Source organism: Diplotaxodon limnothrissa, linkage group LG16 (genome assembly GCF_057381915.1).
Source record: "Diplotaxodon limnothrissa isolate DT_005_m linkage group LG16, D_limnothrissa_male_GT1.1, whole genome shotgun sequence".
In the NCBI taxonomy this organism is placed as follows: domain Eukaryota; kingdom Metazoa; phylum Chordata; class Actinopteri; order Cichliformes; family Cichlidae; genus Diplotaxodon; species Diplotaxodon limnothrissa.
Genome location: NC_140611.1, coordinates 14,402,812 through 14,640,301, shown reverse-complemented (window position 1 = coordinate 14,640,301; position 237,490 = coordinate 14,402,812). Strand labels below are relative to the sequence as shown.

General features: G+C 41.8%; 1 protein-coding gene and 1 pseudogene across 1 annotated transcript; both read right to left on the bottom strand.

The window, feature by feature from the left end:
- Nucleotides 1–76,929: 76,929 nt before the first annotated feature.
- On the bottom strand, nucleotides 76,930–210,492 carry plcl1 (phospholipase C like 1). Its single transcript, XM_085374456.1, has 12 exons — nucleotides 209,623–210,492; nucleotides 127,551–127,625; nucleotides 125,487–125,774; nucleotides 125,082–125,357; nucleotides 123,561–123,952; nucleotides 119,653–120,778; nucleotides 118,463–118,639; nucleotides 98,394–98,756; nucleotides 92,481–92,684; nucleotides 85,348–85,423; nucleotides 84,674–84,783; nucleotides 76,930–77,825 (listed from the first exon to the last, which is right to left on the bottom strand). The coding sequence occupies exons 1-12, from the start codon at nucleotides 209,812–209,814 to the stop codon at nucleotides 77,619–77,621; spliced, it is 3,486 nt and encodes a 1,161-aa protein (XP_085230582.1). The 5' UTR covers nucleotides 209,815–210,492; the 3' UTR covers nucleotides 76,930–77,618.
- On the bottom strand, nucleotides 178,846–179,806 carry LOC146615882 (uncharacterized; annotated as a pseudogene).
- Nucleotides 210,493–237,490: the final 26,998 nt, after the last annotated feature.

Genomic DNA, 237,490 nt, shown 5'->3' with positions numbered 1-237,490 from the left:
GATACACATACAATAGTAATGCTAATCTACTCATCCACATCACATCTTATGTCATCTAGGGTAATACACCTAGGAAAGAATCTTCTGGCATGCCAGAATTGAAGGAGTTGAAAAATTGAAGGAGTAACACCTGTGTAGATGTTCATCTACAATGGGAATAAGCTGTGGCTGGTTAAACTGCATTGTTAGATTTAAAATATGTTTCAATAAAATATTGCTGTTGAATTTTGCCGTCTTTTCAAGTTTTGCATTGTGTTATTGTTTTGACCATGAGTTTAACAGTTTTGAAAACAGTATGTAAGCACATGCAAAATGTCCTGTACGTACAAAGGTTTTTGGCAGTTGTTGTGTCTGAGTGAGAAGATGATTCATGAAATTTGAGAGATGTAGTCATTGAATGCATTTTGTGCCAAAACAATGATAACTGGTCCTCAGTTTAGCCCACATAGACTTCTGTTGTGCTCACTGTGTGAGGAGTTTTGCAAAAGTGACCTAAGTATTGGGAAATGTGTCCTAGCGTCTGTAAAAAACTGTAAGATACTTCAGGCGACTTCAGACTGGCAGCATTACAAACACGACAGGCTTTCACACAGCAGTTGATTAATCAGGAACCGTGTGGCATCCTGAATACTGACTTGAAGAAATGAGTAAAATAAAATAGCTCATTTGTCAGGCAACCTAAGGACAATCAGCTATAGCAGCAGAAAACACACACACACCCATACATGCACATTTTCTTTAAATTGCCTCACTAACGAGTTTTAAGTCTGATGAGGTGTGACAGGGCATAACAATCTTAGTGTTTAACCTGCAAGCAGGGGTTGGGTCAAATCTGTGTGTGTGTGTGTGTGTGTGTGTGTGTGTGTGTGTGTGTGTGTGTGTGTGTGTGTGTGTGTGTGTGTGTGTGTGTGTGTGTGTGAGTCGGTCTGTTGGATCCTTCAGTAAACAATGGAGCCTAAGTGTTGATGATGAGCTGGAGGGCCGAGGTCTCCTTGCAGAAGCGTTTCCACTCAGCTTGTCTTCTCAGAGTGAGGACAATCAGCTCACGCTGTGACTCTGCCTCTGTAGGATAATTATACCTGCTGAGGTACACCGATGTCTCTGCGCTCTCCCCTTAAAATAGCCCGTCTGTCCTTTTTTCCTGGTCTATGCTGCAGGAGGCTGACAGTTCTGACAGATCTGAAGAAGTTGCCTCATAAATGTGAGAATTCACTGATACTTTGTTCAAGTTTGCCTTTGACTGTTGAAGCTGGTATGACCATTAGCCATCAGATAGAAACCTGTCATCTATTTCTTTATTTCAGCATGACTCACTCGTTTATGTTTAGCTGCTCAAGTTAACTTTGCAACGACTCGTTTGATGATGTTCAAAGGCTTCAAAGACCATTTTGCAGCGCTTTGTCTTTTGAACAATGTTGTGCATTGTATATAAACTTGAAGAGGGCTTGGCTTGAGGGAGGATGGTGGGGGAGCAGGCTGGGCCGAGTCAACTGTGTGGCCACAGGAACCAAATATTGCTTCATTTGTTCATGTTCACAATCAAAGAAAACCAAGACTGGGGAAAAAAATACAACCCAAGAGGCTGTTTTGGGTGGAATTTACTGGAAATTGTGGATGACAATGCAGCTTCCTGTATTTATATAGTGAAACAATACACTTTTAAAAGCACCATTACTAAAGGCTGTATGGATGTTTAAGGAAATTTAAGCAAATATGCTCTGACAAGGCATTCCCTTCTAGTCAAAGTTCTGAGATTTCATTTAAACTAATCAGACTCAAACTAAATAAAACAGGACATTATGCGAGATAAAGCTAATAAGTGGCCAACGGTGCGATCTGAAAGGTAATGTTATTCAAACCTGTCAATTCTTCTTCGAGCAAACCTGGACTCAGAATTGTATTAGTAAGGAGGTCTCTGCGGATATTTTAGGGAATAAAAAAAATAAACTTTATCAAACTGTCGCCTGGCATAAACACGGAGACACACGGTTTCCGTTTAATGCTCCAAAATCCATCAGCCCAAAATGCACCAGCAAATATTATGCAAAATACGGCTTTTAAAGGGACAGCAACTTAATCTGAATGGAAATGCTGTATTCCGCCACGTTATTTCATCTCAGTGATGACATTTATTCCAGTAATAGTATTTGTGGCCTGCGTCTCCTCTTTCTTCTCGTGGTAAGTGCTAAAATGGAGATTACATCTCAAAATGTGTTTGTCAGGGCGTTTGGGGAAGCAGGCGCGTCTCACCGCTGCTGTACCCATCCGTTCTAATCCAACACACGGTCTGACTGCTTCCTCTGCTTTGCGGTAAGCACCTCTGGTTTTCATTCAGCACCACCCGTTCCCTTCTCCTTCCACCTCGTCCTTAAATCTCCTAATTCAACTCATTATTCGCTCAATTGGTGGGCTTTAACCCCCCTGCCTCAGGTCCTAAAGAGCTGGTAGTCATTAGGAGCCAGGATTTGTGATGGAGCGGAGCAGGCGGCAGTAGGCCCAAATCCTCTCTTGCACATATGTAGTATCATAAAGCTCCTCGAGAGCCTGTGGGGTGTCGCTGCAGTTTTATCAGCCTCCTGTGTTAAAGAGCGGGGCTGTCAGAAGTTGGAAGAGAGTCAGCTCTGCTCGGCTGGAACAGAGTCGCAGACAGACAGCAACGTACGCGGCGAGACCACCCACATGTCTGTGGTTCTCTGAGATGCTAGCTGCAGTCTGTGTGCTTATGGCTAATAGGAGCTATGCATCTGCACGGTGATGACTCCTGGGAAGCCTCTGGGGAAACGGGGGATGATCATTTGACCTCCCATTTTAAAAACATTTGACACTTCCAGGCCTAATGTGTTAGTAGTTTCTACTTACTTTTCTCTACAAGATAACATTATCAAAATGATCAAATTTTAATGATTTCATTTATATAGCATCAAGATTCTTTTCCCTCATAAACATGAAGCAATGCTTCAAATAATTAATCATTGTCTTGGTGCAAATTGAACGTATTTCATTCGACCAGATTTCATTAAATGTCACATTTTACTTTGTACACGTGTAACAAAATTTACATGAAATTTAAATGACATAAATTCAGCTGTGCCCCACCCATGCTCACCTCCTGTCCAAACCTTCTGTTTCTGAGGGACAGTCAAAAGAAAGCTGCCTTAAAAGGAGAGAGACAAGCTAGCTTCAGAGGATAAACTGGGCTGCACCGAGGCCCAGTGTAAGATAAGTAAGTATTATTAGGACTCGAGCAATGCCTAACTCAAACCCCTGGTGCTTGCTTTTCACAAGTGTGCAATCCAGTGGTCGCTGAATTTTTCTTAGATGAGATATTTTTGTTTGCGGCGTCTGACTGTTTGTGTGTTTTTGCATATTAGGGGGAGAGAGAGATTGACAGGTGTCTCGATACCCAGAGTCCCTCAGACAGCTGTGAGGGCACCACTGTGGGATATTAGGCCTGATAGAGGGATGATTAGAGAGCATTAGAGGTGAAGGCGGGAGACAGGGCACAGCTGTTGCTGCTAACTATTATTACCCACATTGCAGCATCTGAGAGGAGTTTCTCTGCCGAATAGGCTCCCACACCTGTGGCCTCCCGCTGCGCTCAGCAGAAGTGCATGGATACACTCAGAGAGCACGTGTGGGTCATACCTGGCAGTCCCTTCAGCTGTTACACACCACAGAATCTCAGGAAAAGAGCTTTTCTTGTGACACGCTGCTATTAAATATTTTGTCAGCGTGTTTTTTGATCCATGACAGCAAACTGCACACAACTGAATAAGACAGGGGGGTAATGTGATTTTACATGGAACAATCTCCTCTGGGAGCTTTGAAGTAGCGCTGCAGAGAGGGTTGGGGCAGCTGCTGGGTTTGTGGCGTGGCAACACTGTAGATCAGTACTAATGCACTGAAGAAACAGAAGGCAGCGGTGGTAGTCACTTGAGGGGCAACATGGAAACAAACAATAAACAACAGCAGACATTCAATTAGCCAAATGTTACGGTGAGATTAACAACTGCTTGTCAGGGCTGAGCCTTTCATCGTATTCTTGCTGAATATATGGCTTGTGACATTTCGAGCTGATCAGAATACTTTCAGATGTTGCTTTGGGACAGAGCGAGGACGACTGGAAACCGCAGTTGTGTTTGTTTGATTGGATGTGTGTTTGAGAGAGGGGATTTATTTGGCATGAGGCGCAGACAAAAACTCAAACATGGCTATTTTGTCAGTAAGATGCTGAATGCTGTTTGAATTAAAAATGAAGCGGGTCGCGTAGGGTCACATTTGTCTCTTACAATCTGGGTCTTTGTCAGGCAACATCTTCAATACGAGAAGGCTAACAGCTGCTGTGATTAAAAATAAATTGCACTCAGCACTTCTTGAAACCCTGGAATAACTAATCTGGACTGGGGCATAAAATATAGATGAGGGCAAATGTAATAATTTCATTCATCAAAGGATTTACTTAAACACTTTAAACCAAAGTACTGGATACACATAGAGCGAGGATTGTTCCACCACAGCAGCAGCAGCTATGCCATAATGAAGACAATATTAGTTTGAAGCATCAGCTGGGAAAATAACATGTTTAAAGCATTAATTTATAAAACTGCTGTGTTTGTGATTACAATTCAAGGGAAACTTGAAAACTCACTTTCCTCTGAGTACATGGAGGCAGTACGTCCTTTTTTTAAGGTAGTACACGCTTGTGAAGGATGCGGTTTAACTGTACTGTAAGGAATCCCATCTTAAACTGGAAACTTTTAATTTTTTAATCTATCATTAAACCTCCCAAAGTCAGCAATGATATGGAGTTTGGGATTGTTTGGAATGATTCTATGGTTGTGTTTGAAACGGATCACCAGTCAATTCAGTTTTTTATATAGTGCCACTTCACAACAACAATCAACTCAAGAATCTCCATATTGTAAAGTAAAGACCCCACAATATTTGAAAGAAATCCCACCAATCACACAACCCCAAGCATTTGGCGACAGTGGGAAGGAAAAACTCGCCTTTAAAAAGAAGAAGCCTTTGGCAGAACCAGGATACAGACATCCAAACACTCTCAGCCAATGTGGAATCACCAGTTAACTGAACACGCATGTCTTTGGATTCTCACTGATCAGCTTTGCCTAAAATAATAGATATCAACATGCATATTTGTGAGAACCACATGTTTCACCCAGCAAGGATTCTCAAATATAAAATAAAAAGGACTTATTTGGCTGTTTTCAGGTTGTTTTACAAAATAAAATTAGTGGTTTAAAAGTAGTGTTTGCAGAGATTATTCAGCTTTTTAAAAACATGTAAACAAGTATCAAAAACGTTTATTATCAAAATTAAGAATCTAAATTTTGTATGTTGTCTGTGAAACAATCTAACTTTTTGTTAGAGGACTAAGGTCCGGCTAACTTCAGAGCTGCCTTACAACAACAGCATCAACCACAGCTACAGAAAGTCGCCCCTGCAGCACTCTGCTTTTGTCACTGGCCTAAAGATCCCTGAGCAAACTCTTCTATGCAAAAGTAGGTGAGGTAGTGGAGTTATAACCTACTGTAGTTTGATCCACAAGTCTGCAGGATGAGTTTTCCACTTAGTTTCGTATGAGTAAAACTACTCAGGTACGCTTAGAAAAAGATCAAGGTTGTGTTCAAAATATACTCTTTTGCACCAATAACCACAATAAAGGGTTCTTCTAAAAAAGCAGGCTACCTGGCAAGAAGCAAAACTAGGAAAGCATGAAATGTCAAAACTTAGGTTAGTCACCCATGTATGTATCACAAATCTGGGAGAAAATCTATTTCTCTTGAAATATAAATGCAAAAAATTTTTTTAGAGGATGGGGCAAGAGTGTGCCCGCCATTCATAGGATATAAGATATGAGTTTGTTAAAGAGGAGCTGCTGCAAGTGTTTCCCACAGCAGTAGACTCGCTTGTTCTCTTCAGGTAGAAGATCAGGCATAGAAGTTCAGATCAGCTCTCTCATCCCCGATACCCTCCACCTCTCCCCCAGGCACGACTCAGGCTCTGAGGCTGGGTGGGTCAGAGGTCTGGCATGCTGGGTAAGGGGAAGCAGGTGTGTGCAGGGCAGTGCAGCCTCAGGCCGTCCCCAGGTATCAGCCTTCATCTCAGCTGCCACTCATGCTTCCTGACAGAGAATATGAAACAACTACTAAAATGAGGCAGTGATGGGAACAGTAAAGTGGACATAGTGAGCTGTTGAGTTACTTGTTGAATTTAATTCAAAAAGGTAAATTTTGTGTATTCTGTATTCATGTGAAATGAAAAAACTCAAGCCAAAGTCCTCTTTTCAAAGAAAGAAAATGTTGCATTTCATTTAGAAATCAGCATCCAAGAAGCAAAAAGGACAGAGGAAGTTTCCACAGTCTGATTTAGGATGCCATGTCATCAGCTGCTTCTGCTGCTTTTGGTCCAAAGTCACCAGGATCTGACGACAAGCTTCATGTCCATTTCTTGGTCCAGCAGGATTTAGCACCTGCCCACAGCGCCTGAACTACTACTAAATGGTTTGCTAACCATGGTATTACTGTGCTTGATTGGCCAGCAAATTCACCTGGCCTGAACTCCACAAAGGTTCTGTGGGGTAATGTCATGAGGAAGATGAGAAACACCAGACCCAAAAACACAGATGAGCTGCAGGTCGCTATCAACACAACCTAAGCCTGAGTAACGCCTCAGCAGTGACACAAGCTCATCACCTTCATGGAGCCAATGCAGTAATTCTGAGTGCATAAAAGAATATACTTTTCATAAGCTGGGTATATCTAAATCCTTTTTTTAATCACTCTTTAGAAATATTCTAATAATATGAGATACTGGATTTATGACTTTTATGAGCCATGGTTATCAAAAATTAGTTTAAAAGGGAGCTTTAAATATTTGCCTTTATGTGTAATCACCTTAGTCTTTTGACTATATTAAATTTTTTAAAGATACTCCAGCACATAAAATATATATGTCAGTGATTACATGTATAGATGAATGTATTTATTTATATTTCCAGGCCTGGCAGATATATTATATCTTCACACTGTCATCTGTAGCTTCTCACCTATCAAACCCAATTCAGTCAGCACTGATCACTAATCGCAGTCACATGCTCGTTTTTATTGCAGTCTGGTTATTGCACAAAGATGCACTGTTGCAGGCAGATGATTCATCACCAGTGTTTTTATGGGAGTTTTTAGCTGAAGGAAAGCTGATTCTGGACAAGTTCAACACTTTTAGAACCTTCATCAGCTTTTGGCTCTCGGAGCTCTTTCCTTTTCCCCAGTTGTGGCCAAAGCAGCTGAAGGCCAACATTTTCCTGGGGTTTCCATGATCTTCTGTCTTCCCATTAAAGTTGAAATTTCTTCTGGTAAAGGCTGCTCCAGTTACTATTATTTCATTCCTTCATTAGCGTAAACTTCTCTTGGGAAGCAAACTTTATGCATTTAACTAAAGAGCTTTGACATGTTCATGCAGGCATCCCCAGCAGTTTCAGGTGGTTTCTCATTTGCAGATCTCTTGCCTCAGAAGCTGTTCAATCTCAAACAAAGTGTAACCTCAGCCTCCAGGACTGAAAATTAGGGAAGCTTTGATTTGCCCCCCAGAAAAACTTGCAGTAGCACAAACAGCTACTTGAGGCTGGCTCAAAAAGGGATTATTCCCACAGAGTCCAAACCTAAAATGGCCGAATACAAATAAAAGGAAGTAGTTACTTTTTTTACACAGGCTCACATGGGTTTGGTTTTTTCTCTTAATAAATGAAATCCTAAATTTAAAACTGTTTTACCTACTCAAGTTATATTAAAAACATGTAACACATATGAAGAAAGGGGGTGAATACTATACTAATATATAGATACAGTGGCTTGTCTATGGAATATAATGGTGAGTGCCACTGTAGTTACCTGTCAGTGCATATCTCCTTTACTCATGTCAACAACAAAGCTAATGGGTTACAGAAACAATGAATACATTCAAACTAAATTTTCCCGTGATCATTTTGAGCACAGATAGCAGCACTGGAAGCTCGAGTTCCCTTCAGTAGCTGGTGTGGTCATTTCATTTAACTGAAGTTAACAATTAACTCAGAGTTAGCTAACTTCACATGCAGCTGTTTTACTGGGCTGAAATGACACAGCATGAATGGATGTGACATGAATAAAGTGAGTCTGAGTCACACTATGCAAAATATGGGTGAAGACAACAACTCCCCAAATTTCACACTATTTTACAGGCCTCAACAACTACACACACATCAGGTAACACTCATACAACTTAATGCTATAATTATATTTAGAGGTTCTTTGATTGTATTAGTTTGGATAATAGCCGGTCTACTAACACAGAGGGAAGGAGGTGATGACCTGTGCTGCGTTCAGCCTCCAGGGGGTGATTAATATATTTAGGATATATCGTGTCATCCAACAGCACTCAAAGCTCTTTATACAACATGCCTCATTCATTCATACAAACACTATTTCTATGCAGAAGTGCTTCCTATGCTGCTCTACCTTCTCACCTGCGGCCACCCAATGTCTCCTAAAACACTGTGAGTTGCATCATGCTGTCAGTTAGTAACTATTCTTTTTATCATTTGCAAATGTTAGTGGTGAATTCTCATTAGGCATTAACTGTATCAGTCGTCTATTGAGTAGTATGTCCTGCTTGAATGGACACTGTCACTTATTCTCTCTGTTTGTTTTATCTTAATACACCCAAACGAACATTCTGTAGATTGGAGGAACATTCGCTCCCTCCATGTTTGCTTTCCATCTATTCAATCAGAACAAAAATAGGATGATTTAAATATTTACTGTTGTTAACATAAATAATAAGTCTGGGTCTATAAATTAAAATCAGGATCAGCATGTGACTTGCACAAATTTTCCATCCTGAATTATCACATATTTTAGAAACGCAGACACTAACATGGGAACACAGTGTATTCAATATTCATCACCACAAGCTGGGCTCCAGCTGAAATAGTTACACAGCTGACAGAGCAGTGCTGTAGTTAATGCACACACAGAAACAAACAACACATGGATGCACTGGATTTCTCTGCAATGTGCTATAATAAAATGAGAGGACAGAAGTGAAGAGAAGTGCATATAGCAATAAAGCATTACATGGATCCACTGCCATACTGGCAGCTGGTAGCACGCTAATCTTCACTGATTAACAGAAATGGCAAAGCACAGCTGGGGTTGATGGATTTGCAGATATTATTTTTGTGGGATGTTAATTTGTGGAAAATTTTCACACTTTGACTGTGAAGATGCTGGGTTAAAAAGTCAGTGGATCAACGAATTATAGAACGAAATGTGTCTATCCCTCCATCTTGGTCGAGGAGCAGCAATCGAAGCACACATGCCCACATCTCCCACTTCCCGCCACCACCTCATGTTCTTCATGAAGGTAGATGTGTGAAATGTAAGTGCTGCTGAAAGAATTCAACCAACAACTGCTGATACGTCGTACTCAGAATCTCAAGGCTTGACCTTGAATACCAAACAAAAATCAATTAGACTGTACACCATACAGTATTAGTTTCAGTGACTAAGAGCAAATCTAGCACTCCTTCAGTATACTCCAAACCAGAGAAAAGTATACAACTAAGTAAATTAAATACATAATATATAAATAGCGTGGATAATGAACCAAACTTATTGAATTTTGGTTCAGACAGAACCAAACAACTGCAGGAAACAACTTGAGGAAAACAAACAAACAATACTTGATGAGAGATATTGACTGTCCAAACTCGGATGGATAAAAACATGGTATACCTCATAGAGACTCTCCCCCGTCTATTTGCTCTTTCATTGACCCACTTGCTATAAAAATAAGGAAAAGCAATAAAATCAAAGGAATTTGTGTCACAGACATTGAACATAAAGTCAGTTTGTATGCAGATGATATTTTGTCATCCTTAAAAGATCCACATAATTCCCTTCAGGAAACTGTCAATATCAATAACAACTTTTCCAAAATCTCAGACTACACCATGAACTGGAAAAATGGACTATCCCTGCACTCTCTGACAGGGATTCGGATTCTGCATCTCAAAATACTCCACAGTCTCTTACAACTGGAAATATAATATATTTAGGAATAAATATTTCACCCAAGCTGTCAGAATGATTTATTCTTAACTACACCCCACTACTTTAAAAGGTTAAAGATGACCTTAAGCCCTGTACAAACCTTCCACTTTCCTTATCAGCCGTATATCCACAGTTAAAATGAAGATACTTCCATAACGTAATTACCTGTTTTCAGTGTTTCCAATTGCCCGCACAGACAACTGGTTTAAATCTATTGACACATGCATTTCCCACTTCTGTTGGAAAAATAAAAAACCTAAAATATCCCCATCAACCCTGCAAGAGAAAAAATCTTTTGCCTGCCTGGGCGAAAGTGATCAGAATCATCAAAACATCACTAGAACCTTGTTAACAAACTCTAATCTGGCACAAAACTGATTTTAAGGCACTTAATAACAAGGTCCACTATTCATCCTGGGAATCAAAGGGAATCACTCATCTCCAACACCTATTTCAAATTTATATATATTTATATACATATTCAATTTATATCATTCTGTGCACTGACCCAGAGGTATAGAGTTGGGAGAGATGAGTTCCTCTGCTACTAACAACTGAAATCCATCATTGAATCTAAAACTAACTCAGCTAATAACTCATGGGAACAACTTAAATTAAAAACTCCTTGGAAATGACAACAGCAACTTCACAGTGGGAAAAAGATCTGGCCTTCTCTCCCAGCTCTTACTTCTGGGTTAAAACCTGCAATATGTATTTTCCCCTACAAGTAACACAAACCTACAATTTATACAGTAAAGTCATTCACAGATTACACATTACTCAAAGTAAAAAATGTAATCAGTACCTGATTTTCATATTTATTTATCTTCTATTGGTCTTTTAATTTTATTCATTATTAATTAAATAATCATATTTAATGAATTTAATTATTTTATATGTCCTTCTAAATCAGTGTCTGGATACTAACTACAAATAATAGACAACTGCCTAACTAAGCATACAAACAAGAAGGTACACACACACACACACACACACACACACACACACACACACACACACACACACACACACACACACACACACACACAGACAAACTTCTAGCAGTTGCACTTACATGGTATTTATCATTGTTGTTGTTGTTATTATTGAGGATAATAACAACATTGTCTTTTAATGCACACATTAGGAAACAAAGAATAAAACAAAGGATTAAAGAAGAAAAAATAATAATATAAAAAACTGTAATACACATAAAAGGATAGTATGAGCATGATTTATGAAGTCCTTTTAATGCATCACTAAGGTTAGGGCCACCAGAAGTATAACAAGCTTTTAATATAACAACAAGGCAGACATGTCAGTGTTGGCTGGTATGGGTTGAATAGGTGCCTCTGGACTGGGGGGTGAATGGGGCGTGCCCTGGGGTATCCTCACCCTCCGCACCTGTGGTGGCTTGCTCTAAGGGCGACACTTACAAGTGGTTAAAAGAGAAATTATAATTTTAAAAAATCGCCCATCCCCTTTCCTAACCATTTACTTATTTGTTTACTTAATCGATTGATTTATTCTTTCATCTATTTTTGCTACTTATACATTGTAATGACACTACTATAACTGTTATTTTATATCATCATTATTATTGCTATTATTAATATTATAGGGCATTATTGCATTTCAGAGCATTTTATTTTGTATTATTTTCTTACATAGTTTATTCATGACTATCAAATTATTTTATTTGCCATTTCAATCAACACACATACTGCACTGTGCATAGCTGATGGACTACACTGGACTAATATTTTTGAACAACCAAACTCAGAATGTTGGGTATGAGAATGCTGAGATTCAAGATTTTAAAAAGCGAAGAACCATAAATACATTGAAGAAGAGATTTTACAGGCTACAGAGTTTTCCTGCCTCTTCAGACGGGGAAATGCTCAATTATAAGGTCTGAACTGCAAAGGCTCAGTCACCTTTAGTGTCATGATGCATGCTTTGGAAATCCCCAAAAGTTTATTCTGTTCATCTGGATGTAGCGTTTTCAGTTGGAGAAGCATTTCATCACTCGTTTAAAGTGACTCTTTCAGTCTTAGCTACAAGTTTCCCCAACCTTATAAACAGTACCTTTGCACAATGACTAAAGCACCACTGAATGAACAATTGGCTGTGAGGTCAGTTTCTTGATCATTAGTATCCAAATTCTCATGACCATTGATCAAAGCCCACCGATCAATGGTTCCATTCACAGAGAGTTGGGGAATGGCTGCAATCACAGCATTGTAAGATGCATTGGCTCCGCTTTGAGAGTCACCACCAGCTCTAAGCAGCATATTAAAAACATTACATTCATGCAAATGAATTACATGCACATTGGTTTTTCCCCTGTTTGTTGTGGTCACTGTTGGGGTCATTACTCAAAAAAATAATTATTGCTCCTATTACACAGAACACCTTTCTTACTGCCTAACGGAAGAACGTATAATGTAAACAGAATTTGTCCTGTGGAACTTCAAAACATTTGAGGAACACAAAAAGCAAAAATATTCATTGAGACTAACAAGTTGACGTTTCAGTCAGTAATGAGCGAAAAGTTAAAGGCAATCGAAATCCTGATTAAAAAAAGCCACTGAACTTTTTAAATGGAAAGCGTTACACTTAACTATACGTAATAACTATGTTTGCACCCTAAAACGGTAACTGCTACATCTGTTGACACGATGCTCTATCCAAATCCAGAACCAGTCAGTCGGTACTAAAAATACAACCTGAGACTTTCTGACCTGCAACTTATGTCTAGTCCAGTTTGTATCCTGCCAGCTCTTTCCATTTTCTCTACCATAAGAAATTTGGCTTTGTGTACGTGTTGCATCTCAGGTCTCAAATCTGCGTAACAGAGGTGTATTAGCTCACCTGCTCGGGAACAATACCAGCCATCTCTGCTGACACGCTAAATTAGGCTTCACTGGACACGTGTACACATAAACGTGCATCCACACACTGGCGATATCAGTGATTGGGTGATGGCAGTGGCGATATGACTGCACCCCTGTCTGCTAGGTAACGATGCCTGTCTGTTGATGCCAGCATAGATAACATTCACAGCTCTGCTCAGAAGTCTTTCATCCACTCCCATCTGGAGCAGGACACATACAAACACACACATGCAATCCACAGATTTCCTCTCACGTTGTTTATGTGTTTGACACTGTTAACATGTAGCTCATTTTACTGGAATGGCTGTCCCAGAAATAAAACCAGAAGAAACATACCAGTGCAGTTTCACAGAGAGGATCGAGAATCTTCCAAAGGCCACATGCGTTTACCAAAGTGTGAATGAGAATGAGCCATTATGTCACACATCAGACTTGCTCTAGAGTGCAGCTCTACTTGTCTGGATCTGGAAAAGACTGCAGACTGGAAGGCCAGATGATATCATGGGCTGGAGTGATGTGTTATGACTGCTGGAACTTGGCCATATGTGACATTTAGTATAAGCTAAAAGGTGAGGATGGAAGGCAAAGAAAGGGAAAACATTTTATTATTTTCATGGTTCATTGTATGGTGATGATGCAGTTTTACTGTACAAATACACAGTTTATTATCCTGCTGATAATTTATTTATTAATCTGTCCAATTTCCTGAACAGTGCGCAGTCTTGGATGTATTAGGAGAATTGCATATCACCACATCTCATTATTGTTTCCTTGCTGGTCCCACCTGCAGGTTCCAGCATGGCCCTTAGATTTCACATTGTGCTGCTATCATAATAATTTGAATTCAGGGTACGTTTTACAAATATTAAACCTCTGTTTAAACCTCAACACTTTTATAGATGCCTCTGTTTCCATGAGGAAAATCTGTTTTGGCTAGGAAAAGGTTTGCATTGTGCCACATCAATGGTCTTAATACTCCTTGAATGCTGCTGAGTAAACCAACCAAGCATGTCCCAGCTACACATCCACTCTTATTTCTGTTTTCCTTTTTTTTTTTCTCTCGGGGTACACCCACTATGTTTTATCTTATCTTCCTCCTCACCCGTTCGCTCTTTTACTCTCCTCCCTTAGTCTTCCTGCATTTCTCCTTCTCTTACTCCTCCCTCCCACTCTTTCCTTTAACTGGGCTGTGCCAGTCAGTGGGATCAGGCCCGGGCCTCCTAGCCTTGCCTCCCAGACAACTGCAAACAATTAGGGAAATTAGTGGCTCCAGCATCACCATCAGGAGGCCTGCTTGTTTATAATTTAATCGGGGCGCATGTCAAAACAGTCAGGGTTTGAGAGAAACAAGATGCGTCGGCAAGATGAAATTCAAACTGCCAGCTAGCTCAAAATATTAGGACTGTTTGTTTAATAGCGTGCGACCAACTGGGTAAGAGCAAAAAGTAGAGGGAACCCAGGGGAGGAAGGAGAGAGGGAGAGGCAGAGCACTAATGAAGAAATGTGGAAAGAAAACAGCATGGGAAAAAATTTAAAATTGTTTTAATTCCACTGAACATTTTCAGTTAATGCACACAATGTTTTTGGCCTCCCTCGTTCGCTCTCTGCCCCCACTGCAGCCACCCTCCGTATTTCACTTAGCAGTGCTCTGGGAATTTCAAATGCTTGGATCTGTGCCGCCTTTCAAATTCATTATAAAAGCTTTTTGCTAACTAAATAGAGAGCAAGGGGGAGAGCAAAAAAAAAAACCTGCCACATTCATCTCTCAGCCCCCATGCTCCCTCCCCCCTGCCCCTTGACAATATATAAATAAACTAGAGTGACCTGATTGAGATGTAAAAGGCAGGGAGTTAGCACTGGGACCCATATATTACTTCCCAACATTAACAGTAGTCTACTCAGCTGACACATGGTGGTGGGACTGCAGCCCCTGGGCAAATGCTGAGGTTAGAACTGATGCCCCCCTCTTTTAACCACTCTTCTGTTCACACACCCTTGGAAAGCGTGGTTGGCAGCATGATGATACCACTACAGGGCTCACATTTTTCATATCCATGCTCCCGGATTGTGGTATCCGTTAATGTAAAGAGTTATCATACTCAGACCGCTTGCCCATTTTTCCTGCTGCCTTTACCCCCAAAAAGCACTCAAGTAGCAGTTTGGCACATGAGGGAAATCCAAAAATTAGAAATTTAAAGACCTCTAGAATCAGAAACCATCCCCTGTGCTCTGTGCTGTATTGTGTAGTGAAGTAAACATACACCAAAGGGAAACCGGAGCCTTCATATTTTAATGGCAATGGAAAACTAAAAAGCTCCACCACCCAAACAATAAAGAGTGTTTAAAATTGCCAGGCCACATTTATGATAAGCAAAAGAAGAGCAGTAAGAACTATATATGCTATTAGGCCCTTCTCTGCTATAATTTAAATTTATAGCTTTGGCCATTGCATCTTTTTATATGCAGATGACACTCAGCTTTTTAAGACTTCTTTAGTTTTTTTTTAATCTGTTTTAATTTTTTAAAATTTATTTTAGATGAAGACATAACATTTTACTCAATTACTGTCACGGAGTGTGATGAGGAGAGGACCCAAACACATGATCCTAAAAAAGAATGAGCAAAGACAAGATCACCAGCACAGGGAACACAAAGGGCATTAACACAGAAACAGGATGGACAGAGGCAAACAGACGACTCACTCCAGGTGGGTGCAGCCGAGTGCATGGCTGCCAGAGCTGATCGCACACAGTCAGAACACTGAAAGAACTAACTCTTTTACTTCATATCACTTGAAACAGTGTTGGGTTCACTTTTGATGGGAGCTTCACCAAGCTGCACAAAGCAGATGAGGATAGCAAGAAGACACAAACCAGAAACACGAATGGTCAATTTCCAGTCTGTGTTGACTAATTGCTCTGCATCTGAAGTCATCCCAAGAACATAACAAGACTACATTAAAGAATAATTTAAAAAAAAGATCACAAAATCTCAAATTCATCACTAGAATAATAAAGACAAGACAGAACTAAAAATTCGAAATGACAACAAAAGCAGAAATCAAAACAAGAACATCAAAAACCAGAACCATGATAACGGCTTTACTGAAACACTTTAATTTTTTATTAAATTTTAATTTATTGCTTATTTTCACTTACTTATTATTAACTTATGAATCATCTATTACATTGTGGATTGTGTTAGAAACAGCTCCCCAGTGGCATATAGGAAATTCAAACCATCTTTAGCTTCAACATTAAACTCCACTATATAAGATTCTCAGAAATATGAATTTCAAAGCATCTAAATATTTGTTTTGCGACTTTGTAAAGCAGCTATTTGACACAAAACCATTACCAAAAATATTTTCAGGCTCATGTACAGTGTAACCGCTGTAAACTGTAAAAGCACTTTTACATTTTTACATTGTATTTATTTCTGTTTGAATATTACAGTTTCCTGTAAGGGCCCTGATTTGCTTTAAACACCCCCACCACCCCACCCCCCCTTAAAAATCCCGGAAAAGCCCTTTCTTTAAGAGAATCCTGAGCTGACAGTCGAATATAGCTGTAGAGCGAGGGGTGAGGCTGATAGAGCCCCGCTGATGATGGTCTCTGTGGAGCATCATTAAGCTGATGAGAATCACAACAAGACAGTAATTGGTGATAAGCTGATGCATGGTGAAAGTGATCCAGAGCCAGAGATGGTGATAGCAGAAATACAGACCAACACACACACACAGAGCACACCTCAGTGACAGACAGCGCAGCGAGCAGACTGCAAGGCTGGCAGACATGCAGGGTCCTGGTCAAAGAGCATTATTTAGAGTACATGACTGCATACAGCACGGCACCAAACAGCTTTCATTACGCTAGTCAGCTAGCTCGCTAATGCACGCTCCCCCAGCTACCTTGGTCGGCCAGTCAGACAGGCACACAGGCCCTGACCATCAGCCGCCAGTCCGCGCAATCAGCCGCCTACTATCAGCTCTCTAATTGGATCAGTGGCACGAATGTGATTACAGCAGGCGTATTTATTTACATAATAATTATTACTGCCCTCCCCAGAGGAGCCAGGGGAGAACGCCAGGGTCTGGGGAGAGATGAAGGTTGGGATAGAAGGGGGGAGGAAGTGAGGGAGGAGGTGGACAGTGAAAACAGCAGGAAGGGTGAAGAGTTTTCCTGTTGAGGGAGAGAGAGAGAAAGACAGATGGGCCAAAAGACAAACATTTAAAGAATGAAAGCGATTCAGAAGAGATACAAAACCATGAAAGGTAAGACAGTGCGCTTTTTTGGTAAGACCATGTTCAAAAGATAATGTACGTCATAATGGTGCAGCGTTTAAGGAACTGACGCAAGGAGATAAAATGACTGTCATTTCCTTATGACATGAACGGGCATTATGATGCAAGGTTTTTGTACTTTTACTTCAAAGTAAAACTGTTAGAAATAAAGACCTCACAATAATTACTTACCACCATGTAGTCATACAAAATCACCTGTAAATTTGCCTCTGGAAGGCACTACATCAGGGTGCAAGGTCACATTAGCAGCTCAGTTTTTTTTAATTGGATTTTGAGACTCCCACAACCTGAGCCAAGCCTGCCTCATCATCATATCTGTTTATCAGTAAAAGTCAAGTGTTATGGTTAAATAGTCATGTCACTCTTGATAGTTAGCTTTACAGCATCATATCATAGATTTTGATGTGTTTTATCGTTGTTCCCTTTGACTCTGATGAAAGTACAGTAGTGTGAAAACTGTAGTTTATCTGCACAGTTAAAAGTTGTTATTTTATCAGCCATCCATCGTTTTAATTGTTTGAAACCTCGAAACCTAATTACTGAAACCTGGCTCATATTCAGCCACCCAGGGTCGTGGAAGTCCAGAAACGAGAAACTTGTTTTGTTTTTTTCTGTCTAAAAACATAAAGAACAAATTATTTCCAACATTACTCGGGATTTGGGAAGCTAATCTCTCCCTGTTACTGTTTTGCAGTTCAGTTAGTATTAATACAGTATTACTAGTATGTTATTGTTATTATTCTTGTTGGTGTTACTATCATAATGATTTTTTGTTATTATTATTTTTGGCACTTTCAATAAAATTTCAACACTTTCTGTAGGCAGCTGATTCACTGTCAACATCAACATCCTAGTCTAAATAAATATATTCAATTCCTCAACCTTGATGTGTTTTTGCACATTTTTAATCTTTTTAAGGTTGTTTTCTAAGTTAGTCATTTCCAAAAAATAAATTCTAGTATATTTTTCAGTTAACTTAAATATATTTTTGGTAGTTTTTAGTTTAATTTAGCTCATTTTTACATATTACCTATACATATTAGAATAACTCTCAGGGCGCTTTATATTACCAAGTAACAAAGTAATAATACTCTATGAGCAAGCACTTGGTGACAGCGGGGAGAAAGAACTTCCTTTTAAAAGGAGCCATAATTGGTCAAGAAAGCTGATTCTGATTATGAAATGGTAGCATATGAGGATGGAAAAGTGGGGAGAGAAGAGAAGAAGTGTTAAGTACACCATTAAAATTCCACCAGGAGCCTAGTGTAATCTTAAAAGAAGAGAAGGTGTTGATCTTGTCAACTGAGAGGAAAGTATTTTATTGCATGAATTTGGTGTGCCAGGGTGGGGTTGGTGGCGTTCTAGTAGATGAGTGGAGCAGTGGGTTCAGGGCGTGGTGGTAGGGAAGGCAAAGCTTCGCAGCTGGTGAGCATCTTCTAATCATGCCTTCATTATTTCAGAAGCGGCTGGGCCGAAGAGGAGGAGAGCTGCTGGAGCAGAGGGGCTGCCTGAGCAGTGAGCACGGTAAAATGGAAGATGGACCCTTTGCGTACACCAGCAGGTTGCACATCGCCACGGACAGGTGGCTACAGCCTGCACCTATGCCACGGGAGACGCAACTGTTCAACACAGTGGTGCTGGAGCAATTCGTGGAGGGGCTCCCGGTCGGGATGGTGGAGTAGGTCCACTGCCTCGAGGCTGCGGTGACGGTGGCTGACGATTACCTGGCGATGCGAATGGAACGCCTGTGGGAACACCTGAGGCCAGAAATGATGGGCTGACTGGTCCCGGTCCTGTGAAAGAGCCCTGGGGCCACCTCCAACTGCCTGCCCCATATGCCGTGGAGCAGAGGCCATTTCCACCAACTAACCCCTTCTCATCTGTGTTTTCTCCGCAGGTCCTGGAAGTTACGGACGCCACGTCCAGCTCGCTTCGGGGCAGGAGTGCTGGAGGTGTGGGCAACCGGGATATCTCCACCGGGACTGGCTATTAATAATAATAATAATAATAATGGATTGGATTTATATAGCGCTTTTCTAGGCACCCAAAGCGCTTTACAATGCCACTATTCATTCACTCTCACATTCATACACTGGTGGAGGCAAGCTACAGTTGTAGCCACAGCTGCCCTGGGGCAGACTGACAGAAGCAAGGCTGCCATATCGCGCCATCGGCCCCTCTGGCCAACACCAGTAGGCAAGTAGGGTAAAGTGTCTTGCCCAAGGACACAATGACCAGGACAGAGAGCCCAGGGATTGAACCGGCGACCTTCCGGTTACAGATACGCTTCCCAACCCCCTGAGCCACGGTCGCCTGGAGCTGTGGCTCCAGTTTAAGAGAGACATACTGGTGAGGTGCCAAGGGGGTACACACCAGGCTCTGGTGGATTTGGGATGTTCGCAGACCCTGGTCCACTAAACCCTGGTTGGACCTGGGGCATTGCTGGAGGCAGAGTGGGTGGAGGTGAAGTGTGTGCATGGGGACATTCATAAATATCTCTTTGTGCCGGTGGAAATCAGATATCGGCAAAAACCGCATAGACTGCGGCTGCGGTTAGTTCGTACCAGGGAACAAATTGGCCCTGATTCAGTAGATTAATGGGGCAATGTGTCGTGGCCTGTAGGGACAAGCGGGGCCAGTTCTGCGCACAGCGGGGATGCAGGGTCATCTGATACCGGCTCTGGGGAGGAGGAGGAGCTGGCGGAGCCTTCCCAGGCGGTCCACCGCTCCAGTAATTCACTCTATGGAAGATTTTTCACTGGAGCAGTTTCGTGATGACACCCTATGCTCAGCCTTTGACCAGGTGATAAGAATTGATGGTCAGACAGTGCGCCCTGAAGCAGCACTGTTATTTCTGCATTTTGTATTGATAAGGGACAGATTGTATCGAGTGAGTCATGACATTCACACACTGGAGGAGCACACCCAGTAGTTGGTGCCAAGAAGCCACCGGGAAATGATTTTCCAGGCGGCTCATTACAACCCAATGGCCAATCACATGGTGTATGACAAAACTCTGGATTGAATAATGGCTCAATTTTATTGGCCAGGCATCCAGGCAGGTGTGTGCCAGTGGTGCATGTACTGCCCAGAGTGTCAGCTGGTTAACCAGCCGGCCATCCCAAAAGCACCTTTGCGCCCTTTACCATTAATGGAGGTCCTGTTTGAGCGCATTGGCATGGACCTCATCAGGGGTGTTGTACGTGATTAAAGAAAACTGGGAGAAAGGTCCGAGCCCGGCGAAAAATTAGATTCAATAAGTCCTGGACCTGAGAGCAAAGCTGCACATGCTGGGGAGGATAGAATTTGCTCCAGGCCCAGGAACGTCAGCAGCACGTGTGCAACAGAGGGAGTAGACTCAGGCACGAGGAGATAAAGTACTTTAAAGCACTTCTTCTAGCTCAAAGTTACTCACCAAGTGGCAAGGACCCACACGGTGAGTGGGGGACGTAGACTGTAAGGTGGTACGGTCAGACAGGAGCCACACAGATATATCACCTTAACCTCCTAAAAGCATGGATAAACCACTTCTCTGGTGAGGATGCTTAAGGAGAGAGATGAGTTGGGGCCGGAGGTGCCAAATTCCACCATTCCCACCTCCTTCCTTTGTAATGACCATCTCACACAGGCCCAGAGAGCGGATGTTGCTGCATTGCAACGGCATTTTGCTGATGTGTTGTCCCCCCTGCTCGGCCGTATGAATCGCATGGAGCATGACAGTGGTACCACTTGGGAGGCTGGCAGCTGCGTCCACAGATAGATAAAACAGCAGCTATTGCATCCTGCCCACATGCCAAGATGAAAATAGAGGTGAGGCGGTTCTTGGGTTGGCCGGTTACTACCATTGGTTCCTGCCCGGCTTCACAGATCTGACCCGCCCCTGGACCGACCTCACCCGAAAGTGTGTCCCAGCATCTGGTCCAGTGGACGGTGGTATCTGGCTTTACAGCCTTTTAAGTTTATAGTGGTCCATAGCCGGGGGCGCAGATGGTTGTGGCCGATTTCCTCTTCCCACGAGCAGGAGAGGAAAATGTAGCAAACGGGCCAGAGAGGAGAGCTGCTGGAGCAGTGAGCATGGCAAAGTGAGTACGGCAAAGTGCTGAAGTGACATTGTGAATAAAATAAAATGCCAAACACTAGTTGCTGAGTTGTGTTGGGTCCTTTGGGGTTACCATTGTTACTATAAGATCTTTAAAAAACGATGAGTCTGATATTCATGACTTTAGAAGCCAGAATTTTAAATTCAGTTCAAAATTTGACAGGTTGTCAATGAAGATAGTTAATATGGGAGGAATATGGCCTGTCTTGGGCCAACTAATAATATCAGTTAATAATTATAATATAATAACATAATATAATTCCAGTAATAATGGATTGTAGTAGTCCAACCTTGAAGTAACAAATGCATAAGGTAGTTTTTCAGCATCTGAGTTACTGGTTGTTAGGATGTTACTGGTTTTGACTGACCAAATGAAAGGTGACAGACTTAAATATTTATTGACAGAACTGAATATCCTGGTCAAAAATAGCTCTATAGTAGTGTTGAAAGCCAAGACAACGTCTCCCAGGTAAAGCATCTATGTTTTTCAGACCAAATACAAGTCGACTATAATAACTCTGGTGTTGTGCAATAACAGAAGGCTAACTAACTTAACAAACATTAAACTGAACTTTTATTAAGAAAGAGGCTTTCTGTTGGAGTTTACTGTATTCGTGGCTGACTGTGTGGTCTTTGGCTAAACAGCTCAGCATGTAGATTCAGACAACACAGCAGCAGGTAAGGATTTAGTGTGCTGATTGCACGGACTTTAGTTATTGCAGTCTCTGTCTGGGGATACTGTTTTGCCCAGCAGCAAATTATTAACTCATTCTAAACCTTCATGCTAACATATAGCATACATAATAGCATACAGTAAACGTCACAAACTCACAAATGCATGAACAGATTTATTCAGCCTCAATAAATTTACAGAGTGGGAACCGAGTTCCTCTACAACATGGGCTTCTCATTTTACCAGTGGCCAGCGACATAATATGTCTTTACTGTTTGGACAAATTTTAGATAAATTTTGGCCCCTTGAGGATCCTTCTCTAAACTAAATATAAATGCAGCTCTCTATTTCAATAACAGACGGAGAAAGACAGACAGACAGACGGGGTGAGACAGGCAGAGAGGGTTGGAGGGGCTCTGGGGACACAGTTGCGTTTACGTTTGCTGCCATTGAAGTTGTCCAAAGCCAGGCTTTGCTTACCGCTTAATGGTGCTTAATCACGGAGCTCCTAAAATAGGCCATTATATCAGCACTGAGTTCTAGAATTACACAGAGCCCTCAGGGCCTGAACAACAGAGCTTTTGTTAATAAGCTGCCATTAATCAGATCCATTACGGAAGCCATTGGTCCAACGGGCGGCACCGCGGTTGATAAATACCTCAAGAATAAAAAACAATTTACTCACCTAGTCTAAACCGCACTTGATATATGTAAACGTGTGTGCGGTGCTGTCTGTGTGTGTTAACATAGAGGCTGGGTGGGACAGGAAGCACGCAGACTGACTAAAGACACCCAGAGGACTGGTAGCAGAGCTGTTCATTGGCGAGCTGAAGATAGAGATTAATACTGTTCTCATTATTACAGAGTTGGAGCAGCAAATATCTGCTAACCTCTTGAAGCAACTGTGCAGGGCTGAAGCCTGTACTATGTAAGTGATGGACACCCATCAGGCGATCACTGTCATCACAAGAGCTCCTCTGGGGGCAAACACAAGTTCACGCTAATGGGGGTTAATCAAATATCTGGCAACCCTGCACATACTAACAGCCAAAATCGCTTTTGCACTGTAAGTCGTTCATCTGTTCTTTTCAATAATTAACTCACTGCTCAGAAAAACCACACAAAACCATAAAGCAGTATTTTGTGTTTTAACATTGATGGACACGCAAACTTTCCTCCAACCCTTCTCTCCATGCTTCAGTTGTCACATTGCGCACTCTTTTAGCTCACAGCTCTCTCTACTCATTACTGCCACTCCTGTTAATCACTTGTGTCTTTCTCATCAATCTCTCCCTCCTTGCCCTCCGCTTTGTGCCCTCCTCCCTAGACATCTCCCTACCCTATCTGTCTCCCTCCAGTTATCCAGAGACAGACGTGGGGCTCTTCATAGTAGTTAAAGCCACTAATTTCATTAATTATGAACCGATGTGTGTGTGTGTGTGTGTGTGTGTGTGTGTGTGTGTGTGTGTGTGTGTGTGTGTGTGTGTGTGTGTGTGGAGCTATGGTGGGGGGATATGCGGGTCCCTTGAATTGGCATCTGGTCCATTCTGGCATCCTGGGAACAAGAAAATAGAAAAGAAATAGGGAGAAAAGAGAGCAGAAGGGTGGTGAGGAAGACAAGTGAGTATAAACTCACATCCAAGTGGATGATTTCTCTCACCATTAGAAAACACACTGGTGCTTATAGGCCTGTCTTGGAAGAAAACCTTTGAGATCTTTATTTAGGTTAGAGGTTAGATAAAAGGCAAATAAATTTAGCTAAGAAAAGCAGGAAAGTAAGAAGCATATATCGAACAGCAAATAATCTGTTAAACTTACGTAGACTATGAAAATTTCCTCTACATACTCATGTTATTTTACGTAGTTCTATCTAATGTTTAATCTCTTTAATTCAATTGACTAAAATGTATTTTCTCAAAGATCTTAATACTATTATATATAGATTATGAATATACTCCAACGATCATATAATCCCCTGTGAGCAGTAGCCTGAAGAGTGATGTCCAGAACAAAGCTCAGGAATAGACGCCTTCTAGGTTAATGTTGAAGGACACCAGATCCTTAGTCATACCTCAGTGGGATAACCCTTTTCCACATACAGATATGTGAAAAGAAAGATTTCACAAATGCATCTGATTAACAGATCATCAGCAAGTGTGAGCACTCCTGAAACAAGTTTTGTCACTTTGTTAACATGGAATATTTAGCTGTGACAAATTCATCTCAGACTCTGTCCGGTCTTTAAGTCTGATGCCATTAGCTGTGCCTGGGCCCAAACACTGCAGGTCCCTAAGTCACCCGATCAGTGCGGCATCACTGAGAGTTAAAAAATGTCTAAATTCTTTCATCTTTAATAAAATGATCAGCGTTGCTGCTCTACCAGGTGTAACCATTAAGTTTAACATCCAGACATCCATGTCTGTGAAGGTTCTCAGTCATCCAGGTCATCGTAGTCAAAGGAGCTTGCAAAGAAAAGCGTCTGGACTTCTTTAAGTTGCTTGAAGACGTTTCACCTCTCATCCGAGAAGCTTCTTCGAAGCTGAAGAAGCTTCTCGGATGAGAGGTGAAACGTCTTCAAGCAACTTAAAGAAGTCCAGACGCTTTTCTTTGCAAGCTCCTTTGATCCAGACATCCATGAAAACAGAATTTATTAAGTTAGCAGGAAGTCTAAACATGATATACCATGCTCTGAGTGAGAGATTTCAGAAACCAATTAAGACGTACAGCTCTGCTATCACTTCCAACATAAATGAAGACAGGAAACTAAACAGCAGTGACGTTTGCAGGGTTACTGAAGTTGGGCTAGCTGGTATATAATGATGTGCTACGTGATCGCTAGCTACACAGCTATGTTAGCATAACATAAAAGCAGTGAAGTTGGAGGATGAACGCTAACTTTTTTCCACTTGATAACAGTTAACGCGAGGGTTCCCGATGATTAGGGACAAATGCAATTGCATGGCAGGATGCTGTAAATGGACCAAATTTCAGTCAGGAGAACAACTGAGATAATCCATCCAAAATACGAGGTTAGTCATTAATATACTGCTGCATGGACTGGGCTGTAGTTACATCTAAGGTTTTGAAAACTGAGCTTTAAAAATGATTAGTGGTAATAAAAACCAAGAGCGGCCGACAGTGATCACTGACTGTTTTTAAGGGCTTGTTGAGATTAAATAGAACAAGATATAAAACATTAAAACATGTTAAAAACACAACAGCCTTATTAAACGCAGAGTAGTTTGGGCCCGGAAGCAGGATTCAGACTGGTCAACTCTCAGTTACTATATTAAGTGTTAAAGTTCAATTACAATTAGAAAATAACTGAACAAATATGGCTTATTTAGAAGAAATATGTATCCATTTTCATCCGTGTTCTTTAACTTGATGATAGTGCATCCCACTAAACTGCACCTTTTACATATTTTTCCGTTTTCAGCTAAGAGACAGCGTTAACAAGAGGCACCTTCACGCAGTTGAAAACAACCAGAGAGCTGTGAATTGTTTTCCCCTCCAGTGTGAGCAGGACTTAATATTGCTATGCCTCTATAGAACATTGACATTTATTTATTTTGTTTCCACACAGAGACTAAACCAAAGCAAGACCGAACCTTTACTTCTCCCTGTCATTACCTCACGCTCATCTTGGAGGGTCACTAAATGCTTGCTAGTGAGACTGTTGGTGCTAGCGCTTGTTCATGTCTATGCTTACTCCTGTGTGTCCCTAACAGGTGTGCCCCTCACGCTACACTGCCTCCTGCCTCTTAGCGCCGTCTTTCGCTCTCCAATGTACTTGCACACATACTCACACACACACAAACACTCATGCATACACAGAGCGGCCTAATCAGTCACGCTTCAGATCCAAAAGATGGCACAATGCAAGCAGAGGCGCATGTGTCTTTGGTATTAATAGTAATTGTGTGTGTAAACTGTTTCACATCAACCCGCTCTATTACAACAGCTGCCCCGCAAATCAGCACAGGCTGTGGCAGCTGATCACTTTGTGTGTGTGTGTGTGTGTGTGTGTGTGTGTGTGTGTGTGTGTGTGTGTGTGTGTGTGTGTGTGTGTGTGTGTGTGTGTGTGTGTCAGGGAAAAGAAGCCTCCATATGCATGTTCCTGATTTTACTAAGGTTCAAGGATTCATGTGAGACATGAGTTTTATTTGACAAGGGTGACCAAGTACACTTATATCTGAGGATTATTACCATTTCATTGGTTGATAAATAGTGGTTTAACAGTCCGGATATTGGAGGGAAGCAACGGTAGTGGATGGGTGTGTTGTGTGACTTACACCCAAGAGGACAGCCCAGGTCGTTAAATTGTACTCATAAGCCAGCAGTTAAATGTTGGTTAATGATGCTCCCAGAAACCGGGAGAGACAGACAGCAAAGCAACCTTTGGACTCAACCTAGTGTCCTCAGGATAATGCCTGGTCATAAATATCACCCTATTCATTCTGCACGTACACACATTCATGCTCTAGCACACTATAAAGTAACTGAACACACTCACACACCCACAAAGCCTTTGGGTTTTTTTGCCCTATCGTGAAAGGTCCTTTGGTCCATAAGGGTCAGTAGTGGTTGTTACAGTTGTTGCAGCACACAAACACACACGCACACCATCTCCGCTGCCATGGCCGCAGACGCCTAGCCATGCCTCATGATTAACATTGCCTTCTCCATGCTTTTGTTTTTCCCTTTGTTTGTTTGCCACTGTGCAGAAATATTTCAGTGGAATCTAGCGTGATTGCACCATAGGTTAGCGACACCCATCTATTACAGCAAATAAGAGCCTTGTATTTAGACTGCCTCAGCGGCAACTATATTTATCAGCGCATGCATAGTCGGGGCCAGACGCAGGCCTGGTGGACTGGTTTTACTGCTGAGCTTTCCCCGCACATTCCAACGGCCATCACGATACACATCTAAAACTGGCTCGAAGATGAACACTGAATCAACAAATCAGTGTGAGTCATAGTTTTATTCTAATAATTTTATCTTGAAACAAACTAGTAAAGCATTTACATTTTGTGCAAATCCTTTCTACTACCTTCCAACAGCAGCATTTACTGGTAGCTTTGCAGATTTTATGAGTTTATAGGTTACTTTTGTGTGGATTTAAATTTGTATTGATATTGACGCTGTACTTTCGCAATGCTTGACCCCAATACAATACATCTATATACATCAAAAATTGAACTAGGGTTGCCACGGTATCCCATTTTCACCTCACAATTATCTTGGCATCTTGTATAATATTGCCCATATCGCTTTATCAAGAGTATTTTTAATGCTATTAGTAAAAGTTTTTATTTCCACGTTTGGTAAATCAAGATTTCTTTCATATAAGGGGAATTTTTACCAGTTGGATGCAGGGTAGTGGTTTAAAGCACAATAATACTTTCAATAGGTTTCAACAAGCATTCAACAAACAATATAAACAACCTTTATTTTAGGTGGAGTATTGAAATCCATCAAAATCCAGAATAAAAGAGGAAATTCAAAAGTCTGCATGAAAGAACCCAGGTGGATGACAACAAAAAGAATTACACTAACCAAACGCAGGGAGCAGGAGAGTCCAGAGAAAATTTTGCAGAAGTTCTGCAGATTTTAGGCAGAGGAGTAGTTATGAAGATCAGCCCATTTGCAGGGCAGGGCAGAGTACAGAGGAGAAGCTAGTCTGAGAGACCCTTCACAGGCTGTCTTGGAGGCTTAGCAGACCTCGCCAGAGGTAATGCAGACAGTGAAAATCCTCCAAAAAGCAGCCAGGAGACCAGCAGAAAGTAAGGAGCCTCTCTGGAGGCCAGCGAGCATGGAGGTGGCTCTGGATCCACAGGCTCAGGCTCAGGCAGCACAGGGCACACGGCTTCTGGATCTGGCAGGATCAGCTTAAGATGCACAGGATATGCAGGATGCACAATGTTAGCAGGTCACCCAACACAGTATTTGGGTTCACCTGATTAGGTTGCTCAGGCCTGGGGTACAATCCCTAAGACAGCTTCCACTAGCTCAAACTGCACTGCCGAAGTCTCTGGGGAGGCTCCAGGCTGACCAGTCTTTGGCTGAGGCCCAGCATTGACAGGCATGGCTGAGATACAGGAGGGAACCTGCCAATCTTCATCCTTGGCACAGGAACTGGCCTGGACCTAACCAACCTCATCCTGGGACCAGATGGGAGCTGAGGGAGAACCATGCATCTTCCTGTACGAAGGTGGCTGCAGCATTGGCAAGATTGCTGCCAAATGCATTGAGAATGTGGACAAAACAAAGTCTCCTAGAAAATCAGGCAAGTAGTCAACAAAACATGGATTGGAGCAAATTACCCACTTAATCTGACAGACTCTGAAAGAAATCTTAAACTTCATACTGTGTGAGGAATACAGGAACTACACAGGAACAAGCAGGACACAAACGAAGACACTACACAGAACAACACAACAAACTGAGGATTTAAATACACAAGAGGGAAGAGGACAGAAGAGGGAAACTGAACACAGTTGAAGATGACAAGAAAAGGGAAGTAAAACCAGGAACAAGACACAGAAGACAACAGCATTCAAAATAAAACAGGAACTAATTCAATTCAATTTTATTTATGCAGTACTAAATCACAACAACAGTCACCTCAAGGCTGTTTATATTGTAAGGTAGACCCTACAATAATACATATAGAGAAAAACCCAACAATTATACGACCCTCTGAGCAAGAACTTTGGCGACAGTGGGAAGGAAAAACTGTCATGGTCCTGCGACCATGACTCAGTGACTTTGTGTTTATGTTCTTTATTGTTATTACTTTCATTATTATTCGTGGCTGTTTTGGGATGGTTTGTGTCTGGGATTTTAGACACTGGGTTCTGGGTTTGTGCTCCCTCTATTGGTCCCTGTGTTAGTGTTCCCCTGTCTCGTCAGGTTAATCAGGTCCAGCTGTTTCCCCCACCTGTGTGTGATTTCCCAGTGTCTCTTTGTGTACTTATAGTGTGTGTTTTCCTCTGCTCCTCGTCGCGTCGTCTGTGTTCTCACCTTGTGAAATCCCCTGCGTGCTCTCCCTGCTGTTCTCTCTTCATGTTCAGGTTTGCCACTCCTTTGTGTAGTTTCTTCCAGTTTAGTTCGTCCTTAGTTCAGTTTTGCCATCTCCACTTTATGTTGGTATTATCAATAAATCACCCTCACATCTGAATAAGTGCTGCATTTTGAGTCCTCCTTCCACTCTTCACACGGCCGCTGCCCCGAACCGTGACAGTACGACGCGACCACAACATGGACCCAGCAGCACTTAATCCGTCCAGGGAGCTACGAGAGACTCTCATCGATGCCACACAGGAGCTCATCGACCTGTGGCTGGAAAACCCGGGTGGCACGTCTCAGCGCGCTATAGAGAGGCGGCTACAGTGTCTGGTGACCGGTCTCCCATGGCTTCTGGGCTCGCTTTGTTCATGGGAGCGGGAGTTTCTTCTTTTGGACCTCGGGCTTCACCCCCCGTCTGCTTTTACTTTCGAGCAGCCCGAGGCGGTGAGCGAGCGAGATGCTCCGGCTTCCCCAGTTTCCGGGACTCTGTTTTCTGGGGCTATTCAGAGCGGGATGGGAGACTGTACGGGTCGCTTACCCACCTTCGTGGTAACAGATCCTTCGCAAGTGGGCGTGTACAAACCCTCTGTAAAACCGAGAGACTGTTTCTCTGCCGCCCCTTCTGAGCCAGGACTTTATCGCCATTCTCCGGCTCAGTTCTGTGTCCAGCCACAAGCCTCCCAGTCTGTAGCTCAACCGTTAGCCTCCCTACGGACACAATTACCTGTTCCGCCGCCGCTCCAGTTAGCCACTCAGTCACCACCACCGCTAGCATCGCCGCAACCCATAGTTCAGTTAATGGCTGAGTCACAATTTTCACACTGCTTTTCTACCGCTGTTTCTGAGCAGGGAGACAAACTGTTTCACTACGGACCTGTTCCTCAAAAGCTGGCAACATTAGAGACTATTGCTCACTCCGGGGCTTCCCCAGAGGCTGGGTTACTGCCCTCAGCTTACTCTGGACCCCTGGAGGCCAAGATGCCAGCTGTGAACTGCACCGGGCTGTCACTGCCTGAGCAGGGTCAGTGCTCTGCGCAGCTGCAGCCCTCCTTATGTGTGCCAGAGGCCCATGTGCCTACTGGTTTTGTTTCATGTGTGCCAGAGGCCCACGTGCCTACTGGTTTTGTTTCATGTGTGCCATAGGCCCACGTGCCTACTGGTTTTGTTTCATGTGTGCCGGGGGCCCCAGTGCCCACTGGTTCTGCGGCTGTTTTCGCTGGGGGGCCCGAGGAGCCCGTCCAGCCTCCTGTTTCGCCTGCTGGGGGGCCCGAGGAGCCCGTCCAGCCTCCTGCTTCGCCCGCTGGGGGGCCCGAGGAGCCCGTCCAGCCTCCTGTTTTGCCTGCTGGAGGGCCCGAGGAGCCCGTCCAGCCTCATGCCACACTGGCTGCCACGTCGGCTGGGGGGCCCGAGGAGCCCGTCCAGCCTCCTGTTTCGCTAGCTGGGGGGCCCAAGGAGCCCGTCCAGCCTCCTGTTTCTTCAGCTGGGGGGCCCGAGGAGCCCGTCCAGCCTCATGCCACACCGGCTGCCACGTCAGCTGGGGGGCCCGAGGATCCCGTCCGGCCACCTGTGGCTGCTTCTCCACCTGTGGCTGCTTCTCCACCTGTGGCTGCTTCACCACCTGTGGCTGCAGCGCCGCCTCCTGCAGTACCATCACCTGCAGCGCTACCACCTGCTACTGCCACACCTCAGCCTGAAGCTTCATCCTCGCCTGGCCCGGCTTCATCCTCGCCTGGCCCGGCTTCAGCCTCGCCTGGCCCGGTTCCATCCACGCCTGGCCCGGCTTCATCCACGCCTGGCCCGGTTCCATCCACGCCTGGCCCGGCTTCATCCACGCCTGGCCCGGTTTCATCCACGCCTGGTCCGGCTTCATCCTCAGCTTCAACCTCGCCTGGTCCAGCTTCAGCTTCAGCTTCGCCTGGTCCAGCCTTCGTGTCTGCATTCTCGTCTGGTCCAGCCTTCGTGTCTGCATCCTCGTCTGGTCCAGCCTTCGTGTCAGCACCCGCATCTTCGTCTGGTCCAGCCTTCGTGTCAGCACCCGCATCTTCGTCTGGTCCAGCCTTCGTGTCAGCATCCGCATCATCGCCTGCAGCGGCGTCTTCAGCATCTTCGCCCGCTGCGGCCCCGGCTTCCGTGCCTTCCGCCTCGCCTGGCCCAGCCTCGTTTGGGTCTGGAGCTAAACGGCCGTTTTCTGGACCGCTGGCTAGGCTACTGGCCGGGCGCCGTCGCCTGACTGGCCGCCGTTGCCTTCCGCACGGCCGGCCCCCGGACCGCCATTGCCTGAGCGGCCGCCGTTGCCTTCCGCACGGCCGGCCCCCGGACCCTCTTCGCCTGTGTGGCCGCCGTTGCCTTCCGCACGGCCGGCCTCCTGAACTGTTCCGTCCGGGCCTCCTGTGTTATCGGGCCCCAGGCCGGCCACCTGAACTGTGTTTCGGACTCTGCTCCCCTGTGAGTTTTTTGTGAACGTTTGTTTGGGACTCTGGGGCCTCCATCTTTGGTCATGGCCCGGTCCCTCCGTCCTGGGCCCCCTGCCGCCCACCCGAATCTGGTGGTGTGTTTCTGTGGCTGTCCGGGGCCAGCCCTTGAGGGGGGGGTACTGTCATGGTCCTGCGACCATGACTCAGTGACTTTGTGTTTATGTTCTTTATTGTTATTACTTTCATTATTATTCGTGGCTGTTTTGGGATGGTTTGTGTTTGGGATTTTAGACACTGGGTTCTGGGTTTGTGCTCCCTCTATTGGTCCCTGGTGTTAGTGTTCCCCTGTCTCGTCAGGTTAATCAGGTCCAGCTGTTTCCCCCACGTGTGTGTGATTTCCCAGTGTCTCTTTGTGTACTTATAGTGTGTGTTTTCCTCTGCTCCTCGTCGCGTCGTCTGTGTTCTCACCTTGTGAAATCCCCTGCGTGCTCTCCCTGCTGTTCTCTCTTCATGTTCAGGTTTGCCACTCCTTTGTGTAGTTTCTTCCAGTTTAGTTCGTCCTTAGTTCAGTTTTGCCATCTCCACTTTATGTTGGTATTATCAATAAATCACCCTCACATCTGAATAAGTGCTGCATTTTGAGTCCTCCTTCCACTCTTCACACGGCCGCTGCCCCAAACCGTGACAAAAACTCCCTTTTAACAGGAAGAAACCTCCAGCAGAACCAGGCTCAGGGAGGGGCGGGGCCATCTGCTGCAACCATGCCAAGGCAACACCTAGCATCGAGACAGAGACAACAAGATACAAAGGGATACAGTGGAGGCACACGAACTTAAGGAGTTGAATATATACTAGAATTATAACAAAAAAACAGAAACGAGATTGCAAGAGGTAGCTAAACTAAAACTGACAAACCTAAAGAAAACCTAAACTGAGAAACTAATCATAAAAAACAACCAGGAAATATCTGCAATGAAGAGAATACAAACTTCAAGGATGTCAAAACACCATAAAAACAGTAATCCAAATATTTATATGAAAACTTGGGCAAAAACCCAGGCACATGACATAAACAGACTGCATCTAATTATCATCGCAAATGAGGTTAATAGTTTGAAAAAAAAATCACTTACATTGTTTAAAGTACTCCAAGCTACCCAGTCGTACCAGTCACAAACTATAGGCCCAAAGGGTTCAGTTTTAATGAAGCAGCTAGTGTTAGCTTAGCGAGAAAAGGCAAAGCTGCAGGAAGAGCATGCAATTCTGTTACTTAATCAAGAATTAACTTTTCACCCATCTGCACTGATTCATTCAGCACAGTGACAAAGACTAACTGCACCTGTGTAATTTTATCTAATTTGCAGGTTTGTTGTGGGAAGTGAGTCTCTGCTGGCGCATGACAGAGTTTGCTGCAGCAATAGAAAAGTGTATGCCATTAGCGATAGTTAATTTGGTCAGCTATAATGACAGGCTGAGGCTGCACTACAGTAGAGAGTCAGTTACAGAAACAGAACACAGAAACAGAGTTTAACCTTGACTATACTGGCACTGTATTGTTTATTGCATTACCATATGTGCGTTTTTGATGTGATATCATCAGTCTTAGTAGTTTGATGTTAATTGCAAATGCATTCCAATCAAATAAAGTTTCCATCAGCCCAATAAAGGTTTATCTTAAATATTCACCTGTGAGTCCACGTATGCCTCAAATAATTACAGTGCTGTGAAAAAGTGTTGTTCCTGATTTCCTCATATTTGTTACATATAACTGCTTCAAATCATCATGTTTAACTGTTGTTTTTATGTAATGCAGTGTTAGTTTTATTTATACACCATATAGTATTGTGAAAAAGAAGGTTCTCACAGGATTCTGTGCAGTCCTGTATATAAATTACACACTGATTCAATAGTTTGTAGAACCTGTAGCAGCAATGACTCAAAGTAACGGTTTTCTGTATTTATCAGTCTCTCACATCATTATGGAGAAATTGTTTCATTTAATTTCATTGAGATTTGTTTATGCATGACTGTCTTAATGTCCTGGCCCAACATTTCAGGGACTGGACCATTTCAGTTAGATTTTTTTTCCTCTGTCAGCCTTTCTGTTGTAGATTGATTGGTGTGTTTGTGCTCACTGTCCTGTTGCATGACCCCATTTTGGCCAAGCTTTAGCCGTCAGATAGATGGCCTCACATTTGACTCTAGTATGCTCTTGTATACAGAGGAACTCTATATCAACTCAGTGACTTCACGGTGACCAGGTTCTGTGACTACAAGGCAGGTCCAAGTCAGTACACCACCACATGTTTGGTTCTTGTCAAATGTGGTGGCCAACCATCTCTACTTTGGTCTCATGTTAGCAAAGGACATTGTTCCAGAGGTCTTGTTTCTTCAGATGCAATTTTGCAAACCTACACAGTGGTGACATCTTCTTTTTAGAAAGGAGGAGCTTTTTCATGCCAAACCTTCCAAACAAGCCTTACATGTTCATGTTTTTCTGATTGTACTGTCATGAACATTTAGGATGCTAACTGATACCCTTTGAGTCTCTGGGATTTTTAGTTTCTCTGAACATTGAAAAGTCTGACCCTGGGTACTCGGACTACTCTTGGAGCACTGTGGCACACCTGAATGCTTAAAACTAAAAAACTTTCTGTTTTCATTTCATTAAGATTTGTTGTCTGGCTGTCTTAATGTCCAATTAAGCACAGTTCCTGAGAGTCCCACCCATCCTCTAACCTATCAAGCGGTATATTACGATCAACCGTATCAAATGCAACACTGAGATCAAGCAATACTAAGACTGTAACTTCTGATGCATCATTATTAAGCTAAATATTAATTAAGACTTTGATAAGAGCGGTCTCAGTACTATGATATGGAGGAAATCCAGATTGAAAGGCACTGAATGAGAAACAAATTAAGTTTCTGATACACAAATCAAAAATGTTAAATTAGATATGAGTCGATAATTACTGAAGTATCAGAGTTGGAGTTTTTAAAAAGAGGTTTAATAACTGCAGTTTTCAGGGCCCTAGGAAAATGCCCTGATTGAAGAGATGTAACTATCTGCAGTATTTCTGAAGCTACACAATTAAAAATGTTTTTTCTTTTAAAGAAATAGTGGGAAACATATTTTGTTGTAGGATTCATCTGTTGAACTATTTCTGTCAAAGGTCTAAAGGTTTAAAATTTCTTAAATTCTTAATAGAATAAAAAGGCACAGGTTGTTGGTATTGTTATTGATGACCTTTGACTGTCTTACCCATTTTGACTTTTGATTAAAGACTTATATAAATATTGTAAGGACCCTTATGTTCAGCCTGTCTACACTCCGTTTCTGAGTTCTAACCATCAAATTATTCCTCCAAGGTCATTTTTTGGTCTTAATTGGAGCAATAGAATTCATAACAGTCAATACACTGAGATTAAAACCATTTACAAGATCATCAACAGAATCCGAAAGTAGAGATGATTGTGGTTTATAAGCCTGAATAAACTGTAGACAGGTCTAATCAATGATTTTTTGATCATTTTAACTTTACCTGTACTAATGGAGATGGTGATTTTAATTATATACAAAGGCTGCATCGTTGACCACAACATCAATTACTTTTAAACCGTCACAGATAGATACATCCATCCAGACCTTTATTATGTGTTTCATCTGTCAAATATTGAGAACATTATCAAATTATCAAAATATCTTCATTAGCATATCTATCTTTTGCATTATTTACATGAATATTAAAATCTGCAACTAAAACAACACAATCAAAATTAATACAGATAATATACAGAAGTTTATAGAACTCATCAAAAAACTTTTTTATTATATTTAGGCTTCTATAAATACTTAATATTATCACTTGACAGGAGAAACTGAACTGTAGACCAAGATTTTTGAAGGAAAAATCTATATTATCTTCATATTCTGAAAAGCTTCATTAAATAAAACAGCTATTCCACCTCCTTTCTCATGCATGCTTGTTTCACTTATAAAACTATAATCAGGAGGAGCCGCTCTACTGGGTCCTGGCTGCCGAACATGCAGTCACATGGTCAGATATGGCATCGAAGCCAGGACCGAGAACACATCAGTTATTGATCAAAGCAGCACAAGTTACTGTCCTTTTATGAGTTTGGAGAAGATGATGATTACTCTGATTTCTATACAAAGGAGATAGGTTCAGGAATTTCCTAGATTCCAAATGCAATGGTGAGGATCGCTCTTTAGGTCGCAATGGGATAATAGGAGAGAGAGCTGAAGTAGGACGAGGGGTAAATGAGACCCAAGTTGTCAACTTCAGATGAGAAGGAATTCATTAGGAAGTCCAGGAACAAACCTGGAACCATCAAGGCTCAAGCAACAGTTTCCAGTATCACTATCAACCATGAAGTGAGTTTCACATAGCCACGGGCAGAGAAGGAACTTAACAAGAACAAAGCTACTGCTTTAAAATTGAAACTTTCAGGCTTGACTGAAATTTGCAGCTGCCCACATGGACAAGCCAAATGAGACAAAGACTGAACTGTTTGGCCACAATGACGAGAAATATATATATATATATATATATATATATATATATAAAAACACCCAGCACGCCCCTGCGGGCGGTTTATCCTTCAAGCTCGGGTCCTCTACCAGAGGCCTGGGAGCTTGAGGGTCCTGCGCAGTATCTTAGCTGTTCCCAGGACTGCGCTCTTCTGGACAGAGATCTCCGATGTTGTTCCCGGGATCTGCTGGAGCCACTCGCCTAGCTTGGGAGTCACCGCACCTAGTGCTCCGATTACCACGGGGACCACCGTTACCTTCACCCTCCACATCCTCTCGAGCTCTTCTCTGAGCCCTTGGTATTTCTCCAGCTTCTCGTGTTCCTTCTTCCTGATATTGCTGTCATTCGGAACCGCTACATCGATCACTACGGCCGTCTTCTTCTGTTTGTCTACCACCACTATGTCCGGTTGGTTAGCCACCACCATTTTGTCCGTCTGTATCTGGAAGTCCCACAGGATCTTAGCTCGGTCATTCTCCACCACCCTTGGGGGCATCTCCCATTTTGACCTCGGGACTTCCAGGTTATACTCGGCACAGATGTTCCTGTACACTATGCCGGCCACTTGGTTATGGCGTTCCATGTATGCCTTGCCTGCTAGCATCTTGCACCCTGCTGTTATGTGCTGGATTGTCTCTGGGGCATCTTTACACAGCCTGCACCTGGGGTCTTGCCTGGTGTGATAGACCCCAGCCTCTATGGATCTTGTGCTCAGAGCTTGTTCTTGTGCTGCCATGATTAGTGCTTCTGTGCTGTCTTTCAGTCCAGCTTTGTCCAGCCACTGGTAGGATTTCTGGATATCAGCCACCTCCCCTATCTGCCGGTGGTACATACCGTGCAGGGGCCTGTCCTTCCATGATGGTTCCTCGTCTCCCTCCTCTTTCTTGGGTTTCTGCTGCCTGAGGTATTCACTGAGCACTCGGTCAGTTGGGGCCATCTTCCCAATGTATTCTTGGATGTTCGTTGTCTCATCCAAGACAACGAACATATACATATATATATATATATATATATATATATATATATATATATATATATATATATATATATATATATATATAGATAGATAGATAGATAGATAGATAGATAGATAGATAGATAGATAGATAGATAGATAGATAGATGGAAAAGTAAAGATGAAGTTTTCAACTGTAAGAACACTGTACTAACTCAGGCATGATGGTGGTAGCATCATGCTCTACCTCGGTACTGCACAAAGTGGAGTAATGAAGGAGGAGGACTGCAGGTCAAACTGGGTGTTCAGGGTAGTGGAACAAAGCAACAGGGCAATCATCCCAAACACACATCACTACAGGTTTTGGAATGGATAAAGCAGAGTAACATTAGGTCCATGAAAGGGCTTCCCAAAGCCCCGACTCTAACCCTACTGAAGTTTTGTGAATTATGGTTAAAAGTTGGGTCCGTGGGTCAATCCATTTAAATGAACAAAGAAAACATCAGTAAAGATGTTCATGCTGCAAAAAAGAGATAAATGTCACTGAAAATGTCAGTTTTAGAATCTTTTAGCACCATATCAGTCCTTCGATCTGCCACCAAGTGAAACCACACCTGGTTTTGAAATCCATTCATAGCAACACAGACAGCCCGCTGCGGTGTTAGGTACTATAATTCTGCTTTCACTTTTGTTGTGTCTTTGCTGTGTATTCAAATTCTTCCTTTTTGTGTGTTTATTACCAGCATGTAAATGTTGAACCTACAGTAGCAGTAACATGTGTGTAAATTGGATAAGTTGTCAAGGTAATGAATAAAAAAGAACATCGACTCCAGAGCAGTTTGTAACACCGTTCCTGTGTTCCAGCGTGAATCAAGTGGCCTGCCCTTTATCGCCTCACACACCCCACCACATTTCTTGTTTTCCAGGTTTGCAGGCGCTGATTCCCTGAATAATGCAGGGTAAGAGGGGGGTTAGGGAATGACTGTGTGGGTTTGTTTATGAATGCATTTTTCTGCATTTGTGTTAAGGTGCAGGTGTTCCATGTGCATGTGTGTGTGTTTCTAAAGCCAGGTTTTCCTGTGTGAGCACATGGCAACATGTCCATAAAAAAGAAGTACAGAAAGAGGATGGGTAGAAAAAGAGAGAGGGAGCAGAAGACGCAGAGGTGAATCAAGCAAATCATCACTTTGACTTAAAACGGACTCATTATGTGCAGTCATGAATAATTTTGCACAAAAACACTAATTTTGCATTAGACGTACAGTATGATGATTCTGCAGCTCAGGAATATTCATACACTCGTGGGGATTTTTAATCCACCAGACTGGGTTTTTTCCTACCATTTAATGGCGCTTCTTTGGCACAGAGAGAACCACGGTAAATATAGGTCATATTCACACTGGGCTCACTGGTGGCACTAAGGATGGTGCTGCAGGTCTCTAAGCGACAGCACCAGTGTCGAGGGAGTTCCCTCCCTGCCACAGCTTGGCTGGTGTTTACACACATACACACACATGCATGCACTGTGGCTAGCACGCCGTGTTGCTATTAATACAGCCACAGTCATTTTAATATTTAATTGCGTTGATGGACTGCATCTGTGCTGCTCTGTGATGCAAACATTATTATACATACTAAGTGGCTTAATTGTAATTAGAGCTGAAAATTTAATTAAACTCAACAATAAAGGAGATCACAGGATTTTTTTTTTCCAGAGCAGACCTTTTCTTTCCCCTCACTGAGTTTTAACTCCTTCTGTGCTGCATGCCTCAGCTCAGTCTGCTACTGTCGTCACAGTCAAACAGAGAGATTCAGTGTTTCTCCTGTAATATTCTGAATGAATTTTAAAAGTATAGCCTAATTGGAGCTGGATGGTTTGTCCTCAAAAAGATAAGGAACACTTCATATGTCTCGGTTCCTTATCTACATCAGAGTGCCTTTACTTTTCAGACTGATGATTTTGAACAATTTTTACAAAAATAACATTTAGATAGTCATATATCAGTCACTGGTTTATTATATGTTCCCATATAAACTTTTTTAAAGATAAGCAAGGTGTGTGTCCATCACAGAGACACAGATACCTGTTATTTAGTAGGCTACAGTATCTATTAGAGAAACTGAAGTTTTCTGCATTGGATTTTTTCATCCCCTAAAGAGCTGCCACTTGGATATCATGAGAACTGAATGTGAAACCATCACGTGTGAATATACTGAATGTCTGAGTCAACGATGAGGGAGAAGTTATTATTCAAATGCCAGCATATGCATCTCAAAGTGAGGAAACAAAGAGGAAACATCTGAAAGTGTTCAAAAAGAATACTGAAAATAAATTGCAGCCATGGAAACAAAAATGTATCAAATACATTCATAAATATTAGGGTGGCTCATATTTCTCATCAAAACGGCCATTATGAGCAAACACACATGCACACAGAGATGCATGCAGCAGTGCCCGTCTGGTGGTGCGTGTATTATTCATCAGGCGGGAGGTGAGTCGGTGCGGAGTGTTTGCGGCCTGGTGTGTAAACATCTGTGTGTTCCTTGACATGCTTTTGCACTCTCGGCTCAGCACTAAACGGGTCTGTTTGGTGCTGATCAGACCAGAGCCGAGGCGACAGGACCGCTGCCAAACACCAAGTACTGGGCCGGCCTGTCCTGCCCCACCTCCTTCTAAACACACACGCACACACAAGGCTACAGGCACTTAAATTGTCACATAAATTGACAGACTCTCATATGGACACACACACACAAGCTAAGCCCCAGTAACAAATCAACACAGCTTTGCACTAATACATGAATAAATGAACAGACCTGCAATGTGTCTTGGTTTTTCTTTCAAGTTACACTGCCTTCTTCAGCTGCTGGCTCCATGTCTGCAGATAATAGTTGGGTGGAGACCAGAGGATACTTTCTTCAATAAACCAAGAACAAAGACATGGCAAGGAGCAAATAATGTGTAGTGTATAAACAAGGTGTGAATGAATGAATTAGAAGGCACAGTGCTGTTGTGTCCTTTTGGTGAAAACTTCTTCTCTTCTTTTTACATGTATTTTCCCTTTTTTGTCATATGAAGAAGACAGAGTCAACAGTTTGTCATTAGACCTTTAAATGCTGTATTGGCACTTCCATTTTGGTGAATGTGTGTGTGCTTATGTGAATATTCAGCCCATTTGCACTGCTGCTACAAAGATTACTGCAATTAGGCCAAGCAGGCAATCAGCATGGACACCGCCAAACAACTAGGACCCCCAAGTAGGAGTGCCTTCTTACATGAAGGTCAGCTCATCACACCCACCTTCTTTTAGATTATATTTACAGGAATCTGCCTCCAATGAACTGTACTTAAAATCATGCGGTGAGCACTGTTGCATCATCATCTGAAGTATTTCAGAGCAAGGAAAAAAAGAATAAGGGATGATCGACACTGAGAGACAAAGAAGAGAAGATTAAAGAGTGGAAGGGAAGTTAAATTGAGAAACAGAGTAAAGGCGGGAGGCGGCGTTTGGAGGGAAAGGTTCAAATCAATGTAGGGCCTAATGTATTCAGTGCCCGCTCTGTTTACGGAGCATGTGGCTGGCCTGATGATATCCAGACTTTTGGCCACAATCGAATGAAAACCTTCCACCAACTGCTGTTTGTGTCTCAGCCCCACATGAACAAGCTGCTATACTAACCCTGCCACACTAAAGTGGATCCGTCTTTACTGTTAATAAACAGGTAGGTAGTCTAATTAACTCTCAAAGATCCAAGTCATTTGTGATAATTCTACTCTAACCCGACATTTTTAGAGAAAGGCAAAATAGACTTTTGTGAAAACATAATGAAGATGATTTTCTTTGTTACTTGATTGCCAACACTTAGGAGAACAAGTTAGAGTTGGGGTTACCACAGATAATGACTTCAGACTTCAGAGAGTTAAAGAGGGGAAAACATGCAGTAGCTCTGACACTGTTTTAAAACCAGTTATTGAGAATTCTAATCAAGTGTAATCAACTTTTTTGTGGGGAAAATGACTAAAAAAATCATCTTCTTGTTGCCTAGTAGTTGGGGTTGGGGTCATCACTGATGATGACTTTATTTAAATTCCAGGTAAGGACAGCAGCAGAATGTCAAAGATGGTAAATGGACTGGTTCTTCCATAGTGTTTTTGTACTTGAGCTCTCAAGTTGCTTTATAAAAACATGTCTAACTCACCCAGTCACACTTTTATTCTAAATATAAGTGCTTTCTCTTAAACATTCACACTCGGGAGCAGCCAGGACTCAAACCACCAAACTTCCCATTAGTAGACAACCTGAGTCATAGCCAACCGAAAACTGTGGACGTTATAATCCAGTCATAAATTTTTACGGGTTATTTGTGAGAGTGCATGGTTCTTTGTCACTTTGTATTAGGTCTTAGGACAGGAGTTCCTGTCCAGGATGTGGGTAAACTTCACCTTTGCCAGCATTTAAATATTTCTGAGAGCTTGAGGAAAAATATTTGTCCGTCTGTACTACAAGTATTCTATCTGGTAACATGGACCAGCTCAAATACAGAGAGGTCCTTGAAGACAATCTGCTGGAGGCTGCAGGGACCAGAGACTGGTCCCAGGGTGGTTTCAGGACAAGTTCCTGACTGCCCTCCGGTGACCCAACCAAGGTCCAGACTCAAACCCAAACATCTGTGGAGAGACATGAAGACGGCGCTAAACCAACCAGTCGTAAACTTCAGACTGCCACACATTTCAAAATCTGAAAATCATTTGCTGCCCACCCAAATCTTTAATCACATGAGCAAAAGATTAGGTATTTCCTTTTTTGTGTTTTCTCTGACTCTGTTTGATCTTCTGACGATTTGCTTGTTGAGGCTGATTCCCAGCTTTACATGTGGTTCCTGACAGCCACTGCTCCATTTGCGGCTCTTTCCTGCTAATGACTAAAGAGGACAAATGACAAGAGGAGTTCATGATTAAAAATAGTTCCAACAATGTAGAATAAAGTTTCATTTATAAATCCCATGACGGTTTAATTACTCCCGCTTCTTTTTCCATGTAGACATCAAACTTTAAAATAGAAAACATTAGCAAAATAGAACATTTTGTTTATTGTAAATCACTTCTCACAGCCCACCTGCAGACAACAGGCATATACAGTAGGATATCAAATACGTGGTGATTTTAGTTTTAATTTTCTTTACAGGTAGACAAGAGAAAAATGCTGTCTGGACAGTAGTTTTGTGCAGTAGCATGAGTAAAACAAATAACAAGAGAAAAAAGTAAATGACATTCAAAAGGAAAATACTCAAAACAACATTCAATCAAAGGTGAGTCCACGAACAAAGCCCCATAATCCGAATGGATCCAGGAAGTACCTTTCAGCATCATTAGCTAATTGAATCCGGTATTGATTCCATATCAGTAATAAGTGATATATGGAGCTCATATTAGTTATATTAGGTTAAATAGGCAGACATAAGGTCATGTGCACAAGACATTTCGGATTCAGTCATAAATTGATCTGCCATGTTTTATTAGATTGGTGTGTTGCAGTGGCCATGTGGGGTACTTATTAAAAGTATAGTGCGGTTGATGCGGTTCTGCACGAATAAATGCATTTGGAGATATGTTCTCACTCTGTCACACTTTGGCATTTTTAAAAACGCAGGAGATTTTTAGAGGTACAGTGAAACTGAAATCCAGGCATTCAATTACTGGCCAATTAGAGCTGCTGGAAATAACTGACATGTCAATAAACAGAAAATTAATCGATAACTAAACAAATTAGCCATGACATTAAAACCGCTGGCCTAATATTGTGTGTGGCAACCTCATGCCAAAAACAAACAAAACACTGGCCTGTCAGTGTCATGTTCCTGGGTCTGTTGACCCAGCGTTTTAAGTTTTAGTTTATTTGGATGTTGTTTATGTTTAAGTTCATTAGATTAGCAATACATACAGTCTGCCTCTGCCAGACTGTGACAGTCAGAGCACTGGAAACAACCTAGAGCCACCTAGACCCAGACAGCCGGACACCTCAGGACGCCCACAGATGATAAATTAAGAGACACCATAATGAAAGAATCCTGGATAGAAATCTACAGATAAGATGTTGTTTGAAATTCAGTTGCTCCCCCCACCTCACCCCTAAAGATCATACCTAATGGTGTTATTTTGTTGACACAATTGATGAGACATCTTAAGCCCTGACAGCTGAAATTATAGTGCTCTCAACATTTATTTACAGTAAATGGGAACTTCAGAATAAGGACCTGGATGAGAGATGGCTGACTAATCACAGCTTCTTTTCCTTGTAGGACTTTGGTTGTGGGGTCAGTGGATTGTACTTTTTTCATTGCATGCTACAAGTGCTTGATACTCCTGGGATCTGGGAACCCTGGAGGTCAGGTCGGGTGTACTGCTGGGGGAGACTGCAGCCAAAAGGGAGTGCCACTGTCAAGAGACGTGCTTGGCGTATGGCCCTGTGAGTTGTACCGTATGCATCAGTAATGGATGCCATGTTCCAAGGTTGCTCAACAGAGCATTGCATTATAACAAGAAGAATAATATTATTAACTTCATCTGTCAGTGGACTGAAAGCTGTGACTGGTGTGTGCTGCGTTAGGAGAGTGAAAAATAATATGTAACCACATACAATTTCCAGTGTATTCCTTTCTTATTTTGATAATGTGCCGAGGATTTTTTTTTGTTTAATACTATGAGTCAAATTAAATCCAAGATCAACCCAAGATCTTTAGTTGCTTATCTACTATCTATTTGTTAAATCTTTACAGTGAATCAGCAAGATCTGCAGCTTTGATCGAGTTGTTTTGAAGGCTTCCTGGTCAGGAGAGAATAAGTTGCCCATTTTAATAGTTAAGGCTAGCAAAAAATCTCATAAAAAATTACTGGGCTGATACTCTTCTTGTAATTTCATCCAATTTTTATAGGCTGGTCAAGGTTTAAAGTGCATAACAACCACTGCGGCAATGTGTTTTCCATGTTTTTATGATGGTCGAGTGTGATGTATTGGCAAACGATGCTGCAGTTAATGACAGTGCTGTTTTATGAGTGGTGTCACTTGTCAATGCAGTGTGTAACCAAACCCACACTTTGACCCTTGATGTTGTGACACAAATGGTGGGCGAAAGTGTGTGTGTGTGTGTGTGTGTGTGTGTGTGTGTGTGTGTGTGTATGTGAGTATGTGAGTATGCATGAATAAGCATGCATCGCTGTGCACATGTGCCTGTAATGTTCAACACTGCACCTTAATCAGCCTTGCTCAATGTAATTTGACCATTTGTAAGCATTACCGGATTAGTGCGTCCAATCATCTGCCATCCTCAACGCTGATATGAACAAATGCCATATCCATAACCTGGACTTAATAGACGTATGTTAGGTTGATGTATCGCATAGCTAATTTCGTGATTACATTTTCAGTGACCAGACCTTTTCCTGTCTGCTAATTGCTGCAGGTTAAGTAGCAAGCAAGGCAATACGAAATCTATTGGGTCATGTTCCCAACACAGGTCTGTTCTCTGTGTCTACTGGCTGCCATCAATCAGGGATGTGTACGTATATCTTGTGTGTGTGTGTCTGGGAGTGGGTGTGTATTTGTACATCCATTCCCTGTGAACTCTCGCCTCGTCCTATTGATGGCTCTCATATGATCACCCTCAATAAAGCAGCATCTCCATTAAAATGAAATACATGTTCAGCAGGTACTTTTTTACAACTCCAGTAAAATAGAAGTGTTTTACAGCGTTATTGTTTTCAGGCAGTGGGTAATGATAGTGATGAGGAGGTATTTTATGGAGATTTTATGGGGGTCTTCTTTATGGAGAATCTGGTGATTATAGATATAATAAAGGGACCGATTCTCACGCTATGTAACAACGTGACCCAGGGCACCGCAAACTTTGTTCGAAACTTGATCGAATTCAGGTAGAAACATTTTCCCTATGCAATCTTTCTTTCAGCATCCACCAGGTTGCCACAGATTAGGTGTATGCCTAGGTGGTGCCACGGTAAAGCCATGTCACAGCCTGCCCTAAGCATGAGGTTCCTGCCTCCTGGGTTAGGGTGAAGTTAACGGCCATTAATCTCCTGTTTTCAGCTATGTGAATTTATATATATGAATATATCATAGCAGAAGAAGTATAATAGCAAAAGAAGAAACGTAACTTGAAAGGTAACATCATCTAGTTTCCACAACCCTAAGCTTCAGGGATTGGCTGGTTGATGTTGATCCACTCTGGCTTTGACAGAAATTCATTTACTTCGCCTTGTTCAAACTTTATTTTCACAAGTTGAGGTTTTGAAGAGACTCTGTGATCTCCTTTTTCCAAACATTCTTTCACTAGATTTCCAGGTAGCTATCTGATGTTTTCTATTGTTCCAGGGGGAGATGAAATATCAATAAGTCCAATGCCTGAGCAAGTGATTTTCAAAAGGAATGAATGAACCCCCTGCTTCTATTAATGCCTTTATGTATATTTTAGAAGAACATACAGTATTTAAATAACTGCGGTAAATAAGTGGCTCGGCATCTGCATAAATTAAAGACAAGCATCAGTGATCAAAAACCAAATTCAAAGAGAATGCATTAATCGCTATTATTTAATTTATATTCATTTAAAATGTAGAACACCAATAGCATATTATGAATGTCTTTCATTAGCTGATTTTTCTTAAATGTGATCGACAGTTATTCATTAGAAATGAGAGATGGATGAAAATCAGTTTAAAATTCTGAAAAGATTCCAAACATCACTCACTGGCTTCAACTTTAAAGATAAAGCATTTTTATGCATTCAGGTTCTTATGTCAGTGAAAGTCAATTTAACACCTAAAGTTATCTGTAAAACAATCTTACTTGAGCAAGCTGAACAATATTATTAAGATGAATATCAGACAAAGTCTAAGATTCAGTGTTTGATGCAACCTTTTAATATCCACCTATTTAGTGTTAGCAATAGGTAAGCTTTAGTTCACACGTGCATCCTTATATATATCCAAAATTTGTCAGATGAGAATTGCAAGTACAAAACAACAACAAGCTCAATCCAATTATCGATAGTATCGATACCTGGTATCACTGGTATCGGTGTCGATCGATAATAGCGCGATGGGATCGATACTTTGTCTCTATCCTCTAAGTTCAGCATGTAGCCTACTGGACTGTGTTAAATAAATGATTCTTTGAAAATGGAAAAAAAAACAACCTGAAAAGTGTTTTTTGTGTTGATTGTCACGTCTATTTAATTTATAGTCTATAGCACATTTAAACAACAGGAGCCGAACCAAAGTGCTTTACAGACGGGCATGTTTACGTTCCAGGTCAGGTGACTGGTCAGTCATGGGGTTTAAAATAACATCCATGTATGTCCTGATAGCAAGAAGGTTCCAGATTCAAATCTGCTGGCCGTCTCAGGAGACTGCTAATTAAAAAACTGCTCAAACAGTTTTACACATCAACTGACTTTTTTTTGCTACACAGCTACACAAGTGCTCAACTCCACCTTGTTTAATTATTAGAATGTAGAAGATGTCAGAATAAATAGTTTTAGCTTTAGCTTCTTCTAAGTCTTGGAAATCAGGGAAATAAAAGAAGATGATTTTTTTCCCCCAAAATAAATAAATAAAATAAAAAAGTCTGATTTGTCTTTCTCCAAAATATAGGGTTGGGTTATGAGCTACTGTAACTTTTCAATAAGTTTTGGCTGGTTGGGTTGATTCAGTTCAGTTTTATTTATGTAGCTCAAAATGACAGTTGCCTCAAAGGTGCTTAAAGGTTAAGACGACAGATCTTTCAGAGGATTATTCCAGATATTTAAAGTTTTTATCCCATGTGGGTTTTTTAACACTGAAGAAGTCTGGAAGGTTAATAACACTAAACCAAACCAGAGAATCGTCATTTTAAACTCATTCAGTGACATAGCAGCGGCCAGCAGTGATCTCAGAACTGGAACAATGTGCTCCACTTACTTGCTTAGACATAAATCATTTTGATTCTCATAACATTTTAATACAGCTGTAGGCTACATGAAAAATATGTGTTGGATTATTTGGAGTCATCTGACAAGTAATTATGTTATAGTAATAGATATTGTGTGAATTTGACATTCCAATGAAAATCTGTGTATTGTTCAAGCATGAAGTCTGTAGGAAGTAAAAATAAAACAGTTTTCAGGGTGACCACTCTGTGTTTTTCCAGCTGAAATCCGAGTGGTTGGGGATTTTTTTCCCCCTCTGCTTACAGACAAGTATATAATGCTAAAGCTGAAAATGATCACGGCTGGTGTTGGTGTGAGGTTTTCACAGGGCATCGGTGATTTGTGTGTTCTTGTGAAGTGGTGGACTCTCCACTCGCAGCTCATTTCTCTTTGGGTGTGAGCAGATGCCAAGCAGCTCTGTGGTCAGCCCTGCTCACTCTCTCTGTGTTGTTGTCCAGTGTGTTTACAGTCCATGGGCTGCTGCTGGCCAGAAAAGGCCTTCCTTTGGCCCGGACTAAAGGCGCCTTTGTGGGTCAATAATAGTTCCTGCCCCCCCTTCATCATCTTGACCACAGCTTCAAGCCCTGCCCAGGCCAGCCTCAGCCACAGGACAAAGTGACCAGAGCCTGAGAAAAAAACCTTTGCTGGTCACTCCCTTGACAGAAAGCTGACACAAGTCAATATAGCAGGTAAAGGTATAGGTCTCTGGATGTGCCAGCTCAGAACTACTTTGTTAAATTTAATTTTTATCCTATTACATCCTAACATAAAAACTTCAATTAACTTGTATGTACGTTTTTATGTATGTATGTATGTATGTATGTATGTATGTATGTATGGATGGATGGATGGATGGATGGATGGATAGATAGAGAGTGATTACTGGGGTAATCGCTACTATCATTACCCTGGACATCTCAACCTTGTCTCTCAGCCCAGATGTCTCCAGATGTTGCTATCATTCAGCAGTCCTCGGCTTCTTTTTGCTTAGTATACAGTCTCGGGGTGGTGGATTTGGCTCTCAGTGGCTTCTATCTCCTCCTTTGGCCGGCTCATTATCCCAGCAGGGTACCTGATCACGGGCAGGGTGTAGATGTTGATAGCCCGGATCTTGTGCTTCCCATTCAACTGACTCCTCAGGACTTGCCTTACTCTCTGCAGCTGTTTGGTGGTTGCAGCTTTCCTAGCTGTCTCCTCATGATTCCCACTTGCCTCTGGGATTCCCAAATACTTACAGCTATCCTCTATGTCTGCAGTGTTGCCAGAACTGAGTGCAATTCCCTCAGTTCTGACTAATGTCTTTGTCCTCGTTACCATCTGACTACACTTGTCTAGTCCATTTCAATATGGTTGCTGCAGATCCTAGTAGTGTGGATCAATGAATCGATGTCTCGTTCACTCTTGGCACACAGCTTGATCCCATCCGTGTACAGGAGGTGGCTGATGATTGCTCCACTTGGTGTCCGTAGTCAGTCCTGTCAATGACCCCCCTGAGGGGGCCTCTGCTATTCTGCAGAGGCCTAATCCCGCATTTGATGGTAACTTTTGCTACTGGCTTGAAGTTGTCCTCTAGTGTTGTTCACCACACCGCCATTGAGTTCTTGATGAGTCCATGTGTGAGGCCATGAAGGGGGGGTGGCAGGTAGATATATAGAGAAATATGGATTATTTTAATCTTTGAATCATAAAAAACTACACTAGTTGAGTCCAAGAGTTAAAATATCAGGCTGAAATGAGTAAGATAAATATAGACAATGGGTTAAAATGAGTATTGTGGCTTGTGAATATTTTCATTTATTATTTTAATTGAATGATTTAAATGTGATATTTTTTTGTTTTCTCTTCAGTAGAAAAAACATACATAACAGTGACATTTCATGTAATATCACACCCTCGAATCTACTACTACATTCCACTACATCAGGCAAAACTTTTTCATTTTTAACATGTTTACTTGGGCATATCAATGACAATAATTGATTTTTGTAAAGCGAAAATTAAACATGAGGTCCTGAAACAATAAGTCTTTCCATATTGGCATTTATTGGATTAATCAATTTGGAATTTACTCTGTAAGTTTTCTAAATATGGTCTGATCCTACGAACATGTACAAGCAGCAAAGTCATTGACTGAAAACCTTGAAGGAGAAAATGTTTGACATTGAATGTTCTGCCAGGTCGATTAATGACTAACTATCTGAAAAAATGGCAATGAATTATCAGCCTACCGGGGCCCATAATACATAATATATCACGATTCATCACGTAGAAAGGAGCCATTCTGAGTGACGACTGCAAACTTTAAAAACTTTAATTCCTTCTGTTGTGCTAGGAGCCAAAATGACCCCTTTGGCCTGTTTGCGAAATGGGTCATTGTGCCATAGAACAACTTATGAAGTGAAACCACCCACTTTCACAAGAAAATAGTGTCCCATAAATGTGAACATTCTGATCAGGGCACCGTGACATCTCCTGGCACTCAGCCCCGACAGATAAATTCCCTCAGGACACAAATTATAACACACAGCGGTTATCATAGAACATATGGCCAAGCAAAGCAGCAATCCTATACTTAGTGGAGCAACGGCTGGTGCCTTTTTACACGGACGTGTATTCTGATTAGGCTGTCATTTGGAGGGATGTCTGCGGCAGCCTCAAGGCCACTGGTTACAGTTCACATGGAAAAAACAACAGAAAAACAACGAGCCTGCCCCCATGCAGTCATGCTCACTGTCACTCACTTTCTCCTGCGTCCACAGACACATGCACACACCCCTACGTCCATCAGTCACATTTGTTTCAGACTGACTGTATATGCAGTGTTGCTGAGAGACATTTTACAGTCCCGTTTTCTCCCTCTTGACACACACACACAAACACACACTAGGGAGGCAGAGTGAGACTCAGAGGTGAGGAGAGCGATTCATGTAGAGTGCAGGGTCAGTAATAAAAGAGAACTGCTGGTAGATTTTTAGTCTTTACCAGGCCTCTACTGCTCCCTTTTGGCCACAGGGGAAACTTCCACCTTCTCACACACTTTTCACTCATGTCACCACTACATACACTCCATACACTCTTTTTTTAAAGAATGAACACTACACATGGGGTGCAACTGTGCACAAAGAGCCACAGTTCCTCGATTCTAGGGTTCACTTGGTTTTGGCACAAAATAAAAAATAAGAGAAATGCACTTTTTATTTATTGTGGCAAAATGTAGGCTTTCAAAAGTGTCTCATTCTTAGCTTAATTCTTCAGCATTCAATCTCACACCAAGCTGAACGCACCAAACGTGACAGTGTGGGGTGAATGAACATGCCGTAAGAGCTGTACTGTCTAAAGCACTCTCGTGTTCATTTATATCCCCACTAAAGTGCCTTCAAATTCAAAACCTGCGGCTCTTTGGCATCAAAGGCCCCCCCAAGAACCCGAGACAGAGTTTATTTGATTGCTGGTCAAAATATGTGGTGTCACTATGGGACAACAAAGCTGTGCATTGCAAAAAGCTGCATAACACTCCATATGCATCCACACAAGCAGCTAGAGTTACAGCCGCTGACCGCCACAACCTGTTATTCAAGCTCCTCTCCTGTAAACACGCCATGTCTCTATGGCTTTGCTTGCTTTCATCTCATCTTCGTTCTGATTGTTGTGGAGAGGTGCTCTTGAGAGAATATACCCCCCTGCCCCATCATCCCCCAAACACACTCGCAGCAAGTCACTTATTCCTCTCTGTGTAAAGCAGTACAGAAATATATACAGTACACTTGCAGGCATGCAAACTTAGTCCAGTTTAAATATAAGCAGCAGACAAAAAAACTGCACCGTGCAGAAGTTTTAAGCACTTTAGATGTTTAGATTGTTATCTATCAAGCAATCAGAGGTGTTTGATTGCAACAGGACAACAAGCCTAAACATAAACTCCAGCCAGAGTCGTAAAAAGCTACGTTCAGCCACAAGGAGATCAAGCAGTCCTGCAGCAGACCGTTTATGGCCCCCCTGATCTCCTCGAGTCAGTGTGGGATTACACGATCTCAGAAGAACTGTGGCGAATTCTCTGCGCTGTTTGGAGTATTTACATAAACTGCGTCCTGAGACGGCACGCTGGTGCTGTTTTTCAAGGCAAATATGGATTTAGGGTTTAGTATTTTTCATTTTTGGTTGTTTTTTAGCATCATGTTTTAAAAACAATGTATGCCTAAAACCTTCCACAGCACTGCAGAGGTGCATGAACTATATCCCAACAATGATTAGTTGCAGACCTTTAACAAGTAATTGATAATGACAGCCAATTTTCAAGCAATACACATGAAATATTTCATTATACATTAATGTGTAATTATAATTTTGAAAGCTTTGGTACAGTTATTGTAACACTGATTATCAAATAAGACAAAAAACACAAAGAAAGTTATCAATGAATTTGACTGATTCATGATCAACATGCTTGAGCTATCATAGTAACTATCCTTTCAGTAAACTAGATCAGGAAAGGCGCATAAATTGATAATAATTACAAAAATGTGTAAATAAAACCCTTTAAAATCAGTTTGCTGCCCACAAAAGGTGAATAACTTTTGTTAAATTTAGATTTTTATTTTTAGATTTCAGGTTCGTTTCTCAGTCTTCAACTTGAAATTACTCTCATCGCAGATTTTCACATTTTGACTCATGAAACTGAAATTATTAGTCACACTTTCATCATCATTTTTTTTTCTTTCATGTCTGATTTTTGAATGCTGAGTTGTATTTCCAAATCCATTATCAGGCTTTGAATGTGTTTTTCACAGCTGGCGAGTGTCAGCGTCTCATTGGACCCGACTCCTCGTAAGAAGTCCCAATCTTATCTGAGGAGGCTCCCCGAGCACCGCGTGCCCACGAGAAGAGGCGCAGAGGTGGTGGGAGGGGGCGATCGTGGACAGTATGACAAACTGCCTGGTCTGCCCAAGCACAATAGAGGTGGCAGGAGGGAGCGTGGGAGTACGAGCTGTGTGTAAACTTTTTTGTAGATTTGTGGATGCGTTCAAGACTGATTACCTCCTGCACAGTTAACAGCCATCTCTCTTTCGCTTGGCTTTCTCTTTCACTCCTTTGGAGAGTTAGCCTGTTTTTCTTTTTGGTTTGTGGCTGACACTGAAGGCGGCTGTTTGCATGCATCGTATGTGGATATACATACATACATAGCGTGTAATGTGTGTCGCTAGATCTTGCTGTCATGATTGACATACTACAGCCTCTGGGTGTCCAAGAAGGCATGCCCCTCATTTGTATGTCACTTGCTTTCTATGTCTCCTCTTACAAATTGCTCCAACTGCGCTAAAAATCTGCATTTGAACTCAAAGCCACTTTAAGTTGTAAGAAAACCATCAAAGGGCGGCGAAGCAGTTGGAAAGCAGTGACAGTTAAAAGAAAGAGAAGAGAGGGGAGGGAGAGAACAAGGGAGCAAGACGCTGAGAAAGAAGGCTGAGCTGGAGGAGAAAGAAGATGTTGAATCAGAGCTGCTCGGCGACATGTGTTATTTATTTCCCTCATGTAAACAGAGAGAGAAGGCAGACATAATCAATAGGAAACTCCAGATTGTAAATAGACGGCTCTAATAGCCTAAACACTGGCCGCTATAGTTACACTCACACACATATCAGCAGCACTTAGACTCCACACACAGACGGGGAGGGGGGATGAGTATACGGAGTAAAGAGGAGATGTAAGGACGTAAGGAGCGAGAGAAAAAGGAGAAAAAGAAAGGGCCCAGCTCGGCTGGGCAGGCCACCCTTATTTACCAATAAAGAGCCCTGATGAGAAGATAAACACACAGGAGACAGTCTGGGCAGGAGGAGGGGGCAGCGAGAGAGGGAGGTGGGAAGGAGAGGGGGGATCTGAGCCTTTATCCTCCACTTTGGTTCAACAATAAATAAGCAGCAGTGACGAGCTGAGAGAGACGAGGTGTGAAGGTATAGACGGCTAAACGTAGTTTTCGGCTTCCATTTCCCAAAAGTGTGCACTGCCAAACCAAGTTGCACTAATCAATGTTCTTAGAATAATCAAAACGTGCGTGCGTGCGTGCGTGCGTGCGTGCGTGCGTGCGTGCGTGTGTGTGTGTGTGTGTGTGTGTGTGTGTCCGTGCGTGCGTGCGTGTCTGAAAACGCAAAAGTAGCTGACACGTAGTTGCGTCCTTAAAATGCTGCAGCAGTGAGCATCTCCCATTTGTGTTTGTGTGATAGCAAGCGTGGCGTGCTCCACCACCTCAACCACCCAAATATAATCACACACACCTGATGTACTCTACACAACCACGAAAACGCACAAACCTCCTGCCTCCTACAGGTTTTCTCTGCAGAGAGTCTGTCACATGAAAACTATAATATCCCTTGAAAGCCATAAGAATTATCAGCAGCCCCTCACTGCTCTACGTTTGTGAATAATGACAATTTTTTCATGTCAGTGAGACAAACTTGTACATAATACATTTTATTAGGAAATACAAACAGAATGCAGTGATTTGCACTTCTCATAAACCCATATTTTATTTACAATAGAACACAAAAATATTAGCCGAGTTTGAATTTGATGGCAGCGACACATCTGAAAAAAGTTGAGACGGGGTCAATAAAAGCCTGGAAAAGTAAGTGGTACTAAAAAGAAACAGCTGGAGAAGCATTTTGTAACTAATTAGATCAACTGGGAACTGGTCAGGGATGGGACTAGTTACAAAAAAGAGTTTCTTTCAAAATAACATTTCACACAAAACTGCAACAATTCTTGGATAATGTTCATCACAGTGAAACTGTGATGAATATCTGTTCATCCAAAGTACATCATATGAAAGATTCTGACACTCTGTAGTTTGTGTGTTAGGGACACAATCAGTATTGTGCATACCAAATATCTCCTGACCCCCAGGCAGATCTGTATTACAAACAAAAAACAACTGTGTGAATTTTGTGTTGAGGATCATAAAATAAATAGATGAAAGGTTGTGACTTTATTGCAAACTGCCATTAGATGAGGTTGTCTTTAAAGCAGCAGGCAGGTGATTTCAGGCTCTAATAAAGCGCCAGCTGTACACCACAAGCCCAGAACCAAAGTTGCTTTGCAGCTAGCTTCTGAACATTGAGGATCCTTCAGTGGCCAATGAGGTTGTTGCTGGGTTTTACGCATTTTGCTTTGTTTTTTTAATGAGTTTTGGTTATCATCAAGTAACCAGAAGTCATGAAGCTGATTACTTAAAGTTTAAATCAACATAAAGCCAGGCTCCAGCCCACTCACGACCGTGAACTGGATAAGCAGAAAAGGAGGGATGGATGGTCCCACTATTGTCAAAAAGATGGTCAAATATCTACCATGTAAATGTGCAGTGTCAGCCAAAATGCTCAAGTTTTCCTAAAAGGAATTTACTTTCATCAGATGATTTAAACATGGCTCTGTCCATCTTTGTGATGTCACTAAAGTGGGGTTCAGTGTTCCTGTCCTTCTGTTCAAGTCATTCAGCTAGCAAACTCCCCTCAGCAAGTCCAGGTACTTTGGAAGCTGCTATAAAAATAAAAGTTTGCGCTCCTCAGAAGGGCCATGGTTGACTCATTAGAACTGATTCTGTCCTATTGGGTAAAATGTTCATGGACATCTGGAATGCTCTGTTCTAATAAGTGAAAGAAACCAGACAGATTGAAGATTATGACAGAACTGAATACATTTAATTAAAGGCAGTCTTTCACAACTAAAGCAAATGTAACGCCGACATTTGTGAAGATATTTAGGATATGGTGCATGAGACACTCAGATTTTAACTTGATGGACCACTGAAGACATACAATCTGAGAGTTGTATATGTTCCTAAAGGCAAATTTCATGTCTAGTTGTATGAACAACATGGAATATACAAAATACCACAAGTGAGGATCAACTTTCCAAAGCCTGAAGTTATGAAGAGAAAAATAAAAAGGGGAGACCTGGATTTTAAGTTGAGTAGTCACATTTTCCCACAAATGCAGCATTGTGTGGATCAGCATTGTATTTGAGTAGCTAATCGTTCTAATGTTTCCTCCTTTCAGTTATCAGTTGACAGGTACGTGCAGCAAATGTTGCCCAGTCATTTTAATATCTCCTGAGGATGGAAAGCAACTTTAAGCACTCCCCCTTATTTTGTTTGTGGCTCTGTTTTTCCACCAAGAATCAGACAGTGGAAAAGTCTGGAGTACTGTTAAAAACATGTATTATATGTGATTACATTTCATTTTTAATTACAACATGTCTGAGACTGGTACGTTTAGACATAACTAGTGAGTAAAATGAGACGAGTCTCACTCAGAACCCCAAATTACAGCTAATTTGGTGATGTGATTAAAGGCGAAACTTCCCGTAAACATCGGCCACAAGTCTGATGTGGACCCATTAATTGTTTGCAACAGCTGCTTAAAAATAGCTTATCAGTCCATATTTTCTAAAAACATGTGTAGGAATAAACTGTAGTGGGTTTGAGTGTTTTGTTTTGAGGTTGCCGTTTTAATGTGAATAAATTCTGGAAGGATATTTAGTATACTTGATTTAATTGTATCAGTGCTTCACCAATCCCTAAGGATGTGGCTTTGTGTGTTCATGAAATTGTGTGTGTGTGTGGTTTTGGTTGCTCATGCAGTGTCAGAAGTCATCAGGGTGAGGCTGAGCGGCGACCCCATGACCCCCATCAGAGATCTGAAGTGAGGCACTTAGCGGGCGTCCCCCCCACCCCACCCCGTGCCTTCCTCCATGATCCACACAGACAGGCTTCTCTGATTCCACCGCTGCTGCTAATAAAGGCAGCAGAAGGCTAATTCAACTGAGCAGTTGAAGGGAAGTCCTTGAGAGGGGAAGAAAAGTTAAGGGCTTGGCTGTCACTCAGCTAGTGGCTCTGCCTTCTTTAAACGACTGATATTATACTCAAACTGAAACAGGAAATTCACTCCAACTGCGCAAATGTGAAATAGAAGCCACAGAATAGTGTTGGGCATGATTTTTATATTTCTGCCATGGTGTTAGTTTCTGAATTCTGAAAGCCAGAGTTAAAGATTTTGATGCGGTTTTTCTTCTTTTTCTTCTTCTTTTTTGGAGTTTGCTTATTGTTATCTTTTAGCTTTAGCATGTTAGCAGGGTAGGCTTACAGGCAATGTTCCCTCTAACCTGAACTGAAATTAAAATTAAAACTTTAACAATTCTGTTTTGCAGTGTTAGTCAGTAAGTGACTGGCGGCTCCGGCATAGGATTAGAACGATGCCACCTTATCCCATAGTCCAGCCAATGATGGATTCACATTCGTATATACGCAGCTAATCAAGGTCGTTGACAGGCTATGACAGCGTCCTTATGTGTCGACACCGATTTTTTAGCTAGCAAAGCGGCGTGGCTGATGCAGTGTTGCCAACTTAGCGACTTTGTTGCTATATTTAGCGAGTTTTCAGACCCCCTTAGCGACTTTTTTTCTAAAAAGCGACTAGCGACAAATCTGGCGACTTTTTCTGGTGTTATTGGAAACTTATTTATGACAACTTTTTGACGTGAAAGCAGGTATCACTTTTACTCTCAACAAGCAGCGGGTGCTACCGGGGGCACCTCACCCGTGCTAAAGCGCTCATGGGCAGAGGATAGTCCTCCCCCAGCTACTATCAGGGCAGAAGATGTTCACACCTGTGCGTCCGAACTGCAAATGAATCGCGCATGAGCTGCGCACTGACAGTAACGCAGTCAGTTCTTCTTTTACTGTTATGCTGTTTTGTGGATCAGGTTTAAAACTACTTATAAACACACACACACACACACACAAAGTAACTCCACCAGAGTGCCTATTTCGGGTCACTTTTGCCGGTCCAAGCCCGGGTAAAGGAGCAGGGTTGGAATTGTGACATTAAAAAACAATAATTGCTAAAATAAATTTAATTTGTAGTTCTAAATAAATTCTAAATGCATTTAGGACGTTTTTTACTCACTTTATGTCTCTTCCACGATGTTATTTCTCTCTCCAACAACGTAGGTTACAATTATATTAGCATGACCAATTATGCAAATTAGGCGGTGACGTCATTTAGAAACTTTTTTTTCTTTTTTCTTTTTTTTTTTTTCTTTTTCTTTCTTCTCTATAATGATGCACAGAGGAGAGAATAGCTGCACTTCTTGTTAGCAGAAAGACACCCTCCACTTATTCAAGATATTGGTTGGATTAAGGCCTTTAGCCCAGTCTGGTATTATCAACACTGGAATGTGCTAGAACAATACCATATTGTAAGCTTCTCGCTGCTGCTGGGAAACCCCGTTTTTGTTTGCTTGTCATCACACTGATATTACCAACATTTTAACTGGATACCTCCTGAATGAATTTTGTTGTTAGTGCTAGCATGTCTTAATCAAACCCACACAATCACGCTGTTCTTCTTTTTTATAGGTGTGGAATGGCGGCACAGAGTACTGTATTTATTGGTTTGTGTGAGTATAAAAGCTGGGCTCTATGGGAAGTGTCACACCGGGGTGCGCCGATGTGAATGGAAACAGGACCCAAAGGCAGATGAAGACGAGGAGTTGTAAGTTTAAACAGAAAGCGATCCTTTATTTGGATGATTGCAGGGCTAAAACCAGGAACCTAAAGCAAACTGACAAAAAAACCCACTAAGAAACAAAGACTATGACATACTATGACAAAGACTGTAACTATGACTATGGTGGAAAAACAGGCGAAGACTATGACTGTAACTGTAACTCTGGTAAGATAAACAGACGACCCGACAATGACATGCAGAAAACAGAAGGCTTAAATACACACATGAGGTGATCAGGGGAAGTGGAGACACATGAGGAAACAGCTGACTGACATGAATCTAATGACAGGACCAGGAGGAGTGAAACTAAATACAATGACCAAAGAACACATGACACTGTCAGAATAAAACAGGAAACACTAAAACTAGACATGACAACACAAACTTAACATACAAAATACGTGATGAATAATGCAAGAACTCAAACATAGAAAACCCAGGAACAATAACTGCCTAAACTAAAGGCAAATAGGAAATAACACAAAACTAACAACATATCAAAAAATAAGAACAATACAAAGAAAACTCAAAGTTATGAATTATTTTGCATAAATAGGCTGTTAATGTCTTTACTCATTTCAAGTATTACCAGCAAAATAGTTGCACTTTTAGCATTTAGCAACTTCTAGCGACTTTTAGGACAGCCAATAGCGATTTTCCTTACTGAGGAGTTGGCAACACTGGGCTGATGTGGAGTGAAGCCACGTTAATGACAACGAGTACAACCATTGGAGATGTGAGCAGGACAGACGGAACAATTGACGGAAAAAGTGTGGACTTTATACCAGTTTTTAAATTGTGTTGATAGGCCACGTAAAACCAGAGTTATGATAAAAATATATGCAATGTTTGGTTTTCTTCCTGAATGCTATCATTGTTTATATTTACTGCAGGAGGAAACGGTAAAAACTGTGTTTTATAAGGAAAACCTCTCAAAACCAAAAAAAAAAAAAAACACCCTTTCCTATTGGTCGAAAAAAAAGTACCATGTGGACCAATCAAAAAATAATATGGCAACATGGCATTTAGTTGTTTAGGAAGGGAGGAGGTTTTAGGAGTGACGGCAGTGTTTTGAGATGTGAGAAATTTGCCACGTTTAGCACAAATCCTGTGTAGTTAGTGTGTAGTGTAGTCAATAGTTTTGTTGTGTGTGTCAGAACAATGAGGCGACTGCTGAATGTCACAGGTGTTACAGGAGTGATACATCTCCTGTTGTCAGCCCAGATAGCAAGGAGACATTGAAATAATGTTTAGTCAATATCAGGTGATTCTATTGAATCAGCGTTTAAATCTGACGTTGACCTAACATCACTCTTGCACCCTTTTTTAATATTGAAACAACGTCAGGTTTTGATACTGAATCAATGTTGAATGCTGACATTGATTGGACGTCAAATTTTCAAACACTGTTAATGTTGAAACAATGTCAGATTCTGATATTGAATCACTGTGTATCATTGTGAATCATTGTGTATGATCCACAAATAGGAAACCCATTATATGCTGGACATAGTCTTACAATTTGTCATGTTCATAATAATATCCCAATAATATGAAGCATCTGGCATTAAATAATAAAAAAAAAGACAAGACATCTCTGTATCACTAACAAAGTAATTTATTATATTAAAAAACGTTTCTTTGTTACATGTATTGGTTACAGGTCACTTGTTTTTTTTTATTTACTCGGGGATCGAGCTGGATATCGGGCATCCTGCACCAACCATGTGATCTGGAGCGTAGCGGAGACATTTCTGCACTGCTTGGGCGAAAACTCAGAAACAGCGTTTACCCCCACCTGCTGAGTCAGGCCATCTAGGACACAAACAAACAAAAAAAGAAGAAAGGAGAAAAAAAAGGCCAAATTAGAGCTTAAATATGAATAACCTCTTGTCAATTGTCTTCAGCAGGGAGAAATTATGGGATTAATATGAAAGTCACAAGGCAGAAATCAGCAAACTGCTGCCTCACTTTGATTCTCAAAGAGACTAATTTTCTAGAGATAAAATGAATAAACCAAACTATTTGCAGGTATCAGGCTGTTGTTCTCCTTTATCTCATAGTGGACAGAAATTATTTTTTGGAGTGGCACAAATAATTTTTGTGGCATCAAATTTGAAGCAGAACAGCTGATTGTTCTGTAAATAGTTTGAAATGTTTATTTAAAAAAACGCCTTAGCTGCATTTTCAGGTAAATAGCTGCAAAAAACTTTGTTTTTTGCATAACTCAGTTACTTTTTTTGAAGAAGTAACTATATAATTAATTGCCCAACATTGGGCATTATATACTGTATTTTGCAGACAAAGAGTTACAGGACTCTCTCCCAGACCACAGACTCATACTCATAATACAAGTCAGAGCTTTACTAAAAAAAAAGAAGAAGAAGAAGAAGAAGAAAGTTTTGTTTTCAAAATTGGAGTTAAAGTTATTTTTTACTTCCAATAGTGTTAACACACTACACAGGTCATGAACAAGATTTTTTTAAATTTTCATTGTAAGTGGGCTAAAACAGTTAATTAAAAGTAGTCTAACATAAATGCTGTAATTTGATTATTTTAATAAACCATGTAACTTGGATGGATTCGATGCTGGCGTGACCACCGTGCACACGTCTGCTGTTGCTCACAGTGGTCCAAGGGAGTTTGTGCGTTCACTCAGACACATGAAAAATAAGAGGGAACATTGCTTATGTATAACTTGCATATTATAAGCTGTACATGTTAACCTCCTATCATGTGGCCAATCTGAAAGTAAGCATCAGCTCCTCACCTATTCAATTTTGAAAGGAGAGGTCCACAAGTGTTAGAGGGAAAGTATTAGTCATTAATGAAACACAAACGATGGATGTATCCTTTGGGTCAGTTCAGCTGTATTGTATTTATATAACACCAAATCACAGCAGTCACCTCAAGGCACAATATATAGAGAAAAAATAGAGAAAACCCCAACAATCAGACAGTCCCAATGAGGAAGCACTTGGCAACAGCTGGAAAAAAACTCCCTTTAAACAGGAAGAGACCTCTGGGCAGGCTCAGGGAGGTGGCTGATGGCCATTTGTTTTGCAAGTTCTGGTTACAAAACAAAGTTAGAATGTATAGAAGTCCATAAAAGGACTTCAATGCTCTTTATTTATTACCTTGTAAACATTTTCCTGGTAAAGTCTCTCTGTAAAGTTTCAATGGTTTCTCTTGGGTGGAGGCATGGGCAGATTATCTGTGCTGCCGACCAAAGGCGGGGCTGCCCTTTCCTGGGCTTGCTTTCACACATTTGCGAATCACTGCCTTCATCAGTGCTGTGTATTTGAAGACCGTTAATGGTAGTGCAACTCTGCAAGATCACTGCGTTCACTATGGAAATCAGTCGGCCTAATTTAAACTCTGACTTTTGCAAGTTCCAATCTTCCTGGTTACGTTGATGATATTCTGATTTTTTGTCCCATGTGACCATATCAGGCAAGTATTGCAGAGTCTCCTACAGAAAAAGTTGATTGTGAAACCTGAAATATGTGAAGTCCAAGCTGAGTGACCTTTGTTCCTTAGCCGTATCTTAGAAAGTGGACAAGTGAACACAGGCCAGAGAAAGTGAAATCCATAACAGACTGGCCCATCCCAGAAACAACAATAGTTTCTTGGTTTGGCATATTTCTATCATCGAATCTTTAGAAATTACAGTTAGATTGCTTTGCTTCTAATCCAACTCACCTCGTCTTCCAGGCCCGTTATACAGTCATCAGAAGCAAACAATTGTAAATGAGCTAGGTTTGCTATTTTTCAGTCACTTCAGCATCATCATTACTTACTGCCCAGGCTCCCACAAACCAGCTCTGTTGAACGTGTCTATGTCATCTTTTTTTAGCAGACTCCGACCCGGATGAACCGGAACCCATCCTGCCGCATTCCTACGTCATCAAGCCATTACCTGGGAGACTGAAAATCAGATCCACCAAGCTCTACAATGGATCCTGGCTCCCCTAACTGATTGTATGTCTCATTTTCCATGTTTCCATGTTCCATGCTAGAAATAAGAGCACCTGATCACCGGCTAGTCAATTGTAAGCATCCTCAAGAGCTAGAAGTAGCTCTTTGTGGTGGCTTCCCTTCCTAGGACCCATTTAATATGAGTGGAATATACTTGTAACACTCACACACACACACACACACACACACACACACACACACACACACACACACACACACACACACACACACACACACACACACACTAACCTCCTCCTCAGCAAAAAGGAGAACCCCAGCCCAACAATATTCTCCAGGTCAGAAAGTCTGTCTGAGATATTCGCTTAAAATTCTTGTCTAAGAAGCTAGCTCCCAAGTGCTTTGGACCCTTTGAGGTGGAGAGAAGTATCAATCCATCTGCTGTATGTCTGAAGATACCTGCTTCTATGAAGAGCCATCCCACCTTTCATGTTTCTCAGTTGAAGCCAAAGTTGTCCAGTCCTCTTGGAGCCCAAGGCCCACAGCTGAGTTGGTACAGGAACAGCATTCGGGTTCTGTGATTCTCTGCAATTCAATGGCAATATTAACAGTCACTTTGTAACTTTGCATTTGTACCCTCCTAGGACCTGGCGTCCACATATGTGGACATCACATTTGGGTTATTTAGACCAAAATACTAAATTTTGCTCTATAAGGGCCTGATATCCACTTACGAGGACATTATACTGCTACTGTTCTATCAACATTTTAAACGAATATCCTCATATGTGGCTTTTATTTTTCTTAAAAACACAAATAAGGTCAAAAATAATAATAATCAGGTAATTCCTTGTATTTACATTCATCGGGCCGCAATCAGCCCAAATATCAAAGAGAAATTAAAAATGCATGCTGTGGAAGAGTTCGGGTCTTAGGAGGTTATAGTATTATAACCAGAATACACTCAAAGGGCAGCCAAGTTAAGCCCGATGTTGCAAAGAGAGGATGATACATTTATAAATTAGACACCAGTTACATGCAAACCTTTGCCAATCTATCTGAGAGTGATTGCAGTCAGTCCGAGTTGGATCTTGATGTTAAAACCCAGCAGTCACTTCAACTACTTGCAAATGGATGCCATCCCAGTTTTACTCTAGTGTGAATGAGCTATTATGTAGCTTGTGATGTCAGGTTAAAAAGTCCAAGATGACAATGTTCAAAATACTGAAACACCACTGGGTAATGTTGTGACTTCAGAGCTATTGTTACTTTGTAGTAGAATTAAATACTTCTCGACATTAATACAAATATTTGTCAGAAATTGCACAATAAGCTTACCTGTTATATTACTTTTTTCTTTAAAATAAGGACAAACCTATTTGCTGGAAGAAAAGCCCTCTCTCTGTCCCAGAGGTTGTTGTCTTGAACCATTAATTGCTGGTGCAGCATGGGACTGTGGGAGCTGTTGCTCATTTCCCTTTGTTGGAATGCCTGGTTCATTAAATTGACTGAGCAGGATGGTTTTGAGTAGAAAAAGATGATAGTTTCTCAGGGTAATAACAGGCCTCAGGATAAGCTATGTTTAAAAGGCTACCGCAATGGCTACCCAGTGCTCCCATGACCCTAGCTGCTGGGGACGGCACTGGCCAGACACAATTAGTGGTCACAGATACCTAGGTGCTTGTGTGTTTGTATGTGTGGGTGGGTGGATGCTTGCATGCTTGGATGGATGGGCGTGTATGAAAATGTGTGTGCACATATACTGTGTGTGTGTGTGTGTGTGTGTTTATTTGTAAGCCCATAAAACCCACATTCCAGATTCAGTATCAGTGTCAGTGGGTGTGTTCACCCTGTCTGTCTGTTGATGATGGCTGTGCTTACTGTCAACGTGTCCCTGAAAAACAACTGGCTAGTCTGTGGGTCAGTGGGAATCCATCTGCCACCTAAAGCTAAAACACAAGGAGATGTGTGAACAATTTAATGCATTACATTTTCTTTGCTACGCGCCTTACTTCAAGGAATATACAGTCCAGAGGAAAACAGGGCTCTTTCCTTATGATTGTACACCAGTACCCCAAAGAATATTTGTCCACTGGACTAGTTTTCGGACACTGTCTGACTGTGTGTGGGTCTTTAAGAGCTTGTTCTCTGGTTCATTTCTCTCAGATTAACAAAAGAAGAACATTTCACTTTATCGCAGTGGAACAAAAGCAGATATGGAGCCAAGTGTGCGCAGTGAATGCGGGGTTGATCTAACCAATTTGGCCTCATGGGAGATGGGAAAACTGTGTTTGTGCATAGATGAGTTAGTCTATTTATTTATTTTTTACAAGTTAACTTAAACTAAAGAATCAGGATTTAAAAAACAGAAACATATGGAAGTTTGTCTCGTAGTTTGTCCACTCTGCTCGCCGAGGGTTATTTAAGAAGTTATACTTACTACATGTTGAGTTCAAGTTAAACATGAACAGAGAAAGCATGAGTTCTTACATTTTTGATTATTGAGTGTCAATGTAATCATAATCATCATTTGTCCTTTTCTTTCACAGGAACAGAGAGGTGGAGGGACAAACATATTTATACGATTATGATTAAGCAGTCAGAAAGCTGCATTGCATTCCTAACTGACACACATTAGGCAGAACCATTGCTGCAGGAATCACAGGCTGTAGTGACGGCCCTTGTTTCAAACCAAATTAAATAGTAACATTTTTAGTGTGTTTAGCTTGTTTTGTTTAAACTGTAGTTTCTTTTGTAAATGCTTTCTATGCTTAACAATTTACCCTCCCAGCTGCAAATCATTTTTAGTTTAACTGATAGATGTCCTAAAATATCCACAGACTTCAGGACTTGACTGGATTTGCATTTGTGTGGGTTTTTTTCTTGTTTTTACAAAATGTGATGTTCACTTCAGTTGCTCAGCGAACCGTGTCGAGGCTCACGAAAGCCTCTGGTTAGCTTCACTGTACCTGCTCGGGACCGACAGGCTTTCCGAGACTTCGTACACACAAACAGCCCAGCCCGACCGCTCGCTCCCTCTCACACACACAAACAGTTCTGTATGGCAGTTCTATTGGGGCTCTTCACATTGTCCAGACGGCCCAGTGTCAGGCAGTGAAATGAATGGCTGTTTATATTAGAAGGCTGGTTTAATGAATTAGACCCACAGCTCCTCTGTGTCAGCACCAGGAACACAGAGACCAGACCCTCTCCCTTCCTTACCCCTTATACACGGCAGGGGGCGGGGACACCCTGATTGCATCCTGTGGGACGGGTGACTCAGGGCGCCCGACGGCGCCCCTCTAAGGGCTCCCTGCTTATTTACAAAAGGCATCTGGCAGAAGCTGTGCATGGACCCTTCTCTTGTTCCACATCCCCCTTTTTGTTAAGCTCACCTATCACATCTCCCCCATAGTAGCTGAGATGGGCAGAGGCTTGCATGTTTATATACACGTGTGGGAGGGTGAACCAAGTGGAGAGGATTACTGAGCAGCTCGCACATGTTTGAACAAATATGTATACAACATGAGGTTTGCCACCCAGCCGTACATATATACAGGCCTCCAATGAGACCCACCTCTGTTTCTACTCACTCTGCCGAAAAAAGAGAGAAAGGTGGATGTCACCCCACATCCTCATCAGCCCACTGAGGAGAGGAGTTCCTGACTCTGTGCCTCGGGATAGACAAAGACTAACAGATGGAGAGGAGAGGAAGAAAAGAACACAGGAGAGGAGGCAGGAGGCAAGTGAAAAGGAGAGGAGGAAGAGACTATAAGAAGGGAGCTGGATGGGAAATGGGGAGATGAGGAAAGGGGGAAAAGGGAAATGACCAGAGAATACAAGGGCCAAGGGTGTGAGGGAAGGAAACTAGGAACAAATGTGAAAGGAAAGCAAATCAGGAAAAGAAAAGAAAGGGCTATGAATGAAAAATGGAAAAAGACAACTGAGGAGAGGAGGAAAAAAGTAAAGGAAGCAAAAAAAAGGAACAGCAGAAAATAAAAGAGTTGACAATAAAAGAAAAAATAATAACAAAAGACAACAAAGGGAAACAAGTAAAAGAGGAGTATGAACAAGGACACCCGAGGAGATAAGAAAGCAAGAGGGGTGAAAAAACTTTTAGAAAACAAATGATGGGCAAAGAAAAGAGGAGAAACTCAGAGACAGGAAGGTAGGATGAGAAAGAACAAAAACAGAGAGCAGGATAGATGCAGACAGAGGGAACAAATGAAGGAAAGGAAAAATGCAGTGCAAATTTGTAGAAAAAACACACAAGGATCAAACACAATCACAACATGGAGTCAGAGACACACATTTTATAATCAGCAAAGCTTTTTCTCCCCACACACTCCAGCCTGCACAGTAGTAACATGCTTACTGGTCATACACGTGAGCGCTGAAATGATTCCACCTCTTCTTGGCTTAAAAAAAACAGTAATTATTTTTTTGGGAGGGGGGGTCTCATCTCCTCTCATTTTCTTTTGTGTTCACCCTCGTCTGGTCCCTCTCTCCTTCTCATCCCCGTCTTTAAATTGCCCAGCATCCTGCAGAGCTGAGGAGCCTCTCAAATTGCCTTTGTCCATTTGCTTACGACAAGACCCAGGGACCGTGTGTGTGTGTGTGTGTGTGTAGGTTTGCATGTATGTATGTGTGAAGGGAGTCTGTAGCAGCGGGGTGGTGGGTTGAGATTACTGTAATCATGGGATGCTACCTGTTCATTAAACACACAGTGGGAACTCTGCTTACAGCGTTTAGGAACCAATTAAAGCAGAACAAGCTATTAACATTAGCAGCATTAGCCAGAGGAGTGTATGCATGTGTGTGAGTGAGAAAGAGGAAGAAAAAAAAGAGTCACTACAATTCAGTATGCAAGTGTTTCAATCACTTGTAAAGGACTATGTGACTAACAGTGACTGATGAGCCCGAAAACGTGCAATCAAGAGAGAAAATAAATGAAAAGAGTAGAGGAGGAGGGATGATTCAGGAGGATAATGGGAAGTGGTAAATTCAAACTTTAGCAAGTTGTGAATGGCCGTGATTATAATACAATATCTGTGAAGATGGTGTGTGATTGCTCAGGTAGGGGAGGAGGAACTTGTCCTCCTTGAGAAAGGGAGGGTATAGAGAGGTGCGACATGGACTCTGGTGAGCGTAATTATCCGTATCTCCAAGCTCCTCTCCAGCTGGCACAATGGAGAGTGATTTGATAGAGACGAAATGCCTTGATGGGGCCTCGATCTTCATCTCCTCAGTTCATGAAACTCATTTCTGGGATTCATCCAATTAGAGACAGTTTCTGTCTGTGACTTTGGAACTTGGGCAAAAGCAAAGGATTCATTTGTAATGCTTATCAGGCTGCAGTCAAGAGCATCGGGGATGATATTAAAAGTAAGTATTTGGCTGACAAAGTTGTAACAGTGTTTACTTCTGTTGTGCGCTTTGTTTGGCTTTTAGGTCGTAATGATGCTTATGACTTCTTACAGGGTTATTTTGTATTTGGTATGTCTCTTCCTCATTCAGTTTACTTCCTGTTTTATTTTAGAAGTTAGTTCCTCGTGTGGCTTTCTGTGTTTTTACTTTCTTTCTTTGTTCTTTTTCTGAACTCTTTAGTGTCCCCTGAGTACAGGGGCCTGTACTCAGGAGTGACACTGAGGCTATTTTCACCTTGATAAGTCAAACCAGGGGTTCCCAGCCTGGCTGTACGTGAGCTCACATGATAAGGGAGGGGCTGTCAGCATCTGACCAATCACAAACATGAACAGGTTAATGAGAGCAAGAGAACATAAAACTGTTATGTTTAAATAATATAAAGAGGTAAAAAAAAAAAAAATAGTAGTCTGAAAGCAACAACTATGTTAGGTACACCTGTTCAACTGCTTGTTGATGCATATATCTAATCAGCCACATGGCAGGAACTTAATGGTCCAAACAGCTCGCTGAACTTCAAACCGATCAGATCAGAACAGTGAATAAACCTTATGTGATTTGAATATGTCACTGTTGTTGGTGCCAAAGGGGTTTGTGTGAGTATTTCCTGGAATTTTCCCACACAGCCATCTCTGAAGTTTACAGAGAAAGTTCAGAAAAAGAGAAAATATTCAGTGAGCAGCAGGTCTCTGGGCAAAAATACCTTACGGATGCTAGAGGGCTGAGAAGAGTGGTTCGACGATGATAGGAAGAAAACAGTAACTCAAATAACCATTTATTACAACCAAAGTATGCGGACGAGCATCCCTGAACTCAAAACATATCAAATCTTGAAGCAGATGAGCTACATCAGCAGAAGACCACATCGACTCCTGTTAGATAACGAGTTGAACTTGAGGCTACATTAGTGCGGAGAATATCTTTTTGACACATTTTGATCCCTTAGTACCATCTGAGTGTTGTTGCCGTTTGTCCATTTATGAATCTTCTTCCTGCTTCCTGATGCTTTATCAATAAAATTGACTCAGTAGCTCCTAAAAATAAAGTAAGCATTCTCTGTGGATTGACCTCTCCCAATCCTTTTCCTCATTGTTTAGCTTCTCTTTGTATTGTGTTGTGTCACGGGTCATTTGGATGCTTTTTTCATGCATTCATTATTCTGTTTTCCTCCCTATCACCTGCTAGGGTCTGACTTTGTTTTGGTTCTGGTTTTGTATGAAAAACAACACGGCGGTGACAACCCAGAATGCATAGCAATTCCTGAGCTGACATATGTTTATGTACATACAAGTCGGCCAGTTTGACTGGTGCAACTTTGTTTTTTTAAATGAAAAGGAGCAGTTGGTAGCATTGAGTTTAGTTAGCAAGAAAAATTCAGAGAATACCGTGATCCCCAGATGGCTGCCCCTCCCTGAGCCTGACTTTGCTGAAGATTTCTTCCTGTTAAAAGGGAGTTCTTTCTTCTCACTGTCACCAAGTGCTGCTTAAATGGGGATGTTTGATTGTTGGGGTTTCTCTGTATTATTGCTGGATCTTTACCTTAGAATGATAAAGTGCCTTGAAGTGACTGCTGTTGTGATCTATCACAGTATAAATAAAATACAATTGAACTGAGCTGACAGAAATGTCATTTTTAGTTAGCAAAAATAATAGCCTAAATTATATTATAACCTATTCTGTCAGTGTGCTGCTATTTGCACTTTCATAACTCTGACAGTCCATCCATAGACTCAAAGTGGGTCCAGAAGTCTCGTCGTCCTACATTTCAGTAAAAGCTGCAGTTGTTAAAGATTTATTAGTTCCAAGTCCAACAGGAACAGATCAGTCAGATTCCAGAGCAATGCACACCTGCACTCAAGTATCAATGCAAACAATGACAGTGCCCACTGTAACATTTTTGTACTACTAAACAAATTGCACCCAAGCAGTCGCTTAAAATGGCCAGGCCATTGATTATGCATGACATTAAGCCATAAAACATTTTAAAGGTCTACCTAAAAATCATGCATACAGTTGCCACATACCAGGACCAAAGGTTTTACAATTTTTTACATTTTGGCAAGGGGACTGAGTTGGTTTTGGAGCCAGCAATTTGAATAGCTTACCAGTATTTAGGCCAAAGCTATGTGTTGAGTCATGCTACGTCACATGGGCTAAAAATAAATGAATAAATGATAAACCTGACACGGGATAAAGGTTACACAAAAAATAAACAATTAAAAAATACACTACACTAAAAATTGAAACCAGAGCTCGTGTTTAGATCAGGCAGATTGAATTTGATCTGAGGAAAGAAAGAAAAAACACTCAAAACTAATAAATTCAAGTTGTTGTTTTTTCATCTAATTTCTCTCATCTTAACTTTTCCATCAAAGCTTTACTCTGTCATATCTCCTGGGTGCCATATTTAATACCCATCTAACAATGGACCAGATAATGTCTCAAGTATAATTGTTCACCAGGAGAGGTAGAAACATGCAGTGCCATTGTCTGTCTTCCTTTTGTAGTTAGTTAAAAGGTGGATAAATAAGATGCAATTTAGAGACTTTTAAGACATAATTTTTTTTCCTCTTGCCTTAATCACTGTGAAATTACCTCTGGGTGAGGGCTGTCATTAAAATAGAAGAGGCACTTGCTTCTTGGATGCTCGAGGCAAGCATGAAGCGCTAATAGCATAGTGCCTCGATGGCACTGACGATTTTAACGGGCTCTGTATTATCCTGCTGTGCCTATAGCCGTGGCTACACCACCCGCTCGCCGAGGATGTCTTATGATGGTCTATTTGTAGATTGTGCCAGCTGTTTCCTGTGATAAATACACTGTAAAAGCTGCTTCATGATATATGCAGAGCCATGTAGTTTCATACTAAATGTATTTTTCTGAGAACCTTTACTTTGATGGCCCACTTAAACTAGTTACTGCTCCGTCACACTGTACTGGAGCTCAGTTAGTATTACCCCCTAGTACAATCTAAATCTTAATCTCTCACTTTCCTTATGAAGTCAAAGGCAAGCTGACTCCCATCGTCGACAGTTCCTTGTCAAAAGAGCCCAGCTCTGGCCCTGGGTTTATGTCCCACAGGGTGGCTTCTCGCCCTGGGCTAGAGGACCCCGAAGTGACATGGACAACAACCTCCAGATGTTAGCCTGCATTAGGACCTGACAGCTTGCCATGTCACTGCCTACAGTACCACGCAGTTCCATCACTTCCCATCTGCTGCCCAACACCTCTCGAGGGAGAGAAAGTGGGTGGGGATGGGAAAAGACTGAGACTTTGCTGCCCTTCATTCTAGATTAGGAGACTAAACATCACAACACTGACAGATCGTGCTGGGAGGGAGGCAGGCATCTGATTTGTCCCAGCATCCAGCCAGAGTTATGAAGAACCATCTTCGGCCCAGAAGACCAAGTCCCTGCAACACGTACGGGCTCAGCACCATGGAGCTGAATCAGGCTGAGGCAGGCTGACTCCAAGTTATTTAAGAAACTTCCATTTACATGGGTCAATATGAATCTGACCCCAATATTACATGAGTCACTAGAGTCCTGTTGGATATTTGGAGACCAAGAAGATGGAAGCATGGACATTTCTAATTACTTTTATTTTATGTTTGTTTTTACAATTTTTAAAAATATTTATCACTTTTGACTAATGATAGAACTAATCAGCAGATTAAATAAACAAATGTAATAACTGTTTGTTGTGTCCCTAATATGAACCTTTGATATATAAGTCATAATAAACAGAACATCTGTGTGTGTTTGGATTCTATGCAGTGTTGCACCATGAAATTAGAAAGGCTCAACAACATATATGCACAAAAATCAAAGATGTGGAAAAAAAAACCCTAAAGTCATAAAGTGGACATTAAAATAAACCATTGAATGGTGGGATAAGTTTTGCCCAATGAGAAAATAGCCTGATGTTTGGCTCCCCCTCCTGGAAACATGGACTAACATCATGCACAGGACATGAACCTCTCAGTATCTCAGGCCTGCTACTGAAAAGCAGTTACTGAGGACTCACCACAGCCATGCTGGCACAGCTACACCTGCTACTGTACTAACATCTGATTTGGAAAACAAACGGTGCATTCATGTGTTCAACATGTATTTTAAAATGGCATCATACGTTGTATAAGTTATACATTTACTGTTTTTCCTGTGTTTCTTTATCTGTGTCTCTATTTGTCCTTAAGTTAATGTCTCCTTTGGTCATTTCCTGTTGTACTTTGTTAGTCACTTTTATGTGTCTCCCCCCCCTTCCTCCAAACACACACACACACCAATCACCTGCCACATCCTCACTGATTTTACTAATTCAATAAGACTTTGCTGTCAGTAAGCTCTAGTGTTTTTGCTGCTAACTTGTCTTTAAATCTGTCAGAAACTACACTTCCATCTTACAGCCATGGTGTTTGTCTGTGTGCATACCAGCAAGCAAGTATAATCCAAGGAGAAACCTCTGGAGCCGTCCTGACTTTACAGCATTAGAAAAGACTTGCATGACACCATGCCAAGCCCTATGACAGTTATATGTTAGAGGTGCATATATTGTAAACATACCTGCAGCAGGACGAGATCAAGTATGCACGACCAGAAGATTTGGTCAGGAAAAGAAGTCTTTATTTAGCTGGGATACATACTGTTATATTTGATTATTAGTCAGATAGAAAACACAGTAGCTTTTCAAAATAAAAGCAAGGTCCATTTAATTAATTATATATATTTATAGCTTTAAAACACACTTCAATAAATATTTTTCTTCTTTTGGTCTTTATTTCTCCTGTCAGCTTTACAAAAACACACAATGGACTATGAGAACAGTTGAGGGAACTGCACTGGTTTAAAAGGTCAGTGGTGCAGATACAGGCCAATACACACATTGTAGATGCCACAGATATTAGCCTACGAAACCTAAAACACCTTTACACATTTCCAAGTGTTTCACATGTTTGTCCACGTCACTACGGCAGGTATAAACAACTCTCCGATTATTCACATGAACGTTAAGCACTATTTGACCACTGGTAGCATCACACACGCTGAAGAGTACAGGGAGGGTTAGCTCTAAGTTAAGACACATGGATTAACAGGTACATTGCAGTACAATTGTAGCACCCATCTTTTACATGGCTAGTCTACCACTCCCACACCTCAAACTCACACCTTATGGGTGAATGGTGGCTTATTTTAACCTTGCATATTTCCCATTATTGTGTTTCAATCAGACAGACTCAAGTAAGAACACTTTTTGTTGATATTGTTTTGTACTGAATCATTACAGTGGAGGGGAGGGCAGAGTAAGCACGATTCATGGAGCAGCAATTGGCACAATAATGGGAAATATCTGAAACAAACCAGAATTCTGCTTAAATATTGAATCACAGTGAGAGAGAAATCTTTCCGTGGATGTGTTCCCACTTTTGAAGTCATAAAGGGAAATAGCTTCAAGGATCCGGGAGCAGCAGTGGGTTACCAATGGGATGCAATGCACTGAATGTAAAGCATTGTACTGAATGGTGACTGCAGTACCTTTGGCAGAGGTAAACACTGAAGGTTTAATACTGCAAAACATCTGACATTGGCCATCATCACACGAGGTGACGTGAAGACAAAACGTACGAGTGCTGGATTAGCTGAACCCTGCTTTTCTTCCCAGGATAATGCCACTCTTTCTGCGAGCTGAATTCAGTGACTACAGATCTTCATGACTGACCTCACCCTTGCTTGAAACAAACTACAGTGAACGACATGCTCAGCTTTATTAACTTGTGCGCAACAAAAGCACAATTTAGTTTTTTTTAATTAGCCCCTTCTAAATGTACTTCAAGCTTTCACCAGCAGGTGGGAGCATTTTACCAGCGGGTAAACACAACAGTAATAGATGGTTAAAGACTGAAAGGTTGTTTCTTTAAAATCTGCTCAAACCTTTGGTTATTTTTTGAAAAAAAAAATTTAAATAACAAAGTACTTGTTAAGTACCTTTAACAAAAAAGAAAATGTTTTTGTGAGAAAACCGTGTGCTACTGAGAAGTCCCAAGATGGTTTTGATTGTTGCACAGTGTTGCACTGATCACATTAATCACAATGCACGTAGTGATGTTGGTTTGGTAGCTTCTTGAACAAAAAGGGTTTTGAGAAAGGGAACTTTCTCTGTTGTGTTGATGAAAATATTGCTTGTTTTCTGTCTGCTTGCATCTGTAGAATAATATCACTGATAAAATAAACCTGAGCAGGATGTTCACTGAACTGGTTTAACCTGGAAGCTGACTTTCATACCATACAGATACCAAATGAAAGCAATAGCTGCCTGGAAGGTATAAAAGGACACTCATTGGAAAATTTCTCATATGTTTTGCTATTATAGAAGTAAATGGGTTCGATCAAGCGACAAAAAGAAACAAAGATCTGGTTCATTTGATTCATCCAGCTACACATTTGGGTTCAGGTGCAGATTCCTGACACGCCACAGAGGTCGAATTCCAAAAAAGAGATCAAGCAGCCATTTTTCTTGGCTTACATACTGCCTTTGTTCAATGCATCAGCTCAGTGATCACGAGCTTTATAAATAGAGCATAAAACTCATTACGTCAAAGAGAAGTTTATGATCTTCATAAAAGTTTCTTGATATATTTGGACAAGCAAACATTTGAAGGTGAAACAGTAAAAATAATAATACAGGGCCTATTTTAAAAGAAGTAAAACTTAAAATTATTATTTTCTTTTTGGTTTTTGTCAGTTCCATCATAGAAAACGTAATGTCCATAACATTAGGGGCTCCCATTTTTATCGTTCTGCTGTTCTCTGTGCTCCTGAAGACTTTGCCATCATACTCACAGCTGTGAATGTCTACAAATCTGGTAATTGATTTCATATGTTTTCCAACTTATATGATATGATATTATGATATTATATACACCATTTGATGCAAAGACAAACCAGGATTTTAAGTCTTGCAACTAACGGTGCCACAAAAAGGGTTTACTGTTTGAAAAAGAAGCTCAGAACAAAACTGGCTGAGTTGCTCAGTCATTATATCAGGAATGACCAAAGGCAGCTTCGGAAGAAGAACCTCATGAGAACTATGGAGGTGGAAATAATCGGTTTGGGGTTGCTTCACTACCTTAGGGACTGTCGATTCCAGACACTGATTCAGCTATTAATTATGTGTGAGATCAGAGACTGATTGGAATGTATGCAAGGCCCTTTTGATGAGGTGATGATGTAAAGACTAGAAAATCAACAGGGGGTGGTTAAAAAAGAAGGAATGGAGGGTTATGGAATGAGCTAGCAGACAAGAGTGTTTTGTGCACAGAGTAGCGAAGTACCACCCCATTTATCATTTATCAATACTAACTTCAGATGTCAAAGTTTACATACTTTATGTTGAATAAAAAGCGTTAATTTTCACCGTGGAGTCCTCTAAGACAGAAACATCATCTGTGCACAAACTCATCAGCAAACAGCCTAATAAGTTTTTAAACCCTGTGTTTTTCTCACACCCTGCCTTTAGGCACTGTTTCAAAGCTCATCTAGTGTTTACTTGTCCAAATATATTTTTAAAAAAAATTTCCGTGGGATGCTAATACTTTTTCACATGATGAGTTATTCCAAGGATAAGCTTAACTTAACACAGAAAAGCTAGTACTGTGGTTTGTTTACCTGCAGCTCACAGACCATTAATGCAGAGAGATCCTCCCTGCAGTCCTGGAGAGCTCTAGGCAGTCAACACCTCCTATGACCCGATGAAAGCATTCACAAACTTGCCTCTTGGGGGCAGTAATCCTCCACAGAGGACCCGAAACACCAGCGACCGAAATCCAGCATCATCGCTGGAGGAATTAGGGCACCGTTGTATGGTGACAAACATAAGCGCTCCAGCACAAAGTCACATCTTGAAGCCTCCAGTGAGTCAGAGTGTTATTAATAGACCCAAACAGCAGGCGCTGTCACCACGTCTACTGCTCCCGGCCAATTACGAAGCTCTGCAGGTGTGCCCACCGACCCACACATGCAGCCAATATCAGACACTTCTTCTATTCTGCAACCTTTGCTCTCTCGCCATTATTTGTTTTCTACTTTGTGAAGCCCTTTCACAGACACGCACACACTCACACACACCCAAAGAAAAACATGGAAATGTTATTAGGTCAGCTTCCTCCTGTGGCTATGACTCAGTACACCAGCTCTGTCACTGCCCACCTGGAGTCTCAGGAAGAGCAGCAGGAACAAGAGGATGGAGAGAAGTAGGGGGTAAGAAGGAGGTTATTACAAAACACGGCAGACTCATTCAGAAGATACAGTAGCTTTGCACATACACGTCTGCACAGGACTAAGTCAGTTAGTAAACCCTGTGCTTCTCATTATATCTTGTCTACTCTAAAAATGCCACTGGCTGTTAAGCTCCAATATTTAGCCATGGCCCACGTACCTGCTCTCCTGAAAGGGCAAAAGAAACATTCAAAATGTCTTTTAGTCTTAAGTTAGGTTAAGATGACTCCTCCTTCAAACACGGAGGTGGAACTTAAGTTGGTCGGCACTGGATTACAATCACAAGTCAATCCAGCAGAACTAAGATGCGATTTTTATTGTATCTCAAACAAAATTAAGAAAACAGTGTTGTTTGCAAAGGTACCTATTTTCTGTCATTATGGTCCCAGCGGTGGCTGCTCTTATTAAACGTGGCCAAATATTCAAATGAGTGAGTAAGCGTCTGCTTCTAACTGCTCTGTTTCACACAGTTTTTCTACTCTTGGCTCTGTATGACAGGCTATCAGACAGGACAGGATTTACCTAATATGGTCATTTGAGGCACACAGCTCTTTGAGCAGAGAAGCCCCAAATCTGCAAAGGGCAGCTGGTCAGAAGAAGTAAAACAACTTTATAAGACAAATAAGGAATATTTTTATTTACCATAAATCACGAAAGCCACTCTACTAGAGTTCTGGAGTGGAACAGGCCCACTTTAAGACATGTCACCCTTAAAAAGCTTGAGCTGAGAGTTTCTGGAGTCATGCTAGATTGGCCCCAATCAGCAGAGTTTAAGAACAGGTTTCCCCGTGTTAAAAAGAAGCACACGTTAATGCTCAGACACAGAAGAACACCATCACTGACACAACCATGAACAGCCCCTGCCACACATCATATCACATGTGTTTTAGTTGATTTCTTTTATAACTGAGTTGCACAGTTCATTCTATTGTTGAGTTATACAGTCTTTGTGTATTACTTTAGTTGAAATTATTGCTACACCAGTGTAGTCAACTTCATCCAAACTGCAGGAAGCCGCTCTTCCTCCACAGACTCTGAGCTTTCATTACACCGCATGTCAGCATAGTGAGGTGGTAACAAGATCCACACAGCAGACATGCAGTACTACATACACATCCTCTCCAATTACCACACTAACAAACAACAAATGCCAACAGCCCCACAGGCCATTGCGTGGAGATAATAAGAACCTGTGTGTGTGTGTGTGTGTGTGTGTGTGTGTGTGTGTGTGTGTGTGTGTGTGTGTGTGTGTGTGTGTGTGTGTGTGTGCAAGCTTCTGGTGCTTTCTTTGCACAAACACACAAACCAGAAGGAGAAATGTGTGAGTGTACTCGGAGATACAAGGGCATCTAGTAAGTGCATTAATCCTCAAACAGGGCAGATAAGGCCTACAGAGGTTAAGAGATTGCAGTCTGGAAAGAAGCGATACATTACACAAACGGCTGGATTGATTTGACCTGCAACCTTTCCAAACTCTCAAACCTCATTAATAAGCCTTCATATTTGAGATACGATCCTTTTTCTCCATCTGAAGCTCATTTTGTTCGAAAGCTGTGAAGAAATTAGGCAGACACTGCTATGCTTTAAGGAGAACGAGTCAGAAAAAGGATACTTCCACTATTCAGGTGAAAGGACAGAGGTTAGTGATCATAACACTAACTGTCAGTCATGTTAGTATATACTCTACTTGATCGGTGGTCATCCTAACTGGATTAAACCTCAGTTTTCCTTTTAAATATTAAGCAACTGCAAACGTTTCTGCAGCTACGTCTAAAATACTAAAATTCTAGGCTAACGTAATCAGCAACTCTCCACCTGTGAGGTTTTCTCAATCTGTTATTGCACCTTTCCACCATTTCCAACACACACAGGCAATTTTGCTGCCTTCCCAAGGGACAGGCCAAACTAACAGCTCTACATTCGCTCCTTTCCAAAACTTCACCTCTGAAACGAAACACCAGTAATATGACGGTCATCATCTGGGGCTCCAGTGTCACAAACTACTAAGTTGTCTCTGATTTCCTCATTAATGAGGAAGAAACTATTGACTTTTAAATGCTGATTTAAGCTCTCAGAAAATTAAGTTCCTGTGTTTAACGTCTTTCTTCCACCGGCAGACATTCATGAGGAGCCTCTCTGCAGGCTGGACTCACCGTAAGGCTTTAGTCTACACATTTACTGCACTGTATACAGGAATACACTCTAGCATAGAGAAATCTATGTCTAATCTGTTGCTTTACACACCCAGGTCCAGGTTTTTCTTTTCTTTTTCTGTCTGCTATCCTCTGTAATTACTCTTTTCAATCCCTTTTCATCTTTGGCAGTGTGTTGGACCCGGGGGGTGGGGGGGGTGGGCAGGTGGGTCTCAGATGCGTCCGTTGCCGTGTGTGCTGCTTCGGCGGCCGGACAGGGGGTGGGAGGAGTAGTGCAGCTCAACTGTGGAGAAATTGGAGGATGAGGAATTGGAGGAAGAAGAGGAGGAGGTGAGTCCACAGGCTTCACAGGCCAGAGCCAGCTGCCTCAGGGCATCCAGAGAATCCATCTTAGCCCCACGTAACAGATCGCTCTGTCCCTGCAGCACAAAGGAAGACGCGTGAGTCTGACTCATACCTGCAAAGTCATGAACTTCAATGAAAGCAAAAGGTAACATTTAAATAGTTTTATAGTCTTTTGTTATTAGGGACGGGTGTATGCAGGAGGTGTTGGGGGGAATTCTCCTCGTATGTAAAAAGCTGAAATTCTGCTCATTTCAGGCTCCATATGTTTATTCTTGTTCTCCCCTGTAGCAGCTCTGCACGATCCCAGCTCCAAACAAGATTAGGGCTGCCACGATTAGTCAACTAGTCACGATTACGTCGACTATCAAAATTGTCGACGACGTCGTTTGAAGCTTTGTTAGAGCACAAAAGACGCAAGAATAAGTAGTAGGATTTAAGAGTGTAATAAGGGACTGAAACAGAAGATGGCAGCACTGCATGTACAAGGATGCCAGCTGCCGTTAAACCCCGAAGAAGAAGAAGCAGCTCTGTCCCAGAATTCATAGCGCGGCCCAGCTCAGTTTCCAACAATGGCGGCAGCTAGTTAGTTTTAATATTACTCTTATTATTCTTTCTGGGTCACAAAATAAACGTTTAACATATTTTCAGAGGAGAATGTAGCTGTGTAAACCTCAAATATCTGCTCAGTTTATCAAGACACCACATATTTTCAAAAGCGCTCCGACGTTTTCGGAGACGTCTGTTACCCACTAGCTCGATAGCGAGCCGGGGGCAAGGCTCATTAGAGCCGTGAGAACACCGGACTCCCGGCAAATCGTTTTCAAACCCACCGCTGTCTTTCGCTACTCAGGTTAAACATACATAAGTCACTTAGATAACTTAAAAATGTTATTGTATTGTTTTTACACAGCTGAATAAACGTCAAGCAGACAACTGATTATCAGAAGTGTGAGATCCTCGAGAATATACTGCGGTGTCCCGTTATATTTTAGATAGCAAGGAGCAGACGGCTGAGTTTATTAAACTCCAACAAAACAATCTGCAAATTTCATTAAAATTTAAGAAACTATCATCTTGTCTTTATTTTTAGTTAGCACAGACCTTAAACACTTCTAGCTGTAAGCTAATGATAGTTATATAAGAGCAGACACATGCTGGTGCAATAAGCTGTACGTTTTACATCCAATGGATGCATGATCTGATTAGTCGACTAATCGCAAAAATAATCGGTGACTAGTCGACTATCAAAATAATCGTTTGTGGCAGCCCTAAACAAGATGAATCCTTATTTATCTCGTTCTTGGCGTTGGTTCGGCTCTGTCTAAAACAAGCTGCCTTATGGCTCAGCAAGAGTGAAAATAGGACAGAAGCCTCCTTGCAACAAGGAAAATGTGGAGTTTGCCCAATGATTGCATTACTTTTTTTAATTCAATGATTGATTGCTCATAGTCATGCTAAGACATGCCCTCAACCGCATGCTCAACCTCTTGGACTGCTTCAGATTGCAAGGCGATTGCACACAGGTCTCAAAGTGGGAGCCAACCTGTCTACAGTTACAGTCAGACTCAAACTGACTGCAGCCAATTCTTAAACGCAGAGAGATTGTCGACACATTTGTAATCGAGGACTCGACTCAGTTTGTTCTATTCTGGTTCTATTGCTTTATGAAAAGTGTCATGAAACTGATGTCCTGCAGCAACTACATCAGGGGTGGGCAACTCCAGGCCTCGAGGGCCGGTGTCCTGCAGGTTTTAGATCTCACCCTGGGTCAAAACACCTCAATCAAATGATTAGTTCATTACCAGGCCTCTGGAGAACTTAAAGGCATGCTGAGGAGGTCATTTAGCCATTTGAATCAGCTGTGTTGGATCAAGGACACATCTGAAACCTGCAGGACACGGGCCCTCGAGGCCTGGAGTTCCCCACCCCTGAATTACATCATTAATTGTGGAGGAATTGGTGTTTCGAATCTATGAGGTTGTGGCTCAACTTTGAATGTAAATAATGAAAGAGAATTTCTGCTTAACCCTTTATAGACCAACCACTGCCTGACCGAGTGTGACTGTAAAATTAACTCCCTTCCTCTTTCTTTACGTCAACTTTCTTCTGATTGGCTGCCTCTGATTGACATCATGCAGAAACAAACTGAGCCAAGAGTCTTTGAGGACCTAAGGCCGAGACCGAGCACGCTGTGAAAAAGCAACAGCAAATTATGAATTTTTGGTAACATATATACATACGTGTTCAGTGTATATACGCACACTGAACTAATTGCATTGTTACAGGAAATATGTCCTTAAAAAATTTAAAAAAAGAAGTCGACATCTAGCCACGATGACCTGGCCCTGATGTTTTTAAACAAGAAAAGTACGGCACAGATATTCTGCATTTATCCAATCCTCATGAGAAGAAGCTGATCCAGGAGCTGAAGCTGCATCTATCTGTGTGCCTGAGCTAAAATAGTATAATTATAGTATAAATAAATAATAATAATAATAATACTATAAAACAGTATTATTTCCACATCATTGTACATGTTATGTTATTGTTATTTAGTACCAATGTTTGTTCTGAGCTACAAGCGTACTTTCACCAAATGCCGAGGTCTGATCGGTCAGATCCGTTTATTCGTATCCAAAAAAATCGTCAAAAATTATGTTAAAAGTTTAAAAGTTTATTATGATTGGTCTTTTGTTTGCTTCGGGTTGACGATTTTTGTCCAATGACTGACAACTTTTACAATGAGTAACATTAAAATTATAACTCTCAATGTCAAGGGAATTAATCACTTTTTTAAGAGACACAAAATACTTTCCTCACTCAAAAAAGATAGAGTGCAGATTGCATTACTGCAAGAGACTCACCTCACAGATTCTGAACACTTAAAACTCAAGCGTGATTGGGTGGGACAAATTTACTATTCCTCTTTTAACTCTAAAAGTAGGCGTTGCAATATTGATCCATAAAAATCTACCATTCACTCTAAATACTATTGTAAGGGATACGGACAGACGATTTATTCTGATTACTGGGCTTTTATATGGGGAGCAAATTCTATTAGGAAGTGTTTATGCACCAAATACTTTTGATAGATTGTTTTATTCAAACCTTCTGGCAAAAACCTCCTCTGTGTGTCCGAATCACGTAATAATTGGTGGGGATTTTAACTGTGGTTTGAGTCCTGAAACTGATTATAATCCACCAAAATCTCAACCACCTTCAAAAATGGCAAAGGCTGCAATGGACTTCTGCTCAGATCTTGGTCTTTTTGATGCCTGGAGAGTTTGTAATCCACATGTGAAAGACTTTACATTTTTCTCACGCCCCCATTTTTCTTTTTCCAGAATTGATTACATGTTTGTTTCTAGATCTGTCCTTGACAGAACTCGGGGTTGTTTGATCAACACATGCGCTCTCTCAGACCACTCATCAGTCTCAATGGAGTTATTACCACCTTATTATGATCCCTTGTCTAGACACTGGCCCGGCTAAACCCAGCTCTCCTTAGTGACCCTGAATTTGTAAAATATTTAGAAGATCAGTGGGAACTTTTTCTTTCTACAAATGACTTACCGGGGGTTAGTGCTTCTACTCTATGGGAGGCGGGTAAGGCATTTCTCAGGGGCTCTATTATCTCTTTCACCTCAGCGAAAAAGAAGAGCACCTTAGCCAAACAATTAGTACTTGAACGCAACATTACTAACTTGGAGAGGGAGTTTAAGAAATCCTCGTCTGTTTCTGTGCTTAAAAAACTGGATGCAGCCAGATCAGCCCTGGACCAACTACTAACTCAGAAAGCGGAAACTGCAATATTCTATGCAAAGCATAGATTATTTGAATCGGGCAACAAACCTGGACGCTTACTTGCCCGACTTGCCCAGGGGAAAAAGGGCTCTTATGCAATATCCTCTCTAAAAGATAAGAAAGGTGTTTTACAATTCGAGGCTAAACTTATCAGCAAAATAATGAAAGAGTTCTATCAGGACTTATATTCCCCTGAGTGTCAAAATACTGTAGACGCTAGGAAATTGTTTCTTGATAATGTTAATCTCCCTATACAATCAGAGGAAAGTCGATTAGATCTTTGCAGTCCTATTAGGGCGCAGGAAATTTTAGATGCAATCAAATCCTTACAGAGTGGAAAAGCTCCAGGCCCTGACGGGTTTGGGCCAGAGTTTTATGGTGGGTCCTTTATTAAAAATTTATGTAGAATCTCTTGAGAGGGGCACACTTCCACCCACCTTAAACCTTGCCCATATATCCCTGATCTTAAAGAAGGATAAACCTGCAGATCTGTGTACATCTTACGGACCTATAAGTTTACTCGGTGTAGATTGCAAGATTTGCAATTATAGGGCTCTTGCAATTTCACTGGATGCTGAGAAAGCATTTGATCGGGTGGAGTGGGAGTATCTATTTGATGTTTTGGAAAGATTTGGTTTGGGATCTGAATTTGTCAAGTGGGTCAAACTGTTGTATGGGGCCCCAGCTGCAAGGGTGTTGGTTAACGGCTCGGTCTCAGATGTTTTTCCACTGGGTAGAGGAACGCGTCAGGGATGCCCCCTTTCTCCCATACTGTTTGCACTTGCATTGGAGCCACTGGCAGAGGCTGTAAGAACTGACCCTGAGATCTGTGGGGTAACCTTGTTGAATACTGAATACAGAATTTCCCTTTACGCAGATGACGTGTTGCTCTTTCTCACTAAGCCAGAAACTAAGAAACTAAGCCACTAAGAATCTATTCCTGCACTGACACATATCATTAATCAATTTGGCCTTTTTTCAGGGTATAAAATAAATTATGATAAATCTGAAGCTTTGCCACTGGGTGATGGGGGGAGGTGGGACACTCCTCCTAATTTTCCTTTCAGGTGGTCAACCACTGGTTTTACATATTTAGGTATTAGGCTGTCCGCAGACACAACAGAGTTGTACAAGTTGAACTTTAAACCAATTGTGGGCTCAATCAAGAATGACCTCAATAGATGGTTTGACCTCCTCCTGTCTTGGATGGGTAGAATAAGTTTAATCAAAATGAATGTTTTACCCAGAATATTATATCCCATACAAATGTTGCCTGTCAGGATCAACAGAAAAACATTCTCAGAGATTGAGGGATATCTTTCTAAATTTATATGGCATGGGAAGAAATCTAGACTAAAGATACAGATTTTACAACTGCCTACAGATGAGGGGGGGCAGGCACTTCCTAACCTTTTATATTATTACTGGGCTTGCCATGCACAAATAATCTCAGGGTGGTTACATTCCTTTCTGTACCAAGGCGAGCCACCAGTAGATACTTGGTGCTGTGACCCTCTTTCGCTTCTTAGTCTTTTATCTATTGATCTGGCTGACCTTCCTCTTGGTGTCAGAAATAATTTCATTTTGATGCCTACACTTAAGGTTTGGCATAATATTGTTGTCCACGTCGGAAGAAGAGGTTTTTCTAGTGCACTACAACCTCTAATTAGGAATAAAGCTTTCCTCCCAGGTATTGACCTGGGAGGAAAGTATAGTATATTTGATGATTGGTGTTCTAAAAATATAAGATTTATTTGCGATCTGCTTGAAAGGGGTGGTTTTATGGCCTTTAATCAAGTTCAAATTAAATATAATTTACCACAGAAACACTTCTTTGGGTTCCTACAAGTAAGGCACTTTGTAAATTCCCTTAAATTTCCAGCCAATTAACCAGTTTTGAATCCTGTTGAAAGCTTTCTTCTTAAATTTAATGAGGAAATAATCACAAAAAAGAAATTTATCTCTCTTTGTTATGGGAAGTTATTGTCTTTGAATTTTGTAACCACCGATAAGGCCAGGGTTCGGTGGGAAACCGACCTGGAAGTTCAGCTTAGTGCAGAAGCATGGTCCAAAACTTTTAGATCTGCCAAGAAATTGTTTTCCTGTAACAGACTCCAGGAAAGCCATTACAGAATCTTACATAGACTGCAGCGTACGCCAGAGTTTCTAAATAAAATTCATCCTCAGATTTCTCCTCTTTGTGTAAAGTGCAATACGGATGTGGGGACCTACTACCATTGCATATGGCAATGTCCTTTAATTACTAGATTTTGGAAAAATATTGCTATAGAGCTTCGCTCAATCCTTCTCCAGTCGATCCCACTGAACCCTGGGCTGTTCGTTCTGGGTCTATCTATAGAAGGGCTCTCTCTGTCTTCTGTACAGATGCTTTTGTTAGGTAAACTTTTACATTTAGCGAGGCGATGTGTACTGTTTCAATGGATTCAGAGACAGCCCCCCACTGTTACACAATGGTACAGAGAAATGTTCAAGGTGTGACAATGGAGCGCCTTAGTGCCATCATAAAGGGCAATTGTAATGCATTCTGTAGGACATGTAGCCTTTGCCTGATCACCTACCTCGTGACCTTGCTGTGCTATTACATAAAGGGGGATCACATTTTGTTTTTAAACACAATAATTAATGTCTGTATTCCCTTTTTTTTCTCTCCCCTTTTTTTCTTTTCTTTTTTCTTTCCCTTGACTTCAAATGTGAAACGCTGTACATATTTTGACCCAGACATGTATATCTGTAACTCATGTACCTGTATTTGTTTTTTCTTCTCTTTTTCTTATTTGTATTTGGCTGTGCTGATTTGTTGCTGTTTGTGTTGTTCCAAAAATCAATAAATCATTGTTTTAAAAAAAAATCAAGCTGAAATAATGCTGAAAATTCTTCCTGTGAAATTACATGCTCGGTGTCAATGGCTGCATTAGGAAGTGAGCCCAGAAATATTTTCAACAAACAAAATATCTGCACGAATTTGACGCGTCCGGTCTGTAAAGGCCTCGTCCAGCCTGAAGCTATTGTCACTGTTTGTCTTCTGAAATTACAGATACATTTTTCAAAGTTCGTCCTACAAAATGTTTATATTTATTTATGTTCTGCCTTCCTTTACCTTAAGTACAGTAATGTTCCAGGTGAAACTCTCCACGGCTTTGTTAAGCTTGCGACCCTTTAGTCCTTCCTTCTCTCCAAGCCGAGAGAGATCCTCGTGGAAGTCCATTCCTGTGAAGCACGAAAGCAGGAGCATTATTGAGGCAGAGCAGCTTGGGAATCGGCAAATCAAATTCAGGTGAAATATAGCTGTCAAGCGTATGGATGATTTCCCTCAGCTATCCCAGTTGCAGTTACATGTGTGTTGTCGTATAAACCAGACTGACATGTTTACGTAAAAGCAAAAGCACTGACACATAAAGGTCAATCATCCAAAGGCAAAAACACGCTGGAAAATAAGCTGTTCAGAAAATCCAGTACAAATGTGACAGAGAACAGCTGACTTATTGTAAACAACATTTCAAACAGAGATACTTTTGTAAATATGTGCCTCATGGGAACCCAATTTAGAGAGTGCTACAGCCACCACATGCAAAGCTGTTTACTCGCAGAGCCATTCTCTGAGGAGTCACCCTAATTAAGCTCTACTGTTAGATGTTTCAGTCAGACTTGCTTATTTGATGATTTGTTAGAATTTGGGAATATCCCATGCTGCAGATCTTTTATTCATGAGACCTGATCAAAACGACACTCACACCAGCCACGCAGCCTTTCATCCATCTCTGCATACTTTACCTTCCCTCTGCACCTGAGCGATCCTCTCCTGTACTGCATCAGCATTCTCGATCAGCTGTTTCTGGGCAGCAATCATCTGAACAAACAGGAAGACAATTTCTATGTTCACTTTTTGGTCCTTTTATATGTTCAAGGTTTATGAAAAATACTATGTCAAGTATTCAGAAGGCAGTACAATATATGGACAAAAGTAATGAATGTTATTGCTACTGCATCTACTGCAGTGATATGCAGAGGCACCACTGTGTTGAGACTCAAGTACAGACTTTCAGCTTAAATGCAAGAGGTTTTACAAACTGTGCCCCGTCTTCCATTTTCAGAGGTTCAAATTAATTGGACAATTGACTGACAAGTAGTTTTGCGGCCATGTGGCCATGTGAGGCCCTTTGCCTCGTATTTCATGTCAGATGAAGTGGACATAATATCTGAAGTTGATTCACAATGTTCAATTTGTATTTTAAAGATTGTCACAGTAACATTAATGTCATTTTAAAGGTGATGCCCAAAGAGATGTGAGGGCAGGTGAAGGAGGCCATCATTAGAGACAAAACAAATCTTTCAGAGAGAGAGATTAGGCTAAATCATCAGTGTGGTGCACCAAAAGGTCTGAAGCTGCTTGTAGACAGAATTATTTCCATGGTTGAGAAAAAGAACTTCACAACATCGAAGCATTTCACGGGAGGAAACAGAATATTTGACTTCAGGTGGACATCGGCTTTTTCTCCAAGTATTAAAACCTTTTTATATTGAAATTCATGTTAGATTCTCTCATTAATTTTGAACATCTGAAACTGGGGGACTGGGGATAAAATTGGCTGTAATCTTGAAACTGTGCATGTAAAACCCCTTAAATTAACGCCCAAAGTCTGAACTTATCACATACTGATTGTTTGATTTACAATCCAATGTGATGATGTACAGAGAAAAAACAAAAATGATCTTTGTCCCAAACTTTATGGATGGCACAAGTTATTTAAGATGAGACACTGATTGTACCAACCGAATGGTAAAAGGACGTTTGTGCAACAGCGTTGGGGATAAAAGACTAAATGCATGCTGCCGGGTGTAGCAAAATACACTGTTCCAAAAAATAGTAATGTCAAAGTATCTTACTGTATATTTTACAGTTTTGTACTGTCTTTCTAGAATATCATTAAATTTACATAAGTAGACTGTGATCTTACATGTCAAAAGTAAAATAACATAACATCACTGTACATATAGTAAAACACAATTTACTTGTTTTTTAAATATATTTTTTTGTACATATGCATATTTAGATTGTAAAAATATATTCAGAAATGTATCATGATTTCACAAATATCTGTCCGTTATTGGAAAGATCGAACTGTTGAATTCAAATGTAATGCTATGGATGTTATTTTACGGTAGTATTTTGGCGCCCCAGCTGCCGGAATATTACCATTTTTTTAAGACGTTTTTTTAACAGTGTAGCAGTACGATTACCCTGTCTGCACTCAACAAAGTGTCATGAATAACTCTAAGTAACACTTTTTCTCAAATGTGTTTGGGTTTTTCTAAAGCCAGACTGAAATTTAGTTCCCGTCCATTACCTCTAGGAGTCTGTGGAAGTCTTTAAGCGAACCCTTTGCAAGCACATTGGAAGTAAATGAGGGAAAAGTATCATGCTGGATATCTGGACTCATATGGACTGAATAATGTGTTAGGCCACATCGCTTCATGGAAATGAAAATTATCAACTTGCAGAGGGCTGAATTCAAAGACACCCCGAAAAGTGAAAAAAATTATGCAGCAGACTAGTTGATTTTGTCAAAATCTCACTATTTTCACCATTTTCGCTTAAAATGGTAATTTGTATGGCCAACATGTGGTTGTATGCATGCCTGAAAATATCAGGGCATGCTCCAAACGAGACAACAGATGGTGTCCAGGGGTCTCCTCCCAGATCTGCACCAGGCTGGCCAGTCAATGGAGGAACTGCCTGTATACTCTCACCACATGAGGCCGAGCATTGTTGGAGGAACCCATGCGTCAGCACGGGTTCTGACAATGAGTCCAAGGATTATATCTGGATATCAAAACTCAGTCAAGGTGCTGTTGCCTAGTGTGTAGAGAACTAAGCAATCCCTCCATGGATATGCCTGCCAAGACCATCACTGACGCACCACCAAACCAGTCATGCTGAACGACATCACAGGCAGGATAATGTTCGAAGCTCCCCCAGACCCTTCCACGTTTGTCACATGTGCTCAGGATGAACCTGCTGTCTGTGAAAGACACAGGGACCCAGTGGTGGACCTGCCAATTCTTGCATTCTATGGCAAATACCAACTGGGTTCCACGGTGCCAGGCGTCGAGTTCAGCGCTCACTTAAGAGTGCCTGGGCCCCAGGCCAACCTCTTCAAGTCTGTTTCTGATTGTCATAGCAGGTTTGGCAAACATTGTTCTGCCTGTGACCAAACACTCATACCTATGGCCAGCTCAAGGTCATTTTGTAGCTCTGGGAGTGCTCTTACTTGTACAAACTAGCAGAATGCTCCAGTTGATGCAATAATACCACTGATCATGGACTATTTACGGAAGAAATTTCACAAACTGACTTTTTGCAACGGTAGCATCCCAGACTCTTTACAACAATCCATTTATTCATAAATGTTTATAAAGGAAGATTGCATTGCTCAGTGTTTGACTTTGTGCAGATATAAGGATATAAGGGCCTAAAAACACCTGAATTCAAAGATTAAGAGGTGTGGCCCAATATTTTAGTGTAGTGTATTTGAAAATGTGACATATCACATAGTCTGGGCCATACAAGATCTAACCTTTACCTGATTTAAATGTGACCATTTTCTTCTTCCAGATACTCTCCTGGGAATCTCAGGGCTACAGATTAAGGTTTTGAATCTCAAGGTTTCCTGGAAGTCCCATTATGACTATTAGGAAACGATGTAAAATAGCACTGTGCACTCTGAACCAGACAGAGAGCAAAAATCATCGTGAAGGATCATCGTTGGCGTTGAGAGGCGTGCCTCCAGCTGTTTTCCCCCAAAGGTGGCACATAAAGTCAAGAGCGTGTCCACGGCCATGCTAATATTATTTGAGACATTCACGAGGTTGTTCTTCCCTCAGAGTCACAATGTCCAGGCATCAGTTCTACTGTAATGTCATGAGGGTTCTGAGGGATAGCTTTCAATGTAAATGACCAGAACCTTTCTGGTACTTTGTTCTTGTTCCTTAAGTTTAAAATCAAGTCAAAGTGCAGCTGTTTTTACACACTGGAGGAGATTAAAAATGTAACGGAAAAGAATGGGACTTCCAGAGAGCAATCTAAATATAGTAGAACAAGTCCAGAGATGGAGAGATCAGCTAAATGGGCAACTTATTATCAAGTATTAAAAGCCCCGGTCATCTGGGCCTTTCTGTGTGGAATTTGGATATTCGTGCTACACCTCTCTGAGTGGGCATACTCCAGATTCCTCCCACAGTCTAAAGACATGCATATAAAATTAACGATAGGTAATAAGTTAATAGGCTCTCTTTATACATGGCTAAATCACCTGGTCGGGTACAGATTATGCCCAGAGATTTTGTTTACAAAATGTCTTTCTTTGTTTACAAAATGTAGTATGGATACTCTTTAGGGGGTATATCGTTTATATGTGCAGGGTGTTACGCAGTACGTTAAAAAAAACACTGAATGAAGCAAAAAAGTGTGTTGATGTAACTGCTGATGTAACATTGGTTGCCTGTCACTTCCAAGTCAACTCTCTCACCATTACACTGATACTCAGGCGTACAGTACGTACTCTAATCTCTCAGTTACTTATATACATGATACAAAACTGAGAGCAAAATGACATACAGGCATGTACTGTAGCTTAAATACAAGCAAAATAACTTTTTAACAGTGTACTTAATCTCTTGATATTAAGAATCTCTTTTGTCAGTGTGTCCTGGGCTGAGACAATATACAACTTTCTGATCACAGCTTGTGCAGATATGAAATACAACAGAGCTGAAAATATTAGACTATGGTAATGAACTGATCACTCTTAAGTAGGTTTTGAGCAGGTTCCATCTTCCTTGATGTAAACAGGTACTGTTTTTCTTTGTTTTAAAATAACCTAACCTAAATCATTGGGTGAAACAAATGATGACATTTTACATTAAACTTATATAAAATCAAGTAACTGATCCTCGATTTTCTTCTAATTACATCAGTGTTCTGCTGGAACACTCTGGGTCCTGGTATCCCTGTGGATGACACGTACCACCCACTTAAACAGCACTGCAGACCAAGCAGCTTGGGTTAGTACGGCAAAGTTCTGCAACATGGGAACATACTGATGTCATTGCTATCTCTAAATAATGAAGAATTTGCTAAACTAACTATAGCAAGAGTTGTAACTATATTTTCTCATTTAAATCAGTCAGGTTGCCTCAAATCACTGAAAGAAATAAAAAGGGAAAAAAGGGCTAAATACAGGAAGAGAGAGGGAGCTTTTTGTGTGGTGACTGAGCGCTGTGTGTTTGTGCTCAGAAAGGCTGAAGAGGTGTGATGTTTGATTGGAGATCACACCAACTATGGCATCATGACACTGACCTGCTGGGCTGCATTTGCTGGGTTTTGCCGCAAACATCATCAGCTGCACTCACATACGTAAATAACCACATTGTTCTGAGGTATGTGTAGGAGTAAATAGCTGAGCACTAAAAGAGGTGGGAGAGTCTCGTCCTGATCTAATGCAAGAGGAGATTGAGTAGGAGGTGTGTGTGTGTGTGTGTGTGCGTGCTCGTGGGTGACGGTTTCATGCATGTCACCACAGAGCTGCTGTATAATTAATGCCTATAGACGATGCAAATGTACGTAAGCAAAGGTCTGCACACTCAGTGATGCAGTGTTAGATGTCAAAAAAAAACTTCACAAACTGTGGAAAAGTTTCTGATGCTAAAGGTTTCAGCCAAAGGAGCAAAATTAGCAAGAGCAGCATAATGAGGAGCTCGTAAGTGACACAGAGCTCAGGAAGATACATATCATGGTCTAACTACATATACGTAGGTCTCACAAAGCACAGTTAAAATTAGCACTGCAAACACCTAGCATGTCAAGTCTCATAATCATTATATTTATGATTTCATTGGCTAAATTCACTCTTTCTGATTGGTGCAGATGGTTGTTTTGAAAAAAAAAACAACTACTGAAAATTAGGTTGACATTTGACCTCAAAGAAAGCTATGTCTGAGACTGGGTGTGGTTTAACTGACATTCTAGGTCCTGGTGACTGAGAAACCACCAGGTGGAAGCTAACCAGGAGCATTATTCAAACCTAAACTTCAGTCCCCAGCTTATGGTTTGATCCAGACCTGGAGATTACTAATGATTATTAGTCTAACCCCCTCCGTGAATCGCTACCTTATCGTGGTGGTGGGGTTTGTGTGTCCCAGGGATCCCAGGGGCTATGTTGTCCGGGGGCTTCTGTCCCCTGGTAGGGTCTTCCATGTCAAGACCCTACGGAAGACCCTACTATCCTGAAGGTTCGGGATGTTGTAGGGCTTTCCTGGTTGACAAGCCTTTACAATGTTTCGTGGAGATCAGGGGGGCACCTCTGGATTGGCAAACCGGGGTGGTGGTCCCCATCTTTAAGAAGGCGGACCGGAGGGTGTGTTCCAACTACAGTGGCATCACACTCCTCAGCCTCCCTGGGAAAGTCTATGCCAGGGTGCTAGAGAGGAGAGTCCGTCTGTTAGTCGAACCTCGGATACAGGAGGAACAATGTGGTTTTCATCCTGGTCGTGGAACACTGGACCAGCTCTTGATCCTCTCAAGGATACTTGAGGGAGCATGGGAGTTTGCCCAACCAGACTACATGTGTTTTGTGGACTTGGAGAAGGCATTCGTAGCAAGAGCTTGGTCCGCATAGCCGGCAACAAGTCAGACTCACACCCGGTGGGTGATGGGCTCTGCCAGGGCTGCCCTTTGTCACCGATTCTGTTCATACTTTTTATGGAAAGAATTTCTAGGCGTAGCCAAGTGGCAGAAGGCTTTCACTTGGGTGGTCTCAGGAGCTCATCTCTGCTTTTTGCAGATGATGTGGCTCTGTTGGCTTCATCGGGTGATGGCCTCCAGCTCGCACTGCAACGTTTCACAGCCAAGTGTGAAGCAGTGAAAATGAGAATCAGCACCTCCAAATCTGAGGCCATGGTCCTCAGCCGGAAAAGGGTGGAGTGCCCACTCCGGGTCAGGGACGAGTTCTTGCCCCAAGTGGAGGAGTTCAAGTATCTCAGGGTCTTGTTCACGAGTGACGGGAGAAGGGAGATGGATTGGTGCTGCGGCTGCAGTGATGTGGACGCTGCACCGGTCCGTCATAGTGAAGAGAGAGTAAAGCCCTATAAGCCCCCAACTGAGTTCATATTTTTTGGCATATTTATCACACTTCCATGCTTCAGCTCATTAAACTAATTTTAATATTGGACCACGATAATCCAAGAAAATGCAAAATCCAAGTTTTAAATAATGATTGCCTTTGTTAAAAGACCACGTGAAAAAGTAATGTCCCCTAAACCTAATAACTAGTTGTGGTGGAATTTTGGCCCACTCTTTTGCAGAGGATTGTCTTAATTCGTCTGTTTAAGCGCCTTAAGATCAGAATAAACGGTGAGTCTGGACTTGTTTTGTTTTGGGGGGGTTTAGAGCCATCGAGAGGTGGACTTGCTGGTTTGTTTCAGACCTTTCTCCTGCTGCATAACATAAACATGCATGAGCGTCAGGGCATGAAATGACTGGGAATTATCCTTGCAGATTTTCTAGCAGAGAGCAGAATGGTTCATGGTTGGGCAAAGTGTGACAAATATGCAAAAATCTAAGAAATCAGGAAAAAGGGCAAATACTTTTTGACTCATGACCTCCAGCTTGCAGCAAAAACGTAGGTTACACCACTATGACGAGTGCAAGCTGATGGTCTAAAAAGTGTTGCATCATAAACAGGATTGGCCAGTTACAATCATTTTCCTAGAGCAACTACGATGCAGTTCACAGCGATATTTGTCTGTGCAGTTCGTCAGAAATTTTTCTTCATGTTTGCACAAGACAGGAATTAATGCAACTTTCTTTTTTAAGGAAGCAGTTAGCTCAATAAATGTGTCTTACTGACCGTTTCATAAGCAGCGAGCAGTTTGCGAGTTGGTTCCGAGAGGCCGACCAGGGGCTCCAGACATGGATAGCCATCCTTCAGAACCATGGTGGCCCCCATAGTGCCCTCAGGACTCTGTAGCCTCGTGCCCAAGGTCTGGATGCACTGCTTCAGTTTGGCCACAGTGGGGAGCCCACACTGCTCTTTGAAACTGGCTGTGGTGCTCTGGAAATGGTGTGAAGGTAAACAGACAGAGAAGAGAGGGAAAATAGTGTTAGATCTGATGTACAGTTCCGGCTGTAAGATTAAGCTGGGAAAAGCCAAAAATCATGACACGGCCCGCTCACTTCCCCTCCGTTCCCCTGTCATCTGCTGTCTCCCTTGTGAATTAAATCAATATGGCACTCACTGCTGCCTTTAATCCAGTGAAATCAGTCTAAGCTTAAGCGCATTTAGCAAAAAAAGGAGACAATATGGCATAAATCTGGAACAGGAAATCAAAGCAATTAGAGTGTGTGTTGGATGGGGGGATGCAAGATCGGGATGGTTCACAGATTTGAGTGTGACAGATTAAAGGACTCATTTGCTGAACTGCCATTCAGGGTCACTTCATAACAAAGGTAAAAGGTTTATTTCTGCATGTATGAGCACTAGAATATAAAGCCTCTGCTGTTGCACTGAATGCCATTTGCCACTTGCCACATCCCCAACTGGACTAGCAATTATCATGCTCCACCTGTGTGTAAGTGCATCTGTGTCTGTGAATGTGACAGACACAGAGAAGCATGATGAATAATATCTGTGGCAGATGAGCCCACAGCTGGACTCATGGCAGAGAGACAGAGAGAAGCAGGGTGTACAATGAGACTGAAGCAGGAGGATTAAAAGCAGTTTCTGAGTGAGTAAAAAGTGTTTCTGCGTAGCACTCGGTGTGTGTGCGTGGGTTTGTGTGGGAGTGTGTCTGACAGACTGACTGGGTGGGATTGGATGATCAATGAGATGGCAGGAAATTTGCTCTCTGCTTTCCACTGAAAAGGATTGACATTTTTCAACCAGAGATTCATTCCAGTTTTTAAATTCACAGACCTACACTACATGGATGAAACCATGCAGTCACCCAAACATTACACACAAGCAGACATTTCTGTCGCATCATAGCAGGAAAATCATGTGTGTGTTCATAATAGCCGCATTTATCGTGGGCACTCTGATTCCTCCATCATTAATGTGGCTGATTGTCCTCCTGGACATTTTTTAAAAACTGTGGTTGTTCTATTAGGAAGCTGAAGATATTAGAGGATAGTTTGAACCAACAGAAACACGTTGGGACTCTGACATCTGAGAAGATTTTAAATTGATATTGTGAACTTAACAGCAGTTACAAACAGACTGTATATAAAGGATACAGCTGCCATGAAGTCACCAACTGGTTAGTGAAGTGGTTTTGCCATCTCCATCTTGGTATTTTGAAACCAGGTCTAAGCCAATAAACATATCATAGACTGGGCCCCATCTTAAGAAGCTCATAGTATCCTATCACCCCAACAGGGCACTTCATTATCAGCCTGCTGGTTTACTTGTGGTTCCTATGATATTTAAAAGTGGAATGGGAGGCAGAGCCTTCAGCTTTCAGACTCCTCTTGTGTGAAACCAGCCTTCAGTTTGGATTCAGGAAACAGACATGCTCTCTAGTTTTAAATCTCTCTAAGTCTTTGGCAACTGGAGGCTTTCAATGATGCACTGAGTGTTTTTTAACTCTGCTTTTAATCATTAGTTGTTACTAATCTCTGGCTGTCTTCCACAGTGTATCTTTTGTCTCGTCGTCCACAGCTCACCAAAAACCGGTCGTGGCTGATGGCTGCCCCTCCCTGAGCCTGATTCTGACAGAGGTTTCTTCGCGTTCAAAGGGATTTTTTCGTTCCCACTGTCGCCATTTCCATGCTCACAGGGGGTTGTCTAATTTTGTGGGTTTTCTCTGTATTATTGTAGGGTCTTTCCCTTACACTATAAAGCTCACTGAGGCAGCTATTGTTGTGATTTGATGCAATGTAAATAAAATTGAACTGAATTGCTGTAACTAGTTATTAAGACTATAACATCACCTGCTAAGTTTATACTGTAGGTCACACAGCAAAGTAGGCGAGGGCTGTTCGTCCTTAAACTTCTACACAATTGGAAGTCTTTTTGTTTGGCTTCAGACCAAGAAGTTACATCGTTTAGGTCTTTTAAGTCCAATACTGACTCTTTTAACTGCATGGGTGGTCTCCACGAACTCCTGGCTGTATCTTATCTTATACAGTAATGCCTAAATACTGACTTATCTGTCTTATCCTGCTTTGTGCTTTTAAACATTCCCAGTTAATTTCTTTCTATTTTACATTGTAAAATTATATTTAGCAAGTATTTCATATCAAAACTTTTTAGTGAATGAAAGAAGAAAAGCACAAGTATTTCTGTCCCCTGCCTTCTGCTATACTTTAAAGTTGCTATTCCAGGTCATCTGAATCACGTAGTCAGGTGAATTGATTAAGGCCTGGTGTGGCCACACTTCACTGTGGCTCACTAACAGTGTTCAGAGGGACTGTGTATTATGTGTGTGAGTATCAGTTTGGACACTACATACGCCTCGTTCGTTTTCAGCACCTGGGCTTTGGCCAGTGTAACTGGGCTGATTCTGGATTATCGTTCACATAAGGTCACGTCATGCCTTCTGGGATTTAGCCTATCATTGGGTCAAACCAGTTTTGGTAAATGGTATAGAGGCATTGGATTGTATTGGAGTACCTAAACAACTGGTTTTATGCACAGAGCCGCTACCTCCAGGAACAAGAAAGTCCTAGTTTCAACACATATATGGGTATAAGGTATATATTAACATCACAATATACCTCTCTAAAAACAGATCCAGTGCAAAAAAGGATTCTTTTCACATTGCCCACCCATACATGTTGGTGTTCAGTGATAAGATGGTGGGAGCTGAGCGACCAGGTTCTATTTTCGCTGGTATTTATAATCCTCCTCCACTCTTCTCACTGACTCCTTTGTCGCTGCCTCGTCCTCCTCCTCCTCCTCCCCCACTCTCTTATTCACTCTACAGACAAGTCTAATTCTACCTGAGAGCTGAGCTCCAAAAAACTGGACTTCTTACTGCTCACTGAAACCTGGCAGCACGACTCAGATTATGCATCCCTCATTGAGCTGTGCCCGGAGGGTTATTCTTTAATCAGCCAGCCACGGACGTCGGGCTGAGGAGAAGGCCTTGCTGCGGTGTTTCCCAGCCATTCATCCAAAGTCAGTCACTTCTCTTCGTTTGAGCTGCTGCTCTTTAAAGTTCAAGAATTTTATTTCATGCGCTATAGTGTACCAACGACGCGGTCAAATCAAAGTATTTTCAAATTACTTTTTGTCTTTCACCCTGAATCTGTCCAGACTAGTTATTTCTGGTGATTTTAATATTCATATCGATGACGACTCTTTCTGCGAGGAGTTTCATCAACCTTATGAACTCTTTTCATTTTACCCAGCATGTATCTGGCCTCTTTTACACAAAAGGACACCCTCTTGTTTTAACCTTGGGCTTTAACATGGATCTTATCTGCCCCTGTTGTTATTTCTAATCATTACTGTGTTGCTTTTAATTTACTGTTATCTCCTGTTAGTGATGTAAATGTCTTGACTAACCACTATTGCCTTTCTATTTTAGACAGTGTCTGTCCTTTTTACAAAGAGATCAGCATCTGTTTTAAAATCCTCACCGTGGATTAATGGCCTTATCCACTCTTTAAAGCGTTCTTGCCGGAAACCTGAACACTTGTGGAGGAAAAGTCGTTTGCAAGTTCATTTAATTTATGTCAAAGATATTTTGGTGTCTTTTACTAATTCTGTTAGAGAAACGAGGGCTGCCTGTTCTCCAGTCTGGTTTCTAAAAGCACAGGCAATCCTAAGGTTCTGTTTAACACTATTAATAACATTGTTACCCCTGCTTCACCTGCTGTTCCCATGTCATCTGACATCGACTGTGAAAATTAAAAAAAAAATCACTCATATTAGAAATAACCTTTCTCTGTCAGCTGTCCATTTCTGCCCCAGCTCAGCTTGTAAATTTAGATCATTTTATACTTGTTTCTCTTCCTGAACCAACCCAGTTGGCTCTGTGAAAGTCTGTTGTTGTTTAGACATTTTACCTGCTTCCCTGTTTAAAGATGTTTTTCGCTCCATCAGCCCTCATATTGTTAATTCCTCTCTGGCCTCGAGTCAAGTCCCGATTTACTTTAAGAATGCGGTTAGTCACCCTATCCTAAAAAAGCCACACTAGACCCTTCTCTCTTGGGCAGCTATAGACCAATTATTATTGAGAAAAATGTTGCTAAGCAGCTAACTGCTGTTTTAAAGAACATTAACAGAGATAGCTCTTCTCTTATCTTTAATGGTGTTTTGGTGCAAAGTGACACAGGAAACTGTCCTGTCCTCCTTATGTTGGACCTAACCTCAGTCTTTGATACAGTTGATCCCCAGGTCTTGCTTGACAGGTTGAGGTATTGGGCCAGTATAATGGGATCTGCCTTACAGTGGTTTACTTCATATCTTTCTGATCATTCTTTTTGTGTAGCTACTTCAAATTATAGGTCTTCTTTAAGCCATCTTCATTTTGGTGTACCTCAGGGTTCGGTTTTGGGGCCCTTATTATTTCTGTTTTTTAGCACACTTTGAGCACTTTTAAAGATATCTCATATCACTGCTGATGATATTCAGTTATACATCCTTTTAAGCTGCACAAGGTATCAAAACTGCATCTCTTACACAAGGATAAAAATTTTCTCCAACTTAATGAGGAAAAAAAATGAAATTCTAGTTTTTGCTCCAGAAAAGCATACAACTCTAATAATGGAAACTCTTGATCTATTAGCCTCTTATGCCAAGCCTTTTATCGGGAACCTTGGGGTAAATTATGACTCTGGTTTTACTTTAGATGGTCACATTCAGACTCTGGTTTGTTCATGTTTTTATCACTTAAAAAGTATTGCCTAGCTAAATAGTATTATCTCAAAAACAGAATTGGAAACTGTTATTCATGCTTTTGTTTTTCAAGACTAGATTACTGTAACTCATTATTCAGCTGCCTAAACAAAGCATCACTGGACCATCTGCAGACTGTACAAACGCTGCTGCCAAAACACCAACGTTTTCTCACCTCACACCGCTACTCGCCCGACTCTGTTGGCATTCAATCCAGAATACATTTCAAGATCTTGGTTCTCACTTACAGGACTCTGAATGGTCAAGCACCAGCTTACGTCAAAGAACTTTTACATCTGTATGTTCCTAGCAGGTCCCTAAGGTGACCAAAGCCTGCTATTTGTGCCATGTACGAAGCTGAAAACCAAAGGTGACTAAAGGTGACTGAGCCCTCTCAGTAGTAGCACCAGGACTCTGGAACTCTTTCCTCTTTAGTTTGTGTCTGCAGACATCACAAACCTCTTGAGCTTTTTAAAAATCAATTAAAAACACACCTTTTTACAACTGACTGATTTGATGTACTGATGTCTAATGTTTTTGTTTTCCTTTGCACAGCACTTTGTGATCAATAGCTTGAAAGGCGCTAAATAAATAAAGTTTTACTATTTACTAATTTCAGAACATTCATAAAATCCTACACCATTCACCCTTTTTAAGCATCCTATCAACATTGGGTCAGTTCACAAGCCTATTTCACCTCTGAGGCCATCCAGTGAACATAATTTTACCAAAGTTTGGATGTCATTTATATATATTTATATAAAAATAAATATTTATATTATTTACATTATATATTTATATATTCATAAATAAATATTTATATTTGCTTATTTTTCATTTATGAAATGTAAATGAACCTTGGGTCTGTCACAAGCCTGTCGCACATATTATCAAAAGTCAGTCCACATCCAGTCTCACCTGAGCATCCTCCCGCAGGTCCGTCGCTTCTTTGAGAGGGCCACTGGCTGACTTAAAAGTCTCATCCACTACCTTGATACCAGTGTGCCTCACTGTGACGTACTCTCTCCCCCGTCTCCCCACCCTCCGCACCGAAAGACCTCGCCGCTGGGCCTTCCCGCCTCCTCGTCGGTTGGTGATTGCCACGTGGACAAACAGGCTGGTGTGAGGTAAGGGGTCTCCTGCCAGGCCCAGCAGGGGCACATTACGGTAGCCAGGCTGAAGGCACTCGAAGGCTACGCTGTACTGGCCGATGAAATCATCTCCGATGTAGTCATCGTCTAATACCACAAAACGCAGCAAGGCCAGCTCGGGCATATTTACCTGGGGACAGGAAATGAACAAAAGAGATGAAATCCATTCTGCTGTGCACCAGAGCAAAAATAAAACCACGGCCAGTGAACACTTTGCAGAGTACTGACCTACATTAATGCAACACACCTCGTCTGCCTCAAAAGACTTTCTGGGGGAAAATCTCGGATAATTTAAATGTTATTATTCCAAGTCTAATTCTGGTTATTGATCCATGCTCTTACTGAAACACAGTTTTATTCATACTTGAGGGAGAGAAGAAGAAAAAAATTTACCCTGGTTTTCAGAGCAGATATCTGCTATGAATTTTTGGTTGAAATGAGATCTGAGATCTGTTTAGGGTCAGGGGTATAGGGTTAATGTTAGATTTAAATCCTTTACATGGAATTTCTACCTATATTGGCATTCTGAATTGGAAACCTTATGACAGAAGATTTCCAAGGCCAAAATGCATGTAACAGATTTTCATTTTCTTGTAATATCTGAAAAACGGCTTGTTTAGCATGTGGCTTCAATGTAACATATGCTAACATTATCCCCTGTGAGGTCTAAGGTCAAAATTGAACTTTGGGAAATAATGGGAAGTTTTTCATGTGTGCCATCTTCTTTGTTTCCTGGTTGCCAGGACTTGAGAGAACCATTTAATATAAACAAAAACCCTTTTTGAATAGTTTTAGTGGTAGGGCTTGGGTTGGGATTAGAGTCATCATAACTAAGAAGCTACTCTCAGAATATTAAAATGTTAATAATGAACGGAGACAGGACTCACATATTCCCATATCATGCCTGATCCTTCTCACATCATAGCAGCAAATGTCACTTTAACACCCCACTCACACAATATTCATTCCCAAATTTTGACCTGTAAATTTCCAGATTGTTTTATTCTATTTAACTTAATGTATATAATTCACTCACTTATTGCACATAATGTCCTCTTTGTATATATGTACTTACTTACTGTATATAATGTTTTTCCCTCACTATTTTGCACAGTCGAGGAGCGTATCAGGTCACATTTCACTGCGTGTTATACTTGTATAACTGTGTATGTGACAAATAAAAAGATCTTGAATCTTGAATCTAATGTGTTTATTCAATAATGGCATTCCACCAAGACAAGCAAGGCAAGCAGTGTTTGCCTAGTTAAATCTAAAAACATGATCTGTATCCTTTTATCTCAAACACTAGAAAGTATTTCACCTATACGTATACATCCTTTACATTACTGCGATCTTATTGCTGTAATAGTAATAAGCTCCACTTTGGCGAGTAGAACAGATGCAGCCATCAATTTCACATTAGAAATCAGTAATTATGTGAGTGACCAAATGTGCAATGATCAAACAGCCGTTTTGCAAATACACACCCTCATTTTTAAATAATATTTTTAACTCACTGTAGATATTGACAGTTAGGCATGTCCCACAGTGCTCAAGCCTTTGAATAATAACAGTGGCAAAGTGATTTTTTTGTTAATAATATACTATTACAGTATACATGTTCTGAAAGTCAAGATTTAGAACATGATGTATTGCTGTAGATTAAGCAAAGTATGAGCCCTTTGAAATAATTACATTCCATATGTCTGTGAAGGTTCTCAGTCATCCAGGTCATCGTAGTCAAAGGAGCTCAGACCTCTACATTGGAGAGACCAAACAGCCACTTCACAAGCGCATGGCACAACACAGAAGAGCCACCTCCACAGGACAAGACTCAGCAGTCCATCTGCATCTTAAGGATAAAGGACACTCTTTCGAGGATGCCAATGTTCACATTTTGGACAGAGAGGACAGATGGTTTGAAAGAGGAGTGAAAGAAGCCATCTATGTCCACTGTGAGCGACCATCTTTGAACAGAGGCGGGGGTTTACGACACCAACTCTCTGCCATCTATAATCCAGTTTTGAGATCCCTTCCCAGACGCCTTAATGCCCACTCACATCCTGGGCCATATGACCTCAGGAATTCGCATGATAAGGTGGGGCCAGGTTTCACAATGAACACACCCGAAACTCTGGCTGATTGGGACCCACGCCCAGTTTCCCACCTTGGCTCAGGCGATTAGAGGATCATCAGGGGGTCCTTTTGTCCCTCTGTGGGGGGTCACTCCCACTAGGTTTATATCTGGGACTCTCCACCATTTGACCTTAGAACTGAAGAAGCTTCTCGGATGAGAGGTGAAACGTCTTCAAGCAACTTAAAGAAGTCCAGACGCTTTTCTTTGCAAGCTCCTTTGACTACAGTCCATATTTTTCAGACCATAAGGCTCACAGCATTTTAAGGCGCACTGTCGATGAACGGGTCAGTTTTCATACATAAGGCACATTAAGCGAAACAAAACAGTCAGATAAGTCAAACTTTACCCAACTCATTCTTCTTGCTTCCTCCACTTCCTTAACATTGATTCATTAATGTTGAATTCTCTGGCAGCTGCTCGATTCCCATGTTGTTGCAGTATATTAATGACTAACCTCGTATTGTAGATGGATTATCTCAGTTGTTGTCCTGACTGAAGTTTGGTCCGTTTACAGCTGCCTGCCATGTGATTGCATTTGTCCCTAACCATCGGGAACCCTCACAGCAGGCACGTGCAGAGGGGGGGGGGGCTAGAGGGGCTTGAGCACCCGCCCCTTTCCTGATGGGTGCCCAAAGTGCCCCTTTGTTGAGGCAACTTTTAAAAAAAAATTATTATTATCATTTTTTTTTATGTGTGTGTGCGTGCGGAGTCCTGTCTGTGCCCCTCAACAATAATATTTAACTATTAATCACAGTTTTGCTAAATAAAAGGATCTGGCTTGCATCAGTCACATGATCACATTTAACCAATGGTCGCCCTTGACGGCAGAACGCGCTGGTTACGAGCCGGGAACGAGCTCACAAAGAGCACGCGCATTTTTTGCGGTCCGGAGCTGTAGGAGAAACACAAGTTAACTCAGAGACACAGACTGATGCGACAAAACCAGTAAGTAGGTGTACAGCGTACACTGTAGTGTGTAGCACACAGGAGTATTAGCTTATTACGTACACGTTGGTAAGCTGTCTTGTTGCAACTGACGAACTGAAACAAACGAGCGTGCTGTGTGTGCAACAGCACGACAAACATTACCTGTCCTTTTATTAACTGCACAAGTAGTGCTGGTCATAGCTGCTGGCTTCCTGTGTAAGGCTGTCATGGGTCTGTAGCTCTGTCACCGTTTTAGGGAACATATTTAGTTTTAAAGTGTTTAGAACATATTTAGTTTTAAAGTAAGTTTCCGGGCTTTTCCTGCCTTTCTGGAGGGATTATATTTCACTAAAAAACGATCTAATATGCATGTCCACATAATAATGATTATAATTATAATATATTAAAAAACACACGCTGTATTTTAAAGAACATACATTAAGAAGCAGATTATATTAGATTTATATTTTAAATAAGACAAAATTTGGATTTTACAGCAGTAAAATTATTGTATCTCTACAGTTTAAAAATGTAATAAGCTTTGCCCCTGCACAGAGTGGATAGTGAAACAAATGGAATCATCATAATGACATTATCCATCCATCCTCATCCGCTTTGTCCGGGGCCGGGTCGCGGGGGCAGCAGCCTAAGCAAAGAGGCCCAGACCTCCCTCTCCCCAGCCACCTCCTCCAGCTTATCCGGGGGAATACCAAGGCGTTCCCAGGCCAGCCGAGAGATATAATCTCTCCAGCGTGTCCTGGGTCTGCCCCGGGGCCTCCTCCCGGTGGGACATGCCTGGAACACCTCACCCAGGAGGCGCCCAGGGGGCATCCTTGTCAGATGCCCGAACCACCTCAGCTGGCTCCTTTCGATGTGGAGCAGCAGCTGCTCTACTCTGAGCCCCTCCCGGATGGCCGAACTTCTCACCCTATCTCTAAGGGAGAGGCCAGCCACCCTTCGGAGGAAGCTCATTTCTGCCGCTTGTATCCGCGATCTCGTTCTTTCGGTCACTACCCACAGCTCGTGGCCATAGGTGAGGGTAGGGACGTAGACCGACCGGTAAATTGAGAGCTTCGCTTTTACACTCAGCTCCCTCTTCACCACGACGGACCGGTGCAGCGTCCGCATTACTGCAGCTGCAGCCCCAATCCGTCTGTCGATCTCCGGCTCCCTTCTCCCATCACTCGCGAACAAGACCCCGAGATACTTGAACTCCTCCACTTGGGGCAGGAACTCATCCCCGACCCGGAGTGGGCACTCCACCCTTTTCCGGCTGAGAACCATGGCCTCAGATTTGGAGGTGCTGATCCTCATTCCCGCTGCTTCACACTCGGCTGCGAACCGTTCCAGTGCGAGCTGGAGGCCCTCACCCGATGAAGCCAACAGAGCCACATCATGTGCAAAAATCAGAGATGAGATTCTGAGGCCACCAAAGCGAAAGCCCTCCGCCACTTGGCTGCGCCTAGAAATCCTGTCCATAAAAATTATGAACAGAACCGGTGACAAAGGGCAGCCCTGGCGGAGCCCATCACCCACCGGGAATGAGTCCGACTTATTGCCGGCAATGCGAACCAAGCTCTTGCAACGGTTGTATAGGGATCGAATGGCCCGTAGCAATGGGCCAGACACCCCATATTCCCGCAACACCTCCCACAGGACACCCCGAGGGACACGGTCGAATGCCTTCTCCAAGTCCACAAAACACATGTAGACTGGTTGGGCAAACTCCCATGCACCCTCAAGTATCCTGGAGAGGATAAAGAGCTGGTCCAGTGTTCCGCGACCAGGATGGAAACCGCATTGCTCCTCCTGTATCCGAGGTTCGACTAACGGACGAACTCTCCTTTCCAGCACCCTGGCATAGACTTTCCCAGGGAGGCATAATGACATTATTTCATATTTATTACTTCCCCCTTCTCATTGCTTTATTATTGTAGCTGTAGTAATAAATAATAATGTAAGGATTCTGGATCAGCACCATGATGCCCATAGTATATACAGTATTCTGAAGAAGGTCTAAAATGTCCCTGTGTGTGCGTGCATGTGTGTGTTTTATTTAGATGGATTTTTAAAAAAAATATTACTCATGATATAACATTGTCCAGACATGCCTGGTAAGGACATGAGGAGGAAACAGCAGGAGCTGTGTGAGGCTACTAAAGGCAGGGCTATAACATTTTTCTGTCATCATTTTATTATAGATTAAGTACAAGAGTTGTTAGGTGTGGATAATTAGATTATAGTTTATTGCAATAGCAAGTTGTGCCTTGTTCTCAGATGGACAGCAAGTGGAGAGATATATATGAAAAGATGGGATGGAAGGAAGAAGAGAAGCAAAGAGTGATTCACAGGCAGAGCCTAGAGCTGGGCGATATAAGATTTTTTCATATCACGATATGTTTTTTTCATTTCAGGCGATAACGATATCTATCACGATATAAGCCAAATAACTATATTTGTAAGATTTAAATGTGCCATTGCTCACAAGTAAAATGTGAAATAATCAGCAGCTTGTTTTTATTTAAATATTTATTTCCCATAATAAGTTCAACAGGGTAGATGTACTTAAGGAACATGAGACTTTTTCAGATAAATAAAGGCAAATATTGCAAACTACACAAAAGGCAGCCGCTAAAGCGTTTAAGTTTCAAAATAGAACAAACGAAACAGACTAAATTGTCAATTCCACTTAGAAACAAAGTATTAATTCTAAAAATAAATCTTAGTTTGTTTTACAGAAGAACAGACAAAACTGACTAACTTTTGTCAATATCAAATAAACTGAGAACTAAAAGGAAATTCTCAATCTCTCCTTGTTGTATAGCTGAGCTTTTCAAACAGTTTTAACAGTTACTTTAGTCTGACAAAAGCCGAATGACGAATTAGCGCTTCCAGTCAGAGACTGAGGCTACGTCCACACGTACACGGGTGTTTTTGAAAACGGAGATTTTCCGTTTCCGTTTTAAAAAATAATCCCGTCCACACATAAAGGCAGAAATGAAGGAAAACGCTGCTATGAACATGCCAAAGCAGCAGGTGGAGCTAGATTCCTAATCGTGCAGAAATGTTGGCCAATCAGAAGTCTAGAAGCCTCGGTGGGAAAAAGTAAACAAAGCTGGGGCATAGAAGCAGAACCGAGTCGTATGTGTGGAGGGACAGTAACTGTGTATATGTAAGCATTTAAACACTGCAGAGAGTACAATTAACAGTAACAGTATTGTAGAAATTCATTTCACCGAAACAATAACATGGCGCACAGTGTGACGTCAAAAAATGCGCACATCTTTGACGATGCGTTTTCTCCTGTTTTCTAGTCCACACGTAAATGCAAAAACGGAGTTTTTAAAAATCTTCGTTTTCAGTGACCAAAAACGCCGTTTACATGTGGACGAAAGGTGCAAACGCATAGAAAAATCTGCGTTTTCAAAAATACCCGGGTACGTGTGGACGTAGCGCATGCACCAGTTTATTGTATTTCCAGACTTGCTTTCGGCACAATTTACAGTGCACGCTACTCTGTTTTTTGTCAGACTTGAAATAGCCGAAATACCTTCACACTACGGAACTTCTATGGCTCTTCCGTTCGACAATCTCTCCGGCATTGGAACCATCATCTGTTTTCTCTTCGGTCACGCTCGGTTGATTTTTCTAGTCGGCACACTCATTTCCTCCATTACCCGGGCGGTACGGTGGCTGGCTGCTTCCCAAACAAATACACATGTGCGGCTTGGCACTTGTGCTGTACGTAACAAGTCACGTGACGTGACGCTGCGGCTGTGATTGGTTCGGCTCTGCGCTACTTAATTTGGATTGGCTGTTCTTTTTTTTTCTTTTTTTTTTTTTAAAGAGGACAAGAGCGGCGAGGTCTATCGCGATAGTTGAATTTTTCTATCGCGATACATATCGTTATCGTTCTATCGCCCAGCTCTAGCAGAGCCTAAATTATTTCTCACAGTTTTTTGTTGCCTTATGGTTCCAAGTGCTGTCACCAATCTTTGCATTTTGTTATTATCTCATGACACTTGTTTAATCAGCTACCATCTCTCCTATGGACTTTTTAATGTTTACAGTCTCAGATCAACACAGCCCCGCCCTCCAGCACTATCAGCAGCAGGAGCAGCAGCAACCCCTCAACAGCAACATTGTACCCATCAGGTAAAACATCGGCTACGTTTGCTTTGCCTTGTTGCCCATATTAGATTCTTGATGAATGTGTGTTGTTGTTATTCAGCCTGGTTCAATGTGCCCCTTTTTAACTTTGAGCACCCGCCCCTTTAAACCTCTCTGCACGGCCCTGCCTCACAGTGGGAAAAAGCTAGCGTTCATCCTCCAGCTTCACTGTGTTTATGTTATTCTAACATAGCTGTGTCAAAAAAAAAAAAAAAAAAAAAAAAAACATAGCTGTGTCGCTACCATGTAGCACATCCTTATATACCAGCTAGCCCAACTTCAGTAACCCTACCAACGTCACTGCTGTTTAGTTTTCTGTCTTCATTTATGTTGGAAGTGATAGCAGAGCTGTACGTTTTAATTTTTTCAGAAATCTCTCAGTGAGAACATGCAATATCATGTTTAGGTGGAAACTAGCGAGCTAACTTCCTGCTAACTTCTAACTCTGTTAAAGTTAATAAATCCTGTTTTCATGGACGTCTGGATGTTAAACTTAATTGTTGCACCTGGTAAAGCAGCAACGCTGATCATTTTATTAAAGATGAAAGAATTTAGACAGTTTTTAACTCTCAGTGGTGCCACAGTGTTCGTTTGACTTTGGGACCTGAAGAAGATGGAGTTTTGGACCCAGATTACTCCGAGAGGCTCCTGACGACAATCCATCAAGCAGTGCGGCTTCATAGCTTATCAAAGTCTGACTAAAACATTTTTGACAGATTTTTGAGCGCCGTGTACCACATAAAATCGGTTCGAGGTCAGTAAGAACAACCAGAATTCATACATAAGGCGCACTCTCGATTTTTGAGAAATTTAAAGGATTTTAAGTGTGTCTTATAGTACCTCCAATCCCAAATCACTTGACAAAATATTTTTGCAATGAAAATGAGACAAAACGTAAATAAAAAAAAAAAATAAAATAAAGTTTGGTCACTCTTGAATCACACATTTTTGGTTTACACATTTAGTAAGATTTCTAAAATTATATTATGAATTTAGTGTGAACTAAATACACTTTCAATAATGTTTACTGGTTTTTATATCAATAATTCAGCACACCTTTACATTTTCTCACCTCAGTTATTTGTACAGAAATACAGCATCATCTGTACAATATGTATTTGCTCCCAATTTAGAATCCTTAATTCATCTCTTATTAGGTGTAAAAGATAGGCATCATAAAATGTTTACAACAGATAAAAACAATCACTTAGTCAAAGTATTCATCCAATATCATTTCCCATTATAAAGCATCACTCAAAAAGCTACGGAAGCACTACATCAGCATTAATTACACAACACAATAGCAGAAGCATCACAGCAATGCTGCAGTGGGGAGCTGTTTGAAATATTGCACTTCAGATCACACCTTCAGGGGACTTTCGTTCCCCCTCAGTTAATAAGGATATAAGCACACACACACAAACACAAATGAACAAATGAAGCTGGAAGCGAGTCTCTGAATATTCATTCAATGTGCCGGGTAAACACGCTTCACAATAAAACATTATCAGCTTTATCTTGACAAGGCCGGGTACACTGAAACACAAACGAATGCATGCCCCTCTATCTTTGATTGAGAAGGAAACAGAATAAATACCTGCAAGTGCTTTTCCACCAAAGCTTTTTTTTTCATATCTGCCTTCCATTTTCATGTTTTACACTTGCCTTGTTACCATTTTACTACTTTTCTACCTCCACTTGGAGAAAAAAAGGAAATCGGTTGACTTCTAGAGAACGAAAACTGTTCTATGGTAGCTGCAATTTTGACTATCCTGGTGTATATCATCATTATATGACTGTTTAAAAAAAGAAATTGAAAAACATTGTAAGACTAGTGTGAATAACCCCAGACCAGTTTCCATTGCATTTATAAAACATAGTTAAAGAAGCCGTGCCTAAATGAAGGACGCAAACTGTGCCTGACTATAGTCATGTGCCTCAAACTGAAAAAGATTCACTTATTATCAAATTTCCCTCTAAGATGCGCGTGTGCGCAGAAAAAAATCTGCGTTGCGCACAAAAAAAATTCTAACCTGTATTGAAATTAAAGTAAATACGTTAACAATTCTGTTTTGCAGTGTTAGTCAGTGAGTGACTGGCTGCTCCAGTATGGGATTAGAACGATGCCACCTTATCCCATAGTCCAGCCAATCACGCGATTCACATTCGTATACGCAGCTAATCAACGTCGTTGACAGGCTATGACAGCGTCCTTATGTGCCGACACCGATGTTTTAGCTAGCAAAGCTGCGTGGCTGATGTGGAGTGAAGCCACATTAATGACAACGTGTACAGCCATTGGAGATGTGAGCAGGACAGACGGAACAATTGAAAAAGTGTGGACTTTATACCAGTTTTTAAATTGTGTTGATAGGCCACGTAAAACCAGAGTTATGATAAAAATATCTGCAATGTTTAGTTTTCTTCCTGAATACTATCGTTGTTTACATTTACTGCGGGAAGAAACGGTAAAAACTGCGTTTTATAAGGAAAACGCTCGAAAGCACTCTCCGCCTGTGAGCAAAGATGAAACCAAAACACCCCCCACCCTTTCCCATTGGTCGAAAAATGTACCATGTGGACCAATCAAAACATGGCATTTAGTTGTTAAGAAACGGGAAGAAATTTTAGGAGTGACTGCGGTTTTGAGATGAGAGATTTGCAACACAACAAAACTATTCACTATTCATGCTAGTGAATAGTTTTGTTGTGTGTGTCAGAACAATGAGGCGACTGCTGAATGTTACAGGTGTTACAGGAGTGACACATCTCCTGTTGTCAGGCCTGCAGGTATCAGGCTGTTGTTCTCCTTTATCTCATAGTGGACAGAAATTATTTTTTGGAGTGGCACAAATAATTTGTGTGGCATCAAATTTGATGCAGAACAGCTGATTGTTCTGTAAATAGTTTGAAATGTTTATTTAAAAAAACGCCTTGGCTGCATTTTTAGTTAAACAGCTGCAAAAAACTTTGTTGTTTGCATTACTTAGTTACTTTTTTAAAAGAAGTAACTATATAAATAATTGTCCAACATTGGTCATTATATACTGTATTTTGCAGACAGAGAGTTACAGGACTCTCTCCCAGACCACAGACTCAAACTCATAATACAAGTCAGAGCTTTACTAAAAAAAATAAAAGATAAAGTTGTGTTTTCAAAATCGTCGGAGTTCAAGTTATTTTTACTTCCAATAGTGTTAACACACTACACAGGTCATGAACAAGATTTTTTTTTCATCTTCATTGTAAGTGGGCTAAAGCAGTTAATTAAAAGTAGTCTAACATAAATGCTGTAATTTGATTATTTTAATAAACCATGTAAGTTGGATGGATTCGATGCGGGCGTGACCACAGTGCACACGTCTGCTGTTGCTCACAGTGGTCCAAGGGACCGCTCAGGGAGTTTGTGCGTTCACTCAGACACATGAAAAATTAGAGGGAACATTGCTTATTATGTAGTTAAAGGTGCTAATAGGGGCTCATCGCTGATGATGTGGTACTTGTATTTTTATTGTATTGTAGTTCTGGTATGTGTGTCATATTTATTATTCAGTGGAGTGTGTTATGTCAGAATGAAGTCGCAGCTATGGCAAAGCAAAACAGAGTTGACCTCTATCAATACATTCCCAGGCCCTTGAGCCTTTCTAATATTAACCCCAAGTTTCAAACATCAAACAGGCCTTTAAAAGTTCAATGACTGTCCAAAATGCAGTTTCCAAAATTGTCTCTGTTAGGCTGGTTTTAAAGCCAACATTTCACAAAAAGATAGACATATGCAGTATGTGTGTAGCTTAACACCATCATTAGAGGCTAGTAAACATTGTTCAGAAAGAAAATTAGTTTGCATCAATAAGAAGCAGGCACTTTATCTAAAGACATAACTGAGACAAACATCACAGTGCAGGAAAAAGTCTCTAAGGAAGAAACGAGCAAAGAGCCTCTTTAGGATGTGACGCTGCAACCGAGGTAGCAAGAGACAGCTCGAGTTATTTGTCACCCGGCTCATGGTAAAAGTAATGAATAAATGTCACGCTATCCAGATTCGTAGCCAGGAAGAAGGGGTTGTTCACATGGCTGGTCACCCACATGATGGAAAGACTTGCTGTCCCTGGAAACTTGTGCCCAGACATAATAGACACCAAAAAGTTTTGCAAAGCTATACTGAAGTTCAGGAGTTGACGATTTTATAACAAGAACTACTTGCAGGACACAGTCATCATCCACTCTTGGAAAGGTCACTTCTAAGAGGGTTTCCACCTCATCTTATGGAAGAAATGTCCTAAATATCTTACATTTCTTTACCTTTCTTTTATGTCATAAGTTTATTTCAAATGAATCCTTTTTGATTTCTGTATGTTTTCAATATGCTTTTTTTGTTGACCGAGAGTCCCTAAATGCTGATTTATCAGATTGTTAGGTTCTATGATTCTCAAATATCATAGGGTTTCCAGTACAGTCTGTGTTTTACAGTTCTGAAATTTGTGTACTGTGTTTAAAAAACAGGTCTATGCCATTTAAATAAACTCTACCAATTCTGCCAAGAGGAGCGGTCACATAGCTGCCAGAATTGTCCCAGAAACGTGTTGATGGCTAGCTAAAGTGTGTGATCGATATGCACCTTGGTCAGGGCCATTTAACCAAATCTTAATGGGGGTGTATGTATTCTTTTTCCCAGTAGGTATACTTTTGTCCCTGTGTGTATTAGAGAAAAACCTAAAAAAAAACATCTAATTTGTTCATTCAAGTCTTGTTTTTGAAAGTCATTAAAGCATGCATGCATCATGTACAGTCATTCAACCTTGGAACTTTTGACCACAGCATCAAGACTAATTGGTTCCCAATTCATTCTTCTGCCCAACAGCAACCCTGAACAAAACATTTTGAGTCATCCTTATCTGCCTACGTCTCTAAAAGTATCTACTTAATTGGGTCACAGACAGGAGGGCTGGATGGGTATGATGATGCTGAGGTAGAAAAGTTGCATTTCATGAAAACAACAGAACTGGTCGGCAACACAATGTGGGAGCAATAATGTGATATTTGCTCTTAAATGTATATGTGTATATGTATATAAAGGAGCAGTGAAAAAGTCACTAGGTCTTGGCTGCTCTTAAGCTTTGACTGCACTGTTATAAAGAATATACAGTTTTGCTTGTGTGCGTACTTGCAGATCTATCTTTGTGGGGACAAATATAGTTTGTACTCTTTAAGATGATTCTGATTTTAAGAAAAGTTTCTTTGGGAGCTTGCAAAGAAAAGCGTCTGGACTTCTTTAAGTTACTTGAAGATGTTTCACCTCTCATCCGAGAAGCTTCTTCAGTTCTACGGTCAAATGGTGGAGACAGGGCTGGGCGATATGACCCAAAATTCATATCTCGATATTTTTTAGCTGGATGGCGATATAAGATATATATCTCGATTTTTTTTTTTAAAGCCATAAGTTAAGAACAAAAAGAGAGTTCTTAGTCACACTGTGTCCCAGATGTCACACGGGCACTTTTATTTACATACAGCATAGATGTACATGAAGAAATTACTCAAAAATAAATTATCAGCATTTATTAAATAATCATGGTCCATAAATAAAAGAAAATGTTGTTTTTGTGCATAACAAAAAGCTCACAATTGTGCAGTCAAAATGTAAACTAATAGACGCTGAGCATAATAACAAAGAGACAGATTTCACAGCTGCACCACGTCTCTGAACAGGTGCCATTTGTGGTCCTTATACACACACAGTACGTATCACTCCGCGAGGCTCCTCCCCGGTAGCCGTAATCCTCCGACATCAAGCCGTGCAGCTCCGTAGCTTAGCAAAGTCATATTAAAACATTTTTTGACAGATTGCTGAGCGCTGTGTACCACATAAAATCGGTTCGTGGTCAGTAAGCACAACCAGAATTCATACATAAGGCGCACTGTCGAGTTTTGAGAAAATGAAAGGATTTTAGGCCGTGCAGCCCCTCCGGGCTGCATGTCGTTAGCACGGTTAGCTCGTTAGCGCGGTTAGCTCGCTAACACGTTGACGCCGTCCAGCCCCACGCACGGGGCCATCCGCGGTAACTCGCTAACGGAGATTTTCCGCTTTCATCTTGTCATTGCCTTGTCATTGTCAGGTGAAGCTATGGGGGAGGCGGAGTTGTGTTCAGTGAAGGAGAGGCGAGGCAGAGTAACGTTGCGTGGAGACAAAAGTGGACGAAAGAGAGGCAAATCTGCGGCTCCACAAGTATAATTATAACGTAACATAGACTATATCGATATAAACGATATTGTCACATCTTATATCTCGTATGAAAATATATCGATATTTTTAAAAAACTCGATATATCGCCCAGCCCTAGTGGAGAGTCCCAGATATAAACCTAGTGGGAGTAACCCCCCACAGAGGGACAAAAGGACCCCCTGATGATCCTCTAATCGCCTGAGCCAAGGTGTGAAACTGGGCGTGGGTCCCAATCAGCCAGAGTTTCGGGTGTGTTCATTGTGAAACCTGGCCCCACCTTATCATGCGAATTCCTGAGGTCAGATGGCCCAGGATGTGAGTGGGCGTTAAGGCGTCTGGGAAGGGATCTCAAAACTGGATTATAGATGGCAGAGAGTTGGTGTCGTAAACCCCCGCCTCTGTTCAAAGATGGTCGCTCACAGTGGACATAGATGGCTTCTTTCACTCCTCTTTCAAACCATCTGTCCTCTCTGTCCCAAATGTGAACATTGGCATCCTCGAAAGAGTGTCCTTTATCCTTAAGATGCAGATGGACTGCTGAGTCTTGTCCTGTGGAGGTGGCTCTTCTATGTAGCATAGCATAGAAGAGCCACCTCCACAGGACAAGACTCAGCATCAGGGGGTCCTTTTGTCCCTCTGTGGGGGGATACTCCCACTAGGTTTAAATCTGGGACTCCCCACCATTTGACCGTAGAACTGAAGAAGCTTCTCGGATGAGAGGTGAAACGTCTTCAAGCAACTTAAAGAAGTCCAGACGCTTTTCTTTAGCGTCTTTAGAAAAAGCTAAAACTAAGAGGCTTTAGGATCACCTATGTCAGAATGGAAACTGTGTGTTAAGAACTCTTTAATAAGATACCAAATAGCAACTATTAGATAATGAAATAACTTGTCTACTGACATCAAGACAACATTCTGAATTAAATCACTAAAGACAACGAAAAACCATAAAACAGTATAGAGCACTTTTAATGCATTCACTCTCCTTGCTGTGAATAGAACTGCCTAAAAATGTTTTCTTTGCAACATTTAGAATAATTTAGAATCATTTAGGATGAAGGAACTCAACTACACAATGACCAAACTGTTTATGAATGTGTCTCTTTTGCTTTGATCTGGGAGTTACTATGTCTCAGTGGTGTAAATAAAAGCACTAGTTTTATGCATAGACAAGCAGCACAGTGTTTGCATGTCTGTGTGCACGTGTGTGCACGTGTGTGCGCATGCACGTGTGCATGAAACGATGACTCTAATCCCGTTCGCTCTGATTTCAACTTTCTCAATTTTTCAGCAGCATGCCTGTGGCTGAGCAGAGCTTTGACAGTTAATTCAATCAGTTTCAAACCAAATGCTCTTCTTCAAAGCCAGACAATAAGACACAGGACAGTATCTCAACGCAAGACTCAGTGTCCATGCTTACATTATGCTCGCAATAATGCATTCATATTTCTTTTAGTTAGATTTTTTTATACCATATAAGTCATATTTCAGGCCTGGAAATAGTTTTTAAATGAAATGAACAAATCTTTTCTAATTTTCTGCTGAAATAATGTTACAATGTTTTCATAACAATCATGGGAAAAAATTAGGCATTGAGTTGAGGTGAGGGTAAGGTGTGTGCTTTGCAGTGTTGGTTTGTAAGGTATGCCCCTCAGCAAGCTTCTGGAAGCTGGCCAATCAGAAAAAAGTTTAAGTTTAAGAGTGCAGGGTCTTAAAGGGCAGGAGCATAGATCAGTGTTTCCCAACCTTTTTCAGCCACAGCACATATTTCACATTAGAAAAATCACACGGCACAACACCAAACAAAAATGTCACAAAAGCATATTGATTATTTTCCCCCAAACACCAGGTAAAGTAGAATTGGCTCGGTTTGTCCCCAGTATACCTTTTTTGCTTTCTTCTGATCACCACTCATGCTAGGGCCTTCATCTGGGTCGGAGTTTTCTCCAGGATCCAGGTCAGACTGACTACTTTTTCTTTTAAAATATTTATCTATTGCTATTATGCGCTGCGTTGTCTCACTCGCAGCATGACTATTATGTAATTTCTTCTTCGTCTTCTTCTATTTTACTGGCAGTTGGCAACCAATTTAATTAGAGCAGGTAGTTGTACTGCCCTCTAGTGGAAGAGAATGTAATTGTTCTGCCCGTTACTCACCCCGATCGCTTAGATTACTAGTCAGGAGGAACCAGAGCACACCTATGTGCCGCTGCACAGTGGTTGGGAAACACCACCCGGCTCCCTCCCACAGTCCAAAGACATGCACCTAGTGAGTATAGGTTAACTGGAGACTCTAAATTGCCCATAGGTGAATGTGAGTGCAAATAGTTGTCTGTGTCTATATGTTAGCCTGCGACAGACTGGCGACCTGACCAGGGTGTACCCCGGGATAGGCTCCAGCGCCCCCACGACCATGAAAAGCATAAGTGGAAGAAAATGGGTGGATGAAGTATGGGTAACTGATGACCTAAGCCTCACAGGGTTAACAGAAAGCTACTGATACAACAGCCCCCACAGGAGGTTCTTCCAGCCCTGCAGATGACGTCTACAGCTTTGTTAGAGCCTCTTCACATGGAGTTACTCACTTTGCCTGCATTGGCCATCCTATGAGAATAAATTTCAGTGGGTTGATTTTATAGAAATTGTCTAGTTTCTCAAATAATGCATGCTTAGCTTGTGGCTAAAATGCAGACACCAAGGACAAATGGTTACTTATGTTATACTTCTTTGAATTCCACTTTCCTGAAGGGTGCGCGTGTAGCTGGTGCATTATAGAGTAGTAACACAAAAACAGGGCACGCTGAGAGCCTTGTGCTCATCATCTGATAATTAAATTTACATCACTTATACACAGTTAGGCACTAGCTAGCTATAAACAGCTACAACAATGTACTGTACATTACTACTTTTTAAAATGAGAGGGTTCAAGTTTTGAATTTTTTTTTTTAAAAAGCTTCTACCAACATGTTTTCACTTGTTGGATTTCTGACAAATGAAACGCACCCCAGTACTCACGACTGGTGAATGTCAGCCTGAAATTTTCTATTAAGACATACGAGAGCAAAGGGCTGACACCACACTTAACCACACACCATGAAATCAACTGTGTCTGATTGTGAGCAGCTGCTCTTGAAGGCCAGCTTGCATGTTAGTAGGGTCCTGAATTTACATGGCGCACTGCCCTTCAGTTCCTTGCTTAGTTTTGGGTTACAGTCTCTAATGCTAATGAGACTAAAGACTCTGGCAGTGTACACTGTAAGCATAGAGCCCCTGGTCAGTTTTGTCCAGTGACAAATCCAATAAAGTCTTTAGCAGTGATGACAAAAAGGGAAAAGCCACTGTGAGTAATTTCATCGTGGACAGAAAGCAAGAAAAATCAAGAAAGAATGTAATCTCAAGTACAGCTTTATTTCATTGCCCAGCTCTGGTTTTACAGACAGCTACGGTGTAACATGTCAAATGCTATTCCAACATTATTCAAACCAGCTGACCTCAGTTTTTAGCAAACCTTTTGACAGTTGCTACATGGACAAATCAGACAAATAAAAGAACTGCTCAAAACAGAGTCAAACAACTATGTGGACATTTCAGAATCCAGCACCAGATCAACATTCCCCAACACATTTTGCAAACATACAGCTTGTTTCTATGGTCAGGCGTGATCCATGTGGGCATCAGATAAGATGATTTTCGACACTGTTTGCCTTGCGTGACTCTCTAACAGGCTCCTTTTCCTAGTTTTGTTCCCCTTAGGTGGTTTAAACCACCTTATCTGTCATTCACTGTCAAAATCAGCTGGCAACAATAGGCTTATCATGGCAATACTGGCCCAGATAAGTATGGCATCTCCTCTATTTATTTCAGTTTGTTCATGTTTTTGTGAACACTGTCATTTCATGAAGAAAACCGTGAGAAAAGGAATATATAAGAAATCAATCCAAACAAGCCGACTCACATGATTTCAGCCAAGATCAGGTTAGTGTGTGGTAAGACACTGATACTGGCGTTGTAGGTATGTCGTAGTACACATGCAGCACTTACTAAAATGTAGTAACAAAACTGAGTTAAGACTGGAGTCAGACTTTTGTCTCACCTGGCCATGAAGATATGAGTATGAGTATGCAGAAGATCCAAAAATAGCTCAATTCAGGCTTAAGAACACTAAGGCTTCATAATGCTGCATTTTTCTATTATAGATATGACATATAACAATTTTAGATGGCAAAATTAAAGGCAAATTGCAGTTGAGCTAAGAGTAGTCGCTGCTTTATTGTTCTTGGCAGCACATGGGGACATGGGGAAGTGGTTTTCTCTAACAATTCTGGTTAACCTTTTGCTTCATTTAGCAACCATAGCAACATATTTTGTTTGCAAAAGCAAAGCAACACTTACACTCTCACCAATGTCGGTGCAGGAGGGGGCTTCATTTGATTCCTGAAGACCTGAATCTAAGCTCATTTTAACTTGACACCGATGTGTAGCCATGTCGGCATGGTGATTTCCCTTAATTAAAGACTTGTTACTGAATCATAAATCGTCTGTCGATATTTATGATAAATAAAGTCCAGCTGAAGACCTGATATATAGATATATAGATGTTGATATACTCACCATTTATCTGTCAGCTCACTGTGAGCAGCAAAGAAAGAAACTGAAGCTGTTCGTAGCCTCGTTGTGAAGAATGATCTCTTGTCGATCACCAGAATGAACTTTGGTCTAAGCGTTAAACTAACAGGATAATAACATTGTGTACGGCTGGCCCACCACCAAAGTTGCCTAATGTAGCACTCAGATGAAGGTATCATTTTAAATGGGACACAGCTACATCTCATGCATATGCGTTCTCAAATCTCATTTTATGTCATCTCCTGCCAAAGAGAGTGCAATTGCTGTCTCTTGATTACAGGTATTATGTCCTTCTTTTTCAGTCCTTAAGGACGTACATTATGTCTGCAGGGAGCTACATACACATGTGTATATCGTGTGATTGCAGAGCACATATCCGTGGCGACAGCTTATGATTATAGCTCAGACACAGTAATGCAAGCCGCTGTCAGCAAAAGGTACCAAAAAAGCGCCATCAGCCAGTCATCAAGTACCATCTCCCATGATAAATTCACTGCATGCATAAGTGCATAATACATAATATTATCTCATTTATATCTTGATCTTGACTCTCCTCCAATTAAGCACTCTGGACTTTAGTTTTAAGCAGGTGCAGTCCAAATAAGAACAGACATAAACCTCTCTGAAATCATATGAGACTCCTTTATGTGTTGACATTTTCCTCTTCATATCAATGCATAATCTAGGACACACCACATCGCACATTAAAATGCAACTTTATGCAATAAAATCGGAGTCTGGACAGGACCAGATTAGTGGATGATTCTTGATCATGTCATGCTTCAAACTCCTTTTCTTTCTCACTGTAATCTCACTGAATTGAAACCTCTGAAGCATCCTGCGCTCCATTAAACGTCTCCAGGCTTACTTTCTTTTTTTAGGAAAAACCAACCCAAACAATCTTCTCTACAAAATCAAAATAATATTATGCAGTCTATAAGCAGGATTATTATAAGGCGCTGAAGCGGTTATGTAAATGGCTTAAACTATGGCTTTCTCAGTGTTTGCTGTATAGTCAATGGTGTGCAACTCTCAATATACTCAAATAATGTGACCTGGGAGAAGGTCTGTTATCCTAATGGTGCACCAAAATCTTTTTAAAATATCAGTGAAAAGGTCACTCCAACTGTATGATTTTTATTCCACCCAGCAAAAACTAACTGAAAAGACAACTTTACCAACATCATTAGAGGGATATCAGGATTTTGTCGCTGTTTTGCATCGGCTTCATTTTTTTAGGCACAGAGGTCACAGAGGTCATGCTGCTTCATCATGGTGAAAAAAAATTGCCTGGTTGAAAGTGTAAGCCATATGACGAAGTGAATAACATCCATTTCCAAACAGCAGGTAATCGTTTTAAGCACTAAACTGCCAGTCATGGATGCAATGCCAGCCTGGAAATGCTGACTTTTTGCTTTAAGTATGGCTCTGTAGATGTGTTTAGATGTCAATTAAATTAAAGAATCCCAATTTTAGCCTACATACCTGCTATCGAGACATTGTTTGGACAACAGAAAGTTACCCAGAGGAAACATGAAGTTTAGGTTAAAATGCAGCTGATTCACATCAAGAGGTAAATGCAGTTCAATAAAAATGGGAACTATCTATTAATGATCTTAATTACATGAATTATATATAATATTGTTGACTGTTATTAATGAAGCCGCTCACTCCTATTATATTCCCAAAAAATGTAATAAATAGAGAGCAGCAGCAAACATTTCAGCCAGTTTCATAATGTAGTAACATAACTTACTTGAAACTCGAACGTCTCATCAAACAGTGGGTCATCCTGGTTCTGAGCAGCAGTGCGAGTCCGCTGCTCAGCACAGTCAGCTGGTACTCCATGCAGCTCCAGAACCACATATGGGTCAATAACCTCTCCTTTAGCCCCTGAACCCTGGGGCTTGGGTAGGTTATGGGCACTGATAATCTGCAGAGTAAAACACAAGCAGCTTATGTTAAATTTGTTTTACACTTTCGCGTTTTAGTGTATTTAGAGCAGGGGTCTCAAACTCACGGCCCAGGGGCCACGTCACCCCTGCTTGTATATTGACCTGAAGAAATATAATGCAATTTGGCCCTTGAAGTGACTTTTTCTGTGAGGGAGGATTTGTTTGTTGTTGAGTCCAATGTTAAAATAAGTTCTTTAAAAAGCAAAAAATGATTTAATGTGAAGGCAACATGAGGACAAACTTGTTGTTAGTTATTTGTAGAGAAAACAGTTTTCACTGGCAGTCACAAACTAATGTGTACACTTATGTCTGCATTTTTATTTTGTTAAATACAAACAAAATTATAATTATATAATTATAGTGCTGCCACGTGTCCGGCCAGAAAGAGGGTACCAATTTGTTTATCTGGTAGTTCAATGAAAGGCTTCAGTTGAGAGTGAGAAGAAAAAATGCTTTCACGTTTGCAGTTTTGTCTTGTTATAGAATATCTGAAACTTACAAAAAAACAAACAAAACACTGCATTTTCAGAAATATTTGTGGATGTCTTCTTTGTTTGCTTGTTTTTTTGTACTACTTGAACACTAAAGTGGCTCTCACATGAGGATGACAGTGCCAGCAGTGTCCCACAGCTCTTTGACGTTTGAGACCCCTGATTTAGAGGGTTGAACAATGTAATGTAATCTAGTTTATTTTAATTTAATCTCTGTTACAATGCTCATAAAAAAGGGTTTTGCTTGTGGCAAACATTGCTCCTATGGGCAATTTAGGATCATCAACAAACTTAACCCCACTAACTGCCTGCATTCCAGCTACCATAGGGCGAGAGGCAGGGTACACACTAATGCAGGGCTAACACAGGATACTGAATCGAATAGAGAGCAAAAGTACATATCCCGATTGCCACAGGTTAGAGTCATCTCATCACCTCAGAGGGTTAGTGCGACAGAATGAAAAATGTAATGTTGGGGAAAAACAGAGTAACATCTAGACCTTAATACGAAGGGTCTGAGGTGGGACACCTGGCACGCAGCCCTGCGTGTGGGCACTGAAATACGACACTTCATCCCGCATCACGGCAGGTCGGAGAACATAACCACAGCCTCCGTTCTGTGTGAAGCGGCCTCGGTGAAGGTCCAACATTGCGCCAGGGGTCTGTTGATTTAAGGCCACAAGTTGGACTCCTCCTTTCCAGTACCCTTGTGGGTTAGGGTTGCTGGAGTCCAGACGCACGGAGCTGGGTCGTACTCTGGTTAGGGTGCGCTTGGTAAACATAACAAGGTCCTCTGGGCTTTCACTGGTCAGCCGTCCAGCTTCTCCTTCGCCTAAAGAGCACAGTGTCCAGTAAGGCAGCTCGGGAGCCACCGGTGTGCTGGGAGAGGATGGACTACTGGGGGGAGTCTGCTGCTGAGCCTGCTTGTGACTGGCTCGCTGGGCATAGAAGCTACGACTTCCAGTTCGAGCAATAGCCACCAGGTCTGACAGCTCTTTGTGGAGACGGAGCTTCCTAGGTTGAGAGGGTGGAGGCACCACCAAGACCACACCCAGTTCCTCCTCACCGGGTATTGTCATTCTTCTTCCTGCCAGAGGTCCACCTCCGCCTATCTCCTCATCTTCCTCAGACACTTCCCCATCACAGCCTTCATGGTCTGGAGGGAGTTTCTTCCCCACTATAACAATGCGTCCCTTAAGTTGTTCAGGCGAGGGTAAGGTTGTAGCTCGTCCTCCCAGGCTGACCGGCAGGGCTTCTGGAGTGTAAAGGCGTGATCCAAACACCTTCCTCAAGCTCTGTGCCATGGTGTGCTGCTGGTCTGGGGAGCAACGGTGACACAGGTACAACAAAAGAGGGTACTGAGAGGTCAGGAAGGCGTATTTATTGACCACCTCCAGAGCAGAGCGGATAGTGACTGGTGCATGGTGGTGGTGATGATGATGGTGATGATGATGGTGTCGTGGGATATCAGGCCCATAGTCAACCCCGAGCAAAGGCTCCCCCTCTGGGCCATCAGTTACTCCCAACTCCAGGCATCTGCAACCAGACTGCAAGGCTTTGATCAGTCCTCCAAGATCTGCTCTTCCATGGACCTGGTCATCCAACAGGTAGGAGCGGTATGAGGTGCTGAGGGTGAAAAACAAATCAACAATAAATCATTCAGCAACACAAATCATGTGTCATTTTAATATTACTAACATTTAATTCAATGTTCAATGATCTTTTTCTTGAAAAACATAGGCAAGAGGGAAAAATATACAGAAATCAATAAACTTTCTAAAGGCTTAACAGGCAGTCATGATTTCGGAGCGTTAACGCTACTCCATTACTGGGACGCTTAGCAAGTGCAGTGTTTCCACCAGCACCAGGTCCTTGCCAATAGAGCCATAGACCAGGGATTTAAAACCTGTCAGACCAACCTGAGCACCACCTAGGAAAGTCTATAATTTAATGTCCCACACACGGATGCTGGAGTGCTCATCAGGAACTCAAAAGGAGACAACGCTGGAGGCCAACTCCAAGGCAGTCTCACAAGTTACCATCAAGTGTTAAATATACCAAGGTGATGGACTGTCCCACTGCTGTTGTGCATTTGCCTCTGTGGCAGGGTGTGTGGCTCATCTGCATGGGAGGGGTGGAGCAGTCGAGGCTGAACCACACAGCTGTTCTTCATCACCTGGTCATGCCTTTCCTATTATTTGCCAAGACCTGTGGTGTGGAGGGAAGAAGGCAACTGGAAAGCTGCTCTGATAAAAGCATGAAGGACACTGAAAATAAAGACTTGCAACGCAGTGTGCTTCGGGTCCTTATGTTGTAATCCCCTCAATCAGCTCTTTTCAAAAAGTTGATAGGGATATAAATTAAGAAGTTTAGTGTCCATTAGACACTTCTGGGACATGGATGGCATCAAGCTGCATGCCAGGAGTGACTGATCCACCTCACCAGGATCTACAGTGAGGACATTTGGATGTCATTTGGACTGGATAAGTGTAGCTGAATGGCTGCAAATAGAGGGAAGGTAAAGGGTTGGAGCTGTCCATAAGAAGACTTATGGAGCTACAAGTACCTGGGTGTCTCACAGACCCACGGGAAGCATGATGAAGGTGCAAGGTCAGCACAGCCAAATACCTCCAGAAGGAAAGACAGGTACTGGAAAGCTAGCTGAATGGTAGAAATAAGAGCCAAGGAGGCAGAGGAGGAGATGGATGCCATCAGTGGCATCTATTTCCTCAAAAGAACTCCTTACAATGCGTGGAGCTCCACACGAAGTCCAAGACCTCAAGAGCAAGGATTAGAGCCAAAACATGAAACATCCACAAATACATCACCCCCAAGGTGAGCCATTCCAAGAGTGCCTCAGGCAACTGAAAACAGCGGGTGATGAGAAAGAGGAAGAGGAATGACCAATCCCCTGCATGGGATGTACCATCGACAGACAAAGGAAGTGCCTGACATTCTACCAGTGGCTAGAAAAGGCAGAGCACCTGATCCACAGAAGCAGGAGTCTACCACAGCCAACAGGACCCAAGTTGCAGGTTGTGCAAAGGTGCCCAGAGAATATCCAGCACATGGTAGCAGGATGTAGGATGCAAGCTGGGATAGTGTCTCCACTCAACAGCAGCAACCGGGCCTTGCTGAAGAGTGTGTTTATTGAAGGACAAGCACTGTGGAATTCCCAGTACCAGTGTCATTGTGAGTTTTTGACTGTCCTGCTGAGTTTTCTGCCTCCTCCTCTCAGCCACTGAATACAACCCACATTACAGCAGCCAGCCTTGAAAAAGCAACCAGTCCCTGAATTAATTCAGAGTGGCATACAGACATGATGTAATAGTGTAACAATGTGGCTTTAACTGGTTTTAAATGAAAATTTAAAGTAGTATACATGATAATGTGTTAAAATATGCAGTCTACAACATTTTTACAACGCACATTTTGCTCTATGGTGTTATTAAAGGCCATTTCTAGATCTTCAAACTGGCTGCTCATTTTATACACTCTGACTAGTTCTGACTAGCTTCACCTCAGAGGTGGGGACACTTGTTTCATTCGTCTAAAAACATAACAAATATGTAATTCCACAAAAACATATAGCATGTAAGCCCCTTGGCCTTAAAGTAATGTTTACTTGCTTTCTCACCAGGTGTTTTGACCTGTAATGGCAATGTACATTTCCAGTAGAAAATCACCTGCAATCCCACTGAAATTGTGACAACATGCTAATTTGCGTCAAATCGCCTTTGCTAACCTTTTAGCAAAATACGAGTCTTCATCGCCTGTGACATCCAGAACACAAAAACTAATTACAATCAAGAAAGCACTGGAACACACTAGGAGCATGACACAACTGACCTTAAAGCTGAACACAATTCAAACTGAGCACACTGCAAGTAAGACTTTGTAAAACAGGAAACAGACAGAATTACATCACCTCTAATAAAAACAGAAGCTGGAACTAAGCACTAAAGACTCACAATACTAAAGAAGCACATGAAGTAAAAGTAAATCAAACAGAATACTTCGATGTAAAAGACCCAGAACCATGACAGCTGCGAGTTTTACACTGGACAGAGTAATGTTGAAATGTTTTGCGCACCTGTAACTAAAACGTGTTCCTTGTGGTATTTGTTTGGTGTTGAGATGTACTCTTAAGCCCATCAGATTTGCAGGGGGTTTGCATAACTATACTTATATATACAGTACATTTAACAGCTCACCTCATTTTCTGGTGTAGAAATCATTTCTGGTTTGTTTGTTTGTTTGTTTGTTTGTTTGTTTGTTTGTTTGTTTGTTTGTTTGTTTGTTTGTTTGTTTGTGCACTCCTAGTTTTTTCTTTAACTGGTTCAGAAAAAGAACCCTTTTAATTTTGTTTGTTTTTTTAAAAGATGTCATGTTGATCTGTTTGACTCACCTGATGTAGTAGTGGGACAGAGGCATGTTCATATCCTGGCAAACCCCTAGTTGCTCTGGGTCAAGCAGCTGGCATTCTGGAGACTGCAGGTAGCGGGCAAATCCATCCAGACCCAGCAGCCCTCTCTCCTTGCCTTGAGCAGAGGGCTCATAACGCCTCAATAGTTCCCAGCAGCCCTCAGTGGTAGCCAGAGACAAACCCTGCTCTGTCTCCAAGAAGAGCCGGAGGTCCTGAGGGTCCAGACACTCGCGGTCTTTGGACAGTTGCACCATTAGGAAGTAGACATCTGGCCGTGTGCAAAGCTCGCAGAAGGCTTCCTCAAATTCCTCACGTGTCACGTGGGAGGTCAGCTTTTCCTTGCTGCGCTGGATCTCCTTGAAACGGAGACGCACCTGAGGAAAAACAAAGCGGAAGTGGATGAAAATAGGAAAGTGTGGACAGTTAATTAAGCAAGAACTTCAGTTATTATGTCTCATTCATTCAGTGAAGTTGGCAAAGAGGATTACATTTTACTTGTCTTTTTTCATTAAGGATATTAAAGCGAGCCACATTCAATTATATAACACAATGTAGCCATCGTTTCTGTCTACTCTGAATTCTCCTTTCTGTATCTTCTGTGTTCTCGCCCATGTGTGCCAGTGCAGACATTTATATTCTCTAAGTTTCCTAGCTTAGTCTGTGTGTAAGCAAATAAGGCACGAGGCAGGGAAAGGGAGAAGGAGCGGTCCTGCGTGAGGCAACAGCAATCCAAAAGAGAAAAGCAGAACAGCCACAAATCCGTCATCAAGAGGGATTAAATGTCCTATTGCTCCAATCAATGTTATTTGGAAACACATCACTTAGCTGTGATTGTAGCTGAACATGTCGTTCTGAAATGCAGTCCTGATTGCAAAGAGCTTAAATGATGATGCTGTTTTTTACAATGTGTAAGTTCTGTTAATGCACAATATCTCAGCAGCTCTGGGGGTTAGCATTATGGGTATAAAACCTAGAGCAAATCGTTATGACAGAACTCAAATGTTCCAGTTATTTCTGAGTCAGTAAGCTTTGTGTGACAGCCTCCTTCTCAACTTTCTCTGTTCAAAGATTTAAAGATCATCAGGCTCCATATTTTCTGTTTAATTCTGCAGATTTAATGTGCAACACAAACACACTAGAGTTTCAGTTTTAGTGAACAGCAGCTGTGGTTTTTCTACAGTTTTGACCCTCACTTTCCTAATAGTATAGCCAACAGTTATGGAGCAATATTAGCAGTCATCTGATATCATATCCTTGATTATAGAACCAAAATAATTCTCTTTTTGCTAGGTTTTTGGTCTCCACCAACTTCCAAAGGAAATCTGGCTTGTGCTGCTCTGATAATGTCTGAAGGCAGTCTCTAACTCTGTCTGTGTAGCTGGAGCTTACTGTTACTCTTAAGTCAAAGAAAATACAGCTTCAGATAAGAATACATTTATGCACTGGTGGTGCTTCATATCTAATACTGCAAGTCAAGTTTCTGTGGTATTACATATTTGTCACCTTGGCCTCCTTGATACCAGGGCACAGTTTGCAGATGGTGGCGACTGCTACGTCCTCTGACACGATCCCGTAGCCATCTTCATCGACCTGGGCAAACTCTGCTGTCAGCCACTCGCTCCTCATCTTGCTTCCCAGGCTTCCTTCAACGGCCACCCCCCCTCCTCCTGCTACACCTCCCCCAGCCCCTCCTACGATGGAAGGATGAGCCAGCAGGTAACGAAGGCCTGTTACCCAGATGTTGGCCACATCAGCTGACAATGCCACCAAGTCTAGAGACTGTAGGGAAACATGGATAACTGGTTTAATGGCTGGGTGTACACTAGTGATTTTCTTCGTTTATATGTTTATACACAGATGTTTTGACACTATTCTTCTGCTGACACACATTTCTTTTTCCATTCTTACCTGGTAGTCATCTCCATGTATGATAGAGAAGGCTGCTTCTTCAGCCAGATGTTCGGAGAGAGGGCCATTGTGGAGGAAGGTCTCGGTGCTCTTCCCAGTGCGGACCTCACGAATGCTGGAAACGTCAAGCCGAGCCCGGTCTCCATCTTTCTTGGATGGCTCCCAGCGTAAGCAGCTCAAGTCTGGATCCAGTGTGTAAAAACGACAGTAAACCCTAGAATTGGGCCGGATCTTCTTCAGTTCACACCCTCCCTGCATGAACGCCAAACAGTCGGCTGCACTGCTGACCTGGAAATTAAAATCACCAAAAACACGTTACTGTCCACACGTGAATTTTCTTTATTCCAGACAAAATATACTTTCAATTTATTGGAATATGTCCTATTAATGTCTCTGTGTCGGATATTAATCTGGTAAGGAAAAGGAAGAAATTGTTAAACAGGAATGGTTTTACAGGTGGAGACAGCTGACATTTATTCCCCCTCGACTTTTATGTTTCTTCACTGGTTTTGCATTTAGCTGGGTTAGTTTCGCTATTGGTAGAATGAGGCCATACCTCGACCCTACAGAGGTTGCAGCTCCTTTCTCCTTTGGCAGGTTTGCTGTGTCTCCTAGCACAGTCAAAAGAGCATGGAGGCTATAGTAGGAGGCAGCCAGTTACTCTAGGAGAGCTGGACAGATAGGAGACTGGTCCTGCTCAAGGGTTATGGACGTATCAGCAGCACCAGTATCAGCTGCTTTGTGCAAGGAGGAACAGGAAGAGCACCGCCTGAGCTAAGTTCAATAAGGTCTCACATCTGTCCGCTCCCAGGTGCTGCCAGCTAAATCTAAGCCTTATCACTCCCACTTTCCCACGCTGTAAAGTTGTTTGTGTCCAATCACCTTCTCCCGGCCTTGCTCTCCCTGCTCTAATCCCTTTCACAGCTGGGATTCTGTTCCCCTGAGATGGGCCAAACACCTATCTATACTCTGTCTCTTAATAAATCATGTTCATTCTTTGTAATGATCTCTCCTTATTGAAATGACCTCCAGCAGGACACTGGTGTGAAAGTCTGTGACCAGACAATCAAAAAAAGACTTCATGATGTCCTCTACTGGGCCGTGTGTCTCATCTATGAACTTTGTCTGTTGTCTTCCTTTTTCATCCTGCCTCCCAGCTCCATCGAGGGAGCCTCGACCCTCACATACATCCCTGCCTCCTGGATTTATTCAGCAGTACTACAGTTGGTACCGTATCATATGCTTTCTGCAAAAAGACAGTGCAACACCTTCTGAACTTCTTTCCTTCTTGATCAAAAGTTGGATATGTAATGCTCTTTCTTGGCATAACCTTCATGATTTAACATGAAATCATTTCTAAATGTAATACTAATACAGTACAGTAGCCTAACACATTTTTCTGCTTCCCTACAGAGCAGCAGCATACCCCCCCCCCCCCCTTTTTTTTTTCAAATGGTACCCACATCTGTAAGTCTCTTTACAGGGAGGGACACATCTTTTTTCATTTTCATTCATCTACAGTAACATCTTCTAACTGTGGGTGATGCAGTTGACGACAGCCAGGTTAGTTTTGATGTTTTCACAGAGGAGTGTCGCTGCTTCCTTCTATCGGCTCATCATAACAGCTACAACATCAGTTGCAACACCAGCAAATTTATGGCCCAGTGTGTGGCTGAGAGTCACTAGTGGCAACACGCCCTTGGTTCTGGTACAGCACCATGTGTCTCATGTAGACGGCAATAGATTTGATATTTATCACCATTATTGCAAACAGGTGGCATATAAGTGCCTACTTGAGCCAGTTCAAGGGAAAACTAATAGCCATCTGACTGTCTGATTGCTGTATAATCCCTGTTTTATCGTGGTCTTGGCACACCAAAGTAAATGTGAAGACAGTGACTGGACTGAGTGGTCAGGCAAGGAGATCACAAGTTGACTGCAGTCTACAGGCATTGTTTTCCCTAATGTAACTGTAATGTAACTTCCCTTGAGATAATCAGAATTCCCTTTAAGATTCTGCTTAATCTATGTGAAACTGGTTTTGATCATTTATTTCCAGTTTACCTTCTTTTCAGAGGGCATACTACTGAAGGACACCGTCTTCTTCCTGCCTCCGCCCACCTTTTGCACTGAGGGGTCCTGAAGAAAGACAAAGACAGATGGGCTGAAGGTCAAAATGAGAAGCATCAACATGCAGGATGTACACAGTCATAACAGTCATAAGTCAACCTGGAAAATTAGGATTGGGAGAGAAGTCCCTCCTGGTACTCCTGATATTCCAGGGAAAGGTGGAAAATCTGTTTTCCTTTCAACAAATCTGAGGCATGGCTTAAGAAAGACCTGGGACATGAAAAATATTCACTGGTAGGAAAATATTCAACGTTTTGAGCATTTTGAGCAGTGGAGAGGCCGAGGGCAGCAGAACTAACATAGAAATACTGTTATTTCCCTTTTGTTACAACACACACACACACACACACACACACACACACACACACACACACACACACACACACACACACACACACACACACACACACTTTCTGGACAATGTTTTTGCACAACACTGGTCACTATATTCTTCATTTCCAGTTAATACTTGTACAGCTGCTGTTATTGTGTATATATTTATTTATATTTAGATTTCTTCATACATTCTTATATAGTTCTATATTGTGTATTGTGTATTTTGTTGTACAGTTATTTTATTTTCAACTTTAATTTATATATTTTATCTTATTCTTCCCAGTTAAATTTACCCTTCATTCTAATTTGTGTTGTACAGTTATTTCATTTTTAACCTTAATTTATATTTTATTCCTTCCTAGTTAAATTTACCCTTTTTAATTTTTCATATTTATTTCCTATCTTATTCATAGCCTTTCCTTTTTTTGTTTTCTTTAGGTCACGAGCAGTTGTCCAAGCATTTCACTACATATCGTACTGTGTATGACTGTGTACGTGACAAATAAAATTTGAATTTGAATTTGAAAAACACACACACCTGTTTTGAGCCCTGCTGGGATTTTGAATTCCTGCCTCTGTCTTTGTGTCAGACTGATTGGCAAGTTCATGTGCAAATGTCATTGTTTACTTTCATTAGAGCTACTGCAAGGAATTTTTAACGAAGGTCCCGACAATGGCTTGTCTCTGATTTCTAATGAGCTCTAACCACTGGAGCTAAAATGATAGCAGTAATTGCAACTGGCATGGAGTGCAGAGTTGGCCACCTCTCTGCTGTACACTCCTTTACTTTGGTGCTCAACCGGCAAGTAGTGCTTCATTTGTACACATATAATATACTGTAACAGAAGTCTGCTAATAGTAACTGTTCTCCTCCTTAAATATTGGAAATACACTCGCTTCATTGGGTAAGCCTATTCTACTGCTCGTTGCCTGCTCATCAACATCGCATGGCAGCAATTCTCTGACTTTAATAATAATAATAATAATACAATTTATTTGAGAGCGCCTTTCAAAAATCCAAGGTCACCTTACAAAAGAACAACATTAATAAGATAAGATACCTTTATTAGTCCCACAAGGGGAAATTTCATAAAAGAAGCAATAGTCATAAAATACATAAAATAAGTTAAAATTGCAAAGCAGAACTTGACAACAGGTAAAATCAGCACTAAAGCGAATAAGGCAGTGTGAACAGATGTGTTCAAACAGGTTGTGTTGACTTCAGTGTTGACTTTAGTCAACACGACCGCTAAATTTCAAACCCAGCATCAGAATGGGAAAGAAAGGTGATTTAAGCCAGCGGTCCCCAACCTTTTCTGTTCCACAGACCGGTTTAATGTCAGAGAATATTTTCACGGACAGGCCTTTAAGGTGTCACTGATAAATACAACAAAATAAATGATACGACCAAGACAAAAACTGTGGTATATTGTAAATATAACAATAAACGCAAATTCACTGTGTGGTTGTGTAACTTTATTAGCAGCGCCCTCCTGAGATGCACCAACAACATTGAGAGTAACATCCTCCTCTCTGCCCCTTAATGCTCTCTGGTCGCTATGGTAACACGTAAATGTTTCTTTCAAAGTAAGACACAAAACTACAACACGGGAAAAGACCCAGGGAAACCGAGTTAACGATAAAAACCCTGAAAACCATAAATTTCACATCTGAGCCTCATCTCTCGCGGCCCGGTACCAAACGACTCACAGACGCTTATTTAAGCGACTTTCATATGAAAGTAAAACTGAATTGAACTCAACTGTCACGGTCCTGGGTCGGTGACCCAGTGCTTTGAGTTTCTTGTGTCTCTGAGTTTTTGTATTATGATCTTAGTTCTCTTTGTTGCCCCAGTTTATTCTATAGTCTAGCGCTTTGGCTTTCTTGTATTCTGTTTAGTTTTCTGAGTATTTAGTAGCTGTCTGTGTCTCTTTGTTGTTGTTCTGTGTTTCTTAGTTGCTCTGTCTCCCCTAGTCAAGTCTGCACGCCGGAGGCCCAGCTGTTTTCGCCCACTTCCCCTTCCCGTAGGAAGCGGCGCAGATGCCGCCATAAAATGGACGATGTTAAGCAACTCCCGGTGGTGAGTTACAATGATTATTTTTCTCCCGCTTCTATGGACATTAAAAACAATAGACTCACTCCTGATCCTGTCGATGTGTCAGTTCACATCAAAAGTTCAATCCTGTTTCTAGTGATTTTGCGTTTGGGTCCGTTTCCTCCCTGCACGCAGCCGGATCATGACATCAACATCACAAAGAAATAGCAGATCCTAGACTTTACTCAGTAGCAACTGATTTAGAAACCCTGATCCTAACAGTGTGTAGCTGAAGAATGGAAAATATCACAGTGTAGCTACAGTCAGCTTTATGTAATATTTCACTATGTCATCTTTACCTGTAAGCACCCTTTAAAAATGTTTATTATTATTATTATTATTATTGTTAATACTGAAATATAAAAGTCATCAACTATCATATGAAGCACCTTTTCAAATAATTGTAGCAGTCAAGAAATCCTTTGCATGCTCTTGTCTCAAAAAGAAACTGTACTTTTACTTGAGTGTTTCTTTTGAAATATTGCTCTGATTTTTACAAATGATTTTTTTCTTTGCAGGGAAAAAAAACAGGAAGCCTACACAACAGAGACAAGGACAGGACAAACAGAGCAGTGATTGCCTCTGAACAAAAGAAAGGGAACAAGGCAAAAAAAGAGGAAGAGTTGAAATCGTTGCCTCGTCCTATTCGGTACATTGATTTCCAATTCCCATATCCGTACACCTCCCAGTACACAGAGACACGGATAAGCAGCAAGGTCAGAGTTTTAAATGAGAGCTTGTTTGTCTTTATTCACTTTACTGTGCCACAGAATGTCTTTTTCATTACATTGGTCAGCAGAGGCCGGACAGAAGAGCTTACAGAAAACAGGTCAGTGGGTATTTAGGTGGACAGATCAGAGTGGGGAGTGGCCATAAACTGCGTCTCTTTGACTGTGCTAGTGATGCTCTGGGGCAGTATGGACAGTTGAGAACATTGATGTTGGTAGCTGTCGTTACTAATCCGGCATGTGCACGTTGCGAGACTACATGTTTCCACTAGGGCTGCTCGATTATGGCAAAAATGATAATCACGATTATTTTCACTGAAATTGAGATCACGATTATTTGACGATATTTATTTAACCCTTTAAGACCTACTATAGAACCAAGTCCACCAGAGCTTATATTATTATTATTATTTTTTTACATGCTGTAGTGCCATTTGTGGGAGCATTTCAAGTTGCTATACATCAATACAACTGTTATAGCCCATATTTTAATAATATGTATGCATTAAGTCCATAGTAATTACATAAATTGCAAAAAAGTGCAATAAACTACAAAAAAAATTGAAAATCGCTTTTGTTTTGTTTACATATATTTCTACTTGGAGAAATTTAAGAGGTTTATCCCTCAAAACTTTAAATACAATAAAGTTGCAAAAAATAGTTTACAACAACAGGAAATTTATTTTGAGTGTCTTCATAGTTTTATTTTGGAGATACACCAATTTTTATATACTGCAGGAAAAACAAAAAACAATCCTATGATGCAAATTTGCAAAGAAAACAGCATGTGCATCATTTCACTGTGGGAAGTGTTACGAACAGCTGATAGGAACGGCAAAGCGTGTTTCTGGAATATTATGTTTTTGTTCCTGCAAGCGCTTTTTATGCAATTTTTGCAAAGCTTTATGTGGAAGGAAACCGTGACCGAGGACAAGCTGATGGCATCAGATGTAAGTACAACTCCTCCGGTTTCATATGCAAAACAAATTATTGCGCTAGCTTACACGGTTCAGGTTCTACAGGGATTTAAAAATAGTTACGCAAAACGGAGCGTGCTGCTCTGACCGGCTTTAAAGGGTTAACAATGACTTTAAAAAAATAATATAAAATAGTGTGCAACACCACTGAAGTTTTTTTTTTTTTTTTTAAACTCTCTTTTCAACCAACGGCAGTCACTCTCCAAATAACTTCTGCTTAGCTTTCCGAGCTTCCCTCGGGTCCTCTTAATCAGCGGTCTCCAACCTTTTTTGCGCCACGGACCAGTTTATGCCCGACAATATTTTCACGGACCGGCCTTTAAGGTGTCGCGGATAAATGAGGGAGGGGCTAATAATCGGCTCAGTCATTTTTAATGATCGTTGAAAGCCCAGATCGTAATCGTGATTAAAATTCGATTAATTGAGCAGCCCTAGTTTCCACTGTCACTGCATGACACAGGCCGTCCAGGAAAGTAAGGCCACGTCCTTAAAAAAGCCTTTAGTGCAAAGTCCTGTTTCCAGCTATAATCCACCGTCTGCATTAAGCTCTCCCCTTTGTTTGACTTCACCACACTTTTTAACTCTGATATGATCACGCTCACACTCATTGTTGAGTAACTGCCAGGGGAAAGAAAAAATCAGCACGGATGGAGAAACAGTCCAGAGAAATGGAACCAAAAGCTGGAGGCAAGAGGAGATGTAATAAAGGTCAGGCTGGACAAATTAAGAGAATGGATTGGACTTAAGTGGATATGCAAGAAACAAGTAAAATGGAAGGATTGGTTTGCAAACAAGCACAAATAAAATATTCAGCACAAAGAAGCAAAGACGGGAGATGAAAGAAGGACTGTGATGCAACAAGTGCAGACACAAAATGCAGACTAGTAGGAGACGGGACAAAAGTAGAATACATGGTTAGAGAACAATAGCTCATTGTGTTGGAAAGCCTTGGACAGCAGATAAAGTGGTTACAGCAGCTGGCTCTTCACTAAGGACTGCCACACTATTTCTATACCTGGTTATATCAAATGGGCACAGAAGACAAGCCTCAGGCTCGTATGAGCACCTGCACACAGCGAGGAGACTGGTGCAAAATTGTAGCTAATATCAGTCTTGTCACAGTAACTGAGAGCTACCAATGAACAAGAAATCTCTTTCCAGACTGTTTTCTATATCCAAACAATGAACAAATAAAGAAAATATCTCCGTATACTTCAATCTAGTGTGACTCCATCAACAGTTTTGTTTTAATCTTCTAAAATCCAAAAATGTCATGATTCTTTTTTGACGTAAAACAAGAAACATCTATGCATTCTCTAAATCAGAGGTCCCCAACCCCCGGGTCACGGACCGGTACCGGGCCGCGAGAGTTGAGCCTCGGGTGTGAAATTTATGTTTTTCAGGGGTTTATTTATATTTGTTTTGTAGTTTTGTCTTATTTTGAAAGAAATATTTACGCGTTACCATAGTGACCAGAGAGCATTAAGGGCAGAGAGGAGGACGTTACTCTCAATGTTGTCGGCGCACTTCAGGCGGTCGCTGCTAATAATGAATGTGTTTATTATTATATTTACAAAATACCACAGTTGTCTTGCTCGTATCATTTTATTTTGTTGTATTTATCCGGCACACCTTAAAGGCCGGTCCGTGACATGGAAAAATGGTCCGTGGAGCAAAAAAGGTTGGGGACCACAGGTCTAAATAGAAAACCTACTTTATTGACTCTTCTTTTTTTTTGTAACAAATGTAAAACTGCATTCACAGGAGGAAAAAAACTGCTCTGAGTAACATCTGAAATGGACCTTTAGCACAGAATGATGACAGAATGATATCCAATTCATTTTTATTTTATTTAGCGCCAAATTACAACAACAGTCACCTCAAGGCACTTTATATTGTAAGGTGCAGTGCCAGCAACAATAGAGAAGACAACAATCAGATGAACCCCTTTGAGCAACACTTTGTGACACCGGGGAAGAAAAACTCAATTTTCACAGGAAGAACCTCTGTGCTGAAGGAGGGGCAGCCATCTGCCACAGGAAGCAAACCAGAGGCAAATATGAAGCCTCTTCATCTTAAAACTATGTCAACTCCATGAGCCAAAAAAACATTTGATAATCAACAGTTAAAGAAGTGCCATGCATGCAATATTGTTAAGATATTCATTGTGTGTACTCATGTTGTACAGTGTTTAACTGCATTATGGTTACTGTGGTTTAACAGAGACAGTATTTTAGTGCTCACCACAAGGAGGCACTGTTTCATTGTACGTTCCTAAAACAGAAGAAGAAGAGAAATAGATACGGCACCTATGAGAAAAGTTTTGCCGCGTGTTAATGAGGAATAAAGTTCCCAAAATATTAAGGACATTTTTGCCTCCGTCGTCATTTTCCTTCGAGTTGATCGCTGTCGATGCTGCAATACTCAACAGGTTATGGGCCCAGGGCCGACTCGAAGAAGAGTTTTTTCTCATGAAGATCCGGAGCCACAACGGATAGCGGGCTAACGGCTAAATAGCAACATGGATCAACGAGGAGCAAGCAGGCTGCCTCGACTCATGTTTGACGGAGATGAGACCAGATATGAACTTTGGGAAACTAAGGTGCTAGGATATTTGCACTTGTTGGGATTAAAAGCCACTGTTCTGAAGGAACCGAACAGTGAGGCTGAAGTAGCAGCAGACGGTAAGAAGAACGCTGACGCTTACGCCGAGTTAATCCAATTTTTGGACGATAAAAGCCTCTCACTGATTATGAGAGATGCCCCTGATAATGGGAGAAGAGCATTAGAAATATTGAGGGACTACTACGCTGGAAAGGGGAAGCCCCGAATCATCAACCTGTACACCACGCTATCATCGCTTCAGAAAAAGAGGGAAGAGACTGTCACAGACTATGTCATCAGAGCAGAGGCCGCCATTACAGCACTGCGCAATGCGGGTGAGACTTTAGGTGATGGATTATTGATTGCTATGGTTTTAAAAGGTCTACCTGAAAGTTTTAAGCCATTTGCAATACACGTTACTCACGAAAAAGACGATATGACATTTGCTGAGTTCAAAACAAAGCTACGGAGTTTCGAAGACACTGAAAAGTCAAGCGCATCCGAGTGTAGCGACAACGTAATGAAAACAGGAGGAAGAACCGGGCGTGAGCACACGAGATCCAGCGCACAATGCAGATACAAGAGCGATGTGGACATTGTGTGTTTCAAGTGTGGACTAAAAGGCCACCGAGCAAAAGTGTGCAGACGGAGGACATGGTGCAGTCATTGCAAAAGCAGCACACACAGTGATACCACATGTAGACATAAAGACAAACAAGATGGCGCGCGGAAGGTCGCAGATGAGAGCGGCAACGGATCCAAAGCAGAAACGCCAGATTATGCCTTCAGGATTAAGGGCGTAGACATCAAAGTCCAGCAGTCAGCGTACAGCATTGAGGAGAAAGGCCTGTTGGTGGACACTGGGGCTACCTCACACATCATTAACAGCATCGCCAAGTTCAAGAGCTTCGACGACGCGTTCAGACCGGAGTCACACAGCGTAGAACTGGCAGACGGTACCCAGTGCAGAGGCGTCGCCCAACAGAGGGGGGACGCAGAGGTGTTCCTGATTGACAATACAGGCCAGCGACGCAAAGCAACGCTGAAAGATGCGCTGTTTATTCCATCATACCCCCAGAACATATTCTCTGTAAAGTCAGCCACTGCATTAGGAGCAACAGTCACCTTTAAACAAGGGCAGGACACGTTGACCCACAAAGACGGTACTAACTTTAACATTCATGTGTATGGCAAGTTGTACTATTTGCAGACTGAAGTTGAGGGTAATGATAAGTGTAACACCTGTCATGACATACAGGCATGGCATGAGATATTAGGTCATTGCAACTATGAAGATGTAGTAAGATTGCAAGGTGTGGTTAACGGTATGCAGATTAAGGGGAGAACCGATAGACCTGAAAAGGAATGTGAAGTGTGTATCCAGGGAAAGTTTGCACAAACCCGAAACAGAGATCCTGATACAAGAGCAAAGGCTCCTTTACAAATGGTACACACAGATTTAGCAGGTCCGATAGCCACTGAATCTATTGATGGGTACAAATATGTGCAGTCATTCACTGATGATTATTCAAACTCAGTGTTTGTATATTTCCTGAAGACGAAAACTGATACAGTGCAGGCAACAGAGAAATTTCTAGCGGATGTTGCACCATATGGCAACGTAAAATGCATTAGATCAGACAATGGGACAGAGTTCATATGCAGAGATTTTCAAACCCTGTTAAGGAAAAATGGCATTAAACATGAAACATCAGCCCCGTACTCACCCCATCAAAACGGTACAGCCGAGAGGGGGTGGCGTACTCTTTTCGAGATGGGCAAGTGCATGCTGATTGAGAGTCAGCTACCGAAATGCCTATGGAACTATGCCATTCAAACTGCTGCTGTAACACGGAACAGATGCTTTAATAAGCGAACAGGGAAAACACCCTACCAAATGCTGACAGGTAAAAAGCCAGACTTGTCAAAAATGCAGAAATTTGGGTCTGTGTGCTATGCATACAAACAGGACAAGGGGAAACTTGATTCAAAATGTGACCAAGGTTTCTTTGTAGGTTATGATAAGAACAGTCCCGCCTACTTAGTTTACCACCCTGAAACTGAGAAAGTTCAGAAACATAGACTTGTTAAGTTTGTGAGCAAAGTAAATGTAGAAAGACAAACACAGACAGATGAGGGAGAACTAAATGATGACTGTAGCAGAGTAAGACAGCCTATGGCTAACAGACCTTCAGAGAAAGGTGACAAGGACAATGAGGTTCCAGAACCTATTGTGACAGACACAAGTCCACAAAGTGGTATACCTGATGAGCGTGAACGAAAAGAGACAAATGTGACAAGTGATGGATTTGTCAACAAAAGGTATCCTCTTAGGGAGAGAAGAAAACCGGGACATTTAAATGACTTTGTAGCTGCCAACAGTGGCGGCGATGAGATCCACACTACCATAGACTACTGCTACAGGGCAGTGTGTGGTGTCCCAAACACATTTAAGGAAGCCATAGAATCAGCTAACTCAAAGAACTGGATCAAAGCCATGGATGAAGAAATCCACTCGTTACGGGAAAATGACACTTTCACCTTAACCACTTTGCCAAAAGGGAAGAAAACAGTGGGGGGAAAGTGGGTTTATTCCATTAAGAGTGACATTGAGGGAAACGACAGATACAAGGCAAGGTTCGTAGCCAAAGGTTACAGCCAACAGTTGGGGATAGATTATGGAGAGACATTCTCACCAACAGCCAACTTAACCAGCATAAGAGTTTTGCTACAGAAAGCAGCGCAGGAGAACCTGTTACTTCACCAAATGGATGTGAAGACAGCGTATTTACACGCTCCCATTGATTATGAAATCTACATTGATCAGCCAGAAGGTTATGAAGAGGGAGAAGGGCTAGTCTGTAGATTACAAAAATCCTTGTATGGGTTAAAACAATCTGGTGGTAACTGGAATAGGATCTTGCATGAATACCTAACAGCGAACAGTTTCAGGCAAAACCCAGCAGACCACTGTGTTTATACCAAAGAGACAAAAGATGGTAAGGTGATTATGATCATCTGGGTGGACGACCTGATAATTGCTGCTGGCAATGAAAAGGTAATGAAGGATGCGAAAGAAATGCTTTCAGTCAAATTTAAGATGAAAGACTTGGGCAGACTTAAGCATTTTCTGGGTATTGATTTCACTCAGTCTGATGGATGTGTAACAATGTCACAAGAAACCTATGTCAACAAGATACTGATGAGGTTTAACATCAGTGGAAAGTGCGTGGAAAGGGTCTCCAGTTTCAAGTTTCTGGGTGTGCACATAGACACAGACCTCCAATGGAGCTCTAACACCTCTGCGGTCTTAAAGAAGGCCCAACAGCGTCTCCACTTTCTGAGAATCCTCAGAAAAATGGACCTGAAGAAGGAGCTGCTGACCGTCTTCTACCGCTGCTCCATTGAAAGTGTGCTGACATATTGCATCGGTGTGTGGTTCTCCAGCTGCACCACAGCACACAGAAAGGCACTCCAGAGGGTCATCAACATGGCCCAAAAAATCATTGGACATCCTCTTCCCTCCCTGAAGGACCTGTACAGCACTCGCTGTCTCAAGAGGGCACGCAGCATCCTACGGGACTGCACACACCCAGGACACCGGGTGTTTAAGCTGCTGCCGTCTGGCAGGAGGTTCAGGCTGCTGAGGTCCCGAACAAATAGACTCAAGGACAGCTTTTACAACAGGGCAATAGCCCTGATCAATGTAAATAGCTGACCTGACTGGATACCTCCCTGGACTTTTTAGGGGGAGGTAACAATGTTTAAAACGATAACAATAATATTTATATTTATAACAAGGTGCAATAATAATTAATGTGCAATAATAACAGTGTGCAATACACATACACTTATTCTTCTTTTTTATACTAAGTTAATATACTGTGTTGTGTTGTTTGTTACGTTGTGATGTGTCATATCGTGTCGTGTTGTGTTATATGTAGTGCCGACGTAGGACAGTTTTTCCAATTTCATTGTACTACTGTACTATGTATGACTGTGCAATGACAATAAAGAGTTATCTTATCTTATCTTATCTTAACATGCAGAACTGTAAACCCAGAGGAACTCCCTGTGATCAGAAGTTGTGTTACACAGAAGGTGCTACTAAGATAAGAGATGTGAGGATGTATAGAGAGGCTGTAGGCAGTCTTATATACCTCGCATCAGGTACCCGCCCTGACCTGAGTTTTGTGGTAAGCAAGTTGTCACAACATTTCCATGAACCCACAGAAGAACAGTGGGGAACTGTGAAACACGTGTTGAGATATCTCAAAGGGTCCAAGGATAAGAAGTTGTGTTTTAGAAGAAACACAGATGAGAATTTGGATCTAGTGGCCTACAGTGATGCTGACTGGGCAGGTGACACTGCCGATCGACGCAGCACTACTGGGTACTGTGTACGCCTAGGTAACAACAGTTCTTTGGTTTCATGGAAGACCAAGAAACAGCCCACTGTGGCGCTCTCCACCTGTGAAGCAGAGTATATGGCTCTGGCTTCCACAATGCAAGAGTGTATATATTTAGAACAGCTTTTGAAAGGTATAGATGACTACAGCTACACTCAAACAATAGTGTACGAGGACAACCAGGGAACAATTGCCCTGGCTAAAAACCCTGTGAGCCGACAGAGGTGCAAACATGTGGACATTAAATATCATTTTGTAAGGTCCATTGTAAATGAAGAGAAAATGTGTCTGTTATATTGCACCACTGAAGAAATGGTTGCAGATGTTATGACCAAACCTGTTTCTAAGCTAAAACTTGCTAAGTTTGCTAACGTTATGTTTGGTGCTTAAAAGAAAAAAGGAGAGAAAAAGAAAAAAGGAAGTGTGGTAGAGATTGTACAACTGTTTATCGTTTATTGTACAACTTTTCTTTGATTCCAGCAACCTGAGTACAAGAGGGGGTGTTAAGATATTCATTGTGTGTACTCATGTTGTACAGTGTTTAACTGCATTATGGTTACTGTGGTTTAACAGAGACAGTATTTTAGTGCTCACCACAAGGAGGCACTGTTTCATTGTACGTTCCTAAAACAGAAGAAGAAGAGAAATAGATACGGCACCTATGAGAAAAGTTTTGCCGCGTGTTAATGAGGAATAAAGTTCCCAAAATATTAAGGACATTTTTGCCTCCGTCGTCATTTTCCTTCGAGTTGATCGCTGTCGATGCTGCAATACTCAACAAATATTTTCAAACATAAATGTTAGCACGGTATGAACAGCAAAATTGCCTGACATTAGAGCTGCATCAGCATAAAGGCATAACACAGGAATCCTTCCCAGGAGGAGGCTAACAGCTGAGGGCTAATCTGCGTAGCCGCTGGTCGTGTTGTATTATGTCTTACTTTGTTATATTTCCTTAAAATATTAATGCAGCCTCTGGGGAAGAGTACATTCTGCTAATGCCTGATGAGTATAATTAATGGGTTTATTTTTTTAATAAAAATACTAAACTTTAATTGTGTCATTCTGGAGTTATTGCTCTGTAACCATAATTCTTTTGTGTTCACTGTATATGTAAAAGTGCTGTGTGGATTGTTTGTATAATGGCGGGTTAAATGTCACTTTTCGTCTGTTCTACAAAGCTGCTCAAAACTGTTACTTAACTGTTACTTCTATTTTTATAACACACAAATTTGGATCGCTGTAGCCAAACTAGATATGGTATGATTCAACGACCTCATCTTTTTCATTAATCTTGCCACCGGTCTGAAACCAGCTAAAAGCATTTACTCTATGGCAGACAACAAGGTCTTTCTAGCAGTGTTACAGTTTATCCCAGAGGGAATGCAGGCATGTCACGTTTATTCCCACACCAAATTGGGAAAACAATTTTGCATTAAGCTGGTTTGATGACCAGAGGGCACTGTTATGTTGAGTCAGTAAAAGGAAAACAACAAGAGCGCTGTAGCATGTGAAAGGAGAACTACAAAGCACAAGCTGGTATTAATAACAAAACTAACTTATGATTTTAATTGTAATCTTCTTGAGCAAAATCACAGAACTACTAAACGAAATGTTTAAAAAAAAAAACATGAACTGTCTTCTCCTACTCGACAGGCAAACGTACAGGAAGCTCTATACGATGTAAATAAACCTAAAGTGCATTCCATAAGTTAAGTTAAACGCAATAGGTATGGAATATATTAAACATATTTTGGTCTGACAAGTACACAGACTAGTGGCACTGATGGTATATTTAGACTTTTATTCTTGTGGGTCTGTAATGTGGTTTCCAGTGTAAAGATTTGGCTGGCAAAAGGTCAGTATGAAACCTGTGTAAGAATTAATGACTCCATGTTTGGCTTTTCCAATCTGGATAAAAACTAATGTTCCCGCAACTGTACATTGTATGGGGCACAGGCAAGTCATTCAAGTGGGGCTCACTGCTCCTCCACATCTAAAGCCTCCAGCTGAGGTGGTTTTGGCATCTGAGCAAGATGTCTCCAGAACAAACCCTAGGCGAGGTGTTTGGGCATGTCCAACTGGGAGGAGGCCAGGTGTGACCAGTGGAGAGATTATGTCTCCAGCTGGTCTGGCGATGTCTTGGTGTCGTCCCAGAAGAGCTGGAGAACCAATATGATGTTAGGCTTAGTGCATGTTTAATCAATAAACTCAAGGGGGTTTTTGTGATAGAAAATATTTGAACCCCCCACAATAACTCATGTCACTCATGTTACCGTCTTATATGTAACATTTAATGATTTGTGAACCAAACAAAGGTGGAGGCAGTAATCAATCCCTGCAACTTTACAAACCACTAAAAGAAACAACAGCCTTCATTCAAGTTCTCTCTCCTGCACAGCGACCTTCTGTGTTGAATGACCTTGGACATTAACATGAATTTCCTTTTAAAACACTCAAACGCATACAAAGTGCCATTCATCAATGCCTATGCTGTGCCTGCAGACTGCTTCAGTGTTTCCATATATTGACTAAATTGTTAGCCTCATTTATAAAGCTCTGTGTCTTGCACACACAGAGACACAAACACTGACCAGACAACACCTGGCACTTGCATAAATCCAGCCCCAATCTGATGGCACGATCTGGCTAATTATCCCTCAGCACACTGGCAGGAGATTATCAAAATAGATTACTGTGCTGCCAGTGCGTCCACAGTCTTACATCCACTGCAACCCGCAATTTGCTGTGTGTCACAATGACCCGCAACTGTTCCACTGTGTTGCACTTAAAGTCAAGCTGTAACACTTTCCAATATGTATCCAAATTAAGATCAATGAGCTCCATGAATGCAAAGTAAAACTGCTGACCTCTTAGATTTGTATAAATACATTTGCCAATGTTCTAGTTGACTGAGTTTAAATAGTTGCAGACAACCGAGGCTTGTTTTTAGTAAGTTATTCCCTTTTAAAAATGTAGTTTTAAAAGGCAAAGCTAAAACAGCCACTACCAAAGCATTAACAACCTGATTTCAACAGCTGCGTAAAATGTGAATAAAAACAGAACGCAATTATTTGTAAATCACATAAGCCCAAATTTTATTCACGATAGAAAATGCAGTCACATTCCAGCACCGCAAGCCCAGCAGAGCTCATCGAGTAAAATGTAAAAAATATACGTCAGTGAAGAATACCAAAAGAAAGCAATCTCTCTCCCTTTATTTAAGTTAACACAGTTAACCATGTCACACGCTGGCCAAGCTTTTTAATTCAGCCATTTACTTTGTTATTAGAATATTTTAATGTCATGTTTCAAATCAAGAGGCTTCTGTTCCTGAGCTCATGAGCAACTGTTTCTGTTTTTCTCAGGACAGCAACTACAGACACAACTGTCTTTGCGTGCCTTTCAGTGAGTCCCTGCAGGCCACTGGTTTGAATATAATGTAAGTCTTTTTTGTTTAATGATGTGAGAAAATGCAGCCTGTACATGTGTTTATTACAAAAGTGCGTGTTGGCCATGGTTAGGCCAGTGCTGATCTGTCATATTATAATTGTGTGTCATAAATAGCAACATTGAGAAAAAGATCAGAATAGTTTCCAGAAGACTTTGTTTCTTCATTGTTTTTTATTTTGCTGATAAATGTACTCCTTACTTCTGTACATATCACTCCTTGTACAGGAAGTAGGGATTGTCCAAAAACAACCTCAGCACTGTCTAACACATCCGTCCAAAGCTCCAGTCATTATCCTCAATAAGTGAGGACAGAAACAGCATAAAGGTCAACAGTCGGAATATTCTCATGTCTATATGCAATGACCTTTATCTTTGAAGCAGTGGTTTCAAATTTCAGAGTTATGTTTGTAATGTGCCATTTTGGACATAATGGTGTATGATAGCAATTAGTGATGTGCCATTTCACATCAATCACAATAATATCAGCATCAATTTTTACATGCTGTAAAAATGTCCAAACACGATGTCACAATGCTAAACTTTTACATTTTGTAGCGCACAATAACTGCTGCTTTAAAAACCACAAATAACAGCGTCAAGTACAACCAGGTGTTGATGGAACGCGAGGAGGCGATACTACTGGTTGGTGATGAGCGACTCAACTAAGCACTGCTGGAGAACTCGCCAGTTGCGCTCCGTGTGACAGGAAAAGCAGACGGGGGATGGAAATTACTGATGTGGTTACATGGCTTTAAGCAGCTGATTAAGAAGCTGCTTAAAGCCAGGTAGAAAATATTTGTCCACTTACATTTTATCATGTGACAGGTTACTGAAGAGTTACAAGGTGACATTATTTAGCTATTGGTATACTAAAGTGCTAAGCAGCCATGTTATACTTTACTTACATTACGTTTCCTTTGCAACTGCCTTCTTAACTATTTTTCTGCTTGTGTTTGACCTATGCTGTGTCGTTACTACTGCATTATTATGCATGGCATCAGATTCACATTTTGAATTAGGTAGTTTGTCTTCAGTGGCAGATCACTAGAAAAGAAGGACGGAAAAGCAGATAAGATGTTCAGTGTTCTTTGTTCACTATTCTAACAACATTATCACATTATTCCTTTAAATATTGTGATATAATTCTGAGGCCACATCACACACCTCCACTAATAACTGCCATTCCTAATGTGTATTTAGTTAACCATTCATGTATTTTTCAGTGATAGGAAAATTAGGTCTGCTATGATAACTAGAACAGAAGAGATGAAATGCTTCCTTGATCTCTGAGCTGCTACATCATAGTAAGACATGAGCTTGATGAGGGAAATCTTTTGTAAAGAATCTGCCTAAGGCCACATTTACCAGCAGCAGAACGCTCCTACAGAAAACGACAGCTTAAGGATTCAGGTATTACTTGTCATCTGTCTGTGTGTGTCCGACATTAAGCTTAAAGTCTTAACACTTCTGTCATAATATCATATTTTCAACAATATGTGCAACTGTAACCATGGGTCCAATAAGACTGGTGGAGAAGGAATATCGAGTGGTGTATGAAGAGAGCTCTGTAGGCCACAAACTGCTCTACAGAGCATTTGAAACAAAAGGAGAAGACACCTTAAACTTATCTAAGCAGCTCAATGTCAGGCAGATGTGTTGACAAGATGAAAGAGCCTCAACTGTCACTTTTTCTTGACAATATTCATGCAGAAATATTACAGTTTGTAAACAGTATCAGGCTTTATAGTTTACAAAGGCTTTGGCACCTTCTCCCACATCTCTGCAGGTCTTTTTTCCCTGAGCTCATGAGTCTTGTTCACTGTGATTTTTTTTTTGCTAAATTGTATTTGGAGCGCTGGCGAAACTTATTGAAAGATGATACGGACAGAGAGTGCAGAGAAAGAGATGGAGTGTGAAGGTGGTGAAAGAGTCGAAGATGATAAAAATCTGATTAGCACTCTGAGGGAGTTGTAAAAAACCAGAATGATTAATTGATGTCCGTGACCAGAAGTGCCTGTGTTTGAGTATGTGGGTGGGAGTGTGTGCAGATATTTCAGTACATACCCACAACTGTGTTTGGGTGAGTCACAAAATCAAAGGTGTTAGAATTCTGATTCCTACCAGTGTTAAGCTAATATTTGTTGTTTCCTGCACAGTAAGGATTCTGTGCTGCACACTTTGGCAAACAACACAGTCAGCTCCATTTTAATCATTATAAATGCCTTACAAACATCTCTGACTGGTAAAAATGACAGTGAGTCTGACAGAGCATACGTTTCAGGCTTTTGACAATGCAAGTACAAAGAGGCTCCAACAACACCTGGGTAAGTGACCTGGGTATTGTGACCATGTGGATAATAATTATGGTTTAGCTAGTGTGTGTGTGTGTGTGTGTGTGTGTGTGTGTGTGTGTGTGTGTGTGTGTGTGTGTGTGTGTGTGTGTGTGTGTGTGTGTGTGTGTGTATTTTGGGGGGATTCAAATTTAGAATTTTGCAAATTTTGCATGCACAGAAAGCATGTGCATGCAAATGTGGCCAAATAAGCAGGAATTATTCTTTAATAAAGCTGCAATTTGAAATAATAATTTAATTGAATAATTTGAAAAATATATTTTTAAACTTTTTAATTTGTCTGTAATTTTTTCCTACCAAAAAAAACCAAGGGGACATCTTAAAATATCAAAACTTAAATCCAGGACGCAGACCAAATATTCCCATTAAGCTCTGGAATTATATTTACATGAATGGCAGCAAAAAACTGATGTATGACATGTTTTTTTGAAGAATTTCGGATTCTATTTCGATGTCTTTTCAGAATGGTAAACTTCAGCGTCTGTTTCATTGTATTATTTAAGTACAGGTGTCTGTTTTTATGGACTGTTGGGTGTCTTTTGAGGTGTTTTGGTAAGTAAGCATTCTTTGTCTTTAAAAAAGCAATCAAAAGAATAAACATCTAAAAAAAATTCTTCATAGAAGTATCAATGTCAAATAGCGCAATTTGCACAACCTGTAAATACCAACTTGTTTTAAATTCTCTAAATATTTAATACTTTTTTCTCTTTTATCATCATCATTATTATTATTATCATTATTATTATTATTACTGCTATTTTCTGTTATTTTCTTCTTAATATAACTGCACACTTTTATATGCTCGTGTAAAGCTGAGGAGCACGAGCCAAAGAATTTCATTATGGGTAAATGTGGCTACACTGTTTATCTGTACGTGACAATAAAACTTGAAACCTGAAACTTGGACACACTCAAATCGAGCAAAACAACACATAATTCAAGCACCGCCTGAATGCCTGTGTAAATAGATGAGTTTTAAGTTGAGGCCACAGAGACAAGGACATGACGAGAGAGCGGTTTGGAACAGTTTCCTTCTCAGTTTTCAGACAGGTACATGGAATCACAAGGAAACCTTTTCTGAGAACCGAAGAGCCCATCTTGTCGGGTAGGGATGGAGCAAAATGTTCTAGTGTTAATTTTCAATTCTTGTTGTTCATTAAACTTCAGAGTTTGGAGTGGAGTCGTAGTCTCGTGTATTTAGTTCTCTCAGTGTTTCCTGTCTGTTCCTCTTGCTGTGTTTATGTCTTTGTCCTGCAGTGTTCTCTGCCTTTATGTTCAGTGCAGGTCTTACTCACTCCACGTTTAGTTGTTTCTTGTTTTACTTTGATATGTCTTCTTTGGACTTGTTTTATTTCCTGTATAACTGGCTTGCTCAGTATATCAATAGTTCTGTCCTCTTCCTTTGTCTTTGATGTGTCAGCCGTGAGTGTAGCTGTGTGTGTTCAAGTCTGGCTCGTTGTATGCAACTCTCTGTGACTGAACTTCATTAAACTGTTAAAATGTGTTTCTGCTACTCAGTCATGAACTGCAAGGCTTCTCACTGTTGCGTAAATAAATGACTAGGATTAGGGTGAGATCTAATTACCGAGGACCTGCATGTAATTGCAGGCTGTAGTTAATCACAGCATTTTATTGCAATGCAACGCATTCTCTGACTTCCTGCATTAACCTGGTTACTCACAGCAACCTCGACCCCTGTCCAGCTCGGCTGTTGTTGAAGCATCTTACTGTTTGGATGATTGTGAAGGGCAGGAGAGTTGATGGAGACATTTCAATCAAAGCCCTTTGCACCACAGGTCTGCACACACAGAGACCATTAAGAGGGTCTGGCTACTCTCTGGCTGTCTGCGCTTGTTTAACGAAGGGAATCTCTGATGGATTTCAACAACACTTTCGTCCTCACCTTGACTGATTACTTCTATAGATACAAAAAGGCTCACACACACACACACAAACACACAATAAATAAAAGCCACTGGTTAAACTGTGATACTTGAATATGTCAACTGCTTGAGCATGGAAACATGACCATTTCAGTCGTGGATTCAGCTTTATGTTGACTTTTACAGTAATGTTTCTATTTGTCATTTTAAGTTCAAATAAGTGAATAATTTCAGACATTTTCTTCTTCATATATATAAAAACGTTCCACCTTCTGTCTCTTTAGCATCTCTTTAGCATTATTCGGGATGTGCCTGTCTCGTTAAAACAAACTCTGCTCTAAGTTGGCAAAACACATTATTACAGGACAATTCCAGTTGATTTCTTCTGGGCACATTGTTCATTGATGTATCTACTGTGTCACAAACCTTGGACTCTCAACCTGAGCTGGAAAGTGTCAGGAAAACAAGAAATCCAGAAACCAAGCCAGAATAAACAAAGCCTGCTGCTCTGAAAGAACTGCTCATCTGCTGCTCACCCACTGTTACAATTAACTGATTACTAGTCAACAGGAACAACTATTTTTTATTCCCTTGCAGTGTTACAGTGTGATAGTTTTGGCATCATGTAAAATATTCTCAGTGCACCAAAGGAGCATAATCTTGCCCAGTACAGTAAAAAGCAGACAACCGATTGGAGTGTCTGTTGTTTCTCCTGTGCCGACACACCTCCTGTCTCTGCATTCTGCAACACAGCACATAAATTAAAGCACTGTGGCACGAGAGGACATACCAAACCCACTCAGACAGGCAGAAAGGCAACCTCTCCTTTGAGTCTAGGCGATTTCCCAGTTTCACCTCTAAACCTGCCTCTCTGCCTTTTTGCTGCTTCATCTCCATTCCTTCAATTTCTCTTAACTCCCACCAGCGTTTGACCTTCTAAGTGATGCACCTCCTCGCTCTCTCTTGCTTGTTGTCGATCACCTCAGGTTGTTTTATTCTCTCTCTCTCTTCCCTCGTTTCTTGACTTGTTCCATCACTCCCATCCTTTTCTGTTGCTTGCCCTTAATCCCTACCCTTCTTTTGTCTTCCATCGTCCCTTCATCCAGACATTAGTACTATCAAGGGAGGTCTGGAAGGGTCTTAAGGCAGTGGCCGCACAAGGCCCTTATCCAAAGCAATGACACACTTCCAAGTCAAGAAGAATTTGTTATGTAACAGCTTAAAGCTTCCTGGCTTCTCTGGTGGGCCTCACAACCAGCTGATATCTACGAATGTGCACACGCATGCACAGATAAACACACACACATACACACACACACACACTCAGAATGCAAGAGACAGAGAGACACAGAGAGAGATGAGGGACAAAAGATTAAGCTGGAGCTGAGATCAAGAGGATGGAGACGCAACAGAAGGAAAAGGAGGAGGGAGAGAAGAACAAAAAGAAGAGCAGATGGGAAGCTGAAAAATTCGAGCTCAACCATTTAGCGAAATAAAACAAATGAAAGAATTACAGAAGTAAAAGGGAAAATTAGAAGATTTTACCTCAAAGAAAGAAGAAGTGGTCATGCTAATAAACACAAAGCACATTCATATTTAAAAACAGAAGCATTCACCCATCTCAATGCTCCCCAGAGACATAAACATGAAGATGGGGTCAAAGCAAGGGACACAGTCGGATGGCATCCTCTGAAAAGATGATGTTTGGTAAATGGCTTGATGAATCTTTCAGAGAAACAACGAGGGGAGTAGGAGGATGGAAGAAGAAAAAGAAGATGAGGGAAAACTTATTTTAAATAATTGACTATAAAAGCTACCGCACCAAGTCAGAACATCTCAGGTGGTTTATCCTGATGCATAATAAATCTGAACAATATATATGCACTTATCATGAGGCCTTTCTGATTTTGCATGGACCATTCTTGGAAAACCATCACAGAGAGGACATTTGACCATTTGACATAATTCTGTCATGAAAATCACTGGATGAGCTCAGGAACACGCCAAGAAATCAGTGTCAGAGAACACAGTTCACCATGTCATCCACAAATGCAGGTTCAAGCTCTAACATGCCATGCAAAGAAGAATGGTAAATGGCCTGTATTTGTATAGGGCCTTACTAGTCCCTAAGGACCCCAAATCACTTTACACATCCAGTCATCCACCCATTCACACACACATTCACACACTGGTGATGGCAAGCTACATTGTAGCCACAGCCACCCTGGGGTGCACTGACAGAGGCGAGGCTGCCGGACACTGGCGCCACCGGGCCCTCTGACCACCACCAGTAGGCAACGGGTGAAGTGTCTTGCCCAAGGACACAACGACCGAGACTGTCCAACCGGCAACCTTCCAATTACAAGGCGAACTCCCAACTCTTGAGCCACGATCGCCCCTATGTGAACAGGATCCAATAATGCCACTGTCTTCTTTGTGTCAATGTTCATCAAAACTGGTTCTGCGATCATTTAAAAGTTTGAAATTCTTTTTGGGAAACATGAACACTGTGTCCTTCAAACTGAGTCACCATCATCGTTAGAGATCAGCGTTTAGTGAACGCGTTTTAGAAACACCATCAGTAAAGGAAACTACATACAGAGTTTTAAAAAATGGCAATTTATATGTCTGTTGTCTCTCAGTATGTCTGTGGACTGATTTTGTCAACATTAAAGCTCCTGGGAAGCATAAAGTCTTGGAATTTTACAGGTCTGGAGTTATAATTATAATGAAGGTGAGGTCAGAGAAGGCAAAGACGCATGTAGGACAGTAGAGGTACCTCGGGAACAGCACTTTAGTCTTTTGTTAAAAAAAACTGATTCCAAGTAGAGTTGCCTAGCAACAAAAGGGACATGTTGGGTCATTGATGTCAATGACTTTTTCAGGAGGAAAATAAGTCTTTTAAATATCACACAAAATATGACTTTTGTCAGCAGACTAGATTAGATTTCGCCAATTTGTATTTACCAAATCATATTAAATCCATCAAATATGTGTGTCCCTACCTTAAGGGGCCCTTTGGAAATAACGCTTATCCTGGACTTGACAAATGCAAATATGCTTGCCAGAAGAAGAAAAGGCTTAATTTAGATGGGAGATAAGTGTCAAAAAGGCAGTTTTCCCATATATATATATAGTTAAAATAATAGGATATAATACTTCTTTAGATCTGTGAACCACAAAATATGACACTACATATCAGTATGTGGTATCGTCATCGACCACCTTTCCCTTTATGCAGTTTAACAGATTATGTTTTTCACAAAATTAGGCTAAGAAAGTCATTTTTAAATATACAACTATAGATTTAACTACTTCACGATTCAGAATTACATATCATTACCTGTCTACCCATAAACTCTATGTCAGCTACGTCTGGAAAAGTGAAAAAGCCAAGGACCTGGCGCCCACATATTTTGGGTTGTCTAGACCAAAATACTAATTTTTGCTCTACAAGGGCCTGATATCCAATCACGAGGACATTATACTGCCACTCTTCTATCAAAATTTTAAACAAATGTCCTCATATGTGGCTCTCATTTTTCTTAAAAACAAAAATCAGGTTAAAAAAAATAAAAAAATCTGGTAATTCTTTGTTTTTACATTCATCCATCCATCCATTCGCTTCCGCTTGTCCTTTTCAGGGTCGCGGGGGGCGCTGGAGCCTATCCCAGCTGTCATAGGGCGAGAGGCGGGGTACACCCTGGACAGGTCGCCAGTCTGTCGCAGGGCCAACACACAAGGACAGACAACCATTTGCACTCACATTCATTCGAACATTCACACCTAGTGACAATTTGGATTAATCAATTAACCTATCCCCACAAGCTGCATGTCTTTGGACGGTGGGAGGAAGCCGGAGTACCTGGAGGGAACCCACGCAAACACGGGGAGAACATGCAAACTCCACACAGAAAGACCCCGGCCTGATGGTGGAATTGAACTCAGGACCTTCTTGCTGTGCGGCAACAGTGCTAACCACCGTGCCACCGTGCTGCCTTTTTTTACATTCATTGGGTCCCAATATGGCCAAATATCAAAGATAAATTAAAAATATATGCCATGGAAGAGCTCGGGTCTTAGGAGGTTAAACTTGCATTCTGTCTCACTTCCAGTAGGGGGATCTATGGTTGCAAAAAGAAGCCTGGTTTTGTAGAAATTTGTAGGGAAACAACGCTTCATCTTCCTTTTCTATAAATTTAAATTTAAATTTAAATTTTCAAATTCAAATTCAAATTTTATTTGTCATGTACACAGTCATACGCAGTACGATATGCAGTGAAATGCTTAGACAACTGCTCGTGACCTAAAAAATAAAAGGCTATGAATAAGATAGGAAATAAATATGAAAAATTAAAAAGGGTAAATTTAACTAGGAAGGAATAAAATATAAATTAAGGTTAAAAATGAAATAACTGTACAACACAAATTAGAATGAAGGGTAAATTTAACTGGGAAAGAATAAGATAAAATATATAAATTAAAGTTGAAAATAAAATAACTGTACAACAAAATACACAATACACAATATAGAACTATATAAGAATGTATGAAGAAATATAAATAAATAAATATATATATACACACAATAACAGCAGCTGTACAAGTATTAACTGGAAATGAAGAATATAGTGGCCAGTGTTGTGCAATCCACATTATGTCTTGTGCAGTGCAGATATGCTTAAAGTGATTAAGTGATGAAGTGAAAACAAAGTCCAGAATGTCCAGTGTGTGTGTAAGAACTATATGTGTGGGTCAGTACTGTGTGGTGGTGTGATTGAGAGACCGTATCGCCTGCGGGAAGAAGCTCCTCCTCAGTCTCTCTGTGTTGGTCTTCAGGGAGCGGAATCGCTTTCCTGACCTCAACAGAGAGAACAGTCTGTTGTTGGGATGGCTGAGGTCCTTCACGATCTTCCTGGCCTTGGTCCAGCACCGCCTGCTGTAGATTGAGTGCAGGTCAGGGAGCTCGGAGCGGATGGTGCAACCAGTGAGCTCACTGTATTATTCAGCTATTCAAATATTAATTAACAAGTTATCACCTAGTTACTGAACAAAGGGGATTTCATAGAATAGTAAATAGACTGCTTTTTATGCAGCACTTTTCTAAGTAAAGCGCTATACAAATACAGGACATTTACCATTTTCTACTCTACCTGAGCACTCAGAGCATTTTATGCAACTTGCCACATTTACCCATTCATACCAGACAGAGCTTTGGATTGAGTGCTTTTCTGTAGCCTTTCTTTTTTAGCTCCTACTGAACTAGACAGCAAGCATAAAGCATATAGTTTAAGCATATAGTTAGGGCTGGAAACAGGTGATCCTCCCTTAGTTGTGCTGCATTAGCTCAAGGCTGCTAGGGGATTCCCATGATGCATTGATTGTTTCTTCTTCAGTCACCTTTTTCTCTCACTATGTGTTTATACAACTCTTTGGATTTTATTATTTGTTATTATTGACTCTGTCTCTCTTCCACAGCATGTCTTTTGTCCTGTCCTCATCCACTCACCCCCCACTGGTTGCAGCAGATAGCCGCCCCTCCCTGAGCCTGGTTCTGCCATAGTGTCATTTCTTCCTGTTAAAAGGGAGTTTTTCCTTCCCACTGTCGCCAAGGTGCTTGCTCATAGTGGGTCATATGATTGTTGGGGTGTTCTTTGTATTATTGTAGGGTCTTTACCTTGCAATATCAAGTCCCTTGAGGCAACTGTTGTTGTGATTTGGTGCTCTATAAATAAAACTAAATTGAATCAAGTGAGTTTGAGCTGTTAAGGAGAAGCTTGCTTTATAACACAAAGTGGACAAAATGATGCCTTGTAGCAAAACTGAATCAGAACAATCATTTTATCCCTATTATTCTGTCTTCATAATCATCGAAAGCCAAAATTGTATTTGAAATTGACTTTTGATTAACTAATCAGGCTCAACGTCTAAAAGGGGTCTGCTCTGTTTTAATGTGAGAGGATCTAAATTTGTGCCGTCACAACTATAGAGAATAGTATGTGTGTGTGTGTAGCAAATGTCTGTGTGAGCTGGAGGAAACTCCTAAAGCAGCACTGATGTCTGCAGAAGGCTCCACAGCAGACAGTCAAACAGTGCGTCTGACAGACAAGTCCAGCACTGCCCCAGACAGCAGTTATGCAACGCCCTCCAAACCCAGTGTACACACAGTGACATGTCAGAGCAGTGACTGGATTGCACGCACACACACACACGCACGCTTATAGAAAACAATTGCTGTTGCTCCTTTTAATTTAAATATGATGTCAGCTGCTGCCTAGCAACCTCAGGTGAAGGACACTGGATGGGATAGTGAAATTGAAATGCTCCCAGTCTTTCTTTTGTGTGTCTGTGTGTGTGTGTGAACAATCAGGAGGAGGAAAGTAATTTGTGTGTGCACTACTGTTAAGTGTACAACACCCCAGTGTCACACCCATTTCCTGTGTGAGTGGCTGAGCCCGAGAGGATTTCCGCAACTAAACTTGTGTATTTAGGCTGCACTGATGTGTACTACAGAAAACAGCACTTTCAAGTCAAAAGTCTTTCTTCCCCACTGCCACCGAGCGTTTTCTCCAGAGGCCACAGCTATGTTTCTATTTTGTGTTTTTTATGTGGTCTTTAGACTTTGAAAAGACTAACAGCACAATACTGTTTGATGCTATGAAAATCAAATAGAATTGATTTGAATTGATCTGTTTTATGACCAGCCCTGTTCTCACGTCATACTTGCGTGGGTTCCCAGAGTCAGAGTCGTGATGGCTTTGTTTCTTTACACAGCAGATAAATAATTCCCTCGAGCTTTAAAACCAGCCCTCTCTACGTGTGAACCCACTCAATTCACGTCTGAGCATAAGAGTGCATTCCTGTCTGCCAAAGAATTATGTTTTGTGGAACTGCATAGGCACAAATTGTACTGTATATATGAGCTACACTGATAAAGGTTTGGGACACCAACCCCCAAAAGATCATAAGCCAGATGTGCTTTGGATGACCTTCTCTTCAAGGTTGTCTTCTTGTGCACCTCGCGATTGCTTCCACTGTGGATTCTATTTTTAGACTGTTCTGCAAATCTTGTTGTTGTTATTACTCACAGCTGTGTGTCTGTGGTTTCATCACAGACATCCAACCTTTATGTCAAACTGACCCGACATTCAAATCAAGCCTCGCCACTCAGCTTATAGTTGTAGAAGCCAGAAAGAGCTGCATCAGATCAAGATTTCTTTTAACAGAAACAGGGTTGTGTGTGAATGTGAGCATGAACACACTGTTTTGTGTTGAGCGGTAATGACCTGAAATGTAGTACATGCCATTATATTCACAATCACAGAAGTGTTTTGGCAACGCCACACACCGCCACCACTCACCACCTGCCCCACTCTTCAGATTTGTCTCCCTGCACTGTCGTCCTTTTTCCACAAAAGCAAGTTGAAGACTTGCTATTTTGACAGACTGGAGGAGATCCTGCTTTACTGAAGCACACGAACAAGTCGTAGCAAACTAAAAATAGCAACAGCAATGAATAAAGTTTTTGCCTTTTTTAGTACAAAACTGTATGCCTTGCATTTGGTGCAATGAATTTAGGTCAAAATTATAACTAAAAGGTCACGCTGCACAGTGGTGCTGTGGTTAGATATGCTGCCTCACAGTGAGAAGGTCCTGGGTTTGAACTGACGGGCTGGAGTATTGCTCATAACTGTGAACGTGGACGAGAATGGTCTCTCTGTGTTAGCCCTGCAAGCAGATTATCTCCTAAGAATAGCTACGTTACATATACATTGTTGACATTATGTGTATGTTTACATGTGTGTGTGTTCTTGCTAAACAGGAACAAAGCAAACAGGCACCAAAAAACACTTCTGTTGTTTTGGGGGGTTTTTCTACTTCTGTTGTGTTTTGAACTCTCAGGGCCACCGTAGTTGTTTGCTTGTGTTTCTGAAGGGGAGATGGTTAGAAATTCTTTTTATATCAAAGTTAAACAAGTGAAGCCTGCGATCATTTAAAAAGAAAGAGTGAAATACATGAAATCCAAGTGAGGCAGATGGATAGAAATTATGTAGAATGCAATAAACCCTCCATGAAACAACAGGATTTCCTCACAGCTGAGCTGCTGCTGGATACACAGCAACATATTAACCAAATTGTACAGAACACAGAAAGAGATTTTCAGAATTAGAACTGAATCACATCTAAATCCCTATTTATAGGGGACAAATCTGCTTGACAAGAAAATTACACTCAATACACCAACTACACCGTGAAGACAAAAAACATGAGTAAGGCGAGGCCTTGGAGGATGAGCAGGAGAGTAATGAGAGGACAGCCTTTCTGTTATTTAGTAAAAGTAAAAGGGAAAAAAAGAAAATGGCCTTAAGAGAGTTGAAGAGAAACAGGAAGCAGCTGGACTCAGAAACAAGCAAAACAAGAGAAAGACTGGGATGAAGGTCTCAGGAGGAAACAAAATGGCAAGACTAATATTTTATTTTTAAAAGCATAAATTTGTTAGTTTCAGAAGAAACATAATAAAGGACGAGGTGTCATTTTTTCAGATCTCATCCTGGACTGATGATGGAGGAGACTTCCTGTATCAGTGTTTTCTGACAAACCTCTTCTTTTGAGACATTGGGGAAAGACAGCTGCATTACTTGGCCTAATCAGTGGAGGTGCAATGTAGATGCAGACTATAGAGATATGATGTTAATTTTGGCAATAAAAACAATTATATATTTTGATTGCCTGAGGTTCGGGTTGGGTTATCACCAATGATGTCTTAGCAATCAGACGGGTTAAACATTTTTTGTCACTGATAATATTCTAGATCAGCGGCCCCCAACCCCTGGGCTGGTCCGTGAGTTGTGCAGCGAAAGTTGAGGCTCAGGTGTGAAATTGATGGTTTTCAGGGGTTTTATCGTTTTTTTATCATTATTTTTTTATCATTTTTATCGTTAACTCGGTTTCGCTGGGTCTTTTCCCGTGTGTTATGAATAAATCTTCATTTTTTTGTACTGGTACTGGTTTTATTTTGTTGTATTTATCCACGACACCTTAAAGGCCGGTCCGTGAAGATATTGTGGGACATAAACCGGTTAATCTTCTATTGTTGGTGGGGGGGTTTTCTTGTCAGCAAAAATGTCAAAAATCCAACAATTAAAATCTGACTCCATTTAAATGATTACAGTCAGGATATCCCTCTTTCAGCTCAGAGCTTGTCTTTACCATCCTGCAAAGAACTGAACTTTGCATCCAGTTGTCTCAAACAGTCTCAAGGTTCAGTTTTGTTTTACTCAGCAGTGACACACAGGCTCAGGTCTGAAAGCCGCAGGTATGACCTAGGCCAAGGATCATACCTGCGGCTTTTTAGCATTTGTTCAGAATTATCATTTAACGAGTATCCACCAGAAACAAAAGACAAAAGATGAAAGAAGCTTAAAGCCGTGTGCACCGTGTCAGCTATCAGGCAATGACAGCTGATGAATTGTTAGGTGAACATAATGTACTGTATGTTCATATTGAGCTGTAAGCTGTCAAGAAAAGCTTGAATATGAAATCTCGCACTCCTACCATCATTCACACTCCTACACTTATAATATGGTGTCCTAAATGACCTCATAAAAGCATCAATTTATCTAACACCTCTGCTACAATACATAATAAAGAAAGTACTTGTATTAAATATTTCCATGTTTTGTATTTTTAAATCTTGTACCTAAACAGGGGTGTCGAACTCCAGGCCTCGAGGGCCGCTGTCCTGCAGGTTTTAGATGTGTCCTTGATCCAACACAGCTGATTTAAATGCCAAATGACTGCTCAACATGTCTTGAAGTTCTCCAGAGGCCTGGTAATGATTCATTTGATTCAGGTGTGTTGACCCAGGACACCGGCCCTCGAGGCCTGGAGTTCAACATCTCTGATCTAAAAGGAGCTTCTTAATTTATATTTCAAGTTTTGTGTCACAAATTTCTTCATTGTATTTCAGGGACATTAAACCCTAAATTGGCTTTGACATCTGTTGTTTTTCAAATGTATTAAGCACAGAAAGTATTTTTTTCTTCTGACGTTGCCATGATTAATTAGAAGAGAGTTCCAAATCTGAACTATAATCTGGTCTAGGCAGTATTTCTTTATTTTTTTCCCTTTATTTTTTTGCCTGCCCCATTTGGTTCTTTAGCCGTCAGAATTGTTGTCTGAAGACCAACAAGGATACCCAATGGATTTACTACGGCCAACACCTCCTCCCAGCCCCCCCGCCCCGATGGCCAGCAGAGAACGGGGGTGTGTGAAGACCCCAAACCTCCCTCCTCTCGCTCATGTGTAGTGTTGCTGTGTGTTGTTCTAAGGTTCATTTAAAACACGGGCGAGCATGGTGCTGCTGCCAGAGAGCAGCAGGTGTTAGCATGAGAACCCTCAATGTCTACATGGATTTAAAATTGAGAGGTGGGCACCAGCGCCAGAGGTGGGGTTGAATACACAGACCGTCCACTGGACGCCGTTAACATGCCCACCCTCAAGGCCCTATATGTATATGTTATGAGAGTGTGAGTAATGTTGATGTCTAAGTTGTGGAATAAAATTGAGGCACAGGCAGCCAGAAGGGGACAGAGGGGGGGGAATGCCTCCCTTGCATCCTGGGGACACACCCACACCCTAGGCCCTACTTGTGTGGGTGGGTGTGTTGGAGCGGGAAGAGGGAGGCAGCCGGCGATGGGGAGGAAAAGAAGACAGGGGCAAGATGCCTCCCTGGGGCCAGCTCCCCCGCTGACCCCAGTAGGCACCCCCATCCTCCGGCACCCACCAAGGCAAGGGAGCCCAGGCCCATCCAGACCGGGGCTAGAGCAGGGCGATATGGCCAAAAATATTTATCACGATATATATTTGAAAATTTGCGATAACGATATAACCGACGATATAATTGATGCGAGACAAAATACAACTCCACAACATTACTAGCGCAAAAAGACAACCTTCCATTTATTTTCACTTAAACAAGAAGCTGGTTTTTATGTACATTAAAGCTTTATAAAAATGTAACAGTGCAAATGCAAATTCCTTGCTGAAAGTTTAACCAAAAGGCATTTCCAGTAGAAATGGGCTGACATATCCTGAGCATAACCATGTATAATATCCACTGAAGTTAAAAAGAGGTGCTTTGCAACATTAAACTGCAGTGTGCAGTATGTATTTTTCGGACCATAAGGTGCACGGGATTATAAGACACATTAAGCGAAACAAAGCAGTCAGATAAATCAAACTTTATTAAACTCATTCTTCTTGCTTCCTCCACTTCTGTACCATTGATTCATTAATGTTGAATTCTCTGGCAGCTGCTCTATTCCCATGTTGTTGCAGTCTATTAATGACTAACCTCATATTGTGGATGGATTATCTCAGTTGTTCTCCTGACTGAAGTTTGGTCCGTTTACAACATCCTGCCATGCGATTGCATTTGTCTCTAACCATGAAGAACCTTCACGTTAACTTTTATAAGTGGAAAAGTGTTAGTGTTCGTCCTCCAGCTTCACTGTTTATGTTATGCTAACATAGCTGTGTCGCTAGCGATCACGTAGCACATCATTGTATACCAGCTAGCCCAACTTCAGTAACCCTACAAACGTCACTGCTGTTTAGTTTCCTGTCTTCATTTATGTTGGAAGTGATAGCAGAACTGTACGTTTGATTTTTTTCAGAAATCTCTCAGTCAGAACATGCTATATCATGCTTAGGTAACTAGCGAAACTAGCGAGCTAACTTCCGCTAGCTTCCTGCTAACGTCTAACTCCGTTAAATGTAATAACTTTAGTTTTCATGGATGCCTGGAAGTTAAACTTCATAGTTACACCTGGTAAAGCAGCAATGCTGATCGTTTTATTAAAGATGAAAGAATTTAGACAGTTTTTAACTCTAAGTGATGCTGCAGTGTTGTTTGACCTGAAGCATACGGAGTTTAGGACCCAGATTACTCCCAGATTTAAGAGCATCTTAGTCCGACAAATATGACAATAACAACGGCCGCTTGCATGTTCTGCAAAAAAATGTGCTTTGTCGTGTATCTGATGGACAAACACCAAACCAGTTCCACATCACTGAAGTTGCACCATTTTTACAAACCAATTCTGGTTCATCTGTTTCACTCAACAATCGGCCATGTGCGTATGAAAACAAAGGCACTGCGCATGCGCGTTTTACTCCCATTCTATCGCGATATTTCATTTTCCTATCGTTGCCTAACATTATACCGGTATTACCGTGAACGGTATAATATGGCCCAGCCCTAACCGGGGCCTATGGCAGCAGGACCGCCCAGCCCCACAGGACCCAGGGCAGCCCACCCGACCCCACCGCAGAGGAAACTGTACCCACCCTAACATTCAATCATCTCCCAGACTGCACAAGACAATAGACACACAGGTTAAGTTTATTCTCCACCTCTCCTATGATGCTCCCCCACCTGCAGAGTGGACTCCTGCAAGGATGGAACAACCTCCCTGCCAGTTGAAGAGCCCCCAGTTAGGCCGATGCACCAGGGCTGAGCCCCCGTGCACCCACCCGCCCACAACCTCGGCGACACACCAACGAGGACCGAAGCCCCCAAGGCCCAGCCAGAGCCCTAGCACGGAGGCGAAGCACCCCCGAACCCCAAGCCCCCACGCCTGCCCCGGATCCACTCAGGGGCAGCCAGGCTACCAGGCCAGTAACCTACGTCCGCCAGCGCAGACCCTCCCCCAGCCCTACTGCACACAGCCACGAGGAGAACAACCTCTAAGAGCAACCAGAGCCACTAACCAGGTTATGTCCAAAACCCCTGGGTTAAGCCCTCCAGGGATAACGTCCCTAGGGATTCTCCAGACGCCCTAAGCCCGTCCCAACCTTCACATCAACCACAATGGCGAAGGCGGGACCAAACCACAACCCCCCACCCCCGCTAGGTGATGGAGCCGATCAAAGGAGCCCAGAGGGAGTGATCTAATGTGGTGGCAGAGGCTGTCTCGAGACTAATGTGATCTATTAGATGGTTTCTATATTGGCTAGAATTAAGATTATTTTTATTTTTCCAGTTCATGAGGACCGTTTTCTTGGCGATGCATAGGGCAGTAAAAATCATGTGGACTGCATTAGTTTCTGTAGTGACATCATCCAATTTTGCCCAACAAGCACACTAAAGGGGAGGTTGGAATTTTACATTTCAGACACTTTGATAAGTCTTCACATATCCCGCGCCAAAACATCTGCACTGGTGGACAGAACCAAAGAGCATGGATGTAATTGCCTGGGCCCTGTTTCAGGAAGCCGGTTTAGAGCAAAATCTGAGTAAGTATACCCTGAGTTAACGAAAACTCTGGGTTTTCGGTTTCACAAAGCGAGTTTAGATTAATTCTGAGCGAGTTACTATGACAACACACTCCGTGAAGCTAACCTGCCCCCTAGCAGGTTTACTTCAACTAACCCTGACTTTCTCCGCCTCTTTGTCGGAAACCTGACTGTAGGAAGTGTCAGACATGGCGTGTCCCTTCCTTGAAGAGCCAGTAGATGTTGAAGCCCAAATTCTCCGCAGAGCTCTCCGCCGGGAGAGAGTGATTAGAGCGCGTTTGGACATTTTATCATTTCCTGATGATTTCCTGTGTGAACGTTACCGTTTTTCAGCACAATCTATAATTTATTTGAATAACATCCTCAGGCCTAATATTGCTCATGTGACACATCGCGGACATTCTCTCAGTTCTGTACATATTATTTGTATTGCACTTCGGTTTTTTGCAAACGGGAGCTTTCTGTATAATATTGGTGACGCTGAGCACGTTTCCAAGGCTACCGTCTGTCGGGCAGTCAGGAATGTTACAGTTGCACTGAAACGTCTCCTGTACTCGTTTGTGGTGTTCCCCGGTCATAGACCCACAAGATTTATCAAAGAGGGATGCCACAAAATTGCAGGTATCAGGATGAACAAAACTTAATTCATGATGTGGTGATACTTGAACTACTACTTAAATTTTACATTTATTCCCACGGTTCCCAGGCGTGATTGGCTGTATAGATGGCACTCACATTCCAATCATTGCTCCTTCAGTAAATGAAGGAGACTATGTGAACAGGAAGTCTTTCCACAGCATTAATGTACAGGTACATAGTTCCCTGTAGCATTTCAAACTAACAAATTATTTCATTATAGTAATGGATGCTAATTTGTGTTCTCTGCACTGTGAAGATCATATGTGATGCTGCCAACATTATCACAAATGTGGAAGCCAACTGCTCAGCCTCTGTGAGTGGTGGTGGTGGAGGACCCCCACCTGTTTTTCAGGCCTCCGCTTTTTTTCTGTTGGCTATAACGGGTCACATTTGAGCATACAGAGTAAGCAAATATGTACTTGTAATGTGCTCAGATAATTTCAATAAGTGCTTACAGAGGGGAAATTAATGTAGCCTCTAACTGCAATTGATTTACATCGGACAAACAGACCAAGCACTATGGCTCATAATACAATTACACCTTACCTGTTTGGACTATATTTTTATATTTCATTTTTACTTGCTGCCAGGAACGTTTGGGGCCTGTTGGGTTGCACCTGCGCTCACATCACATCACAAAATAAAATGTATGAAATAAAAAATAAAATAAAATATAATAAAATAACGTGTTAAATGGGTGGAAATCCCTAGATCAATGTTTAAATTAACACTCATGCATTGACTCTGTCGGCAATGTTTTGCCATGCATGCTCCCTTTCTTTTGCAGCTGAGGCTGTGTTACCTTTTTTTCCGCAAAATTTGCATGTTATCGCCCACCCCCGTGACATCACGCTCCAAAGCCCTATACTGCCATCAGAATTTCAGCCTCAAGCGCTGTAAAATACATTGACCGCGCCTTCTTTCCCTCCGTCTCCATGGTGACTCGCTTAATCTGTGCTCCACTAATCAGGGCTTTATGTATCCTCGTGCGCGCGCTTAACTTGGGGTTAAAGCAACTCCGCGTTGATTGAACTAATTGTTATCAGCCTATCTCCCCCTACCACCACTTCCCCTGCCAGTGGCGGACTCCCTCAGACATCGGTGCATTGGTGGTTCTTTGTGTCTGGGGATGGGCGTCCAGGTACACACCGGCTCACTCCTTGCCAGCCGCTTATCGGGGCCTGGAGCCTGGGGCTCGCTCGGGCCACTTCGGAGGTGGGGTGCCCCCGGCCTCTCGGCCTGGGGCTCGGTCACTCAGGCACGGCTGGCTGCCGGCGGAGCTCACGGGCGTGTCACTGCAACTCCCCCTGGCTTCTGCTCCGCGGCTGCTGAGTGACCCCTCATCTGGGACTCTCCTCAGCTCTTTCTGGGACAGTCTTTTTTTCTGCCCGTTCTGTTGGTTTTTGTCTTTTGCCCTTCTCCCCCGTCCCTCTTCTCAGCTGTTTCTCTTTCCCTCTTTCTTTCTCCCCTTCTTTCCCCCAGTCAAGTCTGTCCCGTATTCAGTAAGTGAAAATAAAATAAACAATAAAAGGTGAATCAAATGGACCATTACGGCAAGGCCGGGATGGTCAATTTGGTAAAGTAAATCCGTTGGGCATCTTTCTTTGCCTTTAGACAACAATTCTGATGGCAAAAGAGCCAAACGGGACAGGCAAAAGGAAAAATAAATAAATAAAAATTAGGCAGATCTAATCCTCCTTTATCCTTGGTTTGTAGCGTTTTAAGCTGATACGCGGGGGTTTATCTTTCCAAAGGAATTTAGAAATATACGAATCCAGAGATCTGAACCAATCTTGTGATGGTTTGTTTGGGATCATTAAAAATAAGTAATTTACTTTTGGCAAGATCATCATTTTTATAGTGGCGACCCTTCCCATGAGTGATATGGGTAGAGATTTCCATCTAGTCAGATCGCCTTCTACTTTCTTTAGAAGTGGGGTGTGGTTTAATTTAGTTAAGTCTGAAAGCTTAGGAGAGACATTAATACCTAAATATTTAATATTTCCAGATTGTAGTGGGGCAGAAGAAGAATTATGGAAGGAGCAGTTAATTGGAAGAACTGTAGATTTTGACCAGTTAATTGAATAATCTGAAACTCTTGAAAACCAGTTTATTAGAGTAATTACCTCAGAAAGGTTGATTTGTAAGTTTTGGAGAAAAAGCAACACATCATCCGCATAGAGACTGGTTTTATGTTCTACGTTCTTACATTTTATGCCCTTAATTGTTGTAGCTTGTCTAAGTGCTGCTGCTAGTGGTTCGATAAATAAATTGTAAACAGTGAAGGGGAGAGTGGGCATCCCTGCTTGGTGCCCCTCAGGAGACAGAAGCTGGAGGATGTTTGGTCATTTGTTCTGACACAAGCTGTTGGAGAATTATATAATATTCTTAGCCAGTTTATGAAAGAGTTTCCAAAACCAAATTTGTGTAAAGTTGCAAATAAAATTTTCCAGTTAACTCTGTCAAACGCTTTTTCTGCATCTGGAGATAATATTGTGGTTTCAATGTTTTTCCTGTGTGAGTAGTCTATTAAATTAAGTAATCTACGTGTGTTTGTTGATGAGTGCCTACCTTTTATGAAACCAGTTTGGTCAGGATGAATTAAAAGTATTTCCTTATGCTTGGAGAGTGTAAACATGACCCACCAGCAAACTGGACCAGTTTTCAAAGGGACAAACAGTTAATACAGTACAATGTAGATATGAATCTTTGTGGATTATAGAATCAGAAGTGCCAAAAACTGCAGTTAATACCACGACATCCTGATGTTAAAATGTCCCGCCTTACAGTGGAAATCAAACTATTTACAGTCTCAAACAAAAAACATCTTTTATTCTCTGTAGTTATTGTTTTGCCCATTTGTAGTAACTATGTTACCCATTCATTTACCCATTTGGGTCTAGCTGTCACTGTCCAAAGTATCTTTGGATAAGACTCTACCCTCTTTATTTTTAAGATTAGGATTAAGATTTTCTTTTTTAAGGGTTAGGCTTATAGTTAGGACTGGATCAAGAGACCTCCTCCCTTAGATTGCTGCAAAGACGGGGGTTTCCCATGATGCACTGAGCACTTCTCCTTTTCTCACCGCTTTTCACTCACCATGTGTTTATACACCACTCTGAATTTAATTATGAGTTATTATTAATCTCTGTCTTTTGTCTTGTCTTCCTCCCGTCATCTCCAGCCCGTCACAGATATGGCTGCCACTCCCTGAGCCTGGTTCTGCCAGAAGTTTCTTCCTATTAAAAGGGAGTTTTTCCTTCCCACTATCGCCAAAGTGCTTGCTCATGGTGGGTTGTCTTTGGGCGTAGTATTGTAGGGTCTTTATCTTAAAATATAAAGCTCCTTGTAATGGCTACTGTTGTGATCTGACTACTATATAAAAAATTGAATTTAATTGAATCAAGGTTTAATTAAGTGCATTTTATATTCACGTTGTTATGAAAACATAAAGTCTACTGGCCAAGCAGAAACCGGTGGCAGTAACATTTGGGATAACACTAATGAGCATGCGCAGCTGTTCCCATTTGTGCCAAGAGAACAGTTTTCATTCAACTGACCTATTGTTAAGCTCTGGTATCCAGTTCTCATTAATGTATTTATAGCAGTGACTCATCCACCACACCCTACATAGTAAATGCAGTAGAGTGAGTAACACGTTTCGTTTTTATTTCACCTGACATTAGCAGAGTCGCACATCGGTTTCGTAAATAGAAAGTACCTTACGTCACATCGTCATCACAGCTGTGTTTCACTTTAGCAGCACAACGTTGCATGCATTTAGTCTAGTGCTCTGCAGCACCTTACATAGGATTATTCAGGCACAGTCAGACAAACCAAGATTTAACATTTTTAAATATGTTTGGCCTTTGCAACAGAAAAGCTTCAAGGATTACTGGTGATTCACTTTAACCCCTTCACTGAGCTATTTAGAGGTAGGCAACCAGGCTTATGTCCACACAGAGGAAGACGCATGTCCAGGCAAGCAGATATAATTGTGAATGATGTATAACGTCCTCTTGAACAGAAACCTTGCAAAGAGCGCACAGGCAAAATCAAGAGTCATGCTCATTGACATGAATTTGCTCCCATAGTCTGTGTGTGTGGGAATCAGACTAACCAGACAGTATTCCCATGTTGCTTTCAACAGCAACACAAACACACAAAGATATCCGGTGGGCTGCTGGGGTCACAATGTGTGTGTGCGCAGGCCTGTTGCTTACTATGAAAATGACATAAATGCATAAGTGCTGCACGTAATAGAGCTCCTGTTTATTTTAAATGTGTTTATGTCTCAGTGTGAACGCGTATGTTTACCTCTTCTTCATATGACCATGCGACCTGCATTTGTTTCTCATGTGCATTTGTCTAAGTAAATGTGTGTGTCTGTGTGTGTGTGTGTGTGTGTGTGTGTGTGTGTGTGTGTGTGTGTGTGTGTGTGTGTGTGTAGGCATACTTATTTCTATGTGTAGCGACTTCACTTTGTTACATAAGCCAATTACGTTACATAATGTTTATTTTTTCTTAAGAATAAAAACAACTGTAGTGTTCCATAGAGCATGCTAGTTAGTATATATATATATGTAAGTGTTAGCTTAGCTTGACTCTTTAGCTGGAAAACCTGTCCTGTGCCTCCTGTCCTGTGCCTCCTCCAACACACATACACAATCGTCTTGCAGTTAGCCCATGCTGGCAGCATGGTGAGGGCCTCACAGCTGGGCAAGTCTTCTGTGTCTTACTTTCACTGTTTTCTATTTTTAATCAAGCACACAGAACCTCAAGTCAGTACCAGTTAACACACATCTCAGCTCACCTAATGTCAACTACCAACATAACTTTGTTTCCTTTAGACATATTTAGCTTGTTGGCCGAGTTTCACTTTCTTCAGATAGACCAAAAAAGCCTGCATAGCGAGCATGCAAGTTCAGCAACAAGCAAGTCTTGCAAACGCCTATTCTCTTTATGTTTTTCATCATTCTTCTTATTTATACTAGCAAACCCTCCCACTGGTGGGAGACAGGGTACATAAATAAAATCCTTGGAGTATGATGCCATACTGCATTGCTTTGACATTTCATTCTATACTAAAGCATTCATTTTGTATTATGACATTACCTTCTGTACTGTTACATTAAATTCTATACTCACATTCTATTCCATAAAAAATAAGATGAGAGACGAGTTGAATACATTCATATAGTTTAAAAAGCATAAAAATATAAATAATTTAATATTTATGTCTTGATGCATGCTCAATCATCCAGGAAAGTAAAGCTCCAAAAGTTGATTCTGGATTATATTTATACAGGATTTATACATCGGGGAAACCAATCAACCTCTGGCGAAGTGGATGGCACAACACAGAAAAGCTACCTCGTCAGGCCAGGTTACACCTACAGGCCAGTGGACACTCTTTCAAGGATGAGGATGTACACATCCTGGACAGGGAAGAACGCTGGTTTGAGCGCGGAGTCAAGGAGGCCATTTACGTGAAAAGGGAAAGACCATCTCTGAATCGAGGAGGGGGCCTAAGGGTACATCTTTCACCATCTTACAATGATGTGACTGCAGCCATTCCCCAACTCTCTGTGAATGGTACTCATGGCCATTGATCAGTGGTCTTTGATCAGTGGGTTTTGGTCAGTGGTTGTTGATCAATGGTCATGAGAATTTGCATAATTATAATGAAGGAACTGACCTCCCAGCCCATTGTTCCCTCAGTGGGCTGGTTTCAGTCATTATGCAAATGTACTGTTTATAAGCTGCAGTCAGCTGAGACTGAAGAAGTCACTTGGATGAGTGACGAAACGTTTCTCCCACAAAACGGTACGTCCAGATGAACAGAATCAACTTTTGGAGTATTAATATTTATGTTATGGCGTTCCAATTTCCATCCATCCATCCATTCGCTTCCGCTTATCCTTTTCAGGGTCGCGGGGGGCGCTGGAGCCTATCCCAGCTGTCATAGGGCGAGAGGCAGGGTACACCCTGGACAGGTCGCCAGTCTGTCGCAGGGCCAACACACAGGGACAGACAACCATTCGCACTCACATTCACTCGCACATTCACACCTAATGGCAATTTGGATTTTCCAATTAACCTATCCCCACAAGCTGCATGTCTTTGGACGGTGGGAGGAAGCTGGAGTACCCGGAGGGAACCCACGCAAACACGGGGAGAACATGCAAACTCCACACAGAAAGACCCCGGCCTGATGTTGGAATTGAACTCAGGACCTTCTTGATGTGCGGCAACAGTGCTAACCACCGTGCCACCGTGCTGCCTCGTTGGCGTTCCAATTTGTATTACAAAATTTGATTCTACGTCATGACATTCCATTCTATACTATGACATTCCAGGTGGTATTATGAGAGTCCATTCTATACTGATATTCCATTTAGTGTTATCAAATTTGAATTTGTATTTTAGCTCTCCATTCTATGCTACGACATTACAGTCGATTCTGCTGTGTCATGACAATCCATTCTGTACTAAGAGTTTCCATCCTGGGCCCCCTTTCCCTGGCGGGTTGCGGAGTATGGGGGTGCCTACTGGGGTCAGTGGGGGAGCTGGCCCCAGGGAGGGGTCACTTGCCCCTCCCTTCCTTCCCTCCCCATCTCCAGCTGCCTCCCTCTTCCCGCTCCACCACAATCACCCACACATGCAGGGCCTTGGGGTGCAGGCCCTGCATGTGCTGTCCCCTTCTGGCTGCCTGTGCCTCAATTTTATCCCACAACTTAGACATTCACATTACTCACACTCTCATAACACATACATATAGGATCTTGGGGGTGGGCACGCTACACGGGCTCCAAAAGACCATCAGGGTATACACCTCACCCCTGGCATCATTGCCCACCTCTCAGTTTTAAATACACATAGACACTGAGGGCTATCAGGAGGGGCTATGCGCTTACCTACTGCTCTCTGGCAGGTAGCTCCATGCCCTCCTGGGTTTTAAATGCACCTTAGAACACACATGCATCAACACTACATATGAGCGGGCGGAGGGAGGTTTGGAGTCTTCTCACACTCCCGTTCTCTGCAACCTGCTGGAGCGGGGGGCCAGGAGGAGGAGTTGGTCGTCCGACTGGGGTCTGGAGCCTCCCTGCTGCTGCAGAGTCGAGGCAGTCTGCTTCTCCCCACCGCAGGGAAAAGGGTAACACCACCTGGGTCTGGGTGCAGTTTCCCCCTCCAGGGGCAAGGGTACCTAGACCCGGTTCTTAGAGTACGCTTGGGGAGTGTGATTGTGTGTACAGTGTCTCTCTATGTCTGTCTCCACGTTGGTTGAGTGTGGAGTAAGTGCATATGAGAGCATGACGGTGGGAATGGATGTTTGTATCTGTGTGTGCCTGTATGTCTGTGTCTATATGTCAGGTTGGGTATCAGACGCCACCTCTCTGGGGACATCTCAGGACCTCTGAGGTATGGAGGCCTATCTCCCCCCACCACTTCCCCTGCCGGTGGCAGACGCCCTGGTTGGTGGTTCTTTGTGTCTGGGGGTGGGCGCCCAGGTACACACCGGCTCACTCCTGCTGAGTGACCCCTCATCTGGGACTCTCCTCAGCTCTTTCTGGGATAGTGGTGCAGCTGCCCCTCTGTTGGTCTTCCTTGGTCTCTTGTGCTCTGAGGGCCTCTAGATGTCTGGAGTCTTGATCTCCTCCATACCTGCTTCATGCCCTGGAGGACGGGGCTGTGGCTCCCCACACCCTCTAGCAGATCATTACATGAAGGAACCTTTTAAAAACAAGCGCGTTCATGCTCACAGGTGTACACGACACCCTTTTTGGCTCCTACCTCAAAGCACACTGTGCGCTGTCGATATTACGTGCTGCACAATAATGTTTAATATTTTGTATTTGTTGTTTATTGTATTGCTCTCGAGTTTCCATCCTTTACTATGAAATTCTATTATTCATTATTAGATTCTACTCTCATGACATTCCAATTAGGGCTAGGCGATATGAAGAAATCCAATATCGCGATATTTTTTGGGCTATATCATGATACACAATATATATCACGATATGTTTAAATAACATCCAAAAATAAATGTTATTTTCAATCACATAGTGCCTAAATTTCTTTGAATACAAAATATCTGAATGAATTGAAACTTTTATTTAACCCACTTTTTTAAACCATCGGTTGCACACAGAGGCTTTTCAGAAATGACATCTGTCTCTGTGGTCAACACCAGATCTTTACCAAACAAAAGATCACAGCAATAAAAAAGTACATCGAGCAAGAGTTCACGGGACAAAATAAAACAACTGAAATTAAAAAGGTGCTCTTTTGTGCTTATAACATATACAAGTTGTAAAATAAAAATTGTCATGACCTCAAATTACAGAAACAAGAGTCTAGATAGTGACTATAAAAACCACTGACCAAGAACAGTCACAGGTATCATAGCTGGTTAATTTAAGTTTTCGTTGGCGTGCAGGGAGACGCTGACCTGTGCAGTTTAAAGTATTCCTAATTTTGCAGTGGTTGGCTGACTGGTGGAATAAATCCATGGCATTGCTACCTTTTACGGCATGTTTTGCAAACAAGTCTTTATATTAAGGGTAGAGCTGGGCGATAGAACGATAACGATATGTATCGCGATATAACTTTTACTCGATAGAGAAATTAAGCTATCGCGATAGACCTCGCCGCTCTTGTCCTCAAAGAAAAAAAAAAAAAAAGGTCAGCCAATCCAAATTAAGTAGCGCAGAGCCGAACCAATCACAGCCGCAGCGTCACGTCGCGTGGCTTGTTACGTACAGCACAAGTGCCAAGCCGCACGTGTGTTTGTTTGGGAAGCAGCCAGCGGGTAATGGAGGAAATGAGTGTGCCGACTAGAAAAATCAACCGAGCGTGACCGAAGAGAAAAAAGATGATGGTTCCAATGCCGGAGAGATTGTCAAACGGAAGAGCCATAGAAGTTCCGTAGTGTGAAGGTATTTCGGCTATTTCAAGTCTGACAAAAAACAGAGTAGCGTGCACTGTAAATTGTGCCGAAAGCAAGTCTGGAAATACAATAAACTGGAGCATGCGTCACACTGTGCGCCACGTTATTGTTTCGGTGAAATGAATTTCTACAATACTGTTACTGTTAATTCTACTCTCTGCAGTGTTTAAATGCTTACATATACACACAGTTACTGTCCCTCCACACATACGACTCGGTTCTGCTTCTATGCCCCAGCTTTGTTTACTTTTTCCCACCGAGGCTTCTAGACTTCTGATTGGCCAACATTTCGGCACGGTTAGGAATCTAGCGCCACCTGCTGCTTTGGCATGTTCATAGCAGCGTTTTCCTTCATTTCTGCCTTTATGTGTGGACGGGATTATTTTTTAAAGCGAAAACGGAAAATCTCCGTTTTCAAAAATACCCGTGTACGTGTGGACGTAGCCTCAGTCTCTGACTGGAAGCGCTAATTCGTCATTCGGCTTTTGTCAGACTAAAGTAACTGTTAAAACTGTTTGAAAAGCTAAGCTATACAACAAGGAGAGATTGAGAATTTCCTTTTAGTTCTCAGTTTATTTGATATTGACAAAAGTTAGTCAGTTTTGTCTGATCTTCTGTAAAACAAACTAAGATTTATTTTTAGAATTAATATTTTGTTTCTAAGTGGAATTGACAATTTAGTCTGTTTCGTTTGTTCTATTTTGAAACTTAAACGCTTTAGCGGCTGCCTTTTGTGTAGTTTGCAATATTTGCCTTTATTTATCTGAAAAAGTCTCATGTTCCTTAAGTACATCTACCCTGTTGAACTTATTATGGGAAATAAATATTTAAATAAAAACAAGCTGCTGATTATTTCACATTTTACTTATGAGCAACGGCACATTTAAATCTTACAAATATAGTTATTTGGCTTATATCGTGATAGATATCGTTATCGCCTGAAATGAAAAAAACATATCGTGATATGAAAAAATCTCATATCGCCCAGCTCTAATTAAGGGCCATCAGTCAAACAATACTGTTTGGTCTGGATCTAAACAGAGCACGTTGTGTGTGACGTCTTCTTTTGCACATGTGGGCTGCTTTGAGGGTTCACACTAGAGCGCGTTTGCTGTCACATTTTATTTGTAGACAGACAAAAAAATTGGATTTGATCAAAAAATTGGAATTGAGCATTAAGACCTTCAGTGTGAACGTAGCCTAACCGCATGGATGGATTGTTGGAGCATTACGGCTACCGTAGTCTGGAGCCTCGCAGAGTGATACATACTGTGCTTCAATGTAATATTACCGTATTGTGTGCGTATAAGGACGACAAATGGCACCTGTAAGAGACATGGTTACGAAGTGGATTTCACACTCAAGGTCACGCAGTAGAACTTGGGAACAGAGCAGCTGCGAAATCTGTCTTTGTTATTATGCTCAACGTCTTTTAGTTTACATTTTGACTGCACAATTGTGAGCTTTTTGTTATGCACAAAAACAACATTGTTTTATTGTATTTATGGAGAATTATCATTGAATAAATGCTGATAATTCTGAGTAATTTTTTCTTGTTATTGTTAATAAAAGGGTCTGTGTGAGATCTGGGACACAGCTCTGACTAAGAACTCTCTTTTTGTTCTTACTTTATGGCTTTAAAAAATATCGAGATATATATCGTATATCGCCATCCAGCTAAAGAATATCGAGATATGAATTTTAGGCCATTTCGCCCAGCCCTAATCTCTCTCATAGCTCATATAACATATCAATATACAACTCTTGTTACTATGCAGTGAAGTACAAACAAAATATAACATTTAATGTGAAATGTATTGTAGCTGATAAAATAAGAGAATAACAGACGGCACAATGAAAGATTACCACAGCTTTGTGGTTCACAGGACTTTCATTTCAATATGAGCGTCTTCCATTTATAGGAACTACTGTAACACTTTATATAACACATAAAACAAGGACAAGAAGGAGACTACCTCATTAATACTACAACAAGTCTTATGTCATTAGCCATTTCCCGGTCCAAACATATTTGGTTCCCAAACTCAAACACTAGCATTGCTGAGAGATAAAATTCTTTCATCTCCAATATGTTCAGTGTAGCTGCTCACTCAGGTGTTACAATAAAATTCTAGGCATCAAAAGAAGAGGATTTACTCAGTTTAACAGAGAAAAGTTAGAGAAGTTAGAATGCCTGATTGAGAGATTTAATAAACATATATCAACAGAGCTATTGTTAAGATAACGTAAACACATTAGCACAGCAAAGATCCACAACATGAGATTAGTAATTAATCTGCTGCTGCGTGGTTTGGATGACTTGCTATGAAGAAATTTCTAGTCCTATGTACCCCTTGGAATCTTAATTAGCCTCAGAGTAATTCTTATCTGAAGCCTTTAAATATACTGGTGTCCAACTGTTTGCCCATTGGCTATAGTTACACTGAAAGGTTATAAAATGATCACAGGCTTTGGATTGAGTTGTATATATTAAACTTGTCTCAAATACTTTTTCACAGCAAACATTTTTTGCTTCTTACAGTAGGAGAAACACTCTAAGCAGTGTGTCACGGTGTGTGTACAGGTGTTGCAAAATGTCCTGACACACTTCTGGACTTACCGTTCTACTAACCGCCAACACACTTCTTCTCGCTTCAGCTGCTCGATTTCTCTCAGTCTTCCTCTGTCTCGCCGTCCCTCCCTCTGCTGTCCTAAATTCTATTCAGGCAATAATAGAATGACATTTATCATAATCTGTTTCTGGCTAGCTGTATCTTTCCCGCCAGCTCTCTTGTCTCAGTGTTGCCACCCATCTTTTCTTAGTCAATCATCAACTCCTTCGTTCTCAGCTTTTTCTCGTCCATCCATCCACATCTCTGTTCCTCAGTATGACCCCATCCTTGTTACATGCTGTGGTTTAAGGTGCAGAGTATTTGTGTGATTCGTGCTTCTTATTAATGAAATCCCTTATAGCACAAAACAGCTTTTGTGGTTCAAGTACTATACAGAAAAGCACACAGGGTGTTGGTATAAACCAAAATCCCCTGTAACTCTGAAAAATACTTTTAGTCACTACCCAAAGATATTTATTCTGTATTTTTTAAAATACAAAGGATATGTTATTATGTCAAGGTTGAATTATAGAGTATATACTTCCTCTAAAAACTTCACTTTTTGCTCATATAATACTGTAGTACACATAATTTACACACCTCAGATCATTCATTGATCATGCAGCATATTGGAAAGACATCTGATCAGTCCAGCATCATTATTGGGGTCAACTTCAGAAAGAATAAAATGACACCTAAAGATGAACTATGACAAGTTTTCCAAGAGTCAGATCAAAAACCAGTCTTAAAGTACTAAATTATTTAAGTCCAAAACCAGTCCAACCAGTAAAACTAAAACCAGCGTAAAATAGAGTTTTAGCCTCTTAACAGTATAAACTGTCCGGCATTCATATTTTCAAGTTTAAGTTTGAAATCATGATTCCAGTTCAAAACCAAGTCAAAAGACTAGCTGATACCCAAGTTCAAAGCACATCCAAAAGCAGTCTAAGAACCTGAGACAGTCTGAATGCAGGGCTGTGATTTCTTGGCCTACCTGCCAATTACTTGAAGAAACAGTGCTAATCAAAAACAGAACTAACCTAATAACTGCTGACACTCCAGAAAAAGTATTCAAACAAAACAAAATCCATCTCTGATGAGTTCAGTCCTGCCTTGTATTGCTAAAGGTGCTGAGACTATTTTTTTTCCTCAAATGGATTCAAGAGGTGTAAAATCTTTTGTATCGTTGGATTCCTCACTGTGGTTTCAGTTATGAATCATTTTCTCTGCCTTGTTTTCCATTCTCTGATTTTATTCATGTGACAGTTTACTTCCTGTTTTATTTTGATGGTTAGCTCCTCGTGTGGCTTTCTGTGTGTTTACTTCCTTCGTTCTCCTTGCCTGTCTTGTTAGCGTTTGTATTTAGAATGGTTAAAAAGCTTACTTGCAAGTGGTAGTGGCTACAATCTCTTTTAACTGGGTTGGTCGATACTCAGAACAATAGAAAAGTCCAAAAAACTCAGTGAAGATCTAAGTAAGAGTACAGTAGAAATCTTCTGGAGCTATTTCCAAACAACTGCAGATTCCAAGATCATTAGTTTCAGCATTTTATGTAAGTAAAAGTTATTCAGATGTGTCACCACTTTGTCAGGATCTGAAAGAAGAAGAGGTTTTTAAATCTAAGAACACTGCACCATCTCGCAAATATGGTAATAGCATCATGCATCATGCTCTGGGGCTACTGGTACATTACACAAAGTGGATGGAATAATGAAGGAGGGCTATCCCCCAGTTTTTGAACTTCAAATCAAGCACTAGATGGTCCAAATTTGGACACTGTTTCGACCAGTGACTGTAGACTGATTTCTACAGTCACTGATGTAAACACACATCAAAACTTGTTTTGACATGAATGAAGTCATCTAGGCTTAAGTTTCTGGAATGGCCTTCCCAAACCAATTTAAATGAACACATATCCATCCAGCAGAAGCTTGTTCATGGCTATCAACAGTGTCGCCTTTCGCTAATACCTACTAAGGGACAATTAACCAAATATTATTGGGGGAAAGTGTATTTGAGACTTTATGTATACTTTTATTATTGTATATTACAGAAAATCCCAAGTAGCTTGTGTTTTTTTTTTAACTTATTAAGATATGTGCTGTAAAATCATTCCAGACTAACATTTTCTGAGATTACAGATTTATCACCTAAAGTCATCTGCAAATTACAAAAGACAAACAAAGTAGTGCCTTCCACGCATTTGTCAGGAAAAAGTTAAAATTATAAAGTTAGTCAGCACCTTTAAGTTTATCCTAATAGTTAGCTGTTTAGTACTAGCATTATTTTAGTTGGGCTAAACTGGGGCTTGTCTTACTGAGTCAAATGTCTGGATAAGACTATGCAGCAGATTAAGCTTGTTTGTTAAAGATAACATATGAGCTAACACTGGCCTGTGTAGGCTAAATTATCAGCTAAAGATCATTTGTTTAGACTAACATAGGCCTTATAACCTATTATTAATATTATATAAGGGCCATAGTGGACAGTCTTATCCTGTTTAGCGTAATGGACCAGTAAGTCATAAAATAACCTATGTGTGGTAATAGTAGCCACCACCAGTATATCTCAGTCTGTTGAAACAACCTGTAACAGCTTTTTTGGGGGTGTTTTTTGGATGCAGCATGTTCATTGACCTATAGTGTTCACAGATTTCTCTGCTCTTATATTAATATGGTCAGAAACATTACAAGAATAATAACAAATACTTGTCAAGTTGGCAGGCATACTTGTGGAAGGACTTTAATCATATGGAGACTTGTGGCACTCCAAGGGTCCTGGTACCGACCTGCGGTGGTGTGCAAAAAAAATTTACTTTTAGAAGGAAAAGTTCTACTGAAAAAATATTGGAAAATATTGCGACATTTACTGTGCAGCTGTGCATCACACCACACCAGATATACAACAGAGGAAATGCTTTTGGGTGCATTATTAATAATCTCATGGGAACATGACATGATTCACATAGTATGCAGCTTTTAATGCTGTTAGGTTTAAACCCTTAATTCATTGTGATTAGCACTAATAACTGGAAGGATCCCCAGTGACAGTCCCCATCACGACTATCACAGCTTTAGTTGCTGTTTCATTTTCTTCATCTCTCAGCATCAATCTGTGTTCTCCATTGTTGTGTCGAGAGTCTCTCTTGAGAAGTTTTTATTGTTTTATTACTCCCATACTACTAGGACCTTTTTCTCCCACAAGCTTTGCTTTTGCCCTCCGTCACTCTTTTCCTTACCCATCTCTCAGCTGGAAAGGACACACACTGGGCTGTAATGAGAGCACACACCAATGTCTGCAGGAGGCAAGCTTTCATAGGCCATCCTGGATCACTGTAACCATGGAAATAAGTGCCACTACGGTGACAGGCACGCTCGTACAGATGTGAAGCTCTAGACTCCTCAACAAATGGATTCATTCTGAAAAATCTTTACTGTAAGCAATGTGGCACCACAGGGGCAGCTAGGACCCCCAACAACACCGTAATGCCATCAGGGACACAAATGCCAACAATAAATAACACAGAAATACAGTGAGAACGTCATGTACACACTAACATGTCACATATATCCAAATAGAACATGGGGTATGTAATTTAAAGAACTAATGAGCTACAAGACAAACACTCAATCCTATGTACTCTATGTACTCTTTTACTGAGTGTAAGGAGAGGCCTGATTTTTCATTGCCACGACATGATTAATGTTTACAACGACTGAAAGTGTGTTGTCATTTTGATGCCTGTAGCCACACACTAGCAGGCATTTACAGAGAACAGAGGCTTTGCTGGACTAAAGAGGCGTGCGACTACACTTCTTTGGTTCAAATTTCAAAGTGATGAAGTTTTGTACAAGTCTCTCAAAAGGCTATGAGAGGCTTGTACAAATATATGCAAGAGCAAAATTAAAGAGTCATTATTTTGTTTTCACATCAGGATGTAATTTGGTTAGTCAAATACCTCCCGGTACCAGTAGCTCGTGAATCAGGTTTTCTTTGGCTTTGGATGTCGAAACACCCTTTTTGTTAACTTCTGGCAGGCTGCCTCGGGAGAACATGTGGGCCAAAGTGTGTGTCAGAAAGTTATGTGGAACATGCAAACTGACCCTGGATCTGATTCTTACTTATATCTTATTTGCAGTAGTGAGGCTGAGTTTTACACCATTACAATAACTTCCACAAAAGATCCCACACAAACAAAGTTTGTTTGAATGGTGCAGCTGTGAAGATAACAAGTTTCCAGAGTTCTCAAGTGAACAATGAATAATAAAGTTTGCAGTGATGTCCAGAACCATCTGTTTTAAATGGCAATGAATAGACAAATGGCAACAGTAGCTGCTGTTCGGAGTACTTTGTAAAAGTTTAGAACTACCAAGGCAGTTTTTAAAAGTTCACCCACGCTGCAATTTACCTGAAAGAGCTATGCAAATGTGCTTAACCTCATCATTTACCTTGCAATGAACAGATTTCACAGAGATAAGCATGCCTTACATGGTTGTAATATCACTTTGTAGCTCAGGCTGGCAATAGTGAGAGTGTCTCACTATTGCCAGCCTGAAGATCAACTGGTTATAGCATATTGCTAACTATATAATGTTATAGACGGTGTTAATGCGTTTGCTGTTTGCTGATCAGTGTTGGCTGTAACGTGTTAAAGAGTTAGAAAAGGCTCTTCAGTTATCTGCACAAGTGGATAGAAATAGAAAAAAAACATCAAACAGTGGTTTACAGCCTTTCAGTTGTGGACATGGATTTTTATCTTGATTACACAAAAGGAAAAGAGCGTGGTGGTGAGTAGTGCAAACCACTCCCAGGACAGAAACAACTGTATTATACTGATGACACAGTTTTGTCTTTTTGCAAGCTTCCTGGGCAGACAGCATGCTAACACAACATTAGCCGGGACCCAGAGTGATGATAGAGCCAAGTGAAAGCCCAGCCCAGCAGCCAGAGGCTGAACTTCAGCTGGTAGTAAAAGCAGTTATGAGCAGTCAGGCTGCTCATCACTGTCTGAAGCCATTTTGGACCAACTTTGCTTTGTGTTGTTGGCTTTGTCTTCATACCGAAACGCTAAAAGAAAAACGTGTCCTCATCAGGACAGGGATTGATGTTGGTGTGTGGAACTGTTGCCTATGGTTTTTATTTTAAATGATAATTATGAGATAAAAAAATAAAATAAATGTCACTGTAAGTCTGCTCGATTATGGAAAAAATGATAATCACGATTATTTTCACTGAAAATTGTTATCTCCTTGTGTCTCTGGGAGCTGATGGGATATTTAGTGGCGTTGTACAGGGTAGCGTGCGTGAATGGAGGTCTGTGAGGATGAAGCAGGTGTTGTTGAGTGTTTTTCTCTATGCTCCTTCATTGTTTGATCGTATGTCACTTTGTGTCTGTGCCTTGTGTCTTCAAATGATTGAATAAATTTGTAGTGTTGCTCTGTGGTGCAGCTACGACACCGTAGCAAAGTTTACACATTATGTCTACTTGATCCACGTCTGACTCCGCGAACCCATAATGTTTCCACACCACTGAAGCTCTTTTACCTCTCTCATCAACCAACGGCATTCTTTCTTCAGCAGCCATTATCCTCTCCTCCCCAAATAACTTCTGCTTAGCTTTCCCGAAGCTCGGGTCCTCTTAATTGTTGTGAGGCATGTTCGAAACGCAGAGAGGTGCGCTCGATTTGCCACACGGAGCAGCGCGAGAGTAAAGCTCGAGGGAGGTGCTAATAATCGGCTCAGTCATTTTTAATGATCGTTGAAAGCCCAGATCGTAATTTAGATTAAAATTTGATTAATTGAGCAGCGCTATGTCACTGTTTTATTTATAGCCTATAGCACATTTAAACAGCAAAACTTGACCCAATGTGTTTCATGTATAGTACATGAAAAGCTGACGTGTGTTTTTGCGTTGACTAATTATTGTGGACAGTAAAAATCAGTGATTTAGTGATCATTAAAATCTGTTCAGAATTTACAAATTGATGATGATTCATCTCATAAGTCATAAAATACTATTGCCTTCATAGGTAACAGTATTGAACTAGTGTTGCCCACTAGTGTTGTGTGCAGTCCTATTTTTTCTCTAGTGTGATGGAGCGATTGAACAGGCAGGTTGTTATCAAGAATAATTAAAGAGTAAGATAAGACATCTGTGAATTTACATAGTATACTATTTCACATTATATCATCAAACTTACTTTACCCCTCTGATGCATGAATTATGAAAGCCTTGGTCAAGATTTTTTTCTTAAGTGCTTTTATTCTTCTCAGGACATGAAAAAAAATGTTTAACTCTTTTTTTTCCAAAAATATGTTTTTTTATAAAGTTATAAACTTGTCCACTCCAGTGGACTACATGCGCCTGAGCACTTAGCATGAAATACTGTGAATTTACTGTAAAAATTAATTACCTCGTGTTCTATTGTAAATATACAAACACTTGTTTGCTTGTATCCTTTGAAAAACATCTCAGCAATTTTTTTGGAACTTTCAACTCATAAGGCCCCAATGTTTAGACGTAAATAACAAAACCAATCAACAGTCCTAGCTGTGAATCCTACACCTGAATATGGCAAACTATCTCCAACAAGAGAAACATTTTTGAGTCTACACAGTTCTATAACGATGCAGGACAGTATTACCAAGCCCTTAGTAGCATGCTGGAAGAAAACACAAACTGACATCTTAGTCTCTGCATCTCCAAACAGTTCTATGTTCATCACACCTAGGCTGTGCGAAAGTTTGCAACGCATCCAGGGCACAATGGCACACAGCATTGCATGCAGATGTATTTGGTCTTCCGTGTGCACACAACATCATGGCACCTGTTTGCATTTTTCACCTCGGTCAGTTGGGGCCAGTGATATCCTGTGGCAAACCTGACCTCACAGGCTACTTTGGTGACTGCTCTCCACTTCACGAGTTGTGGGGTCCCACTGGGTCTTCCTCTTTTGCATTGCTGGAGGGTGAATCTCTTCTCTTGTTACTGACAGTTCTTTCCCATACAAGTTGGTGTTGTATGTTATATTATCAATTAGATCTGCTGGAAACAGATGTCTGAAGAAATCTATGGGATCCTTCCCCTCCACATTCAATTTCCACTCTCCTAGAAAAGGAGGCAAGTCTCCAACCAAGTCATTGTCTTGGACTTTCCAAATATTTTTGCGGGCTTGAGTATGGTCAGGTGCCATGTACCCATCTCCCACAGCTCCCTGATCATACTGACCTTCCTCTTCATCCTGCCCCTCATCGTTCTCACTTTCTGCATCCTGACTGTCTGTGTCTTCATCATCCGTAGTTCCTATGTCTCTGTTCTGCTCTGGCAGCCACTCTCATCATCACTGGACTTATCACTGAACTCATCATCACTGCACTCATCAATGAAATCATCATCACTGGAGCTGGATGGAATTTCCTGGACTATTCTGTACGCTGCCTTATTCTTTGCTGCATTTGAAGTCTACAAAATATGATAAAATAATTATTATAGTAACTCAAACTACAGCTGATCTGCACAGAAATATATATTTTAAATGAGTAGCTTATAAATGTAACAATTATATGCTTAATAATAACCAAAACAGTCCCGAAAAACAGTGAGACAATTTATGACTTATGTTAAAAAAATATAGTGGGTAATGCATGATGTCCACTACAGTGGACACATGGTTAATTGTAGTTTTCTACATATTAGACATAACAATTTCTTATTCCAAACAGATAATATCCTTCCCTAGATGTTACTGCATATCATCATATTTTTTTTACCTGTTGGGCTCTTTTAGCATAGAAGGATTGACAGGATATGCCAGCAGTGGTCGGCAGGGGTGACAGTTTGTCTGCCATCTTTGATTCAGAGGAAATTTACTTGCAGTTGCACTAACTGAACACTGAATTGACCTCAATGGAGCATGGCAGCAGAGAGCACTCTAGAGGCTAATATGCAGTTCCACCATAGAAACCAATGCATTAAAGAGATATGTACGTTTTAGTAGCTGTCCACTCCAGTGACCACTATGCATCAGAGGGTTACATAGAATCCACATTATAAAAAACAACTACTGGTCATATTTCTGTCCACTGTCTATGAAGTGCCTGGTGGGCTATAGCAGAGCTGGTTGCACAGTTTGACAGCAGCAGGATTGCATAATAAGATGCTAAAAGCTTGCAAATACGAGGTCGGCCAACTACCTTAGTTTCTCTGACCTACATTTGCTGCTGCCGCCACTGTTGCTGCAGGAAAAGAGAAAAGTATAACATCTATCTTTATGATGCTGCTGCAGTCGTGGCATAAATTAGTGAAAGCGAGGGTTGGTTTCTGACATGTTTCTAATTCTGTGGTTCCACAATCAGAACTTTGTTCTGGAAAAGCTCCATCAGTAGCTGATTTTTCATGTGGATCTCCAAAAACCTCCTTAAGGCAGTATTTTGAGGGGAGAGCTCTCCACACAATGACAGTCGTATACAGGTGATCAAATCAGAAAACTGGTCATGGATGAGCCCATTTAAGCAACAAGCCTTGCAACTAAAGGCTTGTTGTGCCAGAATTATCGATAAACTACATTTTCAAAAAAAACGATGCAGTTTTGATGATTATTGGGAGCTGTCCCAGAAGAAAAGGAAAAATGGGATCTGCCCTTCCAGTTTATTGAAGATTGAGTTTCTTTTTCTATTGCAGGTACACTGCAGTCAGTGGATATGAGGCTGACACGCGCTGCTGCACAACTAATGGTTTAGTTTGTGGATATAGTGGGTCATGCCTTTCCGAATTTCAATTACATCAGGTGAAAGCACACAAGAGCACACAAATACACACACTATCAGCCTCATGCTGCTCTCAGGTGTGCAATAAGAGTATCTGCATTTGGTCCAGTTTCATGCTTCACTGGTAGCTCAGATAAGACCTGCCTTCTCTCAGCAGGTAATTTTACAAAACAGATAACTAAAAACAAAAGTTATACGTGCATGTAGGGCTACCTGCACATTTCTTGGCACAAAGGCTTAAAGGAGAAAAGTTGCCCGAAGGCATCTCTGTTATACACTCTCTCCCACCAGGTCCACGTTATTGACTTTAATAAGACGTCTAGAAAAGACATTTGCAAGACCCCAAAAATACGCCATATACTGATATAAATAGATAAACATACTCTAAAGAAAAGTAGAGGAAATACAGACAGTGACAGACCAAATAATGTTTTATTAGAGACTCAAATTGTATAAATTGTAGATAAAATATTATTTAGTTGTAGCTAGAGCCGATATTGTTATCAGTATTTGAATATTATCTATTGCGCATTGGGTCAGTAGTGGGTGTCAAAATAACTTTGATTTAAAAATGAAGTATTAATATTGTGTCAATGATGCACGTTTGATAATCTCACAAGAAACTTTCTCATTGTTCTTTTTGTATATTTGTACAGTTGTAGTTACATACTCTCCTGCTAACCCTGTGCACTTGCACAGAGTTAGCAAGTTGAAATCACAAGCCAAAAAGACAAAAAAGTTATAAAAGAATTTGAATGACGCCTCCAGTTTTCCCCTCTGTGAATCGCTACCTTATCGTTGTGGTGGAGGGGTTTGTGTGTCCCAGGAATGTTGACTGGGGGACTTTTGCCCCCTTGTAGTCTCCCATGGCAAACTGATTTTAGGTGATGTACCAGACAAAGAACGATTCAAAAGACCCCTATGAGCGCACGGTCAAGCCTATTCCTTCCTGGGACAGGGTTACCGGGGCCCCGCCCTGGAGCCAGGCCCGGGGAGGGTGCCCGAGGGCGAGCGCCTGGTGGCCTGGCCTTACTCCTGGGGGCCTGGCCAGGCACAGCCTGAAAAAGGGACATGGGCCCATCTTCTGATTTATCCATCCATCCATCCATTCACTTCCGCTTATCCTTTTTCAGGGTCGCGGGGGTCGCTGGAGCCTATCCCAGCCGTCATGGGGCGAGAGGCGGGGTACACCCTGGACAGGTCGCCAGTCTGTCGCAGGGCTAACACACAGAGACAGACAACCATTCGCACTCACATTCACACCTAGTGGCAATTTGGATTATCCAATTAACCTATCCCCACAAGCTGCATGTCTTTGGACGGTGGGAGGAGTACCCGGAGAGAACCCACGCAAACACGGGGAGAACATGCAAACTCCACACAGAAAGACCCCGGCCTGATGGTGGAATTGAACTCAGGACCTTCTTGCTGTGCGGCAACAGTGCTAACCACCGTGATCATTAAAATCTGTTCAGAATTTGCAAATTGATGATGATTCATCTCGTCAGTCATAAAATACTACTGCCTTCATAGGTAACAGTATTGAACTGGCAATACTGTCCCAAAATTTGCAATATCGCACAACACTAGTGAGCAACCAAGGCTGCAGTCCTATTTTTTCTCTAGTGTGATGGAGCGATTGAATAGGTAGGTTGTTATCAAGCATAATTAAAGAATAAGATAAGACATCTGTGAATTTACATACCGTACTATTTCACATTACTGCATATGCCCATCACCTACAGGAGCCACTGTAGGGGTTGGGTGCTATGTGTGTTGGGTGGCAGCCAGGAGCAGAGGTCCTGGCAGACCGATCACCGGCTACCAAGACTAGCAATTGGGATATGGAATGTCACCTCTCTCAGATGGGGAAGGAGCTTGAGGTAGTGCTTGAGGTTATCGGCTAGATATAGTCAGGCTCACCTGAACACAGGGCTTGGGCTCTGGAACCAGCCTCCTAGAGAGGAGCTGGACTCTGTCTTCGTCTAGAGTTGCCCCTGGTGAGAGGCAGCGGGCTGGGGTGGGTATCCTAGTATCCCCTCGGCTTGCTGCCTGTACATTGAGGTCTCTCCCAGTGGACGAGAGGGTTTGTTCCCTGTGCCTTTAGGTCGGAGAACCGGTCCTGACTGTCATCTGCACTTAGGCGCCAAGCACCCCAGGCTTTGCAAATACCGCCCGTGTCACATTCAGAAATAAAACTAATGAAACTAATAAAAACTAATGTCTACATTCGTTTTGAAAATATTGGTGCATTAGGTGGCATTTTACTTTACACAGTGATTTATTTTCAATTTTGGCAGTTTCGGTCCCCCAAATTGTTTCCTACATGATAAATTTTCTACCCATTTGCCAAGTTGATTCCTTCTTGGCTTGGCTGCAAATGATCTTTGGGGAAAACAGATGCCATACTTGAGGGCTTACATGACCTATAATCTTTTTTCAAAATTGTGCTACTAAGTAGAAGTGCTTTTAAAATGCTTTAAAGAGTCAAAGTTCTGTTCCTGCTTCATCACAAGCTTAAGAACCCTGAGTATATGAAGTATCTGTTCTCCATTTGCCACAGGCAAGAGAAAGAATGCAACATGTGTGGCGAAAAAACCCACTGTGAAGAGGGTGCCATTCATCAGTGTGAGTCCAAACAGCTGAGAGGAAAGTATGATGGACAGGGGCTCCTGATAGGGCGCTGAGACTGAAAGAGCAATGTGGGACACAATGGGAGCAGGACAGAAGAGCAATGAATTGAAGACAGAAGAAGAGTGAGTGTACGTTTCTACATTCATGCTAGAAGGCAGTTGAAGCGAGCTGTGCTGACAGGTGGGGATAGAGAGGACAGCTTTGTGCACAGGCTGATACAGAGAAGTGCTAAATAAATCAGCCAGCGCTGCAACTAAGTGTGACTGAAATGTTTACGATATGCCAGCAGCAGAGACAGACAGGCCACGGGAGGAGGGAGAGCGAGGGGAATCCTAAATGCCCATCATCCCGCAATCGAAACTTTAAATGCTGCTTCTATAAATAGCTATGTCACCAGGTGAAGATGTGTGTCAGCGCTGTACAAACACTTATTCAGCTCATTATTAAGACTGTAGGAATTCACATTTTAATGACTAATGATTGTTAATAACTTAACTAATTAACCCTAACAGAGAAGATGTGGGATGCATAGATACACCACTATACAGACTCTTGTTCTTTAATGCGGTATCAGCTGTACAGTGAAGATTTTGTTTTTTATTGTACTGGTATTAGTCTTAAAAATCCAATATTGCTCGGGTTCTAGTCACTGCAGCTTCAACACGGGTAGCTCTAAAAACCACGTATATTTCAGCAAGCACTAGAAATGGTATCTGCATTTCAGCCATCACAAATTTTGGCGCCTTATAAAAACTGATATGTGGGGAGAAGTTGTCAAAGTGAGAAAGTAAGATGCAGCGTGAGAGTACTGTTGTTAACAGTGAAGGTGAAGTCACACACGAGCCGGCTAATTACTGCTAATTGTTGACATTCAATCACCAAGACTTGTGTTTAATCTCTGAATAGTGACCTTAACACCGCATGTCATCAATGTTTAAATTTATCCCAATTAGTGTCTCATATCTCTGTGGAGTCAAACCACAACAGGCTCAAAACACAAGCATGTACGTGCACGATCTGCTCACATCCACAGCTGGCAGTTCATCAGGATTTAATGATCTTATTAAACACTAGCTGACGGTTCTCACACTCACATATATACATATACATATACACACATATTTATAATTTTAATCACGTGGGAACTAAGAACAGGGCATATCAAAGGATTTCTAGTTGTTACAGTTGCTCCCTGGAGCAACTGTAACCCACATAATTTCCTCAGGGATTAATAAAGTATGCGGATTCTGATTCTGATAGTCAAACAGTGGATATTAGTTTAACTAGCTCTTGATTTGCTAACTTCTCCTTGAACATCTCTTTAGTGGTTTCTTTATCAAAATATATAATTTTGGAGGGCACAGGGGCAGAGATAGCTCAGTAGGTGGAGTGTTCATCCACCAAACGGAAGGTTGGGGGTTCAAATCTGCTAAACGGCTGCTCAGAGGTACTGTCTCTACACACTGCTCCCTGGGTGCTGGATTGGTAGCTGCCCACTGCTTCACTGACTGAATGGGTTAAATGCAGAGGACTAAGGAATTTCCTATGGGAATATTAAAGTATACATTATTATTAAATATGGTTTGAATTTCAGGGCTACTATGAAAGTACCTGTAATTCCTTTAGTGGCAATTCAGGCTGCCTCTAAAGTCACTCCCCACTGACTGCATTCTTAAAACTTAACAGTTAATGGCATGCTACAAATAAAAGCTTTTTGTTACCATTCAGATTTTGTAATCAAATGCCGAGCAACCAGCTGACATTTACTTGTCTGTCATTTTGGACTTGTGACAATGTAGGACCCCTACATTGTCACAAGTACTACATGACCATCTGGCACCAACAGGCAAATCTGGTTATACTGTATATACTGTTTGGTTAGCAAGTGGTTGCAGGAATTTGGCTGTAGTTTACAAACCACCACACTACCACTAACTACTAGTTAATGAGTGTTAGCAGACAAGTCAGTGTTTTACATGCAAACTGTGACAGCTGCAATTTGCTAGGGACTGAAGAAAACACAAGGAGGCTTTTAGTGCAGCATCCCTTTACCTAGGAGGACCCACTCACCTACCAGTTAAGGATACACATTTTTCCTTCATCACAGTGGTTGTGTCACACCCTAAATGATGAACAAAGTGGCTCACTTAGCTACTTCCTGCAGATTTTCTTGTTTTTTTGACAACAAAGAGCTAAAAAAAATCACAAAACTTGGATTAACATTTATTCCGCTACTGGTGCACCCTCATTGGGCGCATACATTCCTACAGTATCCACTGTGAAAGCATTGGGCATAATTTGGAAGCAGTCTAGAAACAGTGTTAATAAGCAGTTATATGTTAGCTGCTTGTAAAATGCCGACCTCCCACCCCACATTTGCATTCCCTGAATAGGAATAAGAACGAAACTGAACGGAGGTATGGGATAGCTCGGCTTCGTAGTAATCCTGTCAGACTTTGCAGCAGCAGATTATCTCTACAAAACCATGACAAATCATCAGTAAATACTCCTGAGGTCAAAGTGTCACAGGAGAAAGGAGACTAATAGGATTGGAAAGTCACAGTCTGTTGTCGTACTTAGCCCACTAATATAGAGTCTCTAATAACAGAGCCTATTACAGTGAAGTGATGTGCAGCGAGTCCTGTTTGCATCTGAAATCATTCCAAGCCTCCAGATACTCTGAGCAATATGTCTGCCTGACTTGGTGTCAGATGAATTTCACTGATGGATTAATCCTCATGTCTGTCAATCTGTCACACAGGAAAACAAACAAACACACACATTTAGATATACATCTACAGCACAGGAAGCCCCAGCTCTGTTGGCCCCACCTGAACGCCACAACAGACTGATACAGAGACTGAAACAAAAATAAATTCTGTCCGACATACTGGATGTGGTGCCTGCTATGAAGCCTGGGAGCTGTGTACAAATGTGTGACAGACTGTATATAAAGATGGACGACACATCACAGAGTCCACCTCCTGTAGAAAACCGAAAACACTGTGGAAATGGATGCTATTATATCACACTGATGATTTACAACCAGAGAGTGGATTGGGGGATGGTCCTACCTCCTGAGAAAAATGAGGCACTTTGTGGAGCCAGAAAAAAATTAAAGAGAAAAAAAAAAGTAAAAATTATTTATTGATTTATAATACACTCATGGTAAAAATAATATTTAGTCCTTACTAGTTTTTAAAATGAGGTAACATCAGGCGACAACAAAACGTTACATTTGTAACCATTTCATTGTTTGTTAAGAAAAACTAAACAGGAAAAATGCAAGTAATCACTTTCTTATGACTGCTGAGTTCACTGAGATTTGTGAGCATTCATTTAGTAGATAAATGTTATTAAATAAACATTAGTTACATCCAGTAACTAATATTGTTTTGTCAGCAAACCAGTAGGATGAACTGGTTGTGTTTCGTTGGAGGGAGGTACTGAATGTGACTGCGCAAACTTTGCAAGAACTCTGATGCATCTCTGCAAGGATTTAGTGAATTCAGTGTACTTTCTTCCTTCAAAACACAAATGATATTCAGATAAACTTTACCTGGGATGAGCTCAGCTGGACAGGAAATGAGAAAAATCGCTCGACCTGCCACATGTGAGAAGTGAACGTATATAACCAACTATTGAATGAATGACGTTTTCTTGCTTCACTGACAATGACAGGGAAGAAAAAGTGCAACTTGAAAATACAACTCGTACAGAAATCCCCTCAAAGCTAATGTTGGCAATTATGACTTAATAAGAGGAAAAGAAAACGCTGACAGATGAACGAGAAAGACAAAAAATGAGGGATGTTCGTACGGCGAGGCGAAGACTATTTCAGGAGTGAATAGACTCCTAATGACGCCTCCATCCCTGCAGCAGCAACAAAAACTGCAGGGGGGGGCGGTGTTGGGGAGAACATCTCTTCATGCTTCAAGAGCGGTAATTATTTTAATTAGCCCCTGTTTAAATGTGAATAGAGGCCCAAACTGGGCTTTGCAGCATAGATGTGTGTGCAGTATAAGTGTCCCACATGTCTTTCTGTCCTCAAGTGGAATGCCTGCTTTGCAAAAATCTGTTTATGTCTGGCTGTCTGTGCACCAGCTCGTCTTCTCACGGATGCTCATTAACGAGGTCTGATCAGCATCTGCACAAATGTCAAAACTAAATCAGAGACATCACAGAATCATGTCTAGAAGTTAAGTTATGGATCATCAGTTTGAGAATGCTGATGCATGAGTGGAGTCTAAATCCAAATGCAGTTTATTACTTCAAGTCAAAACATCAGGCACACCTGCTCATTAAAGGCTTTTCTTTACTGTTATTGCACAACTAGACTGAAGACATGAAAGCTATGAAACACCATATAAAACTATGCAGAGAACAAAAAAAGTGGTAAACAAACCAAAATTATTAAAGTTGTTTGTCAGGATGACAGCGCTGCAGACTGCTTCACTAGAATCATTTCTACTTTATAGGTTTCACTATTTCATGAAAATATGAGCTCATTTTGAGTTTGATGGAAGCAACAACTGTCCAGAAAGTTGAGACGGGGCAACAAAAGGTGACAAAAGGAAAAGCAAGTGTTGCTAAAAAGAAACAGCTGGAGGAACATTTTGCAGCTAACTGGGTTCACTGGCAACAGGTCAGTAACGTGATTGGGTATAAAACGAGAGATCAGTATTGAATGACCACGATCTCCAAGCCCTCAGGCAGCACTGCATTACAAAAAGGCCACGATTCTGTCATGTAAACCATTGTATGGGTTAAGGAACACTTCCAGAAAATCACTCTGTGAACACAGTTCACTGTGCCATCAACAGATAGGGATTAAAGCTCCATCATGCAAAGAAGAAGCCATATGTGAACATGATGCAGAAACGCTGTTTCTCTTCTCTGGGCCAAAGCTCATTTAAAACGGGCCGAGGCAAAGTGGAAACTGTTCTGTGAACAGACAAATTGAAATCTGAAATTAATAATAGAAAACGCCACATGCTCCTGACTAAAGAGGAGAGGGCGCATCCTGCTTGTTATCGGCACTCAGTCTGCATCTCCAATGGTATGGGGGGTGCATCGGTGGAATCAGCAGGTTCCATATCTGAAAAGGCAACATCAATTCTGAAATGTAATACAACATTTAGAGCACATATGGTGTCATGCTTCAGGGAAGGCCTTCCAAACTTCAGCAAGACAATGCTAAACTGTGCACAGGAGCTATTACAAAAACATGGCTCTGTAGTAGAAGCTACACTGGTCTACCTGTGCTCCAGACCTCTCAGCAACTGAAAACATGAAAGTGAAAAATACAACAAAGAAGTCAGACAGGAAGTCAAGAATGAGAACATTCTTCTCACAAAGTCCAGAAACTGGTCTCCACAGTTCCCACACATGGTCCTGTCCCAACTTTCCTTAGATGTGTTGCACCAGACGACTCTACAAAAACTCTTTTCTGGCCATTATTTCTTAGTGCCACTCAGGAGGATTTAAGTGACACTGTGATCATATGTGACAAAAGGCCAAACACTGGTGTGGTGAACATGTGAACGCTGCATCTGTATTTGTAGCTCTGTCTATTGCCAAGCCTCAGGCTTCTTCTTTTATTAAAATCTCCTGCTTTAGAACGTGAACAGCTCAACATGCTCTCGACAGTTGTTTGCCAATTACACAATCATATCTGTTGTTGTGCAATGTTGCAAAAACTCAAACTCAAAGGCATGGTGTTCAGGGCTCATATGCCAAAGCATCAGCAGAACTGAGATGCCATTACAACAACAGAGTCTTAAGGTCAACAATGGCTATGCTGACATTTCCCTGTTGACTAGGTAACGTCAGGTAATGGAAAGGTGGTTAACCACAGAGTACCTCTGTATCTCCTCCTCATGTGCCTTAGTTGTACTTGACAATGTGTTTTTTTCTCGAGTGGTAAAACCAGTTTTCTGTTTCCACCTTTACCAAGAATAGCTCTCTCGCATATTTTGCAAAAAAAATGTTCCTGTGCATCACTGATATTGTGATGTGACAGTTTTATGCCATGTTCTATGGACAATATAATATGACACAGCCAGATTAGGATCTGCTTCATTAGGCACACATGTGAACAACTCAACAAGCAATTTGATTATGTTCTCGATACTTCTTTGCTAATTAAAGGACCATAGGCGTCAAACAACCCCTTAATGTAACGGCATAGTGTGGAGGGCTAGCAGTGTAGTGAACAGGGCATAGAAAAAAGTACTAATGTTAACATTCAGAGCTCATGTGCCACAGCATTAGCAGGGCTGAGATGCCATCACAACAGCAGGGTTTCAAGGTCAATGAGTAGCTGTGATCATATAGTGGTTAGGACTCCACTCTGCATTGTGGTTACAGCAAACCTGTTCAAATCTGGGTCACAGCAGCTGCAGTTAGTGTTCCTAACTACTGATGCATGACTTGTTCCAGGATCTGCTGCGTTTTACATGGACTGAAGTTAGGTATATTTTCCAGTATGCGCTCTCTCATAGCATCACATTCACAAGTGAGTTTTGAAGATATGTTTTTATAAATCAATCCTGATAGATCTTAAAAATCTGATTCAGTTGTGATTTTGAACCTGAAAAGGGACACATGAACTAATAGATGTAGGTTTTGTGTCAGGAAAATGTCTGGTGGCTGATGTCTCACTACTGTCTCACCAGTTTATTGAGTATTTATTATTGGGGTGCTGACTTTTCTACGTTGACTAATCATGAGATTAGTGAAAGATGGTTAATCACCACAGAATCCATTGTACATGCTTTTACAGCTTACTGAGCTCCATTAGTGTGGTACGCAGCGTGAGCAAGGTCATGAGCTTGACCCTCATACAGGGCATTTGTTTTGTTAATAAACCTGTTAAGGAGAACTGCTACAGAAACAAAGGAGTTACAAAAGGCCAGGCCACAAAGGGATAGTGGTGCAATAGATAACACATCCAACTATGGATGAGAAGATTCAAGGTTTGCCTCCCGAGTAGCTCAAGGAGACTTGACCTTTACCTGCTACATGCATCGCTTCTTCACTTTCTTTGGCATTAAAAATGAAACGTTACTGTCCTTTCAGCATGCTCGGTGTACCTGTCAACTTATGTCTGTCCCAGTCCTGTGAATGCAATGTGTCAGGAATGCTTTAAAATGCCCATTCGAGGGCAGTACAATGGAACTGGAATTTTAACTTATGTATACCAAGCATAAAACTTAGTCTGTAAAAAGAAACAGCCACCCAGCTGCTAAAGTTTTCTAAGTCAAGTAAAAACCCAATTCTGAAAAAGCTGAGACTTTAATATTTACTATAAATATTTCAAATAATTCATCCATCCATTTGCTTATCCTTTTCAGGGTCGCTGGAGCCTATCCCAGCTGTCATAGGACGAGAGGCGGGGTACACCCTGGACAGGTCGCCGGTCTGTCGCAGGGCTAACACACATAGAGACAGACAACCATTCGTGCTCACATTCACACCTATGGGATTAATCAATTAAAGTCCAAAGACTGTAATTGGGAGGAAGCCGGAGTACACCGAGGGAACCCACGCAAAGACAGGGAGAACATGCGAACTCCACACCTGGCCTGATGGTAGAATTGAACTCAAGACCTTCTTGCTGTGCGGCAACAGTGCTAACCACCGTGCCACCGTGCTGCCCTTAAATAAATCAATTCAATAAATAATAAATAAACACTTATAAATGAAGGCAGAATCCAACGATTTCCAAATCTCATGCACCCATATTTTATTTATAATAGAACATAAAAACTAAGGAACTGTACCATTTTTTTTTTAAAATTATTGGCTCATTTTTCATTTCGTTAGAGTAACACATGTCAAAAACGTTGGGATGGGGCCCTCTTCTTCCCCTCTTCCTTTGCAAACATCTGGGAACTGAACTGAGACCAGTTGTTGGGTAATTGGGAGAAGAATGTTATCTGGTTCTTGTCTGATAGAGGTCGGGCATCTTCTCTGGTGTATTTTTTTGACTGATGATGTGTCAAATCAGAGGTCTGGAGCACAGACAGGACAGTTCAGACTCTACTACTACAACGCCATGCTTTTCTAAAAGGCAACGTATGTAGTTTAACATTATCTTGTTGAAATGTGCATGGGTGTCCCTGAAAAAGACAGAACCTGGATGACAGCATATGTTGCTGCAGGCCTCAGAACTGAGTGCTGATAACAAGCTGGATGGTGCCTCCCTTATTTACTCTGGAGGACATGGTGTCCAGGTTTTTCAAAAAGAATTTGAATTTTGATTGAATCTGAATGACAGAATTATGCCCATTTTTAATGTAGTGATGCCTGGAGACCAGAAGCTCACGCAAATCCAATATTCATTTTGGCTTTGTACAATGGGCGCTGACATTTTTCCAGATTCCCAGAATATTTTAATGATATTTTGAGGAGCATTATTTTAAACCAGTTCCACAATTTGTTTGTTTTTTGCAGACTGGAACCTCTGCCCATCTTTACTTCTGACAAACTCTGCGTCTCTAAGATGCTCCTTTTAAACCCAGGTATGTTACTGATTTTTGACCCACTTTGTTGCTCCAGCTGTTTTGTACCATTTGCTTTTCCAGCCTTTTGTTATCCTGTCCCAACTTTCTCGAGAGGTGTTGATGCCATCAAATTAAAAATGATCTTTCTTTTCTTAAAACTGTTAATTTTCCTGGTCCAAAACTTTTATATATTTTGTCTTCTTTTGTTAGTAAAATTTGGGTTTATGGATATTTATTTTTGTATTTGGGTGTGTAGAACAGACGAGAACCCAAAAGCAGACTCTCAGACAGATGGGATGAAACATAAACGTGCCGTCTACTGAGGTGGCTGTCCAGAGTACAAAAACACAAAGAACCAAAACGTAAAAGGAAGACAGAAACTTACTGAACCTAAAGTAGAAATAAATGAGGACTGGGACACACAGCACTGTGAGCAGACATTCTCTCCAAGGGACAAAGGGAGTCTGAGACAAGATATACACAGGAGGGTGATTAACGGTGTGCAGACAGCTGGGGAACACAGCAGGAACAAATTAGACATAACAGGACAGGGGAAGGAAAAGTCAACATAATGCAAAAGAGATGAGAGACTATCAAAATAAAACAGGAAGCAGCTTATACAACACAGACTAAAAGGTAAACAATAATGGAGACATGACTCACTAGCACAGGAGATGCTGATGACAAGACACAAAAGCAAGACTAGGAACACTGGACATAAAAGGGTACTAACACAATCCAACAGAACCAAGAGCTAGAAATATACATAACGAAACTCACAGGACTGAACAGCAATATTTCTTAAATCCAAAAGAACGAATCATTAGTCCACAGCAGAGATGTCCATTAAAGACTCAGGACCATGTCATTGGGTTTGTAGTTGTTTAAGAAAATATTTAACATTAAACAGTTTTTAACTGGCTCTCAAGAGTTCAAGGAAACATTTAGCCACATGGGTACTATAAAGTCACATGACACACTGAGCTAAAATCTTCATCATTATTTATGAAGGGACAAAATGCTCCTCTAGGATCTTTAAGGACTGTTAGGTAATGTGATGGATGATAGTGATGGAAAAGCAGCCAACTAGTATATCAACTCCAAATCACTTGTTGTTATTTCAGAAAACGCTCCAGGTGGAGATCAATCCTGGAATGATGAGGTGTGTCCAACCTTTCGGGTGGTACTGCATCACCCGGCTTTTACTAAATTCTTACATCATTGCTTTTGAATTAAAGGTGAGCCAACTGTCATCAGTAATGGCAATCGTGCTTTCTTATATAGTTGCAAAATTAGCTTTGCTGTTTCACGGTCTCATGCTAGCTGTCATGTGCTGCACTATCATTCAAACGGATCAATTTCCAAAAGGTCACAAGACAAAGGCCCAAGTGGGAGAGAATCCAAGCTGATCATAACGACTGGAGCCACAATAGGTTTCAGGCTGAAATCCAGCAGAATTCTCCTGGTGTACAATACGGTCACATTTTCATGAACATCTTGGTTATTGCTAAGCTAAGCCATGGAAATGTTTTGTAGTATTTCTCTTTTTCTCTCCACACTGACTTAAAGCTCCACTGAAAACAAGAGCCTGATCCACCCTACAGTTTCATCTCAGAGGAATGTATTCACAGCTGAGACCCTCCAAAAATCTGTTGGCATAAAGAAATGGGTGTGTGCATTAGAAAAGAGCCAAAGAGTCCAGGAAGTCAGTGTTTTTATTCTCCTTTTGGTAGCCAAGGAAACAAACCAAAGATGACCTCATTCAAGGTTACAAGTCATGGATGGCGTCTATGAAACAGAGAGATCTGACTTACATTTAAACTCAGGTTAGTGTGCCAGAGACAAAGAGGAGTGCCTGGTTTTTCCACGTATGTGAGATTGTCCACCAGCCAGCACACAGAGCAGTCACCTCAGCAGCTAAGTCACTGTACATGTATGTGTGAGTGTGAAATGAGGAAGCCTTAGTCTTCAGATGTCTTTACGTCTTTTATTATATAGTTTCCACTTAAACCTTGTATAAACCTGCAACAAATGTTACAGCTTTGTAGACATTTTATTTGCAGCTATCACAATAAAACTTGTTTTTCGGTGAGAATTGCCTAATTTTCAAATATGTGTTAGATTTATCAAGCTATTTCCTATTTGCCAACATTTTCAGAGATGTCCATTCCCTCTAGTATGACAGCCAGTATCCCTCGCCAGCCATCCGCTAACTGGGCAGTCAGGATTTGTGATACCCGCTTAGAACAGCCTGCTCCCAGCACACTGCCTTCAAAACCCTCGGTGGCATTTGCCTGTCAGTGGAGCGATAACTCACTTAGGTTATATCTGTTTCATGTTCTGGAGCAAATCCATCATGCTGAAATTAAAGTTAAACCTCCATAACTGGATCCTTTTATTCAACTTTATCTATTTTGAACTGAATCTTTCACTCATCTTTGATTTAACATCTTATTTTGAATTAAAACCTGTTTTGATTTAATCCAGAAAGGAAGGCAAGAGCATTTTCAGAAGAAGAAGACTGATGTGAAGTCAGTTCCAGAAATCATCAAATTATGTGTTTTGAACTCGATTCTGAACACCATCTGGCTGTTGTTAGTTGTGAGAGAGACTAGAATAAAATAAAATAATTGTAACGTCTGACCTTTGTTATTTGTTCAATAAGCAATGTGAGTTCTGTTTATATGTCAAATGTTGAAAAGAGATAAAGTGTGTGCTTCAGTCATTGCTTGTTGAGTTCTGTATGAGGCTGAACTGTCGTAATGTAACATTACAATAATGGTCATGAATAAGATTAAGGACTATACATAAGATTAATATAATACTGGTTGTTACCTGTAGGTTTATATATTCTAGTCTATTCAGTATGTTATTGAAATGTTACAAATCTGTCAGTTATTCAGTATTTACTTCAGTATAATGGTACACTCTTCTTTCCAACATTCAAAGATCATTCCAGTATGCAAATAATGAACAAATCAATCCAGCGTCTTCCACAATTTTTCCAAATTGTTTCACATTGATATAGCCGACCTGAGCTGTGATGTCAGGTCAGCCTGACATCACAGCCTGACATTGGTAGCCGTTTGCATACTACGCATACTCTCTCTCTCTTCATATGTGTGTGTGTACAACAGCTTTATGTTAATGTACAATCCTTAATATGTTTTGTTTGTGTGTGTGTGTGTGGGGGGGGGGGGGGGGGGGGGGGGGGGGGTTTTACAGAGGGAGTGTTCGCCCAGGGCGCCAAACAAGCTAGGACCACCACTGCTCGGAAGTCTGGACTCCCGAGTGAACCAGCCTACGAGCTTCTACTAGCTAATGCAAAAACTAACAATATCTATTTTTGGCTAATTTAGTAGCAAACGTTAATGCTAACCTACAAAGTAAAAATAAAAACTACTTAAATACACATTATTCAACCTTATCTATGAAATTGTGCTGATTCCTGGGTTTTTGGGGGTTTTTTGTTTGGGGGGGTTTTGGACAGGGACGGGGGGGGTGTTGGTTTTTTAAACAGCCCTTCGTAGTCCTACCATTCAATCAGTACATTCTTCCCCTCATCAACCAGGAAGTGGATCACTAGGAACATCCAGTAAATTTCACCAATGTAATTATAATTTACACAGCAGCAAAAACATAATAGTATAAAACCCACTGAAACGTGAGGAGAGTACTTGAGAGTGCAAAATTTGTATAACTGCACACAGAACAACAAGACAATCAACCTTAGGCAATATCAACACCTGGAGAAAAAGAGAAGAGATGAAATGTTACCGTCTGGGGCAAAAACAACCTAACAGAGGCAGCAGAATGTTATTTTGTGAGGGACAGAAGCAATATTGTGACAATATATTGCTGCGGGCTGACAAACACCTGCACTGTTTGCTTGTTTGTTTGTTTGCACATTTCTGCACGTTCCACCCTTGGATCTATTTCTTCTGCTCTAGCCTTTTCTGCTTAATAACTCCATATGACGTGTCCCAACAAATTGTGCCTTCAAAACACCTGACTGTCCTTCTGTACCTGTGCCTGGCTCACTGTGAAGCTGCCACCCTTTGTGTCGTTTACCATTTTTCCTCTGTTGCTATCCAAGGCTGAATAAAGCTGATACAGGAGAGAGTGCACCAGTGTAACAACAGAATCATCTGAAGGAAGGAAACCTTGACAAATGTGAGAATTTGAAGGCAAAATCAAAAATAATACAAATTCTAATATCAGTAAAGGTTGAAAAACACTAGAACAGCTTTGTCATGATCCTGGGTCTTTTGACCCAGCGTTTTGTGTTTTCTATTATTGTGATGTATTTTGGTTCTGTTTTTCTATTTCTTTGGGTTTTAGTTCTGTTCTTCCGCAGTTCAGTGTTTAGTCTTTTCTGCCTGTGTATTCCTGTGTCAAGTCTGCATTTCTTAGTCTGTGTCTTTGCATGTGTGAGTTCCTGTTTTATTTTGTAGGTCCGTGTCTCTCGTCAGTGTTTCTAGTTTCTCTCCCCTTGTCTCGTTATGTCCAATTATTCCCAGCCGTGCCTCCCTCCTGTTTCCCATTCCCTGATTACTCCCCTGTGTATATAAGCCCTGTGTTTGCCCTTGCTCTCTGTTGTGTTGTACTGTAGTATAAATACACAAGCACTCATATATGCTTTCAGTCGTGTAATTTAAGTGATCTAGGCAGCTCTGTTTTGGAAGTTCAGTTAACGCTAGAGATGTGTTTTGGAGTTTGTACATGCTTTGTCTCTAGGGGCCACTGCATATATTTCTGTATAAACATATATAAATAAAACCACTTTTTTTTACATTAGTAATTCCTTTTGTACATAATTTTATATTGTTGTTAATAATAAATTAATTAAAGCAACAAAACAACCTAAAGAGCCGGTTCGGAGCCGAAAGAGCCAGAAATCCCATCACTAATAGACATCTTAATCTTTGAATTCAGGTGTTTTCAATCCAATCTTAACAACATACACATACATCAAAAAAAAATAAAAAAATTATATATATATATATATATATATATATATAAAAACAAAGCACCTAGCCATCAAGCCTGCCTTGACAAACATTTCTGAAAGAATGGTTTGTTCTAAAGAGCTTACTGAATTTCATATTTTAACAGAATGGCGCTGTTACAACAAGCAGATTTGTGTATTTTCTTCCCTCTTGAATATCCTACAGCCAACTGCAAGTAACTGAGCCACAAAGTGGCAGAATGCATAAAGTTACAGAGTGTACAGAGTGAGGTTGCCAAGTGCTGAGGCACATAGTGAACAAAAGTTGCCAAAGCTCTTCTGATTCAATCACTCAGACTTCAAAACCTCTTTTGGGATTAACATCAGCACCAACACTGTGCACCGGGAGATTTACGGCATGGCCCAGCTGCTCCTGTAGGTGGCCCAGTACTTTGTCCATATATTGTATGTTTCCCACTATCAAAATGCTACCAGTGCTCTGTTATTGAGAAATTATGGTTCAGTGGTGGTGGCACATTGGCAGACCAGTCTGTGGGTCTGTGTCAGATGGGTACAGTATCAATAATATGTGGTTCAACTAGTCTGCAGGTAAACTCTGCTGTAGCTTCCTTCCCTTTTCAAGTTCACTTATCAACCAGTAAGCATTTGACCATCATCCACATCAAGCAGCATGCCATTCGGACTCCACAGGAGCAATGTTTGAAAACCCATCTTAGTACACTCGCAGTACACTCTTCAAATGGACATAACCATGGTACCATAAGATTCAGAAACTTGAGGTTGACACAGGAGAATAATAGCTGCCACTTGACAGTTTAAATACAAAATAGTTAAAACAGTCGATGACATTAACCTGCCTCAGTTTGATTGCTGACTTCTGCCTTGATTATACTCTGGTCCTGACATGGACATGGACAGCTGGGGACACCATGGCCGAGTACTCATTGGTATTATATCACTACTGCCGGAGGTGCATGTGTAGTTAGTGTGTTGTAATGTAAATTTCCACAGATGCACAGGCGCAGGCACATAGATGTTTGTTGCATGACAAAATGTATGTGATTCTGGCAGCAAAAGTCAAATCAAGGCACTAAAATATTTTACATGAAAGAATTTCTTGTTCATAAACATTTGTAGGTACTTAAAATGTAATATTTTTAGCTTTACGGGAAAGCTTTACATGGGCGCCTCCTAGGTGAGATGTTCCAGGCATATATTCTAGAGCAGCGGCCCCAACCCCCGGGCCTCGGACTGGTACCGGTCCGTGAGTCGTTTGGTACCGGGCCGCGAGAGTTGAGGCTCAGGTGTGAAATGTATGGTTTTCAGGGTTTTTATCGGTTTTCAGCGTTATTTTGTTGTTGTTTTTATCGTTAACTCGGTTTTCCCGGGTCTTTTCACGTGTGTTATGAATAAATCTTCTTTTTTTCGGTACCGGTACTAGTTTTATTTTGTTGTATTTATCCGCGACACCTTAAAGGCCGGTCCGTGAAAATATTGTCGGGCATAAACCGGTCCGTGGCGCAAAAAAGGTTGGAGACCGCTCTTCTAGAGCAGACCCAGGACACGCTGGAGAGATTATATCTGTCAGCTGGCAGGAAGCACATCAGTATTCCCCCAAATGAGCTGGAGGAATTGGCCACCGAGAGGGAGGTCTGCTTAGATTGCTGCCCCTGTGACCTGGACCCAGATAAGCAGCAGAGAATATGACACATTTTCAGGGCTAACAGACTAGCATGTACATGACGTTACAGGCAGTAGCAGATCAGCTTGTCATATAGCAGCAATGGTAGCTGTTTATTCGGGATTCTTTTGTCATGCTAAGCTAATCTACAGCCAACCACAGAGCTTATCGCAAAACAGCAAAGTTAGCTGTCTGATTACTGTCGTAATGCCAAGCTAATCTACAAGCATCAGCAAAAAAGCACCAAATATGTTTTTGTTAGCTTAACATAAAGACTGGAAATGGGAAAGGATCTATCTAACATCTACAAATGGACCCACCACAGCACTGGGCATGGGTAGACTTATCAAGAACATTCCTAGACTGTTTGATTTGATGTGCTGCAGTGACAAAGAAACGTGTTCATTCTAAGACCTGCTTGGTCTCGATGAGCAACACAAGACTGCCAACACATTTCTTCAGCACAGTTGTGTTTCCATCCTTTAAAAGGACTCTAGTGAGAACAGTAACCCAAACACTTCAACCAGATCTTCACTTTAAAATCAATTATTTAGCTTATGGGGATTTGCCTTGTGTCAGAAAAACTAATTGATAACCCACAATGAACCTGTGTAAACAGAAACCACAAACTGAGTACTACAGGTCAACACCACAGAGAGCGGAAGGGGTAGGTTAGAATGTGGAGGGAGTTTGTCATATGTGGTTACCATGGCAGCAGGTGTATGTGCTGCCAGGGATCTGTGCTAGTCCAAGTGAAGTCACAGAGGCCAACCCTGGCAGCCGCGCACATTCCTCCTCTCTGAAAAAAATGAAACATGTCCTGCAAACACAAACTCACTGACAGACACTCACTCATACATGCTTACAGAGAAAAGCTCACAATCACGTGACAGCTGTTTATTCTTCAGACAGCAACAAACATTTGTAAATGACACACACACACGACCAGATACAAGTTTCTGGTAAGTCAGGACACACCCACTGTCTTTGTCAAGCAACATGTCAGCTGGACCGAACACACTGTAATGATGCAGCACTGCTGCAGAAAACATGCTACAGAGCAACAGGCCAGACAAAAGACCAGAGCTACAATCCAGAGACAGTTACACTGAAATGTGCACATTTTTACCCCCAAACCAAGTCCATGACGATTAGCTGGTCTAGGTCAGTGGAATCACAGTTCATACAAATAAAGTTCATGACTGCATCACGATAACATCACAAACGACATTCCTGCACTGCCAGCAAAAAGAAAACAACAGACAAAAATGTTTTACGTTGTCTTGTTCTGACATTATTAAAGAAACATTCGTCGTCGTTCTCAGTCTACTGTGATTGGGTTGTGATTCATAGACAGTACCTGGTGTCACTACAAAGATGATAAATATTTTCTTATACAACTTTGATGTTTGTGCAACTCAATTAAGATAAGCTTAACTTAGCATAATGACAGGAAACTGAAATCAACAGCTACATTTGCTGTCTTTATGTTTGGTAATCGGCTGTACATTGGCTTAATTTCAGAGCATTGGTCAGACAAAACTTGAAATTTATAAAAGTATTTTTGAGGTTTTGGAAAGTTTTAATTTTTACAACATAAAAAGAGGAATTTGTGTTTGTGGGCCTTAAGCAAATCTTTTGTGCATCTTGTTAAGGTCTTATATAAAAAGGGAACATTGATAGGCTGATAAATGCAGCCAGTACCGATAGATCAGCAAATAGCTAATAACCGGTCATTAATATTGGCTCGCTGATAAATTGTTTAGGCTCTAATGGATATAGCCATCATAACATCACATTCACCTGGAACCTACACCTGTCTCTTACATACACTTTATGCTTTGGATTAATTTAGTATGTTATCTCCCAATGCTAACAGCAGCAGCTCGAAATATAAATAGAGTCATACCATGTGCATATGCTTTAGTGCAGTATGTTTGTAGTGCATTATTAATGTGGTGGAAATTCAGTGGTATTGGGATCAAATTCCATGTCATCCCAAAGAAGCAGTGTTTTTGAGCAAGGGATTCAAACTAGCAAGCACAGTGAGAAAATGGCCTTTGTTGTAACATTTAGGATCTGAATGTCTGTTGGTGTGTCTGTGCACTGCTCTCCAGGCTGAAGCCCAACACAGCAAAACAAGCTGACATGCAGTCTCTAGAGTTTTCAGATACATCCACCCTGAGGTTAACGCCACACACTACTGCGCTGACACTCAGACAAACACACACACACTGCAAACTACATCTGCCTGGATGACACTAATTTTCCTTCGCTCCTTTTTCAGTACCCTCCCTCACATTTATTTCTTGGCGCTTCGCTTTCTACAACGCGTCAAAACACACTGAGCAGTTTTCCGTGTGTGTATCTCAACATCCCTCTGCTCTCTTTGCTTCCTGACATTTCTTTTTCCTCTTTGTCCCTCTCTTTTTCACAGGGAAAAACCCAAAGACTGACAGTGACAGAAAGACAGCTGTGCATGTGTTTATGCGGATGGATGCATCAGAGAGCTTTAAACAGGAAGTGATTTGTAGATATAAACAACTCTCCTCTATCCTTGCCCACAGTCACCCTGCATGGCACCCACTCAACTTTAAACTACTCTGTGTTTTCACTTATTCAAATCCAAAATCCTCTCCACGCTCTAGCGTCTGCAGTTCCAGCACCAAAGACCTTGTCGACTTTGCAGTGAAGTTCACCGTTAAAATCCCATATTGGTCGCATTAACTCTGACAACAAATACGAGCACACTCTCACGTGCTTTAAGCAAATGCGTCTTTTTTCCAAGGTCATCATTTACTACCTTTAACTGATACAGACCCTTTATTCAGCTGCTCACTTCTACGCCTCTTTCTCTGATGTTTTAGCTCCTGTCTCTTTAAGACCTTTTGTAAAATTCTACTTTCCTCAGATTGGCCTGGAAGCCTTCTGATGTGCATCATGTGCACATCAGTGATGTGCACTCCTCGCTTGTGAGCTGTATTTCCCGTACTTACAACAAACTTGATTATAGCTCCTTATAAAATACATCCTCAAGTATCAGTCAAGTGATTGCTTCCTTTAAAAAGTTAAACTTCTGATTATAGCCAGATTATTCAAGTTAAACACGATCCATTAAATGTACATACACTAACCTACAAAGCCATGTGACCTTAATACTTTACCGTGACACACGTGGGACCTTTACTTTGTATAACCTTGTGAAATACAAAGAGAACTACACACCACATTGTTACAAGCAGCGTCGCAATAGCATAGCCAAAAATACCTTTTTTCCTTTCTTGTACAAAAAGCTCATTCTGATGCATGTTTGCAATTGACAGAAATCAATGTAGGCGCTCCATTTAATAATAAAAAATCCTTGTGCTGCTCAATGCCTACTAGCCTAGTTTAGCAAAATAGCTAAATGCATTCTCTATTACCTGTGACACTAGTAACATTTTATTTGATTGAGATGCCTTTAGATTATATATGTAAACTAACAGTTGTCAAAAGCTTCTTGCATCCACATTACCAACAATTATTCAACCAAAGAACTTCTATATAAAGAAAAGAAAAGCATGTCTTTTCCCCGGTTCAGGGGTTTTTGCACACTGCTCCTTGCCACAGCCTTCTGATCACATACTCTGACATGGCTAATGCAGACTGTCAATTAGTCTTTTTCCGCCTTGATTATTTTGCTGGAATGCTTTGGGCCATTTTCTTGATGAATGACCCATTTTCAGTCAGGCTTCAAACCCATATCCAACAACATGACATTCTACTGAAGAATGTCTCGATAAGCCTGATTCGTTGGTTCCTTTCATTATGCAAAGTCCTCAATGTTCTAATAGTTAATATCGGTCAATAATGTTAGTGTTAGAAAAAAGTTTCTTTTAGTTGGATGCAGTGTTGCCTTTTCACCAAATATGGTTATTTTAGTGGTAACAAAACAGCTCCACTGTTGGCTCATCTGTTTGGAGAATAGATTTCCAGAACGCTGAAACTGTCCAGAGGTAAAGTTGACACAGTAAGTGGACATTCCCAATAATGTTAACTCTATTAAATTTGCCTTTCATGTGTGAAGTATCCACGTGTATCAGATCAGGAAGGCAGATGAGCAGATGTTGTGATGTTATGGTACCTAGCTTTTACCTGATCTATTTGTTTCACTGTGTTCAGAAGATACTCTATTTCTTGCCTCATAGTAGATAGATGGGCTTTCAGATAGATTTCAGAGATTGCTTTATAGCTTTCTCCAATAATGTGCTGAGACCAAAGTGCTCTCACTTTCCTTTTCCCGACACTCTCTGAGATCCCGTTCCCTCTTATATGGTTCATTTTTATAGGTACACCTTCATAAGACTAAATTAGCCTTCTTCTTCTGGCTATTGCAGGTGGCTCCCGAGCTCTTTTCTAACTGTTTTTGCATCAAGTGAAACCCCAGCTGTGTTGAGCAGGTAGCCATATAAGGCTAATGCAGGCTTTGGACCCTTGAATGTCTTCCCCTTGCTCGTTCTCCCATCTCTTCTTTACCATTTTAATTTTCGTTTATTGGTAAATGGACTAGTTCCTTAATAGTACTTCTCTTCTCTACTTGAGCACTCAATGTGTGTTATAGAACTTGCCTAATTCAACCATTTATACAAGCACATACAAGCTTTCTTTCACATGCATTCATACCCTGATCAACATATTGGAGAGCAACTTGGGCTTTAGTATCTTGTCTGGAAACTGGAGCAGCCAAACACTGAACCATTAACCTTTTGATGAGTGGATGACCTCCTCTGCCTCCTGAGCTACAGCCACCACTATTGATCATTCAAATACCAATATATCGGCAAATGTATAGTATTGGCCTACTGATCAATCAGTCAGGCTCTAACAGTTACTTTTTGTACCTATGCTAATTCTCTTTGCATTCAGCTTTTTACTACTTCCTACAATTACATGGATCAGATTTTTTTAAATATTATAGAAATGGATCTGTTATTTTCACACAACACTGCGCTGTAAAGGCAGGCACCATAATACATTCTTCCTGTATTAGCTGTTTTTTTATTACTACAAAATTTCACGTTATACTCTGAGGTGAAGAGACATAACTTTTGCCGTCTCTCTATTTTTGAACCCTCCAAGGCCAAAAGACGCACAAGTGTGGAGAAATGATAACAATAACAAGTGTGTGTACAGAGCCACATGTGCTTTGTCTCTTTCGCTCTCACTCACACAAACTCCTGACCAGCAGCTGTGATGAGGTCTGTACTCGGAGAGATGTGGCACCAGTGGCTGAATGATACTGGAAGACAGAGGGCCCTTAGTGGTTAGCAACTGATCACACACAAAATCCACATAACCACAAGGGATGCTTTGTTATTACTCTTGACGGGTTTCCAGGAGTACAGTGCAAGCAAATCATTGTTCACATCTCGGCACAGCAGGGGGTGGCCGAAAATTAGAGTGAAGTCAGAACAATGATGCCTTGGAAAACAACAAAAATCAAAGTGGTGGCAAATGGAAGAAAGTTGCCGGGACTGGCAAGGTTAAGATGCAGAACAAGGAGAGCGGATTGCAGGAGGGCAAGAGGCAGACTGGGATAATGGATGAGAGCCACATTCCTGTGCACTTCTAAACCTTTATGTTTTCACCTCATTATGATTTTAAAAGGCTTTTAAAAGGAGACCTATTATTATTTCCAGCTCTATGTTTTTATTATGATACTCCAGCTACTCAAGTAGCTTTGCATAATTCAGCTTAAAAGAATCCTACTGACGCTTTATACAGTCCCTCGTTTTAACCTGACACAAGCCATTTTAGGCTCGTTTCACTGCTAAACATTTAGCATCAGACCTTTCCAGACAGCTATTATGTAGCAATTGTTGTTGTATATGGTTCAACTAATATCCCGGGTGTTCTCTTATCCAAGTTTGGGCCAGATAGAAACGTTAGTTTTCCTCTCTGCAGGACTGTCTAATCCCTGCAATGCTGGCCAGTAACAACGTTGGCTACTTCACATCTCAGTCAATTCACCATGGCTGAACTCAGGCCATCCACAGGACAGCACACTCACTGGGGATGTTACATTTCATGATGTTCCCCAAATATTTGTCACAAAGTATAAAGTATTACTTACACGGTCGGAATCTATGATAAACACTTCTTGATGAATATCTTCAGATGTAGAAAATCAGAAAGCCAGCCAAAGGGTCTTTACAAACATTGACATAACTGGGTGTCATTACTGCCGACGTGAATTATAATTTTACTGAATGTACGTTTACCCTTAGCCAGCAGTTTTAAATTTCCCTCAGTGTCGCCTGCTCTGGCCCCTGGAAGACAATTGACTATGGTTGCTGGAGTCTCCAGCTTCGCATGTCTCAGAACAGAATCGCCAATTACCAGAGTTTGATTCCCGACGGGTGTGTCGCAGAGTGGGGAAAAGCGGTTAGACACATGAACAGGTTGGGGGTGTACCTGGGGCTTCTGTTTAAGACTATGCTTCCTCCTCACCATCACCCAGCCATCCTGTTTCCCCCGGCTGCTCAGGGTCCTTCCGGAGCCTACGCTACCTTTGGATGCACCGGCTACAGAGGCCTGGGTAGCTACAGGTTCTTCAAGGGTACGAAGCCGAGTCTCCAATGCAGTAATCCTGGCCTCCAGAGCTCGAATAGCATAGTGGTTACATTATTTGTTTCAGACAGAGCCAGATTAATATATCTCCATCAAGTTGCTTGTGAAAAAGAATTAGATAATGCATTAATTCCTGTCTCACTTCTTAAACATCTGTGATGTTTAGGAAACTCGATGGCTCCTGGAAACGCTGCTGCAATTTTAATTTTAGTCAACTTGTGAGGCATCAAGGCTCTACGCTCAAAACACTACAGCAACAGAGATGGAGAGAGATGGTGTCCTTCAGCACTCCAGCAGTGAGCAGTCAGCCAACACGCAGGCCTGTCAGGGAGACATCCAACCAAGCCTTCCCCTGAGCTCGATCCTGAAAACCTGTGTGTCTGCGTGTGTGTGAGTCTGCGTGTGTTTGTTTTCATTCACTGCTAATCCTACACCCCACTCCCCAGCCTGACTGGCATGTCTACCACAGAGTGCATGTTTTGCCTTCTGGTCTGTTACACAGTAATGTCGTAAGCTAATTTCTGATGGTTTGCTAGGGAAAATTGATATTACAGCCTGAGCCTAATGTGTTTAACTTGATTGAGATGAACGTCCCCTTTGCTCACTCTTTATACGTGATGAAGCAGCGTCTGGCAGCTGCCTCAGCAACTACAACCTGAATTATAACTCATGAATGAGCCTGAATGATGAGGTGGGAACAGTTTAAGACTTTCAAGTTTTGCTGTGTATTCAGGCGTCTTTCTGCTGATTCTTTTTTTGAAAGATACTCTGGTCTTCAACCAATTTTGTTACTTAATTTGTATTAGCGAGAAAAAAATTAAAGCGAATGAACTAACAAGCAAGTTTGTGCATTTTAAACCAGCTCACATTGCTCTTACTACACTCTTCTCTGTGCCCCTCCACCCTTAAAAAGCAACAGAGGGCTTTTCTCTGAGGCCCTACACATACAATTATTTGCTTATTAAACTGGAAAAGGAGGACAAGCTATTTCTGGCAACAGGGGTCAAGAGGTGACTGGCTGCTGGAAGGTTTTCAGGGTTTGGATGGGCGTGAAACTCTCCCAGATAGATTGTGAGGGGAAAAGATGAACAACAGCGGTTCAGAGGTAACAGACATACACTTGTGTAATCCTGTCAGCCATGACTCCAAAACATTTGATCACCAGAGATCCCAACACTTGTTGTAGTTGCTTAATAAAAATGTTGTTGCAAATGTGCATGAGTTCTCGAGGTCTGCTAATAAGGTTGCTGTTCTTTGAGAACAGGTTCAGTACTGACAGATTACCAGGAACTGCGACACAGACTAGAACAACACGATTTTTTTGACTGGATAAAAATTGGACCAAAAAACTCAAGAATACCCAGGTCCAAAACAAACATTTGTCCAGTGACTTGTTTTGCAGGTCATACCTGTCACCATCTCCCCTCACTCCCTGTCTGTACTCAGTGTTCTCACACATATCTAGAGTGACGCCACAAACTTCTCCTGTGCAGCCGAATATTGTTTGGAACCCATGGGCATTACTTTATATTCTAGTGGACACAGCAAATTTTTCAAACATATTAAATATGTAAGGTACGGAGAAAGGTGACAGATTTAATGAAAGTGTTACGATACTAATGTTTCCGTGTACATATATACATATAATTTCATATAAGAGCCATTTGATGAATTCAACGCCCTTTAAAGCTTCTTAGAGGAGAACAAACTGATATAATGATCTCTGCTGTTAGCTACATTTAAGGTCCTGAGCTAAAAGCTAAAAGGTGCAACTGCTGCATCAGTGCAAAAGTTTGGACAAGGAGTGACTTAGGTGTGTGTGTGTGTGTGTGTGTGTGTGTGTGTGTGTGTGTGTGTGTGTGTGTGTGTGTGTGTTTTGATGTGGTGTTCTGCAATAACAGGGGTGTGTGTACCCACAGACATGTAACTTGTGTGGGTGTTGCAGGCACGTGAGCATTTGTTGTCATAGTAATGTGAGATGTGAAGGAAGCAGCCACGTCCTTTCACTTCACTTTCACTGAAGGTAAAGGGTAACATATTTCAAGTAAAAAGCTCTGTTGGTTTCATCTCAAGAGATCCCAGTTTGTGTGTGTGTAGACGGAGGAAAAATGTGTGACTCCTTCACTTTGAACACTATGTCACTCCTGCTTTGTATTTATAAATTAAAAGTGCAATCCTACTAGAAAATGATGCATAAATCAGACTTTATCAGTTTTTACATCTCTTTGTATGTTTGAGTCTCTCTGTGGTGGTTTTGAGCTTTGAGGTCAGCTTTAGTGTCTCTGTGGTTGTTTTGTTCATCTTCTTTTAAACTTTGACGAACTTGTAACTTAAAAAACATCAGAGCAGTCATTTCAAATTTCTTAAGACGCTTTAGTTCTTAATGAATCTGGTTGCTGGTGGGGATGATTTCCTAAGAAGTAACACAACAACCCCCACATTCAATTAATTCACAATAACTGTCATTGTCCATATAGTTATAGCCACATATTTCTATATGGTTTCACTACACCAAAAGGTAAGACTATAGCTTTGATATTAACAAACTTTCTTATTATCAGAGGATGTGAAAGGTCTTTTCCTCCTAAACACAGGTCAACAATGAGCAGTGCATCACAGTCACTTTATGAATCAGGGAAAGTTGGGGTTTTCGGTGGATCATAATCCAATTTGTTTTTGATTGTTAGCAGTAATTGACATCCTGACACATTTCCATTAATTACAGTGGCTGTCACCGACATCACGCTTCTCATCCGTCCATCTTTTTATCTACTTCCTCTGCCGGCAGCTGTCAAAGGACTCTGTGTTCAGCTGGGTCACCCAGATGGGGCTGACTCTCTCTGCCTGTGTACACCCCTGATGAGGGCCAGAAACGTCACCATCCCATGTGACTTGACTGCTGACATGAAATATGGGAATGACCTGATAGCATCAGATGGGAAGCGGACTCAGAAGGTCATAAACCTCAGTGTTTGCCTCTAATGTGAAGGAAGGACTACAGCACAAACATCACAATATAGAAACTGGGAGCAAAATTTTGTCTTCACAAACTGAAAGCACTCACAGTTACAGAAAAAACTAATAATAACTAATATATTACACTGTCTGAGACGCGCATAAAGATGTTGATTTAGGGGCGTCGATGTAATGTGCATATATATCTCCACATTTAGTCCACAGTTAGAGAAGCCCTAGCACTGAAAAAGGGTAACTGACCTGCTGCAAGCACATGCTGCAAGAAACAGTGAAATTATAGGATTTATTTTGGGGGGGGGGGGGGGGGGGGGCTTTCTTGAGACACAACACTGGAGAGTAAGACAGGAACAGACAGAGGTAAATGACCCCAAGGCAGATTTGAACCCAGACCTCACAACAGCAATAGCCTAAAAGTATATGAGTCACCTGCCCACCCAGGTGGGCTACACCAGTGATACACAAACTACGAAATTTTAGTGACGTTTGATCTCATTTATTCATTTCTTGCATTGTGAATTTTTCATACAGGCAGGAGAAGAAGCTTAAACTTTGTAATGTCCTCCTGATTGCCACACTCCTTTTGTCCTCTGGGGTAAAAAATGACCCCAGGACAACAGGAGGGTTAAAATTGTACTTAAGTAGCTCGGTACCTGGAGTTTTATTAACATACACTGCTGCTACAAGTCAAGTGACATGTGAGCCGAGGTGGAGAGGATCCTGCTGAGCAGATATGTTAGACATCCCTCAAACACAATCCTCCTCACTCAGCTCCTTGTGAAAGTTTAGTGACCTGCAACCCGAGCACAGGTGAGGCTGGAGCAGCATGTCAGAGGTCAGGGGGCCAGCAGGTGAGGGGTCGTTCCAGCGTAAGCCGAGGTGAGTTTGAGTTTAGAGACGAGGGTGAACCAGGTAACATTTATTTACAGTGTGAGCCAGGATGGAAGTACGCATAGTGCAGGGAAGCACAGTGAAGAAGATCTTATCAGAGCATTTCATCCATAAACAACTCGCATTCTTTCACCCTTGCTGTGCACGATCCTCTCCCTGCAGCTGGCTCAGAACTGTGCACATTTTGCTCAGCTCATTTGTTTGTTCAAATGATAAAGACACAAACTGTGGACTTATCTTTTATGTACATGTTACCTAAAAGATAAAATACACTACAGGCATTATAAGCTGGAAGTGTGCTATGACATGCGTGGGTGCTGGCATGCATCCGCGCCATGAAAATTCTTGGATGGCACTGGCGTCACAGGGACTGGAAAGTCAAAACATTTAAAAGCAAGCTGTGACATTTTATTCCCAAAATTTTCGTCCCTGCAGCTTCACTGGCTTCCTCCTGAGGAGGCGTGTCACTTGTTGAGCCATTTCCCAACCGTGAATGAATCAAAGTGGATCCAACGGATCCAGTGTTTGGCGTTCGGGCTCATGTTCTCATGACTTAACGGGAAAACTGAGCCAGAACAACAAGTAATAAATGAATAAATAAACAGTGTGGCAGGCTGGGTTGGCGTTACACTACCTTAATGATGCTGCTCCGGCGAGGTGCCGCCTTCACCGACTCCAGCAGGATGGTATCAGTGTCCTGGCCGCCGCCGCCGCCGCCGCCGGGGAGGATGACACCGCTGCGCCGACCGCGGGGCGCTCTCTGTGGAATATAGTCGGGCGCTTCGTCGCTGCACAGCCCATCTCCACATCCATCACGCTCAGACATGTCGACGAGGATACGGAGGAGTTGATTTAAAAGTAATTTGAGAGGGAAAATTAATCAACTCGTCGGATCTGACCCGAATAAAGTTTGCCTCTGCTGTGCCTGGATGCCATTTAAAGATGAAACGAGTCCTGTCTTCAGCACCGACAGCAGCAGCAGCTCTGTCCGCCTGGAGGAAACTAAGCACCCCGGTTTCCTTGATTGTGAGCAGACTCTCTCAGTCGCTGAGCACAAATCCGCGCTGACTTCAGGCTGTTAGTCGGAGCTGATCTCCACAGTCCATGTCCGCTCCAATCAGAGCATCACATGCGCGCGCAGACACACTTGGATGAAAGCTGAACTGATGCGTCCCCCGGAGACGCGCAACAAGTCCTCTCCGTCTCCCGTCCGCCTCCTCTGCTGCTCGAACAGCGGGACTACATGGGAGCGCGCGTAAAGCTTCGGGGAGCGCCTTTTCTTTCTTCCTTTCTTTTTTTTCTGCTGCTGAAGAGAAAATGTTGGAGGACACTTCAGAGTAGAGCCTGCGTGGCTGCGCAGCTCCCCTGCCTTCTTCCCACAGCGCGAGGACGTCAAAGTGCGGAGAGGAGCAAACCTAAGCCTCCTGGCAGCGCGTCGCTCTCACTGAAACAGCCGCTCCGGCTGTGCTGGCTGCACTCAGACCAACAAGAGCCCACTTTTGACGAGGACGCGGAACACAACTGACAGTCGCGCCGCCTCTCGCCCGCGAACCCCTCCCTTCACCGCTTCCACCCAGCTCCTCCCACACGCCGGCCAAAAAGCACGAATGACGCGCGGAGCAGCCAGTGCGCGCGGCGGCTGGGGAGATCCGAGCCACTCAGAGCCTCCGATAGGTGGACGACCGAGTTCACGGGACCGAGAGAGACTCCTAACACTTCGTGGGGAGGAGCTGACAGGACATTATGTGGGCTAATGTATTGGTTGTATTTCCCAGCTGAGCCTAAATTTAAACCATTTTATCCGCACAGAGTTAGCAAATCATGTCCGATGTGCTAAAATGGATCATATATTTGATTCTAATTAAGCTCAGCTCCTGGATTAGAGGAGGAACAGATTTTACGCATTCAGTTTAGGCAGGTTTTCAGTGTAAATGAATGCTTTTATCAAAATGTTGTTTCTGGTGTTTTTCTTCGCTTACCTCAAAACTAGATGCAAGCAGAGCAAAAGAAAAGTGATGTGTTGACTCTGACTATAGTCTGATGTTTTATTGGCAAAGAATTCATAAATAAACTGGCCAAACAATAACAATGAATAATAAAAGTAACATTTAGGTTCAGGTCTGATATGACGGGAAAAAAAGCCTTTATACCTAATGCTGTTAGACATCCCAGGTTACACATATAAGTCCCAAATATTGTAGAACATAGCCTGAAAACCAGATAATGAAACTAAAAAAAATCCACTGAGCCTCTCACATCGAATCTGAACTTCTTTTTTTAGTGTAAAACATATTTTTGACCCACTGAGAGGAATGCGGGTAAATGGGAATTTCCCATCAAAACAAGCCATTTCATCAAACTACCCAGGAGGACCAACCCGTCTTCTGGGTTTCATGGTCAGGCAACTGAGAACTGAGACAGATGTGCTTCAAGCCTGACCTATGACCTCTGACCTTTTCAGTGGATGCTGATTTAGAGTGACAGGCAACCAGTAATGACTAGTGCAGAGGTGCAATAAAAGTGTGTTACATTATTCATTCATTACAGCAGCAGCCTCTTCCAGGGAGGTCAGAGATCAGGGTCAAGAGGCAGCAACAGGGATTTACTGCTCTCGCAGTGACGTATAAACAGGGTGAACTGATGCAGACAGATGCCACAAAGTATTGGGAAAGACGGATGCAAAACACCCATCCATTTATTGTCTCGGGCGAGGTAAACCCCGGACAGCTGACAGCCTAACACACACGTCCTTGGACTGTGGAAGGAAGCCGGAACCCCAGCCAACCACATTATTCAAAGCAGGTGACAGGTGCTGACCATCTGATTTAGATACTACAGACAGAAATCATCAAGTTGGAAGCTTAAAGAAAGGGTAGAATTTATCTGGGAGAAAAATTAACAAGTCTTCATTTCATTAAAAACAAAAGGTATGATCAGTGTCTACATAATTCATCCTCTGGGGAACAAGAATATCTGAGACATCTCAGGGCTCTCACTGCCTCGACATTTTATTAATAACCTAACATAAACCACCATGAGGTGCTGAAGAAAAGTCAGGAGATCCTCATAATCCATAGGATTCATCCTCTGGGGAACGTGGCTATCATGTCATTAAAAGCAGCACTGCTAAGCAAAGGGATTATCATCATACATCGAAAGTGTTTGCTCGTCGTTTCCTTTTTTACCTACCACGTGGAAAATCCCTGGTTCAATCCTGGTAGGAGACACAAATCTCTCTGGAGTTGTGGCAGGAAGGCTATCTGGTGTAAAAAAAAAAAAAAAAAAAAAAGAAAGAAAGAAAATCTGTTGGTTCAAACATGTGAAGCTACCTGCTGTGAGTAAGGGAGCAGCTGAAAGTCACTTTATCGGATTCATCCTCTGGGAGTCATGAATATATGTGTTAAGTGTCATGGCAGTCAACTCCAAATACTTTCAAAAATTATTTTTAATTCGAACTCATCATGAAATCCAAACAGTCTTATTCGAGGAGCCTAAAAATCCCAGTTTAAATAATAAATAATGTGAAATTTGACTGCGTTTAAACAGGTGTGACTGTGAGCCTCTGCCATTATATATCAACAATATTCCTGTTTAAGCAGATCCTGCAGAGAGAGTATACTTACAATGCTCATGTGAAATAATATACCTTTATGCCACAAAGCCAACATGAAAGAGTCCTAAATCCCAGCTGAACTTCAGCACCTTTCTCATGTAGTGGAAACACTTTGAAGCTGGTCGAGATTTGGCTTAAACTCACTGAATCCCCTGAATTATTATTTGAAGGTGTTCCCAACTGAGTAGATATGAATGTGTGTGTGTGTGTATGGCTGGACCTTTAGCCACACAGCTGTGGAATTTGGTCAGTGGGTGAGGCCTATTAGTGCATAAAGCTGGCCAGTGGCACCTCGCTGCTAGTAAGTATGCAAGCTGGTTTGTTCGGAGAAAGAAGGAATTCATTTGTTTATATTTTCCCATAAAAGGAGAGGAGGCACAGATTGTTGCCTTGTAGTTTCCAGGTTTCATGAAAACTAAGCCCATCCCAAGGAAGCTGATGACTTTTAAAGAAAACATTATTATATATCAACAAATTTTATTTGTTATATACTCAAATGCCACATAAAACTGCCACTTTGTATTCATTTTCATCATGAACAGCAACGTAAAGGTATATCACATGAAAAGAGTACAACCAGACATTTACCACACCTCCATCCATCCATTTGCTTCCGCTTATCCTTTTTTCAGGGTCGCGGGGGGCGCTGAAGCTTATCCCAGCTGTCATAGGGCGAGAGGCGGGGTACACCCTGGACAGGTCGCCAGTCTGTCGCAGGGCTAACACACAGAGAATAGAATAGAATAGAATAGAATAGAATAGAATTCAACTTTATTGTCATTGCACATGCACAGGTACAGGGCAACGAAATGCAGTTTGCATCCATCCAGAAGTGCTTTAGTGATATAGATATATTACAATATATATTAGCAATAATATAGATATGTGAGTATATTACAGAAATGGGTCTATTATGGTATGTTATAATGTACACGGTATGAAGTATGTTGTGAATATTCTATAACTATAAGTATGTACAGGCTGTAGTGAGTACAAGCTATGTACAGGCTATGAATATAAATATGAAAAACTATACAGAATATGAAATAAATAACTTTACAGAATCTGGGATATACAGCTATACAGAAATGGGAACTATGCAAGTTGTAAACAGTTGTAGGATTAAAAATTATCGAATGTACAGAATGATTATTTACACAGAGCTATACAGTAGTGCAGTTAAGATAAGTGAGGGTGTAGATAGTTTCTACAGAGGCTATATAAAGTGCTAGTGGTTGTGAGTGGTGGTTCAGTCCATGTTATTATTGTGTTTGAGGGTACAGTTGTCCATTGTGGGTGTGTGTATGTTCAGTCCATGAGTTTAACGTGGGTCAGATGTCAGGAGGCAGAATTCAGGAGTCTGACAGCTGTGGGGAAGAAGCTGTTCCGGTACCTGGTGGTCTTAGTCCGGAGGCTCCTGTGGCGCCTCCCAGAGGGCAGGAGGGTGAAGAGTCCATGTGATGGGTGACTGGGGTCTTTGATGATTTTCCCAGCCCTTTTCAGACACCGCTTCCTGTAGATGTCTTTTATGGCAGGAAGTGGTGCTCCGGCGATGCGCTGGGCAGTTTTCACGACCCTCTGCAACGCCTTCCGGTCCGAGGCAGAGCAGTTCCCGTACCAGACTGTTATACAGTTGGTCAGGATGCTCTCGATGGTGCAGCGATAGAAGTTCACCAGGATGTCTGAGGACAGGTGGTTCTTCCTCAGAGTCCTCAAGAAGAAGAGGCGCTGGTGAGCCTTCTTGACCAGCTTGGAGCAGTTTGTCGTCCAGGTGAGATCCTCGGAGATGTGGACTCCCAGGAACTTGAAGCTGCTCACACGCTCCACAGCCGTCCCCTTAATGTGGATGGGTGGATGTGGGTCAGCATTCCTCCTGTAGTCCACGATGAGCTCCTTGGTCTTCTCGGTGTTAAGCAGCAGGTTGTTTGTGTCGCACCACTCAGCCAGACGATCCACCTCCTCCCTGTAGGCGGCCTCATCGTTGTCACTGATGAGGCCAATCACCGTGGTGTCATCTGCAAACTTAATGATGGTGTTGGAACCATCAGCAGGTCTGCAGTCGTGGGTGAAGAGGGAGTAGAGGAAAGGGCTCATCACACAGCCTTGTGGTACACCGGTGTTCATTGTGATGGTAGATGAGCAGCGGTTATCCAGCCGGACATGTTGGGGGCGGTTGGTCAGGAAGTCTAGTAACCATTTGCAGATGAGGGAACTGATACCCAGGTCTGTCAGTTTCCTGATGAGTTGTGAGGGGTGGATTGTATTGAATGCTGAACTGAAGTCTATAAACAGCATTCTGGCGTAGGTGTTGTTGTTGTCCAGGTGTGAGAGGACAGAGTGCATTGCGATGGAGACTGCATCCTCTGTGCTCCTGTTCCGGCGGTATGCGAATTGGTGGGGGTCCAGGGTGGGGGGGAGACAGGATTTGAAGTGTGCTAGGACCAGTCGCTCTAAGCACTTAGTGATGATGGGGGTGAGTGCTACTGGGCGGTAATCATTGAGGCAAGATGGGTTGGAGTTTTTGGGTATCGGGACGATGGAGGTGGATTTGAAGCAGGCCGGTACCACAGCGTGGGCCAAGGACAGATTGAATATGTCTGTGAGCACTCCTGCAAGCTCCCCAGAACACGCTCTGAGAACACGCCCGGGGATGCCATCAGGGCCTGCAGCCTTGTGGACATTGATCCTGCTCAGCACCGCTCCTACATCGGTGGGGGAGAGAGTCATAGGTTGGTGGACAGACAATCACACTCACATTCACTCCCGCATTCACATCTATGGGCAATTTAGATTTTCAATTAACCTATCCCCACAAAGTGCATGTCTTTGGACTGTGGGAGGAAGCCGGAGTACCCGGGGAGAACCCACGCAAACATGGGGAGAACATGCAAACTCCACACAGAAAGATGGTGTGGAGATGGTGGAATTGAACTCACATTTACCACACCTTCAAATCTATTTATAGTAGTATAAGGTGTATGAGATTAGGCCTATTAGGCCTATTTAAACTATGAATTCTCCAACATATCAGATGCTGCCTGAACATATTGTGACACCAGCTGTCTGAAAATTGCAGATTCCAAAGTACACGTTTGATCTGGATAATGATCTTAAGCTGACCAGCAAATCCACCAAGGAATGGCTCAGAAAGAATAAGTGGAGGCTTAATGAATGGCCTCGATTTTAATACTGTTGAAATGTCACGGGTGACTTTAAATAGCCGTGATTTTGACAGGAGCCTATCATATGTGTTGCAGCTGAAGGAATTTTACAAGGACAGCAGTGGTGCTATGGGTGAGCTCTGAGGGTCAGGGCCATCGAAAAAGTTAGCTGAATTCATACAATCATATTTTTACAAACATAAATATAATTATGTCATGCAGGTTGGTAATGAAAGTGTTAACGATCCACATTTGCAAGAAGTTATTGTTGGAATAACCCAGCTCGGGTTAATGCAGGTAACTGGTCTGTCTGAAGACACTAAGACCGCGGTGGTTAAGCAGATGATGAAGAGTGACATTTGTGATTTGGAGGCCAAGTCACACATTGGGAAGTACATGTGATGAGACTTGACTTTGAGCTACCTGCAGTTTAAATGAGTTTAAGTAACACAGACACCTGTTCACAGTGCACTTCAAGGAGCACAGATGATTATTTTCATGCCATGTGGGTTCGTCACCCCCGTCCACTCCTTTTGGATGGCAGTAACTGACCATGGAAACACTACACCTGGAACGCATTCCTACCTCTTTTTGGTTTGGTTCAGATGGCTGGGGTGACAGCCACACATAGCACTGGGACATACTGTGGTATGCACTAGATCAGCATCCTCCTCAGCCTTTGGGGGCAACCAGAGCAGCTACTCTTGTCTAGATAAGAGGAATGTTACACCATATACCCATTAATTTATTTAAAAGAACAATTTACTGACCACCGAACGACAGAAAAACTCCTGATCTGGCCAATATTGACCCCCTCTGAACCACCATGGGTTGCATCTGAGGCCTTGACACCACAGCACCTCCCTTTATTATCATTTCAAACTCTAGTTTCTGTTTAATAATTACGATTACATCGTGTTTTGGTAGCGTTTGCTTGTGTTTCTTCATTCTGTCTATGAGCACGATACCTTGAGAAACTTTGAATGCATGCTGATAAAATGTGTTAGAGTTGCAGAGCGAGCCCATGTTAACATTAAAATCTGGCTTACAACCACCAAGGCCTTCAAGGTCATCTTAATGACTTATTGGTCCAAAACTGACAAAAAACCTTGAAACTTAGAAACTATAATTCTATGACACTAAGTGCGCCGTGTATTGTCTATATAATGTCTGTAAAATACTGTACAAGGGGGCGTCGGTTTAGCTCAGCAGGGTGAGTGGGCAACCACATGCCTTAAGGACCGCGAGCAGTATGCCCGGGTTCAAGTCCAACCCCCGACCTTTTGCTGCATGTCTTCCCCTCTCTCTCCCTGCTTTACTGTCTCTATCAAAACCAATATGGGTAGTGCTGTCATGTTTGACCTTTGACCCCTCCTTAAAGGGTAATAGATTGATCAGAAGGCCTTATTCCAAAATGTATTCAATTCATTTTTCACCTCAAAATTCTGCACACAATAACCCATAAATGACAAAAGTTTACTTGAAACTCTTGCAAATATATTAAATATTATATTTAAAAAATAGAATATACATCATTGCTTATATTTAAAACTTATAGGCAAACAGGAAATGCTGCATGGGGATTTTATTGTGACTTTGTACATTACTGTAACATAACTGTTAATTTATCATTTAAATAGATGTACAATAATCCTGAAGATTAAAAACTTTGTTCTCTCAATATTTATTGTTTCCCTTTTATTTTAAACGGTTCTCAATATTTGTTGCTGCTGCTGGCCGTTTATTTAGTTATTTATTATATCTTTTGTCAATAATATCTCTTTAAACTGAAAAGACCTTCAGGTATCTGCACAATGCACATAGACCACACAGCATTTTCATACACAGATACAAATTTTAATGAAATATATGCAAATACTTTTTCTCTTTTCTTTCTTTTTCAGTTGAATGTGTTGAAAATGTGTTGCACTCACTCTCAGTGCCTCCAGGTGTGCCAGTGCTGCTGATTTCATGAATCCACCTGTGCACCGTGAGAAAATCTCTTTCCTGCTTTGTGCACGTTTCTATCAAAGAGATGAATCCTACATTTTATAATCGTGGCTACGTTTGTCTGCGAGCACAACACATACATATGGTTGTTATTATGCATTGTGATTCAAGTTGAGGTCAGCTGTCTTCCCTTGAATTTGTTGTGTAGCAGGTGGCAGTTATGCAAACCACATCATTCTGTTTCTGCTGAATAAAGGTTGCTACACCAGTTCGAAAGCTCTTCCCATAAAGCAATGTTATAGAGATTATGGTATCTGTTCCTCCAGATACAGTTTTAAAGATTGTGTATGTTTTTTTTAAGTTACCACATTCCTTTGGTTGTACATTTCTGTTTACACGGTGTGTGTTTTTAATATGCACAGTAGCACGTACAATGTCAGGGTTTTTCAGGTGGGCGGAGGTGTAATCACCGTTGCTTGTTTTTAGACATGTAATAGATAGCGTGGTACTTATTGTTCTGGTTATGAAGCTTGTCTCCATGATAACCAGGAACATGGAGAAGCTTGTTTTACTGTTACTGGAGTTTAAATCTATTTTAGTACAAAATCATTCAAAGGAAAATCTCTACTGTAGATTTAAACTTTTCCATCCTATTTCATCTGTTCAAGGCTGTGTTTATATTAACAAAAATAAATAAAAGGAACAGCTTGACATTTTTGTATCATATTCTGCTGTATAAACAGTATATTGTGGAGCCAAAATGCAGGACGCTGGAGACTGGAGGTCAAGGAGGCAGCAGGCAGCGATGAAGGAGATGGGGCACGTCACGATTCTCCTCTGGAGGCTGGCAACCAGCGAGGAAGACCGTCAAGTGGTTCGGTTGAGGACTGACTTTGACCAAGCCAGCAGCAGAGGTGGAGACCCCCTAAGGCTCATGTGACGTGTACATATACAAGTTTTACAGGAGCTCTGTGGGTCCTGGAAAAGTTGGCACAGGATACTCAGAGGCTAAAGTACTCACAAAACACAGAGCAATGAGAGACAACACAACAAAGGACAGACACAAACTGAGGGTTTAAATACACAAAGGCTGATTCAGTAAATGTGGAACAGGTGAGTTAAAAAACAGGTGTAACCAGTCATGGGAAACAAGATAAAGGAAGTAAAAGTCAAAGCAAGACACGAGCGACAAAAGATTATCAATATCCAACAGGAACAAGAACAGAAACGGAGACTTAACGAGAAATAAAGTATGAATAAAGTATGATCAATCAATCAATCAAATAAAAGGAAAGCAATATAAACAAAACTGTACTCAGGAACTAAGAGCTTCAGACTAAATGCACTTAGGAAATACATGAAGAAAATATAGTAACAGAAAGCAAACAGAAGATATTCAAATAGACACAAACTATAAAGTTTATCTATGAACTCCTGGGTCAAAGAGACGGGAACATGAAAGAGCATGAAGAACTTTATGATAGTGGGAAAAGAATAAGAGAAAGCAGAGAGGAATCTTTTCTTATTAGTTATTTACATTACTGTAATTATCTCACTATTTATTCCTCAGTATTCAGAGCAAGCACTGGCACGCAAAGGACGTAGAAACACAAAAAGGAAAATACACAAATCCGCGTTTTTCTTACCGCTAAGTTGGATTTTTCTGCTTCCTTGCAGAATATTTTAATAGTCTCTGTCTTTTTAAAGGGAACAGGAAGAAAACAGAATCAGCTCTGAAAATGTTAATCTGACGTCTTTAGATGGTGGTGAGGCTCAGCCACCTCGTCAGAGCCTCAGGCAGGATGCAGTGATTCATTCATCAGCTGTTTGGGAGCAGTGGCAGGAATCCAGGAAGTTTTTAATATGGATGTTGCATGTGTGACTTATTCTTTCTGCTTTCTAAAAGTTACGAGTGAAAGTCTCTAAGTTACTCTGTATTCTAAACTTGAAATGCACTTTTTTTTCCCTTTGTCTTATCAATCCACTGTTCTCATCCGTCAGATCGTCTGATTTATGCTGAATTCACCTTCTCCCACATAGATGTGACTCCACAGCTAAGCCCTTTTTTTGCTAACAATGTCTCCCACCCCTCTTTTAGGCAATAAAAGTAATTTGAATTGATTGACGCTGGCCTATTGGTAAATCAAATTATGTATTGTTTGAAAGCACAAAGCCTGACTATTCAAGCTGTGTAAGTTATTTTACCACAGGGGCAATAGCTTCCTTGTAACAAGTAGGAGTGCAGAGCAAAATGGTAGCTAATAGGGGGAAACTGGATTTAGCATATGGGTAAAACAAGAGAAATGTTCCCAAGGTTCCAAGATTATAATCTTTTTTCTAAAGATTTATTAGTCACCCTCTTTAAACAAAAACAGACAGAGAAAAGGTGAATAATAAGGCAAAGGTAGCATGACCCATGAAACCACAACAGAGACAGACAGGTGTCAGGTCACGTGCAGGTAAACTGGAATTGTGCTTTTCTTTATTTTCTCTCTAGTGTTCTATTTATGCATGCTTAAATTAAATATGGCTAAGTTTCACATGATACAGGTCTGCGTGTGAACAAGTAATCTCAATCTTCCACTCTTGGCTCTGTCTGATGTCACAGTGACGTCCTTAATACGGTCGCATCAGGGTTAAAGTGAAGGGAAGGCATCTAAAATATTTCAAGGTGTGACGTGGCATCATTTATCATTTAGAATAATAGGTTTACTGTTGTTTTTAATAATGTGATCTTTTAATGTGAGGCTTTTAATTCATGCAAAAAGAGCTAGAAGATGATACGAGGCCACTTCTCTCCAAAGTGGAGATTCATTCAGCTTCCCGTTTGCTGAAACTTGGAATTCCAGGCTTATGACTGACATTCAAATGTGAGCACGCTCACTGCTGCTGCGACTTGACAAACCAGTTTTGAGAAGAGGTGCCAGCTAAGTTTGTGCTTTGACTCCTGGGTGACACTTTGCAAAGGATAAAAACGGGAACATGACTTTGCTCCAGAGTGTCCCTCTGCTGAAACTCGTGCCTTCATGCTATGCTGCCACCGCAGTGTGAGAAAGTCAGAGTAAAGGCTTCTTGCAGGTGTGTAAAATGTTGGTCAGCATAAGGTAGGGTTGCCAACCGTCCCTTAAAAAACGGAATCGTCCCGTATTTAGAAACAAAAGTACACGTCCCGTATTGAGCTAATAAGGGACGCACTTTGTCCCGTAATACAGTGAGAATCAAAAGTAGTCTATAAATGTTTATGGAATTAACGCTTTGTTTGAAAACATAATTCCCAGCCCCTCTCCTGCTTTGTGACCAATGAGCTGACAGCACACTTATGACAATTCGAGTATGACAATTCAGATTACCGCTCATCTCATTGGTCGAGGAAAGGTCGCTTATGGAGAAAATACCGGAAGACAACAGATGACCACAACAAGAAGCATGGCCAACAGGGAAACAAACGCCGACACTGCGGTGCAAGTCTCGGACGACAGTACACCTAAAGCTGGGCAGACACTGTGCGATTTTTTCAGTCACGTTATTCAGCTCCTGCTCAAACTGCACGATTGACTCGCAGGGGTTAGAAGTTGGTAGGTCACGATGCAGGTCTCACACTATACCGCCCGATGCTCTGATGCGACCTGAGTGCTCACACTGTGCCTCCATAACATGAAGGTTATAACAGAAAATCTGTCGCTCTCTCTCTCTTTCACTCACACAGACACACACACCACCACCATCATCAACTTTGCTAAATTGCTAATGAAAAACATTGATCAGGCAGCTGTGAATGAGCAGCAATGTAAATCCAACTATTTTCACGGTTGTTGTGGTCGTGATAATTTTGTGAGGCCACATCGAAAAGGCTCGGATGAGCTTTCCAAAGTTCTACAAGTTGTGCCTCCATCGCTTGTGTCCAGATCACACGCTGCACAGCTGTGCTGCTCCGTCTTTTTCACCGACGTTTACCTGTTTGCGCGTGAGCAGTGTGAGCGGCTCACGAGCGATTGATGATCGGGAGCTGCTCGAGGTGTTAATCGCTTCTCGTTACCCCACGTATACTACACGACGCACGATGAAGACCAAAATCGGGCCGATCACCAAATCGGTCGCATGACTCAAAAATCGTCTCAAAATGGGCCAAAAATCGCACAGTGTAAGCCCAGCATTAGAGCAGCAATGTTTGTTCGCCCAGAGAAAGAAAAAAAGGCTGCGAAAGTACAGGGAGGAATGGGAAAAGGAAAACACTGGGCTGGGAAAATGCACGATAACGCCTATAAAGCGCACTGCACTGTGCCGGAGCACTTTTTCCATAGGCATGCTTCTAGTGGTGGGCACATGAAGAACATGAGGGGAGTGAAAGCTCGGGGAACCCTTAACCAATTTCTTGTCCACCAGGCCACGGCAGAAGCAGATATGGCATGTAAACACTGGTTTGTTTTTTTAAACCCTCTGGTTAAGGTTAATATGGGCATGTGCAGTGAATATCAGCGCTAGGTGGCCAGAAGTGTGATAATATAATTTATTTTGTGTAATAAACAACTGCAAGGATAGATGATTACAACAAATAGATCACTAATACATAAAAGTAATACATAGATTAATAATGATGATGAGTTAAGATGCGTAATCATGGGAACAAGCGGGTTTACAAACAGGAGCAGCTGATTAGCTTTAGAAAAGCTGAAATAATACCTCAACTGAAGCCAATTGTACTAAATGCACTATATGTGCACTGTTACAAGAATATTTTTGTTGTATTGCTTTCTATTAATTTATATAATTTTAAGTTAAGCAGGACAGAGTTCTTTTAAAGAAAGATTTACTTATATTCTCAAAAGTTAAGCATGACAGGCTTCTGTTTAAGAAAGAGACCTGTTTTACTGTGTTAATGTTGTCATTTTGAGCTAAAAATAAATGGCTAAATGATCATTTGTTTCCCATATGGTCATATCACAAAGAATATGCATCTGCTTAAATCAAATTCAAGTCAAATGGTTAAAAAAATAATTTCACACACAAAAAAAAGAGCTACAAAATTCACCACACTGGGAAGGGTGAAGACAACTGGGTTGCCCGGCCCTGGCCACGAGGTGTCCCTTATTTATTTTTCAGGGAGTTGGCAACCCTAGCATAAGGGTGCGTGCTGTTCTCGTCAGGACCTTGAAAAACAAACTCCCGATGCTGAGAAACAGCTCATGTGATCCTACAAGCTCCTTCTCTGTGTCATGGAAACTCTGTCTTTAGATACATTCGCTCTCTGCAGTGTCTCACGTTCCTTTTGTGCTTTATCAGATCTTATTTAACATGCTATGAGTCGCTACTCTCCCTTTGTTTGCCACGCAGCTGATCAGCCTCGTCGGGGGAGCTATCTAAGAGTGTGATTGAGCTCCCACTGACGTGGGATCGTTGTGTGAGACTCCATGTCAGTGTCTTAGTGTAACAAGTTCAGTGTGTGTATGCCCGCAGTTTGGGATTTGTTGTGTTATATTTACTTCACTGTAAATAAACGCACTGTTCATCATAAAGAGTCCAGCACTTGGGTCCTCCTTCCCCACATCCCCACGGTCTGCCATCACACACCGTGACACTGGGTAAAAAAATGGTGTGAATTAAAGGACTCTGAAATATCTTTAAAATTGCACTAAAGCACGATGGAGGTGGCATCAGGGTTTGCAGTTGCTTTGCCTCCTCAGAGCCTGGATGCAATCATTGATGGTGGAAAACATGAAGCTTTTTGACAAGAGAATTTGAGGGCAGCAATACACCTGAAGAGTAGGAGGCATTAGGTGATGCACAGGCCACAGCCTCTGGAGCTAGAAAATCAAGCTGATGCTAAACTGCCAAACAGCTGGAGTTCCTCTAATGGCACCTGTCTACTAGGCCTCCCATTAAAACTGGACTCGAACTCTCAACCATGCCTTTGCTATTAGTGCCTGATTAAGGAACACAGCTTGCTGTGAGGTGCAGCCTGCCCATTAAGTTTTGTGTGGTGAAAATTCTGGTTTATTAATGCGTTACTGGTCTCTTATTTGCATCCACGTCTGTGTGTCAGTGCATCCATACAGTTTACAGGAACAGATAGCTAACCGTGCTTGTTAGCATTAGCTGATAAAGAAAGCTACTCTGGGGTCTAAATATGGTCAATTCTGGCTTCAGAAAACCAGCACGGCAGCAGCTGAAATGCTAACATTGAGGATTCAATAAGCAGAAAGCAGTGAGCTACATCACAGATGGAGGATCTTTGAAATAGAAAAAACAATCATGATTTCAAATTAGTCCTTTAAAATCTAAACCCAACTAAGATGCTGAAAGTTGGGCATTTTACCAAAACATATGGTGACTGACTCATTTTGGAGATACACTTATGTGTACAATAGCTATTCATATCTTGGTTTGGCTTTTGGAGAGCTGTATGGCTGACTATCTTTATACAGTCTATGGTGTGAGTTGGTGCATAGCAGTGACAGTGAGTACATAACAAGGACTGTTTGTGTGCAAAATCCTGCTGCTGTCATCACCTGCACCATCATCCATGAAGATGACTAAGCCAGGTCCAGAGGTAGCACCCAGGCCATCACATATAACACCCTGCATGCTTGGTCTGATGAGCTACTACAGTTTGGAACACACTTCCTTTCCCTTTTTGTCATTTTTCAAACTGGTCTCATCTCCACTACCTCTCTGCACTGCTGTTGATGAGAGATTTAAATCCTACAGTACACCCTCTACATGTCTGATGTTTACCCTTCTCTTCTGTCTGCATTGGCCTTGATCAAAATATTTTTCTGCTATCACATCCAGCAGGTTTCCATGCGTGACCTGTCCCGTGGTTCCTTCTTTTTTTTCCCTGCTGCTGTACTTGGCACATCTATTTTCTGCTCTGTTCTCGTCTTCTTTCAGGCAAATTCTTCTCCTGCTAGTTCCTTGCTCTTCATGTTGCCTTCTGGCTCCAGTTATAATCTCAGTAGATGAAAAGAAATCTGCCTGAAACACTACTCCACCTATCAGTCAGCAGATAACCCACTTTTATACAGCTTAAGGTGGAAGCATTGACACAGAACAGCTATTTCTGTACGTGTTAAGACCATCAAATCAAGCCTGGTAAATAATATACTTTTTTTTGTTGCTAAACTGGGCTTTGGTGCTTTACTTCTGAAAAAAAAAAAAAACAATTTTCCAAGTTTTCTCGAATATTCCCTTGTGCTGTGTATGCTGCCAGGTGTGTGGGGGAGGATCTGTATGTCAAAGTGTTCCGAATGCTCCACAGGGAGTACTCACCTGTGAAGAAGAGAAAGAAGAACAGGTGTTGAGAACTGAACTTCTACATATCCCAGGGTGTTTTGCAAATCTGTCTCTCTCTGTCTCCTGGGTCAGAGTGACAAAAGCTTCCTACACCTGCACTACAGAGCAACTGTTGTTCACCAAATTGCTGTACACAGAATGAAGGAGTTTTCTTTCTTCATAACACGAATCTCCCTTTTCAAATGTCTTCATGTTGTGTTCTGGTTCCTTTGCTCAGAAGAAGTACATTTCTGTGGCAGCTTTTCAGTTCAATTCAATTTTATGTATACGGCGCCAAATCACAGCTGTTGTTGTGATTTGGCGCCTCAAGGTGCTTTATATGGTAAGGTAGGCCCTACAGTAATACATACTGAGAAAATCCCAACAATCATATGACCCCCTATGAGCAAGCACTTTGGCGACATTGGGAAGGAAAAACTCCCTTTTAACAGGAAGAAACCTCAGACAGAACCAGGCTCAGGGAGGGGAGGGGCCATCTGCTGTGACTGGTTGGTTGTGAGAGAAGGAAGACGGGATAAAGACATGCTGTGGAAGACAGACAGAGATTAATAACAAGTACTTTGAAATCCTTTTCTTACCTCTTAAGTCAAACATCTCTCAAAATTAATTACACCTGTGTAACTGTTACAGAATTAAGGAACAAGTTAGCTTAGAATTCATGGAATTCATCCAGTCATCAAGGAGAAAACCCTGTGAACAACACTTGGCAACAGCGGGGAGAAAGAACTCCCTCGTTAAAGGAAAAAACCAAGCACAATCCAATATCACAGCAAAGTGTGTAATAGATAGGCCAATTCAGTGTGTCTGTTTCACTCTTCACCTCTCCACAGCAGGAAAAAACCAGAGTGGAGAGAATTTGCATTACCAGCAGAGCAGAGGAAGGCATGACGTACATTCCAGGGTCCTTAATCACCAAAAAGGATTAAGCTAGGTGGCTAATATGTATGTATATGTAAACCAATGACTGTAGAAAACATGGACGACGCGACATTGTGCAAAAATGAAGCCAAAATATCCCGCTTGTGGAGGCTGCCATCTTGCATTTTTGGAGTCTGCGCAGTAGTGTCTTGAGGTGGAGCGACTGTGTCACGCTCCCGCAGAGTAACAGAGTAACATAGTGTACGCTGTTAAGTGCCAGGAGGATTGCCAGGATTTATACATTGGGGAAACCTAACAACCTCTGGCAAAGCGGATGGCACAACACAGAAGAGCCACCAGGTCAGGCCAGGACTCTGCAGTCTATTTACACCTGCAGGCCAGTGGACACTCTTTCAAGGATGAGGATGTACACATCCTGGACAGGGAGGAACGCTGGTTTGAGCGCGGAGTCAAGGAGGCCATTTACGTGAAAAGGAAAAGACCATCTCTGAATCGAGGAGGGGGCCTATGGGTACATCTGTCACCATCTTACAATGCTGTGATTGCAGCCATTCCCCAACTCTCTGTGAATGGGACTAATGGACATTGATCAGTGGCCATTGATCAGCGGGCCTTGATCAATGGTTATGAGAATTTGCATAATTATGATGAAGGAACTGACCTCCCAGCCCATTGTTCCTTCACTGGGCTGGTTTCAGTCATTAGGCAAATGTACTGTTTATAAGATCAGGGAAACCTGCAGTCAGCTGAGACTGAAGAAGTCACTTGGATGAGTGACGAAATATTTCTCCCACTGAAAACGCTACGTCCAGATGAACAGAATCAACTTTTGGAGATTTACTTACCTGGATTATTGAGCATGCATCAAGACGCTCAGGATGTCAGGTTAAAACAGTCGTTCGTGTCTTTGTAACGTAAACGCTGGCCCTCCTCTCAGAGCCTACGCTCTATCTGCTATTCCCGAACAGAGATACACATGTTAGGTGTGGCTGTGTGCAGACAGGAATAGGACCCAAGGTGCAGACTCCGGAGACAGAACTTAAACCAAAACAGCTTTAATGCTGAACGCAAACATCATATAACTAGAAAAAACTCAAAATAAACTTACACCGGTGGATGAGCAAAACACACAGCAAAGTAAACGGTAGATCGCGACACAGACACAGAGAAACACTGGGCTTAAATACACAGAGGGAGCAATCAGGGAATGGGTAACAGGAGGGAAACACAGCTGGGGCAAATCAGGCCTAACGAGACAAGGGGAAGCAAAACCAGACACATTAACATCAGACATGGACTTTCAAAGTAAAACAGGAAACACATAACACAGACTGAACAAAGACAGACTCATATGCAGGCACTACAAAGGGAACAGAGACGCGGGAACAGGGCAGACACAAACACTGACTGAACACGGGGATATAGGAACTTAGGATACACATAGACGCGAACTAGACAAGGGGATGCAGGTGATAGGGGAGACAGAGCAACTAAAGAAGACAGAGACATAAGCCATAAGACAGAACTCAAAGAAACCAAAAACTAGGAAGTATAAATAATATCAAAAACTCAAAAACCCTGGGTCGACGACCCAGGCATCCTAACAGTACCCCCCCCTTAAGGGCTGGCTCCCAGACAGCCCAAACCAAAACATCAAAATCAAAAAAAACAAAAACAACCCAACCAGGGTGGGTGGCGGGGGAAACAGGATGGAGGGCTTGAAACAAAACAAGGAGCCAGAAACAACAACAAAAAAAAGTGCAAAGTCCAAAACAACAGCCCCAAGGCCCAGGCAAAGTCCAAAAGCAAACAAACAAAAGAGCTCACGAAAGGCGCAGAGGCCCAGGCAATAGTCCCAAAAAAGTTCAGGGGGGCCGGCCCGGAGGCTGATGGTCCAAGAGCCCAGAAAACAGGTCAGGAGGCCGGCCGGGCGGGAGGCACCGACGGCGACCGAGCAGATCAGGAGGCCGGCCGGGCGGGAGGCACCGACGGCGACCGAGCAGATCAGGAGGCCGGCCGGGCGGGAGGCACTGGTGGCGGAGTAGTTCAGGGGGCCGTCCATGACGGCGGTGTAGGTCAGAGGGCCGTCCATGACGGCAACGACGTCCAGTCATCGGCCGGACAGAACGTGCAGGACGAGCGGGCCGGACAGGACGAGCGGGCCGGACAGGACGTGCAGGCTCGGAGGCCGGACCAGGCGGAGCTGCAGACCCGGAGGCCGGACCAGGCGGTGGAGCCGGTGGTGGCTGAACGGCCTCGCCAGAACCATCAGCAGACACTGGGACGTGCTGGCTGGGTCCTCCCGGACCCCCAGCTGACGAGGCAAGAGGCTGAACGGGCCCCTCGGACCCTCCAGCGGAGACAGGTGGCTGAACGGGCCCCTCGGATCCTCCAGCAGGAAGAGACGGCTGTAGCGATTCCTCGGACCCTCCAGCAGAAACAGGAGGCTGAACTGGCCCATCAGATCCTCCAGCAGGAAGAGACGGCTGTAGCAATTCCTCGGACCCTCCAGCGGAAACAGGAGGCTGAACTGGCCCCTCGGATCAACAGCCAACAGGTCAGGCCAGGACTCTGCAGTCTATTTACACCTGCAGGCCAGTGGACACTCTTTCAAGGATAAGGATGTACACATCCTGGACAGGGAGGAACGCTGGTTTGAGCGCGGAGTCAAGGAGGCCATGAAGCGATTCCTCGGACCCTCCAGCGGAAACAGGAGGCTGAACTGGCCCATCAGATCCTCCAGCAGGAAGAGACGGCTGTAGCAATTCCTCGGACCCTCCAGCGGAAACAGGAGGCTGAACTGGCCCCTCGGATCCTCCAGCAGGAAGAGACGGCTGAAGCGATTCCTCGGACCCTCCAGCGGAGACAGGTGGCTGAAGCGATTCTTCGGACCCTCCAGCGGAGACAGGTGGCTGAAGCGATTCCTCGGACCCTCCAGCGGAGACAGGGGGCTGAAGCAGCCCCTCGGACCCTCCAGCGGAGACAGGAGGCTGAACGGGCCCCTCGGACCCTCCAGCGGAGACAGGAGGCTGAGCAAACAACTGAGGCAGAAACTGAGCAGGTGACTGAGCTGATAGGTGAGCTAATGTCTGAGCTATGGAGAGAAGTCTAATATGTATCGACTGTTGTAAAGATGGTAGTAATGGCAGGTGAGGTGGTGGATGAGCACTAAGCTGAGCTATGGCTTCAGAGCCTACGGAAAACTGCTGGACGGGCTCACCCGAGCCTCCAGCGAGGACAAAAACCGGTGCAGTGGCCTGCTGGGCAGTAGCCGCTCCCACCCGCGGAATAGACATGGGCGCAGAGACTAGCGGAGCCTCAGCTGGCCTGGAAACTGGAGCAGGGACAAACTGGGCCCTAGCCCCCCTCACCTGAGGAACTGATACAGGTGCAGGAGATGGCTGGACCGCAGTTGCCCTGGGCGAAGGAGCACCGGAAGGCAAAGGAGCAGGCTCACTGAAAACTGGCTCATGTGGAGTTTGGAAAGTGTAGTCCTTTTGACTCACCACCGGAGGTTGCTCAAACGTGTCCATATGACGGCGACGTGAGCGCCGTTTCCTTCGGGCAGAGGTAGCTGGCGGCGTGAGCAACTGAGCCTCCGGTGCACAGAATGGTGACGCTGAGGCCGGAGCGTGAGTGCCTGAAGCCACCCGGAGGACTCCCAACTGAAACGGCCGCATCTTGCGTGCTAGCGGAGCAACAAGTGGAGACTTCTGGCAGCTCCGGGGACCGCCGAGAGCCAACCGAGTGCCATGGAAAATGCGCCCGACGTCAGGGGTGAGCCATGGCTTCCAGCGGAGTTCCTCCTCCAGCTGGGCAAAGGCTGCTCGGCGTCGCTCCTGGAGTTCAAAGTCTGCTGGGTCCATAGTATGGTCGCGATCTTCTGTTAGGTGTGGCTGTGTGCAGACAGGAATAGGACCCAAGGTGCAGACTCCGGAGACAGAACTTAAACCAAAACAGTAGTGATGGCCCGCTTGAAGCTGACGCTCCGGAGCGTGTGTCGAAAAAAACAACACACTGGTTCAGAAGCACTGTGTCGAGGCTTGCTTCGTTTGGCAAAAGTCACGTGACCAGTGACGTCCGAAGCTTCATTACGCACGTAACTGCTTCGGTACCTGATTCAAACGGATATAAGGAAGTGAATCATCCACGGGATTCGTGGAGTGTGTTGATGGTGACAGATAGCGACGAGGTGATCATTCCACTGACAGATATGGAGCCAGCGAGGAAGAGAGGACGTTCTGGCGTGTGGGAATATTTTGAGTTGATTTTGCTCAATTCATTTTATCTGCCGAAGTGAAAAACTTGAAATGTCCAAAATCATGTTTTCATAATGTAAATATCATTACAGCATTTGACTTTAATTCACATGGAAGTGTTCCTAAAGCTAATGAAGACTACAAAAATGTATTTGACACTATACGTACATTACATTGCTACACAGTTTAGAAAATCATTTTGTTTATTGTTTTTAGGTGATAGTCTGCAGGACCCAGGAATACCTGCATATCTACCAGCTTGCAGTGTAGTTCCTGCACTCCACAGCCTCTTCTGTTCCATGCAAGTGGATTTTCTCCAGGGCAGGAGAAACTATTTCTAAGAAAAGAAACAGACTCAGCCAGCGCACAGTAACACTAATCCTCTTTTTAAATGTAAATAACAAAAGGGCTACCTTACATTGATCATGTTTTTACTTTGCAAGTTCTTGATTAGGGGTGGGTTTTGATTATCGCCTTTCTGATTACAATCCATGCTAAATTGAATAAAGTGATATTGATTCATTACAATCCCGTGTCGATTTGTAAATTAACGTTATTATGCCTGAAACGCCAGCATCTCAGGTTAAACCTCACAACATGTCGTCAAACACCATGCAGCTAAAACAGTAACTGGGAGCAGGTTTACGGATTCTGCATACAAACGTGAACACAGAGCGCGGACCCGACGCGTCAGAATCAGATTTTGGTGCGTCGTCGGGTCCGCGCTGTGTTTGCCTCTTTTTTCTTCGCTGGCTGCAGGTTTCATAACTCTCTGTTTACATCTCTAATTAAGTCTCACATGTGTCAGCTTTCTTTTAATAGATACGAAATTATGGATATATACTGTTAAATGATCAGAATTGTAATATTTCTGACTGAGGCAAAACTTTCCAGATTCCAATCAAATTGAATCGGATCCTGTATCGAATCAAAATGATTCTACAAATCAGTAACGATGCAGCCGTACTCAGCTTCCTAAGCATTTTCCCTTTCCAGTTCACAATCAATCCCACCCCTAGGTCAAAAATATGTATAGGAATTGGCCTAATCTAATATTTTGTATGAACCTGTCCAGCTGTCCAGTGATTAAACGACAAGTAGATGGAGGCAGGACTTCACAGCAGGAGCATACTCCATAATGTGCTGTGCAGTCTCATATGTATATTATATATATTGCTCACTTATTGTATTTACCAACATCAAGGAGTTATGAGCAAAGAAAGGTCACACCATAGTGCATGTTTAAATAGGGAAAGTTTATTGATCAAAATGTATTACGCAAATACGCATTACATTTTTTCAGCCCCCCAATCGAGAAAACAAAACCAATTACATGTTCAAAGCAACGGAACGGTGGCCCAATATCGGAGAGGACTCCACTCTTGAGTGAGCAGTGATAATTGAGCAGTCCGTTTTATTTTGCAGATTCAAGCTGCTCTTCAAAGTTTTCACCACCAGATGTCACCGGAGAGGACTGTGTTGAAAAGCTTCGAGTAATGAACCGTTTTTCAATACAAGCTTCAGTGCTTCGGAAAGCTTCATTTGGCCATCACTACAAAACAGCTTTAATGCTGAACGCAAACATCATATAACTAGAAAAAAACTCAAAATAAACTTACACCGGTGGATGAGCAAAACACACAGCAACGTAAACGGTAGATCACGACACAGACACAGAGAAACAATGGGCTTAAATACACAGAGGGGAGACAAGAGGAAGCAAAACCAGACACATTAACATCAGACATGGACTTTCAAAGTAAAACAGGAAACACATAACACAGACTGAACAAAGACACAGACTCATATGCAGGCACTACAAAGGGAACAGAGACGCAGGAACAGGGCAGACACAAACACTGACTGAACACGGGGATATAGGAACTTAGGATACACATAGACGCGAACTAGACAAGGGGATGCAGGTGATAGGGGAGACAGAGCAACTAAAGAAGACAGAGACATAAGCCATAAGACAGAACTCAAAGAAACCAAAAACTAGGAAGTATAAATAATATCAAAAACTCAAAAACCCTGGGTCGACGACCCAGGCATCCTAACAACACAAGTTTCTCCATGACTGCAGCTGCCAGTCAAAGCTGTTATGATGACATTACACCCCAATTTAACATCGCCACGGTAGGAATTAGAATCAAACTTATCTGTCAGGGATCCTGGGTCTGAGCGACCCAGGATCCCTGAGCAGTTATGAATTATTATTATTATTATTATTAATTATTATTATTAATTATTATTATATTTGGTGTTGCTGCCCTTCTCCCTGTTTGCGTGTGTATGTGTTTGTGTTTCGGTGGGCGCCTTCAGGCCTGGTGGGTGTGGCCCTGCTGACGGTCTGGCCACACCCGAAGCCACACACCTGCTGCTGATCAGGCCTCGTCAGGGGAGCTACTTAGGAGAGTCTTGGAGCTCCCACCGACATGGGATCATTCCATGAGACTCTACGTTAGTCATCCAGTTGAACTGAGTTAGTGTGTATGCCCGCGGTTATATGTGTCCTGACGGCTGCGTCTATAGGGCTTTGGAGTTGACGTCACGCCGCAGTGCATTGTGGGATCGTGGCACCATGTCAGAAGGCCTCAAATCAAACACACTGTGTTGGAAGCGGGACTGCCAGAACCTTGCTTAAAATCAACGCAAAAGACAAAGGGCTGTATCGCGACCGATTGTGCCCAGACGCCAAGAGATGATACTTGGAAAAAAATAGCGTGCATCGGTAATGTGGACCCGTATGAAATAAGGCAGTGGAGTGGAAACCCAGACAGCCTACCGCCGTTGTCCTATCCCGATATCTTGGCTTACCCTGTCTGTGGAGTCAGCGCATACACGGCGAATCATTTTCGGAATTATAAATTCCTGGAGACACATCTAGTTCTAGTTGGGTACAAGATTTGGCCGTTTTTAAGCCTCCACGTTGTGAGTACGTTGACCATATGACCAAGATACAGCCAGGTTGCCAGCTGTGCGTTGCCATGTAAATAGTTTGCATTTCATGTGTATGTACTTGCTAAGTACAGGTGAACAGATCTTGAATAAAAAAAATAAACATAATTTTCTTTTCTGTTTCATATTTCATATGCTGGTTTGCCTGCAATAATGCCAAATATTAAGCTACTCCGTCAACATGACGTGATTCTATAGCATCACACATTACGATGTTTTATCTAATTATCTATGACCTCAGCGCATTCGAAATACACTAAAAGCCTATTAAGAGAGATATGAATTTATTTAGAACTCACCGGAAAGAAAATGCTGCGAGCAAACCAACAAAAAATTGGGGATGGCAGAGAACTCGATATCCGCTCATCTGACCGCTGCAATCCAAGCCTGACATCTTCGTTTAGTAATATCGGATACATGAAATCCCTCCCGTTGCCTCCAGGAGAGGAAACGATTAAAAGTGAGCCCATTTTCCAGCTTCTTGCCTTCCCTATCGTGTGATCTAACGTTGCAACTGACAACACAGCACGTACGAACCATAGCTGACGCTTCCGTGTACTTTCTTTGGCCTACTGTCATGGCGGGAGGGGGCGTGGCCCAGCTCCCGTGATATCACGCTCCAAAGCCCTATTGTGTCCCCAGGAGAAGTGTGGAGCGCCAGACAGCAGCCAGCACGAGGGGTGCTGAGACACGGGAGCAGAGAGCACTGAGACACGGACTATTCACAGAGAGACACGACACGGGAGTCAGGGAAAGAGCACGGGGGATTTATTGTTGTTTTGTACCATACACTGTAAATAAACGCACTGTTTGTACATAGAGCACCGCGCCTGGGTCCTCCTTCCCCACACCTCCCACGGTTTGCCATGCTAAACCGTGACAAAATCAGTGTGATGAGAACTACTTATAACAAAAGAAAGAGTCTTTGGAAAAAATTTATCTGAGGAGAATTAATTTATTTTAGTCCCATCCGCTAACATGGAGGAGGCGGGGTTTATGACCTATACCACAGCCAGACACCAGGGGGCGATAGAGACGTTTTGGCTTCATTTTTGGGGAGCTGTCGAGTTTTCTACAGTCTTTTGTCGTGTCCAAATTCATGGGCTGCATCCTCCTGAGGCCGCATTTGTAGACCGATTACGTCACAGCGATGCGCCGAAGGCTGTCCAAATTCGTAGACTCCTCCGAATGCAGCCGACAAATGCGTCCTCCTTTTCCCCGAATTTGAAGGATGGGTCGGGTGTGTCCTTCGTGGCCTACCATATCCCAGAATTCATAGCGCGGCCCAGCCAAACTCCAGTTTCCAACAATGGCGGTCGCTACTAAGTTTTAAAATTACTCATACTAATCTTTCTGGGTCACAAAATAAACTTTTAACATATTTTCAGGCGAGAAAGTAGTTGTGTAAACATCAAATATCTGCTCGGTTTATCAAGATATCCCATATTTGCAAAAGTGCTTCGACGTTTTCGGAGGCGTCTGCTACCCACCAGCTCGATAGCTAGCCGGGAGCTCGAGGGTTACTGATGCGGCCGAGAACGGCACAACTCCCGGCACATCATTTTCAGATCACCGCGGACTTTCGCTGCTCGGGTTAAACGTAATATATAAGTCACTTAGACAACCTAAAAATGTTATTGTTGGGCTTTTTTCAGTGTTTTGTTTGTTCGTGAGTAAATCGGTTTGGCTGAGATTAAAGTTAGTAGATTAGATTAGATAAAATAAAACTTTACTAACCCCCCGGGTGGGTTCCTCCTTGGTTTTTACACAGCTGACTAAACGTCAAACAGAAAACTGATTAAACAGAAGTATGAGACAGTCGAGAATTTACGCCAGTGTCCCGTTATATTTTAGATAGCAAGGAGCAGACGGCTGAGTTTATTAAACTCCACCGAGACAGCGGTGACGCTAATCAGAAGGCTAGACCGTCCAATTTCACGGCCGTTTACTTCCGGCCTACCCGACCTTCTGAGGACCCGGCCCACGTAGACCGCGAAGGCCGGGTCCTGAGGAGGATGCAGCCCATGAATTTGGACGCGACCTTTGATGTAAACATGTAGTAATCTCTCTTTCAATGCTTTTCCTGCTGGCTTGAAATAAAATATCTCCCTCTGCTGGTACTGCAGCTTACTGCAACTTCTGCATGCGTCTCTTTCACACGCAAAGTGTGAAATGGACACGGTGACCTGGTTGTGGAACATAAAAAAAAGAATAGAATCATAAATGAAACTTAAGTAAATACTGTTAGCACTTTCTTCCATCTCGTCTGGCTTTTATAACAGCCTGAACTCTTTGGGCTATGCTAATTAAAAACGATATTCTCCATCATGCTGGTTCCAACTTTCTGAAATAGAGGTCACAGGAAGGATGCAGTTTTATCATGGATCATTTCCTCCAATTCCAACATAAATGTTCATTTGGACTGAGATCTAGACTGTTTGTGGGCCATTTCATTGAGGCCTTTCCCGAGAAAAGCTTTAGAACTGATGTCTGGCAAAATGCATTTTCATCCTAAAAAATGAATGCATCTCCAGTGAGCCTAAATTCTGTCAGTGGGATGACAAAAGTGTCCAAAATCTGTAAGCTGTGCACTTACAGTTGAGGTAATGGCTCCCCTGGGCTTTTCCCTGACATGCAAACCCATATCACAAATGAGTGGGTGAATTCATTCTTTTCTTCCAGTAGTCATGCCTGTTCCACGTGTCACTGGAATGGCACCACACAAAGGTTCCAGCATCATCTCCTTAGCTAATACAGATTTATCAGTGAACATCACTTTGCACCAGTCATCCACAATCCACCACTGCTTCTCTCTGCACCCTTTAACCTTGTTTTCTTCTGTTTAGCTATCAATGCTGGGTTTTCTTGGCTTTTATGGACATAAATCCACCTTCTTCACTTCTGTCACACTGACTGCTGACAGTTATTTTTCATTTATTTTGTTGAGCATTTTTCAGATATCAAAGGCATATTGCAGTGTCCTATCTACTGGTATATTATTATTTTCTTAATCTTCCTGCTTTATTTGTATTTGCACACTCCATGTTGGGTTTACGGCTTAAATTCGTTCTTTAATCTTTTCCACTGTATTAACCGACAGCTCTCTTGCCATGCTTCCTTTCAATCAGCCAGGTGCAATAGCTCTGCAAAATTTCACTTTTTAACTGCAGACTAATTTGCATATTCAGATTTATGTAGGTATTTGTTTTAAAAAGATAATTCCATATTTTTTCATTTACTCGATCTGGGAAAAAATGTCTTTAATCTGAATAATTTTTCTTTCTTATCAAGCAAGAATGTCCAGCTATGTAACATAAAATGGTTTGGGGTCATATCTGTGGTTTGTTTATTTACCACAAAGTAAAAAAGGCTGAATGAACATCCTCCAAGTGTCTAATGTCCCTGGTCCCCATATTTTCCTTTCCTTCCTCCTTTCTTCCTCTCTCCTTTGTTTCTCCTTCTCCCGCTCATTCCTTTGCTGTGAATGTGTGTGAGTGAGCAGGTCTTACTGTCTCTGTGAGGTCCTCCTGGAATCATGTCGTCTTTCCAGTTCTCAATAGATCTCTGTCTGCTGCACCTGCTCTCCTTAAGCTCATTACCCATCTGTGTATATAAGGAAGCCTTCCGCTCTGCACCCGATTATCAGAGGTGTCAATAAGTACACACATTCTGTACTTAAGTAGAAGTATAGATACTAGTGATGTCTGTATTCTACTAGTCTGCAGTTTACTAGTCTAGTAAAAGTTACAGTACTGATTCAACTTCTTTACTCAAGGAAAAGTTAAAAAAAAAAATACAGGCTCTGTACTCAAAGTAAGAAAGTAAAAAGCAGCTCTTTGGAATCTGGTTTCTACCAGATATTTAGGGCAAAGCTAACTGGACCTCTTGCTATATTAATGTAATAATAAAATAAAATCAGTAGATGGGAATACAAACTTTATTTTCGTCTAATTTTTAATCCTACTTGTACTGCCAACATTGCAGAGGTTGACTTTTCGTCTAAACAGAGGGATTCAGCAGGTGGTGGGACCCTAAATTCGGTTTTATTGGCTCAATGTGAGGAAAAGAATCACAACTCAGTAATTTCTAATCAGAGCTTCAGTAGATTTTCCATATGTACAGGCTGTGATCAGCTGATCTGGGCTACTGCTGCTCTCTGTGGATGTACACGGCTGAATTCAATAAGATGTCAGCAGATGTTTCATAACGTGTCCTGGCTGATTTCCATCCTCTATACTGACAGTACACATAGAGCTGGGCGTGATTTTTTTCATATCACGATATGTTTTTTTCATTTCAGGCGATAACGATATATATCACGATATAAGCCAAATAACTATATTTGTAAGATTTAAATGTGCCGTTGCTCACAAGTAAAATGTGAAATAA

What these genes read in the sequence shown, in the direction of transcription:
- plcl1 (XM_085374456.1), bottom strand. Translation starts at nt 209,814, where the DNA reads ATGTCTGAGCGTGATGGATGTGGAGATGGGCTGTGCAGCGACGAAGCG. An exon ending in TACATGGAGATGACTACCAG is followed by an intron (nt 125,358 to 125,486) that starts GTAAGAATGGAA and finishes GTTTCCCTACAG; the next exon opens with TCTCTAGACTTGGTGGCATT. An exon ending in ATGAGACGTTCGAGTTTCAA is followed by an intron (nt 98,757 to 118,462) that starts GTAAGTTATGTT and finishes TCCTGTCCCCAG; the next exon opens with GTAAATATGCCCGAGCTGGC.